Source organism: Rhipicephalus sanguineus, chromosome 1 (genome assembly GCF_013339695.2).
Source record: "Rhipicephalus sanguineus isolate Rsan-2018 chromosome 1, BIME_Rsan_1.4, whole genome shotgun sequence".
Lineage (NCBI taxonomy): Eukaryota > Metazoa > Arthropoda > Arachnida > Ixodida > Ixodidae > Rhipicephalus > Rhipicephalus sanguineus.
In genome coordinates, this window is record NC_051176.1 from 35918764 (window position 1) to 36207121 (window position 288358).

A 288358-nucleotide genomic window follows, 5' to 3' on the forward strand; every position below is an offset into this window, starting at 1 on the left:
GCGGCCTTTTGTTGGCTAGCTAACTTGAGGGACCCTTCAGGTCGCCCCTCAAGGTCGATTCTGAGACGTCAAGAATTCCACAGTACCATCGTTTACAAGTGCGGGTGAAAGCACTCTGACACCGACTGCCTGTCTCGCGTCCCCGTCCATCCGCCTCCGCAAGACGACCAGGACGATGGCTGCTTCTTGGGAACTCCAAGTGCCGACGACTTCGCTGAACGGCAGCGATCGGACCCGGAGCTCAGGGGCCTTGTGGAATACCTCGAAGGCAAGACCGACGTTGTTCTGAAGGTATTCAAGCGAAGACTGGCGTCATTTTTCTTGCGAAGCGACGTTTTCGTAAAGAAGAACTCGCCACAACGAGCCAACTACCTCCTCGTTATACCTTCAGCACTACGTGCAGAGGTTCTGGAATCTTTTCATGACGACCCGACGGCTGGACACCTTGGATTTTTTTCGAACGCTCGCGAGGATACAAGAAAACTAATCCTGGCCTCGCCTCACTGCTGACGTCACCCATTACGTAAGTACTTGCCGAGACTGTCAGCGACGGAAGACACCGCCAACTAGACCAGCCGCACTTCTGCAACTCATCGAGCCACCTCGCTGACTATTCCAGCAAATGGGGATAGACTTACTGGAGCCGCTCCCGACGACTTCCAGAGACAAATGGATCGTCGTAGCTACCGACTACCTCACCCACTACGCTGAAACAAAGCTTCTATCCAAAGGCAGTGCCACCGAGGCTTCGTTGAGAACACTGTCTTGCGTCATGGCGTCCCAGAGGTCCTCATCACCGACAGAGGTATGGCCTTTACTGCGGACCTAACTCAGGCGATGCTGAGATACAGCCAGACAACCCACCGCTGGACCACCGCCTAAACCCCAGGCAAACGGCCTCACCGAGCGTCTAAATAGGACCATCGCCGACATGCTCGCCATGTACATCGACGTCGAACACAGGACGTTGGGTGACATCCTTCCGTAAGTGACGTTCGCAAACAACACGGCTGTACAAGAAGGGACGCAGATGACGCCATGCAAGTTGGTCTACGGAAGGAACCCGGCAACGACGTTCGACGTTATGCTGCCGAACGTCACCGATGAAGAAAATCTTCGACGTTGCTGCTGATGAAGCTCGACAGGTCGCCCGCCTGCGTATCAAAAGCCGTTTCATACGCATCAGCGAAGCTGAGGACTCAACTTTTTTCATTCCTTCATTATCGTTCCTTGTTTGTTTATGAAAATTTTTGCCTTCCATGTTCTGTTCTGTCAGACGGGGGCAATGCCACAAGCGCTCCTTTATTTCTATTTTAATCATTTCTTAGCCAACTACAGGCACTTTGAGCGTTTCTATCTATCTATCTATCTATCTATCTATCTATCTATCTATCTATCTATCTATCTATCTATCTATCTATCTATCTATCTATCTATCTATCTATCTATCTATCTATCTATCTATCTATCTATCTATCTATCTATCTATCTATCTATCTATCTATCTATCTATCTATCTATCTATCTATCTATCTATCTATCTATCTATCTATCTATCTATCTATCTGTCTGTCTATCTGTCTGTCTGTCTGTCTGTCTGTCTGTCTGTCTGTCTGTCTGTCTGTCTGTCTGTGTGGCCCATACGCGTGTGGCCCATACGCGTATACCACGGGCCGTGGTATGCGGGTGAACATTCCAGGTGTTTGACAGTTTATATATGACCCAGAAACGGCAAGTTCATACATTAGTAAATTAAATGCGAGAACGTGAAGCAAAATCGACATCGGCAGCGTTGACCTGACAAATGCAAAGAATAAAAAAAAGCAGGATGCCGGCAGGAATCGGCAGGAATCGGCAGGATGCGTGGCAGTCAGGTATTCTACAACAGATTCACGCAAAGTCTTCAATCTCCTTTGGAAAAATACCCTATGCAGGCGTAATGTCGGTTCAACATCACTTGTGGTTGCAGCGCTGGCCATCTAATTTTATAAGAAAGCAGTAAACATTACATGTGTACTCCTATGATACAGGCGTCATGTCGGATAAAGGTCAGCTATGGTTCTAGTGTTGGCTCCGCCTTTACAGCGGTGTAACGAACATGATATTTGTATTTCTACAATTCAGCAAGCTATATCCAAGCGTTGCTCGACCCCGGAGCAATACGCTAATGAAAGTTACGTATGATATTCACATCATCGCACCGTAAAGCGCACCTCGTTTCGATAACAGAGATGTCTGCGCTCTAATGTGTGTGCTGACGTTATGACAGACCATAAGTTACCCTTTAAACGCCAGTGTAGTCGACGTGCCTGGTAATCCCACAATGTGGACAGAACTACTACACGTACAAAGACACGTCGATCCACCTCGTTGCGTTTGGCTGAAAGCCAAAAAACGCAGCATAGACAATTACCCGCCGACTGCTTCGCAAGGAACCGATTCCCGCAAGGTGTGGAATCTGCCCAATTTTTTATGTTACCGGGCGATTACACGTGCACCACGCCCGAATGACTGGGAACCTTTCATATTACTTAGAACCTTACCATAAGATTACGCTCACAGCGCGAACATTAGAGTTTATTCTGGAACTTACGCAGCTACTAGCGATAACCCTGGAATCTTCAATGTCAGATGCATAAATGCCAACGCGCTTTGCCGCTTGACCGATCGCTCAACGGCCGACGCTGTACTCGCCGCTATCAGTGTACAGCTGTAATTGCTTGTACTTTGAGCCTTTCATTTTCCGGGCACAAGTTCGCCGAAATAAAGAGTATCGTCTTGAACACACCGACTGTTGCCTTCGTCAACGCCACGACCACGTGTGAATATATATATATATATATATATATATATATATATATATATATATATATATATATATATATATATATATATGCTTACAAAACAAAATTTTCCCGCGAAGGTTAACCTGTACCAGCGCTCCGTCCCAATTGACTTCGCTTAATTGTGCTCTTATTGCATTCGCATACAGTTTGAGAAGAGAGACCCCTAAGAAAAGTTGACTAAAATATATGGGAACTAAATCAGCCCCATGTTTTTACAAGGAAGGGTTGTGATAGTGAAATCAAGATATACTCATACGGTGGTATAGGCGAGGGTGCTGGTGGCTGGTAAGGGGGACCGGGTGGGCTGAAAATGTGGAAATAACAATTTTTCCGTTAGCTGTTGAAAAGTTGCAAGGAAGTTAGAAGTTAGAAGGGTTGGGCTTAAAGAAGTCTTACGGGGGTCTCGGCACTGGAGGAGGCCCAGGAGGGGGTCTTCGTGGAGGAGGTGGTGGGGGTCTGTAACAGAAATTTCATGCGAGTTCATGGCTAAAATAATTTGGGTACTTCAGAACGTTGAAAGAGTGCAGGGTTTAGGCGTTTCTTACGGAGGTCTGGCCACAGGAGGTGGAGGCGGAAATGAAGGTGGGGGTTGTGGCGAGGGAAATTGTGGTCTGCAAAATAGTGCTTAGGTTAGTGTGAAAGTTTAAAAGCCTGTATTTAGTTGACAATGCTATTTGTCACCAATCTTTAAAATTGGTGGGAATATTTAAAGCTACTGGTGAACTAAGGGCTTTCATCTTGTAATGTGCTGCCATGTATCACACGGACCGAGAAAAAAACGAGAGACAGCACAGGGAGGTGGGCAAACTAACAACTACTTTATTTTGAGAATGGACTTGCGCATCTCCCTGCGTTTTGTCGTTTTTTAGGGACGGAGCTCCTTACAGCATCACCTGGTCGGTCGTCGCTCCATCCGGCGTTCCCCCGCCGTCGCGTCTCCCGTATCATTCAATAGATGGCGCTGTCCCATAGAGATGCATGCAAACTGCAGTTGGGGGACGATATACTAGGTGGCGCTGTCCCATAGAGATGTGTGCAATATGGCGGTTGGGTGAATGCACGCTAGATGGCGTTATAGGTGCCGCTGCTCTCAGATTGGCTGCTGCGACCGTTATCTCTCATTCTCCTTGATCGTCGACGTACGTGGAGGAGTGCGCTTGCCGGACGGAATGCTGACACATGTGTCAGCACTCCGTTTATCGCGTTGTCGAAAAGAGAACTGGACTATCTGTGTAAGAAGAAACCACGTGCGAACTGGCGGTATCAATAGGCGGCGGAGAATTTATCTTCTTTTTCTTTTGGGGGATAAACTTTGTCTGTGACGTGGCACCTGCGTGTGCGCAAAGAAATGTATTGTGCCCTTCATGTCGATTAATAAATCAGTTGAAGTCTAGCGGTTGTCCTGTCTCTTTCTATGTCGTCCTTCGTGCGTGTTCGCTAGCAATATGGAAGCATACAATCAATACCAACTAGCCCAGCTTAATGCATTAACGGGTGCGGAAGGCCGCTGCGTCTCGTGCTTGTCGGCAGGATCCCGAGGTGCGAGCTCGAGAGGCTGCCGCCAAGCGAGCGCGGCGCCAGGCGGATCTCGAGGCGGTGCGCGCCAAGGACGCCGCTGCGAAACGGCCTCAACGAGAAGCGGATCCCGAGACCATGATTGCTTCAGGAGCTTCGCCCAAGCTCTTTATCATTCACCCGTGGATATTCTGTAATTTTTTCTTGGTCCGTGTCATACCTGGCAGCGTATTACCAGATGAAGACCTACCAACTAGCCCCTGCTGCAGCCTTATTAGCAAATAATGGTCACGTAGGTATAAGTGAGCTGAATTCTAAACATGACAAGGGATTTCCAGTATTCGCACTTCATTCTTAAAGGCCAACTCCGGCGACTTTTTGGCCATGTCAAAGTAATGGTGCTTTTATGTTCCTGAGACGCTCCTGTTACGGGTCCGATAGCAGAAATACTCGGCAAATTGGAGAATAATTTTAAATAAGCAAAAAAGCGCAACACCGAAACCGAAACCCAACCGAGTGTACTGTCTACGTATGACGTAGACGTTGCTACGAACGAACCGGAAGTCGTGCAAGGCATGCCGGTCACGCCGGCGCGGAATATGAAAACTGTGACAGCCGGGACGACCAGCGAAGCGCCGGCCAAACCAACGCTGTCTGTCGCCTTGTGCACAACAGACGCTCGCTGTAGCGGCCGAAGCGCCGAAGTTAGCGGTGCCCTCGGCTGTGTCACTTCCGCCGCCTTCCCAATACTGACGTCACAGACGCAATGTTGCCAATAATTGTGGGAAGCCAGGAGGGCGTATGCAGACAATCTTTAAAATTCATTTGCAAACAATCTGCGCATGTCTCAAGCCTGTAATTTGGCATAAATGACGGAAACGTGCAAATGAACGTACCCAGCGAATTTCATTGAGATCCATCGACCTCGAAAAATCGCCGGAGTTGGCCTTTAAAGGACAAGTTGACACAGCTATCGATCAAGTATTGAATTTAACGGACCTAAAACTAATAATACTAGTCATATGCGTGCCGTGATTATGCCTCAAATAGAAAACTGAAACGCGTCTAGCTGTTCACCCAAGTATAAAACTCAAATGCATCCATAATTTCGCATCATAAGAATTCGTTGTGTTACGAGGACTGCTGTCATTTTAATATTTCTTCGCGACGCGTCTAAGCGGTGACTAGATATGTGATTGAAACCTTTAATGAAGTGATTAGGGCACACCGGAGCACACCGAAGGCATAAGTTTGCATGTGCAATGGCTACAAAGTTCAGTTGAAATAGATGGCTATACAGTATGATAGAAGTAGCTGCCGTATTAGCTTAGCTGCTAAGGTGTCGCGCTTATAAGCAGCTGAGGTCGCCAACAGCAGCGTGCCCTATAATCACATCAATCTTTTGGCCCGCAACGCCACAGAAAATCAGTAATTGTTCCACGTAAGCCTTCTCGCCCTTTGTTATGATTCTGGAGAAGAAATCTGCCCGAGATTAAGGAAATGCCGCTGTTTACTTTCGTATGCTCAAGGGCAGTGTTGGCCTAATTGATTCTAGAGTCTAGACATCTTGGCACAAGGGTAATTGCTCGATTGTTCTAACCAATCCATGTGCATTTGCGAGGACCTGTTCACTGTCTCAATATGAATGCGGCATGACTGATTGCTTTTGTAGCATAGCTGAGTTGAATAAAGTGGCTGCGTACACACGTGAGTATGCTTGAGCCGAAGTTACAGCGTTTTCTCACGAATTTTGACTATTGATACCCATAATTCATTTTCAACTTTTTGTACTTATTTTGTCTATTGGTTATTTCGTTTACACGGTGGGCGTAATAGCGTGGAAAAATATGCAGCTGTGGAACTCGCACCTCGGGAAAAATAGACTGCTAACTGAAATCGAAGAACATACATTCAGAAACATAACGGTTTAACGGTATGGACGGCTGTAGAGAAATATAAGAATGTACTCATACGGTGGTCTAGGCGAGGGTGCTGGTAGCTGATAAGGTGGACCGGGGGGGCTGGAAATGTAGAAATAACGATATTTACGTTAGCTGTTGAAAAGTTGCAAGGAAGTTAGAAGGGTTGGGCTTGAAAGTCTTACGGGGGTCTTGCCACTGGAGGAGGCCCAGGAGGGGGTCTTCGTGGAGGGGGTGGTGGGGGTCTGTAACAGAAATTCCATGCGGTTTCATGACCAAAATAATATGGATACTTCTGAACGTTGAAAGAGAGCAAGGTTTAGGCGTTTCTTACGGAGGTCTGGCCACAGGAGGTGGAGGTGGAAATGAAGGTGGGGGTTGTGGCGAGGGAAATTGTGGTCTGCAAAGTGTTGGCCAATTTAATGTGAATTTTGAAATCCTGCATTCCGTTTACAATGCTAATTGCCACCAATCTTTAAAATTGGGGGGGATACATAAAGGTAATGGTGAACTAATGGCCTTCATCTGGTAATGCGCTGCCAGGTATCACACGGACCGAGAAAAAAACGAGAGAAAACACAGGGAGATGCGCAAGCTAACTACTTTATTTCTAGAATGAACAGGCTTGCGCATCTCCCTGGGCATCTCCCTGCATTATATCGTTTTTTACTTGGTACGTGTCATACCTGGCAGCGTATTACCAGATGAAGACGTACGAACTAGCCACTGGTACAGCCTCATTGGCAACTAATGGCCAAAATGTCAAAAGTGATGGTCAAAAATTTTAAAAACTAAAGGCCAACTGTATACGGCGATTGGCTATTGCCCAATGAGTGTCTTTTTGGAATCACGCTAGCATATGGTCGTGCAGAAAATAGAGTAACATTTATTATACTAAGCTCATAGAACTGCCATCAGCGTTCTTTTTTGTTTTCATTGAAATGATGTTGATCATTTGCAGAGAAAGCGGCAACTTCAACATTAAGTTCTACCTGTATGCGTTGTAAGCGAAAACCAATACAAGCTGTAGCTGTAATAGCGTATGTTTCTTTCATACCTAATACTTAATAAATACGAGAGCTGTATAGCGTAAGCTATTTTTCTATACCCGTAAGTTTGACAAGGCGCGACTTTTTAAACATTTGAATATGTGGCGACGCTCAAGCGATTCAATAAATTTAAACTAAGAATTTGTGCTCTGCAGATAAAGACATAAATCTATTAGGCGGGATTGTATGCGGCTTGTGCTCCTTCACTTCGCCGTACACTAGCTGAATGGCTAACTGTGTCAGGTGGACACGCGCGTGGTGTCCAAAGAGTGTGTCCAGAAAAAGGAAGGCACGCTGAAAGAAGTCTGAGTGGTCGGGTCTATTTTCGAGAGTACCGCATACACCAAGCTTGCAAGTTAATAAAGGATCCCTGACTTGTAAATTTTCTCAAAAACTCCCATGGAGCGTGAATTGTCAGAAGAATGAAGTTAATGCCTCATTTAGCTGCCAATCTCGCTGCTTGCATATGTGATCCATGGCCTCGCGAGATTAAGGTTTTAGGAAGAAGTACTGATACCTTGGAAACAGAACTGCTGGCAGCTTATCATGTCATGAAGAAGAGCACCGAGTATCTAAGCGACACATCCATCTACGCAATAGCGATCTTTTTTTGATCTGATGTGTTGTAAGTGACGTAGCCACTGCGCGCATGCGCTTATGGTGTCCAGCTCCTGTTGCATTTCCTTAATATTTATTTATTTATTTATTTATTTATTTATTTATTTATTTATTTATTTATTTTGTAATACTTTCAGTCACATCAGGGATTTTTGCAGTAGTTTGCTTGAAGGGTCTAAGACATTATGGTTGATGTTTTCGAATATATCCGTTGATGTTCAACACTCGTCCTATGCGCTGTCTTCTTCTCTCTTTTTCAAGATTTCTGTATTTCCTTCTTTGCGCAAATTGTCGTATGAAATGTACCGCGCATTGTGCTCACTCGTTCACAAAAGTAATGTGTGGAAATCATTACGTAACCTACGCACCTCGAAAATTTCAAGTGCCTGTAGAAATGATATTATTGTATTCTTGAGTTTTAAATGAGTTATAAAGAAATATTGATGTTAACTTCATCTCAATGACTATTTGCAGAAGACGACCGGAGGCAACGATGAGGTGAGTATAGTAAACACGAACTGGAAATAATATATGCGATGAAGCATCAACATGGCCACCCGCCGCAAAGTTTCGTTATCCTTCTTTTTTTTTTATGCAAGTAGAAAGGACAATATCGTACTCACGCTATTGGTTATCTCACTACGAGCACCTAGCAATTCTCTGTTAAACAAAAAACTGGTTTGAATACACGATTAGAAACAGTGAAAGTGATTATTATCCTGTTCTCTAGGTATCAGGAAGAAGCCACAGTGTTGACAGCTAATAAGTGAAATGCGTCGAAAACCTACGAAATGCGATGTTCGAAGTCTATTAACGAGAAAACTCATGCTTATAGCAATTTTTCGACTCACAAGAAACTGACGTGGTTATGTTCTTCACAACAAGGAACTTGGCCTGATTTCGTTTGAAAACACTCAAGCGGTTCGCCGTCTAATCTAAAGACGTCGACGTCAGAGTGACTCAAGTACTGGTAAAACTTGAAATCCTTATGGCGATAAGACGTAAGAGGAAACTTCCACGAACACTATCTCTGGCCCCGGCGGACCGCACGCCGCGCATTATCGCCAACGTTCACCAGCCACTCGCCCTTGGCAGCTCGCTTTGCTTTGTTATGAAGCTTTTGGATAACCCCGTTGCTACTTGGTACCACCTCCGGTGTTGACGAGGGTGGTAATCCGCGATCCCTACAGCGGTTAAATAACAAGCTGCACGACCAGCAATTTTGCAAATATGACATGACTCTTTCCATCTGTGATGAGTATGGCTGGCTATTTGCGTACAATGGCTTCTATGGTATATATGTAGTGGTAAATGTAACACAATGTTCCCATGATGGATGGTGGCTTATGTGGTCGACCAAGAAGCCGGAAAGTGGAGGAAATTTATGCCCACCATTTAAGTTGTGTGGTACTAAGCTAATCTAAGTACGAAACTTTCGGCTACCCTCACGGTGGTCTAGCCACAGGGAGAGGTCTTTGTTGAGGAGGTAGCCTTTAATATTAGATGCCCTTGAGGTGTCAATGCTACCGGATAAAAATAATCGCTTATTGAGAAACAGCGGTGCGAAATGTTCTCCCGGCGCTCGTGAGACAAGCGGTGGTTCTTGCTGTGGTATCAGCAAAAGAGGACGATGCCTGATATGAACCATTATTGAGTGCTGACGTGGCTAGAGCGCATTCTCCAAAGGCAAGACGTCCTTACGGTGGTATAGCCGATGGAGGTGGAGGTGTGTATGCCGGAGGTGGCCGTCCAGGTGGGCGCCGGGGTCTGCGATAGGGACAACATTGCTCCATCTCCCTTAATTACACTAGTGCCGTACAAGGTACAGAGGTGTATTTTCGTATAAAAGGTATTTTTCAACGCAAGCCTGTTGCCTGCAGGCCATTATCGCGACAGTCGGCTTCGCCGAGTTTGTTCGGGCAGTAAAATAATATTGCAGGACAGCAAGGCAGACAACGAAATGGCTATATTATCCTCAAAGTACCGATGATATACACAGTATGATAATAATAATAATAATAATAATAATAATAATAATAATAATAATAATAATAATAATAATAATAATAATAATAATAATAATAACAACAACAACAAGAAGAAAATAAAAATAACTTCGTAACTCAAATACACCGCGAGTCTGAAGCGCTAAATGATGTCACTAGTTATAGTACCATCAGTCAATATAAGTGTATTAGGCGTTCATTTATGTGATCCACATGACCACAATGTTATGAAATGATCGTGAAATGTGCTTAGAAGGAAATCATCCGAAACAGTCAATAGCTCCTTTTTACTTCTGGCGCAAAGGGGACAGCCAGGAACTACGTCTACAGTGCCACTGCTCATTGATTCTAGAGGTGTTCCTGCTTCTGCATAAAAATGGCGACATTCCGCAAATGCATGCGACTCACAATATCTCGGTCAAGCAACCGCCACGGACGCCTTCACCCTCACGACTCCAGATGGCGGGGTAACACACTATGTGCATGGAACAAACACGCTAACTAAAAGGAAGTATGCCTCTTGCGAAAGTACCCATAGGCCACTGCACCGATCGTAGAAATCGCACACTTTGCACTAGTATATATCCCTGACATCTTCGGCGCATTTTATTTTCAGGTGAAATATATTTCCTAAGAACTCTACTTAAAAATCAGTGACTGATGTCTATGTTATATTCCTCTTGAAATGCGCGTATAAAGAATGGGTATATAAGGAGAAAGTTGGGGAATTTTTCTCTCTAAATGAGTGACATTCGCTTCAGTGGCCACTGGAGCAACTTCCACAATATGTTTCATGCTGTGTAAGAAGAACTCCTTGCATACGAGGAAAACTGACAATCGTTGTCTTCGGTTGCTCGGTGGCGATGTTGTATGCGAGTGTTTTTCAATGATATTTCTCCTCCTGTGCTCTGGGGATATTTAAACCGATACATGCCCTAATACGCGCAATCAAGCTTTACTTGAGGTTGAAGCATTGTCATATAACCCGTCAGAGCCTGTAATTTTCTGCAATTTAAAAGACCTACAGCCACGATCTATCCAATCATCTAAGTATCATACAGAAATTGGCGGTGGCTATTAGGTCTAGTCAGAAAAACATAGAGACCAAAATATTATTAATAAAGTTTATATGCACAACAATGTGAACCCGCCGGTGACGTGCGAGGCTAGAGGGAGAGGAAAAAAGAGAGAGATTAATCTCAAGGCTGATTGCACAGTAACCCTAACCGACGGTTCTGGCGGTGCCATTTCTCGTGAAAATTGCGCATCCACGGTTAACGCCGTTTTTTCGCGCAACTTTTCAGACGACCAAAATGTTTCGTTGCGAGATTTTCTATGTGCCGACTTCACCGATATGTTTCCTATAATAACTAAGCCTACAGGTATTGAAAACATAATACATTAAAGCTTTCCTCTACACCCGGCTGCGATGAAATTAACGCAAAGTTTTTAAAAGTCACAAATGTTTATTGATCAATTATTTTAGCCGAGCTTTTTCAGCAGTCATTGGACACGGAATCTCTCCCAGCCGAATGGAAGGTTGGGAAGGTGATTCTGCTTTTCAAGTAAGCTAACCAGCAATTTCCGATAAATTACCGGCCCATTTCACTTACAAGCATTCCTTGTAAAATATTTGAGCATATTTTGTCTTCCCACCTTGCTCACTTTCTAGAGTCAAATTCATTTTTCTCGCCATCACAACACGGTTTTCGCCAATCATATTCTTGTGAAACCACACAAATATCATTCACTCACAAGCTTCACACCCTTCTTGATGGCTGTTCCTTAATTGATTGCATTTTTCTGGACTTTTCTAAAGCATTTGACCAGGTATGCCACGAACTTTTTCTTCCCAAACTACGCCAGCTTGACATTGATTCTCACCTGCTTTCTCGGCTAGAATTCTTTCTTACTAACCGTTCCCAATTTGTGTCCGTGAATAACGTTAACTCGGAGGACACTGCCGTGCGATCTGGCGTCCCACAAGGAACGGTACTAGGCCCTTTACTCTTTCTTATTTACATAAATGACTTATCCTGATGTGTTTCCTCATACATTAAACTCTTTGCCAATGATTTGTGTCGTTTTTCCTGAAATAACCTGCACTGATGGTAATAAAATCTTTCAATCTCATCTTTATGTTACTAACCAATGGTGCCACACATGGATGATGCAACTCAAGACAAGAAAATGCAAACATATGCGCATATCTCGAACATCTTCTTAAGCTTGGACAATGTGTTCTCGTATAAATACCTCGGCATTCACATTACATCAAACTTGTCTTGGGCATCTCACATTTCATATATAATTAACAATGCTAATCGATTATTGGGGTATCTCCGTCGCAATTTGGTAAAAGCCACTTCATCCTTAAAATTAACCATGTATACAACATTGATTCGCCCGAAATTAAAATATGCATGCTGCCTCAGTCTGAGGTTTAAGCCATGGAAACTTCATTCATTCACTAGAAATGGTTCAAAATACCTGTACGCGTTTCATCCTTTCGAACTATAAAATAAGAGCAAGCGTATATTCCATGAAATTAAGCCTCCGTCTATCACCTCTTGTATTTCGTCGTAAGATATTTCGTTCAAGCATCTTTCACGCCATTTATCTTCATCCATAGCTCTTTGACGAACTTATGTTGTCACCTCAGTATGTTTCATCTAGCACACGCACAAAAAGTACGTGTTCAATTTTTCAGAACTGACGCCTTCTTTCAGTCTTTTCTACCGAGAAAATCAGAAGAGTGCAATCACCTTCCTCCGCATCTAACCTCCGTCACAAATCACGTTCAAGAATGCCTTAGCTAACATTATATAATTAGAACTTTACGTGCTCCCTCATTTTTGTTATGTATATCCTGTTTTCTATGTAACTACTCCCTCTGTAATGCCTTTTGTCTTGAAGGTATTTAAACAAAAAACTAAAAAAAACTTGCCTGCTAGTTCATATGGCATTGTGGCTCCAATGAGAAATGTATGTAGCGCGAAGCCACTTGCATGCTGTACTACACTAGACTGCCGACCGCGCATAAATATCATTGTTTCCTTCAAATGCACAGCACCAGAGGGGCTTGAGAAACTGACCCTGAAAAGCATTAAATTTGTGTAAACTAGAGACATATGGCTAGCACAAACTCAACGCGTTCACCTTTAGCATTTCTGTAATGTCTGCTCCACTGATATGAACAGCTGAAAGTAGCAAATAAGGCATACCAGACACACACGCTACACTTTGCCTAGCAGTAAAAAAATTCGCATCATTGTCAAAGCATCCAGCAACATGTCAGAAAGAAATTCAAGTCTAACGTCTAACATCAAAGCGACTATCAACAGATGCGGTTAGAGATAGTCGACAACGGCACTTTCGCAAAGAGCTTATGTATATATAAAAATTAGCCGTGTCGTGAAATATTGCGGCAAGCGCCCAAGTGCTCCAATATAAAATTGATAAAAAAAACAAGCTATAGTAATAATATTGAAATGCATTCATACGGTGGCCTAGGTGCAGGTGCTGGTGGTTGGTATGGTGGACCGGGGGGGCTGGAAACGCGAAAATGATAATGTGTTGGCTCTAAAACTCTACTGAGCAATTTTTAGCGAAATATTCAAGAGACGCCAGGAAAGCCTTACGGTGGTCTAGCTACTGGAGGAAGCCCAGGAGGGGGTCTGGACGGAGGAAGTGGTGGTGGTCTGTAAGAAACCATGTAGCGGCTTCATAGATGACATTTTATACTATAATGAGGGGGAGGTAGGATAAAGTATTCTCGTTTCTTACGGAGGTCTGGCCACAGGAGGTGTAGGAGGAAACGATGGTGGTGGTCGTGCTGGGGGAACTTGTGGTCTGCAAATTATTCGTCAAGTGCATGTAAAGGTTCCAAACATGCACACAGTGGACGCGGATATGCTGACTACCGCCTTTGCAATAGTGCAACGAAATATTAGAATACGTGCGCTTTCACAAAGAGTTTATGTATATATAAAAAAATGAGCCATGTAGTGAAATATTGCGGCAAGCGCCCAAGTGCTGGAGTATAAAATTGATAAAGAAAATAAGCTATAGTAATAATATTGAAATGGTTTCATACGGTGGCCTAGGTGCAGGTGCTGGTGGTTGGTATGGTGGACCAGGGGGGCTGGAAATGATAATGTGTTGGCTCTAAAACTCTACTGAGCAATTTTTAGCGAAATATTCAAGAGACGCCAGGAAAGCCTTACGGTGGTCTAGCTACTGGAGGAAGCCCAGGAGGGGGTCTGGACGGAGGAAGTGGTGGTGGTCTGTAAGAAACCATGTAGCGGCTTTATAGATGACATTTTATACTATAATGAGGGTGAGGTAGGATAAAGTATTCTCGTTTCTTACGGAGGTCTGGCCACAGGAGGTGGAGGAGGAAACGATGGTGGTGGTCGTGCTGGGGGAACTTGTGGTCTGCAAATTATTCGTCAAGTGCATGTAAAGGTTCCAAGCATGCACATTGTGGACGCGGATATGCTGACTACCGCCTTTGCAACAGTGCAACGAAATATTAGAATACGTGCACTTTACGACTTATGAAAACTAATTGGCTGACGGACGCCAAGATATGTTGTATATCTTCGCATTTGTGTGTAAGGCGGATGGGATGAACACAGAGACGACCATCATTGATAATCAGCTCGTGTAATACGCGAATATTAGCAGAATTCAGGATTTGCAAAACTAAAACAACGGTTGATGACATAGGAGTGCGCAGGGAGGGGGGCGCAATGTCTGCCTCATACAATGACTTAATAGGGAGGGGGGGGGAGGGCTGCAATGAACCTTGGCCCGCCTTGCCCCCCACCCCCTCCCTGAAGAGGAACCCTGCGCAGGCCTATGATTGATGACCCACTATTCCACAATAACCGAGCAAACACAATCTTCTGCTAGAAAGAACAGTAAAAAAGACAGTGCGATAAAGGCGCTTACACACTTGCACATTTATAGTTTAACCATAATTAGCACTATCAAAAACTTCAAGCCCACTGACGCAAACCTGCTAGGCAATGAAAAGCTTGCTGCATAGCTAATTAAATTCCTCATCTAAGAGGAGGAACGTCAGTGCAAGAACATGCTAAGAACGATACTTGTGTAATAATCTACCTCTTCGCAAATAAAATCTTGCGGTCAGGCTAACTAGGGACGTAAACGCATCTGGATATGCAATATTGTGTTCGCCTTTTATATTATATATTATATTTATATTAAAACGGTACCTTGGCGAAACGGGACAACCTGTTAACGTTAGATTAAAAAGGCATCGAGCGGACACGGCGAAGAAGTTACCGAAAGCAGTGGCAGAGCATTTTAATATAGCAGGTCATAATTTAGAAGATCTCAAACTTTACATACTTCAGTCAAACTTCCGGTCCCCAAGGGACAGAAAATATTAACGTTAAAGGTATTAACGTTTCTAAGGGGGCCCTTGAATCGATTCGGTATGGTACATACACAACGCAAACCAACGAGAGTTAAGCCCTTGTTCTAGGAATTACGAACCTACTATTGTTAAAATGCCCGGTGCTTCCACTGACAATCATTCAGCGAAACGTACACCCTCCCCTCTCCCGCCCCCCCGCTTTTTGTTGTTTTTTTTCTTTTTTTCCGCCTTCCTTATGACTCACACAGTTCGACAGGGCGGCCTCTCCCCTCCTCCCCCACCCCCACTCTGTAGAGGGCACGAAGCATATACACACGATAGCTAAGGAAATCAGTTCCAGCCTTGAAGAAGACAAGTCCACTTGTCGAAACGTCGGCTCGAGCACCCACCCCCTGTTTACGAATTTTTTCATCGCAAGCTTCCATCTTCCACTTCCTGCCGTTTTTTGGATTTCCTTTTATATTTAGTTAGTTAGGCATTATGCAGTAGTTCATTATGTAGTTAGTTCATTATTATGCATTCATGCATTATGTATACCGTGTGTTTCTTTTTGACCGCTGTGAAGCTGCCCAGTGTATGAGGTGGCCAGGTTCCCCTCAAGCTGGTCAATGCAGCTTTTTTGCCTGGTCATCCTCGCAGCCTTGCTGTCAATAAACTCAATTCAATATTAACGATAAATCTGCGAAACGGTAAGTGGGTGAATACAACATCTCTGATCTGAATCAAGGTACTGCTCTTTATGGTCATTAGCAGATAAAGATGCCCAGTACTCAGTGTCCAGTAATACGCACGTATGAACAAGTAGCTGCATATCAACATTTTGTTAAGGTCAGCTCAGTCTAATTATTGAATAGACGCATAATAGTCTGTACCGAACATCACCACTGTCATACTCGCCTAAAATTAACGTTGCTGAATGCTGTAGAAGTAAAAATTGCGGCTCAGTCGAAATAGATAACCCCAAATGGGACAAAGGACATGCGGCCACGAAAGACAAAGCTGTTTCCCCCTAACTGCGTAATCCTATTTGTTTATAAAGACCGCTTCGTGCTTGACAAATGTGATGTATCTGGTAACTGGTGGTTCGGACAATCTGGAGCGAACAATCTGGGATGAACTTATCGTTAACACTGGAGAAGTTCGCCGAGAGAACGAAGATCTCGACCAAACAGTGGGAAATGTGCATGGCGGGGGAAAAGTGGTGATTTGTAGTAGCGCACATTTCACGAGCAGTGTTAGTGCGTGGGCTGTGTTACAGATCTTTTATATAAAATCAAGGTGAGTAACAGCTAGTCACGGTCGTCTGGCAAAAGGTGGTGGTCCTTGAGGAGGCCTTGAGGAAAGAGAAGATTGTGTAAAATAGGACTGAACAGCTAGTGCGTGCGATATGATCACGCATAAAGAATGCTTCTGTGAAGGCGATAACGTCTTACGGTGGTCTGGCCACAGGTGGTGCTGGGGGCTGGTATGCAGGTGGTGGCCTTGGGGAAGGACGCTGGGTTCTAGGTATGTGAATGCACAAAGCAGTCAGTACTCTGCCGTCACAAATTGCGGCAAATACGCAGTAGTGATTATTCCTTGGACGCTAACATATGCCATTATTTTGTCGATACCAATTTCAACTCTGCATGAATGTAGACCTTCTACTGTTATGTTTCAAATAGTAAGATGATAGAAGACAATTTTGCTATCGTACTACTTTGCTTGAAGAGAAAAGGGAAAACCATAGGTTAGATAAATATGTTATATTGTAATCAGCTGGGTGTCTCCTTTCTTAAGTTATTCATGGAGTGGCAGTAAAGAAGAAAGAGAGCTAGCACACATCAAATTAAAAAAAAAATGAGATGGAAAAGGCAGCGAGAAAAAAAGACAGGGAAGAGAAAGACACAGAACACAGGAAGAGCAATGAACTTTCAGCAAATTGTGAACCAACTCGCCCAAGCGCAAGTCGTGCATGACAGTGGGTTGCCACGTTAACGTCTGCGTGTGTTCGTGAAAACAAATTCTATCAAGAAGCGCTAAATGCGTTCAAGAAATCTAAGGAAACCAAGAATAGCGCTATCACTGAGGAGGCTCGAAACGTCTGAATAACACAAGAATGAAAAAATATACAGGAGGTACTAGGCTATAATGTATGCACAATCGGCTGTTCTTCAGGTGAATGTTCTATCATGGCATGCATGCATAAGCGAGCTAAATTCTAAGCATGACAATGGATTCCCAGTATTCGCACTTCATACTGAAAGGACAAGTAGACACAGCTTTCGATCACGTATTGAATTTAACTGACCTAAAACTAATAATGCTAGTCATATGCGTGCCGTGATTAAGCCCCAAATACAAAACTGAAACGCGTCTACCTGTTCACCCAAATATAAAACTCAAGTGCATCCATAATTTCACATCACAAGAATTCGTTTTGTAATGAGGACTGCTCTCATTTTAATATTTCTTCGCGACGCGACTAAGCGGCATGTGACCAGATATCGGATTGAAACCTTTAATGAAGTGATTAGGGGCACACCGGAGCACACTGAAGGCATAAGTTTGCATGTGCAATCGCTACAAAGTTCAGTTCAAATAGATGGCTATACAGTATGATAGAAGTAGCTGCCGTATTAGCTTAGCTGCTAAGGTGTCGCGCTTATAAGCTGCTGAGGTCCCCAAGAGCAGCGTGCCCTATAATCACATCAATCTTTTGGCCCGCAACACCACAGAAAATCAGTAATTGCTCCACGTAAGCCTTCTCGCCCTTTGTTATGATTCCGGAGAAGAAATATGCCCGAGATTAAGGAAATGCCGCTGTTTAATTTCGTATGCTCAAGAACTGTGTTGGCCTCATTGATTCTATATTCCAGACATCTTCGCACAAGGGTAATTGCGCGATTGTTGTAATCAATCCATGTGCATTTCCGAGAGCCTGTTCATAGCTTCGGTATGAATGCGCCATGCCTGGTTGCTTTTGTAGCATAGCTGAGTTGAATAACGTGGCTGCGTGCACACGTGCATATACTTGAGCCGGAGTTACAGCGTTTTCTCACGAACTTTGACGACTGATGCCCATGATCCATTTTCAACTTTTTGTACTTATTTTGTCTATTGGTTATTTCGTTTACACGGTGGGCATAATAGCGTAGAAAAATATATAGCTGTGGAACTCGCACCTCAGGAAAAACAGACTACCAACTGAAATGGAAGAAAATACATTCACAAACATAACGCTTTAACGGTATGAACGACTGCATAGAAATATCAAGATATACTCATACGGTGGTCTAGGCGAGGGTGCTGGTGGCTGATAAGGTGGACCGGGGGGGCTGGAAATGTAGAAATAACGATTTTTCCGTTACCCGTTGAAAAGTTGTAAGGAAGTTAGAAGGGTTGGGCTTGAAAGTCTTACGGGGGTCTCGCCACAGGAGGGGGTCTTCGTGGAGGAGGTGGTGGGGGTCTGTAAGGAAAATTCCATGCGGGTTCATGGCTAAAATAGTATGGGTACTTCTGAATATTGAAAGAGTGCAAGGTTTAGGCGTTTCTTACGGAGGTCTGGCCACAGGAGGTGGAGGTGGAAATGAAGGTGGGGGTTGTGGCGAGGGAAATTGTGGTCTGCAAAATAGTGATTAGGTTAGTGTGAAAGTTTAAAAGCCTTCGCACCGTATGCTAAGCCAATCATCAGTTTCCTTTGATTCTAGTGAGAGGCTGCATTTTCCTTCTATTAAATACCAGCATTCGCTATTAGCTTCCAAAGCTTCACATACATAGCATACAAAACAAGTTAGCATTGAGGACTATAGTATTCAAATTAAAATGGAGCACACCTCACATATGACACGAGGGAACACATAAAAGGCACACACATTAGAGCCATTTGTGTATGTTGTAACGTTCGCGGTGCTTGTCTCAATCTACGTTGGGGCCTTCGGATAAGATTGCCCAGCTTGCTGCGTTATCTTCTTTTCTTTTTTTTTCTGCCACCCTCCGGTTGGCTACGAGGCGCTTAAAAGTGCGTCGCATTGAATAAATCGGGTTTTGTATTCCTGGCACTACGTGGTCGTCTGTTTGCTGGGACCGGCTGTCTCCCAGCCACCGAATACGTAACAATGCCTCGTGTTCCATCGGGTCAATTTTCGGGTGTGACACACCCTTATCCTAAAAATGCCATAAAACAATGAAAACGTGCAAATAGAACGCTAACAGAGCGCCTAAAAGAGGGACTATAAAATAACAATGGAAAAGCTGGCGTGCCGGTTGGTTCTGGGAAGCGGAAACTCATCATCATAAAAAAAAAAGGATGAAGGGAGAACACGCTTTCGGTTTCTTTTGGCATATGGTTAGTACAGACACTAGATGAAAAGCTGGGCCGAAAGAACGCCGACCACAAGGACGCCGCCATTAACCCTACAATGGTCAGTGTTGCCCTTGCAATTATTTACAGAATGGCTAAAATTCGCGCTACGCAACACTACTTATACTGGCAATATAAATCAAACACAAGCATTTTGACGCATGAGAGACGTGCGAAGAGGGTTTGGGGTCTATTTCTAATATTCTGAGAAAATATTTAAGATTATATTACGTAATCTACTGAGCGTAGGACTCGTGGTGCAGGAATGAGTGTTTGCACTCGCTTTTTCTAGACGGCGCCACCATATCCACTTGAGTTCGAGGTCGTGGCTGATTGAGGGTTTTGTGAATCGCAGAACGTCGTTGTGTGCGCTTTCTGCTGGCACGTGCTTACAAGTCTACTTTACGCAACCTCACTTTCATTTTCACTAACTTCTATGAAAACTGAATACTACCATCAGGTCGTGCAAGCGTTTCAGGAACTGCTAACGTTCGCGGGGTAGTGTAATGGCGGCCATGGCGGCGCCCTTGTGGTGGGAGACTCAAATGCATGGGCCCTAGGGAGCTTTTTCTCTATAGTCTGTACTAATTCTATGCTTTTTGTTTTGTTTTCATATTGAAAGGGTTGATGGTGGGGGCATTCCCTTATGTCATAGAGGAAGGAAGTGAGCAGCAGCTAAAAATAATAATTTCAGTGATCAAAGCGATCAGAAATTCTTAGATAAAAAGCTGAAGTCTCACTAGTTTGAGTTGTATATGCGTTGAGGAAGACAACTGCATAACGCATTGGCGTAGCCCCAGGGAGCCACAGGGAGGCACAGGAAAATTTCCAAATGTGGATTAACGTATATACAGGAACACATAGAAAAACTCCCACGAACATGCAAAAGAATGGTTGAATCCACCCCCCCCCTCCCCCCTAACAAGATTTGTGGCTAAGCCCTGGCATATTGGTATGGACGACTTTATGGAAATATCAAAATATACACATACGGTGGTCTAGGTGAGGGTGCTGGTGGCTGATAAGGGGGACCCAGGGGGCTAAAAATGTGGAAGTAACGATTTTTCCGTTAGTTGTTGAAAAAATGCACGGAAGTTAGAAAGGTTGGACTTGAAAGTCTTACGGGGGTCTCGCCACTGGAGGAGGCCCTGGAGGGGGCCTTCGTGGAGGAGGTGGTGGGGGTCTGTAACGGAAATTTCATGCGGTTTCATGGCTAAAATAATTTGGGTACTTCAGAAAGTTGAAAGAGGGCAGGGTTTAGGCGTTTCTTACGGAGGTCTGGCCACAGGAGGTGGAGGTGGGAATGAGGGCGGGGGTTGTGGCGACGGAAACTGTGGTCTGGAAAATAGTGATTAGGTTATTACGAAGGTTAAAAGACTTACATTCGCATACGCCAATGAGAAGTGTCTCTTTATTCTACCAAAATGTTTTGTTCATGGTCAACTAAATGCCAGCATTACTATACATCCTACTTGTTTATAGAGACCAGGAAAAGAACTGACTGATGAAAAATAATCGTCAGAAACTCCCAGTTCCGCAATAAAGCTTTTCTATTTAAGATAGTTTTAGGTTAACGCGATACACAACGTGTATAGAGAAACTGATTCTTCCATCACAGCATTTAAATGCTTGTAGAAAATTCAGATATTATTCATTAGAAGCTGGAAGCAGAAATTACGTGATTGCTTGTTGTGTGACCCACATCACGTGAGTGCTACGCAACGTAACGTATGTGGAAATGATTTTTTAGGAGAATAACTTTCCAAAGAACTTCATTCGTAGCTAAGTTCAGCCCTTTCTTTACTGTCAAAGTGAGCAGGAAAATCTCATGATTAAATGTATGCTGCTGTTGGTCTTTGGTCACGAACAAAGTCTAACTCCTTGTTTCGTTGCCTAATGCGCAACAAACATGGGTGACAAATGAGGTTTCAGACGCCTCGTTAACTACAGCGAAACATCAGAAGTGTGGTTCAGAGGATTCGTTTTGTTGTGCCCTTCACAAGGCGTTATGCATACACGATCGGCTGTAGTGACACCGGTCTCGATTGTTGTCACTGTGAATTGCCAGAAACACTTGAAGATATATTTTGCGCCTGTCCAGCATACACACGGGAACATCGAAAGTGATTTTATCGATTGCACGATTTCATGGTAGACCATTAACCGATGGGGTTATTTAGGCCCTGTTGAGGATTGTGAGGTTGTGCTGCTAAGCTCGCAACAAGTGCGCACGGACAATGCCGGGAGCACAGCGGCACTGTTCTGAACCGGATTCCTTGATTACTTAAGCCGCGATAAAAACAAAAAAAAACGTACGATTTACATTGCAATGCACTCCACTATGGGACAGCGATAAAGGCGGCCTAGGCACAATGCTTGGGGGAAATACACTTTTCAATGTGCTTAGAAAAGTTCGGCAGGTGTTACACTCGTGTAACGCACGAAGGTGAAAGCCGCGTTCCGCAGGGCGCAGACACTCTATCGCGCGTTCACCACTGTGGAGTAGCGCCGCCGACAACCGCCACCGCCACAGCTGTTCTGAGTGTGACGTCAATGCGCCTTGAGCCCTTGCCTGCTACTTTGCGAAGTAGTTGGCCGCTGTAAACTCACCAAGGGCACCATTACAGTGGCGAGTACTCACTACTCGTCAGTAAGGCAGTACGCGCACCTACGTACCAATATATTATGTTGATGTTGTGGGTCATGATTACGATGATGATGATGATGATGATGATGATGATGCCGATGAGGCATTACAGCTGAGGCCTTTGAAATCAGTTAGCAGCCATCAGCCACCTACTTGTTAAACAATTAACATCGTGTGACTCCTGATGCTATTCCCCGCTTCTGCCACTCAATATAACATCTGTTAACGTGAGTGCGTTTATAGATGTAATACGCACTGAATACGCGACACATTATGTTTAATATCTCAGAAAAGTAATTCGAAAGTTATGGACCAACATAGTTACCAAAATTATTTCAAGTTCCTGGGCAGGTGCCCATTGGCGTATTGCCTGAGAGACGCTAAGTAGATGCGTTGATAATGTCTCCACACCTTTGAAAAAGACAAAGACAAAAGTGCTCGTATAGCGTGTTGAAGAGGTCGGTTAAATGCCATACTAAAGTACTTTCTCGTAGCGGCTCACTTGTTTACATGAGTAGAAGCCGGCTTTCGGCTCCTTGTGTAAGAGTGTAACACCTGTTGAATTTAATGTAGTGACGGCGTGGTTATTGCAAACGCTCTAATTATCCAAAATCACACGAAGATGTCGAGCTCCTTACGGTGGTCTCGCCGAGGGGGGCGGAGGAGTATAGGCAGGCGGTGGTCGTCCTGGGGGGCGCCGAGGTCTGTGAATGGGGGAGAATATGTTTTGCGTAGGGAATATGTTTTCGCTTTGCTTATTTCTTGAGGAATGTCAATATTAATAGCTTAAAAATGACGAAACACAAATACTAGCTTTGCTTGTGATTTTGCTAGCATTGTGAAGAGCTGATGAAGATTAGGTGTTACAGTATCGTCCATCTGCATTGTAAGTGGCATAGGGAACCAGTTATGTGCGTCACATTGCTGTAACGTACTATCGGACTGCCAGGAACTTAAAGCATTCAGCCAAACTTTGCACACAGCAGTCAAGAGCACTTTTTAACACGTACACTTTTTGTCCGCGGCAATACGCGCCAACTGTAGGAGCGGCGCATTAGGCATAGACTACCACGGAGAAGGGCGGCCGGAGGCTATACTTTCACTCGTACGAGTTTCATTTTAGGTCTAATTTTGGTGGACATGGGGGCCGATTTCGTGACGACCCCTATCCGCCAAAGTCAGCGAGTGAACACTAAAAGGGTATGGGACTGATCTTGTTGGTATGACTTCATGACTGCGGAAGAGCGCGAAGAACGAGGACACAGAAGCGCTGGTCCTGTCTGTTTCTTTCTGTATCCTCCTTTTTCGCGCTGTTTTGCAGTCTGAAGTGAACACTACATGGCAAGGTCCGGGTAACTACAGCGCTTGGAACAGTGCCGACTAAAAGCAGCACAAGGAGCACCTGGGAACTCCTACTTTCTTCCTTACGCTGGTGCCACTGGTCACATCTTGCAGCTAATAAAGGAAATTCATTAGCCGCTGAGATCATAACCCGCTATGGCGAAATGAAAAAGCTACTGCGGTCGAAGTAGCCGATTTATCTTCGAACATACTTTCAGAAGCGGAGCAAATACCGGTAGAGACGGGACGTTCAGAGAGCGACAAGCGGCACTCTCACCGTCCCGTCCTTAAAGCTGTTTGATCCTGTCGTAATGATGTACGAGAGAGCTAGATTTTGCAGTGTCCTTTGGAGCATCATGCTATTACACAGTGCTCCATATATCATCACTGGTAGGGGCATGGCTTTTACGGGAGGCCCTTTACAACAGATAAGGCAATCTGGTCAGCCAAATTACTGCACGACGACCGCCTACCACCCGCAATACAGCGGGTATACTACTTCGATGAATGCATCGCACAAGAAATAGTACGTACACGGACCCTGACCTATGCTCTTTCACAAGGACTGGCGAACTCGGTGCTTCAGCTGTTACTTGGACAGTTAGCACCTATAGAGAAGACATCCAGAAGGCTCTGCCAGGTACTTCGAAAGGAAAGCTGAAGGCAGGTTCGCATTTTCAAACATAATACCCAGGCTACATGTGCTTCTACGTGGGACAGTGACACAGCGCAGAGCCATGACAAGGCAATACTTGGCCATGACAGAACAGCTTGGTGAGACGAGGTGGAAAGTGACCTTCTCCAGTCTTCCAAGGAAAGAAAAGAGTCGAACAGGCGACGAAAATGGGCACAGGAACCTCTCGGGCTGCCATTTTCCAGAAATGGTAAAGTGCACGCTGAATGAAGGTCCCATATTTACAATACGACCGCATCTCAAACCGGTACAGTTTTGAGGAATCGTGCACATTATTCCAGAGCGAATTCCTGATGAACGCAAAAGCGAACGTATTTCACAAAGGGTTGAATGCTTCAAGAAAAATCATGAAAGGGAACATGTGGGGAGCTATTTGAATGATACTATCTGGTTCCTGACAAGCAATAATTTAAGGCTACTTTTATCAGACAAGATAGCGCGATTTGTGGTCTTGAATCATGATGATTATGAAGAAAGGCATTGCAAGCTCTGAACAAGAATTTCAATGCAACAGATATGGACCAACGAGGGCTAGAAGACTTACGGAAGAAAGCTAGTAAAACATGCGGTAGAATAGGCCTGCCGAGTCTCCAGAAAAGGATCAAAGCTAGGAGGTAAGTCGGACTCCGTCCATCCTTCGCGTTTAAAACGCACAAAGAGGACAGCACGTTTAGGGTTGTGTTTGAACATAAGGAGTCATGGCTAAACCAAACTGAAAGACATTTAAAAACACATCGGTCGGTTCTTCAAGCTGACGACCCGTACCCCATAAATGGCTCTCAGGTTGTCATAGAATTTTTGAAGAAAGACCGACCGTTTAGGTGCCGATCAGTGGATGTGAAAGACATGATCTACAACATTCTGCAAGTGCAAGCAGTTCAAGCCACTGAAGATATATATAGCATCGACGCAATGACAGCACAAAGTTTATGAATGAATGTCTGACGGGAGTGCAAGAATTTCTGGAACAGCTACGGATATATCTGCAGTCATTATGTGTGAAACACGACTTAACTGTGTTTGTGCAATGAGAAGGAATACCAATCGGGTCATGTATCGCTCCTGTCCTGTGTAATTTGTTTATTTCAAAAGGGGACCGAATCCTCAAGCAAAGATGAGAAGAATTAAGTGTCATAGCCTGTTTTCGGTATGTGGACGATTTTCTTTTGTGTTTCGATGCTGAGTGTCAGTTACAAACGACTGCGCAATATGTGTTGGACGCCTTTCATGATGTGTTCAAAGGATTAAAATTGACGATAGAAGTACCGAACCAGAATGTTATGAAATTCGACGACGTAGAATTACACTTAAACCCCCGGCACACATCTTGGGCATGTATGACGAAAGGTGACAAAGGCCTTGTGAGCTAGCATAGCGGCCATGGGAAACTCGTTGAAAGAAGTGTTGCGCAGACATGTCTTTCCAATCTATTAATAACTCATGCGATCACGTGATTTCAAAGACTTTGAATGTACAGGTAGCTAAGTTATAAGCTAGCAGATTGCCTGATTTAATAATTGTCGCTATTGCTGAAAAAAATGCTTCGTAATATTTCTGCAAAAAAAAGTAGAAACCGAAAAACAAGTGCAACGACCCGTGGTTATGCCCTAGATCCACAAGATACTTTTTTGAGCGCCTCAAAAATTACTAGGGTTGTGCAAGACAGTTAATAACACACCAGGAACGCAAGAAAGAGAGAAATGTAAAATACTACAAGCTTCGTTCAGTGTGATGTAGCAGTTGTATACAGTTTACTATTAACATGCGGAAGAAAGTATACCCGGCAGACCTCGAGGTGCGGTAACACTAGGCTCAGAGAGCCCAGGTGTCACAGGTCAACAGATTACCCACCCCGAGAACAAAGCTACCCATTGTAACCAATGCACATATGCGTACCTCATTTCGAAAAAAAGAAACAATTATGAAGCGCATAAAAGACGACAGAGAGAGAATAGTTTACAAAGCTGCTCTCATGGCATCTCTGGGCGCCGAAACATGTATCAGTGAGTCATCAATAAAATTAACTCCGGCTATCTCTTTCCACGTGTTCTTTGAATTTTTATTTATATCGACTCTGCATCAATAATGACACCAGTCGAAGTTTGCGCTCGTTCTGTTAAACTGTGTCCTGGTTCTTTGTAGTCGGTCCTTCGTAGCGTCTACCTAGCGTAAGCGCATCGCCAAGCCAATCGCGAAGGACGACTTGTACAGGCGAGAGACGGCCTTGAAAGGGTCATTGCTTATGATTGCCGGTCGCTATTAAAAGCCGAAGCCTCTCCCATCTTTCGCCAATCAACCCGATCATGTGGTTGCTGAGCCACGTTATCACCGCAAGCTTCTTAATCTCATCTGCCCGCTTAGCTTTCTGCCTCCCCCTCACCCGCTTGCCTTCTGTTGGAATCGCGTCTGTTACTCTTAATGACCAGCGGTTATCTTGCACACGCGCGACGTGCCTCGCCCGTTCTCATATCTCCTCTTATTGCGATTAAGCTGTCCTTAACACCCGCTTCTTCCCTGACCCACTCCGCTCATGTCTTGTCCCTTAAGGTTACACCTATCATTTTCCTTTCCATGGCTCGCTGCATCGTCCTCGGTTCAATTTGAACCCTTTTTGTAGGCCTCCGGGTTTGTGGCCCGTAGATAAGTACCGGTAACATACAGCTGTTATATACCTTTCTCTTGAAGGATAGAGGCAAAATACCATTTATGATTCCATAATGCCTGCCAATGCTCTTCAGCCCATTCTCATTCTTCTAGTTACTTATGTCTCATGGTCCGGCTCCACAGTCACTACCTGTCCTAAGTAGTCGTATTACTTCATCACTTCCAGTGCCTCGCTACCTATCGCAAAGCACTGTTCTCTTCCGAGACTGCTGAACTTAACTTTGGCTTTCTGCATTATATTTTTCAGACCAACCTTTCCGCTCGCCTTCTCAAATCCAGTAATCATTATTTGCAATTCCTACCTTGAGTTACTCATTATGCCCACATAGCAGCTAAAAGATAATCAGCACTGTGCCAACATTGTAGCCCCATTCTGAGCACAAATCTACATCCTAGCAATGTAGCTACATTGCGATTAGTACCACGGCGTTTTTCGCGTAAGATTTCAACCGTTAGACACTGCGACCAGGAAATTTTTGCGCTGCACTAAGGCAAACAGCTGCCATCAAATTGTTTGTCAGTACGTTTACACAAAAAAAGGTATAACATTCATATTTAAGCGTTCACATACGGTGGTCTTGGCGCAGGTGCCGGTGGTTGGTACGGTGGACCAGGTGGGCTGTAAATAAGGTAATTTTAAAAGCTTTTCTCTATAGACTTGCTGCGCGATGTTCAAATAAATAGTCTGGAGAGGCCAGAAAAGTCTCACGGTGGTCTCGCCACCGGAGGAAGCCCTGGAGGGGGTCTGGACGGAGGAGGTGGTGGTGGTCTGTAAGGTACGATGTAGCGGTTTTATGAATAATATTTTATAGAGCTGACGAATGAAAAGAAAAGTATGGTAACGTATTGTCATTTCTTACGGAGGTCTGGCCACTGGAGGTGGAGGAGGAAACGATGGCGGCGGTCGCGCTGGGGGAACTTGTGGTCTGCAAATTATTCGTCAAGCTAATGCAAAGGTTCCAAGCATGTACATTGTTCAAGCCACTACGCCGATTACGGCATTTGCAATGGTGTAACGAAATATTAGAATAAGCGCACTTTACTGAGTATGAAAAGATATCGACTGTTGGATGCCAATATACGTTGCATATCTTCGCATTTGCGTGTCAGGTGGTTGGGAAGGACAAATCAATGACCGTGATTTAGAATCAGTTCCTATAATAAGCGCATGTTATCAAAATTCAGGATTTACAAAATGCAAACAATGGTTGGTGAGACTATTCCACAATAAACGAGAAATGCAACCTACTGTATGAGAGAAGGTTTAGATAGACTACGATAAAGGCGTTTCCACGCTTTTGCACATTTATAGTTCAGCCATGATCAGCAGGGTCAAAAAGGGCAAAAACTTCAAACCCGCTGTCACCAACCTACAAGGCAAATAAATGCTTGCTGCATAGCTAATTTGGGAAAGTAACATGAGGAACGTCAGCGCCAGAACACGCTAAGACAGCACAAGTCCGTATCACACGATCGATCTTATTTAGGCAGCTATGTATAAGCAGCTGCGTATCAGCATTTTTTTATTGGCAGTCCAGCCTAATTATCGAATAGACGAAAAATATACCATAGAGAACACAACCACTGCCATACTCGCAAAAAATCGAAGTTGCTGAATGCTGTAGACGTAAAAATTGCAGCTCAATCAGCATTCAGAGAGAATTCATGACCCCAAATGGTACAGAGCACACTAACATATGGGAAGGCCACAAAACACAAAGTTCTTTCCCCCTCAGTATCAAGCAAAACTGTGCAGTCCTCTTTGTTTTTGAAGACGGTGACCGCTTCGTGCTATAGAAAAGTGGTGTATCTGGTAATTGGTGACGTGGTTGAAAAAATGGTGTTGCCGTTGGTTCGCACAATCTAGAGCGAACGATCCGGGATGAACTTATCGTTCCTATCAAATAAGTTCGCCGAGAGAGCCAAGATAGCGACCAAACAGTGTAAAACGGGTATGGCACGGCGGTAATGGGTGATTTGTAGTAGTGCCTTTTTCGCGTGCAGTCTTATACCGTGGGCTGTGTTACGAATCTTTTAGATACATCAAAGTAGGTAATGGCTACTTAAGGTGGTCTGGCGAAAGGTGGTGGTCCTTGAAGAGGTCTTGAGGAAGGAAAGGATGGTTTAAAATTCGATTGAACAGTCAGTGTGGATCATTCGATCATGCATAAATAATTTTTATGCGAAAGCCATAACATCTTACGGTGGTCTGGCCACAGGAGGTGCTGGGGGCTGGTATGCTGGTGGGGGCCGAGGGGAAGGTCGTTGGGTACTAGGCACGTGAGTGTAGAAAACAGTCAGTACTCTACCGTGACAAGGTAGGTGCGGCAAATACGCAGTAGCAATTATTCCTAGTACGCTAACATACGGCATTATTTTGTTCATACTGATTCCCACTCTGCGACTCTGTATGAATGTGCACCTTGAACTTTTATGTTGAAGAATATCAGGATGACAGAAGAAAATTGTGCTCTCGCACCACTTTGCCTAAAGAGAAAAGAGAAAACCGTAGGTTATATCAATATGTTATACTGCAAGCAGCTGAGTGACTCCTTTCTTGCGCTATACGCGGAGTGGCAGAGTGATCAAGGATGCGTGACCTGAAGTTGAGAAGGCACTGAAGCACAACATATTCTTTGTAAGCATCGTAAGGAGACAACACAGTTCACTTTCTACCCGAGCACAGTGTGGATTTGTAGGTAATTATTAACACAAACTATTCATTTAGCGTACTCGAATAAACAAAACATTTAGCGTACTCGAATGAACAAACATTTAGCGTACTCGAATAAACAAAAAATCGTAAAAGGAGAAAGAAAGTGGCCACGGATAAATATCAAAATCACTTCCTTTAAGGTGACAGGCGCGAGAAAGTAAGAAAAAACGATGGAGAAATACAGAAGACTCTACATTGTTCATATGTAATTGCGACTCTATTAAAAAGATGTCGTCAGAGTGCGCACTCGCGTGCAGACACTTCAGTTCCTGAGGGAAAAGAAAATTATTGTGTGCTCATAGTCATGTCGAATGACTGGCGCATGATATACGTGTTCTCCAGGCTAATCTGTCAAGCCATTCATGTCTGCTAACATAGAATGCTCAAGCCCTAATGCGCACATCACATCCAAACACTGAGCTGGAAAACTCGATGGGGCCATTTTCGTTGTCGTAATCCTTGCAATAAGTGCATCCTCGAAGCTACGGACTACCTCAAATAAGTTCAAATGTTCAAATAAGTGTCTGGAGAGGCTAGAAAAGTCTTACGGTGGTCTCGCCGCCGGAGGAAGCCCTGGAGGGGGTCTGGGCGGAGGAGGTGGTGGCGGTCTGTAAGGGGCCACGCAGCGGTTTCATAGATGGTATTTTATACGACTGACGAATGAAAAAATATCGTAAGGTATTCTTGTTTCTTACGGAGGTCTGGCCACAGGAGGTGGAGGAGGAAACGATGGTGGTGGTCGTGCTGGGGGAACTTGTGGTCTGCAAATTATTCGTCAAGTGTATGTAAATGTTCGAAGCATGTGCACTGTGCAAGCGGCTACGCTGACTACCGCTTTTGCAGTTGTTTAACAAAATATTAGAATAATAAGTGCGCTTTAACCAGTTTATGAATAAAGATGGACTGTTGGATGCCAATATATGTTGCATATCTTCGCATATGTTTGTCAGATGGTCAGGAAGGACCCAGATACGACCATTATTCATGATTAGTTCCTGTAATACGCGCATATTTGCAAAATACAGGATTTCTAAAACTCAAACAACGGTTTTTGACACACTATTCCACAATTAAGGATCTAGTATAATATAGTGTTAGAAAGAATGTTAAAGACACTACACGATAAAGGGGTTTAGACACATTTACATATTTACGGTTTACGCATAATTAGCATGATCGAAAAGAGCAGAAACTTCAAGCCCACTGTCCCCAGCTTACTAGGAAAAGAAATGTATGTTGCATAGCTAATTTTTAAAACTAACAGGCGAAAAGTCAGCGCCAAAACATGCTAAGACTGGCACATATGTGTATAATAAACGTATTTGCAAATAAAATGTTACCGTAAAGCATACTAGAGACCTGAACGCTTCTCAATATGCCGTTATGTCATTGCTTGTTATATTAAGGATTTCTCTGCGAAGCGCTAAGTGGCTGAATACAACATGTGTGATCTGAAACAAGGTACTGCTGTTTTGGTCATTAGTACATAAAGATGCCCACAACTCGGTGTCAAGATCTCAAAGGGCGTTCGAGGTTTGTGGTACGCACAAGGGCGTATCACTCAATCTATCCTATTTATGCAGGTATGTGTAAGTACCTACATATCAACATTTTTTTAGACAGTTCGATGCAAGACATGGCCTATGCAATACTCGCCTAAAATTGACGTTGCTGAACGCTGTAGAAGAAAAATTGTGGCTCAATCACCATTGAAAGAAGGAATTCATAAGCTCAAATGGCACAGAGTACACGCAAATATGAGACAAAGGTTTTGCCCCCTGAATATCAAGCGAGAGTGTGTACTCATGTTTGTTTATAAAGATGGCGCCGCTTCGTGGTAGTCGAGAGTCGTGTGTCTGGAAATTGGTGCGGCGGTCAAAAAACTGGTGAGGCCTTCGGTTCAGACATTCTGGAGAGCTGAGTCTGGGAGTATCTTATCGTTCCCATTAGCCAAGTTTGCCGAGAACGCCAAGACGGCGACGAAACAGTGCAAAATTGTTACGGCATGGGGGTAAGGGGTGATCTGTAGTAATGCATATTTCCTGTGCAGTCTTAGTGCTTGGGTTGTGTTATGAATCTTTTATATAAAATCAAGGTAAGTAATCACTACTTACGGTGGTCTGGGGAAAGGTGGTGGTGCTTGAGGAGGTCTTAAGGAAAGAAAGGTCAAAAATAGGATTGAACAGTTAGTGCGGGCATACGATCATACATAATTTTTGTGGGAAAGGTATAACATCTTACGGTGGTCTGACCACAGGTGGCGCTGGGGGCTGGTATGCAGGTGGTGGCCGAGGGGAAGGTCGTTGGGGTCTAGGTTTGGGAATATATACAGCGGTCAGTGCTCTGCCATGACAAGGCAAGACAGCAAATACGCAGTACATATTCCTTGTAGTCGAACATACGGCATTGCTTTGCTCATACTAATTCCTACTCTGCAACCCTCCATGAATTGAACCTTGTAATGTTATGCTGAAGAATAACAGGATGCTAGAAGACAATTGTGCTATCGTACTACTATGACCAAAGAGTAAAGAGAAGCCATAGGTTAGATAAATATGTTAGATGGAAAAGGCAGCGAAAAAAGATAGGGATGAAGAAGACAGACCACAGGACGACCTTGAACAAAGAACCAAATGTGAACCAACTCGTTCAAACCAAAGTCCTGCCCTATAGTGAGTTGCCACCTTGACGTCTGCTCCGTTTATGGCAATGTTCTAAAGCTTGAGAAATGTATCATTCAAATGTTCTTCTGTTCACGTCCATATTCTGTAGAGCATGACAGATGAATTTTATATTGTACACGTACAAACACACGACCTTGTTCATGTAGTTATTTATGGTGGAAATTTACACTTTGTAGCCACAAGGGTCGGCCATTGCTTAGAACTTAGAAAACGTCAAAAAACGCGCCAGAAAATGCCACCCACAATGTATGGCCGTAGCATTTGTGTCACCTTTGTAAACCATTGTGAAACTTCAGATTCATGGCTAATTTTTGTTTTGTTAAATCTGTTCTGCAAGTTTTTGGCTCCTTAAGTTTGTCGTCACCTACAAAGAGATGCCATGTTCTGGGTAGCCTACTGCCTTCGAGGCGGTCATTTTCAACTTCAACTTCAACCTTTATTCTTCTAGTTACAGACTACAAACGTCCTCTGAGGCTAAAAGCTGCCGTCAGCAGCTTGACTGGACCCAGGAGGCGTTGTACATGACAGCGCGATAAGAGTAAATATTTCGGTACAAAACTAAAACGTAAATTTGACATTCATGTACATGCTTACGATAGGATGTTTAACATTCAACAAGAGACCTGAGCTGTGCAAACAGCGAGGCAATAAAACAAAACATGGTCATTTTATATGCATCGTTATACATTATATACATTATGTATTGTTATACATTATGTATCGCGAGCAATGAGTATCTACTTGGTCACCTCCGTTTAAGGCGTCCTAAAAACTTTCACCTGATATGTGTTCACAATGCCATACTTGGAGATATTAGGAATTAAGGTAAGGTTGTCAAACTTTTATGAATGGTCAGTTGTGCGTGCACACAAGTTCTCTCAAGAAGAGCTAAATGTCGTCAAGAAATCTAAACAAACCATAAGTAGATCTGTCTCTGAGAAGGGTGGAAATGGCTGAATAAGACACGAATAAAAATGTACAGGAGATACTATCTATATGATATATGATCGGTTTTTCTTCAGGTAAAGTTAATATCAATAAACGTACATATGGGTGAGCTAAATTCTAAGCATGACAATGGACTTCCAGTATTCCCACTTCTTCCTGAATGAACAAGTAGATTGAGCTATCTATCAAGTCCTGAATTTCACTCACGCTCAGACGAGTAATGCATGATTTATGCGCGCCGGGATTACGACCCAAATACAAAACTGAAACGTGTCTAGCTGCACATTCCAAGCAACTATTCCAATCAAGAACTCTTCCTACAACAGAACAACATACCAAACAGTTCTTTAATCGCCTTATAGAGGATTAAATAAACGCGGTTCCCGTTCCTTTTGATGCTTTGGATATTTTCAAAATTGTATGCTCAATTCGTGATTTGCATACCATAATCATGTAAAGAGGGAACAGGTACGGTGTAGTGATCTTGGGACCCTCTTCTGTGTATCATTCACGTTATAACCGTACTTCGCAAAGTGAATAAATGTTTGGCTTGGTTTAATTTGGTTTATGCCTGTCGGAATGAACGAGAATATCGGCAAACTAACACACCTCAATAATATACAATGTCTACCAACACCACCTTCCCAACCCGACTCATATGGTAACCATGTGCCCATTCTCCCATCCCCGATTTTTGGGGAATAACAAACAATGCTCCACTCAGCTAAAATTGTCCGAATGGAAGCCTCATGTTTGAAATTACTGCCAATGGTTGCATGAGCAGTGGAATTTTTGCAATTTAGGTAGAAAAATATATATTGTGATGACGAAGAGCGGCATTGGGCTCCGGCTCTCAGGCTCGTCTGGCGCGAAGGCAGAGGAAGAAAGAGAATGAGACCAGCGGACCAGCGTAGAGGCGTTCTATTGCAAGGTATTTCTGACACGACGTACTTTTTTCGCACTCTATTCTGAGGTACCGCCCCTGGGACGATCCTTCGTGCGGGCATACCCAGACGAAGACAGGTGTAACGGCCGGAACGTCGAAAAAAAGTGTCCATAACGTACATCGTAGCCAAAATGCCTTCCTACAGTGCCAGGACCTGTGTGATACCTTCTACGACGATCTATCTATCTATCTATCTATCTATCTATCTATCTATCTATCTATCTATCTATCTATCTATCTATCTATCTATCTATCTATCTATCTATCTATCTATCTATCTATCTATCTATCTATCTATCTATCTATCTATCTATCTATCTATCTATCTATCTATCTATCTATCTATCTATCTATCTATCTATCTATCTATCTATCTATCTATCTATCTATCTATCTATCTATCTATGTTTTCTCAATGTGTTTTCATCGAGGCATTCGTAGTCACTTTCATTGCTGGTTATTTCGTTCACACAGTAGGAATGAAAGAGCAGACAAATATACAACTGTAGGACTCGCACCGCAGGAAAAAGAAACTAGCCTGAGAAATCAAAGAAAGCATATTGAAAAACATAACAGCATGGTGGTATGGACGGCTGAAGAGAAATATAAGAATGTACTCATACGGTGGTCTAGGCGTGGGTGCTGGTGGCTGATAAGGTGGACCAGGGGGGCTGGAAATGCGGAAATAATGATTGAGAAATCGAAGAAAGCATATTAAAAAACATAACAGCATGGTGGTATGGACGGCTGAAGAGAAATATAAGAATGTACTCATACGGTGGTCTAGGCGAGGGTGCTGGTGGCTGATAAGGTGGACCAGGGGGGCTGGAAATGCGGAAATAATGATTGAGAAATCGAAGAAAGCATATTCAAAAATATAACAGCATGGTGGTATGGACGGCTGAAGAGAAATATAAGAATGTACTCATACGGTGGTCTAGGCGAGGGTGCTGGTGGCTGATAAGGTGGACCAGGGGGGCTGGAAATGCGGAAATAATGATTGAGAAATCGAAGAAAGCATATTAAAAAACATAACAGCATGGTGGTATGGACGGCTGAAGAGAAATATAAGAATGTACTCATACGGTGGTCTAGGAGAGGGTGCTGGTGGCTGATAAGGTGGACCAGGGGGGCTGGAAATGCGGAAATAATGATTGAGAAATCGAAGAAAGCATATTAAAAAACATAACAGCATGGTGGTATGGACGGCTGAAGAGAAATATAAGAATGTACTCATACGGTGGTCTAGGCGAGGGTGCTGGTGGCTGATAAGGTGGACCAGGGGGGCTGGAAATGGAAATAATGATTGAGAAATCGAAGAAAGCATATTAAAAAACATAACAGCATGGTGGTATGGACGGCTGAAGAGAAATATAAGAATGTACTCATACGGTGGTCTAGGCGAGGGTGCTGGTGGCTGATAAGGTGGACCAGGGGGGCTGGAAATGCGGAAATAATGATTGAGAAATCGAAGAAAGCATATTCAAAAACATAACAGCATGGTGGTATGGACGGCTGAAGAGAAATATAAGAATGTACTCATACGGTGGTCTAGGCGTGGGTGCCGGTGGCTGATAAGGTGGACCGGGGGGGCTGGAAAGGTGGAAATAACGATTTTTCCGTTAATGTTGAAAAGTTTCAAGGGCGTTCGAAGGATTGGGTTTGAAAGTCTTACGGTGGTCTCGGCACTGGAGGAGGCCCAGGAGGGGGTCTTCGTGGAGGAGGTGGTGGGGGTCTGTAAAGGAAATTCCATGCGGGTTCATGGATAATACCTTGTAAGTACTTCTGGACTACACAGAGTGCGGTGCTGTTGGTTTTCTTACGGAGGTCTGGCCACAGGAGGCGGAGGAGGAAATGAAGGTGGGGGTCGTGGCGAGGGAACTTGAGGTCTGCAATATATTGGACAGGTTACTGTGAAGTCTGAAAGTCTTCACATCGCATGCTACGCCAATGACGACCGTCGTTTGATTCTACTTGATTATTTTATGTATCTTCTATTAAATACAAGGATTCGCTATTAGCTATTAATCTTTCATGTACATAATATGCAAAAGAAATTATTATCGAAAACGAGGTGTAGCAGATGTGACAGAGTGCACGAGGGAACACACAAAACGGACACACTTGGCGCCATGCGTGTGTGTCTCGCGTTCCATCGTGTCATTTTTCGGGTGCGGTGAATCCTTATCCTAGAAGGTGCCATACTAACACTCCATTACTAACGAAGCACTTGAACGCGGAAATATGGCATAGCATATTGCTGTATGCATAATGCCAGTCTCTCGGATCATGCTCGTGTGCGCCCGACAAAGAGGAGGAAGAGCTGGAACTCTGAGCTGAACCGGTCAGCGCTGCAACCGCTGTTGTAAATATATCTTGCATATTCTACTGAAAAAGCACCTTGTCATTCGTGTACTGTTTTCGCTTCTATAGGAAAAATATTACACTTCATTAAATGTATCCAGAAGTGAGTTGAATTTCAAGCATCATTATTAAATTTTCTTTCAAAATGTCTGCGTCATTCTCAGATCACATATTGCCGTACCTATCATAGTTGTCATGAATGCAATAACGCAAAGTTCCTTGATGCATCTGCGTCTTACGTGTGCCGCCATTCTCGCTACTTTCGACTACAAATAAAACACCAACACGTCCTCAAGCGCAGACAAAAATATTTCGCAGGTGATGAGAGCTGCTCACTCAGTGTTATGTGACTACGCGATCTGCGATTAGGCCCTACCGGCCATGATAGTAGTGAGCTGAAACACGTCAGCAATGAGTTATCGCCGCTAGACCCAGAACATAAATAGAATTCGGAATTATATTAGATGGTCACAAAACTCGCATCTTATATGTCGATATTCGCCATAATTGAATAACCTGCAGTGGTTGCTTATGTCGTAAGGAGTCGAGATGTTAAATTCAAAGATTCGGGTTCCATTCTGTGCAATGCGTCCACACTTGGATGTGGTAAAAATGTTAGGATACCTGTGTACTAAATTTCGGTGCACGATGAAAAACCCCGCGTGGTCAAAATGAACTTGATGTCTTCAATACGGCGGGCCTCATAATCATATCGTAGTTTTGGTAAGTCAAACAAAGAGAGCCAATAATGACATCGCTAGAGCTTCAATGCCCTTGGTTTACCGTGAAGAGAGCAGATCGAAGAATTCAGACGTTTTTTTTTTTTAGGACAGGCGGAAAGAAACAGGAAGTTTCCAAAGAGGACACGAGGCACAGGGCTTTTTTCAACTTTCTTTTTTTCGAGTCCTCGTCTGTCTTTGCGCTGACCCTAAAGCCGGGTCGCCAACCAACCAGTCGGCTTTGTTGTGCGCTTATTTATGGTATTCTCCAGGATTGTGTTTGTCTGCTCGCTCCTAGTAAGAAAAAAAGAATTTGAAGAAGGTTATACTGAATTCATTTTGATAATAGAAGCTATGTACTTTGCATACGGTGGCCTTCGCGCCCATTTTAAGTGCAAAACTGTAACCTCTGGCAAAGGAAGCTATCGAGAGAAATGGCAGAAAACATATTCAGAAGCATAACGGCATATCGCTGTGGACTACATTACGGAAATATCAAAATATACACATACGGTGGTCTAGGCGAGGGTGCTGGTGGCTGATAAGGTGGACCGGGGGGACTGGAAATGTGGAAATAACGATTTTTCCGTTAGCTGTTGAAAAGTTTCAAGGACGTTAGAAGGATTGGGCTTGAAAGTCTTACGGGGGTCTCGGCACTGGAGGAGGCCCAGGAGGGGGTCTTCGTGGAGGAGGTGGTGGAGGTCTGTAAGGGAAATTCCATGCGGGTTCACGGCTGACGTAAAAACTTGGAGGACGCTTGAGCTTCGGCTTCAAGCGATAGGGCAATCGGGCCTCGTGCGCATCGCCTTCAACCATACCGCATGAAAAAGAACGTTTGTGCGAGTAACAGCGGCCGTTTCAAACTTGCCTACTGCAAGTGCAGTTGCGAAGTGCCCACTACGCCATAATTCTTCCTTTTGCAAATTAGCGAAGTAACTACTGCCCGTCCGTAAGGTGCCAAGGGCACCTGCGCAGCTGCACACTTTGCAATGGGTGGGCAGCTTTAAACCGCCCACTCGTTGCGCAATTCACATGTTTTGACGCCTGGTGCGGCTGAATGATTCTGCCAGGCAATATTGCATGTGTCAAGGATAGTTAAGGAGACTCCTGCGGCAATATGACATTCTTATAGCGTTTTTTTTTTTACGAAGCAGTTTCGAGCACTGGTGTGGCTGTGTGGCAGAACACCTGTTGCCACGCAGAGAGCCTGTTTTATGTTTTTATTAGGGGTGTGCGAATATTCGAGTTTCGAATTCGAATCGAATAGTTCCTAACTGAATAATTCGATTCGACTTTCGAATAGCTAGTATTCGAAGTTTCGAATTATTCGAAAGGACGAATATCTAAAACGCGACGAAGGCCAATGGTGCAGTTTGGTTAGGGTGGGGTGACTACAACTAACGCTAACGTCGCCGTTCGTTCAACTTTCACCGACATCCTGGTTCAAAAGCCAGCGCATGTTGATCTTAAAGGAGATTAGGTCATTTTTGCACATAGAAAAACACATGAGAAGACTGTCAAGTCCTTCACAACATCGCTCCCGAAACGAAGGCACGAACCTCTTGCGTAGTTCGGTCGCATATGCCCGCAAGCAGAGTAACACGAGCTGGCATTGGCCTGCCAAACCCTCGGCGATTGGCTTTGCATGTAAAAATTTGTTCACGCTGGGCAGTCGAGACTGCGCGCAACGCACCACTACTTTAGAAACTCCCATCGTTCTGGTGCGCAGTTAAAACGCTGCTGTGAACGGGCGCCTGAAGACTTTTGGGTCCGGGCCGCGGAGCACACATGGCGATGAAGCAGAACATTACTGTTGTCAGATGAGCCGTATTGCGCGACCATAGGGAAAGAAAACTAGCTGCCGTAACCCCGTCTGTTAGGAGGTTATGAGTGGCGCTGCTGACTGGAATGGTGGCTCTTCTATCAACATGCTTGCGCGCCCATAAAAGCTGACAGAAAAGCCACTCCCGAACAAGGGCGTAATGACGCTGTGAGCACGCCGTAGCGTCCCTGATTTTTCCTTTGTCCTGTCGTAACTGGCGGTACACATTTCGTGTAAATACACTATTCGTTATTCGATTCGATATTCGATATTCTTAGCCACTATTCGGCACTATTCGATTCGAATTCGATTCGAGATGAGATTTCACTATTCGCACACCCCTAGTTTTTATTATTCATTTATTTGCGTCTAGTTCAAATTTTCTCTCAAGGACAACGCCGATTTTTCGCTCACAAGCAACGGCGCCGACGCGGACAGCGGAAATTCTGCGCAACGAGCTCTTAACGCTATCGACTTAATATGAGTTGAGAGAGTGCAGTGTTGTTGCTTTTCTTACGGAGGTCTGGCCACAGGAGGTGGAGGAGGAAATGAAGGTGGCGGCCGTGGCGAGGGAACTTGAGGTCTGCAATATATTGGTCAGGTTATTGTGAAGGTTAAAATACTTGCCAGAGCTGCGTACGCCAATGAGAAGTGTCTCTTTATTCTATCGAAATGTTTTGTTCATGGTCTACTGAATAGCAGGTTTACGATTACATCGTAAATGTTCTTTAATAGAGCGCACAAAATGAATTGATTAATGGGAAAAATGGTGATCGCAAATTCGCAATTCAGCAAGGAAACGTTTTATTTAGGACACATTGAAATTAGGCCGTACTGGTAAGCTGCAACAAGTGCGCCCTGACAATGCCGGGAACACAGTGACATGGTTTTAGACCGAATCCCTTCGTTACTTGAGCGGTGATAAATACGCATACGATTTACAGTACAACGTACTTTACTGTGGGACCGCGGTAAAGGTTTTCCCTCTAGACAAAAGGCTTGAGGAAAAACATTTTTGATGCGCTTAGAAAAGTTGGGCAGGTGTTACACACAAGAATTACGATGATGATGATGCCGATGATGCATTACAGCTGAGACCTTTGAAATGGGTTAGCAGCTATGAGCCGCCTACTTTCTTTTTGTTCCACACTTCTGCCACTCAATACTACATCTGTTAATGTGATCGAGTACGTTAACAGATATAATATGTATTGAATACGTGACACGTTGTGTTTAATATCTCAGAAAAGTAATTCGAAAGTTATGGACCAACATATTTACCAAAAATATTTCAGGTTCCTGGGCAGGTGCCCATTTGCGTACTGCCTGAGAAACGCGTAGTAGATGGTTCAATAATGTCTCCACACCTTTGAAAAAGACAAAAACAAAAGTGCTTGTATAGGGCGTTTAAGGGGTCGGTTGAATGCCATACTAAAGTACTTTCTCGTAGCGGCTTACTTGCCTTACATGAGTAGAGGCAGGCTATCGGCTCCTTGTGTAAGAGTGTAACGCCTGCCCAATTTAAGGTAGTGACGGCCTGGTTATTGCAAACGCTCTAATTATCCAAGTTCAAACGGAAGATGTCGAGCTCCTTACGGTGGTATCGCCGAGGGGGGCGGAGGAGTGTAGGCAGGCGGTGGCCGTCCTGGGCGCCGAGGTCTGTGAATGGGGGAGAATATGTTTTGCCTAGTATTCGTCGAGGAATATCAATAGTTTAAGAATGACGATACACAAATAGGAGCTTTGTTTGCGATGTTGCTAGTAATGAGAAGTGCTGAAGATTAGGTGTTACAGTATCGTCAATCTGCATTGTAAGTGACATAGGGAACCAGTTATGTGCGTCAGATTTCTGCAACCATCTATCAGACTGTCAGGAACTTTAAGCATTAAGCCAAAGTCTAGACGCAGCAATCAAGAGTACTTTTAAACACTTACACTTTTTGTCCGCGGCAATACGCGCCAACTGTACGAGCGGCGCATTAGGCATACACTACCACGCAGAAGGGTGGCGGTAGGCTATACTTTCACTCGTACGAGTTTCCTTTTAGGTCTAATTTTGGTGGACATGGGCGCCGATTTCGTGACGACCCCTGTCCGCCAAAGTCAGCGAGTGAAAACTGCATGGCGAGGCCAAGTCAGTCATCACTCTCTGACGTTGGCGTACGCGTTTTCATTAGTTACTTTTAGCTTGTATGTATACTTTTTAACGTTACCGTGTTACCGGAATACCGGATTGAATTTACCGTGTTACCGGAACGCATGTTTTAGAAAAGTTTTAGCTCGCCATACGTAAACGTTTACGTACGCGCGTAAACGTATAACTTTACGTTTGCGCAAACCACTAAATGGTGATGATAACTGCATTTAAACTACATTTAATTGAGATAATATTGAACTACCGCTACGGTAAATTCATAAAAGAGGTTTTTAGCGTGTGCAGTATCCCGATATAATCAAAGGGGTGTAGCAATACTGGGTTACCAGACGATGGTGTCGACATCTTGTGACGCTTCCTGCAACCACAGTGATGGACACGTTTGTTTTCGCTGAGTAGGCAACTCAATCGTAATTATGCCGCTGCGAGGCATTTACGTTGGAAGCATGATGCCCCATGTTTCTGCAATAAAAATTTTGTGCTTGCCTGGTTCACCTTGTCCCCGCTAGATGGCGCCACCTATCTAGCATCTCAGGGGCTTTAGGCCTCTCACGTATACGGATTCGGTATTCTAGGTCGCTCTAGCCTCGGTAATCCGGCTGAAACAAGGTGATCGTAAGTGGCGCTCGCACTTCGGCATATTTTGATTAGGCGGCTGGAGTCTCCGCGAAGCGGATATCGCGAGTAGCCACGAACGAAGGTGGATTTGCGAGATAGGACCGTAAACGTAAAGCCTATCCGGCGAGTAGTTTACGTTTGGTAAAGGTTCGCGCGTGCGCAGGTTCGATCCGGTAACACGGTAAAGTAAAGAAGTATACGTACAAGTTAAATGTCCCTATTCCCGCAGACGCGCGTTCTTTTTTTTTTTAGGTGAAGTGTTTCACTGAGCATCACCACAGGTACTCCTCATAGCTCGAAAAGGTGGAGTAATAGGTCATGTGTCTACGAAATGCAACGGACACAACAACTAAACCGAAGGACGCCTCTAGCTGGAGAGCGCTCAGACAAAAAAAAAAAAAAAGTCGTTCGTGAGTCCTAACTCGCCACGCATATGACTCTCTTTAAAGAGACGCATGAACTCTCCTTGGAGATTGTTCCTCCACTACCAGTTTCAGCCGGTTAGACCGCGCTACGACGTACAGTCGCGTCACAATAAATTCAGACATTACTTTCAGGACAGACCCTGTATATAAAACCCACATAGAAAAATAGCTCAGAAGAAATATTTTCCGAAGCGCGCGACTGGGGATTCGAACCTGCTGCCCCTCACTCCGCTGAGCAACGCGTTTAACCACTCGGCTGCAACGTATACATCCTCCAGCGTACTAACGGCGAGCTATTTACATACACCATTTACCGTTGGTGCTATGATCATCTCTGAGGGGCTTCGACGTGGCAGAGGCGTGTTCAGTATCACCCGCAAGATGGCGGAAAGGACCAAATGGCACACTCAGGGCGTCTCCTCGCCCGCCTTTCGCCGGAGTGGGGCTGCCCGCCTTCGGCGCCGTACTTTACTCTACAGGGTGTGGTCGCCTATGCTCGTGGTACTATCTCTTTGATCACAATCTTTGCGTTGAAACCGCGCGAGGGAGACTTCGCTTGCTGCAGTGGTCGTGCTTGCAAAAGGAGTGAGCTGCTAGCCTTTCTTCGTATGACATTCCAATTTTTCGCTATCGCGTTCAATTCTCCGCCCTTCGAGCGAAAGTCTGACTTTTTTGTTTCCTATTCTGGTCAATTTCTTAAGCCGTAAGTGAAGCGAACATACTATATTTTTCTCAAATGTAATTGAGAAAGCACGCAGTTTTTTCTTGAAATTTCGCGCTTGGAAAAAATAATTACATTCCTAATTACGAGCCCACCAAATAATTCGTTCATAGCTTGGTGAAAAATTCCAACGTTATCATTCCCTGAGTGTTGGAGCATTCCAATGCTATCATTCGATCAGTGGTGGAACATTCCAGCGTTATCGGTGATGCTTGCGAGAGCTATAATCAACTCGACTTCTCGAGTAATGTGTGCAATCTTATCATATTAGTCCTTCGCATGTGGGTATTGCTGGGAATGAAGAGGCCGATCACGTTGCTTCAAGTTGTGCCCACAACGAGTGCGACTGCCAAGAAATTTCATGCCTGATAGACAACGCTCGTCTGTTGATCCGCCGACATCTTTTAAAGCAGCACCCTGACCAACGTGTCGCAAGCCGCGGGTTGTTCCCTCCCCGTATTCGTGGTCGTGGGTTGCCTCGTTGTGACAGAGCCCTCTTATATAAGCTAAGAGTTGGCTCTGTATTAGTGTGTGAGCGCTTATACCGACAAGGTCGTGTAGACAGTCCATCATGTACGTCGTGTGACTCCTGTGAGACACTAGAACACATAATTTTTGAGTGTCCCGCATTTGTTATGCAGCGAGCACTGCTCATCAAGGAATATGGACTTATTGGTCTCAAGTGTACGAACCTTGATGATTGCCTGTTCCCGAGGGGTTGTGCTGCTCGGCGCGACCAGGCCCATCGAGCCCTACTTACTTTCTTAAAAAACACCGATTTGGCCTCGCGCGTATAGACAATTTTCCTTGTGACCACTTATTCGTGTTTACGTCTGTGTTATTTGTTTTTTTTTCTTACCTATTTCCTTTCCTTTTTCTTTCCCCCCTATCTTCCTTTCCCCAATGTTTCCCCTTTCCCAAATGAGCAGGCAGGCGTTGTGCCCCTTTAGGTGGCAGTTGTCAGCCTGTTCCCTCCCTATTTCCTCTGTGTTTTCGTGTTTTCTATGTATTCAAACCAAATAATAATAATAATAGTCTAATGCAGTCGAGAGCTTCACAAGCATTGCAGCGCGGACTGCACCGGAGCTGGTATGCTGGCACCAGTTTTTTCGTAGGTGAAGCCGGCTGAAATAAAGATAAAGAAATAGGCATTCGTGGCAATATGGCGGCGTAGGGGACAAAGGCTCAAAGGAAAAAAAAGAAATTTCGAAACGCTAATAAGGTATAATAATAATATTCAAATGATCTCATACGGTGGTCTAGGCGCAGGTGCTGGTGGCTGGAATGGTGGACCAGGGGGGCTGGAAATGTGGAAATGACAAAGTTTAACTCTAAAACTTTGCTGAAAAGTTTCCAATGCAATAATGAAGAGATGCTAGGGAACTCTTACGGTGGTCTCGCCACCGGTGGGAGTCCTGGAGGGGGTCTGGATGGAGGAGGTGGTGGGGGTCTGTAAGGCAGCATTATTCCTGGTTCATACATGACATATTCGGCGAACAGGTGAATAGTGAAGAAGGGTAGAGTATTCTCGTTTCTTACGGAGGTCTGGCTACGGGAGGTGGAGGAGGAAACGATGGTGGCGGTCGTGCTGGGGGAACTTGGGGTCTGCAAATTGCATGCAAATGTTCCCGGCATTTAGAGAGTGGAAGCTTCTACGCTGGATAGCACCCTTGCAGCTGAGTAACCCAACATTAGTGTAAGTGTGCTTACCGGTGATGAAAAGAGATTGACTGTTCAATGCTAATATATATATATATATATATATATATATATATATATATATATATATATATATATATATATATATATATATATATATATATATATATATATATATATATGCGGGTATGTGTGTGTGTGTGTAGATTATAGAGATTATAGATTAGTGGTTTGTGCGCCCGCCAAAGACATAACTACGGTAAGTTTACAGATTCAAACCAGATCAAGATATTTAATGATAATAAGGACGTTTTCATGAACGACGCTTCATGACATGGCCTTCCACATTAATGAGACAAATGCAGTGCACTTCTGCTGAAGGTGTGTAAATATGATCTGCCAGGAACACGCTCATTCTATTTTAGATATTTACTCGTTGCTTCGATTTAACGTTACAAAATACACCATGAAGGTTCAAGAAAAATGTAAACATCATTAGAAATGAAACATTTGCTGCATGGGGACCTTGCTAAACAAATTTGAGGAACATCCGCGGTAAAAAACGCTGAGACAGGAACCTCCGTAGCAACCATTTTGCTAATAGTTTATTCCCATCATACCCACAATGGACTTAATGACATCTGAATAAATAACACGGTCACTGCCATGCACGTATATTAATTATCGACGAAACACTGCGTGAATGAATGCCACATATCTGATCTGCATCTAGCAACCTTAAGTTCCAGTAACTCCTTTAAAAATTGCAAAGGCGTTCTGCTAATTTTCGTATGCTCAAGTGTGTATGACTGGACCTATCTAGATGAGGTAAGTATTTACAAATACAGTGGAACCCACTTAGAACAATGCTCAATCGCCACGAGAATTCTGTTCTTCTGAGCAATAATTGTGTTAAACGGGTTGCATGACAGAAAGCAAAATAGGGGACGACAGGTGGTTGCGAGAAAACTGTGATATCGGATGGAATATGCCAACACGCGTCAGTAATAAAGATGCCACAGGTGCCGATTTCGCGGACATGCTTTAAAATTTGGACGCTTTCACCGTACCGCCACAAGCCCCATAAAGTCACTGTATAAGAACGTCTAAGCTTTGGGACGCTGACACTCTTCTAAGCATAACTATTTCGAACGTTTCGCTCTAATTGCATGTTCGAAACTGCATTAACTGAAGCCACCACCGCTGCCACGTACTGTTCTTCGTTAATGGTGTATAACCAAAAATGGCGAGTGGACTGTTAGTAAAGAAACATGATTCGGAAGCTCAAACGCCACACAGTATACACACATATGAGACTACAAAAAAGGCTAAGCTCTTTTCGCTTGTTTTTCACGGAAGGGTGTGCACCTCTATGTATACTGACGCTGACTGCTTCGTAGTAGATACAATTGGAACATCAGGAAATTCGTACGGTGGTCCAAGAGCTTCAGAATAACTGGAGCGTTCGTATTGGGATATAGACATTCTTCCCACTGGAGTAAATCGTTGAGTTTGAAGCTAAATAACGAGAAAACAGATTCGAGAGCGGATGGAAATTTGATAAGGAGTGATATGCGAGAGCACATCTCATGTGCAGTCGCTGTGTGTGGTCTGCATTACGACTCTTTTACATAAAATCAAAGTACGGTATTCTGGGGAGAGGTAATGGCCCGGGAGGAGGTCTTCAGGAAAGATGGGATTGTTTAAAACAGGATTAGACAGTGATTGTGAGCGATGTGGTCATGCGTATATACGTGTTTTGCGAAAGCCATAACGTCTTACGGTGGTCTGGCCACAGGTGGTGCTGGGGGCTGGTATGCAGGCGGTGGCCGAGGGGAAGGACGTGGGGGTCTGGATATGGTAATGTACAAAGCAGTCAGTACTCTGCCATGAAAGCACAAGTTCGACAAATTAGCATACCCCGTTGGGCACGAATATATGGCATTATTTTGTTCATACCATTTCCCACTCTGTGTGTCTGTAGGATTAATTGGAATGATAACAGAATGATAGCCTAAAATCGTGCTATCGTACTACTATACCTGAAGACGTGAAAAGTAAAGAGAAAAAGACCGGGTGAGAAAATTTATCATATTAGATTCAGCTGCGTGCTGCCTTTCTTAACTCGATGTGCCGGGAAGAAGAGAAACCATTAATAGAAATCTATGCATAAGTTTTTAAATAGTCGTGTAAATATAGGTTGCTAAAAGGTCTCAATAATGCGCTTCCAGAAAGAGAAATAGGGGGATAATTTATTGCAGTGCAGCTGCTGCAATGCAGCATGAAAATGCAGTGCGATTATGAGCCAAGTCGCCCAAACAAGAGTCCTGCCCGGCAGCGACCTCTGCTCCGGTCATAGTGTAAGGATGTGGAAATCTATCATTTGAATATTGCTCTGTTTAAATCAAAATTTTTGACACCAAAACCGTGCCGCAAGGAAAGCGAAAGTACGGACGCCAAAGGTCCTGGAGGGCGGCTGCGTGGTTGCGGCAAGAGCTTCGCGCTTTGCTAGTCGGTGCGCGCGGCCGAGCAATTGGTATTGGAAACAATTGTGGTGTCACTGTAGAGGGCTTCATGGAATTTTTCGGTTTTTACCTAAGCGCTGTTTGCCACCTGGAAATGTACCCTATACAATCAAAAGTCGGTCACGCGGGTTGGTTCGAAGGTGGCACCTGTTTTCAGTGATATCTTGTCGGCTTTGATACAGTAGGACAGATGTAAAGCCTGTTGATAAGAATATTTCGCTGTGCTGATCATTTTGTGATTTTACTACCTAATGATAGGTCTTCCCTTCATGATGATTTATTGAAGGCTTCAAAAAAATTTTTTTGGTTTTACATTCAGATATGATTTGCCAAAGAGTGGCTGTATTCGGTTTTTAGACTTATGTATGCGATTTTAACCAAATCACGCTTGCTGGGGCTAATCCGCGGGATCTAAACATTCGCTTTTGAACTATCGCTATCTCCACTCTACCATTTTCAAGAGCGGTGTTGCATACAATGCCTTTAAAAAAGGCCCTAAACAAGCCATGCCACATTGGCGTACAGCTTCCAGGAACAAGTATTCGGTTGAAACACGTTGGCTTCCCAGATTTTGCTAGGTGATGCGTTTCTAAGAGGCTGCATAAATCCTTGAAGCTGCCAGCATATGGAGTTGAACCCCGCCCAAACGCTAAGCCAATGAATTTAGCACCAAATCCATATGTGAAATATTACAACAGTTTGTAGGGCTAGCTGCTTTATTCTGGTCCTAAAGGTTGGGACGCAACAGACGGCGAAAAATTCAGGACATCAAACAGCGTCACTTAATCTTCAACTGCCATACAATAGCATATGTGCATGGGTTTTACTATCGCTCCAAGAAGATTGCTAAAAATTTTGGTGTAAATGCTTTTTCTTCTCGAAACAAAATTAGACGGGCCTGTGACGCAGTGCACAAGACGACTACAAAATGTTAGAGAAATAACGTGTGCTCAGTGAGTAATCGCAACCACTTTGTTAGTTGCGTTTCCTCTGTTGTTTGCAGCATTCCACTGTCGTATGGAAATAAATATATCGGCAGCAGTTGCACATCCTTCTCTAAAAGTTTTCAAAAATTTTCATATTTCAGAGGTAGCCCCTCATCCAACCTGTAGTCTGGATTTCGTACATGTAATTGTTAGCCACTTTTACAGATAACGAAGGTCATCTTGAGGCACGTAGTGAAAAACGCTCGTGAAATAATCGAGCCATTTTATCTATCAGCATAACAGAATGTGAAATCAGCCGTCTTTAATACCTTTGGTGAAGAACGTGATTTCTGATGGGCAAGCATGTGGTGTTTCTGAGCATTTATTCCTTCCAATACGCAATAACCGCTTCAGTTATTAGTGAGTGCCTTGTCTTGTGGTTTTCTTGTACTTGTGCTGAAGTCATTCGCGCTGCCTTAAAAATTAAATCTTAAGAAATTCGCACAGTCAAATATAATTTCACAGCCATGATGTTTTGCGACAACAACGTAGGAAAAAAATCCACTTAAGCGTCAACCAACTATCATCACATGTCGGATGCAGACAGGGTTGCCGTTGGTCGCCGCTTTTCGCCAAATTCGCTACCTGGCTACCCCAACTGGCAACGAAAATTTCAGGTTGTCTCCATGGCTACTTTCTGGCAACTTTTCAACTTCAGTTCTGGCGAACTCAGTAGGCAATTTCAAGGACGAAATCAAAATTTCGTCAAACGAAGACCGTTCTGCTACGTCAGGGAGGAACTACCCGTCACATGAGAGTGGCCAAATTTGAATGACGGTGTGCCGTGGCCATATGTTTCCGTGAAAAGCTCTTAAGTCATCTCACTTGTGCCCGCGCATCGCCTTACTTTTGGGCGTAGTGTTTGGTGCTTATCTGTTTCTTTCGAAGTGTGCACACGAAAACCGCAATATCGACGTTTTCTTTGCATGGGAAGCATAAAACTCAGGAGCGGCCACTGCGGCGCTTCTTGCAGACAGGCAAAATAGTTTTTCGCGCCCTTTTATAGTTTAAGAAAGAAACAGATAGGCAACGCCCATCACACGCAAACATTAAGCTGTCTACTAGTACATTTCAGAATGCTTGCCGATTTTTCCGACCAGATTCTGCTGTGGCGCGACTTCGTTCAAATTTCCCTGCCATGTGTCATTCCGGTGCTCCGCCACGCCTTGTGCACGCCGAGCGCGATCAGTTTCGATTTCGCCCTTGAAATCCGACGATGGATATCTCGAACTACGTGCAACTTTTGTGATTTCTGGAAATTAGGTATGCCATAAATTGGGACGAACCACAACTTTGTAATATAAACGCCTGCCCTCAGGTCAAGTTTTAAATAGTTAATTGTTGAGTTTTCGTTAATTAGTCGCGTCAACGTTATTTTAGCAGCGGGAAAGTATTTCCGCCTTAACGTAGAGTTCCTGAGCCAAAACGACAGGAGCCTGACTCTCATAGAATTTTTATAAAAAATCGGTTGTGTCTAAAAAGAACACACTGTATATAAATACCTAGACATGTACGGAACATCACGGTGGCTCCCGCGGCGACAGCATAAACTGTCCAAATAATTGTTGTTGCAATAAAATGATTTCTGAAGGGAAACGAGGTTTACTAATAGTATTGAAATGCTTTCTTACGGTGGCCTAGGCGCAGGTGCTGGTGGTTGGTATGGTGGACCGGGGGGACTGGAAATGCGGAAATGATAATGCGTTGGCTCTAAAATTCTCTTGAGTAATTTTTAACGAAATAGTCAACACACGCCAGGAAAGTCTTACGGTGGTCTCGCTACTGGAGGAAGTCCTGGAGGGGGTCTGGATGGAGGAGGCGATGGTGGTCTGTAAGATACCATTATTCCTGGTTCATACATGACATATTATGCGTACCGGTGAATAGCGAACGAAGAAGGGTAGAGTATTTTCGCTTCTTACGGAGGTCTGGCCACGGGTGGTGGAGGAGGAAACGATGGTGGTGGTCGTGGTGAGGGAACTTGTGGTCTGCGAATTGTTCATCAGTCGTGTGTAAATGTTCTATGCATTGTACTCAGTGCAAGCGACAACGATGACTATGAGCGTTGCAGGTGTCCAACGCAATATCAGTATAAGTGTGCTTACCAGTTGTGAAAAGAAATTGACTGTTACGTGCTAATATATATATGAAATGTTTATGTTTATTGTTTAGTGTGGTTCGGGAGGCCATTATAGCGATCAGGTTACGGATTCAATCAATATTAAAACGTTTTTGGGAATTTCAGGTTGTACTGATGAAGAACGCTTCATGAGATATTCCACAATTATGAGGGAATGAAATCTACTGCTACTAAAAGCGTGTAAACATACTTTGTGATAATGTCATTACAAATGCTGCATATTTATTGTTTATGCAGCCATGGTAATGTCGCACCCGACTACCTCGAACTTTGTAACTCGAGTTATTCTTTATATAGAACTAACTTGGAACACGACAATGCTATCTATCTATCTATCTATCTATCTATCTATCTATCTATCTATCTATCTATCTATCTATCTATCTATCTATCTATCTATCTATCTATCTATCTATCTATCTATCTATCTATCTATCTATCTATCTATCTATCTATCTATCTATCTATCTATCTATCTATCTATCTATCTATCTATCTATCTATCTATCTATCTATCTATCTATCTATCTATCTATCTATCTATCTATCTATCTATCTATCTATCTATCTATCTATGAACGTTTTCTCAATATGTTTCCTCACTGCCATCGATGATCCCTTGCCAAGGCATTCGTACTCACTTTCACTGCTGGTTATTTCGTTCACACAGTAGGAATGATAGCGCAGACAAATATACACCTGTAGGACTCGCACCGCGGAAAAAAGAAACTAGCCTGAGAAATCGAAGAAAGCATATTGAAAAACATAACAGCATGGTGGTATGGACGGCTGAAGAGAAATATAAGAATGTACTCATACGGTGGTCTAGGCGAGGGTGCCGGTGGCTGATAAGGTGGACCGGGGGGGCTGGAAAGGCGGAAATAACGATTTTTCCTTTAGATGTTGAAAAGTTTCAAGGGCGTTCGCAGGATTGGGTTTGAAAGTCTTACGGGGGTCTCGGCACTGGAGGAGGCCCAGGAGGGGGTCTTCGTGGAGGAGGTGGTGGGGGTCTGTAAGGGAAATTCCATGCGAGTTCATGGCTGATACCTTGTATGTACTTCTCAACTACACTGAATGAAGTGCTGTTGCTTTTCTTACGGAGGTCTGGCCACAGGAGGCGGAGGAGGAAACGAAGGTGGGGGTCGTGGGGAGGGAACTTGAGGTCTGCAATATATTGGTCAGGTTATTGTGAAGGCTGAAAGTCTTCACACCGTATGCTACACCAATGACGACAGTCGTTTGATTCTACTTGAATGTTTTATCTATCTTCTAACAAATACAAGGATTTGCTATTAGCCCATAAACCTTCACGTACAGGGGTGATGGAAAGAAACGCGAAGAGTGCGGCATCTACGTTATCTGCTGTTTCGCATTTTATCTTTTCAAGTGGTTTTAGCCTGGATGGTAGAGCCGCTAGAGTCATCCCCTCTAGCATTGTTTTATTGCCACCAAGTTCAGATCGTAATGAAAACAGCGCGCCGCGCTGTTCGCCTTTCTTTCCACCCCCTCCCCCTCCCCCTGTGCATAACATACAAAAGAACATATCGGTGAGGAGTACAGTATCCAAATTGAAGGGTAACGCACCATACACATGACACGAGGGAACACAGAAAAGGCACACATACCTCGTGTTCCATAGTGTCATTTTTCGGGTGCGGTGCGCCCTTATCCGATAAATCCTATACCGACAATCCAAACGTGCAAATAGAATGATAAGGAAGCCCCTAAAGGATATGCCATAACGTATGTTCAGTTTTTTCTTCTGTAGGTAAAACAGTATACCTCATTGAACGTAGCTAGAAGTGAGCTGAATTTCAAGCATCACGATGAAGTTTTCTTTCAGAATGTCTGAGTCATTCTGACATGACATATTGCCGTACCTATCAAAGTTACATTGAACAGAATCACACAGAATCTCTTAATGCATCTGCGTCTTACGTGTGGCATCATTCTCACGACTTTCACCCAGAAATAAAAGCCCAACACGCCAACAAGCGCAGAAAAAAATATTTCTCTCCGTGATGAGAGCTGCTCTCGCCTTTTGTGTTATGTGACTAAACGATCTGTGATTAGGCCTTTCCGGCCAAAACACTAATGAGGGAAAACAAGTGGCCAATGAATTACTGTCGCTAAACGCAGAACATAAAGACAACTCGCCAGCAGAATTACATGCGGTGGCCACGAAACTAGGATCATATACATCGCTATGGGCCATGATAATAACCTGCCGCGTTAGCTTAGCACGCAAGGATGTTGCATTCCAAGATTCGGGTTCTATTCACAGTCACGCACCCGCACTCGCATTTGTATGGCTTAAAAATGTAAGGATACCTGTGTACTAATATATCGGTGCCCGACAAAAAAACCCCGTGTGGTGCAAACTAACTTGCTGTCCCCCATTACGCCTTGCCTCATAATCATGTAGTAATTTTGGCAAGATAAATAAAGACAGTGATCAATTACAGCATGAAATCCTCAAAGCCTTGTCTTCAGCGACAACAGAAAGTCAGCTAGAAATCGATGAACTAAGTCTTCTTTTTTTTTTGGGGGGGGGGGGGGGTAGGTTAAGTAAAAAGAAACAAGAAGCCTGTAAAGAGGACACGAGGACATAGGGCTTCTTTCAGCATTGTTTTGCGTCCACGTCTGTTTTTGCGCTATTTCTAAAGGTATGCCCGGTAAACTAGCCCACCAGTCTGCTTTGTCGCCGTTTATTTATGCCCTTCTCCAAGGTTGCGTTTGCATCCTTGCTTCTAGCGAAAAAAGAAACGTCAATATTTTCTTACTCGATTCATCTCTGTTATCGATGAGATGTCCTTTGCATCGGTCGATCGCATCTATGATTTTGTTTAGAGAGTACCTGAGGGCAATATAACGTAGAAAATTACTGGGGGTAGGCATACCATGCGGAACCATCAATGTGCCGTACTACATTGGATGGCTTTGCCAGCCGTCCATCGCGTAGCAGGCTGCATCTTTGACGTTTTCATTTTTACAGTTTTTTTTCTTTCGAAGAAACTTTTGAGATGTTGAAGCTGCACCAACACACGCAGCAGAATATACCAAACAACTGTTCCAAACCAATAGAGAATTCCTAAACGCTGAGTGCGCTGGCTTTCATAAGGCGAACACAACATTTTTACATAAAAACGGCTGTGGTTAAAGGCTGCAGCACGCGTCTCCTCTCTGGTGGTCCTCGCGCTGTAAAACTGCAACCTCTGGTAAAGCATGGTATCGAGAGAAATCGAGGAAGATATATTCAGAAACCTAATGGGAAAGCGGTACGAACGACTGTAGAGAAATATAAAAAATATAGTCATACGGTGGTCTAGGCGAGGGTGCTGGTGGCTGATAAGGTGGACCCGGTGGTCTGGAAATGTGCAAATGACAATTTTTCCGTTAGCTGTTGAAAAGTTTCAAGGAAGTTAGGAGAATTGGGCTGGAAAGTCTTACGGGGGTCTCGGCACTGGAGGAGGCCCAGGAGGGGGTCTTCGTGGAGGAGGTGGTGGGGGTCTGTAAGGGAAATTCCATGCGGGTTCATGGCTGATATTTTTTACTGAACTACACAGAGTGCAGTGTTGTTGCTTTTCTTACGGAGGTCTAGCCACAGGAGGCGGAGGAGGAAATGAAGGCGGGGGTCGTGGCGAGGGAATTTGTGGTCTGCAAAATATTGGTTAGGTTAGTGTGAAAGTTAAAACCCTTCCCACAGCGGCCTACACCAATGAGAAGTGCCTCTTTATCCTACCACAATGTTCTGTTCATGGCCTACTAAACACCTGGATTCGCTATTAGGTCAAAAATGTCAGCTTAGGTTAAATGAGTAAGAATTATTATTGTGTAAAATGGTTGCGAGAAACTAATGATGCAACAATACCCCTTTCCTATTTTCGATAATTTTATATGAATGCCAAATACATCGACTTCCCGCACATAATTTAAATAAATGTAGAAAATGTAGAATATAACTATAGAAGAAACTGAATATAGAAATAAACGATTGCTTGCAATTGAATTGATAGTAGAAACTGACTGATTGTACATTAAGAAAGAGCTAAATAACGTACTTGTACGCAAGCAAAACTTTAATAGGGTTCTTACATTTATTCTATAAACTTAAAACACAATGCGTTTTCGGTAGACGAGCAGAATAATTGGGTGTGGTTCAACGTATGCTGCAATTGGTCATTCGATGCGCTAGACCCTCAAGCTCAATCTGCTAATAGGCCATATTCAAAATGTAGAGTGCCCTCTGTACACAACTGCACAAGCGCTGTCAGCCATCTGTCAATGTACGCCAATAAACGAAAACTGTCGGCTGCCAGCTGCTGCTCTTTTACCGTCGTTCTGTGACTCCTTCCTACTGCTGCGTGCTGCTGAGCTCACAAGAAGTGAGCACTGACAACGCGGGGAACACAGTGGCCCTGTCTTCAACCGAACTTCTTGACTACTTCAGCGACGAAAACAAGACAGTCAAATGCACACTACGATGGGACAACGGTGAAGCTGCCATCGACACGAGGTTTAGAAGCCAAACACCTTTCGATAGTCTTAGAAACGTTCGGCAGGCGCTACACTCATGTTACACAAGAAGGTGAAAGTTGCAGCCTGACTGTTTTTTGTGTGGTGCCGCCCTCTCTGGCGGCGTTCACGTTACGACGTCGAGGGACGCAACGCCGGAAATGCCAGAAAAAACGCTGCATGTGGTTTGGCCTTTATGGGGATGCCAGCATGTGTACCAATGGACGCCGCCTATACCGTTTTTTGCACGCTCCCTTCGCCATTGTGTTGCCCACATCGTCCGCGCCGTGCTCCTGCACTGCCGTACGCAAACTGCGGTTCCGCTCGTGCGGCTTTCTTCGACGTGGAATGCCTGAAAGTTGCGTCCTCAGTGTTCCAATATCTCGCGAAACGGTTGGAATGTTTCATTTTTTAAAAGCTGCGTGAAATGTGAAGTTCAGCAAGTCGGCAGTCTATATATGTACACATGTCACCAGAACAGCCTTATAAATTCTTGTCTTCTATTCAACATTCCCCGTAAGTTTTACAAGTGCAATAATGTTTCGATTTGCGCTCTCATTAAAAAAATGATAAATTGTTCTCCTCTCTGATTATGAACGATGAATAGATATTGTCGCGAATAGACATTGTTTCTTGTTTGTGTGGGTAACAAATTTCGTGCTCATTCAGAAACGCAAACTTGCTATGGCTCTAACGAGTGAGATATTTTATTTGATTTCTTTTGCTGATTGCTTTTATTCGGATTTATTCCTTAATAACCTGAGCTCACTTTCTTTTGCCGACCAAATGTCACTCTAAGCCAGTGCACTCGCATTGGGATATCCAAAACAGGAATTTTAATAAGGCTTGGTCAGGCATTCCCCAAGGCATTTCATCAATTTCATCAGATGTATAAGGCATTTCATCAGATGTATAATCCCATTCTTAGGTGTGTATGTCCTGTTGCAGCACACTACCTGTGAAGTGTCATTTTATCATTTTTATTCACCGTGCTGCTGTTACCATTCCGACTATTTCTTCTTTTTCTATTCCTTTTATTTACGGGGCTGTGAACTAGTCAACTTGTTCTAAAGAGAGCTTTTTGTCAGTGTCCTTCTTTCTGCATGACAGAATGAAAATAAACTGGATTTGATTTGATTAGATTTGATTTGTTGGCAGCCACTTGGCCGCGCATTGCTCGATTTGTCGCTGCCATGCTATATTTGACCACTTTAAAGTACTAACGCGCTTTGGTGAGCAGCGAGCACGTGAAATGTATGAGGCATATTGCATCAACAAAAAAGGCGATAAGTGCGTGAGCGTACCTTCGATAGTGCTCCTCACTCAGTAGGTGGCACATCTCTCACGTGGATGATAGCTTTTTCATTTTTTTCCGGATATTTAGTTTTTTTTTCACCTGTTTGTATAGATTTGTTAGCGAATATACCTTGTAAAGTGTTACGAGTTTTAATTTCTGTGCTCTCCCTCATATCCTTTCATGTTCCATGTTCGTATATATACTGTCTTGTGCCAATAAAGCATTGGTTGTGAGTGAGCGCTTAGACCATCTCTGTCTTGTGCTGTTGTTCGTGGTGCTACTCCTTTTCTATGGACATGTACCAACCAGCCGAAATAATCACTCTAGCCTTGTGAACTGACTGCATGTGAACAAGCAACAACCCAAGAATATGTGTAGAATACGTGCCACACTGTGTTCATTATTTGAGCAAAGGTGTTCTGCAGTTACTGCTCAACATATTCACGGAAACGATTTCAGGTTCCTGGAAAAGAGATCGTATGGTAGTCTTGCGAGGACTTTTTATGGCCGTACGACTGTAATTTGACGAGAATCATGTCTTCTCAGAAAGGGTTAAGAGACGAGAATAAAGTTGGGGTAACACACGTCAAATTGAAATGAATATCGAAAATGAAGCATCAACTTCACCAACCGCAGCAAGAGGTCTTTCTCTCTGTTTGTTCACCTAGTTATGCAAAAATAAAGAAGAAAGAAAGTTATCTCGGCTACTCTAATAATTACTTCTAGAATAAACATATGTTATTTAAAACGAAAACGAGTTTGAGCATGCTAGTAAATCGTTACTTAGAGTGTGATTATTATCGTGGTCTCCAGAACTCGGGAATATGGGATAAGGACATCTTTGAAAGGCTTGGTATCGAAAACCTAGAAAGTGCGACGTTTCAAGTATACGAACGTAGCAATAATTGATCTTTCAAACATCTCTCGGACTCAAAAAAAAAAAAAGTAACAAGCGGTGCGCTATCCTATGCATCAATGAGTTTCGGCTGATTTCCGTTAAAAAGTGAATTCGAAAGGACGAATAAATATGCGGCACGGCCCGCTTCCAGGGAGTGTGGGAGTAGAGCAGCTTTCGGAGTAGAGCAGCTTGTATAATATCTATAGGGTGATCAATTTTCGATTACAATTTTAACCACGTGGATAATAAGCAGGTGTTGAAGAAAACCACAAAGACCATTACGGCCGTCTTGCCACAGGTGGAGGCCTCGGTTGGGGAGGTCATCTACAAGAATACATTGATATGAAAGATGACACTTATCCAAAATAGATAATTGTATGTTGATCAATTATGTTAGGAAATGTTCTTAAGGGCCGGAGGCGGTTGTCTTGGTGGCCTCAGTGAGTCAGGATGTGGTATACTATGGAAGGCGCTATTGAGGCGAAAGCCTTAGGTGTCTTCGTTGGCGACGACCTTGGCGACGATTTTGCGCGGAGCCGAACGAAAGCCGACTCGGTGCCAAGAAACCCTGGCACTGCTTGAATCGAAAAAGAGGGTTAGAGCGGGAATTGAAGCCAGTAGTCTGTGTGCCAGTGGTGAAGTGTTCTAGCAGAGCCATGCCAACAAGCTTGGACTGCAAGCTTGTAACCCATTGTAAAGGGGCTCAGCTATCGTTAATCCTTATCATCCACCCATAGGTCGGCAAACTCATTCTTGAATCGACTCACTGAGACTAACTCAGACCCAGATCAGGCCATGAGTCTGAGTGAGTCCGGGAGAGTAATATTTTGATGAGCTTGAGTCCGAGTGAGTCCGGTTGAGGAAAATTTTAGTGAGTCTGAGTAATGGAGTCTGGTTGAGGAAACAATTGGTTAGTCTGAATCCAAGCGAGCCCTAAGCGCAAGATATATTTCTCGAGTGAGTGTGAGTGATTTCCATACTTTATTGCCGCCCTATGATCCCATCTACTCATCTTCGGCTTTGTCATCAGCCTTATATCGGCTTACGTTATTACTCAAGTCTGGTCACGCATATTTCAACGCACTAGGGTTCTTGCACCACCTCAAAATTTATTGATCAGACGCGTGAGTTAGGGGGGGGGGGACTTGTGTTGACTTCCCCCGTTAACACTTTCACGGGAAGTTCTTGATAAAAATATCTCGTGTGATTCACGTATTTCACAAAGGTGTCTTTACTGGATTGAAGCCACTGATAGCTCGTATTTGAAAGTACAAGGTCAAAAGGCGCATCATAGAGCACCGATTATGTGAAATATGAGCATTTGAAGAATGTGGACACCATGATCGAAAAAGCTAATTTTACGCTAACGGACTGATGAGTCGACTCACTCAGGCTCACTCAGACTCAGGTCAAGCCGTGAGCCTGAGTGACTCCGGCTGAGTGATATGTTGGTGAGTTTGAGACCGAGTGAGTCGGACTGGGAAAAAGTTTAGTGAGTCTGAGTCCGAGTGCATCCGGTTGAGGAAAATGTTGGTGAGTCTGAGTCCGAGTGAGCCCTCAGAGCAAAATATGTTTCTTGAGTGGGTCTGAGTGAGCTTCAATCTTTTTGCCGACCTATGTCACCATAGCATTAACGCAACATGCAGCGTGCAGAGGCGTAGTGGTTACTTCGCTAAAGTCTGCACACCTTCGAATACTGCGAAGAAAGACAAAAAGTGATTGGATGAGCAGTTCCTAGAGTCGACCCAACGCCAAACATATGTGCTGTCTCGTTGCAGCACATTTGTCTTACATGAGTGCATGCATGTTTTCACCTTCTTATGTTACAAGAGTGTAACAGCTGCCGAATTCTATTTAGTCCCGTCGTGGTTGTAGCAAACGCTACAACTATCCCAAGGTGGAGGTAAGATGTACAGCTGCTTACGGTGGTCCAGCTGAGGGAGGTGGAGGAGTGTACGCTGGAGGCGGTCGTCCAGGGGGGCGCCGGGGTCTGTGAATGGGGTAGAATTTGTTCTACGCAGTATTCGTCATGTGATATTAATGAAAAAAAAAAACCATTATCAGGAAATACTAATAGGAGCCTCATTTGTGATGTGCAAGGAATGTCCAGTGCTGAAGAACAGTAAGTGTTATCATATCATCAATATGTCTTATAAATGACGCAGGGGATCAGTTATTGCGAATGATATTACTGTAGCATAATATTTGACTGGTGCATGCTATGAGTACAAAGCCAATATACCTCGAAAACTTGAACAGCACTTTTTTACATTTTTTCTCAGCGGCAATGCGCGCGAACTGTACGTGTACGTATACTAACTGCACCCCTCGACAGTTCACTGCATTTGCAATAGAGCTATTAAATATAGCCATGAAAACTTTTTTGCGAAATAGCGCTGCTTCGCTCTTAAACGTCAGCTTGAAGGAGCGGATAAAAATGCGCAATTGAGGAAGTAGTTCGCAATATATTCCCCCTGAAAAGTGAATCTCTGCACTGGCTGACATAGTAATTTAGTGCTAACAAAGTACTACGCAGTACGCAACCTGCTAGATATCGCACTACACTGAATTCCCCTTCACGCGTTAAAGCGATTCTTCTCTCATAATAACAGGTTACTATGAGAAGAGACCGCATGAACAATAAGAAATTTCTATGCGCTGAGGAAGATCTACGGATAGCACAAACTTAAAGAGAGAGACAACCAATTTTAATTGCGCTTGTTTTATTTAGCGCAACGGAAAGCTTACCGGTCATAGTGTTTAATCACGGAAGGGTAACGTGAAAAACGCCGTGAAACATTTATAATCAGAATTGTTCGATCTACAGCCAATATGAAATCATGCACGTAACACATGCTGCAAGCAGTCGGAGGCGTGCGCGACAGCGATTCGTGTTTGTTCGCTGCGGTGTGCTGCAGGTGCGTGCAATCTGCGCGCATGCGCCGCGGCTCGACATGTTCAGTTGCCACAAATGCAGCACCGCTTCTGGGAGCGAACTTTTTTCAGCTCATAAGCAGCACAGAATGGAGCGGGGATAGACAATAATATACATACAATAATCTTGAGCACTAATTCTGGTGCTCCATACTGCTGCATCAAGGCATTCCCGCTAGACTGCGCGACATACCGGCCTTTAACGACTTTCAGTCACAATTTAAAAATATACTGCTACGCAAATCACGAAAAGGGTGCTGGAACCTGCCACTATAATTCACGGTCTTTTCATTTTAACTAAGATTTAATCACACATTCTGGACAGCTGTCGGCCACTTTAACCTAATCAGCTTTCGCATTTGAGTTATGTCTACGGCGCTTTTATTACGACATCGATGCGTAGGAGACGATAAACTCTTTGTTGTCTGAACAACAAAATGAATTTGTGCACAGCCAAGTCATTTTGCGGCTACAAGGTAGGGACAACATTAACCGCCAAGCAACTCTCAACAGACAACTCTCTATAGGTGCCTTGGTTAATGCGAAATATCAGCCACGAAGGTGGCGTGGCAGGGAAAGAAAAAAAAATGAAAATTACAGAATATAAGGCAGAGTAATCATATTCAAATATTATCATACGGTGGTCTTGGCGCAGGCGCTGGTGGCTGGTATGGAGGACCAGGAGGGCTGAAAATGTGGGAATGATGATTTTGTCATAAAAGTTTGCCGATCAATTTTCAATTAAGCAGTCAAGCAACTCCATGTTAAGCCTTACGGTGGTCTCGCTACTGGAGGAAGTCCTGGAGGGGGTCTGGGTGGAGGAGGTGGCGGTAGTCTGGAAGAGAGCATTATTCCTGGTTCATACATGACATATTGGACGTAATGGTGAATAACGGAATATGTTAAACTATTCTTGTTTCTTACGGAGGTCTGACCACCGGAGGTGGAGGAGGAAACGATGGTGGTGGTCGTGCTGGGGGAGCTTGAGGTCTGCAAATTATTGGTCAATTTGCGTAAAGGTTGCAAGCATGCGCATAGTGCAAGCAGCTTGCTGACTACCTCCTTTACAATCGTCTAAAGCAATGTTAGAATAAGTCTGCTTAACGGTGGTGGAAAGAAGTTGGCTGCTGCATGCTAATATGCAATAAATATGATACAGTTATTGAATTAGTCGTTAAGGCGGTGAGCAATGACATAACAACGACAAGTGACGGGCTCAATCAATATCAGAATGTTTTTAACGATGATCAGGATGTTTTCATAAACAACACTTCATGAAACACCGTTTTACAATAACTGAGCATGTGTAATCTGTTTGCAGTGAAAGCATGTAAATATGGTCTATGCGGAAGACGGTAATACTGTGACGCGTGTTTATCGCGGTTTTGACGTATTAGGGTTGCACCCACAAAGACTAGAGGGGAATAGCTGGGCGGGTCTGCGAGCCAGCGGACGAGCGGAGAGGTGAAGCGCGCATGCGCGGTACGCTGCGAAAGCGGTATCTTTACGGGGCGAGCCGCTCGCCCGCTCATTTCGTCTACTCAGCGAGGCGTGCGCAGCGGAGGAGCATGCGAGCGTTTTCCAAGATGGCAACCCACAACATAAGCGGCGACACTTCCTATAAATCTACTAAAATTTTATAAAAAATGCCTTGTGCAAATTCCTTTCGCAGTAACTTCAATTTTATTCGGCATGTTCGGGCAGAATCGCAATTGTTTGAGATCATTCTGTTAAGATTAAGCGCAGGACGCAAACAGTCAAGTTTATGCGAGAACTTACGCGAACACCAGCAATAGCGCTGGAAGGTTCTATAATGAGAACTAACAGACAACAAAGCCAAGGAAGGTAAAGGGGGTGTTATTTCTAGTAATTAGTATATAAATGTGAAGAAAGTAAAGCAGACGAAAAGACAACTTGTCGCCGGCAGGGACCGCACCTGCGACCTTCGAATAACGCGTCCGATGCTCTACCACTGAGCTACGGCGGTGATCATCCTCTCGTCCACTTTATGGCGTATATATGTACATTTAAACCTAGGAGTGGGCAGCACTCCTTAGGTTCTATGTCTGATGTATAAAAGACGACGCGTTTCACCGATGATCACATTACCGGCGACAGTGCTTGCTGCTATCAGTGTAAAGCGTGTATTGCTTCTACTTTACCATTTCGTTTCCTGGACACAAGTTCGCACGAATAGTTTCCTTTTGAACACGCCGACTGCTGCCTTCGTCAACGTTATGACCATGTCACAATCCTACTTTGAATATTCATGCGTTACCCCAACATAACATTGCAAGAGAAACCACGAAGCTTCAAGAAAAACGTAGTAACCCAGTTAAACATAAAATACTTGCAGCACAGGCAACTTGTTAATCTAAGTGAAGGAACGTCTGCGCTATGACATGCTAGGAATGGAAGCTCCGTAGCAATCATTTTGGGAATAATTTATTGCATCAGACCTACAAAGCAGCTAACTGCTTTTGAATATGCACTATTGTCATCGCCGACCATGTCATTGAATTATTTACGAAAGCCTAAGTGAATGAACGTTAACTGTCTGATCTGAATGAACGCAGTGCTGCTTGTAGCAATTAGCATCCATAAATTCCGGAAAAAGGATTGAAATTTTGGCAGGCATGCGAATAATTGTCGTACGCACAAGCACGCAATACTCGACCTATCTCAATAAGGCAAGTATTCAAAATACCTGAATATAAGTACTTTTGCGCAAGGAGCATACGGTAGTTGTTTTATAGAGGCACAAAAAAAAACTAAAATACATGAGCACAGTCATACTAGCCTAAAACTGTTTTTTCTAAATGCTGTAGAACTCAAAATATCGGCTCAGTTGCTATTCCAAAAATAAATGGATAAGCCCAAATGTCACATAGTACACGCATATATCAGACGAAAACGAAAGACGACGCTCTTTTCGCCCGATTATCATGAAAGGCTCTATGAAAAGTGGACAAAATTTTTGTATGAGGGAATCGGTACGGTGGCCAAAGATGTGGGTGTTCCATTGGTTCAGAAATGTTGCAGCGCTCCTTTGGGACACACTTATGGTCTCTATTAGACTAGTTTGTCGAGAGACAGCCTAGACACCCACAGAAGTGTTTTAAATGGGCATAACACTGGTGTAAGGGGTGACCTGTAAGAGGTCTATTGATGTGCACTTTTACTGTGTGGGCTGTGTTACGCTTTAACGGAAAATCAGCGTAAGCATTTGCTACTTACGGTGGTCTGGGGAGAGGTGGTGGTCCTGGAGGAAGCCTTCAGGAAACAAGGGATGATTTAAAATTGAATTGAAAACTTAGTGCTGGGTGGATGATCATGCGTATACAATTTTTCATTTGAAAGCCATAATATCTTACGGTGGTCTGGCCACAGGTGGTGCCGGGGGCTGGTATGCAGGGGGAGGTCGAGGGGTAGGACGTTGGGTTCTGGGTATGTGATTGTACACAGCAGTCAATACTCTGTCATCAAAACATAAGTACCGAAATTTCACAGCAGTAGTAATCCGTCAGACGCCGTTATATATGTTATTGTTTTGTTCATTGTAATTCCAACTCTATAGCTCTGCATGAATTTGCACCTTGTACAGTTAGGTTGAAGAATAACAGAGTGATAGCATAAAATTGTGCTATCATTCCTGAAGAGCAGTGACAAAACCTTCGACTAGTTAGGTATATGAAATTGCAGTTATACTCCGAGTGGTAGTAATGAAAAGAAAGAACCGTTAATAAGACGGCAAACTTTGAGCACAAGTTTTGGAAGACCCCTTCGAATATAGGTCGCTAAAATCTCACAGTAATTCGCTTTCAGATAGAGAAATATAAGGTTACTTTGTTGCAATACAGCTGGTACAATGCCGCATGAAAACGCAGTAGGCATGCAGTATGAACCAAGTCGTCCAAACCAATGTCCTGCCCGACGATGAGCTGCTATGTTAACTCCATTCATGGAAATTTTATAAAGCTTCGGCAATCTGTCATCACAATGTTGCTATGTTTACACCAAATAATTTGGCAGGACGACCGCGATATTTCATATAGCACCCCTACCAAACGCATGACATTTTCGCACTGTTATTTAATGCTCAATCTGGCATTTTCTGAGCTACACGTGTTACAGATTCCTTAAAGCCTAAAAAATTTGAGAAAAGCGCGAGATGTTCTCCCCACATCTCCTAAATGCATGCCTTGACTCACATTACGTGAACTATTGTGGACCTCTATCTAACTTTTTTTTTGATGAATGTGTTCTGAAAAGGAAAAGATAGTGCCAGTTTCGCGAGGTCCTTGCTAATTAAATGGCTCTTCACCTACAAAAACGGTGTCATTTTGGGTAGCCTACTGCCTTCAAGTGGCCAATTTGCAATAAAAAAAATGAATATTAAGTTGATCTCGGTGCAAAAGTTATCCAAAGCAATCAGCAGGTATGTGTTCACGACCCTGTATTTAGCAATATCACGGTTAGAGTGCGGTTATGGAAGCGTTACTAATCATCCACTGTCATTTTAGACTTCACAGTTTACGTTCTTTTGTATCATTGCGATAGCAATTATATGCGGGTGGTTTTTGCCGTCAGCGTTGGCATCGCCATTGCCGTCATGTTCCATATATATATATATATATATATATATATATATATATATATATATATAAAAGCGACGAAGAAAAGTAATTGTGAAAATATATTCAGAAGCGCGGATTCGAACTTGCGACCCCTCGCTCCGCAGCGTGCGGCGTTAGACGACTCGGCCACGCAGAGTACGTCCTTCAGCATACTAACGGCGAGCTATTTATATACACTATTTACCGCTGGTGGTACTCAGAGCTCGGAAGCGTTTCAGCGTGTTCTCGTGATCTCCAGCCGGATGGCGCGAATGGCGCGCTTTAAAGGTCGTCGCCCCGCTCGTTGCGATGCGCGCGCTCCTCGTATACCTCTATCACCTTGTCTTTGCCCTATAGAGCGTTGTCACCCGTGCGCGCGCGCTCATCTCGTGATGGGGGCGGTTTGTACTTCTTGTGTTTTCATCGCGAAGTTTGCGTTGAAGTTACAGAGCGCACGAAGGTCACTTCGCTCGCTGCAACGGCCGCGTTTGCGAAAGGAGTGTTGCTGAAAAACAAAAAGTAACTGTGACAGTTGTTAGTTCGCGCTCGTCCTGTGTGTACCTGTGCGTTCGTTTCGTGTGACCTTGTTCTGTTTGAGCAGCGCACTTTAAGTATCGAGCTGCTAAAGTTGCCAGTTCGCGCTCGTCCTGTGTGTGTTCGTTCGTGCGTGCTTTGTGCTTGAGCAGTGCTCTGCAAGTTTCGAGCTGCTTGACGTTCTTCGTGTGACATTCCAATTTGCTGTTACCGCATTCATTGCTTCGCCCTTGAGGAGAAACTGTGACTTTTTCAAATTTAGGACATGTTTCTTCATTGCCCTATATTTTCGTTGCGCAGCATCTTGACGATGCTTTCTTCGATGGGGTGTTTAGGACATGCATGTACTTTTGTTCATGTTGATTAAGTTTCACTTGCGAAATTTCTTACAGGCATCGGAAGATGGTCGAGGTTTTTGGAGTGTTTTACACGCATTGCACACACGACGCGAGCAGTGATGTACATTCTGGAACCTCACGGAGCAGCAGTGCTGACATTGAAATCTACGATTGCAGATGTGTAGAAGTCGACAGGTTTCGCCTAATGATTAGATAGACAAAAAGCAAAGGCCGTGCTCTCCCCTATCAATGTAATGTAGCTATATTTTGCTGGGCAAGGGTTCCCCGAAGGAAGAGTCAGGTCTATCCTGGTTTTAAGGATGCTTTCATCATCGCAACCACCTGATAATATCTTTCCGCTATGCACAGCTGCTCCTGCTACTGCCAAATAACGGAATATTGACGTACGCTTTTCCATTGCGAAAAAGGTATGACTCTCCTAATACCTGAAGCCCCATCACGAGCATTGCTGATGATTCGACAATCTGTATTACTAAGACAACTGTATACGAGCATAATTGATACCATAACTAAACTGAAGTAGGCCTCTTGCTGCAGTAGCTAGACTGTTTGGTGGTCTAACTGGTGCTCTGCCGTAACACTTTGCAGATGGATATATCCCTCGACTCCCTGCTGCATTTATAATTCAGCTTGAACGTAGCGATTTAGGATTTTCTGTGAAGGACCGCCGTGTCGTGCCTGAATGTCTCTTCCAATGAACGGATAAAAATGCGCAAGAAAGGAAATAGTTCGCTATACATTCACTATGAAAAGTGAATTGTTGCACTGCCTGGCACATAGAGCAAAACAAAGCACCACGTGGTACGGAACCTGCTACATATCGTAGAGCACTAAGTTTTCGTTCCATCATTAAAACGATTCTTCTCTCAAGATCACAGGGTACCATAGGAAAACGGAGCCTCAACAATTTCCTGCTACGAAGAAGGGATACGGCCAGCACGATCTGAATCTGACCGCCATAGGCATTTCAGTTATGTCTGCCTTGCATCGATGCGGACATTGAAGTGTTAAATAAGGCGCTCGAGAGAATAAACGCTACGCGCTCTTTACGATAAAATCAGTGCCAGTACAGCCAGGATTCTTTTTTAAAAGCAGCGCAAAAGACGGAAGCACGGGACAAAGAAGGTCATAAGACAAGGCGCTGAATGAAGGCTTTATTGCAAGCCGGAAGAAATAAATATGCGCAAACAGCATGCGTGCGCATCTAATGCCACCATTATGCGCGAAACTCTGGAAGAATACTTTCACAATACATTAGGCTGACAGATGGAAGGGTGCTGCAAGAATCATGATTTTTGTTAATCTATGATGCGCTGATGATGTCACGTGAAGACGACGGTCGGTTTCTCACAGATTGACTTATCACTACGAGGAGAACAATAGCAATAACTTCAGGAGGTTCCTGCGCCAAAACCACGATACAGTTATGTGGCTCGCCGTAGTGAAGGCCTCCGCAAGTTCCGACGACCTGCGGTTCTTTAGCAAGCACCTAAGTTAAGTACGTGGGCCTCTAGCATTCTCGCCTTCATCGAAAATGCGGCCGATTTGGCCGGGATCAAACTCGCGCCATACCAGTAAGGTTATCTCATGGGGGCCCTTTTCATTTCCATGTATCACCTTTCTGAGAATCCCGTTCCGGACAGCAGCTGAGCACCTTGACCACTGTAGCACCGCGGCGCTAACAAGCAATACAATGAGATGACGAATGGTATGAGGGGGTACCCTTGAAATTATTTTTGGGGGATCCTTTTCACTTCATTTTGATGAAATAATCCTCATCACGGAATTAGCCAAGTGAATGAGTACCTCCTTTCTCAGAACCCCAGTCGCTGCACTTCGACGAGCTTAAACGAAGCTCTTTTTCACTCTATTCCACATGATAAGCTAATGTTGTTTGTAAAACATTGCCTACCCGAATGAAGATATTATTTTTAGAAGCAATTGCGGTGTCACTGTTGAGGCCGTGTTGTCAGTCTTGTGTCCATCTGAAAGTTGCTTGTTACTTGGGAGTGTACCCTATATACTCAAATATCGGGTACATGCATTGGTTCGATAGTGGGACATGTTTTGAGTGATATATTCCTGTCAGCTGTGGATCGCGTTATAGCGAATTAGGTGCATGGCCTGGCGATAATTTTTCGCTGTGCTGATTATTTTATCCTTTTTTTACTAAATGACAGCCCCCCTGTTCATAATGACTTGATAAAGAGTTTTAGGGAACAATTTTTTGGTGTAACATTCAAAGGTGAGTTACCCAAGGATGGCTGTATTCAGTTTATAGAGATCCGAATCTATTTAGAACCAAAGCATGCTTGCTGGTGCTATTCGACGCGATTGAAAAAATCCTTCTGAGCTCTTGCCGAAGCCACTCTAAGAGTATCAAGAGAGGAATTGCCTGTAATGCCCTCAAGTCGGCTCTAAGCAAGCAGCGTCACCATGAAATGACGTATAGCGTCTGACGTACGCCTCAATGAAAGGTTGCGTCAGTATAACAGTTTAACGGGTACTCCTCTCCTCCCATCTGTCATGTAATCGTAAGCTAAATTTTGAGAAAACTAGTGCCATCTTCAGACATGTGGAGGAAACGCACTCGAAATAATCGGAGCATTCCACGTTAACAAAACTGATGGGTCTTGAATCTTAGTACCATGCATCAACCTAATGGATTTTCACATGATCATTCTTGAAGACTTTTGCATGTAATGGTGACATTAGATGCGCACGCATGTAGTGGCTCTTGTGTATTTGCTCCTTCCGGTTTATATTAAGGCCTTCACGCATAGGCCAGGGCCTTGTCTTACGGTCTTCTTTATCTTGTTCGTCGGTCAATTGCGCTCCCTCAAAAATGGACCTCAGCAATCTCGTCCAGTCTCACATCCGTTTACAGCCATGATATTTTGCAACAACAAGGTAGTGAAAAAATAAACGTGAACATCAAGCAACTATCAACAGAAATCGGGTGTGGATAACTGGAAACAGGTATTTTCCTCAACAGCTGTAATACGAAGAATGAGCCATGAAGTTGAATATTGCAGTGCAGCAGCCACAAGTTCAAAGAAGAAATAACATTTGCTAATGTAAATAAGGCATAGTAATCATATTCAAATGTTATTATACGGTGGTCTTGGCGCACGTTCTGGTGGCACGTATGGGGGATCAGGAGGGCTACAAACGTGGAAATGATGATTTCGCTCTAAAACTTTCCTGGGCATTTTTAACAAAATAGTCAAGAGATGCCAGGGAATTCTTACGGTGGTCTCGCCACCGGAGGAAGTCCTGGAGGGGGTCTGGATGGAGGAGGTGGTGGTGGTCTGTAAGGGAGAATTATTCCTGGTTGATACATGACATATTATGCGTACCGGCGAATAGCGAAGAAAGGTAGAGTATTCTCATTCCTTACGGAGGTCTAGCCACAGGAGGTGGAGGAGGAAATGACGGAGGTGGCCGTGCTGGTGGAACTTGTGGTCTGCAAATATTTCTCACTTGTATGTAAACCTTCCAAGCACATACCAAGTGCAAGGGATTAAAATAACTACTACCTTTGCGATCAGCTATCCAAATATTACAATAAGTGTTCTTGCCGGTGATTAAAAGAAATTTACTCGTGGAAGCTAATTTATATGAAATATGTGCCTGCACATTAGTGTCAAGTGCGGTTGGGAAGGATATAACAGCGACCAGCTTACGGATTCCCTCACTACTGATATGTTTTTAACGATACCCAGAATGTTCACATAAACATGAATAAATGAATTCTATCCCTAGTGAAAGCTTTTTGAAACACTGCACGATGAATAATTTTACCCAATATTGAATATTTATTATTTACTCATACATAGTATGACTAAGAAAACCCCGAAGCCTCAAGCATTATGTGGAAAACGTATTAGGACGTGAAATATTTGTTGCATGGGTAACTTGCTAAGTTTACAGGAGGAATGTCGGCGCTACAGCATGAAGGGTGAATGCTGCACATTTGATATCGAAGAATGTAAGAATGTACTGCTGTTTCCAGTATTTAGGATCCATAAATTCCAGTAAAGTGCTTAAAATTTGCAGAGGCATCGCTCGACCTATCTCGCTTAGGCAAATATTTACAAATACCTGAGTTGAACACTATTACATAACGGAGGCCGTGGACGTAGACAGGTTTATGACCAGGATGATGATGATGACATAATAAGCTTCGGCGAATTATGCACAATAAATTGCACAATATAAACCACGGAAATAGTCGCCGAAAAGTGTTCTTGCTTAACACTATCGAAAAAGATTGCGGCTGAGTTCTTATTCGAAGAGAGAATTCAGAAGCCCACACGCCATAGAGTACACAAGATATCAGGCGACAACGAAAGATGAAGCTCTTTCTGCCTTGTTATTAGGACAGCTTGTCCCTCTATTTATGTATACTGACACTGACTGCCTCGTGGTAGAGGAGAGCGTTGTATTAAAAAATTGAGCGCCGCTGCGGTTGCTTCGCACAATCTGGAGCGATTAAATTGGGGAAAACGCATGGTTCCCATGAGAGAACTTTATCGAACGAGAACCAAAAAAGGTCGAAAACCCAGTCAAATGGATATCGCATTGGGGTAATGCGGGATCTGTAAGAGCCCAACTCATGTGCACTCTTAGTACGTGGGCTATGTGACACTTTCGCAGAAAGTCACCGTAAGTAATTGTTACTTACGGTGGTCTAGGGAGAGGTGGTGGCGCTTGAGGAGGTCTTGAGTAAGGAAGGGGTGGTTTAAAATAGGATTGCAGAATTAGTGTGGGCGATGTGATCACGCGCATGCATATTTTTTTTTTGTGAGAGCCATAACGTCTTACGGTGGTCTGGCCACAGGTGGTGCAGGGGGCTGGTATGCAGGTGGTGGACGAGGGGAAGGCCGTTGGGGTCTGGATATGGTAATGTACAAAGCAGTCAGTACTGTGATAACAAATCGACTACAGGATATACACAGTAGTGATCCTGCGTTTGATGCAAACAGCTCGGTTTGTTTGTTTATAGGAATTCCCACTCTATTACTCTGCATGAATGTGCACTTTGTAGGGTTATGTTTAAAGATAGCAGGGTGATAGTAAAAAATTGTACTATCGCACTACTGTGCCTGAAATGTAACAGAAATCCATGGGGTGCCTAATTATGTCGTATTGCATTCAGCTCGGCGCCACATTTCATGACTTATACATAGAGTGGCAGTGATTAAAATAAAGAGCCCTTGATAAGACAATAAATTCTAGGCAGAAGTATGACAGAATCATTTTGAAAAATAACTTGCTGAAGTGTCAAACTCCTCTGGTTTCAGAAAGAGGAAGGAATGATAAATTTCTAGCACTGCAGCTGCGCGATTGCATTATGCAAATTGCGATATATATTCGTTTGCTTCCGATCGACGTACATGCATTTTACTGCAATGAAAGAGCGGTTACGATTAAGAGATTTCATTGATCCCAAGCCATTTCTCATACTGCATCCAATATTGTCGCTTTCGTCGCTCTTTACAGTGCCGAATAATTTGGCCGCTTGTTTTCAGTAAGCATAGTAAGTAAGTAAGCATACTGCCAGGTCATTCTCGCAACTGTGCTGCAAAGTTCAATTCCCGTGACTAGCGAACGCTGGCACGGGGGCGAGGGCTCCGCTGCAAAAGCATAAGCTTTTTCTTCGCTGGAGGGATCACGCAATCAAACCGCTCGTTCTTCCACCAGTGGACCTCGCGCCCAACAAAACTCGCCCCTTTGGCAAAAGGAAACTGCCCGCAGCGGTCAATGAAAGTACATTCGGAACAGAATAATGGTGTAGACGAATGTATCAAAATATACTCATACGGTGGTCTAGGCGAGGGTGTTGGCGGCTGATAAGGTGGACCAGGGGGGCTGAAAATGTGGAAATAACGATTTTTCCTTTAGCTGTTGGAAAATTCGGAATGAAGTTTAAAGGAATGTGCTTTCTTGAATGTCTTACGGGGGTCTCGCCACTGGAGGAGGCCCAGGAGGGGGTCTTCGTGGAGGAGGTGGTGGGGGTCTGTAAGCGAAATTCCATGCGGGTTTATGGCTGCTATAATATGGGTACTTGTTGAAAAAGTGCAGGGTTTCCCTTACGGAGGTCTGGCCACAGGAGGTGGAGGAGGAAATGAAGGTGGGGGTCGTGGCGAGGGAACTTGAGGCCTGCAAAATTTTTGTGGGGTTATTGGTTAGGCTAGGCTAAGACAATGGCGAGTGTCGCTTGATTCTACTGAAATGGCCTATTCATGGTTACAAGGATTCGCCATTAGCTCCCAAACTGAACCCTCACATGAACATAACAAGTGATTACTGTGTAAAACGGTCGCCAGGAGTTTATTATAAAACAATAAAGCTTTCATATGTTAGGCAATCTTAACTGAAAGCGAAATACAAGATCACTGGAGAAACTGCACCTTCCCCCACCGAATTCTTATAAAAAGTGATATATTTAAACTAGGAAAATAGGGTACATGCTGAAATTAAAAGGCAAAGTAGGGGAGCTAGGTGAAGAAGGGGATATGGTTGGCTATTATTCATGTTAATTTGGAGTGACCGAACGTAATTGATAAGCAAAATTGTTTTTAAAGAAGTTGATTATTGAATGAACCTAATTGGCAGCTAAATTAAGTACTTGTTACTGTTATTCAATAAACAGAAAATATGAGTGCTTGGCAGATGAGGAAAATCTGATACGATTGAACGTATCCTGCTACCGCTCATTACCATATACTCAAGTTGAATGTTCTATTAGGCAATATTCATAATGTAGAGTGCCATCTTTACAGAAGCACACAAGCGCCGTCTGCCATGTTTTTTGTAAGGCGAAAAAAACGAAAACAGTTGCTTCTCAGAATATGGGCTGCTATCTGTTCCCTGGCCCACTCTGCTCGCTTCTTGTCCCTTAAGGTTACACCTATCATTTTGCTTTCGATTGCTCGCTGCGTTCTCCTCAATTTAAGTTGAACCCTTTTTGTAAGCCTCCAGGTTTCTGCTCCACAGGTAAAGACCGGTAAGATGCATCTGTTATATACCTTCCTCTTGAGTGATAGCGGTAAACTACCATTCATGATTTGAGAATGCTTGCCGAATGTGCTACATCCCATCCTTATTCTTCTAGTTACTTCAGTCTCATGGTTTTGCTCCAGGGCTACTACCTGCCCTAAGTAGACGTATTCCTTTACAAATCGCAGTGCCTCGCTACCTATCGCAAAGCGCTGTTTTTATCCGAGACTGTTGCACATTACTTCAGTTTTCTGCATATTAATTTTGATACGATTCTGCTTTTCTTGTACAATTCAGTAATCATGAATTGCAATTCGTCCCCTTAGTCACTCACCAGTGCAATGCCATTAGCGAATCGCATGTTACTAAGGTTCTCTCCATTAACTCTTATCCTTAACTCTTCCCAGTGTAGGCTCCTGAAAGCCTCCTTTAAGCTCGCGGTGAATAGCATTGGGGAGATCGCGTCTCCCTGCCTTACGCCCTTTATTGTAATTTTTTCGCCTTTTTTATAAAGGACTATGGTGGCTGTGGAGTCGCTGTAGATTCTTCCAGTATTTTTAATACAGGGTTCTCAACTATCACGCAGCACAATTTAAAAAAGGAGGAACGGCGTTACGCGAAACAGACCTGCTATATATTGCTTCTAGTACACTGCAGTACCCGCTACTAATTTTCTCGGTAACGAGATTTATTGATGTAAATATATTTGTAATTATACATACATATATTTGTCATAACTCTATTTGTGACTAGACAACTGCTCACCTAAATATCAAAATGTCAATGAGACATATGTAGGCACGTTCAAATGACATCTAACTGCGCTATTTCCAGCAACGTAGCTATTGCGTGTTCATTTTTTCCGATTGATAAAGACAGCCTGCGAAATCTGAAAAGTCACACATGACGAGACTACTGCGTACCCGCCGCGGTAGTCTAGTGGTTATGGTGCTCGAGTGCTGACCCGAAGGTCACGGGATCGAATCCCGGCCGCGGTGACCGCATTTCGATGTCGGCGAAATGCTCGAGGCCCCTGTACCTAGATTTAGGTGCATGTTAAAGAACACCAGATGGTCAAACTTTCCGGAGCCCTCCACTACGGCGTCCCTCATAATCATGTCTCGGTTTCGGGACGTAAAAGCCCAACGATACAGAGCCTCTGATAAGACAGTAAATTCTAGGCAGAATTATGAGATAATCATTTGAAAAATAACTTTCCGAAATGTCGAATTTCTCTGTTTTAGAATGCAGCTGCGCGATTTCAGTATGGAAATTGTGATATACTTTCGTCTGCTTCCGGTCGACGTATACGCATTTCACTGCAATGAAAGAGCGGTTACGATTAAGAGATTTCATTGATCCCAAGCCATTACTCATACTGCATCGAGTATTATCGCTTTCTGCGCTTTTTACAGTGCCGAATAATTTGGCCGCTTCTTTTCAAAAAGCATAGAACGAGAAAGGGTGGCAAGATAAAAAGCTGCTTAGTCGCAGCTTGACAGAACTGCTGCCATTCCTACATAGGAAACAGAGCAAAATACATGTCAGAAATGAGCATAGAAAGAACTATGTTTCTTCTATTTACAGTTTCAAAAGTACGTTCAACCATTTCATAGAATTTCTGAAAGATTACATGAAACATTAAACCAATAAATGTTAACGATAAAACAGAATGTACATCGGGACATGTATTAGCAAATTAGTATAAGTGCTAGTGCGACATTTCAGCATAATACTGTAAGTACTAATGAGACGTAGCATAATCAGATCAAAATGATCCATTTAACAGACGTCAACCGGAAAACTGGAACGCTAACACTAGCAGAACTATACCAACGGCGACCAAATGCTGCAGTTCTCTTCCCCGAGGCTATTAAATTAAATGCAAAATGAACATAGCCTATAGACGGATACAACTCAAGAAGCCCGGAGATACCCCGCCTAGACGACCGAAGCCGATCTCCTTCGCGACTAAAGAAACAGTCTCGCGCACGCACTCGGCAATGTTCTCCGGAGGCGGGGTCCCTGGCAGTTCGTCTCATGGCGTCACTCTGGAGTGCGCGCCCATGGGTGCAGGCTTGTGGCTTTGAGGAGGAAATGCCGTGAGCTTCTAATGTTGTAACCGACTATAAATATATCTGTTCAGCCTTTAAAGGATCTACGCCGTATATGTGTATTATTGCAAATACTCCAGTGCAAGGTTCATGTTCGTTACATTAATCTTCTTTGTTATGCAGCTACAAAATCTTTCTCTTTGTAATACCGTTTCTTGTTTGAACAATAACTGCTTGTGCGCACCATATTAAATGCGTTAGTCTGTTTTATTTGCCAGCTATGAAGCTGCCCTGCGTATGAGGTGGCCAGATTCACCTCAAGCTGCTAATGGCAGCTTTTACTGCCTGGTAATTCTCGCAACCCTGTTGCAAAGTTCAATTCCCGTTACTAGTGAACGCCGGCACGGGGCCGAGGGCTCCGCTGTAAAAGCATAAGCTTTTTTTCGTCGCAGGAGGGACCACGGGACCAAACCGCTCGTTCTTCCACCAGTGTACCTCGCGCCCAACAAAACTCGCCCCTTTGGCAAAAGCAAACTGCCCGCAGCGGTCGATGAAAGTACATTCAGAACAGAATAATGGTGTAGGCGAATGTATCAAAATATACTCATACGGTGGTCTAGGCGAGGGTGTTGGCGGCTGATAAGGTGGACCTGGGGGGCTGAAAATGTGGAAATAATGAGTTTTCCTTTAGCTGTTGAAAAATTCGGAATGAAGTTTAAAGGAATGTGCTTTCTTAAATGTCTTACGGGGGTCTCGCCACTGGAGGAGGCCCAGGAGGGGGCCTTCGTGGAGGGGGTGGTGGAGGTCTGTAAGGGAAATTCCATGCGGATTTTATGGCTGCTATAATATGGGTACTTGTTGAAAAAGTGCAGGGTTTCCCTTACGGAGGTCTCGCCACAGGAGGTGGAGGAGGAAATGAAGGTGGGGGTCGTGGCGAGGGAACTTGAGGCCTGCAAAATTTTTGTTGGGTTATTGGTTAGGCTAGGCTAAGACAATGGCGAGTGTCGCTTGATTCTATTGAAATGGTCTATTCATGGTTACAAGGATTTCCCATTAGCTCCCAAACTCCCCCCTCACATGAACATAACAAGTGATTACTGTGTAAAATGGTCGCCAGGAGTTTATTATAAAACAATAAAGCTTTCATATGTTAGGCAATCTTAACTGAAAGCGAAATACAAGATCACTGGAGAAACTGCACCTTCCCTCACCGAATTCTTATAAAAAGTGATATATTTAAACTAGGAAAATAGGGTACATGCTGAAATTAAAAGGCAAAGTAGGGGAGCTAGGTGAAGAAGGGGATATGGTTGGCTATTATTCATGTTAATTTGGAGTGACCGAACGTAATTGATAAGCAAAATTGTTTTTAAAGAAGTTGATTATTGAATGAACCTAATTGGCAGGTAAATTAAGTACTTGTTACTGATATTCAATAAACAGAAAATATGAGTGCTTGGCAGATGAGGAAAATCTCATACGATTGAACGTATCCTGCTACCGCTCATTACCATATACTCAAGTTGAATGTTCTATTAGGCAATATTCGTAATGTAGAGTGCCATCTTTACAGAAGCACACAAGCGCCGTCTGCCATGTTTTTTTGTAAGGCGAAAAAAACGAAAACAGTTGCTTCTCAGAATATGGGCTGCTATCTGTTCCCTGGCCCACTCCGCTCGCTTCTTGTCCCTTAAGGTTACACCTATCATTTTCCTTTCGATTGCTCGCTGCGTTCTCCTCAATTTAAGTTGAACCCTTTTTGTAAGCCTCCAGGTTTCTGCTCCACAGGTAAAGACCGGTAAGATGCATCTGTTATATACCTTCCTCTTGAGTGATAGCGGTAAACTACCATTCATGATTTGAGAATGCTTGCCGAATGTGCTACATCCTATCCTTATTCTTCTAGTTACTTCAGTCTCATGGTTTTGCTCCAGGGCTACTACCTGCCCTAAGTAGACGTATTCCTTTACAAATCGCAGTGCCTCGCTACCTATCGCAAAGCGCTGTTTTTATCCGAGACTGTTGCACATTACTTCAGTTTTCTGCATATTAATTTTGATACCATTCTGCTTTTCTTGTACAATTCAGTAATCATGAATTGCAATTTGTCCCCTTAGTCACTCATCAGTGCAATGTCATTAGCGAATCGCAGGTTACTAAGGTTCTCTAAATTAACTCTTGTTCTTAACTCTTCCCAATGTAGGGCCCTGAAAACCTCCTGTAAGCACGCAGTGAATAGCATTGGGGAGATCGTGTCAGCCTGCCTTATGCCCTTCTTTATTGGAATTTTTTCGTTCTTTTTATAAAGGACTATGGTGGCTGTGGAGGCGCTGTAGATTCTTCTACTATTTTAATACAGGGTTCTCAACTATCACGCAGCGCAATTTAAAAAAGAAGGAACGGATTTACGCGAAGCAGACCTACTTGATTTTGCTCCTAGTACACTGGAGTACCCACTACTAATTTTTTCGTTAATGAGCTTTAATTATATAATTATATTTGTAATTATAGATAGATATTTGTCATAACTATGTTTTTACTAGACAACTGCTCCCCTAATTGTCAAAATGTCAATGAGGCATATGTAGGCACGTTCAAATGACATCTAACTGCGCTATTTCCAGCAACGTACCTATTGCGCGCTCATTTTTTTCCGATTGATAAAGACAGCCCGCGAAATCTGAAAAGTCACACATGATGAGACTACTGCGTACCTGCCGCGGTGGTCTAGTCGTATGGTGCTTGACTGCTGACGCGAAGGTCACGGGATCGAATCCCGGCCGCGGTGGCCGCATTTCGATGGCGGCAAAATGCTCGAGGCCTCTGTACCTAGATTTAGGTGTACGTTAAAGAACACCAGATGGTCAAACTTTCCAGAGCCCTCCACTACGGCGTCCCTCATAATCATGTCTTGGTTTTGGGACGTAAAACCCCAACTAAACTGCTGCGCGCATCAGGAAACAGCGCCCTTAAACAGGCTCACTATGAGGTAGCCAGTATCAAGGGATAAATGCAGATGCATAAAAAAATTTATTTAGGTCCTGAAGGAATCCACCCCCGTTTAATAGGGGGAGGATCGCGGGCCGCTCCCACGTAAAAGAAAAAAAAACATGTATCGCCCTATCTGCCACTCCCTCGCCGTCGAAAGGCGCCCCTTTGGCCTTGCAGAGTAAGGCCGTAATCAAAACTGTGATTCGTACGCGTTTTCAATCAGTCGGCCGTGAGATATGGATAATGATATTGGCGTACAATCAAGCGGAACGAATCCTTGCAAAATTGAGACGCATGTTGTTGGTGCCCGACCCAGAGCCGTATATTCCCTCTGGCCCGACCTGTACCCTTGCCAAAGTGCGCAACGATGTCTCTGGCAACGGACAACAAAGAAAGCGGTTGCTTGCAGTAAGCTTATTTGAGGGCGCTGCTTTTTTTGTGGGTGGGAGCGTAGTCACGTGTAATTTTTCATATTTCGCGGGTTCTGTATCAGCAGGGAAAAATGTGCACGTAATTAGTACGTTGTCGAAAATAGCGCAGTTAGATGTTATTTGAGCATGCCTACACATGCCTTATTGATGTTTTGATAATTACGTAAGTACTTGTCGAGTTATACATATAATATAGGAATTGAACACAGTTCCCTGCGTGCCACTGAAGTGTTCTAACAGAGCCACGCCAGCAAGCTTCCACCGCTTGCTGTAAAGTGAGCAGTGCAAAGTTTGCAACCCACTGCAGCATCATTATTCATCATCATAATCACCATCAGGCACAGTATCAACACGTACGGAGGCGTAGTGGCTACTTCGCTAAAGTCTGCACGCCTTAGAAAAATACAGAGTGCTCGGATGAGGAGTTCACAGGGTCGACCTAATGCTACGCTCGTTGTCTTGCATGAATGCAGCCAGGTCTTCACCTTCTTACGTTACAAGAGTGCAACAGCTGCCGAATTCTATTTAGTCCCGTCATGGTTGTAGCAAACGCTACAACTATCCCAAGGTAAGGTGTACAGCTGCTTACGGTGGTCCAGCTGAAGGAGGTGGAGGAGTGTACGCTGGAGGCGGTCGTCCAGGGGGGCGCCGGGGTCTGTGAATGGGGTAGAATTTGTTCTACGCAGTATTCGTCATGCGATATTAATGACAAAAAATCAGCTATCACGAAATACTAACGGGAGCCTCATTTGTGATGTGCAAGGAATGTCCAGTGCTGAAGAACAGTAAGTGTTATCATATCGTCAGTATGTCTTATAAGTGACTTAGGGGATCAGTAATGCGAATGAGATAACCGTAGCATAATATTTGACTGGTGAGTTAGCACAAAGACATTTTGCACGAAACTTCAATAGCACTTTTTAAGACATTTTCTTTGCGGAAATACGCGCGAACTGTACGAGCGGCATATTTAGCGCGCACGACCGTGGATAGTCGTGTGCTGTAGTGACAAGCATGCAATATTTTATTTTTATGTCTCACTTTGGTATACATGCGCACCAATTATTCCACCACGAGCGGCCTCTTTTCCGCCAAGATCAGAAACGAAGACAAAGTGGGAAGGCCAGGAAATCCTGTTAGCTAGATCTGATGAAATAGCGCCAGCTGGAATCGGCACACAGAGCACCTGCCAACACGGACTTTCTCCCTAAAGTATTGCAGCATTTAATGGCTTCATTGTCGTTGCAAAGTGGCATCGTTTTCGAAAACTTCTCGCCAGCTATCTTCGTGCTTTGCCCTGAGCACTTCGACCTTGTCGAGGTTTTTCATGTCATGAAGAATGTTTGGCAATTCAGAACCTCTTGTTCTTCAATACCAGAGGTTCTTTAGGACCAGACCAATTCTTACGGTCGCAATGACTCAGGAGAAGCGCTACTGGCCACATTTGTTCAATGCCGATGTTACCCACTACGTGGATACATTACGGGACTTTTTAGGATACTCAAGACATCACCGAGAAAGCAGGGATTCCTACTGCGAATGCAAAGAATCGGGCGGCAATTCCACCACACTTATTGGGGTCACTTGCGACAAGTGCATCGTCGTAGCCGCCGACTGCACGACCCGCTACGCTGAACTAAAAGGGTTCCTTGAAGCGATTGTGGCCGATGTAGCGAAGTTTTAATGGAGATCATTCTCTTAGTATTGGAACTCAACCGCTAGAGACGGGACAATGAGAGTATGACAAACAGCGCTCTCACCGTCCAGCCCCTTGCGCTGTTTCTTCCTGTCCAGCGTATGCAAAACACAGCGCAGTTCGGTCAAATCCCGGAGAACATCCTGCTATTACATGATAATTCAGATATCATTGTCAATAGACGCACGACCATTAAGGTATACCTTACGCAAGATGTACTGCAGTGATGCCAGTCAAATTACTGCACGACAGGTGCCATAATCTGGAGACAAATGGCTTCCCCGAATGTCGAAACAAAAGACTAGCGGACCTGCTAGTAATCTGACTTCACGTCAAACACAAAACGTGAGATGCCATCTTTCTTTGCATATCTGTCGCTTATAACACGGCAGAGCAAGAAACAGTACACATGACGCAAAACGGACTGGCTTACAGAAGGAACACAGTAACGACGCTACGACAGTTTGCACCATGCTTCCAACCGTCACCTACCGAAACAGTGTCGACGTCGCTGCCTACATTCGGCCTGCCTAAGAGGCTAGCCAACTCCTCTGCCGAAGCATACAGAAGCAGTGGAGGACCTTCAATAGCCAATAAAGCTTTCATCGACAATACTCGAAACACAATCTCGGCAACTATGATGTTTCTGGACGCCGAATCGCCGACGTCACTAGACGGGCACTGAAACAAGTAATCGATCGGAGTTTAGCGCTTTCATGAATGGACTGTCGTAGCAATTATGCGAATCCGGTAAACACGAGCGGAGGGATTTGCCACACGCGTTCATTTCTTTCTCTGTCCTTTTATCCCGACAAGTGGAAGTACACAGGTGGGATAACAAAGAGCAAGAATCTACGTCAGCGAGCGTCATGGCCTTGAGTCGTTCCTTTTGTTTATTTTTTTTCTTAATTGCGCCAACTCACTTTCGGTGTGAATGCGAGTGCGCACGTGTAATTCCAAAGTGCGTCTTTCTGGCGCACTATAAAGCACGGCGATCGTACGTGGCGGCAAAGCATAAAATTGCTTTAATCAGCCAATGGCCCTGTCTTCCCCTTCGAGTGGCGCCCGTTGGTGACAAATTATCGGAGAAAGGGGCAATTTCCAGCCGTCATTCGCGCGTAATAGTAAATTTATTGCGCGTGTAGGCACTTTACAACTAAGGACTTTACAATTGTGAACAATAACCACGGGCTGGGAATGACGATATTTTTGCAGCTATGCACAGCTGCTCCTGCTAGTGCCGAAAAATGGAACATTGACGTGCGCGCTTCCATTGCCAAAGACGCGTGCTAGGCAGCTCCCCTAATATATGAGTGAAGTATTTCACTGAGCATCACCACGAGCAATCATCATCGCTCAAAAATATGGTGACCATGGGTCTACGGGTGCAACAGACACAACAGCTAAACCGAAGTACGCCTCATGCTACAGTACCTAGACGCTTTGGGGCTCTAATCCACACTACCGTAACATGTTGTTCAACGATTATTCTAGGCTTCTAGCTGCATTTCTACTACAGCTGGAATTTAGATATTAAAAATTTGCTGTCGAGGAGCGCTGTTTTAAGTTGTCAGTAATATCAAAGTCAATTGGTTGTCAGTAAGTCAAAACAAAAAGGTATAACAAACATATTTAAACGTAGACATACGGTGGTCTTGGAGCAGGTGCCGGAGGTTGGTAGGGTGGACCAGGTGGGCTGTAAACCAAGTAATTTCTATAGATTTGTGTTCAAGATTTGCTGTGCGATATTCAAATAGGTAATCTCGAGATGCTACAAAAGTCTTACGGTGGTCTCGCCACCGGAGGAAGCCCTGGAGGGGGTCTGGGCGGAGGAGGTGGTGGCGGTCTGTAAGGGACCATGTAGTGACTTCATACATGATTGTTTATATGACTGACGAATGAAAAAGCATGGTAATGTATTCTTGTTTCTTACGGAGGTCTGGCCACAGGAGGTGGAGGAGGAAACGATGGTGGTGGTCGTGCTGGGGGAACTTGGGGTCTGCAAATTATTCGTCAAGTGTCATGTAAAGGTTGCAAGCATGTATGTACATTGCGGAAGCCGCTACGCTCACTGTCGCCTTTGAAATCGTGTAAAGATATATTAGGATTAGTGCGCTTTACGAGTGATGCTAAGAGGTTGACTGTTGGATGCCACTACATACTGCATATCTTCCCATTTGTATGTAAGGTGGTCGGGAAGGGCAACGGAACGACCATCATTCATAATCAGTTTCTATAATACCTGCATATTGCCAAAATTCAGGTGTTTCAGAAAAACGCGTAGATCGTACCTGCAAAATTCAGAAAAACGTAGAAATACGATCTACGCTTAGAAAGCAGGGTTATATCGACTGTACAGAAAAGGTGTTTACGCAGTTTTGCACATTTACACTTTAACCATGATTAGCCTGATCAAAGAGAGCGAAAAATTCTAGCCCACTGTTGCAAACCTCCAAGGCAACGAAAAGTCTCTTCTATAGGTAATTCATTTCCTAAGCTAACAGCATCAACGTAAGCGCCAGAACAAGCTAAGACTGGCATTTCTTGAAGTATTGAGCCTCTTTGCAAATAAAATGTTACCGTTAGGCACAGTCCAGACCTAAACACTTCTGAATATGCAATTTTGCCATCGCCCTTTATATTAACAATTTCTCTCCGCAACGCTAGGTGGGTGAATACAACATGCTCTGGTCATTAGCAGATATAGATGGCCAGTATTCGGAGTCAAAATCACAAAATCTGCTCCTGGTTTGTGGTACGCACAAGTGCGTCTCACTCTTATTCACGGAGGTGTGTATGAAGCTGCATATACACATTTCTTGAAACACATTTCAGCCTAATTGTTGAATAGGCTCACAATAGTCTGTATAGAACATAACCACTGCCATACTCTCCTAATATTGATGATGCTGAATTCTGCAGAAGTAAACATTGCTGATCAGTCGGTGTTCAAAGGAACAATTCATAAGCCCACATGGCACAGAGTACACGCACATATGAGACGGCCTCGAAAGATACAGGTATTTCCCCTTCAATATCGAGCGAAGGTGTGCAATCGCGTTTCTTTATGAAGACAGTGACCGCTTCGTTCTAGGAAAAAGTGGTATATATGAAGATTAATGCGGTGGCCGAAATGCGGTGGTCCGAAATGCGGTGGTCCGATGGCGGTGCCGTCGGTTCGGGCATTCTGCAGCGCTGAACTTCGGATGAACTTAACGATCCCTTTAGCGAAATTCACCGAGAGAGTGCAAAATTGCTATGGCACGAGGATTACGGGTGATGTGTAGAAGCGCAAATTTCGTGTACAGTCGTACCGCGTGGCTGTCTTATGAATATTTTATACAAAATCAAAGTAGGTAATCGCTACTTACGGTGGTCTGGCGAAAGGTGGTGGTCCCGGAGGGGGTCTTGAAGAAAGAAAGGATGATTTAAAATAGGATTGAACAATTAGTGTGGGCAATATAATCATGCATAGGAATCTTGTGTGTGAAAGCCATATCGTCTTACGGTGGTCTGGCCACAGGTGGTGCTGGGGGCTGGTATGCAGGTGGTGGCCGAGGGGAAGGTCGTTGGGGTCTAGGTATGTGAATGTACACAGCAGTCAGCGTTCTGCCATGTCATGGTAATAAGGCAAATACGCAGTAGTAATATTCGTTGTGCGCTAAGATATGAGCTTGTTTTGTTCATATTAATTTCCACTCTGCGACTGCGCACGAATGTGCACCTTGTACTGTTATGCTGAAGAATAATAGGATGATAGAAGCCAATTCTGATATCTTTCTACTTTGCCTGAAGAGAAAAGAGAAAACTTAGGTTGTCATTTGGGCGCCTCCTTTCTCAAGTTATGCGCGGGTAGAAGATGGAAAAGAAAAGTGCACAAGTTTAGGGAGAACCGTGCAAATCTAAGTTGAGAGCATTTTTTTACAAAGCGAAGGTGAATTCGCTGCAACAGAGCAGCGAGAATTTAGAATTAAAATTGATACTGACTTTGACAGACCCTCTGAGGGTAAGGAGTAGTTGATCCCATGCCGAAATTGTTTGCCACTCACAGCCTCTAATAATAGGCCTACACCTTTTTCTTTAACGCAGCAGTACCACTAGCTTGTGATTCGCTACTCTTTTCTTCAATAATCATAAAGGATCTGCGATCTGAAGTTGACAAGGTACTGAAGAGCAGAATGCGCTTTGTGTATTAATGGAATCGTAGTGAGACAATACAGTGGAAATTCTACATAAGCGAGCAGTGGATTAGTAGGTAATTATTAACACTAAATATTTATCCAACTTTTCGCGTACTCGAAAAAACAAGACAGGAGAAAGAAAGAGGCCACTGAAAAATGTCCAAATCACTTCCTTTAAAGTGACAGACGCAAGAAAGTAAAAAAAAAATTGAAGAGAAACGCACAAGTCTCGAAATTGTTAGAATGGAATTGCGACTCTATTGAAAAGATGTCTTTACAGTGCGTACTCGCATGCATATATCCTAGTTATTGAGCGAAAGGGAAATAATTGCAGCGGTCACGCAATAACTAAAATATTTTATTCTTACCTAAATAGAGAAGGTTTGCACGCAACTTTTTTCTTCCACGAATAGGTGGAAAACTTTCGTTGGGGCAAAATGCAAGAAGAACCAAATACTTATTATAAGTGCAATTCACCGAATCCCGCCTGCTCATTATTAATATCTAATGTGACATTATGGCGTGCTCATGAACATATCACATAAATCGCACACGAAATTTCACGTGTGTTCTCAAGTGTAACCTGTCAAACGGTTCATTTCTGTTTCTAGCAACAGCATAGGATGTTGAAGCCCTGAAGCGCACATCTAATCCAAATAATGAGCTGGGAAAATTGATGGGGCCATTCCCGTTGTCAACTTCTGGGAATGAGTGCATCGCCGTAGCTACGAACTACTTCACCTGCTACGCCGAAGCATGGACTCTGCCTAAAGGTGGTGCCACCGAGGTGGCGAAATACTTCGTCGAAAACATATTCCTTCGTCACGGTGCTCCTGAAGTCCTTATCACCGACCGGGGTACAGCTCTTACGGCAGGCCTATCGCAAGCATTCTTGGGATATAGCCAGATACGCCACCGAAGGTACCATCCACCGGCGAAAGGCCTCACCGAGCGTCTGAACAATACTCTCGCCGACATGCTGTCATTGTACACAGGGGTCCACTGTTAAAAGGAACATCGCAGCGTGTGGCGGCAGCTCGGCGCCAGCTCCGGTCAGCGGCTGCAATGAGATTCGCGCAGGCGCAGTGCACGCTGTGAGTCGCGCTCTTTCGTCGTCTGCTGCCGTCTGCTTCCACGCTGCGAATTGTCGCGAAGCGATCCATTGACGCGACGAAAGAGCACCGGGCACGGTGCTCACTGCGTCTGCGCGAATCTCGCCATACGCTCCGATGTTCCCTTTAACAGTGGACCCCTGTACGTCGACGTCGAACACACGACCTGGGATTCCATCCTTCCGTACGCTACCTTCGCTTACAACTCGGTAGTGGAAGATACAATGCATATGAAAGGCATATGACGCCATTCAAGCTGGTGTACGGAATGAGCCCGGCAGAGACACTAGGCGCCATGCTACCGTGCGTCAGCGACGAGGAAAACCTGGACATTGCCGCCTACCTTCAACGCTCTGAAGAAGCCAGAGAACTTACCCGTCTGCGCAACGAGAACCCCCTGATGACTGAAAACCCTCATTACAGTCTTTGACGACACCACGTATAACACCAGCTCGGCGACCATGTGTGGGTCTGGACGCCGATACGCCGACGCGCACTTAGCAATAAATTTCTTCGAAGATACATCAGGCCGTACAATTTACTGTGGCGTCTCGGTGAACTGTACTACGAGGTACCCCCGATGACATTACGAACTCTCAGGGGCGCCGAGCGCGACCTTAAGTCGCCCATGTGGTGCTGCTTAAACCTTACTATGCGCGTTGACGAACTGTGGAACGTTATCTCGGACACACTTTCGATAATTTCGTTTGTGTGAATTTTTACCTGCATGTTCTGTTTTCAACATCGTGTCATATGTTTTCAGAGGATGGCAACTGCCACATGAGTTAATTCTTTTATTTTTGATATGACTGAAATTCAATAAAATTAAAATAAAGAAGAGTGTTACCACCGCCCATCGCAGGCCACGCCGCAATGTTTAGAAACTTCTTGATTGTTTTAAACGGTTCTGTTAAAATTACACGCAGGACATGTGTAACCGAGTTTATTCTAGAGTTAACGTGATCACCAGCGATCACCCTGGAAGGTTCGATAAGGCATGCATAAAAGCCGACAAATTTCACAGGCGAGCCGATTACCAACGTCTGTACTCGCCGTTATCATTGTACAGAAAGCGTGGCTTGCACTACTTTGAATCTTTCTTTTAGTAGGCAAGGGTTCGCGCAACAAATTGCTTCATCTTTGCCGGCTGCGTTTGATTTCTTGACCGTGCATACCCCGTTACAATGTTATGCGCACTCGTGAAAAGCTAGTGGCAGTAGGGTATTTTCTTTTCGTACGCAGGTCTGACCTCGGGAAGTTGAGGGGGAAACGATGGTAGTGGTTGAAGTGAGGGGGGGGGGGGGGGTTGGCCCGCAAATTCTAAGTAAATGCTCCAAGCATGTAGACAGTGAAAATACCTACGCTGATTACCACCTTTGCAGTAGTCTAACACAATGACAACATACGTGTGCTTATTCGGCTACAATGTAGCCCTGGATGCGCGTTTATCCGGCATCTATGTGTCTTTGTGACTATTAAGTGACATCGAAGCTACATGGTAGCATTGTGGCAACATTGCAGGTACAATGTAGATGCAGCACGAAACTACATTATAACATGGTAGCGAGATTGTAGCCACATTGTAGCACAAAGCTACATTGCAACTACATTTTGACTACTACCACGGGGTTTTCGTGCTCTATTTCAACCGTTGGGCGCAGTGATCAGGGAACTTTTGCGTTGTACTTAGGCAAACAGCTGCCATGAAAATTGGTTTTCAGTCCGTTTAAAGAAAATGGTATATAGTATTTATATTAAGGCGTTCACATACGGTGGCCTTGGCGCAGGTGCTGGTGGTTGGTATGGTGGACCAGGCGGGCTGCAAATAAGGCAATGTGTATAGTCTTGCCCTAAAGATTTGCTCCACGATTTTCAAATAAGTAGACTCGAGATGCTAGGAAATTCTTACGGTGGTCTCGCCACCGGAGGAAGCCCTGGAGGGGGTCTAGGTGGAGGAGGTGGTGGTGGCCTGTAAGGGGCCATGCAGCGGTTTGATAGATGGTATTTTATTCGACTGACGAATGAAAAATATGGTAATGAATTCTCGTTTCTTACGGAGGTCTGGCCACAGGAGGTGGAGGAGGAAACGACGGTGGTGGTCGTGCTGGGGGAACTTGGGGTCTGCAAATTATTCGTCAAGCGTTACGTGCCCGTTCCAATGACGTACATTGTGCAAGTGGCTACGCCGACTACCGCCGTTGCAGTCATGTAACGAAATATTGGAATAAATGCGCTTTACGACTTATGAAAAAAGACTGACTTTTTGCTGCCAATGTATATCGCATACCTTCGCATTTGCGCGTAAGATGGTCGTGAAGGACAAAGCAACGACCATCATTGTTAAAGGGACCCGGAAACAGTTTTTACGATTTTGCAGAAACGCATTAAGGCGGAAAGCGGGTCCTGATAACCATTCGCGGACCTATTTGAACTCTCTACGTGAACATAGTAATTTGGTACAGGTAGCAGAGCCTCAGCCGAGCAAGTTTTCACGTTTCCGCGTCCTCCTTACGTAGCATTGTTCGATGTTGCGTTGAATTGGGGACTGATCTGATTGGATATGTTCAGTCTACGTCTCGTCGCGTACAGTTCAGCGTCATCTGCCTGTGTTACAACGTGCTCCGTGTTGACGTGAGATGCGTGATGGTGTTTGTTTCGAGATTTATTTTCTCGGACAAAATCAACTGCCTCAGGTGCGTTTTGCGCCGCAAATAGATAGCGATTGGTAACTCGCAAAGCTGCAACATCGTGTAAGGCATGTAAGACTTCTGGAGAGCGGAGTCGCCGGGGGAACTTGTGGTCTGCAAATTATTCGTCAAGTGTTATGTAAAGGTCGCAAGCATGTGTACATTGCGGAATGCGGCTACGCTGACTGTCGCCTTAGCAATCGTTTGAAGATATACTACGATAAGTGCGCTTTACGATTGATGATAAGAGATTGACTGTTTGATGCCAATACATAATGCATATTTTCGCATTTGTATGTAAGGTGGTCGGGAAGGACAACACAACGACCATCATTCACAATCAGTTTCTCTAATACCCGCATATTGCCAAAATTCTGGGCTTCCAAAATATAAACAATGGTGCAAGACACACTACCAGAAAAACGTGCAAATACGATCTACTCTTATAAAGCACGGTTAAATCGACTGTGCAGTAAAGGTGTTTACAGAATTTTGTAGCTTTACACTTTAGCCATAATTAGCGTGATCAAAAACAGCGAAAACTCCTAGCCCACTGTCGCAAACCTACAAGGCAACAAAATGTTTCTTCAATTGGCAATTAATTTCCTATACTAACAGGACCAACGTAAGCGCCAGAACAAGCTAAGACCGGTATTGCTGTAATATTAAGCCTATTTGATAGCAAAATGTTGCCGTTAGTCATAGCACAGACCTAAACACTTCTGATTATGCAATGTTGCCATCGCCTTTTATATTAAGGATTTCACTGCGAAACTCTAGGTGGGTGAATAGAACACGCTCTGGTCATTAGCAGATATAGATGGCCAGAATTGGGAGTCAAAATAAAGAAACTTGCTCCAGGATTGTGGTACGCACAAGTGCATCTCGCAGGATCTATCTTATTCACGCACGTGTGTATAAGTAACTGCATATACACGTTTCTTGAAACACAGCTCAGCCTAATTATTGAATAGGCGCACAATAGTCTGTATAGAACATAACCACTGCCATACTCTCCTAATATTGATGTTGCTGAATTCTGCAGAAGTAAACATTGCTGATCAGTCGGTGTTCAAAGGAACAATTCATAAGCCCACATGAGACAGAGTACATGCACATATGAGACGGCCTCGAAAGATACAGGTATTTCCCCTTCAATATCGAGCGAAGGTGTGCAATCGCGTTTATTTATGAAGACAGTGACCGCTTCGTTCTAGGAAAAAGTGGTATATATGAAGATTAATGCGGTGGTCCGAAAACTGGCGGCGCCGTCTGTCCGGACATTCTGGAGCGCTAAACTTGGGATGAACTTAGCGATACCATTAGTGAAATTCACCGAGAGAGTGCGAAATAGCTATGGCACGAGGGTTACGGGTGATCTGTAGTAGCGCACATTTCGTGTGCATTCGTATCGCGTGGGCTGTCTTACGAATATTTTATACAAAATCAAGGTAGGTAAACGGTACTTACGGTGGTCTGGCGAAAGGTGGTGGTCCTGGAGGGGGTCTTGAGCAAAGAAAGGATGATTTAAAATAGGATCGAACAGTTAGCGTGGGCAATATAATCATGCATAAGAAATTTTTGTGTGAAAGCCATATCGTCTTACGGTGGTCTGGCCACAGGTGGTGCTGGGGGCTGGTATGCAGGTGGTGGCCGAGGGGAAGGTCGTTGGGGTCTAGGTATGTGAATGTAAACAGCAGTCAGCGTTCTGCCGTGTCATGGTAATAAGGCAAATACGCAGTAGTAATATTCGTTGTACGCTAAGATATGAGCTTGTTTTGTTCATATTAATTTCCACTCTGCGACTGTGCACGAATGTGCACCTTGTACGGTTATGCTGAAGAATAATAGGATGAGAGAATATAATTCTGCTATCGTTCTAATTATACTGATGAGAAAAGAGAAAACATAGGTTGTCATTTGGGCGCCTCCTTTCTCAAGTTATACGCGGATAGAAGAGAGAAAAGAAAAGAGGGAACCGTAAATAACGTTTCATACTAAAGCAATTACGGTGTACAAGTTTAGGGATAACCGTTCATATCTAAGCTTAGAGCGTTTCGAAAAGCGAAGGTGAATTCGCTGTAACGCAGCGGCTAGAATGTACAATGGAAATTGATATTGACTTTGACAGTGCCTCTGGGGGTAAGGTATAGTTGATCCCATGCCGAAATTTTTTGCCAATCAATGCCTGTAATATTAGGCCTACAGCTTTTTCTTTAACGCTGCAGTAGCCGCTAGTTTGTGGTTGACCACTTTTTTTTTCATTAATCATAAAGGATGGGCGATCTGAAGTTGACAAGGTACTGAAGGACAGAATATGCTTTGCGTGTTAGTAGAATCGTAGTGAGACAATACAGTTGACTTTTTACCTAAGCGGGCAGTGGATTAGTAGGTAATTATTAACGCTAAATATTCACCCAACTTTTCGCGTACTCGAATAAATGAGACAGAAGAAAAAAGGAGCCACGACAAATGCCCAAATCACTTCCTTTAAAAAGGCAGACGCAAGAAAGTAAAAAAAAAAATTTCAATAGAAACGCACAAGGCTCGAAATTGTTAGAATGGATATGCGACTCTATTAGAAAGATGTCCTTACAGTGCGTACTCGCATGCATATATCCTAGTTTTTGAGCGAAAGAGAAATAATTGTAGCGGTCACGCAATAACTAAAATATTTTATTCTTACCTAAATAGAGAAGGTTTGCACGCAACTTTTTCTTACACGAAAAGGTGGAAAACTTTCGTTGGGGCAAAATGCAAGACGGACCAAATACTTATTATAATTACAATTCACCGAATCCCGCCTGCTGATTATTAATGTCTAATGTCACATTATGGCGTGCTCATCAGCATATCACATAAAGGACACACGAAATTTCACGTGTGTTCTCAAGTCTAACCTGTAAATCGGTTCATTTCTGTTTCTAGCAACAGCATAGAATCTTGAAACCCTAATGCGCACATCTAATCGAAACAATGAGCTGGGAAACTTGATGGGGCCATTCCTGTTGTCAATTTCTGGCAATCAGTGCATCGTCGTAGCTACGCACTACTTCACCCGCTACGCCGAAGCATGGACTCTGCCTAAAGGTGGTGCCACCGAGGTGGCGAAATACTTCGTCGAAAACATATTCCTTCGTCACGGTGCTCCTGAAGTCCTTATCACCGACCGGGGTACAGCTCTTACGGCAGGCCTATCGCAAGCATTCTTGCGATACAGCCAGATACGCCACCGAAGGTACAACCCACCGGCGAAAAGCCTCACCGAGTGCCTGAACAATCCTGTCGCCGACATGCTGTCATTGTACGTCGACGTCGAACACAAGACCTGGGATTCCATCCTTGCATACATTACCTTCGCTAACAACTCGGCAGTGCAAGAAACAATGCACATGACGCCATTCAAGCTGGTGTACGGAATGAGCCCGGCAGAGACACTAGGCGCCATGCTACCGTGCGTCAGCGACGAGGAAAATCAGGACCTTGCAGCCTACCTTCAACGCTCTGAAGAAGCCAGAGAACTCACCCGTCTGCCCATCGAGAACCCCCTGATGACTGACAGCCCTCATTACAGCCTTTGACGGCACCCCGTAAAATACTGGCTTGGCGACCGTGTGTGGGTCTGGACACCGATACGCCGACGCGTGCTTAGCGAGAAGTTTCTTCGAAGATACTTCGGGCCGTACAATTTACTGTGGCGTCTCGATGAACTGTACTACGAGGTATCCCCGATGGAATTACGAACTCTCAGAGGCGCCCATGTGGTGCTTAAGCCTTATTATGCGTGTTGACGAACTGTGGAACGTTATCTCGGACGCACTTTCGTTAATTTCGTTTGTGTGAATTTTTACCTGCATGTTCTGTTTTCAACATCCTGGTGACACTTTTTCAGAGAATTGCAACTGCTACATGAGCTTATTCTTTTAGTTTTCATACGACTGCGATTCACCAAAAATGAAAAAAAAAAAAAACTATTACCACCGCTCCATCGCAGGCCACGCCGCAATGTTTAGAAACTTCGCGATTGTTTCAGACCGTTCTGGTAAAATTACACGCAGGACATGAGCAACCGAGTTTATTCAAGACTTAACGTGATCACCAGCGATCACCCTGGAAGGTTCGATAAGGCATGCATAAAAGCCGACAAATTTCACAGGCGAGCCGATTACCAACGTCTGTACTCGCCGTTATCCTTGTACAGCGAGCGCGGCTTGCACTACTTAGAATCTTTCTTTTAGTAGGCAAGGGTTCGCGCAACAAGCCGCTTCATCTTTACCTGCTGCGTTTGATTTCTTGACCGTGCATACCCCGTTACAATGTTATGCGCACTCGTGAAAAGCTAGTGGCAGTAGGGTATTTTCTTTTCTTATGGAGGTCTGACCTCGGGAAGTTGAGGATGGTGGTGGTCTTAGTGGGGGGAGTTGTGGCCCGCAAATTCTACGTAAATGGTCCAAGCATGTATACAGTGAAAATACCTACGCTGATTACCGCCTTTGCAGTAGTCCAACCCAATGATAACATACGTGTGCTTATTCGGCGGCTATGTAGCCCTGGATGTGCGTTTATTCGGCATCTATGCATCGTTGTGACTATTCGGCTCCAATGTAGGAGCCACGTTGTAGCTACATTATAAACGACATCGAAGCTACATTGTAGCATTGTGGCAACATTGTAGGTACAATGTAGATGTAGCAGGAAAGTACATTATAACATAGTAGCGAGATTGTAGCCACATTGTAGCACAAAGCTACATTGCAGCTACATTACGACTACTACCACGGGGTTTTTCGCGCTAGATTTCAACCGTTAGGCGCATGAATCAGGAAACTTTCGCGTTGCACTTAGACAAACAGCTGCCATAAAAAATGGTTGTCAGTCCGTTTAAAGAAAAGGGTATAGTAATTATATTAAGGCATTCACGTACGGTGGCCTTGGCGCAGGTGCTGGTGGTTGGTATGGTGGACCAGGCGGGCTGCAAATAAGGCAATGTGTATAGTCTTGCCCTAAAGATTTGCTCTACGATTTTAAAATAAGTAGTCTCGATATGCTAGAAAAGTCTTACGGCGGTCTCGCCACCGGAGGAAGCCCTGGAGGGGGTCTGGACGGAGGAGGTGGTGGTGGTCTGTAAGGGATGTAGTGACTTATACATGATAGTTTATACGACTGACGAATAATGTATGGTCAGCTATTCTCGTTTCTTACGGAGGTCTGGCCACTGGAGGTGGAGGAGGAAACGACGGTGGCGGTCGTGCTGGGGGAACTTGGGGTCTGCAAATTATTCGTAAAGCGTTATGTGCCCGTTCCAATGATGTACGTTGTGCAAGTAGCTACGCCCATGTAGTTTCATACAATACTTACTAGAGGGAACTTTGGCGCTAGTGTCTATGGGAGCTGCTACGTATATCGCTTCAGACAGAGCAATTTGGTACAGATAGCAGAGCCTCAGATGAACAAGTTTTCACGTTTCCGTGTCCTCCTTACGTAGCATTGTTCGATGTTGCGTTGAACTGGCGACCGATCTTATTGGATATGTTCAGTCTACGTCTCGTCGCGTCCGGTTCCGCGCCATCTGCCTGTGTTACAACGTGCTCCGTGTTGACGTAAGCTGCGTGATGGTGTTTATTTCGAGATTTATTTTTTTCGGACACAATCAATCGCCTTAGCTGTGTTGCGCGCCGCAAATCTAGATAGCGATTGCTGACTTGCTATGCTGCAACATTGTGTAAGGCATGTAAGACATTATGCGAGCGGCGTCGGTACTGCTCGTCGCTGCAGTGAGCGTCGGGCTCTCTCCGGTCAATGCCAAGATTCACGCCAGCGACATTTTCTGAAGAAAAACAGCGCACAAGAAACGTACACAAAAAAAGGCAAGACACGGAGCTCTGCACTCACAACTGAAAATTGCTGCACTCACAATTTTAAGTTGTGAGTTGAGCGCTTTGTGTCTTCCCTCTCTTCGTTGCCTACGTTGTTTCCTGCGCTGTTTTTCTTCAGAAAATGAATAAGCACCAGTTAAGCCAACTTGCCATTGTGTTACTATATTCTACGGCTGTAATGAAACTATAACATACTTTGAGCAAGATATAGAAAGCTCTTTAGATACTGGCAGACATGTCATTTAAATTAAACAAAGTGTGTCGCACTTAAGAACTTTCCAAGCAAGCAGTTTTGTGAATAGGCGATTGCTGCCACATTATGTATATCTATAATAACGAATTTTCGAATGTATCGAATTATGTTAAAATACAATGGAAAGTATCGTATATGATATAGTATTTGTGGTAGTATCTTGTATATGTATCTGAAATTCTTCTTGCCCGAGTATTTTATATCGTATTGTGACACAATTTCAATGTATTTTTGTCCAGCCCTGGTATGAATCGATCTATCTTATTTACGCAGGAATGTATAAGTACTTGCATGTCAACATTTTTTGAAAGACAGTTCAGTTAATTATTAAACACACACACAATAATCTTTACCGAACATAACCACCGCCATGCTCGCCTAAAATTAGCGTGCTGAATACTGTATAAGTAAAAGAAATGGCGGCCATCCCGCCCTGCGAACGTGAATGTCCAGCGAAGGGGTATCAAACACCAGACATGCTCGTGGGGGGTATGTTTATTATTACTTTAGAGTAATGGTAGTGATAATCGCTTTGTGGTCGCTGTGGTAAACCGTGATTGGTTGCGCGGCCATTTTCAGCAAGACGAATTTGTTCCTTTCGACGAGCATTGCATTCCCGCTGTTCTTCTGGTGTCTTTAATTTCCGTGGTTTGCCCAAGGCACTCTTAGAATGAACTGAATGAGTTGCTAGACGGGTCTCCTATTTATAATGAAAGCGGAAAACACTCGCGGGGAGAAGGAAGGGCCGTTCGACGTCATTCAAAGCCCTCGTGTGATGTTCAAAGCAGCTGCAACCTAATCTTTACCGGGAACGCGTGGGAGGGTGTTCCCATTGTTCACAGGCGCCTTATGATCCATCATACGGTTTTTGACGCTTGTGGTTTGTGGTTTTCTTTATTGAAATGAATACTGAGCTCTATGCTGTATGCGTGATTGCAAATAAATATATGCCGTTTGCCGTCAATTGTTAAAGGGCCCCTAAACCACCCAGAGGGAGAAATTTAGTTGTGGCGCTGCAGTTGTGCACGAGTCTGCAGCGAACGCTAGCGAAGTTACACGTGTTTGCTCGTTTCGCTCTTTCCTTCGCTACGCTGCGTTCGTCGGCTCGTCTGTCCACCTCTCCGAATGCCCTTCCCCAGCGTCCGAGGTTAATACGCAGGGAGCGCGCGCATCTGCTAGCAGAGGAGCACGCGAGCGTATGTAGTGAGTAGTTGGATTTGCCCAATTTATGTGGCACATACGCGCTACAAGAGTGTAGTGCGGAGGCCACGAAATTTTCAGACCAACCGAGAGGTATACAGCTTCGCTATAAAATTGCAACTCAGCCAGTATTCAAAGAGAGAATTCATTAGGCCAAATGGCACAGAGTACACGCACGTATGGAAAGGTCACGAAAGACAAAGGTCTTTCTCTTTCAATATCAAGCGAAACTCTGTAATCCTCTTTGTTTTTAAAGACGGTAACCTCTTCGTGTTAGTCAAAAGTGCTGTATCTGGAAATTGGTGCGATGGCCATCGGTTCGGACAATCTGGAGGGCTGAAGATGGGCTGACCGTATCGTTCCCGTTAGAGAAGCTCGCCGCGGGAGCCAAGATAGCGAACAAACAGTGGAAATGTGTATGGCACGGGGGTAAAATGTGAGCTGTAATAGCGCACATTTCGTGTGCAGTCTTAATGCGTGGGCTGTGTTGCGAATCTTTTATATAAAATCAAGGTGGGTAATCGCTACCCACGGTGGTCTCGGCAAAGGTGGCGGTCTCTGAGGGGGTCTTGAGGAAAGAAATGATCGTTTAAAATAGGATTGAACAGTTAGTGTGGGCGATATAATCATGCATAAAGCATTTTTGTTTGAAAGCCATAACATCTTACGGTGGTCTGGCAACAGGTGGCGCCGGGGGCTGGTATGCAGGTGGTGGCCGAGGCGAAGGACGTGGGGCTCTATGTATGTGAATGTACACAGCAGTCAGTGCTCTGCCATGTCATGGTAAGCACGGCAAATATGCAGTAGGAATTATTCCTTGTAAGCGAACACATAGCATTAATTTGTACATACTAATTGCCACTCTGCGACTCAGTGCACCTGTACCGTTATGTTGAAGAATGGCAGGATCATAGACGACAATTGTGGTATCTTACTTCTTTGTCTGAAGAGAAAAGAGAACTGTAGAACTGGAGAGAAAACTGTAAAGCTGTAAGGAAGAGACTAGAAAAACTACGATAATATATTCAGAAACAAACAGCATAGAGCTATCACGGCATAGCGCTAAACATTCTTCCTCGAAGGAACTTCTCAGACATTGAAGCTGCACCGGCACAGACACTGAACATGCCAAAGAGCTATTGCAAGCAGTTGATTGCTCTATAGAATTAAGAGCGGGGCGACTGACTTTGTCGTCTGCTACGGTCACCTATGTAGAAGCCCTAAAAGCTGAGTGCGCTGGTTTTTTGAAGGTTAAGAAATTATTTCGACAATCAATTGGCTTGGGTTTATTGGACTTGATTTTATTGCCGATTTCAGCCTTTATCAAACATGCATAGTAAATTTTGGTATTCTTTAATTTAATAATTGTTTGGTTTTAACGTTCCAAAACCACGATATGATTATGAGGGACGCCGTAGCGAAGGAATCCGGAAATTTCGACCGCCTGGGGTTCTTTAACGTGCACCTGAATCAAAGTACACGGGCCGCCTCCATCGAAAATGCGGCCGCCACCGCCGGGATTAAATCCCGCGACCATAGGGTCCGCAGTTGAGCACCATAGCTACTAGACCGCCGTGGCGGTTCGTTTGGTATTCTTGAGGTACATGTCGAATCACGGCTTGATCTTTCATGTGCATGGTACACTACGACACACAGAACTAGACTATCATGACAACAACACACTCGGGGAGCGAGGTAACAACACTTGATTCAGTGTAGCACGTCACAGAGATTGCAGCACCCTCATGTCCAGTAGTTGGCCTCGCGCCCAATACAACTGAAAAACTGGATACCTCTAGGAAAAGTAGCCGTCGAGAGAAATCGAAGAATGTTTGTTGAGAAACACGACCGCATAACGCATTGGCGTAGCCACAGGGGGCGTGGGGTTTTGTGGCTTCAACCTCACTCCAACCCCCCCCCCCCCCGTAATTTTCCAATTGTGGATGGATGTATATGCATACACACATACAAAAGGTAGCACGAAGATTAATAAGTAATGATTCAACACCCCTCCCCACCCAAAATAAAATTGCTGGCCCCTGGCATATCGGCATGAACGTGTGCAGGGAAATATCAAAATAGCATACGGTGGTCTAGGCGCGGGTGCTGGTGGCTGATAAGGTGGACCGGGGGGGCTGGAAATGAAGAAATAACGATTTTTCCGTTAGCTGTTGAAAAGCTCCAAGGGCGTTACAAGGATTGAGCTTGAAAGTCTTACGGGGGTCTCGCCACTGGAGGAGGCCCAGGAGGGGGTCTTCGTGGAGGAGGTGGTGGGGGTCTGTAAGGGAAATTCCATGCGGGTTCATGGATGATACCTTGTATGTACTTCTGAACTACACAGAATGCAGTGCTGTTGCTTTTCTTACGGAGGTCTGGCCACAGGAGGCGGAGGAGGAAACGAAGGTGGGGGTCGTGGCGAGGGAACTTGAGGTCTGCAATATATTTGTCAGGTTATTGTGAAGGCTGAAAGTCTTCACACCGTATGCTACGCCAATGAGAAGTTTCTGTTTATTTTAGAGAAATGTTTTGTTCGTGGTCAACTGAATAGCAGTATTACTACTACATAACAGTCGTTCTTTAAGATTGTCTTACTCGAGTCATTTCTATGATCGAAGATATGTTCCTTACATCGGTCTGAACATTGCATGAATGATTTAGTTAGAAGCATACCTGAGAGCATTATAGCGTTGAAAAACATTGGGGGCGAGCATAGGCGTGCGCACAGGGGGGGCAGGGGGGCGGCCGCCCCCCCTAATCACCTAAAGGGGGGGGCGCTATATGTGCCCCGTACATTCACCCTTCTAGTCACCCAAGAGGGGGGGGGGCACAAAATTTGCACCATACATTGACTTAGTAGAGTGGGGGGGGGGGGTGCTGCGACGAACCTTTGCCCCCCCTAATGGGGAACCCTGCGCACGCCTATGGGGGCGAGGACATCATGTATGCGAAGTTCTACATTCGAGTGGGCTTGGCGGCATCGTTCGGTGCACGATGTTCAATTTCTTCTTTGTCCAGGTGTTCGTGGAAGTACGTTGGCCATGCAGTGGCCCCTTGGCGTTGCTTTTGGACTGCCACGGTTCGACAACCGTCTATCAACCAGTGATGCCTCGCCCGGCATTCAAGCCCTGCTGACGCCGCCGCATTACAAGGATACATTGCAGGCAACTTCCCGACTGGATCCGCCCTTTGTATTACCAGCGGCATCGATAACATCGTGGGAAACGGTAAAAACCGAGAACGGTGGCACGGACAGGCCATTGTGCTTGTCAGCATCGTTCGGCGCACGATGTTTCATTCCGTGCTCTTTGTCCAGGTTAATGACAAATGGTTATTCCACAATTGCGTAAGAAGTAATTACGTAGGCCTTATTGTGCTGCCAAGCCCACAGTGTACGCTATCTTGTTCCTATGAGTAGTTCTATGTTGTCCAATTGCTTTTACAACTTCATTGTGATGTCGAGGAGAATCCGGGTCCGGATAAGCTGGACCAAATTCTTGCGATGGTCATTTCAGTTAAGCCTTCACAGGCTACTCTAGAAAGTGGACTCGAGAGTGTACAGCAAAGGCTAACGCAACTAGAAACGGCATTGTATACTTTAAGACAATACCATGGAAAATTTGATGAGTGTAGCAAAGGTCAAAGTAATGCGCACAGATGTCAGCCAAACTAACACAAAAATTTGTGATTTAGAGAGCCATAGTCGAAGAAATAACATCGTTGCCTATGGGTGAAAGGAAACTGCACGGGAAGGTAACGCAACACTCGAACAAAAATTGCGAAAGACGTTGTCAGGGACATGCTGGGCCTTGAAGTATACGTTCGCTGGAGCGCATTCATCGAGTTGGCTCTAAAAAAAGAAACTCGAGAGCGTCCCGTGATCTTGAGCTTTCATGACTTCACAGAGAAGCTATCTTGCGCAGTGCTTTCACTTTTAAAGATAGTTCGCTCTCGATATCGGAAGATTACTCTGACGATATTCGCGAAAGGGGCAGAAATCTGTGGCAGTCAGCCAAAGATAATTGTGCAAACGGTGAAAAGTAACCCTTGTATTCGACAAACTTAAGGTGAGCAACCAACTGTACGTGCGAAATGATCGAGAAAATAAGCGAGTCCAAATGAGACAGGCTAAGCGAGACATTGTGACGAGGTACGACCGCCTGACGGAACAATGCCTCGCTTTCGCTGCTTTGTTTCAGTGCCCGTTGATGAAGTTGCTAAATTGGAAGAAATAATAATAATACTGTACTCCCCAGACGTTTTAATAATTGCAAAAACCTGGCTCCACCTTGAAATCCATGGTTCAGAAGTAGCTCCCTCCTCATATACGTTGTTACGCACAGATCGTAACGGGCGTGGAGGCTATTGTGATAAATAATTACCTACATTTTCTACGAGAAATAGGCATAGTAAATCACGAGAGTAGATGGCGTACGGAAAAGCTTAGTGTCACTTCACTCCTAATAGGAGCTATTTATAGACGTCCAGGAGCGCCAAATGAATACCTGTCACAGGTGCATGAGCTATGAAATTTCTTTTCTTGACTTATCATGATAGCATAAACGCGCCAGCACTTGAAACCACCGCATCGTCATTCCCGTAGAAAGTGTCATAATAAGCACATCGGGCAATACGTCACACGCTGCGACACATTCAAATTTTCATTGTTTCCTGCTTCCATTGAGACGTGGAACGCTTTGTCCCGGGAAATCATTGGCATGGATAGCGTAGTGAACTTTGTGGAGAGAGTAGAAGACTACTTTCTTATGCTATAGTAAAGCGATATGCTTACTTTTTATTATATTTTTTCCTCTTCTGTTTACGAGGCTTAGGAATTGTTTGTTGTATCGGTTGTCATTACTAATGTGTAATTTGATTTGTTGTACATTGTACTCCTATGTGTACCTTGAAATCCACTCCCTATAATGGCCTGCACTCACGGAAAAGATCGAGTACAAAAGGCGTCTTTTTTGTCCCACAACAGTAATCGTCATTCATTTTGCCTTCCTTTCCTTGCATTATTGCCGCGCGCCCGGCACTTTCTGGTCACGAAGGGCATGTGCGCTGTTAGCGTGATATGGCATTCTTGGTAGGAAAGTGGCCAGCGCCGAATTTTCAAGAAAGGAAACGCAAGCAAGCCAGATGACGGCTATCGTTGCTGGACAAAAAGACGCCCTTTTTACTGGATCTATTCTGTGAGTGTGTGAAAGACTGAGGGTATTTGAGAAATAAAAATAAAAATGGCTTTGCCAGCCGTGTCTCACTATAGCATGCTGCACCTTCGACATTTTCGTTTTTACTGCTTTCTTTCGTACGAAGCAACTCCTTATATTTTGAAGCCGCGCCGGCAGGCACAGCAGAACATGCCAAAGAACTGTTACAAACAGTTAATTGCCTTAAAGAGGAATAAACAACGCGGTGACCGTCGTTGTCACCTGCTGCGGCCACCAATGCCAAAATCCTAGAGGCTGAGTGCCCTGGCTTTTTGAAGGCTAAGGAATCATTTTGACAGGAAATGGGCCCCGGTTAACGCCTGCAGCGCCCGCGTCTCCTGTGGTGGCAAGGGTAGCCACGTGCCCTTTTTGGCGCGTCACTTTGTCATAGCACAGCCATGAATGAGGACACAGAGGGAAGGAGCACCGTCTCCTTCCCGGTGAGTCTTCGTTTTTTTTTTTGCTGCGGTATTACAAAGTCGTATGGTGGGCCTCGCGCCCAATACAAATGCAAAACTCTAGCTTCTGGTAAAGGAAGGAAAAGGACATATCGGAAGCATAAAGGAAGCGTAAGGTCGTAATAAGCATAATGCCAAACGGTATGAACGACTGCACAGAAATATCAAGATATACTCATACGGTGGCCTAGGCGAGGGTGCTGGGGGCTGATAAGGTGGACCCGGTGGTCTGGAAATGTGGAAATGACAATTTTTCCGTTAGCTGTTGAAAAATTTCAAGGAAGTTAGGAGAATTGGGCTTGAAAGTCTTACGGGGGTCTCGCCACTGGAGGAGGCCCAGGAGGGGGTCTTCGTGGAGGAGGTGGTGGGGGTCTGTAAGGGAAATTCCATGCGGGTTCATGGCTATCTTTCACTGAACTACACAGAGTGCAGTGCTGTTGCTTTTCTTACGGAGGTCTGGCCACGGGAGGTGGAGGAGGAAATGAAGGTGGGGGTCGTGGCGAGGGAACTTGAGGTCTGCAATATATTGGTCAGGTTAGTGTAAAGGTTCAACCTTCCCACAGCGGTGTACGCCAATGAGAAGTGTCTGTTTGTTCTAGCGAAATGTTTTCTTCGTGGTTTACTGAATGGGAGGATTACTATTACGTCCTAAATATTCCTGATAGAGCACACAAAAAGAATTTATTAGAGTGAAAATTGGTCACCAGAAACTCACAACTCGGCAATAATTTTTTTATTTATGGGAACTTCAAATTAGGCCGTGCTTATATGCTCGCAACATGTGCGCACCTATAACTCCGGGAGCACAGTGGCACTGTTCTCACGAGGATTTTTCGATAACTTGAGCGGCGATAAGAGCACACGACTCACAGTACAATTTTAAAAATACTGTTTGCTGGCCTAGTTGGTATTTACTTAAGGACATAATTAAGCCGCGAATGAGAACACGCGCAACAAATCATGTCATCGCGTTGCCCTCTTTAAGGCGTGTGTTTTAATTAGCGGCTAAATTACATCCTTACAGCACAACGTACTCTGCTATGGCACCGCGGTAAGGTTCTTCCATTCTAGACACAAGGCTTGGGAGTAAACACCTTTTGATGTGCTTAGAAAAGTTAGGCAGGTGTTACACATGTGTAACACATGCAGGTGAAAGCCACGTTCCGCAGGGCGTGGACGCTCCCTAGTTGGCCTTCCCCGCCGCGGCCAATGCCGCCAATAACCAAGCGCCGCCGCTATAGCTGTTCCGAGTGGGGCGTGAATGTGCCTAGGGCACACCCTCTTTTCGGCCCCCTCTTGCCTCTTACTCTGCGGAGTAGTTGGCTGCTGTAGACTCTGCAAAGGCATCTAATACCTTTACTGTGACGAGTGCCCACTACGCGGCGGTAAGGCAGTACGTGCACCTACGTTGTAACACATTTTGTTGTTGTGGGGCTGATAATCATGATGATGCCTATGATATGTCACAGCTCAGCCTTTTGTGATGAGCCAGCAGCTTTGAACCACCTTCTCGTTTCGCAATTAAAAACGCGCAACTGTTGGTGCGTTTCCACGTTTCTGCAATTGAATATTAAATCTGTTAATGTGCGGACGTTAACAGATGTAATACGTGTTGAATATATGCTACATTGAGTTTAATATCTCGGAAAAGTAATTCGGAAGTTATTGTCCGACATACATACCAAAAATATTTCAGGTACCTGGGCAGGTAGCTATTTAAGGTGCCTACGTGGGTGCGTGTATAGCCTGACAGACGCGTAGTAGGTGCTTCGGTAATGTCTCCACACCTTTGAAAAAGACAAAGACAAAGGTGCTCGTATAGCGTGTTTAAGGGGTCGGTTGAATGCCATACTAAAGTACTTTCTCGTAGCGACTTACTTGCCTTACATGATTTGAGGCAGGCCTTCGGCTTCATCGGTTAGAATGTAACGCCTGCCAAATTTAATGTATTCCGGCATGGTTATTGCAAACGCTCTAATTATCCAAATTCACACGGAAGATGTCCAGCTCCTTACGGTGGTATCGCCGAGGGGGGCGGAGGGGTGTAGGCAGGCGGTGGCCGTCCTGGGGGGCGCCGAGGTCTGTGAAAGGGGGAGAATATGTTTTGCCTGGTATTCGTCGAGGAATATCAATAGTTTAAAAATGACGAAACACAAATACGAGCTTTATTTTCGGTTTTGCCAGCAATGCGACGGGTTAATGAAGATGAGGCGCTAAAGTATCGTCAACCTAAGTTATAAGCAACATATAGAACCAGCTGTGCCCGTCAGATTGCCGTAACGTACTTTCGGACTGCTGGGCACTGTATGCACTAAGCCGTAATTTACACGCAACAGTAAGAAGTACGTTTTGTCACATTTTTTTCTCCGAGACAGTACGCGGCAACTCTACGAGTGGCAGGTGTGGCATACACGGAAAAGGGAGGCCGCAGGCTATACTTCCATTGCTACAAAAGTTTCCTCTATTTTGGTGGACATGGCCGTCGATTACGTGAAGATCCTTCTCCGCCAAGGTCATTCAGTGACGACTACATGGAACGGCCCGGAGAGCCGAATGGAAGCAGAGCAAAGTACCGACTGGAAGCGGGAGATAGACCAGCTGGTGACTCCGACTTTCATTCTTTTGCTGGGGTCACTGGCCACGTCTTGTAGCCAATCAGTGAAACGACAAAGCCGCCAAGTTCATAACGCGCTATGCCGAAACGAAAGACTTCCTGGAAGTGGGCCAGGTAGCCATTTTCTGATCTGCAACAATACTTTGGTAGAGGCAGAACGTTGAGAGAAAGACCAGGTGCGCTCGCACAGTCCCGTCCTTAGGGATGTTTTGTTCATGTCGTAATTACGTACATGAGAGCACAATTGTAGAAAGTCATGCGAAGCGTCATGTTATTACACGGTGTTCTGTATATCATCACTCGTAGAGGCATGGCTTTTACGGGAGGCCTTATGCGACAGATATTGCAATGCCATGCAGACCTAGCTCATTAATACATTCAAAAGTGAGACCGAACTGACGCGGTCTTCGCTCCGAAGCAGACCGAGCAGACTGAGCAGACGAGCCTCGTAAAAAGCTGGAAGAAGCTAGGTGATCAAAAGCTCCTTCGATGGCTCCAGCCTTGCATAAGTACTGGTAGCTGACGAAATTATTTTATATGCAAGGAAGCTGTTGCTTAGCGTCCACCGCATGAAACGCTTAACAGGCACACCGGTGCTGTGACACTCACGAGTTGAACTGGGGGCTTTTCAGAATGAACGAGCCTGTGCCCGAGTTCGCGCGTCAGTCAATTTGATTGACAGGCGCTCGCGGCGAAGATCGGGTCCACCCACCGCGTTTGCTCTTACCGAAGAGCAGTGCTCACCCCGCTACGCCAGTGAGCGACACGATACATCTGTGAGCTTCATCGCACAGACTAGGCACACACGCACGATGAACTAAAGGTTATATCCTCACGTGACTACGATGTCTCGCATTCAGTTTCACCGCGCCCACGACGTACCACTCACAACCATTAAGCAAGCGCCCCTGGTGGCATTTGCGGCGAGAAATGTTACTATTTCTTGTTTGTGGAGACATTGCTTCTACCGATTCGTTACTGCAAAAAAATCCTCAGACGTGTAATGTAAGTAGCAGTAACCTGTCCATTAACGTATCTGTAATATTCGAGAGAAGCGAAAGGAGCTGCAAGATAGTGCTGCGTCTGCGCCCCTGTTGCCTTCGAGAGTGTAAATTTTCATGCTGCAGGTGGAACGAAACAACTTGCCCGAAAGAGGACAAATGCCCATGAACACGCGTATGAGGGGCGTGATGTTCAATTGGCAAAGAGATAGCGCGACAATCACGCTAACGTTGCTGCACTATTGAAATGTTGACCGAGTAGCGGCGCTGACGCGTTCGCGTGCAGTATTCCTTACAAAACCGCCCCCAAATGCCGCACATGCGTTTGTGACGCCATGCTCATTCTTATCAACAACATACTAACGGCGAGCTATTTATATACACCATTTACCGTTGGTGCTATGGACATCGCTGAGGGGCTTCCCCGTGGCAGAGGCGTGTTCACTATCACCCGCGACATGGCGGAAAGGACCAAATGGCGCACTCAGGGCGTCGCCTCACCTGTCTTTCGTTGTAGTGGGACTGCCCGCCTTCGGCTCCGTACTTAACTCTACAGGGTGTGGTCGCCTGTTCTCGTGGTTTTATCTCTTTCATCACAATATTTGCCGTTGAAACCGCACGAGGGAGACTTCGCTTGCTGCAGTGGTCGTGCTTGCAAAAGGAGTGAGCTGCTAGCCTTTCTTCGTATGACATTCCAATTTGTCGCTATCGCGTTCATTTCTCCGCCCTTCGAGCGAAAGTCTGACTTTTTTGTTTCCTATTCTGGTCAAGGTAAGTGAAGTGAACATGCTATATTTTTCTCAGAATTAATTCAAAAAACAGGCAGTCTTTATTTTTAAATCTCGCGCTTGAAAAAAGTCATTACATTAATAAATTACGAGCCCACAAAATAATTCGTTACATACTTTGGTGGAAAATTCCAACATTACCATTCCATCAGTGGTGGAGCATTCCAATGCTATCATTCGATCAGTGGTGGAACATTCCAGCGTTATAGGTGGTGCTTGCGCGAGCTATAGAATCAACTAGATTTCTCGTGTAATGTGTGCAATCTTGTCATGTTAGTCTAATGCAATCGAAAGCTTCACAAGCATTGCGGCGCGGACTGAACCGGAGCTGGTATGCTGGCAACAGTTTTTTTGTAGGTGAAGCCGGATGAAGTAAAGATAAAGAAGCATGCGTGGCAATATGGCGGCGTAGCGGACAAAAGCTCGAAGAAAAAAAAGAAATTTCGGAAAGATAATGAGGTATAATAATAATAATATTCAAATGAACTCATACGGTGGTGTAGGCGCAGGTGCTGGTGGCTGGAATGGTGGACCAGGGGGGCTGGAAATGTGGACATGACAAAGTTTAACTCTAAAACTTTGCTGAAAAATTTCCAAAACAATATTCTAGAGATGCCAGGGAACTCTTACGGTGGTCTCGCCACCGGTGGAAGTCCTGGAGGGGGTCTGGACGGAGGAGGTGGTGGTGGTCTGTAAGGCAGCATTATTCCTGGTTCATACATGACATATTATGCGTACCGGTGAATAGTGAAGAAGGGTAGAGTATTCTCGTTTCTTACGGAGGTCTGGCCACGGGAGGTGGAGGAGGAAAAGATGGTGGCGGTCGTGGTGGAGGAACTTGGGGTCTGCAAATTGTATGCAAATGTCCCAGGCATTTAGAGAGTGGAAGCTTCTACGCTGGCTATAGCACCCTTGCAAATGTGTAATAAGGATGTTTTATTGAACGACGCTTCCTAACATGACATTCCACATTAATTAGGCAAATGCAATACAGTTCTACTGAAGGTGTGTAAGTATGATCTGCGAGGAACACGCTAATTCTATTTGACGTATTTACTCTTTGCTTCAATCTAATGTTACAAAAGAAAGCATGAAGGTTCAAGAAAATTGTAAACCTCATTGGAAATGAAATATTTGCTGCATGTGGACCTTGCTAAACAAATAGGAGGAACACCTGCGGTAAAAAAAAAACGCTAAGACAGGAAGCTCCGTAGCAACCATTCTGTTAATAGTTTATTCCCATCATATCTACAATGGACCTAATGACTTCTGAATATATAACACAGTCACTGCCATCTACGTATATTAATTATCTACGAAACACTACGTGGATGAATGCCGCATGTCTGATCTGCATTTACCAACCTTAAGTTCCAGTAACTCCTTTAAAAATTGCAAAGGCGTTCACTAATTTTCGTATGCTCAAGTGTGTATCACTAGACCTATCTAGATGAGGTAAGTATTTACAAATACAGTGGAACCCACTTAGAACAATACTCAATCGCAACGAGAATTCTGTTCTTATAAGCAATAATTGTGTTAAACGGGTTGCATGACAAAAAGCAAAATAGGGGGCGCCAGGCGGTTGCGAGAAAACTGTGATATCGGATGGAATATGCCAACACGTGTCAGTAGTAAACATGTCACAGATGCCGATTTTGCGGACATGCTTTAAAATTTGGACGCTTGCACCACACCGCCACACGCCCCATAGAATCATTGTATAGGAACGTTTAAACTTTGGGACGCTGACACTCTTCTAAGCATTACTTTTTCGAACGTTTTGCTGTAATTGCATGTTCGAAACTGCATTAATTGAAGACACCACCAATGCCACGTCGGTGATCTCGCAAGCTCGAGCCAGCGCTGTCGCGAATCGCTCCGTTTGCGGCCGCAGCTGCGTTGAAAAGCCAGCTTTGCCGCATAGCCACAACGCTATGCAGTGAGGCTTATTGTGCATGCGACGGGGCTACTGTCGCGGCGCGGGCGGAGTAGGTCATGAACTTTCCGAGGGGTGGAATGGCGACGGGAGAGGCACACGTGGTTGGCGATACCGAGAAGGCTACAAAATAGGTCCTATTTTATGAGTACGCTGTGAACGTCGGGGCTGCTGCAGCTTGAATGTCTCGCTGTCTCCTTTCTTTTTCAAGGATTTTCGCGTTCCACAAACTTTCGGCACAGACAGGCAGAATTCATTGTTATAGCCGATAATACAGTGTGATGACATTGTAACAAGCGAGTTATTTCACCTAGAAGCGTACAAAAGTTGGCGGTGTAACAGCTTCGTACTGTTGTAATCGATATATTGCTAAAAGCGGTGGCATTACAATTGGTTTAGACTGTACATGAATATAGACATTTTACGTAAAGATCTTTGGCTAATTATTGAACAAACTGCACAACACATGTGCACGCTCATAGCCGCATAAAACGGTTCTTGCTAATTCTGTGGAACCGAAAGTTGCGACTGGACTGTTATAGTGAAAAAAGAATTCAGAAGCCCAAACGTCACACGGTATACACACATATGAGACGACAAAAAAGGGCTAAGTTATAACCGCTTCGTTTTTACGGAACGCTGTGCTCATCTATGTCTACAGACGTTGACGGCTTCGTGGTAGATAACATTGGAATGTCTGGAAATACGTACGGCGGTCTTAAGAGATGGCAGTGCTTTTGTTTCAGAATAACTGGAGCGCTGGTATTGGGATATACACATTCTTCCCACTACAGTAACTTGTTGAGGGTGAAGCTAAATACAGACGAAACTGATTCAAGAGCGGATGGACATTTGGTATGGAGTGATCTGCGAGAGCACATCTGATGTGCAGTCGCTGTGTGTGGTCTGCATTACGGCATTTCTAGATAAAATCAAAGCATGGTAATCTGGGGAGGGCTGGTGGCCCGGAAGGAGGTCTTCAGGAAAGATGGGATTGTTTAAAACAGGATTAGACAGTGATTGTGAGCGATGTGGTCATGCGTATATATTTGTTTTGTGAAAGCCATAACGTCTTACGGTGGTCTGGCCACAGGTGGTGCTGGGGGTTGGTATGCAGGTGGTGGCCGAGGGGAAGGACGTGGGGGTCTGGATATGGTAATGTACAAAGCAGTCAGTACTCTGCCATCAAAGCACAAGTTCGACAAATTAGTATAGGCACGAATATATGACATTGTTTTGTTCATACCAATTCCCACTTTCTCTCTGCATGATTGTGCATCGTGTAGGATTAACTTGAATGATAACAGAATGATAGCCTAAAATCGTGCTATTGTACTACTGTACCTGAAGACGTGAAGAGTAACGAGAAAAAACACTGGGTGATTAAATTTATCATATTGGATTCAGCTAGGTGCTGCCTTTCTTAACTCGAAGTGCTGTGAGGAAGAGAAATCATTAATAGAAATCTATGCTTATGTTTTCCAACAACTGTGCAAATATATGTTGCTAAAGGTCAAAGGAATGCGTTTTCACTAATAGGAATATATGGAAAATTTGTCGAAATGCAGCTGCTAGGATGCAGAAGCAAGGTGTGAGAGCGGGCTAGTTGGTATGCTAGGATGCAGAACTAAAACGCAGTATGAATGCCAACTCGCCCAAACAAAAGTCCTGCCCGACAGTCAGTTGCCACGTTAAACTCTGCTCCTGTCACGCCAATGTTATGCGGCTCGCCTGTTCACGCCAACATTTTCACAGCACGGCAGAGGTACTTGATATAGTAGACCTACAAACCACATTTACTTCTTAGGATTGCGATTTGAGGCGTAGCCTGGCATTTTGTAGTCACAAGGGTTGGGCATTCCTTAGAACCTAGAAAATTTCAAGAAAGTGCGAGAGAAAGCCCTATACATCGGTTAGCTGTATGAGTTATGTGACACTGTGCGAGCCACGCGGAACCTTGGGATTCACGGCTAGCTTTGTCCTTGCTGATTGTGTTCTGCAAAGGAAACTATAGAGCAAGTTTGACAAACTGTTCGTTTCATCAGTTAAAACAGTCATTTACTGGGTATACTTCTGCGTTTAGCTTTGCAGAAATAAATATTCAGCTGAGCTCCGCGTAAAAATCAGTCAGAGCATTCACTGGTTACATGTTCACAATGCTGCATTAGGTAATATTAATGGCAAAGTTGCGTTCTGCAACGCTTTAATGATGATAGGGCTTCATTTTAGATTTTAAGACGAGTAGTGTTGCGCATAGGACAGGACAAAGGAAAGAACGCGATGACATGAAAGTGCGCTCTGTGTGTGTAAGCGTGTCCCTTTCCATTGTCCCGTCTTACGCGCATCACCACTCGTCTTATTGCAGGGCCAACAAGCCCGAGTGGAAAAAATTTGGATTTTATTTCTCACATTCCTTGCCAACGAAGTTTCATTGCGATGGCAATTATATGGCCACTCCCGGCGCGTCTGTGCCGTCACCGTCCGAACCGCCGCGAGGTTGCGTATAAAGTCAAAATTTATAACTGCGCCCCGGGCATCCTATGCTCTACGTTCGAATGACAGCCTGCGAGGGTGGCAGACGATCGCTGCTCAAGCGGAGAGAGCAGACGCGCTGGCCTCCTTTCGTCCCTTGAAAGACCCGAACTCCGTGGTTTGCTCGGTCGCGCGCTTTGTCTTGAAAGGGATCCGCGGACGCTTGACACCTTTCACGTGCTCTTATCACTGCTCGGTTTGCAATGAAACGACTGACAGGACGGAAGTCATTTCACTCGCTCCAGTGGCCGCGTTTTGTTTCGCCGGCATTTTGTTCAGTTGCGACAAGTTGGATGCTAGATGAATGACCTCCTAGCGTTACTTCGCAAAGCACAGCAATATGTTGCTATCGCGTTTATTGGTACACCCTTGCGATGAAACTGCGACTTTTTTAAAAACGTTCCTTCGTTCCTTAATGTTTGGTTTGCAGCATCTTGATGGCGCTTTCCTTGAAATGCGGGCTTTAAAACGTACTTTTCTAATTAAGTTTTCTACTTCAACCAGATCTGTGGGCACGAGAAAAATGCAATACGGCAGAGAAATCATGACATGCAAGGAAACCTGACATGCATGCTGGAGGCTTAACGCATCGCGCAGGGGTGCGAAGGATCGCTGGTTCGATCCCTCTGTCGCGCGCTTAAGAAAAATGTTCTTCAGGAATATTTTTCTTTGCGGGTTTTATACATATACATACCAATATATATCCGGAACATCACGGCGGCGCCGACGGCAACGGCAAAAACCAGCCGAGAGTGTCCATATAATTGCTATCGCGATAACATGACCTCTGAAAGAAAATGGTTTCCTAATAATATTGAAATGTTTTCATACGGTGGCCTAGGCGAAGGTGCTGGTTGCTGGTATGGTGGACCAGGGGGGCTGAAATGATAATGCGTTGACTCTAAAGCTCTCCTGAGTCATTTTTAACGAAATAGCCAAGAGACGCCACGAAAGTCTTACGGTGGTCTCGCCACAGGAGGAGGTCCTGGAGGGGGTCTGGATGGAGGAGATGGTGGTGGTCTGTAAGGGACCATTATTCCTCTTTCATACTAGGCATATTATGCGTACTGGTGAATAGCGAAGAAGGGTAGAGTATTCTCGTTCCTTACGGAGGTCTGGCCAGAGGAGGTGGAGGAGGAAACGACGGCGGTGGCCGCGCCAGCGATCTGCAAATTGTATGCAGTGTCCAAGTATGTTGACAGTGCAAGGGAATAAGATGGCTATTACCCTTTCAATGGACTATCCAAAGATTGCATTAAGTGTAGTTGAAGCCTAGTGGTATTAAATTGAGTGTTGCCTGCAAATTTATCTTTCCATATCTATCCATGAATTTTTATGTACGATGGTCATGAGGGACAATGCGACGACCAGTTCCCATATTCAATTCCTAATTAAGTGCATTTTGCAAATATTCAGAACTTTTGCATAAGCAACCTTTCATCCTATACTATTCCACAGTAAAGGAGAAAATGAAATGCACGCCAAGGGAAAGCCTCTAAAGAGCATCTACGGTGCACATGTTTATACACTTCTGAATATGTATCATTCAACCGTATATACAATGACGCGAAAACCAATAATCTTGAAGCAAAATGTCATAAACAGAACAGTTTACAATGTGGGTGATTTGCTAAACCAAGATTAGGAACATCTTCCCCAAAGCTTGCAGACTTGTCGATCTGTAACGTCGCACTTTTTCCAAATAACTTATTACAAGGGCATGCTAGGGACATAATCGCTTGTGTAAATACAATATGTTGTATTGCCGTTCGTATTGATGAACTCTCACGCAACGCTAAGTGGTTCAATACCACATTACTGGTCTGAAAACGTGCTACCCTTTTTGGTCATTACCAATGTTAAATGTCCGCAAATCGGGGTTCAAATTGGGAAGGCATTCCATGATTATGGTATGCACAAGTGCATATCAATCGACATATCTCAATTACACAAGTATTTCTAAATACCTGAATATAAACATTCTCACATGAAGGCTAATTATTGAATTGATGCAATGTCCATATAAATTCAATATGCAATATGTACACCAGCGCTGCCAGACTCACCTAATGCTGGTATTGTTGAATACTGAAGAACAAAAAATTGCGCCTCGATTGGTAGTGAAGGAGAGCATTCTCAAACAAGATTGGCGCCAAGTACCCGCATACATTAGACTGCCACGCCCTTTCCACCTCGTTAAGGAGTGAGGCTGAGGAATGCTGCGGGTTGCATATCGACGCTGAACGCGTTAGGCTAGATAAAAACGGTGTATCGAAACATTCGTGCGGTAATCGAATAACTGGCGGCAGTGGCCCTTGGTTCGGCCGGTGCTGAAGTTGCCTTCAACTTATGGTTTCTACTAGAGCAGTGTGTTTACAAAGAATCAGGGCAGCGAAAAGTGAGTGAAATGGGTGCGGCGCTAGGGTTAGAGGTGACCTGTGCCTTATTAGTGCGTGGGGTGTGTTATGAAGCCTTTATATGAAATGCACTTAAGTAATCTGCACTTACGGTGGTCTGGGGAGAGGTGGTGGTCCTGGGGGAGGCCTTCAGGAAGGAAAGAGTGGTGAAAAAAGTTTAGCAGTCAGTGCAGGCATTATAACCATGCATACAAAGGTTTTTTGTTTGTGTTTGTGGAAGCCATAACATCTTACGGTGGTCTGGCCACAGGTGGAGCTGGGGGCTGGTATGCAGGTGGGGGCCGAGGTGATGGTCGTTGGGATCTAAAAATAGGAAGGTACACACCATTCGCTACTTTCATATAGCAACGGAATTACGCGAAATACACAGTACTAATCGCTCCTACGTTGGACACGTGTGTAGGAGTTTGTTTTGTTTATAGCGATTACCACGCTACGGCGCAGTAAATATGTGCGCTTATGAGAGCGGTGTCGACGAATGAGAACAGCTTAATAGGAGGAAAGGTTACTACCGTACTACTGCGATGGACAGTAGCGAAAAAAAGGAGCGGGTACTTGAATGCATCGCATAGAAATCAGCTGGGCACCAAGTTTCTCGCATCTTAGATGGCGCGGCAGTGACAAAAAGAAATTTTAGGCAACGCAATTAATTCGTTGCATATATTACTGGAGAATACTTTGAAAACTATGTTCCTTGTGTCTCACGATTTAGTATGTTTAGATTAGAAAGAGCAACAAATGGAAGACATAATGCAATGCCCCAGCTGGAATTTAGGATAAAAGAATATATATATATATATATATATATATATATATATATATATATATATATATATATATATATATATATATATATATATATATATATTTACATAGGAAATTATAGAGCAAGTTTGACAAACTGTTCGTTTCATCAGTTAACAACAGTCATTTACTGGGTATCCTTCTGCGTTTAGCTTTGCAGAAATAAATATTCAGCTGAGCTCCGCGTCAGAATCAGTCAGAACATTATTTTACTGCACTGAAACAGAAGTTGCGGTTGTGAGGTGGTTCAATTGATTAGTAGCCGTGGCTCTTTGTCAGTCAAACTACACGTAAAAGCTGTTCCTCATTTGCCGCCATGATTACGAGTGGCGCTGCCTAACTCTCCCAGCGCTACGCACGCAGAAATAACTAAGAAGATGGCGGTGGGAACGAGTGCCGTCGAAGCTAAGTTGGCAAAGCGTCGCACACACATGCAAAGCTTGTGTTGTTTTACTTCCAGTTTCATTTTCGCTTAATTCCATGACTACTATTCTCAAATTAAGCGATCGATTTGCTCCTTGATCTCTTTTTCTCTCTGTGTATCTCTCTCTCTCTCTCTCTCTCTCTCTATATATATATATATATATATATATATATATATATATACATATATACATATATATATATATATATATATATATATATATATATATATATATATATATATATATATATATATATATATATATATATATATATATATATATATATATATATATATATATACTCTGCAGTATTCAGTTTCCACACGAGGCTTCAGCGGTGCTCTTTTTTATTTATTCTTACTCTGCCCAGATCAATCGAAACACGAAGTAGAGAGAGACATCTCGTTTAGTACTCCCTTGCTGAAAATCTGTCCATCAACCATTACCGTAATCCACTCTTATGGGGAGGTGTTTTCCACCATGAGGTGGATATTGTATTGGACATGGTGGAGACGAGGTGGGCGTTGTTGTGTACCCCAATAAATGCACACTTATTCCTACTTGAGCCGTCGTCGCCACCCCCATGATCCAACAGGAAACCTACGCGTCTGCGTGCAGTGGACTACCCTGAATGGAGAACGAAAGGGAGCTGCAATTCACAGCAACAGCTGCACACGGAAAGCATCTTCTCTGGGGCGGAGGAGACGCCCTAGCTCTTTCGCATTTATTCGCAGTTAATTTCTCCTCTAGTTATTGCGTTCACACAACGTGTATTATAGCGTAGCAAGATGTGCTACTGTTACAATTGAGCTTTTGGAAGCAAAAGAGAACAGCTAGATCAACCGAAGATAAATACCGGCTGTCCCAGCTAACTTGGACCAAGATATAAAAAAAACAAAAAAAAAACACGCGCTCTAGGAAAGTTGTAGTTGTTGTGTATTAGTGGTAGTCTTGTGTACATACAACCTGTATTTCTTTCATGACTTAGCGCTAATTAATTAATGAACTTCAATTAGCCAATTTCTTCATTCTTGCTCGAATCGGTAAAATATTAACACTATGTTGTACCTAGCCTCAAGTAATCCCAGAACCACCCATTTATTTTTTGCTGAAATCTGCCTGGTTGTTCTTTCCGAGAAAACAAAAACAAAAGCGCGCGAAAACCACCAGATATGAAATAGACGCGCCCTCTCGCACCGCTACTCAAGCACTTCCAAGGGTTTTTTTTTTATTGATACACGGCTGCGTTCGTTCATTGTACAGGGCTTCAAGCTATTTGATGGATGCGCATCAGAACACGCAGCTGACTCGTCAGTCATAGCGCGTGAAGGCCTGTATACAATGCGGTGATGAACGAACGCAGCCGTGTATCAACTGAAGAACGCTTGGAAGTGCTGGAGTAGCGGGTCTATTTCATATGCGGCGTATTTCGCACGCTCTTGTTTTTTCTCGAAAAAAAAAAACAACCAGGCAGATTTCAGCAAAAAAATAAATGCTCAATTCTGGGGTTATTTGAGGCGACGGACAACGTAAAGTTATTATTTTACCGATTCGAGCAAGCGCAAAACAGTTGGCTAGTTAATGTAAATTAATTAATTAGCGCTTAGTCATGAAAAAAAAAATACTGGTTGTCTGCACACACGACATCCACTAATCAACTGTCCGAGAGCGCATGTTTTTTTGTTGTTTTTTTTGTAAATCTTGGTCCAAGTTAGCTGCGACAGCCGGTATATAGAGAGATATGGTCCCGTCTCGTTTAGTATACAGCTGTGCGGAAATATGAAAATATATTCATACGGTGGTCTTGGCGCAGGCGCTGGTGGCTGATAAGGTGGACCTGCGGGGCTGAAATTGTCGAAACAATCATGACTTTGCCGTTAGCTGCTTAAACATCTTCAAGGAAGTTCAAAGGATTGGGCTGTAAAATCTTACGGTGGTCTCGCCACCGGAGGCGGTCCTGAAGGGGGTCTTGGTGGAGGACGTAAAGGAGGTCTGCAGGAAACAGTTCATGAGGTTCAGGAATGATATAATTTAGTTACTGATAAAAGTCGAAAGAGTGCACAGTTCTTGCGTTTCTTATGGAGGTATGAACCCAGGAGCTGGGGTCATAATGCACAATCGCATTTTCGCAATCCTGCCATCACACAATGGGCAACAGCTGCGACTCCCATGTGCTCAGACTACGTATGGCCGGCTACCCGGGCAAACTACAAGCTTGAGTAGCCGAATTTCTTTTAGCAAACACAAAACAGCCGGAAAAATGTGACGACGATAACGAGAAGAGTTCACTTTCAAGAACAGTGGTCCTTCCTTATTTGCGCAAGGTTTCACATTGCATGAAAAAGGTAGCCCAAGAAGTAGGCATTAGAGTTGTTTTTCAGCAAAGAATGAGTTCTCCAGTATGTGCAAAGTGAACGGAAAAGACCTCGCGCGTGTGGCAAGAAACACGCAAAAAAAGTTTGTTGAATGCTGCCATAACGTAGTTTATTAAAAATCTCCTACTCATGTGGTTAATGCTACATGGGCATTACTTGCCGGTATGTAAATGACCGCATGATAAAACATTGCAGTTTACTGAAAGGTTCTGTTGGCAGCCATTGCTCCGGTTCCGACTATGACGATTTGTTTGAGCATTGAAAAATTCTAAGGCGCTGTGAGTGACCAGCGAGCACGGCAAATACGCGTCGGCGCCGAAACATTGACACCGAGTGAAAAATCGGTGTTGTCCGTGAGCGGAAATGCGAGAGAAATAAAGGAACCTTCCGTTCGAGTGGTAAAAGAACACAGCACTTGTGCGTCCCACACAGACACGCCAGTGCTCGAAATTGATTCGAAAAAAGATAAACACTCTATGAAGTACGTGGAAAACCCTATATGTAGTGCGAGGACTGGCGTTAACACGTGTGATATTGCGTAGAAGAAGCGTAGTCACACCAGGCCTCAAAACATGTGAACCAGTGGTTGGTTTCAAGGCCCACCAATACAAAGCACCTTGGCATAACTAATTATCATTATCAACAACAGCATCAACAAAATGTGCGGCTGCGCGTGTTGCCATACGGACGCGTAGTGGGTACCCCACCAACTTCCAAAAGGAACAATTATGTCGTAGTGGGGACTCCGCAACTGTGCTTACAGTGAGCATTCTACGATAGTTTGAAAGGGCCAATTTACAGGCGCACAGGCGTTCCTTTCCTTGCGGTACGGTTTAGCTGCCTACCGAGAAGCGAGGCCAGGCGAGCGATTGAGAAGGCGATGCAAACGGGGTCCGACTACGCAATCGCGTTCCACTCTTGGAAGGCGAAGCTGAAGCGTCTTCCAAGTTCTTAGCCAAAAGTTAGCCAACATTGGGCAATAACGGACAGCTCTTAGCCAACATTTCTGTCGCGCTAACCAGCATTTGATCAAGCAGTCTTGGTTTCCTACGAGTAAGTACAGTGAACCCCTGTAGTCGCGTGATTTGTGTCATGTCATGCATATGGCGATATCCCGGCTAAACAAATTGCCGCAATGACATTCTGACACTTATGCCATTCATGTCATAATGTCAGTTCATATCACGGAAATTAAGTCATCGCCCCATATGCTTGTCATACAGGCGTGCACATTATAGCACATACCATGTTGGTGAAACGACCATGACGGCTTCATGACATAAACATCTTGTCATTTTTTGTCATTTGTGTGGGAAAGGCCACGTCCGGCCCCGACTTTCCCGCAATTTGTCTGAGGTTGTGCGAAATCCAATGCATGTGTGGCACAACGGTAACATGCTAGAGCTAAGAAAGTTGCCGTTGTGCCATACATGCATTGCATTTCGCACAATCTCAGAAGAATTGCGGGAAAGTCGGGGCCGGACGTGGCATTTCCGTTCCTGACCGTCTACAGAGGTTACGTCAAAAGGCAAATTAAGAGAGCAACAAGGTAAACGCATGTCATAGTAATCATCGAACACTTCTTGTAACCTGTACTGGCAACGTTGTCCATGCTATTCCGCTTTCGTGTAAAATGACGTATGTTAGTCAGACCGGTAGATGTATTGACCAGAGACTGAAAGAGCATCATTATGACGTCGCGAAAGCAATCTTAGGACATTTGGGCATTCATCGACGAGATTGTGGCTGCATGCCTTTGTTTGAAAACAGCTCTATCTTGTATAAGGCGCATAGTAAGCTGACAAGAGAAATTGTTGAGGCCTGTGAAATTGCTAGATTACAAGAAATGTGCGTTAACCTACCTTCTCTTTCGCTTTCTCGAAAACAGTTGCAATATCTTGATTTGTCGCTGTAATATTTTTGCTATGTCGCGATACTGCCCTGTACACGTGTTCGGTTCAGCGATATGCCCACTGATTGTTCATGGGTTGTTTCTGTTGTTTCCGCTCGCTCAGTATGTATTTATCCGTTCGAGCGAAAATAAGGTGTCAGCTGAAAGTAGCGCTGTGTCCTTGCTTGTTTTCTCTCTACGTCCCTGTTTAGTCGCGCTTACTCACTCTTCGTGGATCTTGTATCTGTATGTCAGATACATCTGGCCCGAGCATCTTGTATCGTATCGCGATGCAACTTTAACGTACGTTTGCCACCCCTGTATTTCAGTTAACGAAACGACCAAAAGAACACAAAGATGTAGGCGACTGATAGATAGATAGATAGATAGATAGATAGATAGATAGATAGATAGATAGATAGATAGATAGATAGATAGATAGATAGATAGATAGATAGATAGATAGATAGATAGATAGATAGATAGGCGCGAAAAGTGCCGTTAGTTCTCCAAGAATGCTTTGCATTCAATATAACATAGTGTAGCGGTCAAATGCGAATATTTTCTTACGGTTGTCCAGGCGCAGGCGCTGGAGGCTGGTAAGGTGGGCCAGGGACGCTGAAAATGTTAAATGATAAAAATGTTTGACTAAGTGGTTGCTGATGAATTCTCACTGAAACAGAGAGGAGAAGCCGTAAAATTTTACGGCGGTCTTGCCACTGGCACCCCTGGATAATAATAATAATAATATCTGGGGTTTAACGTCCCAAAACCACGATATGGTTATGAGAGACGCCATAGTGGACGGCTCCGGAAATTTCGGCCACCCGGGGCTCTTTAACGTGCACCTAAGATCATAATCAACTTCTTCTTCCGCAAAATTTCTTGGACAGAGGACGAAACAGACACGGACAGGCGCACGTCCTCTGGTCGTCCTCTGTCGAAGAAATTTTGCGCAAGAAGTAGTTGATCCTGGAGTACTGCTAGCTCGAACCCACACCTTGTTGTGCACCTAAATCTAAGTACACGCGCCTCAAGCATTTTCGCCCCCATCGAAAATGCGGCCGCCGCGGCCAAGATTGGATCCCGCGACCTGCGGGTCAGCAGTCGAGCACCACAACCGAGTACCACAAGTCGAGCACCATAACCACGGTTTTGGAGGGGGTCTAGGTGCAGGAGGCGGTCGTAGCCTGTAAGATACAGCTCATTCTGTTTCATGGCTGATATATTCTAGATATTAACTATTAGTTAAAGAGCGAACTTCTTACGCAGACCTAGCCAAAGAAGCCTTAAAAATAAGCACTGCAGGGGTGAGTGTGTGTGTGTGTGGGGGGGGGGGGGGGGGGGGTTGTGGCCGGTGACCTTGCGGCCTGTGAAATACTTATATGCCGAAGAAGGAGGACTCAAGTCACACCTAGTGGAAGTTGCCATGTGTGTATGCCATTTGGCAAAAAAAAAAGAAAAGAATTCAGTGTGCAATCAAGAAAACACCTGAACTTTGTGTACTCACACTGTGAATAATTCTATTTAATGTGAGAATGTGTATTTGGTATAGCAAATATCTTTAGAGCTATAGAGCTTTAGTCTAATATCTTTGGACTCAAAACACGCACTAAAATTCTAAACTTGAAGAACAAACAGTGCGAATTGTAGGTGCTATAAAACGCTCGTCAAAGATGTATCTATTTCTTTCTCGTCATCAGAAGAGAGCGATTAAGCGGCCAGTCGCTTCATAAGGCAGTTCGTACGGTGGAGGAGGAAATGGCTGTGTAGTGAAGCAGGCATGGTGGACCAGGATGCCTGGAGAAGGGTACGAGCATCGAATACCAAGCGACGTGCAAGAATATTGACCTAAAAAGAGCCCTTATGAGTGCAACAGTGGAATGACACTCGCAGAGTAGGAAAAACGTGGCTGATCCCTCCGTCAGAGGAATCGGTATAACACGAAAGTGAAACGTGTTATCACAGAAGTAGTGATTATGATGTAGTGATATATGAGAGCTTGTACAATGTCTATTGGTGTATGGCAGCTACATCACCGTTTGACGTGGAGGTGCTCACGTTGACGCCTAGTGGCACATCTCCATAGCGACGACTAACGCCCATAATCACGATTTAACCAATGCGGTAGCTGAAGTTTTTACCATATACCTGGATACAGCGTATCGTGACTCCCGCGCGAAGATGGCATCAACAAGCACATAATAAGCACTGGTGCTCGATATGCACTTCTTCGAAGCGCCGTCACGTAAGGAGGGAAACGGCACGATGTGCGCTTCCGAGTAATAGGGTAACCTACGTCTGTGCTCATGCATACACTACCGCATGCGCTTCAGCAACACGGGACGCAGATGTTCGTAGCTCGAGCCGCGAACGCGCGCAGGCGTTCCACGTCCCGCGGGCCTCTGTCTCGCTACGCCGAGGCACGACATTCGGCCCTCGACATCGTTGCCCTTCTGCAGCGCTTGCTGCGGCAGTTTTATTAGGCGGTGCTATCGCACTCGAAGCAGTCTTTTACGAAGTAGAGACTGCTTCGAACACTTTTAGGAAGTAGAGGTGTGGCAAAGGGGCTTTATTGCAATGTTGTACGGAACTGCGTTCCCGAAACTAGTTCCTTTTGGGAGGATGAAGGAACGCCACTGTTCCACTAGGGATCGGTGGAACTGTAGCGGTAACTCGTTACGTTTTCGAGAGAATGGTGCTCCTTCTGCAAACGTACCACGGCCTTGAAAATTGAAGGACCCCTCGTAAATTCCAAAGTGTGCTCGGCGAAAGCCTGTGGTCATTCGACTGACTATGCCATGGTATTGGGGGAATCCGCATTGCCGTGGAATCATCACCGGACCGCTTGGGAGCCATCCGACTAACTCGACTGCTGCAACGAGGCGTCTGACGAAGGAGCGTTGCCGTGCGCGCCGCTGTACCGTCACGTGATTGCTGAGAGAGAGTGTGGGGGGACGGACAGACGCCACCGCTCTTCGCCGCCGCAACAGTTGCGCAACGCGCGTTGGAACGAGCAACGCGCAACTGTTGCTATGCGCCGCTGTGCCATCACGTGATTGCTGAGAAAGTGTGAGGGGGAGAGGCCACAGCTGGCACCGTGCCAGGGCACGATCATCCGGACGGACGGACGCCGTGAGCATGAGACAATAAAGGCTTTCGCCTTATAGGTGTGGTGACAGAAAAATTTGGACACAATTTGACTTTCGCATCACGCTAATGGGTGCATATAGGTGCCATCTGTACAATATCAGTCACATATACGGCCTAAAAAGTATTTTAATTGAGTTTTGAAATCCTTGAAAGTGCCGAATCGGAAATGGAAGCAATAAGCGATGATCTCATCGAGCGGGGCCGTTTTGTAAACAACGTATGTCACGAGTTCTGGCCGGGTTACCGGAGGCGTGTACGAGACGGACAACGCTGGTGGCGACACCTGATGATGGACAGCCTAACCAGAGATCAACAAAATAACACTGCAGCGACTTCCTGCTTACTGACTCTGTGTAGAGCATTAGCAGTGAGATAATTGGCAACTCACACTATTCTCATTGCTTTTTTGCGATAAGCACAGCAACGCGACGGAGAAAACAAAGAAAAGTGTTGTAGAAAACGCCTCAAGATGTCGCTACTGGCTGCGCGGCTGCTGCTACTGCTGCAGCCGTCAACAGTTCCGGTAATCAGTGGGGCTATTTTGTAAGCCTTCTGTCACAGAACGGAGGTGGTCCGTTCTATCGAGCCGCACACGATTGGTGGAAGCTCGTTTGACGGTCAAGGCGTGAGAATAGCCTCGAAACGGTCACAGAACGGTCTCCGGCCACGTTCTATCCATAGAACGGATAGAAAACAGTCTCTAGACGACTTGGATTGGATCGAAACGCAAATTCTCTGGCCCGAGCACTGACGTTTCGAGTCAATCTAAGTCGTATGGAGACCATTTTGTATCCGTTCTATCGATAGAACGGGGCCGGAGGCCGTTCGGTACCCATTCTGTGGATATTCTCACGTCTTGACTGTCAAGCGAGCCTCCACCAATCGCGTGCGGTGCGATAGTACGGACCGCCTCCGTTTTGTGACAGAACGCTTACAAAATGCCCCCCCCCCCCCCCCCCCCACAGGTATCCGCAAACGTTAGGAAGTCTACAGACAAAGTAAAGCTGTCTACTGTCAGGATCGTATTGCGTAGTGGACAGATAACTGCTTTGGCGTTCCGACGTACAGTGCCGTCCACTCTTAGGGTGAACACGGCTCAGCGTGGCCGCGCTCTGCGGAGCGCCAGTGCATCCAGCCAACGCCGGTGCTGGCACGCCCGTGATCGCTTCCCTGTAGTACAGCAAGAGGAGCACGTTCCCAAGCGTCTGCGCCGTTTCGTTTCGATGCGCAGAGCGCGGCCATGCTGATCCGTGTTCACCCTAAGAGTGGACGACACTGTACGTACGTGGCATCGGTATCTCCTGAGAACGCAGCGTTGCCCAACCTAAATGCGAGTCAGTAAAGCGTACATCATGTTACTTGCATGTTACACATAAACACTGTTACAGAGTGCCAATGTGATTTCACGGCTTCCTTCGTCACTTCTCAACCTGCTACTTTACAAATGATCGAAGCGAAAATGTTTTAGCTCGTCTAATGCGCCGGCTGCTACAAGCCTCACGGAAAACGTCGCCTCAGATGGACGACGACGACAAGAACAAAATCGCAGCCACCTGCGAGATTCGCGAAGTGAAGCAAGCTTTTCTGACTGATTTTTACCCGCCTCCCAGCTCTTTCGTCCACCGCCGCACTAGTTAAGCAACGCTGTTTGACGATTGAGGAAACAAGCACTCGCAACGCTCAGCACAGCAGACGAAACAGCAGCGCTGGCAACTTGACAGACGCTGGCCACTAACGTCACAGGCTCTCGCGGTCACCTGATAGTGCTTCTTAACGAGTAGGCCGACTACGTCACGGGTCCACCGAGTGCTCTTCGAAATCGAAACAGCCTCCGGTCGTAACATACGAGCACATAATTAAACTTTCGTCTCGCGTTGGGGCAAATGAGTTTCGTTGCCGCTATTAACGAGCTAGTAGCCACTGATTAAGAGCAAAAAACAGAGGTGACAGAAAAAGACATTTTCTGTCACCACTCCTTTAATAGTCCTACGTAATGGAATTATTAATGTTAGTATCTTCTACCCTAGGATGTTTATTTATAAGAAAAATGAGAAAATATTTTGGCAGTTTTGTTTGGCGATAGGGAACGGTCCTGAAGAAGGTATCGGGAAAGAAGAAAGTGCTCTATCACAGGAGGTGTTATTTAGTGCCGCATAGTTCATGTATATCTGCGAAGGATAAACGATTGATAACTTCTTACGGTGGTCTGGCCACAGGAGGTGGTGGAGGTTGGTATGCAGGCGGGGGCCGAGGGGAAGGACGTTGCGGTCTGTAAAATTGCATAGGAGAAGTCAGGAGTTCATTAAAGACGAACGGGATGAACAAGGAGGAACAGACATTGGCACATTGCGCATATATGAACAACAGTGTTTGATGATGATATTCATTATGATATCGGGTACACAGGAAATTGTTGAAATGATGCACTTATTAAATTATTTGTTGCAATTGTACTGGGCTGCACATTTTGTTGCGCCGTGCTTTTTATACTTCTTTGGAAGAAATTTCATTTAGGAAAGTGGCTTTATAGGGCTGACGTAGTTGTGCCAGCATCCGATAGACAGTGCGGTCAAAATTAAGTTTTGTGGTTTTCCTGATGTTAGACAGTAGGAGATACGTCAAGGCCACCTTTGCGAATAAGTTCTGTGGCCAGGCGGATACAAGGACCTGACGATAATTACAGTTGTGAGGCGCCAAGAGTGAACATTGAGCTTTTTTAGTGCCTGAAGTAAGGGGGCATGTTTGGGCTGAAAAGATAGAGGCAGTCGTGTCGCAACACAGTCTCGCTTAGCAGAATTCTTTTAGGATGTCGATGCTATCGGGATACAAAGGTCAGTTGCGCATGCAGTAGAGCGAGGTGTCTCACGGTGGGGGCTCCTGAGAGGGTCTGGTCGGAGGACGTGGCTGGGGTCTGTAAGGGACAGATCACGAAGGTTGACAGCTGATATGATACTAGTGAGCGGCAAAAAATGACAAAGTTTTCTCGTTTCTTACGGTGGTCTGGACACAGGAGGTGGAGAAGGAAACGAAGGTGGAGGTCGTGCAGAAGGTACTTGTGGCCTGGAAAATATTTGTCCGTATAACATTCAAATTAACAGCGAATAATGCGTTCAGTCATATGGGCAGAATATGGGCGCTACTTCTTTTCATTCGAGTTGTTTTTTCGCCTTCGTTTATTTTCCTTATGGGTAACACACGCGCAGAAAGAAGGCGGTGAAAAGCGAGGCATAGTTTCCGCTGTGCCGCTGCAAATCCCCGACAACTGCTATGCCGAACAGTGCGTCTCCACAAGATATTCCAGGGAAACTAAAGAGAAAAAACAATTTTTTCTCGTATTAGTAAACTACTCTTTCGCAATACCAAAACGACTATTGCCGCGAGAAGACGCTTGGGAAGCGAGAAAACGCGCAAAAACAAAATGCGGGTGGAGACGCTCCATGGAAATTCCCGCACCAATTGCCCTGACGTCATAGATTACGGCAGCGTCTGTTAGGGCCTACGCAATTCCTAATTGGTAAAAGTTAAGCGCATTGTTCTCTGAGGGGGCCATTGACTTGACAAGTTTCAATGAATTTCGTTGAGACAATGTCGTCAAAATACTAAACATTTTCCCGTGACGTCAGGTGGTGAGATTTTGGCGCGAAATTTAAAACTGAAACTTTGACCTCGATTTTCTCCTTTTTAATATGTCTATCAGGGTGAATTTAACATTAGTGATTTCATGGCACAAGTTATCAATCTAAACCGATTCATTTAAAGGTAAACATATTCGACAGCAATCTGTCTGGCTGGGTGATATTATAAGCATAATATGACTGCAGCCACGTTTTGTCTTTAGTTATTTAATTTTAAAAAACTGACCCCACGTTTCGAGACCATTCGGTCTTTTTTTCAGGGGGTGACTGCCCGGCCGGGTCGCCTCCGAAGCTAGCGCTTTTTAGCGTCTCCCTTTACCCGCCGCTCTTGTTAGTGGTTTGTCTTCTCCATTGGTTGCGGAGACCGTGTACATACACGCTCGGCAGTGTCCCTGTTGACCGGTTAATGTTTCCAGGTGTCGTTTGAATAGGCCGAGATTCCGAGAATTGTCTTTTGGTGCGGCTACCTTCCGTTTCGATGAGCCGGGCGGCGTCGAAGTTGATGCGATTATTTCACTTTAGTGTCCCTTTATATGTGAAGCAAGATACATCTGCGAGTCACGATATCTGCAATACATTATGCTAGTCAAATACGGTATTAATAGTTGAACGGCTTGGCAATCTTTAGCGCAGCTATATTATTTAAATACCTCGAGTTCCCAAACAATAATAATAATAATAAGTTTTGCGTTTTACGTCCCAAACTCTGTGCAGTATTCATTGCTACTCGTGTGAAGAAAAAAAGAAATAAACGGCGATGAGTGTTCATTCAATATAAATATAGTCCTACTCTTCTTCTTTTGCGTTCTTTAATGTTGAAATATAAGTGCTGTGATGACATCAGCACGCTCGGTAATTGCAGCGGTAATTGAAGCTACAGCACATTTGGGAAAATGCGTAAGAAATTTAAGCACAGAGGGAACCTGACGTTATTTACAACAGCCCACCGGAGTGTTTTTACTGCAACTGTAGAAACATCAACGAGTCGATGTAGCTGTTAGACAAGACCCTCCTCGCGCAACAACTATGTCGACTGTATTCCTGCTGTTGAGGTGGGTGTCCTGAAATCATATTCTGCCGTTGAGGTTGAAAGAGTTCAAAAATTCCACAAATTCGAGGATAATGCCTTGAGACATGATGCCCCATCTCATTATGCACTCTCGCGAAGGTGTCGATGCTAACTTATGTAGAGAGGTGAAGGACCACCGATTTTTTCGAAGAATTCAAATAGGAAATCACAAGTGGCAACATTTTTATCACACATACAACTGAGACGTCATCTGCTGAGCATGATTGAGCGTGCTTAAGAAATTGTGTTATCGAACGTTGCACGAGACGCGAAAAAAACGTATGTTTTAAAACAAAAATTTAAATCTTGCGTCTAGTGGTCGGGGAATTATCAGTGTAAGTAGATACTGAAATTCGGCAACTATTTCCGGTTACCATAAGAGCTGGGGTGGTATGCAGGATGGCCCGACTTTGGCGAAACTCGGAATCTTTCCGAGTTATCGTGATACCCCCTTTTGAACGATTTAACAGTACGAAAAGGTCAAATCCATCCCTCAGCGCGCGCTGCGTTCCAATCGTTACGATGCAACGCGGCGTCACGTCAAGGGCGGTCGACAAAGGTGGGTGGTGCCTTCAAACTAGAGGCATCTTCTTCCATTTGTTTGTCGTTCCACTGAGTGCAGAAGTGCACCCATGCCAGAAAAGTGTCAGAAACTTTCACGAACGATATTTTTTTTAGAGGTACGGGCTGTTTTAATTCGTTTTCAAGCGTTTAATGTCTGCACTAAGTATCCTTTAGAATAATCAGCACCGCGGCCTCTGAGATTAGCTCCGGCCGAGCGCCTTACAACTCATGATGATAATTACTGCCATACTAAATAAAACCTTTCTAATTAAACCTGAGTATTTTATGTCGTGCTATTAAAACATTACCAATTAAGACATAAGTATTTCATATCATGTTCATTAAGACAGCTAATTTATGCAATCAAAATCGAGACCGAAGTGACGTTCTCTGCACTCTCTGGAGGAGGCCTGTGTGCAGGAGGTCTGCTAGGACGAGATTGTGCTCGTTCTCGCATTATTAGTGGCTGTCGATCTCTGTAATGCCCGAAGTACCAAGTATGCTGCGCTGTTTCTATAATTCTAAATTAGAATTCATAAATGGGAACGCAAGCATAGCCTGAACAGTAGCACTTTTCATTGGCTGGAGAGAGCTTTTTTTTCTTTTTGGTGGTACAGCAAGCTAATGAGTATTCTTCCTGGTGGCCTTGTCTGTGAAATCGGTGACATGTCGGAGGCCGCGAAGTAATGGTTTGTGTGCTGCTGAGGATTGACGAAGACGCAAGCGCGTTTACCATCCTATGCGCAAGCGTTGATGCACCGTCTGAAATCGGTGAAATTATGTTGGAGACGGAGAGGTAAGTGAGAGCTGCAGGAGGAGGGCACTTTCAGGTCAAAGGGGTCTTGTAACACTATTCCAAGTAATCACTGAATGGCTTCAGTAAACGAACTGATTGCCTCACGAATGGACTCCGGCAAAAAAACTTTGTACACTCCGTGATATACGAGCAGAGTTATAGGGATTTGTCGCATGCATTGAGCGCTTTCTGTCTCATTTCGTACTAACGAGAGCACTGAAAGCTACACGGGGGAGAGGGATGACAAGGGGGTAAGAAGATACGCCAGTTCGCCAGCGAGCGTCATGACCTTGGGCACTGTCTTTTGTTTTTTTTTTCTTCGAGCACGCTGGTTTCTTTCAATGTGATCGCGAGCGAGTGCGCGGGCATGTCGCTTCATCCCGCGGACGCCGCGGTAACTATGCAGGTCACGATGCTCAAATCAGCCAATGGCCGTGGATTTTGGGTCTATGGCGCGCCCATTCGAGCTTATGGCGTCATTTGTCGAGAGAAGAGTGAGCGATTTCTAGCTGACTTTGAGAATTAATTGTAAATTCGAGGCCACGTGGTGCGCTATAATATTTGGCTCACATGTTCCCACGAGCATGGACTACCAGTCGGCAGCGTTTACGGACCATGCTGAAAAATTGTTGCAGGGCCCCTTTAAGAGAAAATGCGTGCCCTGAAGAAACAAGGCCGGCAAAGGGCGTGCGTTTCACGTGCATGTGCCGTCTGCCAAATTGGCGATATTATGTCTGAAGGCAATCTGACGCGTCTTTTCGGCTGTGTAGTAATGGCGTGGCGAGCATGCGCTGTCGACAGCTGGGCAGGGATGGGAAGGAGCGCCTCTGAAGTCAAGGTTGGTTCTCCTCCATACAGCGCAGGAAAGAGAAAATAGCCAGCGCTGTCATGGCACGAGGTGTTATAAAAGGTCGCTAATTCGAAAAATCGGATATCTCGGACGTGCTCTCGGTTCCCGGCAAGCATACTCATTGTTTAATGGCAGCATCCAGCTCTGGCAGACTCTATGGCAAATGGCAGCATCCAACTCGGTCATATTTGGCGCAACCCTGTTATTTCAGACGATCCTCGGAGCGCACCCAGCGCGGAGTCCCGCAAGTCTGCGGCGCAAAGAAGCGAAAACCGCGATCGCTAACAACCGAATCAAGGCGGCGTTGTCCCCTTCGCCATCACCGTGAACCGTATTGTGACAGGAACTGTACAGGAGACGAAAGCGAAACGCTTCATGCGTATTCGGGTTTACCACCGCGTGTGACGCCGGGTTGGCCACGGGCCTTCAGAAAGGCGTCGTCGCCATCCACAGTCGCGTTGTTGGCGACAATTTAGCGACCAACGCTTCTGCGGCTGCGGCAAACTAGTGTCGTTTTCGTTTTTACGCGGCGCACGCGAATGCGTGGGCGCTATCTGTGATGGCGCCGATGGCAAGTGGGACCAAGGCTGCGCTATCGTCCGTAGCGGCTGCGACAAGCTGTAGTTCCCTGTTCGCTGCGTACCTTCAGAACTCACCGTTCGTTTGGTGACGGTCGTGCATTCCTGCACAATAACGAAGTCAGTCGTCGGTGAGATTGGACGATAAAAAGCAACGACCTCGGTGTGATGTAAAATGACGTCTTACACCCCCGTGATGTAAGATGACGTCACGTATGAAGAAGTCGGCGACGTCCGTAGCACTACTGCTCGGAAAAGGGGAGGCTCACGAGACCTATATTCATTTGGCAAGTGTTTTCTAAAGGTTTAGAAAAATTTATTCATATTCGCATGACTTCGTTACTTAATAAGGAAAACATAATAGCACACTCGAAGTTTCCATTACAGTAATGCAAAAAATATAATGACACATGTTAGAGATGTTAGGAAGGGGATTCGAGCAACGTTATCAGACCAGACAGTCCGTTTTTCTCCCGAGCGTCCGCACAAGTCCTCCGAAGTTATTTTTGACGGACACAAAAATTTTTGTGACCTAGCCTTGGCAGGTGAGTTGAGAGCACATTAAGCTTAAGTGTCATACCTATTAGTGGTGCCGTCTGTATCCTATTTCGATGTGGTGTGTAGAGCCACCTTTCTATTTTACTTGTATATACTTATATCTTTTTTTTAGCTCGCCCTTATATTTCCTACTATTGCAAATCATCTGCCAGTCGGAGCTATAAGTGGCAGTAGTATCAACAGCGACGGTATCCTGCAACGTATTCTGCCACTGCAGTACGTACGAAATATTCTGATGGTGCAGCAGTTTTCTCTTGCAAGAAAATCGTAAATGAATGGCACGTTAATGAATATGTCGCTAACGAACGCTTTGCGCCAGCAGATAAGTAGAATATAAGAGGTCATTTCAACTGTATGTTGTTCGTGTACATGATGCATCACCGAAGATGTACGTAGCAGCGCTGTTGATGCTGGACAGCTGTCCTGTGACCCGGCGTTGCGTATGTGGTAATACGTTTGCGGGCAAAGTAAAACTTTGCAGTGGTATTCGCTTCTTATCGACGAGGGCCTCCTATAGAGGCCTCCTATTGACGTAATTAGGTGATGACCTGCTAGCTGGTCGATGAGGAGAGCAGCGGCACTCATCCACTACAAAGTGGCCGGAAAAAAACAGCTGACAGCGCAGCGTATAGAGATTCTATATTGAGCTGGTAAAGCAACCCCAATAAATTGTTTTTGAATCAAAATATTATACTTCGAGCAAGGATGACAAAACGTTAAAACAGAGACATTTCGTTCAAATGAAGCAAGGTTGGTCGGATTTAAGATATTTGCAAGCAAACATTTCTGTGCATACGCGTTTGCTGTTGCATTATATAGATCTATAATACCAGGTTTGCGAATGAAAAGTATCGTATCGGACGCAGTAATAGCGGAAGTATCTCGTATCTCAAACGCTCATTTCCTGAGCATCTTGTATCTTATTATGATCCAGTTGCAAGGTATCTTTGTCCAGCCCTGCTTTTAGGACAAGCGCGCTTTTTAAGGATAACAGCGCAGTTACCCTTGTTTTCTGCAGCATTTTGCTCACAATGTAAGTGCAGTTATAGGTAATTTCTTGTTCAGTTTGTTGCCACGTTTCGCTGGTGGAGCACTTTTATCAGTAACCATATTATGCAGATAAACTTAGGTCGCTTGCTTGACTTTTCAGGTTACGATTCTAAAACATTTACTCCAACTTAACTCTACAAGTAATTACAAAATAACATAGACGTTTCGCCATCTATGCAAGTAGCATCCTCAGTGTATACACTGCCAACAAATGAGCGGAGGTTGCCCAGTCTACTACTAGTCACATACGTCCAATGGCGCACGATATCTTTTCAGAAATCAGCGGCAAGAATGCTGTTAATTTGAACAGTGATAAGGCAGAATTGATCGCGATATCGCTTCAAAGAAGCAAAGCGCCAGTGCCGAACAGAAAGTGCTAGTAACGCAGCGCCTTCTTCGCACGATTTTGTCAAGAAAAATGCATCGTGGTGCTTTTGTAGAGGAAATGAAGGCTCCTTTTGCCTCCAAGGTGGCTTCGCGCGATGTAATCCAGTGGAAACAAGGAATACCTTCCTTTTCATCCGTGACGAAACAGTTGAGTTTCGTTTCGAAGTTGGTGTGCGCTCCGTCAAACATACCTCGGCTCCGGTCCGTATTCTTCAGGCGTTGGCGTTGTCAGGTGTGGCACTGCTGTGGGGTCGGTGACCTCTGGTATGTAGTTCTGCCACCAAACCTTCCACCACTCGCCCGCTGGGCCTGTGGCTCGTGATCCTGTAGAGGCACGCTTCTGCAAGACGCGAGCCCCCGAAGCAGCAGGGATATGCTGCTTCGATGAACCTGCGCTCGCTCCAGCTGCCACCAGGACCACTGCGAGCAGCAGCTGCAGAAGAGCGAAAACCGTTCAGGAACGCAAACCAGACATGCACACTACTTGTGACACAACCTTAAGCTACTCCAATCGTGCTTAAATAAAAGTAACGTCATGAGAACAAGAACAGCAACACGTTTGCATCGCAAGACGTGACTTTCTGCCGCAACAGAGGCCACAACGGTGGTACAGTGGTCACGGTGCTCGGATACTGACTCGAAATTTGCGGGTTCGAACCCGGATGCGGTGGTCACAATTCCATCGAGGCGAAATGCTGGAGGCTCGCGTACTTAGATTTAGGTGCACTTTAAGGACCCGCGGTGGACGAAATTTCCGGAGCCCTCCACTACGGCGTGTCTCATAATCATATTGCCGTTTTGGCAGGTAAACACACAGACATTATTATTATTATTATTATTATTATTATTATTATTATTATTATTATTATTATTATTATTATTATTATTATTATTATTACAGTACACAAAACACGCTGCTGCTGGAGCGACGACGAGCTACCGGCATCCACACTTAGGGGCTTCGTCCATTCGCGGCTAGGTGTCGACTCTGTTAGATCTGGAGGTCAATAGCAGAAGGCTCCAGATAAATCTGTCAACCTGGGTTTGTTTAACATGCACCAATTTCACCTTAGTTTGAATCTTAAAGTTTAAGAAATGTAGTTTCTGTTTAGTTGCTTTTGATGCCTCCTTTTTGATATTAAAGGGACACTAAAGGCAAATAACAATTTATGTTAGAGTGAAAGCCCAATGTATGACAACTTCTAAAACGGCAATATTATCAACAGCAGTGCCCTACTTACCGAGAAATTAAGCTAAATGTATCACATGACGAGCGCCACGAGTGGGACATTTTCGAAGTGATCCCGATGACGTAGGGAAGTCGGCCTACAATAAATCACTAGTAATCAAACTAGCAGCAGTAAAAAAAGAACATTCCGAGCATCAAAAGACGTAATAAAATGCTGTTTGTTCGTTTCCGCTTGATTCATGGAAAACAAAACCTCCGTGGCGTTGCCATGGGGAACGGCGCGCGTGGTTCAAAGGTTCCGTTTTCGCCGAGCTGTGCCTCGCCCGTCTCAGTGGTAGTTTCGGGATCGCGTACTGCCGTGCGTGTTTTGCGTGCTCGTGAAGGTCGCTCTGACAGACAGTTCGACAAAATGCCGCATGCGTGTGATATTGCCGGATGCCCGAATGGTGCACAACGCCAGTGCTGCAGCAAGGAAACCGGTGTGTCTTTTCACTGGGTGCCGCGGAATGAACCCTTACGCTCGAAGTGGCTTAGTGTCATGCCATTGCGCCAGTGTGCTAAACAGTCAAAACCTCTGCGCGTGTGCTCGCTGCACTTTCGTACTGAGGATTACGAGACCAACCGCAACTTGGTGACGGCTTTGAATGTGCCCATCCGAGCAAGTCTTTGCCGCAGCGCCGTTGTTGCTACTGTGGGTCCCGCTACTTCCGCTCGGCTGCTACTAGTGTCGGCGGCCGCGCAGTAAAAGCAGGCAACGTTGGGCATGGCAGCAGTGACGTAGGAGAGTCGTATTTTCAGGCGGGAGATTTGAAGCGCGCTAACGCGATGCGGACCACTAAAAACGTGATTTTATTTCAAAATAAGCACTTCCTTGGCACAAAAGCAGCGCTACGAGGTTTCTGGACCGCTATTTCAACAATCAACATCGACTTAATATTTGCCTTTAGTGTCCCTTTAAGTGCTTGTGTATAGAAGTTGGCTGTGTGTGCGTTTTCAAATGAAGCAGTTAGAAGTCAGCATGTCATTTCTGTGTTCCTTTGTCGACGACGTTTTCGTTCGCACTGCACCTGCTTTGTTCAAGATATGTGCCCGTGAGTGGATTATTCTCCCGCTATCGCTTAGCCCAATTAGTCCTCTGTGGCTAGAAACGGAACCTGGGCTAGAACGGCTAGGGGAACCAACGAACTTCTTTGACTACGAATTCAGAAATTCCAAAAAGATGCAAAATTGACATATTTCGTAGGGATCCATCGTGAAGGATTCAAGCACAAGAGAACCATAGACGCGAAATGAGGACTATTGACTTAGTGCCGCACTGTGGCGAAAGACAGGTACATAGAAAACTCATCTGCGCATGCTCAGAAATGGCAGCGGTACCCGTAAATCAGGCACATGTGTTGGTCGACATGAGAGATAACAATATAAACAATCAATTCTATTTCCGTGTAATTTAATTGAGGCCTGGCTCATGCATTCATTTTAATACTGATGGCACATGTTTCTCTTTTCATTGTGAAAGCGTTTCACAGGCTCAAACTGATACTCGTCTTATCGGAAGGCCCAGGCCATGCCTGAATGCCGTCGAACATTCTCGAGTGTTTTCCCATGTTGTTATCGCATTCTGCGCACAACACGTGCGGTTCAGTTTATTCTGGAACTTGCGCCAGCACCAGTGATAATGCTAGCGCACGCATGAATGCCGACGTGTTTCGCCCACAGAGCACATTATCGACGACCGCGGTCACCGCCGTTATTATACACGGAGTGTTCATTGCTTTGGGGGCCACAGGTTGGGGCCACAGGTTTGGGGCCACAGGCCCAATAAAGTTGTCCTCACCGGCTTGACTGCTGCAATGTTCACGGTTAAAAGTGCGTTATACTAGTGACATGTCAAGACTCCATTGCGTCTATTCATTCTTGTGTCTGTGTGACAGTCCGCATTCGTATAGTTTAGGCGTGTATTTGCAGCCGCGACGATGCAAAGAAGGCTGAGACGTCTTCAGTGCTGTACCTCGACGTATCCGTAGCTGCTGAAAAGATTATACATGACATTTATTCGGAATTTCGTAAAATTATTCACGTGTTTTACGAAGCGCAGGAAGCTCACTTGAAAGCTATTAAAGACGTCATGTGAATGTACAGTCGTGATGAACACTTTTTGCAGAAAAATTGTATTTGTAATTTCCACTTTAACTTTGATTCTTAATCGATTGAAGGATTCCTTTCGCAGAAGTAAAACGTTTAGAGGATGTTAGGCCAGAGTGAAATTACCAGCAAAAATCGAAGCCTAGCATCTTTCGTTGGGCCGCTGAGCGGGTCTCATGCTGAAAGCGCGTGTCTTCTTTTTTTTTTATTCCTCAGCAGCGCCGCACGGCTCATAACACCCAGCGGCTCGCTCGTGTTGACCGTTTTTCCAAAAATGGCTGCATCAAGGGGACGTGTATGACTGCATAATCGCGGAGGATTTACCGGCTGGTGTAATACTTGGCGGCGTGGCTGGCGATGCACCTCTGCCCGTATTCAGCGCCTCTTATTCGACCACTACGGGTCAAAGAGCACTGCAAGCAAGCAAGCAAGCCAACGGTGCATTTCGAGAAAGAAGCGCATCGTAGCAGGCATTAACGACGAAGCTGTGCAGACACGACTGTTAAAGAATAATAATAATATCTCGGGTTTAACGTCCCAAAACCACGATATGATTATGAGAGACGCCGTAGTGGAGGGCTCTGCAAATTTCGACCACCTAGGGTTCTTTAACGTGACCTAAATCTAAGTACACGAGCGTCAAACATTTTCGCCTCAATCGAAAATGCAGCCGCCGCTGCCGGGATTCGATCCCGCGACCTTCGGGTCAGCAGCCGAGCGCCATAACCACTAGACAACCGTGGCGGGGCCAGACACGGCTGTTGCAGCCGGACTTGACGCTACACATGGCGAAGAAAACCTTTTTTACGATAGGGGTGACGAGCAAGGATAGGCGGGTGATTTCGATGGTGCCCGCGCCTTTCGTCGCGCCGACCAATGCTGCGTCACGTGGTTCCTCGAAGCTGAGGCGGGAAGAAACTTCCGTTGTGTGCTTTCGCCGCGTCGGCGAGCATCGGGCGACGCTGTGCCGTCACCTGAATAGTGTGTGGTACAACTGTAAGCTCAAGGGCCATCTTTCTCGTGTGTGTAGGGGAAGCAAAATGTTGCCAACACCAAAGGACCGGCGCCACCGTCTGAGAAGAAAAAATCAGTGCACGCCGTGAACGACATCGTGTGTGCCGGAACTGAAAAGCGACTGGATGCGCCCCAAGTGCGCGAAATGTGGAAGCTGAAAGGGACTGGTGGCATTCAGCCGTTCCGTCTCGAAGTTTCTGTGAATGGAATTTCGCTGCTGATGGAACTTGACACGGGTGCGAGTGTGTCCGTTGTCTCGGAGGACACCTTTCGGCGCAAGTTTCACTCTGCACGCTTGTAACCGTCAATGATCCTATTGAGAAGCAATTCTGGTGAGCTGACTCCTGTCCAAGGGACCCTCCGTACGGCTTGGCAGTCACGAGTGCGACGAACTGCTATACGTCGTCTCCAGCCGCTGCCCATCCCTCATGGGGCGGGGCTGGGTGAAAGGACAGGGGATTGAACTGTGCAGCGCGATAGGTGTGAACGAAGTTTCGTCAGTTCAGGATGTTATTACTGAGTACCGCAATGTTTTCGATGATGAGCTGGGGACATCCAAGGGCATCGCTGCAAAGATCACCCTCCAGGATAATTCCTGGCCCAAGTTTTTCAAACTTCGCCCTGTTACTTTCGTGATGCTCGATCGTGTCAATGAAGAGCTGCTCTGCATGGAACGCGCAGGTGAGCTGCGACCTGTGAAGACCTCCGAGTGGACCGCGCCGATAGTGCCCATATTGAAACGCAACGGGAACATTCTTATCTGCGAGGATTTCAAGGTCATAGTTAATCCCGTGAGTGTACCAGATAATTACCCGATACCTCGTCTTGGGGACTTGTTCGCCAAGCTAAGCGGTGGAGAGGAATTCAGCAAACTCGACGTGAAGAATGCCTATTTACAAGTTCAGCTTGCTGATGAGTCAACTAAGCTGGTAAAGATCAACACACCGAGAGGCTTGTACCAGTACACCCGCTTACCATTCGGTGTAACCTCAGCGCCTTCGATATTCTAGGGGGAAATTGACAACCTTCTGCATGGGCTGAGACACGTTGTTGTGTATTTCGATGACGTTTTGGTGACGGGACGCAGCGACCAGGATCACTTGGCAAACCTGGCCCGAGTGCTAGGCCGCCTTAAGGAGGTTGGACTGAAGCTGAAGATGAACAAGTGTGTGTTCCTTGCCCCACAAGTCGAATACCTGGGCCATGTCGTTACGTCTGCGGGGTTCCACCCAAATCCAAAGGAAACTGAGGCTGTACAAACAGCGCCCAGACCAAGTGACGTCAAGTCACTGCACAGCTGCCTTAAACTAGTGAACCGGAGGTTCCTACCCGATTTATCCAACGTGTTGCATCCTCTAAACCAACTGCTTGGAACCAAGGCACCATGGGTGTGGGGAAACGCCCAAGAACAAGCTTTTCGGTAGAGCAAGGAGCTACACGCATCGGCAGCAGTTCTGGTGCACTACGATCGCAAGAAGCCCCTGGTGCTGATCTGCGATGCGTCACCGCGATGAATACGGCACTGAACGGCTGGTGGCTTTTGCGTCGAGGAGTCTCGCGTCAGCTGAGCGCAACTACAGCCATTTGGACAAAGAAGCTCTCGCTGTCGTGTGCAGAGTGACCAAGTTTAGGCAGTATGTATGGGGACGACAGTTCTAGGCGGCCACCGGTCACAAGCCTTTGCTTTGCTTGCTCGGCCCTGACAAACCTCTGCCTGAGAAATGCTCGCCGCGAGTGCTGCGCTGGTCACTGATGCTGGCCGCTTACAGCTCCAAGATTAATTAAGTACAGACCCGGATCGAGCATCGCGAACTCTGACTGTTTGAGTCGACTGCCGCTGCCTGTTTCTGAACACACCGTCGAGCAGCCGGCAGACGAGTTCATGCTCCAGGCTGCGTATTCCAAGGTCTTCGTGCCGTCTGCTGTGACTGAGGCGACCTCCAAAGATCATGTGCTGGCAAAGTTTCGTGAAGCACTGTAGGCTAGGAAAGAGCTGCGGGAACCTGTGCTAAAACCGTATGCCCATCGGAGTACGCAAATGAGCGTGCAAGAAAATTGCATCCTTCTAGACTCACGCGTGGTGGTTCCTACTGCCGTGCAAATGCTGCATGTGCTCCATCAAGTCCATGCTGGTATTTCAAAAATGAAAGCGGTGGCTCGTAGCCATGTGTGGTGGTCTACCCTGAATGAAGATATCACTAATACAGTGCGTCGGTGCCGCGTGTGCCAGGAGAACCAGAGAGCCGCGCGGCCAGTAGCAATGACGCCGTGGCGGTTCCCAGAGAGGCCGTGGTCGCGAATTCACATTCACTTTGCCGGGCCTTTAAGGAATCGGTACTTGCTGATTGTGACTGATGCGTATTCAAAATGGTTAGACGTCGTTCCTGTGACCACACCATCGGCAGATGCCGCCATTCCATACTTGCGGACCATCTTTAGTACCCATGGGTTGCCGGCCGTAATCGTGTCGGGTAATGGGTCAGCATTCGTAAGTGCCAGTTTCAAGAAATTCCTCCAGCGAAATGGCATTAAGCGTGTGTTGACGCCACCCTATCACCCGGCATGGAATGGTGCTGCGAGCGGGTAGTACAAACAATCAAGGCGAAGCTGTAGAAGGCAGTGGGTGGAAGCTTCGACTGCCAGCTTGCCCGCATCATTCTGAACTACAGATCAACGCCGCAGCCGCATGAGACCACGTGATGCTCACCGGCCGATTGATGATGGGACGCAAGCTGAAGGCAGCGTGCATCCCGACATGAGGTCCAGAGTCCTGACAAGGCAGTTAAAGCAGAAGGTAGCGCATGAGAAGAACATCCACCCGACGCCGATTGCGCAAGCAGGGGACCCCGCCTATGCGAGAAACTTTCGAGACGGTCCCCTCTGGGTTCCTGTGACAGTGGCTACTACGTCGGGCGACCACATCGCTGATGTCACAGAGCGGGATGATCGACTCTGCAGGCGACATCAAGAACACCTGCGCCCTAATTTCACCGCACCTGACGCGCCTCCGGATGCTGTGGCAGAAGCACAGGCCTGCCCACGAGGTAGGAGTGAACATGACCAACAGGCCTGTGCTGGGCAACGGCATCTGAACGCGAACTGTGAGGACGGAGCTGTACAGCACGAAACTCAACCTAGGGAGGGCCCAGCGCAGGACGTGCTAGATGCTTCAGCGCTATCTACGTCTGAACCGCAATTGCAACCTGAAATTATGCCAAAATTTTGTTGTAAACCTCAGACTTCGGCCATGCGTGCTGAACTGTCCAAGGACAAACTTAGCCGTTTCTTCGTCGCGTTTTTCTCCTAAATGCTTAATACTCTCTTTACTGCAGTACAATCCGTTCAACATTTCTTTTGCAGTTTTGTACTTCCTGCAAATTGTCATGTTCAATGTACCGCTCACGTCTGCCCAAAGTCTGGCATTCAGACTGGCAGTATTTTCTTAAATGAATGAATGAATAAACGATGGATGTCAGTTGTCGCCTACCCTGTTTTGCCATGCAGTCGCACGCCCGTTCTGCCTCGTCTCGCATGACTATCGCCCGCGATCAACTGATTTCACTTCGTCTTACGCATTTTTGGCTGCGCAACCGGAGGTAACAGCGTGCAGCCGAAAAGCGCGAAATCCTGGTAGGCTCAACGCTTAGTGTTGGCATTGTCCACGTGTGAAGAAATAAGTAGCTAGGAGGCGACAGCGTCTGTAGGAGGGGTAGCGAAGGCAAGAAGGAAGCTGCTTGATTCGAAATAGTAGGCGCAAACAAGACGACGGACGACGGACACACACAGAGGGCACCTGGAGGTGCCCTGTGTGTGTGGCTCCCTTTTCGTCCGTCGTCTTCTTTGCGCCTGCTATTTCGAATCATGCAATACCAACACGCCCAGTTGCTCACTCTCACATCGAAACTACTTGCCCAGCCCTGCATACTGCCATTTTGAAACTGAGGATGACGACTTGGATAGAAGACAGCAAAAACTATGTGTGGTCCACGATGGCAATCGCCATCGTCCGTGCTACACAGAATGGACGGACCGAGCGTGGTCCCTTCCCTGCCGTTGCGGCAGACATCAGGTCGATTCTGCGAGCGCGTTTTCACCGTGAGCCGTAAGCAGGGTGAACCCTGGGCCGAAACAGCGTTCTATGCGAACGCTATATTCAACAGTTCACGATGTGGAGCCCACGCGACCCCTATTACCGATCGGTCGTAGTCAGCATAAGCATGTGTACGATCAGAGCGAGAGAAATCCTTGCAATCGTTTACAGTTGTGTAACTGGTCTTGTACATATTCAGTTTACCGTCAGTTTAACGCCTCCAGTATTCTTCCTTTAGAATTATTCTCATACCGTACCTACTCAAGGTACGGTATTCATTGCTTCCACGGTCATAAAGTTATAATGTTGTGAAGAGGTCCCACAGTACAAAAATACCCACTACGCCAAGAATTACGCCAATTGAAGCTGTTCTTGTTACATCACAGCAGCCGGCCTTATTCAGCGTGATCCAGAGAACACGAAAAAAATATGAAGATAGGCAACAAAGACGGGTTCAAACTCTAGCACGATGGCCGCTGGCACAGCAGACAAGGTGACGCAGACTCTTCTCAGAGCCTTCGTGAGTTTCGGGCTCTTTGATGAGCAATGAGGGATTTTCTCAACGCCACACTTAGACTGTGCCGCACTGCGAAGGAAGCACAAAACACGGGATCTTGCCAGGATAACCACGCTACGCGTTTTGTCGAATTTAAAGTGGCTGTTGTTTAAATAATTAAACTCAAGGCACCGCGTATGCCTACATTTTGGGCCTCTTTTCCGCGCCCTCCACTGCGCATGAGAAGCCCGGGCTCTCGGCAAAACACGACAGGCCTGCGCGGAGCGCGCAGCACAGTCACAGCGAAAGCTGGAAGAGCGGCCTTTCTAGAGCCCGTTCTAAATTCTCTTGGGAAAACTAATACGAGTACACATGCAAGGTATCAAAAACGCCACAAATAATAATTTTTGTGAAGTAGGGAAGCACCCACTATGCCGTTACTCGTCTTTCTGCGGATAAGCGAGGTACCGCTACACACTTGTAAGGCATTATGTGCATTTTGTTGATGGTGCATGTGACTGATGACGATGAAGAATTATGGTAGAGCATTTTGTAGTGGGTGGGAAGCTTTAAAGCACACACTCGTTGCGCAGTTAGCATTGTGTAACGCCCGGTTGTTATTTTACTCTTCTGCCACGCTATATTACACATGTTAGCGAGATTCCTTGCCCGACATGACTCCTGTATAGGTTCTTTTTTGCAAACGAGGTTTAAGCACTAGCGTGGTTCTGTGGTGGAATACTCGACTGCCACGTAGAGGGCCCGGGTTCAAACCCCATTCGATCCTGGGTATTTTTTGTTTCTTTCATCACATCTTATTTCTCGCGATATTGCTCACTACCCCACTGCCGTTTGGATCTGATAAGAGCTTTCGCTGTAAAATGAGGGCTGTTATCCAAAAACGCGCACTGCACTAGCTTCTGTGCAAAAAGGGAGGCGCACACAAAGCGTTACTAGTCTTCTCCTGCAGGCGTTATTCCGTGCATTAGCGTCGTAAAAGTTCAAGTATAGAGTAGTTGTGGTGCTCCCTCTGGTAAAAGCCCTCAAAATATGACTTTAAAGCGCGTCAAGAGCACGAGCGTGACGCGCAGCCGTGCAGGCAGGAATTCGTCTCTCGAGGAAGCACGTTTGTCGCTTCGACGAATTCGGCCTAGCCTGCGGACTTCCCACATTCTTTCCGACATCGTGACTCGAATTGCAGGATAGCCAAGAAGGAAGCGATAATACACACAGCCGTCGCCCGGGGTACAGTATCGCGCTGCCCTCTAAAACGGGCTTTTGACCGTCAGAATGTTTTCACGTCTTCACAAGACGTCTTGTTGTTCAACTAAATATGCATGTTCGCTGCAGCTAATGATCTTAAAAAATAATGGAGAACTTATGTGCGTTGGAATACGGAGGACGACATTAAGTCAAAGTCAAAGTTTATTTCACCAGAACATTCTGGAAGTGTAAGCTGCTGCCGACAGTGTTACGTTCCGGCGCCCGTGTCACGAAGCGTCTTCACTTCGTGACAGGGACAAGTCATGATATGAGTCACAGTGCGGAGCTAAGCGTAAAAGTGATCGTTTTGTATGCTTGTGCTCTGAAGTGAACCGTGCGTTGCCGGTTATCTAGAAACTCATCTGCAAAACCAGTCTTTTCGACTTCGTAGACGCGTGGCGTGTTCCGAGCTTTCCTTCCATGTTCGAACGTTCATTCGGTGAGAGAAATCGGATGACTTAAGAAAATATACGTGTGTCGTGAAATGGGGACACACCTGATTGCACTTGGTCTATAAATGCAAATTTAGGCCTGCTAAATTATCGCGTGTTGAATATTGGTGGACAACCACCGGGACTCATAAGACTTATCTCTAGATTACACAAAATGAAAAGCTTCACACTGGGAGCACGAAACAGCTTCCGCGAAAGCTACTCGGTTCATGGTGGTGCCAAAACATGCAAGCTGGCTGCACCCGCGGCATGGCAGGTGAGAACTGAAAGCATCCTGCGAATCACTGCAAAATTGTCTTTTCCGGTAGATTCATGTAAACAGAAACGTTTGAATCACTGACCAAAAATTTGAGCAAATGTATGCGGTAGTTGTACTTCTGGAATAATTTCATAAAAAAGTTTCCTAGCAGTTCACCCTTGTTGGTAAGCTGTGATAACATTAATAAATCCGGTAAAATATAAAAAAAGAAAAAAAAACGGGCCTGCGCGGAACACGCACCACAGTCAGAGCGAAAGCTGGAGTAACGGCTTTTCTAGAGCCCGTTTTAAACTCTCTTGGTGCGGCTACTGCAAGTACAGTCTCAAGGTACTCACTACGCCATAAATTATCATAATTTTGCGAAGTAGGGAAGTATCAATCTAACCACTATACCATAATTAATCTACAGAGAAGCCAGGTACCCACAACGCGTTGTTGAGCTATTATGCAGATGGTGATGATACTGTGGCTCCGATGAAAAATTATCGCTGAGCCTTTTGTAATGGTTGTTAAGCTTTGAACAACCCACTCGTGGCGCAGTTCGCAATGTGTGACGCCTGGCATTATTTTACTCTTCTTACACGCTGTATTACATCTGTTAACGTGATTCCTTGCCCGACATGACGCCTGTGTAGGGAATTTTTGCGAAGAAGTTTCAAGCACCGGCGTGGCTCTGTGGTAGAATACTCGACTGCCCCGCAGAGGGCCCGGATTCAAATGCCGATCTAACGGTATTTCTTTTCACTTTGTGCGCGATAGCTTTGTGACCCTGGTGGCGGTGGACAACTACGCCACCAAAATTAGCTGTTGTGATCTCATAACAGTTTCCGAGGTAAAAAACAAACTTGGCCGTACTTTGTACACCCACCTTAACTCATTCTGCGGTTCGCAGCAGTTTTTTTAAGTGCGAAGCATTTTTTAGCGAACCCTGAACACTATAACCGTTTCTATCTATCTATCTATCTATCTATCTATCTATCTATCTATCTATCTATCTATCTATCTATCTATCTATCTATCTATCTATCTATCTATCTATCTATCTATCTATCTATCTATCTATCTATCTATCTATCTATCTATCTATCTATCTATCTATCTATCTATCTATCTATCCGCCTACGTCTGGGCGCGCCCTCATGGTCGCCTCCTTAACTTGACATATACCAAAATTGGCATTGGAGGGCATGAGTGTATGGCGACTGTAATGGACAGATTGTGATATGAGTAACGTGACGTGCCTGCCACGTACGTCATGAAGCCGTTTCTCGCATTCACGTAGGGCGCATAGCCGCATACCTCGGCCCGTAGAGTACGGGTATGCACCATATGTGATTCACTGTCTACATCAACCCAGGAGTGCCTTAATAGACTGGCAGTCTTGAAGCGGCAGCGTTAAGTAGCCTGTGTCATAGAAAATCCGGTGCCGGTGACACAAGGAATAAAACATCACGACGCGAGCCGGAATCGAACCCAGACATTCTGCGTGGCAGTCAAGTATTCTACCACAGAACGACGCTGTACTTGAAAATCTTAAAAAAAAATCATATTCAGGCGTCATGTCGGGCTCACATCAATTGTGGTTGAAGTGTTTGTTATGCGCTTTTATAACAAAGTAATAAACAATAAGCACATACTTCTGTGACTCCTGTCCTCCACGGATTCCCCGCCTCCGCACGTCTTGGACACGTGATATCATTTTAACATATGGCGTAGTAGCGCAAATTCGACGGCGACGAAGAGGACAAGAAGAAACACGACACTCTTGTCCTCTTTGTCCCCGTCAAATTTGCGCTACTACACCATACGTTAAAATGATATGTCACCAACTAGCCCAGCTCTCAACCCTACTGAACTACGAGATGTGCGAAGGCGCCTTTGGGGGCGACGTGTTGAGGCAGAAGTTCTTTCCTTCCTAAGGGTGGCTGGGCGACCCAACTCACAAGAACCGCAGCCATGAAAGCGCTCAGATATATTAGTCTCAGAATTCGAAGTCAGTCGACAACTCAGACACTCGGAGGTTGGAGGCGTCTCAAAAAATTAAGGCAGTATGGTAATATCACGCCTCAAAAGTGGCTCTGAAGCACTGTCACCCAGCAAACTCGGCCACACCTCCATACGATCAGAGGCCTCGAACTCGTCCATCTCCTTTTTTTCTTACATGCACCAAGCATGTTTCTGTTATGAGCTCGTCCTGGAGGATGGCCTCATGGACAGGCTCTGTAGGGTGTTTTCTCTCAACAACTAGCCATAACAGGAAACCTCAGCCACGACCTCCGACACTGACAATTACACCCTTAGTGACCAGCAGTTGACCACGGCGGTCAGAATGGTAACGCAGCGTCGGGTGCAAAAATTCACTGCATCCGGACAATAGGCGTACACAGAGGGGAGGGGGGAGCATGGGGGTGGCCGCACACATGCCCCCCCCCCTAGTCACCTAAGAAGAGGGGGGCGCAGAGTCTGCCCCCATACATTGACTTAATAGGGAAGGGGGCGCCGCGATGAACCTTCACCCCTCCCACCCCCCCCTGAAGGGGAACCCTGCGCACGCCTATGCGAACACTAGCTTGGCTAAATGGTACGCCCTCTGTTAAACACTAAGAGAAAGAAGATTCAAAAGAGGGACACGGCACCGTGACCCTCTACAGTAACGATGTGTTGAACAAAGGGTGGTTTTAACTACAAATAATCAGTGTTTGTGTGTTGGTTATTCCCAGAATCCAAGATCGCTTCTCCCACCTCTTCACTCCAGTGGACAGCTGCACTCGGGGAAACGAAGGTGCCGCCATGGTCTGGCGCCTCACCACTCGTGATTGGAAAATCAAGAACGGCGTTCGCACTGTCAACGAGGCAGTCGGTTCTACATTTCCTTTGGTTGGACAACGCGACGTAGGAAAAGAGGTGAGTGGCACCCACGCAAAGGTGCCTAAACCAATTTCCTTTGTTGTTTAAAAGAGGCTCACATCATCTTGTGCTGCATGTTTGTCGCGAAATGACGTATTTCAAAAGCTACTATTTGCATGTTGTGTTTTACACAATGACAGGAAAAAACTTCGTTCCTCACCATGCCTGTTTGCATTTATTTTGTTGTGAGCCTTCATTATATATGTACTTATTGTGTAGGTTTTGCAGACTTTTACTGCAATTCCGTTTTCTCATCACAACATCATGTTCTGCTTTTCAGATACAATTTTTCATGGCTGCTCACAATGAACAGGAGCAAGTCGCAAGTCTGATGCCTCCAGCCGTCACCACTTTTTGATTTTATTCATAATCATAAGGAATAAATATGGAAACATGATGCCGATTTTGGCAGTTTATTATGCACTACATGACACTATGCACATCACAGTCGCACATATTAGTTGACTATACTCATACAAGCACGTAAGTAAGGAATACCTCAACTGCTTAATTGGAAATCACAGACCATCTTTTCGCGCTTTCTATATTACTCTGCTGGGAAAGGTGTGTTGTTTTGGCGAGCCTTTTTAAAATAATGCTAAAACTGAACTATTCTTTCTTTGCAGTCGCTGGCCACAACGGCAAGTATTATTGGACTTGCTTAAAATGAATACTTCACTATTTCTAACGGTAGTCACGCAAAAGCAGAGCATGGATCAATTCAGTAACCTAAAATACTCGTGGAGTCGCTTGACGCTTCGGTGTGTGTCATTTGACCCCCGTAGGAGTGTTACCGGTAAGAGTCGTCTGACTCTTACCGAAAAGAGTCCTTCCACTCTTGCTAGAGGGTCAGAGTACTCTCCTAGAGCGCGCCGACCCTGACCCACCAAGAGAGCCACCGCGCCTGTTTAAAGGTAGTCGTATACGTGGCAAGTCAGAACTCTCCGAAAAGAGTCACACATACTCTTTTTTTCTCTTAGGGTGCACTGTGCTCCCTGAGAAGACAGAGCCCGGCGCAGGGTTCTTAACAAACAATATTGAGAACTCCATTAATCAAATGTACAGCACCAATCAAAGAGTAGCAAGCGCGGCAAAGCTAAATTGGTCATATAAACTTTAAATGACACAACTTCCAGCTACGACGACGTGGAAGTAGAACCGTTTTATGATGATATTGCAGTAACGATGTAGAATGTGCAAACCAGTATGCCGTAGCTATTGTTAATGCGAAAGTAGGATTGAGCAGGAAGGAGCAGAAGCAAACGGCGACTGTACGAGAACGATTCTAGGATGAACAGAGCAGAAATACTAGTGCAATTAGCAGGAAGAAATGGACTCCGTGTAATGAACAGCTTCATCCGAAAGCGCAGAAATAGGAAGTGGACACGGGAAAGCCTTAACGGAGGAGAAAAAAATGAAAATAAATTTTAGAATTAGCGGGCATTATACAGGACACACAAGTAGGGTTGAGTAAAAACGTAGCGATCGCGTGACGGTGAAGATAGCCATGCACCTGAAGAGAACAAGAACAAAGTTAGGCTTTACTGACGCTGGCCCCTGATCGAGCTTGAAGGACCGCTAAGCAAACCTCTGAAAATGCAAAGCGTTATTCGTTAGCGAATAACGAATGCGTTTTTCTCCTCTTGTGTTTACCGTCTTTTCGGCACAATTCGTGACGCCAGTAGTTTGTTCACGTGACGTCATGAGGAAATCAGCTCTCGATTGGTCCATATACGAGAGATATCAGTTCTGAATTGTCTTCTACTCTACTGTGCCATGCAGTGGCACGCCGGTTATGCCTCGTCTCGCATGACTATCGTGTGCGATCAAATATTTCACTTCATTTTCTGCGTTTTTGACTGCGTAACGGCGATGACCGTGCGGCGTAGTGCTTTATTTGGATTCAACGGCTCGTACGGGTGTTCGCATTGACTCTAGCGGCGTAAAACTGGATATCAGAAATAGGGTGGATATGACAAATATGTAGTAGCGACCGCAAGTCAGACGCTAACAAACGTGAAATTTTACTTCATCACCGAAAAGGAATCCTTTTGCCTTTAGAATATTTCGATTCCACCTTTACCGCTGTCTATTCAACGTAGTTTCCGGTTCTGATCTTGGCTGTGATCCACCTAGCCGCATTTTCCGCTGGGCTCTCCAGTTACGAGACTGACGTGAGAGTTGTGCATGGGTCTGGACGTAGACACACCTACGGGGATACCCTCTCTCGGTCGCATATATCAAGTGACATGACCTGCGTCGGCGCCACTCCTTCAATGTTTTCGGCTCAAGAGCTCGTTGACTTGGCTGCTTCGGTAGATTGCGTGTCTTGTCCATAAGAGACGGCTATCGAGATCTTCGACAAGCCCTTTCCACGCATTCCACCGTTAGGCTTCTCACCGTGCTTCGCGCGATTGGCACTTTATCCCCCCAAATACGCTTCTAATAGCAGCAAGTGGTTGTTCATCGTTCCTAGCCAACTCTCTATAGATGTTTGCTCCGCTTTACGTTCGGACCCGCAGTGCGTCCATGCTGGCCTCTTTAAACCATTCGTCGGGCTCCGCCTGCAACGCGAATCGCCGGCATTACTTCATCAGAAGGAGACGGCATACTTGTCGAGCTAGTTGGCGTTGCTTCGACGCGGGCTGATGACGGTGTTCTGTTGTTGTGCTGATAACTAGGTCATAGATATTGTTGCTTCGCCTTTTCATCTTGTATTTTCCTGCCGCCATAAGCCGCGCTCACTTGTATGTCGGCGCTTGGATAGTGCGATTATCTTGTTTTTCCCATCTTGACGCTGTTTTTCTTCCAAGCACACAGCATAAAATAGCACACCAACCGCTCCTTGGGCGAGGTGCTAGACATGTACAGTTGTCCACAAAATAATTCGGAGCGACGAAATGGTGGCCGCTCGTCGGCGGAGCGCGCCGGTGAAAAAGCAGTGTCAGGGTCTGTGCATGCGCGGTAGCCCTAGCAAGTCGCCTTGCTTCCAGTGCATCTAAATAGGTGTTGCCTTGCACCGAAAGTTAGGTACCTTTTAGCGTTTAAAAGGGGGCTTTGAGAATGCGGTTTCTGAAACGCACTGCGCGCGCGTGCATGCGCTTCAATCGGCGCCTTTGAAAGCGAAATGATTAACCGGCTCATTATTCGCGGAGTGTGACCATCAGGTCGCCCGTCGTCGACAACACTTGCGGCAGCAAAAATCAGAAAGCGGCATACCAGACCTCTGCCGTTCGATAAAGCATGAAGAAGTACCCACCGCGGTAGTGTAGTGGTTATTGTGCTCGACTGCTGACCCGCAGGTCGCGGGATCGAATCCCGGCCGCATTTTCGATGCCGGCAAAAATGCTTGAGGCCCGTGTGCTTAGATTTAGGTGCACGTTAAAGAATCCCAGGTGGTCGAAATTACCGGAGCCCTCCACTACGGCGCCTATCAGCCATATAACCTGTAACTCGTCTTCTGTTCCTTGAACAGGTTGGTTTCTATCGTGCTATGCTTACAAGAACGATAATGATTTCATTGCAGTGCTGCCGTGCCCGAAAGTGCTTTATCTCTCATTCGCGTCTCTATGTGTGTTGCTGTCTGGTGACATCGAAACGAATCCAGGTCCTAACACGCCAGCGCTTTTGAAAGAACTGCTTGAAGAGCAAGATACCAGAAAAATTGATTTAGCCACGTTGGACGAAAGAATAAAACACGTTGAGAAAGTGGTACATGTTGTCAAGGGCCAATGCAAAGTGATAGCAGAGTTGAATAAGACAAACAAAACCCTGAACGGGACTGTAAGAACGCTGCACGATAGGCTTGTGTCACTTGAAGACAGAAGCCGACGAAATAATCTTATGGTTTTCGGAATTCCGGAGGGCGGAAAGGACACAACAGAAGAACTATCTACAAAGGTGTTCACCGATTTATTCGAAGAACAGCTGAACGTAACTCCGCGCACATTTGAACGAATACACAAGATCGGGAAGCGGCAGACCAAGCCGCGACCTTTTATTCAGAAGCTTTACCATTCCAGAGAAAAATAAAAAATAACAAAAACTGTGAGAAACTGAAGGGAACTGGCGTATCTATTGCTGATAACTATATATACAGCAAGGAAATAGTTGCCAAACGGAAGCTTCTCTGGAATCCTGCTCAGGATGGACGAAAAGGAGGACAGCGCGTACGTCTTGATTATGGTAAGCTGTTCATCGATGCTGATGTGTGTGCACTTAGGACGACGAAAAGAACCGTCGAGTCAAAATCAGGCGTAATAACAGTACGCGGTCAGCAGGAAGACAGGATTCAATGAAATGGAGAGGGCATCAGGAATTCCGGCTAGTCAACTTTATTTATTTATTTATTTATTTATTTATTTATTTATTTATTTATTTATTTATTTAAATACTCTCAATGCGATTTGCGGCGTCACAGAGAGGAGCGGTGTTACAAGTTAGAAATGACAGTCTTGAATGATGCATGATCACGGTTGCTGGCGATGGAGGCAGGAAGGTGGTTCCATTCGGATGAAGTCTTCGGCACGTAGGAGCGGAAGTACATGTTGGTATGGCAGAATGGCACATGAACTTTGAACTTATGGCCGATGCGAGATGAAACGTAAGAAGGTGGCGAGAACAGTGCCCGTTTTATTTCAGGATTCATGAAGAAAAAATATTGAGGACGAGGCATAGGTGGGCCTGCTTCCTCCTCTTAGAAAGGGTAGGAAGGTCTAGAGAAGTTTTTATTGATGAGATACTAGCAGTACGGGAATAATTAGCGACAATGAAATGAGCTGTGCGATTTTGGATGCCTTCTAGTGCATTAACAATTATACAATAATGAGAATCTCAGATTGATGAGGCGTACTCGAGTTTAGATCTGACTAGTGTTTTGTAAAGAAGAAGTTTTAATGAAATAGGCGCTAATGAAAAGTTACGGCTCAAGAAGCCGAGAGTGCGCTTCGCATTGTTAGTCACATAATTGATATGAGTATCCATGTTAAATTGTTATCTATGTGAACACCTAGATATTTGTAAATATTGACAGATGACAACTGAATATTAGTAATTGAATAAACAGGGCTAGTGCAGTCAGTACTTCCTCGAGAGATCCTTATTATTTTAGACTTGCTAATATTCAGTTTCATTGACCAGAGTGAGCACCAAGAGGTAATGTTGTCCTTAATGCTGTAATGCTAGACGTATCGTGAATTAGACGGAAGACTTGGAATACAATATAGGCAATCATGATCCTCATGTTGTTACAATCACGTAGACGTGGTTGCGTTCAGAGATTCAAGATAATGAGATAACACCTCTCCGACACAAGGTCGGGATCGACAGTCTCGAGGAGGCGGCGTTGCAATGATAATGAAGGAAGAGATTGAATTCAAAACACTAGGCAGGACCCGAAAGTGTTTGGTGTGAAATGCATATTGGAACCAGTCCTTCTCGGTACAGTACTCACCTCTCTCATTCTTATAGTATATACAGAGCTACACAGAAGCAAACATAAAGCGCAACTGCCGGCTGCTCCTAACCGGTGACTTCGATTTACCTGCAATTAACTGGGACACGTTCACAACAGAGTGTCGGGAACAGGCACACTGCTATTTACTCCTAGACATTGCATTCCTCTATGACCTTTCTCAAGTTGCTCGCCAAAGTGCGCGAAAATCGGGGGAGAGTTCGTCTATTTTGGAATAAGGTATTCCATGACGGGCGCTTTGACCAGTTGAAAGTGTCAGTTGATAAGGGTGTCTCAGATCATGAAGCCGTCTTTGTCGAAATAACGCACAACGAAAGATTGTCAAAACATAAAGAGGTGAATACGAATGTTCCCAACTTTTTTTGAGGCCGATGATACAAATATAATTGACTACTTGTCATTTGTACTGGAGAGTTTTGATTCTCGAGGTGACGTCAATGCCATGTGGGAATCGTGCAAGGATATTATCTTCCATTGTATCAAAAATTGCGTACCGTTTCGGTAAAGAAGGAAAGCTAAGCGGAACGCTTGGATCAGCAGAGAAATAATCCAACTGTAGCGTAGAATATGTCGCCAGAGACGCAAAGCAACAAAAGACCGCGCAAAAAGAACTGAGTTGTCTGCACAACTTCGTTCTGTTATTACTGAAGCGAAAAATAGATATTACAAGGAAACACTGACAGAGTTCATGACGACATCTCCTGATAAATTTTGGCGTTACATGTCGAAAAAATATAACGAGTCACTTAGCATTGTAGTGGATGACGCGGTGGTTACTGATGCTGCAGTAATTGCTTCTTCTTACCCAACGCGTTCTTTCAGTCGGCGTTTTCTACTCCATCACAATCAACTGTTCAATCCGCTCTCTTTCCACTGTTTCGCTCGGAAAAAAAATGCCAGATGTTGAAGTCTCGTATGAGAGAACTGTGGTCCAGCTACTGAATATTGGCGTAAAAAAATCGGTAGGACCCGATGAAATACCAAACGCATTTATGCACAGGTATGCGGAATAGGTTGCTCATTACCTAAAGATTATAGTTGACACGTCACTCGCAGAATGCTGAATCCCTGACGATTGGCAAAGGTTATACCTGTGTACAAGTCTAGCGATAAGCAGTTCATTGAAAACTATCGTCCAATATCGCTGACCTGCGTTTGCTGCAAGCTCCTAGAACACGTTGCAGCCAAGTCGGTTTACAGGTACAATGAAAATGCCAACACTTTTTTTCCCAACCAACACGATTCCGGCAGTTCCTTTGCACAACAACGCATCTTCTTGAAACAATTATTGACTTCGCCATGGCGTTAAACAAAAAGAAACAGATAGATGCCATCTGTCTTGATCTGTCGAAAGCATTCGACAGAGTGCTACCTGCAGAACTGCTTCTGGAACAGGCAGTTATGGGAATAAACGAAAAAATAGTAAAATGAATAACCGCGTACCTTCGGGGCAGAACGCAATATGTAGAAGTGCAACACATTAAATCAAAGCCGTTGAACGTGACGTCAGGTGTTCCACAGGGGTCTGTGTTAGGCGCAATGCTATTCCTAGTGTACATTAATGATATTTCCTCTGAAATTGACGAAAGAATGACGGTACCTCTTTTCGCCGATGATTGTCTATTGTACAATGGAACTGATAGCCCGGGAGATCAGCAGTTTCTCAGTGGCGCTCTTAGAACCGTAGAACAATGATGCGACAAATGAAAAATGAGAATAAATAAGCGTAAAACTGTTTTATTGCGCGTAACAAATAGAGTAACTATTATCTTGGACTTTAATTACACAACAAATTCTTCAGTACTTTCTACAATTGACATGCTGAAATACTTAGGCGTAGTGCATATATTCACGAATTTAAGCTGGTCTTACCATGTTAGCAAAATATGCGAAACTGCGGAAAAGAAGCGCTGGTTCTTGCGACGTGAATTGAATTTAGCCTCACAGTAAGTAAAACAGCTTATTTGACCTACGTTCGGCCCACGCTCGAGTATGCCAGCATAATCTGGGACCCCCATCAGTCAGGGTTAATTCTGAGACTGGAAAGAGTGCAGCAAGGCTTCTCTCGTACAGAACGTGCCCACGCTTGCTGAACGCAGGCGCATAGCAAAGTTTTTTTTTACTTTCTCCCTAAAAACAAATTTAACATCAACAGCAAACAGTACTTGATAGCTTGACAAGGTAGAATATTGAGAAGAAGCAAAGGTGGTACTTTCGAAGTACCTCAGACGCACATTAACAGCTACCCGTTTTCTTTCTTCCCGAGAACCATTAAAGAATGGAATTAATTGGCGCTACTAGCGCGAGAAAGCATCAATGCAGATAAATTTCAAAATAACCTGGCAGGCCATTAAAGACGCACGCATGTACGCACGCTTTCTATTTCGTGGTTGTCTCGGAGTTCATTCGTTAGCACTGTATTGTTAGTTTTGTATTGTTTGATCGGTGTATGTACAGAATATTTCGCTTACGCACGGCTGTGTGGTTCTGTACGGTAATGCTCGGTTATGTTTTCTGACATTGCTTGTTAAGTGCGCATTTATGGTGTTGTATAATTTGATCAATGTATATACGAACTATTTCGCTTATGTAAGCTTATGCTTTTGTTTTGCTGTTGATGTTTGCTTATGCAGTATTTTTTTTCCTCTGCTCAAGTGTGTGTGTTTTTTGTTTTGTTTTTTCATGTAATGTACGACTTGCAGAAGTGCTGCTTTTGACCCACCCTGTAACGGCCGACAGGCCAACAGTATGAGTACAGAAATAATCATATCATGGTTTTGGGACGTTAAACCCGGACAGTTATTAAAGTTACGAAGAATTGAATTAAACACCATGTAACTAAAAGTAATTCAAGGGCACCAAGACTAATTGAAAGTCATTGGGGTACATAACAAAACTAAATCATGGACATCACACAAAACATTTATTAAAGCGCGCTAAAGTCCATTACTAAGTAAATAAACGCAATTACCATGAATTAAAGTAATCAAGGGTTGTGAACAGTAATAGATGCTACTTAACATGAATTCGAGCTAAGACTGGTCACGCCAAATTAAGACTTAATTGAGAGCTCACTTAGGTTCAATAATGTTCATAATTGATAGCGAATGAAGGATTACGCTGCACAGAGTGCGGGCACGCTGTAGCCTACAGGCTCTGATTGCCACCTGATGTGTTGCCGCAGTGCTAAGAGGGACAAAGCGCATGTTTTTAAACGCCAGATAATGTCTACCCTAGATACACTAGGTTGCTTGCTAGGGATGCCGCGCACGCGCTGACCATGGCTGTATTTTTCCGCGGGTGTGCTCCGCCGACGAGCGACCACCGGTCCAATCATTTTGTGGGCATCTGTCGATTTCAACGACGATAGCCACTTTAACATACCAACCAACTTTAACAACCGACGATAGCAATTTTACCGTATGCGCTTATAACACCGCCTCGATGTTCAGAATTGATGAGATTCTTGCCATGCTCCCTCTTCTATGGCATTTAACCTATTTGTGCCCTTGACACGACTCTCCTTAACCGAGTCGACCATTCAGATAGATCGGATGCTGCTGTCTAAATTTTCAGACGCGCTTAGAAATGCCATCAGTATACCCGCTTTTGCGCAACAAAATACCAAAGGCAGCGTGGCGTGGACCACCTGCGCTACTCAGGTGGACTCCTTAGTTAGGCTGTGAAACCTTCAAGCGCCTCTGATCTTGCTTCTAAACTGCTCGACAAATACCACACTCTTTAATGTGTTGCGCAACAGCTGTCCCCACACTGTAGAGCCGTTCGCGCATTACGCTGTCTAAAGGTGCCGTGGACACGAGACGTCCAAAGACTGAAATCTTATTGCCATGTGGTTGTCTTCTTCCCTTGATTGCTTTTTCTTTTCCAGGGGCAGTTGTAGCGAAGAACACCGGCGAGCTCTGTGGCCGCATTATCATCATAGCCTCGCTCGTGGACACCGCTTTCGCTCTCGGTGCCTGACTCTCAGTGCAGACGTTGTTACTCGACCGAACCGCGTTACAAAATACAGCGTATTAGTCAAGCACGGGGTATAGATTAGACGCACTCAGGTGATGACACGAGTTCCGTGACTAAACGATGGTTTCTTCTTGCTAGCCATTTGGACTCGTGCCTCTCCAGGTCGATTTACAAAGCGTTTTATTGCGACGAGATTCGTTGGGTGAAACGCGCGAAAAATATGAATGGCTGTGATACGTCGTGCACTGACAGCAGTTTCGTTTTGTTCGTGTGAGCCATCCAGCCAGGTCACAGGTAGGTTAGCGGGATTCTGCAGTTTCCGGGATGGAGAGGTCAATTGGGCTCGTCGTAGTCGGGGGGTCATGTGCGCCCGTTCACTGTGCCGGCGCTTCCGGAATCGTGGCCGGAAGGTCACGCGAAACGGCTTGACGCGCGTGGCAAATTAATGGGGCCAACCTTTGAAGCTCGACTGTAATGACATCTTTCGTACATGCGGAAGGATGAACGTGCACCAGTTGCTGTGTGATGCGGCCACCATCGCGGTGAACAACATGAGCAGCCTTCAGCTACACAGGTCAACAAATAGCTGGCAGTTTTTTAATGAGCTTTCGCTCTCTGCATAATGAAATGAGCATTGTGCTCTCAAATACAGGAAGCAAAGATGCCTATCTATATTTTACAGCCCAGTCTTGGCATGCACTGACGCCAGAAGTTATTTTCGGAAGGGGGAGTGCTCGGCTGGGGTGGTGGGCTGGACGCTGCCACGTTTCTCTTCTTCGCACACACACACGTGCACCGTAGAAGAATAAGGGAGCTAGCATTATGTTTGATTAAGGCGAAAGCCTTATGTGCCTGATCAGACGCCGACCTTGGAAAACGCGATATGCGGTACAAAAATCCACGTGGCAGGGTTGCCACGCTTGGCTACTTTGCGCCAATTTGGCTACTTTTCTTGGTCGGTGGCGGCAGAAAGAAATGCTTTGTGTACTGGCTATTTTTTGGCTACATTCTTGTTGCTTCAATTTAAGCCAAATTAACGATATCTCGTGATTGCGCAGGCGCTGGCGTTCGAGTATGCTGTGTCAAAGCATGGCGGCCAAGGTACGTTTCCAGCTCCCAAAATTGCATTTGGTTGTTGCATTACGCAAAAGGAAAGACTTTTGGATACCTGGTTGGGACTCGGGAGTTGCATGGGGCCCCATTTTACAGCATAGCTGTTATGCTCGAGGTTCGCTGTGTCGTACATAGAAAATTATCATCCTCATGAACCGGCACGAGTTCAGTCACCGCCTAAGCATTCTGTACAGGTGATTAACAAGAGAAGCCTAAACGTGCCCACCAGCTCTACTGTGGCCCAGTGTTGCTCGACTTAGTGCAAGCTGCGCTAACTTTTTTTTTTCGGACAACCTACTACTGAACGGGACTTTAAACTCTTAGTTGCAAATGAACAGGAGAATAGAAAAAAAGCGCGGCGCATTCAGGGCGCTCTGCATTAGTCCACATTAGGATTCGGATATGCCACGAACGGTCGGTGTTATTTCTTAGGGTTAGGTACGCAAAGTGACTCGGGAATATTAACTGCTCCAACTAACTTCGTCATTGCGTGAGAAATGCTTTTCGAAAGTGACTGCCATTTTTGGTTCAATCCTAGGAACTGGGATTTTGAGCGCATTCATGCAGTACTCATTTTTATGTCACCACAAGGATGGTAGTTGTAATGCTTTTAAGAAAATTTATGCAGCACGCATGAAGAGAGTGTCATTTCTGCACCAGCGCAAGCAACTTCGTCATCCTGCACAAATGATTGCTCAGGTTAACATTTTATGCTTTAATCTCAGCGATTATGATTTTGAAAAGTCATTTTGTACTTATTTTGTATTTACACCAAAAGAATGTTGTATTAAGTCATTTAAATAAAAAGGTCGCGGTTCTTTTCACACACCTGTGGCTTATTTTGGCTACTTTTGCGGCCACTGGCTCACGTTGGCTACTTTTTGGCCAGTTTTTCGAATTTCTTAGCTTTTTTTTTGTTTTTCGACCTGGCGATTCTGCCACGAGGCGATGATAAAAACCTGATAAAAATCAAGGTTTAAGCCTACGCGCTCTGCGTAGCAGTTCAATTACCAACCAGAGAGCCACACCAGTGCTTCAAACCGCTTTAGGAAAAGACACTATACTACCATCATGTCGGGCGAGGAGTCACTCAGAATCGCACCAGAAAAAGAAAATGTGGATGCTCCCTTCGTCATAGGAATCGGTATAACACGAAAGGGAAACCTGTCTTCACAGAAGTAGTTGATTGTATATTGTGTATTGATATATGAAAGCTTGCAAAGTGGCTTTTGCTGTTTGGCAGCTATAACACCGTTTGATGTGGATGCACCCACGTTGATGGCTAGTGGGACATCTCCATCCCGACGACGAACGTCGATGATCATGATTTAACCCTTGTGGTAGCTGAAGTCGTTAACATATACCTGGACACCGAATATCGTAAATCACACGCAAATATGGCATCAACAAGCACATAATAAACACTGGTACTTGATATGCACTCTTTCAAAGCGTTGTCAATTGAGCAGAGAGACGGCAAGGTGTGCGCTTCCGAATAATAGGGTAACCTACGCCTGTGCTCATGCACGCCTTACCACACAGCGCTTCAGCATCACGGTAGGGAAATATTCATAGCTTGAGCCGCGAACGTGCGAAAGCGTTCCGCTTGCCGCTGGCGTCTTTCTCGCTCCATCAAGGCGCGACATTCGCCAGTCGACCTCGTTGCCTTTCTGCGGCGCTTATACCATCAGTTTTATTAGTCGATGCTATCGCACTCGAAGCAGTCGGCGGCGGAGAAGCACCGTTGGTGCATGTGGAAGCTGCACTACTCCGAAGAAGAGCCGTCACACGCTAACACGAAGCGAAAGGCAAGGAATTTAACTGCATCTAGGGCGACTCCACGATGCTAGCGCGGCAAGCGTTCTTAGCGTTCCTCGCTGGCATCGAGGCGCCCTAACTGCGTCGTCACCGAATTGCTCTCTATCGGCGCTCGTTAGTGTCATGACGCAGTACTTCACTTCAACACTCCCAGAGGGTGGTACCGCCCCGCCCCGCCAACCAAGAGCTCCGTAGAGAGAGAATGGGTGAGATATAAGGCGTGTTTGTGGAGCGTCGTGTATGTGCGTCGGTAGCGCAGTTGGTCGTCGCAGGTGGACACCTGTCGTCACGTACCGAGAGATCGTGGGTTCGATTACCAACGACGGAACTTTTTGTTCTGGTTTATCTTTGTCATCCGTTAGTGTGCATTTTACCAACGTCATATCCGTGACGGAAATACGTCAGTGCAGTCTTGGTGGACCCGGGCGTAAAACACTTTCGTGTTAAAAACGTAGAGTGGCACCATGCATCGTACCATGTGAATTGCGTAACGAGTGAGCTGTGTAAAGCTTGCCATAAATTACAAAAGGTTGTACAATAGAAGAATTGATATCATCAATATCAAGAAAGTTTGAAGCTACGAAGGCGCGCATAGTGCCCCAGAGACGGTACCTCGCTTAAAGGGGCCCTGCAACACTTTTTGAGCAGGGTCAAAAAGCGCTGCCAATCGGTAGTCGAGGCTCCAGAGAACACGCGAGCCAAATATTATAGCGAAGCGAGCGGCCTGGAATTTACAATAAATTCTCAAAGTCAGCTGAAAATCGCTCCCTCTTCTCTCGACAAATGATGTATTAGTCCGCAACATATGACGCGATTGTCGGCCGTTCCACCATTGGCTGATGTTTTAATCACGATAACACCCTCATTATTACCTTAGTTGTTAATTTTGAGTTCAATAAGTAGATAATATGTATGTTTATATTGTGTTATGCCGTTAAAACACCGAACAAACATTAATATTAGCACTTCCGGTCTCACCGACAGCTCGTCTGCTCGTAGTTGCGTGGTTGCGTTTTCTTCACCATGTGCAGTGCCGAAATCGTGAATATTTCTGTGCTTTTGACCATCGCCGGTTGCCGTTGAGAGTGGCAGCCGTTCGAGTGTTGCCTCGTCAGCTGGAAACTGCATCGTCGGCACGTTCTCACGACCGACCGAGGCAGCGGTGCAGCATTTCTCCGATAACGATGCTGGCGCCGGCTAGCTTAGGATACCTGTGTTCGCTATATGGCGAGAGTCCCGTTCGCCGTCTGTTCAGTATGTCATCGAGCCGTACCTCGGCGTATCCTCCCCATAGTCTCAGGTTCCCAAAAACCGCGACACAGCAACCAAGCCGACTCGCATTTTCACGGTAGCTGCAGACAGCTGGAGGGTGGGTCCACGCCGGCCCGATGCCCCACGATCCTTTCTTCTAGCTGTAGTTCTTTGTTGTCAGCCCGCACTCGCTGTGCGCCCGCATTCGAAGAGCAAACAGCATCGAAGTACCGCCACTGGGAGAAGGGTGCACGCAGCTTTGCCGTGTTGAATACGATTCAAGCGCGAGCAGTGCGAAGAGGCGGTGTATCGGAGTGTGGCTCGAAACCCATCTCAGCTGTCATTCGTTCCAAACGCGCACGCAAGTTTGCGTCCATGGTTGGCAGAGCGATGAAAACACTACGGCAGTTCGAGGTGCACACCCAACATTGCCAAACCGACTCGTAGTTTTCAAGCACGCGCGATACACGGTGCCATGGGCTCCGCCGCTCGACGACAACCGCGCGAGCCGACCGGAAGTGGCGCCACAGACCACGTGGTTGCGCCGAGACGCCAGAGAGAAAAAAATGAAAAAAATGCCGCCGGCGCTGACGTCGCCTCCTCGCACCTCCGCCCTCCCTCCCTCCCTTCACGCCGCGCGCAGCTTTCCGCGCGCTCGCTGCGTTAAGTTGAGGGAGAAAGCTGCGGAACGTGATCTCTATAATTTGGTAACACCACATAGACTTGACGGATTCGAAAAATTTTTGCGGCATATGACTCGTGAAGAGTCATACGTCAATAATGAGACTATTCCAATATAAATAAGAAAGGTGTTGCAGGGCCCCTTTAAGTCTACACACCTATGAAAAAGACATGGTGCTCTCATGAGGCGGTCAAAGGGTCTATTTATTGCAAAACATATGTACAGCCGTCAGCACGCTTAACACGAGCGCTCCGCAGCGTGGCATGACTGGTTTGACTGATGCCAGCCGCGGAGTGCTGGGTGCCGTTGCCGAGATAATGCAGCGGTATGCTTGCATAGTATGTCGGCATGTATTGGTAGCATCTCGGCAACAGAACCGAAAGCTACGCGGCGCTGGCGTCAATCAAACCGTTTCAGGCCACGCTGCGGAGCGTTCTTGTTAAGTCTACTGACGACTGCGCTTGCATGTTTTGGCTCATTTGTCTTAAATGAGTTCAGCCAGGATGTCGCCTTCGAGTTTTACCTGAGTGTAACACCTGCCGAATTTGTTTCTTTACTTGGTTTTTCTAAACTTTTTGTCATGAGTGATACGATGCTATCGTAGGTTGCCCAAACCAACCACACATTCTCTTCTGTTTTCAAGCAATCATGATATCGGCATTACCATACCACTCTTCCCTGGTATCGCGATTTTCACCATGACCACGAAGCATGCTTTCGTCACACAATTTATTGTAATGTCAAGTGAAAGTATCTGTTTGGAATAATATAATGGCTGGGAGGTTATTTCACTGCACGTTCATAGTACAAAGCGTTGGTGGTAGTAGATTCTCCAATAAAATGCAGATTAGAACAGTGATAACAGTAGTCCCAACAGTTTTCTAAAGATTAGTTTGAGCGAGGTCACAGCCAGTTAATTGCCAAGCTTCAAATGTAAAATGTGTGAACGAACAATGCCTAATTGTCGTGAACCCTTAAACTGAGTGAAAATCTGAAGAAGCAATGCCTATGGGCAGCGCAGTAGATGCACAGCAACTGTTGCAGATATAAACTGAAGTAAGGCATCGGTACAGGCTAGTTGGTCAGCGCTCGTCTTTGTCGGTTTTTCGTCCCCTCGTCCCTTTTTTTCTGCGCTGTATGCAAGTTCAATGCAAATATAAAGCGTTATGAATAAATGTCTTTACTGACATAGCAGTTAAAATCTGCAAATTGTAATGTTGGGCCCATCCATATGTTTTTCGCGCGATGTGTTGCCTACAGCAACGAAATTATTGACTGCTCCCACTGCTTTTGACGGACTTTGTCCCCCTGCAACAGTGCACTTTGAGAGCCAGGTGCAGTATGACTACTGCGTCAGTATCAAATTTAAAATTTGAAGAAGTTTTCTTCTCACAGATGGCCCATGCGTATGGCGTCTTCATATGCGTAGTATGCCAATGCGAAACACTACCATAATGAAAGCCCCGGACTTGCGCTGAAGTTAGGAAATTGTCTTGATATAAAATAATGATGGATGAAAGGATGCTTACAGTTGCACGAATAGGTGTTTGCAATTACTCGTCAGCTCGGGTCACCATTTGAAAAAACACAGGAAGTTTTTCCTTTCACATGAGTGCATACAGTGCCTAGTGCACTGCGAAAGCAAACTCGGTAAAAACTGCAATTAACTCGTGTAGGAAGTGTCACCAAGCACATGCCATGTGCCGCGAGAACCTCTTGTAGTTCTGAATAATCTCGTAGAACAACACAACTTCACATGCTGATACAAATGAAGCTGTAGCGCTGTTGTCTGCACCTTCATAGTACGAAACATGGCTTATGTTCCTACTTTCTGGTAATGTAGCTATATGAGCTTATGGCTTAAGAAATCTGAAGTTGCGCAATGTCGTTTGTGCCATTGTTTTTAATTTCCATGTGCATGCACCTGTCCTGTGTTAACCGCTCAGAGAGACACGACATGCATTTACCTTAGCGTCACATCGGGTTAACTGTCCAGAGAGTACAAATCTTGTAACGAAAATACAATTTTGCAAACATCTGGCTTCTATGTTCTACAAAACATTGCATCATGCGCGTATCTAAGCGCGTGTTCAGAGGGCTTGCCGGTGCATGATACTTATGCACACAGTGTTTGTGAATTCATGTGTGTGCTTTTGCGAATGAAATCACGTGCAACGACATCTTATAGGACGTTCTGTAAAGATGGAACACATAGCGCAGTCATGAGATGTTCTTTAGGAAGAGCAGCTCTGCGGTGCTTAAAAAATCCGTATTGTAGGCAAGAAGTGAAAAAAAAAATCTTAGAGCTTATTCGGTGAAGTTCGTGATGCATAGTTAGGAAAATTGGCTGGTCATGTATAAAGAACTGAAGGTATTTTTTGGGGGCTCATTCCGCAAAAACACACTCACCTGATCTTTCTTTCCTCACAAAATACATGGCTGTAACCACTGTCGGATTTTCTTCAAACTCATCTTGAAGAGCTAGCTAAATATTACCCTCTAGCTGACGAAGTGTTGTTCATTTCTCGAGAAACGCGAAGCTTGTTGGATGGCGGACTTTCTGCATAGAGGTCGCGGACCTGTATTATGCCATGCCACAAGGCGTCTTGCTACGGTGCATCAGGGATTATGTTTGTAACCTTAACAATGATTTTACCTTCACAGCACGCTGTCAGGTGTTGGTTCAAGGTTTTATGGAAGTGCACATATTACCTGCGTTCAACTTACATTTTCTTGGGGGACACGGTCTATGCACAACTTTCAGGGCTGTGCATCGGGTCGCTTGTGGCACCTATTCTCAGTAGCATTTTCTCGTGTAGTGTCGACAGGGACTTACAAAACATCTTTGTGAGTTTGCCAACGAAGTTGTGCGTTTCGTGGACGACCAGCGAGCGTTAGCCAACAGCGAGTTCTGCTTAGACGGCGTGAATGTGGTGAAGCTATATAGAGAGCTGGGCATGATCGTCTATTAAGACAACGCGATCGATTACATAGATCTTCAGATATCGTTCACGGAATCTCACCGGACTTGCACGATACAGGTGAAAAAGACGAGAGTTTTCGAAAAAGTTGTCCATGTTTTCTCATGCGGGTGCAGGCTGTTTGCTTTTACTTTGTACGCTTCCCATTTACGATGCAGGTGCTCGTTAGCCTTGCCTGATGCTCCGGACCACAGCTGGCATATTTCATTTAATGTGGGCTTATCTCCTGCTACAACTTCCATGCATCTTTTCGGTCAGCGGTTGCTAGGCGTTGCTCTGGAGCTCACTACACTGCGGGAATTCTAGTCTAGCTGATGTCTTCTTCAGCCAAAGGCCAACGCGAGTCAGCCACAAATTACCCAAGTCCATTGTACTCCCAGTGCGTCATATTACTTTTCTTCAACCACTGGTCCCCCATCGCTTTCATGGCGACGCACATGAAGACATTAGAGTCCGGCTTGACGATTATGAACGTGGCGCCAAGATCAATGAGTGGACTGCTCCACGAAAGCTCTTGAATACGTGTTTCGCCCTTCACAGAGCTTACGGACACTTTTGCGAGTGTCGATAGACGGGACCGCGCCTAGCAGTTCATTAATTAAGAAACCTAACGAAACTGTGGCAAGGTTAGCTGAGGGCGTCTGTGCCGTAGAGCTGACGAGAACATTACCGGAGAACAACAATTCGCCGGCATTGTTCGCAATCCATATTGGCTCATTTGCCTGGTGGAGGCTACACTGGCAGAGAGGGCAGTCAAGTTGCACAAATTGTGCATGAGAGTAGGGTGCGCGACATTGTTGCGATAAAAATTTGGGTTTTTGCTTGTGTAAGATTCGTTCCAGCATTATGCTGCATGTTTAGTGCAAAATGCCAGTTAGAACTACTTAGGTATGCGGCCCGGGGATGGGGTAGAGGTCGCCTGTGAATGAGTCTAGGAGACGGCGTAAGTGGAGCTCCATCCACTCCATCAAATAAAATGCAGGCAGTGTGATCTCCTGTCCATCAGCACATCTACACTCTAAGAAAAAAAAGAGTATGCGTGACTCTTTTCGGAGAGTTCTGACTTGCCACGTATAGGACTCTCTTTAAATAGTCACGGTGACTCTCTTGGTGGGTCAGGGTCGGCTCGCTCTAGGAGAGTCCCCTGACCCTCTAGGAAGAGTGCAAAGACTCTCATCGGGAGGATCACGTTAACACTCATAGGGAGTCAGACGACTCTTGCCGGTAACGCTCCTAGGGGGGTCAAGGGACCCACACCGAAGCATCAAGCGACTCCACAAGTATTTTAAGCTACTCATTTGATCCTTGCTCTACTTTTGCGCGACTACTGTTGAAAATAGTGGAGTATTCATTTTAAACAAGTCCAATAATACTTGCCGTTCTGCCCAGCGACTGTAGAAAAAAAAATAGTTCAGTTTTAGCATTATTTTAATAAAACTCGTCAAAACAACACATATTTTCCAACAAAGTTATATAGAAAACGCGAAAAGATGGTCTGTGATTTCCAATTAAGAAGTTTGGGTATTCCTCATTTACATGCTTCTATGAATATATGTGTGACTGTGACGTCCACAGTGTCATATTGAGCTAAATGAACAGCAGAAATCGCCATCATGTTTCCATATTTATTCCTTGTGATTAAGAATAAATAAAAATGTGGTGACGGCTTGAGGCATCAGACTTGTGGCTTGCTAGGTTGTCGCTCCTGTCCAGCGTGAGCACCATGAAAAACGGTATCTGAAAAGCAGAACGTGATATTATGATGAGAAAATGAAATTGCAGTAAAGGTTTGCAAAACCTACACAATAAGTGGTTCACACAGACATAATAAAGGCTAACAACAAAACAACAAAGCACATCCTCCGGCAGCCAGGGGCATGCCGTGAGCGGTTATTGACCGCACGTTTTACAAACGTAACCCATCCTTAAATACTCAGATAAACAGATGCGAGTACTAGGGCCCGAACGACACCCAGCGCTTGCGTACGCCGTCTACGTCGAGATCAGACATGTCATATGCTAGAATTAGCGCACATAACTCCCACAATCACGTACACTCACTCGATTCTCTTATAGCGCCCAACGTCATCGCAGTGTATGCAAACCACGAAAACAGCAAACAGAAACGAGGGAAAAGAGTGCACGCCGGCGGCCGCAACAACGCGCGCCGTCAAAAGTCTAGAGCTTTTTTCACTTTACCGGCGAGGCGTGTCCACCTTGAATGACTACCGCGTACATTCTGGAAGCCACCGTACTATATCTGCACCTCAAACTACCGTCTTTAAGCCAACAAAAACCATTACATATAGTGCGTCTGAGCGTTCTGTACACAGGCTTTTTTTTTTTCACGTTCCGTGCACGCGTGGAAGCACGCCTCACACTCAAAGTCGATGGAAATTTTATTATGAAGCAGACTAAAGGGCATCTCAAAACGACATCTTGCACCTTCAGTAGTGCAGACACGACGTGCGATCAGCAAGAAATGACCCTCGATTATTGTTTGCATCGCTCACTTTATGGGAGCTTGTACAGCAACGCGCATAACGGTGGCAACTCGTTAATTGACAGCTTTAGTTGGGCATCCGCAACAGCCCCGCGGATACAGGCTACTGTTGGAAATGGCTGGCAGATTCCGCAGCGCTGCTGCAGACGCCCAGCTAAAGCTGTAAAATTAGTACCTACGAAAGCAGTACACTCACCGTTAACTGGCGCCCGTTGTCGGTGTCCGCAGCTCCATGAATATACCGCCCTCCAAGCGTCACTTCGTGCACGGAGCCGGCGTCAGTACTCAATACCACCGAAGACGCGCAACCAACGCATCCACGCAACGCATTCTAACAGACCAGGAGACTGAGAGACTGAGACCGCTGAGACGACTGAGAGAGGAGAGCGGCGCGCCACCCCGGCGCCAACCCCGTCTGCGTCGCCAAGCAAGGCGCCATCGGCGCCAAAGGGCGAGCGTGCGATATGTATGGCGTATACGGCGGCTCTCCGTATACCGAAGCCAATCGAAACGCGCTTCAGGAGGGTCCAGTGACTCCTTCCCAAATGCGAACTCTTTTTTTCTGCCTGTACCTTCCAAAAGGGGTCAGATGGACACCCGAAGAGAGTCACGGTTCCATGACCCTCTTTTGACTCTCTTTTTTCTTAGAGTGTATTAATGTCGCTGGCATGACTGTAGACAATCCGAGCCCCCTGCGTGATCCAATTCGGGAAATTCCGCAAGCTGAAATGCACAAGTTTCAGAATCCTCCAATTGAACATCACTTTTCAAGTCTGTCGTTCAAGTCGTACGCGCCGAAATTAGGCAAGCTTCCTCCACAGGCGATCCTAGCCACGAACAGTGTCCCGTAAGCTACGCCGCCGGTGTGCGCCGTTCACCACAAGACACGCCTGTTCGACCAGCCGCCGAAAACAGCACCCTGGTCAACATCACGCAGAGAGATCTCGAGATGCCAACCCGTTATGCCAATACATTTCTATTTGCTAGCCGTAGTTAGCCGCACCTTGGTCGCTGCTTCAGAAACGTCCGCAATTTCTAAAAACGGACGTGCGACATAGAGTCCATTTGCGCCCACTCTGTTTCAATTGGGCAGGTTAACCATTACATTCGTCTGTGGAAGGTGTTACGTCGGACAAACATTCGGCTCCTAGAGTTCCATAGCTAGCTATTCTCGTCTAGCCCTACTTTGCCGCGAATGCGGGTGTGAACCTGTTGGTCGGACACCTTTGTTGTTTTCATGCATGATTGCAAGCTGCGATTGTAGAAGCCTTCCTAACAAAGAAAAGAAGGCAAGGCGTGTGTAAGCCAACTTTCGCTGAATCTTTATACTAAACGATAGTGAAAATAACATATTTGGAAAATCTAATATACTGAAATGATTTCCAAGCGTCAGCGCAGATGTGCCGAAATGCCAGTGCTTTTCCACTGCTGCTCATTTCCGCAGCGCATTCAGTTTAAAGTTAGCGCTCGTGTGTTTGACCTCCTCGTATGTCCTCGCCCCTCGGCGGCAGTTGCTTCATCACGAACTCGCCCAAGCAGACTGGTGGATGTTTTCTTTTCAAGCGAAGCTTCTCTCAGTCATTTCGGTGGCGGCGACGACATAATTGACGAAAAACCCGGCTCTGGCCAGTGTACAGAAATGCGGGTGCACATAAGGAGACCCTCGAAGGTGGTCACATGCCCGTTTGTAAGCGCCGTTTCACAGCAACTAGTCGCTCGATCGTCGGCTCTTCGGCGATCAGTTGTTCCTGATGTGGAAACCTGACCTTTTATCGAGGTCACTTATAATTTCGCCTTGCCACAATTGAGGGTTGCCTTTCATTTTTGCATTTCATTGTTTGGCGCATGACCGTCGTGTTTGCCTTTAGCAACAGAAGTGTCGCGCTGATAAGCACGTGGGTGAAGGTCCAATTCCCGGTACGGAGGAAAAAGTGAGGAAGGAACATTGCTGAACGCCACAGAGAGAAACAAAGAAGGTCAGGTACGCCCAGTTTCCCGATAGTGGAAGGGCTCCTACTTTTGTATATGTCCAAGCAATAACGCTGCGTCGATGTTATGTGAATGTCCTCGAGTCCTGTTTTCCTGACAGTTCTGAAGGATGAAGAAAAACATTCCAAAATAGACCCTTGCCAAACACTTTTTTGAAGGTTTACCTGTTTCAGATGCAACTTCGTTATTCGCAAGCACCTGTCGTGTCGGCGACGCGAGGCGTGAAAGGCCGAGCTGCAGCACTTTCGTGCGCACCGCACAGCACTCGTTACTTCAATCTTTGTATTGGATTTAACATAATATGTACTCATGGGCTAGTTGGGCAGCCATGATATTTAATGAAGCAGCGCACTTGGATTGAACAGTAGCACTTGGATTTCACAGTAAGCGGCATGCGCGTTATCGCCAATATTGACACCGTCAAGACCCCCATATCAACACTGCGTTCAGCTGTGAGCCAGCACGTGAAAGCTTAACCGGTGTTCTTAAAGTGCACATCTTGCAGCCACTGCCAACTAAAGCCGACAACAGGCTGCCGTTGGCTGCCTACGGTGCGAACGATGCGCACTCTGTCTAATCGATGCATCTCATTTTACAAAACGCCGCCTACATTACCTTGCGTTTTCCTTTTTACAGCGAAGCCATCTAGGGTTAGGAGACGGGATTTAGTGGCGTCAGCGCCAGTTGCCTTGTCGGAAGAGGTGCCGTCAGCGCTTTGGTCGTCCTTCTTCCTTTCGTCCCAGTTGTTTGCGCGGTTGTTCAACAAAAATACAAGCTGCCGTTCTAAATGTTGTATTTCACTTAAAGGAGAGGCAGCGTGTAGTGCGCACTACAGAGAAGCAACGCGCCCATCAAAACAAGTAATGAGCACCTATCGAGAATAAATTTGCGTGTGCGTAACCGTGTGCGTGCATGTGTGTGCTTTTCGCCGCCATGATTGCCGCCTCCGCTGAAGACAAAACTCACAGGGTCCCTAACGCATTTGCCTAAGGCGACTCGAAGGCGAAAGCCACCTTCTTCTTTTTCTTCTCAGTCGATAATTTGATCCTCGTTCTTTTGCTGCGCTATACTGAAACTGCAGGACAAAACGATGTGGGTGTGAACCTATGTTTAGCGATACCAAGATTTTGGACCGCTGTAAGACAAAAAAAAAAAAAAAAAGGACGAGAAATCGAGAAATCTTGGAGGCCCTACTTCATGCTAAATAATGATCCGTCAAACGACGTATGCTTTCCTTCCGTGGCGCTGGGAAACCCAACTTTTAATTTCTTAGACGCCCATCCCATTAATCCAGACGTGTCTCCGTGAATCCTAGATTTGCGCAGTTCACCTTCATTCTTTTTTGTCTGCCTCTCACCCTTTCATACGTGTGTGTATATATGACGAGCGTCGTTTGCAATAAACAGTTGCAAGTTTGCGCACATGTGTGTCCTGTCTTCTCGTTTTGTCCTGGTTTTTCAGTACCGCACAGCAAAAGAACGAGGCCATACCAACTAGCCCCCGTCGAATCACTATTGATTTGATCCTCCCCCGCCCCTGCCCGAAAGCTTTCTGCGCCTAACGTGGCTGTGGACTGCCTCCGTGTTCGGCCCACCTTTCACCAAGTCACAATGTAATGTGATGACGTCATCATGTGTCGTCATAGTGACGCCATGATGAAGTCACAAATTTTGGTGATCTATGGCGTCACGGTGACGTCACACGGGGGCGTCATCACGCGATGATTTTTTGCATCATTCGTGTTTACGCGGACACCGCTTGATGAGGAATCTAATGCTTTCTTCTTAATTAAATGTATCTGTACTTTTCGTCGAAATGCTGTGTCACTTCTGTGTCGTATGCTATACACCGTGGCTGGTCATGTATACCTTCATAGAGTGAAATAGGTCATGATTTTTGTTCTTGTTTCTTGAATCTCGGAGGCTGAGCACAAGCTCAGACTCTGAATCAGCGCCGATGGCCTCTGATTCGAAGTGTATGAGCGAGAAACAGTGATGCTTTCGAACCGATCGGCTGGCACAACAGTGGCGCAAGGATAACGGTCGATCTGTACGGGAATAGCAATGAGACGAACGCCTAACCAGCAGCTCATGATTAATTTATGCAGTAACAATATGTTCCACCTTGCGAAATTTACTTGAGCGAAGAAGTTATTGCGCGGCGCCGGTGCAAAGCTAAAGCCCGTGCGACCCTTCTCAGCGGCTCCTGCAGCGCACACATTTCGCATAGGCACTTGCACGGTCCCTGGTGATGCTCGTGTGCTAGCGACAGGTTTATTTAGCACGTTTTCAGGTCTTAATGTTCTTCCCGCTTCGAAACTACGGATTCATCAAACTGTATACTTTTTGCTGCACTGATCGCCATCCATATAAACAAAAGAGGCGGTTGAATTATCTTCGTAACATTGAAAAATACTGCAGCGCAAGCAAACAAGATCGCAAACGGGCAACACAAGACGAAACGGACGAGCGCTGTCGTTTTTTGCCGTCCGTGTCTATTTTTGCGTTGCCGTATTTAGCAATTATGTCCGACGCGCCCCATCTCTGCACTTTAGTCTTCTTGTAAAAATTTTCAATATCATTATTGTAAGGTCTGGCGCTGGGCCAAGGGGGTTGACGATGTCTTTTCCCCAGAAAGCGTGTCAGGGCCCGCTCCCGATCAGCGGCAGGCGCCTTTGGAACACGTCGCCTGGAGAGGTGGCTGTCTGGTGGGAACCAGCGAGTCGAGAGCAGGCAAATATGCGCAGGTGTCCATAGGTCGCCGTGAGACAGTATGCCGCCATGGGCTGGTTGACCTGAAAGACGGGTGACCGACGGTGCCACCATTGTGTTTGTGATAGTGTACATTTTTTAAATGACATTTGTCGGTCATTCCCCTCGTCTTTCTCAAGCAGGTGGCTGAAAGACTGCACAGAAAGAGAGAGATAGGAGACCGTCGGCAGACGAAATTACAGTCGGCCCAATCAGATCACTGAGTAGGGAGAACGGGGAGGAGCAAGCAAGGCGTTAAAACCTGGCTCCCGGCTCCCCACGGGCGTTCTTTTTGCAGGAGCGACAGTTCCAATGCGGATAACTGCCTCTGTAACCTTGTATGTATTGTACATAAGGTCAAGAGTTTGCTACGAAAGGCTGGTCTCCATCATTGGGAAGTGGGCAATAACCACATTCTGCGTTGATGGCGGCTACGCCAGCTGAGAGAGAGCTCTGCTTTGAAGGAAAAGAGGGAGTAAGGAGAAGCTTGTGTTTACTGTTATTCAACATATGATTTCAATACCGTCGCTATATTGAAACCATTGTAGTAATTTCTGGGATGTTGCATGCCAAAACCACGATATGATTGTGCCGCACACCGTATAGTGGAGGGCTCTGGGTAATTTCAACCACCTGAGGTTCTTTAAAGGGACACTAAAGAGAAACAATGAATTGGTTTAGATTGATAAAGGGTGCTCGGAGAACTTTTGTGTAGTTTATTTCACCGCCATAGGTTTATTATTAGCGGAGAAAACCAAGCTCAAAGTTTCATTTTGAAATTTCGCGCCGAACTTTGTAATTCGTGACGTAAAACATTTCAAAGAGCATTTAACGTATTTTGGCGCCACTGGCTCGACGAAATTTCCACAAACTCGTTTTATCAACTATCTGGCCCCCTCAGAGGACAATGTACTTCAATTTAACCGATTAGGAACTACGTGGGCCCAAGCAGGCGCCGTCAAAAATATGTGACGTCACGGCAAATGGTGCGGGAATTCCACGGTGGCGTCGCCACCTGTATTTTCTTTTTGCGCGTTTTCTCGCTTATTAAGCGTCTTCTCGCAGAAAGCGTGGTGTTTTTGGTATCGTGGAAGACCACTTTGCTAATGCGAGAAAAATCATTTTGCTGTTTAGTGTCCCTTTAAAGGGACACTAAAGAGCCAAACGATTTTTCTCATATTAGTAAAGTACTCTTTCACGATACCAAAAACACCACGCTTGCTGCGAGAAGACGCTCAGTAAGCGAGGAAACGCGCAAAAACAATATGTGGGTGGCGACGCCACCTTGAGGTATCAGCACCATTCGCCGTGACGTCATATGTTTTGACGGCGCCTACTAGGGACTACGTAGTCCCAAATCGGTAGAAATGAAGTACATTGTCCTCTGAGGGGGCCATAGACTTAACATAGCAAGTTTGGGGTAATTTTGTTGAGCCAATGGTGCCAAAATACGAAAAATGCACTTTGAAATCTGTGACGTCACGCGGGGACATTTCAGCGAGAAATTTAAAAATGAAACTGTGAACTTAAATTTTCCCTTCTAATAATAAACCTGTGATGGCGAAATTAACGACATTACAGTTCTCAAAGCACAATTTATCGATCTAAACCAATTCATTGTTTCTTTTCAGTGTCCCTTTAACGTGCACTGATATCACCTAGTGCATGAGCCTAAGCCTTTCGCCTCAATCGAAACGCGAGCACCGTGGCCGGGATCGAAACGGTGTCTTTCGGGTATATTGGAAATCATTGTAAGATGGTAAGCGCTTTCTCACAATGCAGAAAGATACCAAGACAAATGGTGCTACTATGGTTTTTAAGAAGGTTGACCGCAGTGGTGGGGAGTTTGGTGTGCCTTTCATGCAAATTATTCTTTGCGCTTTCTATGCCCATGAATCAATGAAAATGAAAGGAATGATTGAAATAGGAATATCAAGTTCGTTCGCTTTTTTTATAGTGCTTTTTATTTACAAAGCCAGTTAATACAAAGGTTGCATAAAAATGGCTCTAGGAAAGACGCACCGCCGCGCACGAATGCGTGCACGTAGCTTGCTAAATGACGACGAGGTGTGCACTACTATAGCCCTGCGTCGCGCAGTATCGCAGGTCATTTTACACTAAGGCCACGCAGGTTAACCGGGTGCCATACGCCTCTTATCATATTTATACGTGCTCTCAAAAGCGAGAGAAGCTGCCCTTTGCTGCGCTGTATGAAATCATCACTACTTCATTTGGGCCTAGTTGGTACTTATTCCTAATATTTGGGCCTAGTTGGTACGTATAACATACAAGACGCCCCACATAGAAAAGACACTGTGTGTCAGTGTCTTTTCTATGTGGGGCGAATTTCATACCTCAGGGGCATGAAATCATGACGCGCGCTTTTCTGGACTTTTTGTCTTGTCGTGAGGTTTCTGTTTTTTCCCCTGTCGCCGCTATAAAAAGTGACCCAAACTGAATACATTCCCGAAAACAATTTTTTTAATCAGCCTCTCTCTATTTTTATTTTACTACTTGCATAAATTGCAAGTAAATTGCATAAATAGTAAAAGAGAGCGGTGCAGGCAGAGTCGGTGAACAGAAAAATATATATATACATATATTGTCGAGTGAAAACTGAAATCGCTCGTGGCGGTTCTACAGCAGCAGCAATCTTCTCATTCAGAAGTGCCTCGCCTTTAATGAGTGGGGGAGGAGCCAATAAAATGAGTCTGTCGACGACGCTGGCCTCTTAACGCTGTCATCAGTATGCGGGTCCGAGACAGCTCGTGCATAGCGTAATTGTACAAAGGTGAAATTCCGTATATGTCCGGAATATGCCCAACGCACATAATAACTGGCGGGCATTTAGCCACGCAGATATTTAGTATGTGAGATTTATTTATTTAGTGGAACTGTGCGAATCATGAAACAGCTAGCAACACAGAAACGTCGTGACGCTATCAAGACACACGTGACGCTAGCACACGAACCATTTCTCACCCATTGTGCTCAGTACGTGCTCCTGCACTGCTTTCTCCTCCTCGTCTTTCTCCAAGCGCTGTCGAAACCAAGGATCACGACCGCCCAAATTTCCACCATTACACTGAGGCGCGCTACGCAAGTTCGCTGAAAAGCAACTCGCACCCCGACGTTTGCCAACTAGGCCACAAAGTTGCTGTTTTGTTTCCTTTTGCAGGAGAGCAGTACACCAGGTGTCTGAAAATTTCCGTCTTCGCACATTCTTTTCCTGAAGCACTATCTGCCCTGTTTCCTTCTCTGCACAGACGCCGCCTACACTTTTCGGCTTGGAAAAGCGCGCAGTTGGGGACCACTTGGGCTCTTCTTGCTTTTGCGATCTCACTTATTTTTCTAGCGTAGCTGCTGGCAACTCTGTTTGGACATTCACTAACAAATATTGGTCAAATATTGACGTCAGCACGGCAAGTTCGAGTCTTTATCCGTGCAATACTCATACATCACCATTAACCAACTCGATGTGTCACGGTAGATCCACGAACAATGTAATGACCAATTTGTCCATATTAGACATGAGAGATGATTGAAGCAACACATTACACTGACAGAGATAGACAGCTGGGGATATTTATGAGAATCAAGAATAAACGGGGCCATAGAAAAGGCTCGCTATTTCATGTAAAACTTTCGTGCATGCAATTACATGCAGGTGTTTCTGTTGCGGGCAGAACATAATTATCGTCTTATTTAGTGCTAACTTACGCATGTACCCAAAGTGTCTCAGGACGATGTGGTTTGACAATGCTACTGAAAAGTAAGCACAATCCGGAAGTACGCTAGATCGGTGCAAGGAAAAGAAAAAGAGGACACGGCGAACGTCCGGATATATGTGTACAATTAAAAACACACAAACACACACGCACGCACACACACGCGCAAAAATTCATGGCTTATTCGCGCTGCAGGGACAGGACGAAAGGACAAAAGAAAAGACATATACACACTGAGGGTGATGCGCCGGTGTCTTAATGCACGGCTTAAGGAACATAACTATGCATGTTCATTGTTAACCCGCCCTGGTGACTTGGCCAAACACACTGCACTGTGTGCAAATGCAAGCCATCTTTTTCGGGAACAAAAGTGTTGAAGCGCACATGTAATCAAACTGAAAGACAATTTCTCAAGGCTTTTTATTTCATTCATACTAGCGAAGGTTGCGCGAAGGTTGCGAGGGTTGCGATGGTTGCTCACCATCGATCATCGTATCTCAAAAAGAAATTGGGTTTTTAAAGGTAGCCATGATGGTTTCGCAAGTGCTTATCATGGTTAATGGATGCACAACTCTGGTCCTCGCTGTTCTTTTCGTCTTTCCTTTCTTTTTTCGTGTCGCACATAAGGATGTGTCTGGCACAGAAATAAACCAGTTGTTAGTACGCGCATCATCCTGTGTGTGTCTTTTTCTTTTCTGTTGTCCTTTCGTTCAATCCCTGGCAGCGCGAATGAGCCATGCAGTCCTACCAACTAGCCCCCATACCCATAGCAGCTTTACACGCAAGAAGACTCACATCCAACAATATTATTAGAGGAGCGTATTGAAATAGGGTTGCATCGGCCCGCGTGGCCATTGCAAAGAGTTCCGAATGTTCATTTACAAACGAGTGACATCTGTGGGCGATATTAGATGCGCATCACGCGGCGCGTACACACATACGCGCAGGCACGCGAATAGTGTTTGCGTCCGAGTATTCTGCCTGCCTAAGCGTTTGTTTACCCCACCGCGGTCACGCGTGGCCGGGGTAGTTAAGTTATCGAACAGCACGAGTCGTTCTATAGTGCAAAATGACGGATTCCGTGCACTCCTTAAAAATGGTTGCAAAAAGATCATCCACGGAGGGTGGGACCGGACAGGGGCAATACCCTTCTTCTCCCCGCCTCGCCCGAAGGAAACTGCCGAACCAGTTTTAAATAAAGCGTATTGATTCAAAAAGGTAGTCACTGTAACATTTACTACCGCGATGTGAACTTGACTACGGTTCGCTAACGTTTTACTGCCATAGAAATATATGAGGGGTAGTAAACGTTGTCCTTACTACTTAGCCTGTCAGAGTTAGTAAAGGTGCGTGTACTGGCCGTGGCAGGTTATGCTGTAATTGCGACAGACGCATAGAAAATTTAGTGAACTGTGATTTCCTCGATTATGTTGAATAACAGTTTTGTGATGCGTCATGGCACATGCACGCAGTAAATTATAAAAATCTGGGTTGAAATCGCTCACTGGCACAAAACGCAAACGACAAACCAAATAGGCGCAAAACTATTGTTGGATAATTGTACTTCAGTACGCGCCTCACCTAACTAAATGCGCTTTGTTTGAAAACAGTAATAAAAGCTATTGTCATTTTCTGTTTTACAGCTTTTACACGATACACTCATATTAGATATTCGATTCGATATTCAAAGACAGTTCTTTTGCATTTTTCTTGATCGTTTTGTATTCGAAAATTCCAATTTTCCCGCGCCCCTTACAAAAATCCTGACAGCCAGCCTCCTATAGTTTTTGCGCAAGAACTTTACGTCCGGGCGAAAATTCTTTGCAGCCGTTAAATGACATTGAAGGGACTGATTAAGAAACCGCAAGTTATTTTGCTAATTCATTGCCCGAGGGAAGTCGTTTATACGAAGTTGTTAATCGTAGTTCATGATTTTCGATGGAAGCGAAAATCTAGAGGCCAGTGTACTTATAGATTTAGGTGCACGTTAAAGAACCCCAGGTAGTCAAAATTTCCGTGCCCTCCACTACGGAGTCTCTCATAATCAAATCGTGGTTTTGGGACGTTAAACCCAAACAATTATTTTTATTATTATTATTATTATTATTATTATTATTATTATTATTATTATTATTATTATTATTATTATTATTATTATTATTATTATTATTATTATTATTATTATTATTAATTGTAGTTCATGACGATTTGCGACATCCGCTTTTTAGAATCACGAAAGTTGGACGCGGTTTGACGTATGCATTATCACATTTTAATAGCCATATCAAAAGAGACTGCGCCTGGCACGCAGAAAAAGCGGCCACTCTTCAACGTCAAACCAGAGCTTCTCGTGACAATGAAGTGAAGAAATTTGAATTTAATCTGGAAAAACAGCACAGTGTACCCGGCTTTGTTACCGTTCACTGTGGCATTCAAGTGCAAGATTTTGGAAATGCCGAGGAGTACGTCTGTTTGCAAAAGCTGTATAGGCATATCAATAAAATTGTGCGATGAAGAGCTGAAATTTCTATCACGCTCGAGCGGCACGTAATGTTGGTGAGGACAAATAGTGCTGTGTGCGCGCGTAAGGGGCGATGCTAATTGAAGCACCTTGCAGCTTTGGGCATTTTGATTTTCCATTTCCGCCTTTGAGAGCAGGGCACACTCAAAGATAGCGCAGAAAAACTGAGTTAGCAATCATACTAGCGACAAACTGTCCGAAAAACGCCAGGGACGTGCTAACTTCTCTTGGAAGTTAGCGCCTGTCTTTGTCGTGCTTTAATTGTATTGCGTCTAGTGCTAAATACTGGACTTGAAGCAATGCGAGTACTGACTAGTCCCCGGCTATGACGGCCACCGAGAATCGGGCGTGCTTTTCGCAACTTTGTGCCCCACACCGCCAAGTTTATCCAAAATTTCAGTGCAGCCATGTTGTCACCATAAAAATAAAAGGTTTCCCGCATTCCTTCTATGAACGCATCGGGACGGCGTCTGCTTTCTTGCGTTTGCCAACTCCCGCTGTAGTTCCGGCCTATACACCATACGCTACAGGCATATTCCCCTTCTGCAAGTGTGGATATCCTGCCCAGGTGGGTAAGACACTCGGCTTCTCAGCGTGAGGTTGTAGGTTCGAAACCGACCGCACGGCTTTAAATGCGAAACATTTGTTTGCGAGCTAAAGGCACATTGACCATATCTATCTAGCCGCCTACGTCTGGCTCTACATCTCTACGGCTGGGTGCTCTGGCGATAATTTCATTAACTTATATGCAGCAAAATTTTGTATGGCGAACATGAATGACACGTCATGACATAATTATCGTGTCATTCATTTCATGAGCATCATGACATACATGACGAGGTCTTGGTGCTCTCGCGGCCATTTCATTAACTTGACATATACCGCAAGTAGCAGGGCCTGACTCATATGTGGCAACCATGAATTACAAGTCATGACAAGAATATCCTGTCATCGACGGCATGTACGTCATGGAATACATGACATAATGTCGTCGTGACACCATAGTGGTCGTTTCAATAACTTGCGGTACACTAGAATAAGCATTATATGACGTGTCTGTATGTTATGCATGAATTCCAGGTGACTACATGAATGTTCAAGACATGTATCTCTATCGTAACATGAATGACACAAACAGAAAACATCGTGAATCCCGGTGGTTGCTTCATTAGCATTGTATATGTCAGAATGTGCATGCATGCATGGCAAACATGCAATAGTGAGTGACATGTCACGACTTGAAAGACATCACATGAATGACGTCACATGTAGAGTGCACCTCTCCTCGATGAAACGGACGTGTGCGCAAGCCCGCGTCACGCACACCGAATGTACACAAAGATGTTGGTCCACCTTATGAAGGTGGCGAGATGGGCTTGTGGGAATGGTCTTCGTTTCTTCGTGTGCCCAGGTTTTGCTGCGGTATCCAGATTCCATTCAAACGACCACCTCGTAATGCTTGTCCCGAAGCCAGACAATGCAGCATAGGCGGCTCCTCGTTGTCTGTTTCGCATGACAACGATTCCCAGAGGGATCTGCTTGATTTTTTTTTCTTTCGAGTTTACTTCGTTTTGTGCTCTCTTACGACAATTCGTCTTACGTGGCGGAAGGACGAAGCGACAGCCTCTCTCGTTGGGCTGCCACAAAAGTGCTTAGACATTCAGAAAGGTGGGAAGCAAGGATGTCATCATGTAGGCAATGTCAGGCGGTCGAGATAATCGACGTGCATATCTGCCCACGTTGATTTTATCACGCTGAGTGCGCCGGAGACCTTGAGGCATGTTCAGCCCGTAACAATCATTCCGTGGCACCACGACACAACGAAAACGTGAGTGCCCTGTGTTGGAGCGCATATCTTGTTGAACGAAGCGACTGAAGGGGTGGCCACCCTGGGTGCACTATGTCGAACCATAGAAACCTCCTGCATTAGAACAAGCCAGAGTTTCGCACGTTGCCCGCATCAACGAACGGTACTTAAAGAAGGGATCACGCCTTTGACACCCGGTGGCACTTATGTTCGGGCTGTATGTACTGGATGCTTTAGCAGCACCCCTCTGAAAAAATAGCTCGCTTGGCTCGTTCTAGAGCGGCTACACACAAACACACACACACACAAAATGGTCTAGAAGAAACACACCAAGCAGTCCATAGGTCGGCGAACTCACTCATGAGTCCACTCACTCAGCCTCACTCAGACTCAGATTTAGCTGTGAGCCTGAGTGAGTTCGGTTGTGTAATATATTGGTGAGCTTGAGTCCGAGTGAGTCCGGTTGAGAAACAGTTTAGTGAGTCTGAGTCTCAGTGAGTCCGGTTGTGGAAAATAGTGGCGAGTCTGAGTCCCAGTGAGCCCTAAGCGTAAAATATATTTCTGGAGTGAGTCTGAGTGATCTCCACCTTTTGTTGCCGACCTATGGTCCTATCTACTCATCTTCAGCATTACTATCAGCCTTATGTCGGCTTACGTTTATATTCAAGTCTATTCTCACATATCTCAGCACATTAGCGTTCATGCGCCACATCAATATTTATTCACCAGAGGCGTGAGTTGAGGGAAAGGGTGCCATGACTTCCCCCCGCGAACTCTTTGATGGGAAGTTCTTGATAAAAATACCTCGTGTGAGTCGCGCATTTCATAAAAATGTCTTTACTTGGTTGAAACCACGGATAACTCGTATTTGAAGGCACAAGATGAAAAGCCATATCGTAGAGCACCGATCATGCTAGATATCGGCGTTAAAGAACACTGACACCATAATCGAAACAGCTATTTTTACACTAACAGAATCATCAGGCGACTCACTCAGGCTCAATCAGACTCACCTGAAGCCGTGAGTCTGAGTCTGAGTGAGCCCGGCTGAGTAATATGTTGGCGAGCTTGAGTCCGAGTGAGTCCAGTTGAGAAACAGTTTAGTGTGTCTGAGTTCGCGTGAGTCCGGTTGAGGAAAATTTCGGGGAGTCAGAATCCGAGTGAGCCCTAAGCGCGAGATATATTTCTGGAGTGAGTCTGAGTGAGCTCCACATGTTTTGCCGACTTATGCCAAGCACTCATATTTACGTATTTCGGTAAACGTCTACATATACATACTTTCATTGCGTCACTCGACATGAAAAGCGCTTTTACGAGAAGTGATATTGGCGAAGATAATAAACACCATGTCCGATGACAACGAATTTGTTGGAGAAAAAAAAAGTTGTGCTGGAGGGAGCCGTATTAGACAAGAGCACCAAGTGACGTTCATAGCCTTATGTGCAGTTTGTCTGCGTGCACGGGAAAGCATGAAAACATTTGATAGCCGCTACCACTCGTTAACGCTGGCGCCTGCTGCGCGCTTTCGGAATATGGCCGTATCAAGCCATCTCGGATGTTAGCGCTGCGCAAATGTGTTAGAAGAGACGACTGCGAAAATCTGCACGGAGGATCCTTATAATCCCAACTCTTCAAAAATCGGCTAAGGTTACTCGTTGGGCTTGGTGGGGAATCATAATATATGGCATGGCAGTGGCACATCCAAGAGCGAAAAATAGAGGCACGGAGACAGCGTCGCTTTCTGTGCCGCCTAAGCCTTAGATGCGCTTCGCGAGTGACAGCTAAAAGGGCAGTTTCTCAATTTATGCGTACGCATCGTGAAAAGCAGTCTTCATGATCGGCATAACATACTACGACGCATGAATTCGTTATGGTATGCAAGATGCGACAAAAGTAGGCCGCATCCTGAGAGTGATGAGGTGAATATATACGAACACATCCACTTGCCTCAAGTCAGAATACAAAACTGCACACATAATGACGGGATCCCTGCACTACCTCCCTTTACGCGCGGTTTTTACGGAATGCTCATATTCGTTGAAGTAATGCTCCGGTGCAAAAAAAAAGGAACCTAAGAAAGAAAGAGCAATTGAATACATGCGTGACAAGTAAAAAATAATTGCTACTAACGAGAGCGGTGGTGTAGATTGCGGCATTAAGAGCAGTTGAGGAAATTACGTTAGAAAGTACCATGCAACAAGGTCGCTTATCTATCTTTGACGAGGAAAAAGCCTGTTCAGTGCGCAATGCTTTCTAAGAAAACAAAGGTAACGACAATATTATGCATGTTAACCGCCACCTTGGGCTGTTAAACAAATGTTTTCTTATTGTTGTATATCGCGACGTGAATTATTAAGCTCATGAAACGTGGAATGCACCAAGCCAAGCGTTTTCATGCGTATGCGCATACCGTAGCGCAGTTAGTTTAGTTGTTAAAGATTAAAAACGGCTTGGTTACAGCCCAATATGGCATCACCGAACCCCATCCATAAAATAGCCTATAGGAGAGAGCGCACACTTACAGCTGCGTTTTTTTTTTTTTCTTTTCATCAGGTCGCAGGAATATGCGTACAATCGGATAAGGGAGTAGGAGGAAGAAAGGGAAGAGAGACATATAAAAAACTGCTTACGCACATGTCGAAAAATCACATGATTCAACTGAAAAGATGCTGACACTCATTAACTAGGGGGTTAATAGACGACGCAATGACATAATAATTTCCCGCCTGTATGGGCCGTAAGAAGCATGCCAAAGAGCTTGTGGAGTGCACAAAGGGAGTACTTTACCGCATTTCTTTATCCTATGCTACATCGGCCAGACGGGTGGTTGACTAAACGACTGCACCAGAGAGCACGCTAATCTGATGCGTGTGTCTGGGCAGTCACTTGAAAAATCGTTGCCCCAAGTGTAAGTGCAGCCCTATTTCTATGATTGATGAGCAATCGCAAGATACAGCGAAAAAAAGGCACGTGTTAAGCACTTCTGACCGGAAAGGCAGCAAAAGGTAGTCTGGGTGCCTCGTCTGTTAACACACTAGATAATGAATATCAGTATATGGTGAGTTGAAGAGCATGTTTTTTCAACATGTTTGTCAACACCTTATCAGATGCACTCACCTATTCTCCCTCCTTCTTCCTAACCACATTGTAAATAGTAAATACCCGCCGGGTCTCTTGTACTATCACTACGTCATAATCTGATGAGCCGTTTGGTTCGTCGCCTCTCATTACACGATTGTCGGGACTCCTCTGGCATTGCGCACCTCTTCGGCCTATCCGCGAGTGTCCTCCAACGCGCACCCTTCAGTAGGCGCGCGAACGCCGAGAAGACGAAGTGCTTCGAACCAGGCTTGAGAGGTATTGTTGTACTATATTGTGCTCTCGCCGTTATTTCGTATGAGCTATATAAGGTTTTCGCCTTAATAAACTTGTTTGTAAGTGTGCGCTCTTTCCCTTCAGCCGTTCTGGGAAAAAATTACTTTCGATTCACTCGAGCGATATCTTCAATCTCATGAGACCCGCGCCATATATGCCCTTCCGAATGAGCTGCCAGACCTGACAGAGTTGAACATGATGGCCTGCTTGTTAGGCTATGATGTGTTAATAGGTGTTCACGTGGGCGTCATTCACACATTTCGTAAAGGTCACGCTTGTGCACATTCCCGTAAAATTAGGTGTTTATACATTTTCGTTTTTGTGAAGAGCTACGAATTTGCACTTTGTTTAAAATGACACTATGTGAGAATTCACAAACAATGGGAGAGCAGTGGTTCCGTTGAAACAAATGTGCATCCCTGCGTCAGTGAAGAACTGCATTCGCTCCGCTACAGCAAGAATTGAGTGGTGTAATTTCTTTTTTTCTTTCTTACCTGCAGCGTTTCAGTTCCACTGTATCAGGAGAGTTGTCGAGCACGCGATTGGCAGAATCAAATTTGCCGCCAGATCATATCGCGAACGACAAACGCGAGGCAGCGGTAACTCGTCTTGAGCCGCAACGTGATGTAAGCTTCCTAGCCCAGAAGGGAGCCACTTTCTTCGTCTAGCGGATGCGCATGGAACCAGGACGGCGGTGCTATTCATAGCCAGACAGCGGTTAACCCCCGTGAACTCGGCACAATGGGCGCACCCCACTTTCAGCGCTTCTCGGCTCAAATCGCCCTCGTCGGCTGCACTTTCCGCGTCGGAGTGGACACTACGGTACGGTACTGTGAAACGTCGTGGAAATAGGCCTGGTGGCAAGGGCTTTCGCCTAACCTTTGGCGGTCTGCGGGCCCTTAGATGCGAGAGAAAGTGTCGGCGGCATCTCGGCAACCACCCTTTGAAGCAAGTTGGCAGAAAGTTTACAAGTACTCTATGATCGCTATTTAAGATTGTTATTGTGAGTATACTAAACAATAGCGGCTTCTATATACTCATTCAGTAAATGCGACTCAGTGAGCTTGCTCCTTTCATTTTATACCATGCAGGCCAGTTAAAAGCGTCTTCAGAATCAGTTGAGCTTTCGTTATGCCTCCCCCCCCCCCCCCCAAAAAAAAAAAAAAAACACTGCATACTAACGCTGTGCTAAGAATTTCCGTAATTATTATACTGCACATCGCTTTGTTTGTTAATTGGATCACTTTTGGGTCACTCTTCTGTAATTAGTTCTCTGTTTGTGCAGCGGACTACCTGCTCCTAATATCAGCGTTATCTGGGAGCAATACTGCGACGACGTTTCATTCCGTTGATGATCCTTCTTTTGACCCGAAGGTCGCGGGACCGGATCGCGCCCGCGGTCGCCGCATGTCAATCGAGGCGAAATGCTACACTCCCGTGTGCTTAGATTTATTTAGATGCATGTTAAGGAACCCTAGGTGGTCAAAATTTCCGGATCCCTCCACTGCGCCGTCCCTGATAATCATATTGTGGTTTTGGGGCGTAAAAACTCCAACAGAAAAAAACAATTATTATGCTTTAGCAGCGACGACTGTGGCGTTGTGTGGAGGCTGTTTGCACTACCCGAGATGTTGCTACTTCAATGTACGAGGTTTGTTGTGGTAACCGTTGATTCACCGGGATAACAACAAATATTATGTCTTATGGACTGTACGTAAGCATGCATAGATATTGTGCTTTTAGGAGGTGTACAGTAATTCTTAAAGAAATTCGCGCGTCTTACTGTGTTCATCAACTGCCAGTCGGCGTACACTTTTTAAAAGCAAACGCCGACTTTCTTGCTTAAGGAAGCAGATTTCAATTACACACCATGCATCTCAATGACCTACATCGCTTTTCCTTACAGTTCGAATGATGGCTCGAATGAACCTCGGATGACTTCTTACGATGGAGTGCTGCATCTGAAAAAAGGTTTCCTGAAAAGCTCACCATCGCCTCTCCTTTTTCTTCATAAACGGTCTCGCTTGCCACACGGTGCGCTATGTACGGGAAAATGCGAGATTTGGATAAAACCGTCATCGCACTACGACAGAACGATCAAGGGTCTCTTCGCTGCGGTTTTGGGATGCGTGTCCGGGCAGTAAACGTGTCTGCCTAATGAGTCACAGCTGCCGGTAAGCCGAAATGAGAGCACTTTTATAAATCTAGACAGTGGATTTGATCGCCACGGTTCTTAGCACACATGCGAACATGTTCGATTCAACTGCATGTACGCAACAACAATCAAAGGTGGCGCATTGACAGGAAAAGATTTTTCTTCAGTACCAAAATTTTGTTTCAGAATCTGTGCTGAGAATAAGTTAGATTCAAATGGCAGACATGACACTGCTGGCCCAATTTGAAGCGCAAAATGCTTTGAAGCGTGACGTTGCGATAGTGTAGCTCAATAAAAAAAGGTTTTGCGGAGCAAGAGCCTCCGTCAGGCCTCGACGCTCTTGCTAGGTGGTGACCACCACGTGGGCCGGATGGATAAGTGTTGCTCTTGCTACCGTTTCTGTAACAATACAGAAGAAATACATCTTTATTTCTTTTTCGTAATGCCTCGTACATGTACGTACGTACATGTACGAGGCTTTACAAGCACGCCTTATATCTCACGCACCTCCCTATCACAGTGATCTTCGTTGGCGGGGAAGTGTCTCCATCTAGAAGCGGTGAAGTGAAGTACTGCATCACGACACTAACGAGTGCCGACAGGGAGCGCTTCGGAAGTTTCAGCGCAAAGTAGGCTTTCAGTGCGTTATTGTAGGAAAGTCTACGGTCGGTGCAATGTGCCGTACGCGATGATTTGGTTTGGTGACAACACAGTACGTGCTTTGCCTTTCGCGTCGTGTTAGCATGACAGCTCATCGACAGAGTAGTGCAGCTTCCACATTCTCCGCCGCCTACTGCTTCGAGTCTACTGCTTGTAATGAACCTGCTGCAAGGAGCGGTTCAGAAAGGTCGTGACGTCGATGGGCGAATGTCGCGCAGTGAGTGATTTCGTGCAACGAGAGAGACGACAGCGGTTAGTAAGACGCCTTCCCGCGTTCACGGCTCAAGCTACGAGCTCTGCCTCTCGCGTTCCTGAAATGCTGTGTGGTATATGCATGAGCATAGGTGTAGGTTGCCCTATTACTGGGGAGCACACGGCTTGGCGCTTGTCTCGTCAGATGACGACGCTTTGAGTTCAGTGGATACCGAGCACCTGTGTTCATCACATGCTTGTTGATGCCGTCTTTGCGCAGGATGCACCCCATGATGTGTCCGACCTCAGCTACAACAAGGATTAAGTCAAAATCATGGACATTAGTCGTCGGGATGGAGATGTGCTACTACACTCTAAGAAAATATCGAGTAAAAAGGGCGTCTTTTTGTCCCACAACAATAATCGTCATTTATTTTGCCTTCCTTTCCTTGCACTATCGCCGCGCGCCCGGCACTTTCTGGTCACGAACGAAATGCGCGCTATCAGCGTGACATAGCATTCTTGGTAGGAAAGTGGCCAGCGCCGAGTTTTCAAGAAAGGAAACGCACGCAAGCCAGATGATTATTGTTGTGGGACAAAAAGACGCCCTTTTTACTCGATCTTTTCTTAGAGTGTAGGCGTCAACGTGGGTGTATTCACGCCGAACGATGCTACAGATGCCAAACGCCAATAGGCATTATACAAGCTCTCATACATCAGTAAACAAGAAACAGTCAACTACTCCTGTGAAGACGCGGTTCACTTTCGTATTCTACCGATTCCTATGACGGAGGGATCAACCATGTTTTTTGAGCGACCTTAAAGGCGACGATGTTGCTTTACTTACTAACTGTGTATATGTGATCCTTCAGAGTAACACGTTCATATGAGTATTTTGGGAACGTTATGAGAAAATAAACGGATGTGCCGTCAGGCACAAAATATTATATTTGGAATTATTTCGCCCAGCGATACTAAAAGAAAGCACAGGATATTCTGGGCATCGACAATGTTCTGTAAATGAGGAAAAACATATTATAAACGATACCAGAAAATTAGAAGCGCGCGAGTATTGGAAATTTCGAATATGAATAGATTCTATTACTGGTTCGAAGCGTAATAGATTCGAAAATTCATATTCGCATTTTTTAAATATTCGGCCACGGCGGAATGTGCCGTTGAAGAAGCGAATATTTCACCAAATTCGAATATTCGAACAAGTGACGACTTACGAATGCTATGCATTCTTCTTTTTAGATTAAGACATCGCTTATACGTACCCGTTAGGTTACGTCGTACTTGGCGGTTACTGCTCACTACAATTCAGTGCATATTTAAGCTCCCGGTATTTGTTGATGGTTCACTGTAATCACTGAGACATATGCATGACGCGCGCATGATCTCCATCTCAGCCTGTCCCAGGCGACAGTTTCTTTATCACCAAGCTTTATTACGTAGGTTTCTTATACAGCACGTATTCTGCTTATAAACAGATACAATAATGTAACAGGTTACCTAAACAGCGTTAAGATATTTGGAAAAAGAACAGGCAATGTGCGAGCATCACATTGGAGAGGGTCTTTTTCCCTTTCAGACGTGTTGTTACATCACTTAGAGGGCTCGCGTTGTAAAGATGTTAAACAGTTAATTTCTCTGCATTTTAATTAGCAATGAGTGCATTACGAAAGTATCTACATTTTGTTGCAGCTTAAGGACATGCAGTTCATTTAGTTTGTTTTGAAATAATAATGGCAGCTATCGTTACTTTTCGTTTTGCAACTTTTTAACGCTGCACAAGTCTCCGAGAAAAGGAAAGGGTTCCTTTGAGCGGCGAAATTAAGAAATTCACAGGCACAAATCAGAATCACCTCTCGCAGGGCGGATTGGTTCATTGGAAGATGCCATCGTCCTGCAGAGGACATAAGATAGGATGACGACGATGACATAATTTATATTTGTTTCGACTTCCGAAGACCATTTTAGTGCCTTATTCGATTCGCATCCGAAAATTTGAATATTCGCTCACCCCTACAGAACATGCAATAACAATCATGGATGGTTATACAGGTGCAGGCTACTAAGCTGCTACAGCGATCAAGCAACAAAAAAAAAAGAGACCACTATATGCACATCTTGAGCATAGCGACCCACGTGGTTTAAGGGGAAAACATAAGCGACTGATGCGCTTTGAAAAGTTATGCAAGCAAAACAATCTTCAAGACAAGTGAGGTTATGTTCATTGATTATGACTGTGCGGTAACACTTCAGAAAAGAGATCTCGATTTGCATAAGGCTTTGCCCACCTAGAAGCTAACCAAAGGCTTAGAAATAAATCGCATCCATTCTTTTTTTGCAGTGTGTCACATTGTTGGTACATGTTCCTGCAAATCTAATGTGGGCGCCAGTACAGAAAGACCTTTGTTTTCACTGGCATCTTTTAAACTTGACAGTTGCCAACGAATCTGCGCTCAACCAAAAAAATCACTGTCTTTTATACGACATTTCTTGCTTCGGTAGTAAAAAGAGGCGTTAAAAAAGGCGAAAATAAAAATGCCTATTTTATGTCGTATTACATTCTGGAATTGGAATTGCAGCCACATGTCCATTTCAATGTTTTATTGAAGTGCCTTCAGAGTAGGAGTCTTTTCTTCAGTCGCACAATTTAAAACCCTGGCGACCGCAACTGAGTCAAATGGCAGGCAGGAAACTATTGGCCCAATATTTTGAGGTGGGACAAGCTGCAAGTTTACTTGGCAATCAAATAAAGCACAATAAAACACACATTTATACTAGCTGAAACATCTTGTTTAAGGGTTACAAGGTACAGAATGTGCCTTTATATTTGCCCAAAATTTGAAAATGTTCCTTTATACTAAGAGATACCCAAATAAGGGTGTAGAAAAAGAGACGGTTCATTGCCAATAAGTTTCTTTTGAATCAGCTGTCTTTCCAGTGCGGCATTTTAAGTATATTGGTAATCGGTTTTGAAGAGAGCTAACATCACACGGAAAACACTGGCGAAAGAAGGCACACAAGCACCTGTGTGTGTGCGTATGTGTGCCTTTTTTCGTCCATATTTTCCGTGCGCCTTCAGCTCTCTTCAAAACTGTCTTTCCTGCAGTATGGCACGGAGATACCCAAGTGAGGGAAGGGCCTAAATGAATGAAAGCCGACGCATGAAAAACGTTTTCTTTCGTCATTGTCGCTCGTATTACGAAGAATATGTTTTCAAGGTACAGACATGCCAGAGCCGTAAGACCGAAAGACGAGCTAGTTGGCACATATACATCTTAAGGAACTAACATATATACCTGCCACACGTCACGCGTACTGTGGTTTTATGCGCAGTGAGGTTGTGAAGCGCGCTTTTTTGACACGGTCACTCTATATAAGCACCGTGATGGCACCACACGGTAACTAGCAGAGGCGTTTCACATTTACATTAAGGGGTCATCATGTATATATCACCCATCATTAACGATTAGCAGCAAAGAAGTGTCACTCCTAAAGGAAAGAGGGTAGCAAGTAGACACAGTGTCACAGTGCCTCGTATTGCACCTAGGACGGTGCGCATGTGCAGCGGGTGACGTGTGCAGGGTATATATGTATGATCTTGCTTAATAAAGCTTTCATTTGATAGTTAGTGTTGGTATCGTTCCCCCATTCTTGTCCCTGTCCTAGTTCGCACCCGAAGTTTCTTAAGATGCCAGAGTCGCTTCGTGCATTCGAAGGCGTTGTTACAATAAGGGGCCTGTTTGCAGCACTTACTTGAGAATTCAAATCAGTGCTCTTATCGCAACTCGGGGCATCCATGGCCACAACACTACCGTGCACGCGCAGGGCTCTCGGATTGCGTGTGTGGTGCATCACAATGTAACTACTGCTGACTAGCAGTGTTCTGGGCCGAATGAGGAGCGCATGCGCTCACGTGCCCTTGCCGCCGCCGCTGGCAAATACGGCGGCAAATCGCCTTCGCGGGCAGCGTCTGCCTCCAGTAACGCATAGCTCATCCGCTCGAGCGTCGCGCCCAAACTTGAGCTTGGGTTCCCTACACGGTCCAATGAGCGCCGTTGTTTGAACGTATCAAGCAGTTTGCATGATATAAGCTGGAACAGTCGTTTATGCCGTATGCAGTACGCGAGGTCAGTGCCTTCTTGAAAGGTGACGAGAACTGTTTTTAGTCGGTTGGTACTTCCAAGTTCCTCAGTCTCGTCCTTTTTATAGGACGCAGTTCGCATCTCTACATTTTCAACGTAAGGCTTGTCCACTGACTTTCGCAAAGTCGTGCATGACGCACCAGTTAAAAGGCGGCTCAATAGACACATGGTTGAAATAACGCAAGTTTGGGCATGTTGGCATTCCATTCCAGCATCTAGCGCACAACCCGGGCAGAGAGCGAATGCTGGCACAGTACCATTATTTATTGAAGAAGGATTACGATGAAGACTCTTACTGACTTGTTTTCGTCAACTCGGACTGAATAAAAGCGCACACGAACAATTTAACTGCAACTATATGTATCGTGAAATTTCGGTATTCCAAGGACAGCAACTTGGCAGTCGAGGAACGGCCGCTTCACCTTTTACCCACCGCCAAGCGCTACAGGCGCAGTGGCCATACACTTATGCTTACATATACTGCCAAATTTTAACTGATCTAGTGGATAGGTAGCGTGAAGCATTCTACGCATCAATTAAAGGCCCATTTGAATTAAAAGCCTTTCAAACGTGAAGAGCAGAGGGAACTGCCTAAGCATAGCCACAGTCTGGCATAACAAACCATGGCAGAATGAGGGAGCTTGTACAGCGGACGCCGCGGCAAGCGCTCTGTGATGCAGAAAAGGCTGAAGCGGCGCATTAGCTGCGCTAAGCGCTCGGCCCGCGATTTGAACACTTTGCGGCTTTTTACGTGCCGCAAGCGCGCTATGAGGCACGCCACAGAGGAGGCCTCCGAATCGGGTCAGCACCACTAGGCCGCCACCGCAGCAGCTTCCGGCGCGCGATTTTCTCGGCGCACCTTCCCGTCATCGTTAATCTTCAATGTTTGAGACTGGGCTCCACCTTCTGTAGAACACGTCGCAAGCGAAGAAAATCATTTTTTTGCCAGCAGGGTGAAGTGTGATTGCCGATAAGAAGACTTTGGGCGTCACGGTATTAGAGATGTGGAAAAACGGCGCAAACATCAAGACGAGGAGGGAACTGCGCTAAGGCCCTGTAAGATGTTTCAATTATCGCTGGCAGAATTGGCACCGCAGCCTCAAACGAACCCTCGACGTTGAGCTGCACAGCGCAGCGTCATAGAGGCTAGTCCAACGAACTTCGGGGCCCACGATGTCGCCAGTACCACAGCGAAAATCGCTATCTCGTCACGAGAAATAAACTAAGGGATTAATTAAAAACGTAAATACACAGCGCATTTTGGCCAGCGAAGACTGTTGAGACTGTTCTCGTTTTCTATTTTCTTGCTCAGTGTTTAGTGCACTTAATTACAAAACTTGTAATGTGCTAGTCGATAGACACTACTATCAGACATAAGCTTGACATGCGGAAGCCGACATGCTATGCGTAGCAGCGGCTCCTTTGCAAACGCCGCTGTCACGTATAATATTTAAGAACGGTTACCGTTAATTATAAAGTGACTTCTTCCTGCGGGAACACACGGGCCTTCAACCAATCCCGAAAGCATTTTCTCCTCCATCTAAAATGCAGCCGCCGCGGCAGGGATTCGATCCCGCGACCTGCTGGTCAACAGTCCAGCGCCGTAACCACTAGACCACCGTGGCGGGGCGCTTTCAGTAAGAACAGCGAACTTACAGTGCGCTCCGCGGCAATAGAATTTAAGTGCCAGGCAGCAAGAAGAAGAGGTATTTCCGGCCTTGCGCTGCGGTCGATGGTAGGTTGCGCGGCCAGGCAGTTTAGCACGCGTTCGCGTGGTCTGTACATTTTTCCGCTTGACTCTAAGTCTGTAAAAGGCATGTCTCTGCGTCCTTCTGTGGGGATGACCTGTGCTGCAGGTTTTCATTTCCGTTTTACTGGCTGAGAAGAACCTGCTGAGCAGGCAGTAATCATTCGCTCTTAGGTATGCGTTGGCGTAGGCTCGGCGCATTTTGCTGCTAAAATGCCGTTTTGGGGCACCCGATGGGCAAAAGCACCGCTCTCGACGCAGCTGTTCCACCACTGCAGTCACCACGCTGGGTGAATATAAGACGCGCTAAATGAAAAAAAACAAACAAACAAACTTGGAGGGCGCTTTAGCTTCGCCTTCTAGTGTGGAACGCGATTGGAGCGCCAGGAGTTGTCCGCATCCCTTTCCCACCCGCTTGCCATGCTTCGCTTCTCCTTGGACACATCAACAGTTCCACGAGCAAACGAACGTCTGTGGGTATAACATTGGCTCTCCTAGAGTACTTGCTGCATGTACAGTTGCCAAGTGCCCATTACACCATAATTCATTAATTTGCGAATTATCCACTACGTGTTCGCGAGGCACTACACACACCTACGCAGCTCCATACTTTGTCAATGCTGCTGCTGCTGATGATGATGGCTGGTAATGGATGGGCTTCTAAACCACCCACACGTTGCGAAATTCACATGTTGTGACGACTGGTGCGATTCTATGCTTCTGCCACGCAATCTATTACGGCGAGCCCTAGGGGTACATGACGCCTATGTAGGTTTTTTTTTTCGTTTCTCAAGCCATTCCAAGCACTGGCATGGTTCAGCGGTAGAATGCCTGACTGCCACGCAGGTGGATTCGATTCCGGCTCCAACCCCCCCCCCCCCCCCCCCCCCCCATTCCAATGCTTTTCGCGGCATAGATTGGACAACTACATCGCCATATTATAGCGATGATGTGTGAGTGTGTCTTACGTGGACATGTTCAAGCAAGGACATGCTTCAGTTCATTAGTTTCAGGAAGAGTGCGAAAATTAGCACGTAAAAGGTACTTGCCAAACTTAGATGAATGGGACAGGAACTCATTGGCAAATGTTTAAATTTTTTTCTTTACGATTCTTGTCTCTATATTGCTATTAACTTGGTCAGCAATAATCGTTATTTTTTAACGTATTCTTTTAGCTCTTGGAAACATAGACCCCAAAAATTAACAGCATGCATAAACCTGCTCGTAAGTAAGGTCAGATGACGCAGTGGTTCCAAGCCATTTAGCTTTCCGTAGTGACCCTCTCATCTCTTCATCTGTTGTTTTTTTTTCGTGGCATAGATACAAAAGAAGACGAAGCAGTGCATGCGCAGTAAACCTCAACCTCAGGCTTGAGGTCAAAGCTGAGATGAGGTCGACTATTATCATCAGTTGTGAGCTGAGAACATAACATGTTTCGAGAGAAATCTGTCGTTACGACGCCCTATGTTACTAGTCGCTTTGCGATATCTTTTTTTTTTTTTTTCAATTTACAGGTCGATCAGGTATTGCGCTGGTGCAGCATTTGTCGTCTTGGCAAAAATGTCACCGAATTAGGAGACCTTAGAAAGCAGCTTTAGTGTCCTTTAATTAAAATGTTGGTATTTTGTTCCAATTGCATTTAGTCCATGGCTTGTCTTATGCCGTAACTCTGCGCTTTGTTCGCCCGTAGCAGGCGTCGATCTGGCGGAAAAAAAAAGTCAAGTGACGAAATGAGTAAAAGCTTCAAGAATAAAAAAGAAAAAAAAATTTTTGCGGAAATTGACGACAGCCGAAACAGCAAAAAGGTTACTTCACGAGGCTCCGTCAGCGTTGCTAAAACGCTGCAAGCGTCTGAGCGCGCTTGCTTGCACGCGTCCCAATCGCATGCATCGGGCTTCGGTACTAGGGGCCACATTTGAAATCCCACCACCGGAACGTCAACATTTTCTTTGTGTCCAGAGCACATATGCGCTGAAGTCGTGTGAGCGCGTGAGTATGATGTTACGCGTTCGTGTGGGTGACGTCACGCCAGAAGCGTTCAGCCCGCGCTATCCAAGTAAGTGATGCGGAATCGAGGGCTGGAAGTCGGAATGGGAAGCGGCAGCAATACAGGCACGTGGCGAAAGAGGAAGGGGTATAAAAGGTGTAAGCAGCATCTGCAACCAGTGAAAACATCAAACAAACAGCTGAAATAAACACACGCAGAAATCAGGAACACGACTTCAGCGGCGTAGAAAGCAGAACGAAGGAAAAAAATGGCAGAGGTCACCGGCGTAAAAAGAAACGTGCCGGCAAGCCGCGTGACCCAGGAAGAGTCGTCTTGACAGGGCAGCAATTTGGCCACGAGAGCGGCCTGTTTTTGGACTGCAAGTGATGTTCGATGCGCTTACTGCAGCTAAAGAATTGCCCGGGTGCGTTTTTTTTCTTTTCTTTTGATAACCACACGGTTGCAGTGGCTTCTAGTTTTTTTCTATACTGCGACTTCCACCGACTGCAGGTGTCATTGCCTGAAAGTGAAATATTCTGCCTGCGTTCAGGTAGCGAAAATTGAGTTCGTGTTAAGAATACCAGATCCGGTGTCCGAAATGGCCATGCGAAAGTTGTTGCCGAGATTTGAGACGCACTCTATTTTCATCCTTAGCACATGCGTGAGATTCTTCGTACTAAAGCGAGCGCTATCTCAGCCCTACCGGAATACGAGAATACGACGCGTTCTTCGGACCAGGTAAAACACAACGAAACAACTGGCCACCTCTGAGCGGCCACATCCGATACTCGGACCCTAAATAACAGAAAGAGGGACAGTCGCATTACTGTGGCGAAAGGTCGTGCCCCGGGGTTGTTTGGATCCAAACAAGTCAAGAGATATCGCGACACGTGGTCATTATCTTGGCTATATTGCAGCGCGCTTTAAGAAAGATTGATGCGTTGGCTTGTGACCCGCCGAATTAGAAGAAAGTAGAAAACGCACTGAGAGGGACATCCAGCGCAATCTGTGCTGTCGGGAGATTGGAAGCCCGCAACCGGCCATCTTCGTTCGGCCGGGAATGGGGGCAAGGCCGCTGATTCAGCCGAAGCGTTTTGGAGATATCATGTTGATTGGCTGACCACATCCCCCCTGGACGGAGGGGTCAGCGAGGAGGCACGAACACGGAAAGCGTGCGTCACGAACGCCAAGGCACGAATTCGTGGTAAGGCGGTCGCGTCTCTAGAACTGGGTCAAGCAATGCTGCGCGTAGGGAGCGTGATGATCGCTCGACATTTTTCAGAGCATGTCTCAAACGCCAGACATGTTCATCCGTCAGCGCACTGTTCAAACCACACACGTCATGTAAAGACTCATCACGAACACGAATTGGTGTGTGTTTTGCCTCAAACCTCCGATGCACGTTGAATGGGACATGCATCGCTAGCGTGCACACTAGTAAACTTTCTTTATGCAGAAGGACTCCGTGCGAGAGCATGAAACATTGATTATCTAACACTTGTTCCGGCATTCGACCTTTAATTGTACGCGTATTGGTTTTATTCCTGCGGTGAAAAGAGTCGCGACCCCGAAGACGAACATTTATTTGAAGCGTGAGCAGCGCAACGTGTTACGTTGTGAAAGGTGCATCCCGCTTTGTTGACGAGCTCAACGAGTGGCCCGACTCTGCGTGTAGCGCCCTTTTCTCTCTGAAAAGGCTCCTTCGTAGACCATAGCAACAAAGGTAGTAACTGAGAAAAATAAAATAATCTAATACAGAGGACATCAAAAGCGAAAGATACCGTGGGCATGGCTGCTCTGCTTCCTTTGTTGCGGGCAAGTGAGGACTCGGCCATTGAGGCCAGCGGCAAAAAGAGCGTGCATAAGCACCATTGAAAAGTTGAATAGCGCCAAGTGATTGATGCTCCAATGTCCATTGTAACCTATGGTCGTATCGATGGTGAGCCACCGGTGTCTGCAGAGACGCCATGGGAGCCCGCCAGCATCTTTTGTCAGCATAAACAATGAAACAACACGCCGGCCCTTTTCGACAATGGCAGCGCGGCCATTTCGCTGTATGGCGCGGTGCAACCTCTGCTCAAGTTTACTGTCTGATGTCCCAGACACGTTTGCAACGAGCGCCGCTGAAAGAACATCAGGGTAGTGAATATGGTCAAATATTTCTTTAATCCATCTATGCCGCAATGGGGGTAATAGTTAGGTGAGAAAAACGCGCAGAAATGCAGGGACCACACGTCAGGATGACGTCGGTTTCATTGTGGAAAAAATTGTCAAACTCCCCAGTAATTCGTTGCATTAAAATTCACTATGTTGCTTGCCAGTAATATAGACTCTGCAAATACGACGAGTATGTGGATGGGAGTAGGGGGGTTAGCGCGAGAAGCTGTCGAGCCATTTCTTTTGCTGCGCCTTATTTATTACATCGCTGTCTGCACAAGATTAATATTATGCCTAACCTTATCTTCGGGGTACTTGAACGGCCGCCTTTACGCTTCGCCTAGTGACAAGGGTGCCCTTCAACTTGCCTTCGATGTGGTGCGAGCAAGGGTACTTTCCACCATCTGCTAAACTGGAGCATAAACGTTCTCTTGATGTTCGCCTCCCCAGATTTTGTTTTCCCCTTGTGCTGTGTTAACAACACGCGAGCTCATTAGTACAGAACTGTTTCTGTGCAGGCCGAGCTCTGGCTTCTTGCTCGAGACTAAAAAATAATTACTGCTTAAGACACGAAATGAATTGTCGCTGTTCTAGCGTAAAACATTAGCCAGCTCACGAAATACCGCATGGATGGTCACACGTGCTCATGCAATATCACGTTGATTGCCTTACGATTGAAATATCGTAATGATCAATTTTCAGAGGGTTCGAATCAAGATCAGAATCAGTTTATTCACAGTAAACCGAGAATTGCAACAAGTCTGTATACGTGGAGGTCCCGTTCGTAAAAACTGAATGGCCATGAACAATTGATTTATATGGACGTAACAGCAATGCACAGGCATAACACTTACAACAGGAAAGTCCTTTTAAGTGCTGCACGTAGACATCCTCAGAACATAATTTCTAGTTCTTAAGAAATTATTCATAATTTGCGTGTTAGACTGCAGAAACACGAACGCGAAAATTCAGCAGAAAAAATAATTCATAAGCGGATTACGCAGAAAATTGCAGTTTCGACCTAACGATAAAGCGTTCTCTTTTTGACGTATATCTGAAGCTATAGACAACAACTATTTTTTTTATTTCTTATCAGTGTACAATCAGAAGCACGGGCCCACATTAATGAGAATTTTTTTAGTGGTACCCATAAGAAAAATGTTTAAATGTGTAGTTTACATTAGGTTTTGAACACACGCGCAAAACTTAGGCGATTTCTTCAGCTCTGAACTCATTCACAACATAAGGCTTCCTTTTCGGCTAGTGTGTTGCTGCTGTTCTTGTAGACAACAATACACTTAGCCAAAATGATTAGGAGGGCAACCAGCAAATGAACGCTAAATTGCAGATAGTTTTTTCAAATGCCTCACACGACCTATCCACAGCGTCGCGCCATTCAACCAGAACTTCCCAACGCAGCAGCCCTCTGATCCTAACATGCAAAAACAACTCTGAACAGAAAAGAGAGCGACAGACGTGTCATTGATACGTAATGTTCGCCGCCTCCTTACACGCAAGCCCCATAATAGCTCGCGTGACTTTTTCCAACAGTCTTGTCACGTCGAGGCTCACACTGATGCTCGTTGCAATTTGAAGGCTAATTCAGAGACAGCTTGTATTCCCGCGCGCACTTGTTTATAAAGCGAACGGAATCTCGTAGACGAATCCAGTGGCCAATTTTCCATAGGGCTTTGCCTGCTTTTTGGCGCAGCCCCACTTCTCGTTACAGGCCATGCTGTGACAGTTTCTATCTGCCTGATTGGCATTATTTTTTTCCTTCCTTTCCCAGTGAAAGTCACACAAACCCTCTACGACAGCCAAGCTAAAGGTCTCCATCTGCAGAATAACGTTGTTTGCAGTCTGGTCGTAGAGAACTGTGCCTCAACAAAAATGTTCGCTTAAGACGACCAGAAAGCGGAAGCCGTATTCTTGTTCCCCCCCCCCCGCCCCTCCACCTGAAAACTTTCTGCACCAAGCGTCGTTTTGCACTGCCTCGGGGATCGGAGGCATGGCAGGCTTGCTGCACCTCACTTGTCTTTGCACAGCCTCCGGGATCAGCCCACCTTTGACGAAGTGACAACCGCAATGCCGTCGTCATGACGTCACAAAGTTTGACCATCTGTGACGTCATGATCACGTCATCACGTGGCATAGTCGCTTGTTCAAAGGTAGGTTGGTGCGACTTTCACTGGGAAAGCAAATCAAACAAGAATGCCAACAAGTGCTGCTGCCACAGCACGGCATGGAACAAGAAGCGTGGCTGCACTGAAAAGCACGCAAAGCCCTATGCAAAGTGAGCCACTGGAGTCGTCTAGCAGATTTACGCTGCCATCTCGTGAATAATTTTCATGAGATGAGCACAACGTTAACTTCGTATTGTGCATTCTTGCTCCCTCCTGGACTCCGAAATGCATGTACAGGCGCCACTGATAAGCCAAGCTGCACAATAAATTTGAGCAATTCTCCAGAAGTATTGTCACAAAAGTACACTGGAGACTATTTGCCAGATATCTTTTCAATATATCGCGCAGGCGATTTCAAGGCGGCGGCATTTTTTTCAACCAATAGTGGAGAAATTGTTGAAGATTTGCGAAAATTTAGGCGCCTCTTGAGCTACGCCTTCAAGAGCAGAACGCGACAGCGTAATAGTGGCCCGTTAGCATCGCCTTCTCAACCGCTACCCTGGCTTCGCTTCTCGCTCGACACCTCAACTGTCGAAGGAACGTCAAGCAGAGGAAAGCCTGTGCGCGTGTAGATTGGCTGTTTCAAACTATCCAAGAATGCCTTCTTCAAGTACTGTTGGGAAGTGCCCACTAGGCCATAATTCTTCCTTTTGCCAATTGGCAAAATATCCACTATGCGTCCGTAAGGGGGCACGCCCACCTGCGCATCTGCCCACTTCGTTGATGCTGTTGCTGCTGATGATGAATAATTATGCCTGAGCGCTTTGCCATGGGTAGGCCTCGCTGCTCAATTCATATGTTTTGACACCTGGTGTCGCGCAATATTACATGGGTTAAGGAGACCCTAATAAAACTGCATTTGGGCCTAGTTGGTACATATTCGTGAGGTAAAAGTAGCAGCGCAAACACACAAGACACCCCACGTAGAAAAGACACGACACACACAAGCGCTTGTCCAAAAAACGGCAGGAAGTGGAAGATGGAAGCTGCGATGAAAAAATCCGTAAAACAGGGGGTGGATGCTCGAGCCAACGTTTCGACAAGTGGACTTGTCTTCTTCAAGGCTGGAACTGATTTCCTTAGCTATCGTGTGTATATGCTTCGTGCCCTCTCCAAAAGAGGGGAGAAGGGGTGGGGAGGGGTGGGGGGAGAGGCCACCGCGACGACTGGGTGAGTCGTAAGGAACGAGAAAAAAAAAAGAAAAGAAAAGGTGGGGGGGGGGGGGACGGGAGGGTGTACGTTTCATTGAATGATTGTCAATGGAAGCACGTGGCATTTTAACAATAGTAGGTTCGAAATGCCTAGAAGAAGGGATTAACTCTCATTCGTTCTCGTTGTGTATGTACCATATCGAATAGATTCGAGAGCCCCCTTAGAAACGTTTCTAAGGGGGCTCTCGAATCTATTCGATATGGTACATACACAACGAAAACGAATGAGAGTTAATCCCTTCTTCTAGGCATTTCGAACCTACTATTGTTAAAATGCCACGTGCTTCCATTGACAATCATTCAGTGAAACGTACACCCTCCCGTCCCCCCCCCCCCCCCACCTTTTCTTTTCTTTTTTTTTTCTCGTTCCTTACGACTCACCCAATCGTCGCGGTGGCCTCTCTCCCCCCCACCCCTTCTCCCCTCTTTTGGAGAGGGCACGAAGCATATACACACGATAGCTAAGGAAATCAGTTCCAGCCTTGAAGAAGACAAGTCCACTTGTCGAAACGTTGGCTCGAGCATCCACCCCCTGTTTTACGGATTTTTTCATTACAAGCGCTTGTGTGTGTCGTGTCGTTTCTATGTGGGGTCTTTTGTGTGTTTGCGGTGCCACTTTTATCCAAGTGCACTCATCGCACCGCGTCAAATTCGTATATAGGTATTTTTCCGAAACAGTTTCAGGCACTGGTGTGGTCATTTGGTAAAACAGCTGCGTGCTACGCGGACGGCCTGGGTTCTATTCTCACCCGAATCGAAGGTTTTTATTCTTTTATTTATTTGCATCTGTCTCGATTTTTCGCTCCCGGACAAAGCTGATTTTTCGCTCACAACCAACTCTGGAGCCAGACACGTTGTGTTTCGCCCAAGTAGAATATAACATTCGCGAACGTTATGGTCGGATAGCACCGGTTACTCCAGCTAACAGGCCCATATATCCAGAGCCAGTCGTCGACGTCAAAGCCATGTTGGGCGGAGAGTGCCACGATCGTGAAGAAGGCAAAATGTGGCGTACGTTGTGCTTGGTGTTGCAGGTGTAAATAGAGACGAGCTGTCGTCATTGGGAATCCTAAAGCAGGAGGTGCGCCTACGGCCATGCTCCGTAGTGTGGACAGGAAATGTGCCACCTCCACCAAAATATCAAGGAAACGATGGGGCGATTATACTCGAGAATATTTACAACGTCACTTGCAGCGCTAAACGCTTTAGCTGACAGCCCGAGCGAGATCAGTTGCCACGCAACTGAACTGTATTAGTAACTGAAGATACTGTATATCCCAGTATCTTCAGTTGCTTCCTTTCAAAAATCCGTGGGATGCTGCCGGTGAATCAGAACGGAACACTTTTTTTTTAAATATTAAGTGAATATTTGATTAGTTGCACATTTCGGTGGTGGCTGCGGCGGCATAGTTCGCGGGAAACCCGGCGCCGGCAAGTGCACGGAAACACGGGTGTACACAAATACGGCCCTCGTAGCTACGCCGGTCCCATGCGTATTCGTATGCGCCGTTTTCCATCAAATGATTCGATCAATCAATCGGTTACAGAGTACAGTGTACATGGATCACACATCTAAGGTAAGACGGCAGGGTTGGCAAAAAGGCAACTCAATGCCTGACTAAGTGCCGTGACCCGTCCCACTCATTGAAGCTCACAAGGAGCAATGGGTATGTAAAAAAATTTATAACAAAGAAGCCGCCACAGTTACACAATTTTTCATAACAATTCATAAACATCGCTAGTAGAGCATTCATACTTCGGGGCCTGTCTGCAAGACTCAGTATTATAACAATAGCGTATTAAAATATTTTTTTAAGACACATACCAAGGAATATGTGTAAATGTCCAGACTTATTAAATACCAAACCATGCAATTACTATTCACTAAATGAAAATGTGACAGATAATAATACACGTCAATTTTAACGACAACCAAATCGATACCATCAAGAAAAAAAATTACTTTTGAAGCATTAGTAGACATGTATGTACTTTCTTTTTCAACGCACTTACTGAGCAGCTCTCTTGCACCATAGTGGTAATTGGGGGATGTGCGTTCAATAGTTGAGCGATCATATTCGTTAGCTTTTGTGCACCGTAGTTTGTCCGTGTTCTTTCACTGCAGTATGTCATGCGCCTAAAGCTGTATGTGTGTTGTCTTCGAGAAATAGCATCGTAAATGCGGCCGCGTTAGATTTCAGTTTATCTTATATGATTATCGCTTTTTATTTTCTATAAGATGTCCTCAAACGTTAATATGTTGTGCTTCTGAGAGAGCGGAGTAGAATGCGTTCTAGGTCGAACACCTTCGATTATTCGTACTATTCTCTTCTGTAGTTTATAAATGCTTTCTTTGTTTGTTTTAGTAGTTATTCCCCACATTAATAAACAGTAATGAATACGCGAGTACGCTAAAGAATAATACAGTTCCTTTGTTACCCAAATTGGCAATACGCATCTGATTTTCCCGATTACACCAATTGAGCGCGAAAGATCGGCGTGAACTTTATTTATGTGATACGTTCACTCGAGTGTTTTATAAAAGATAATACCAAGAAAATTTTGGGAGGTGACCCGTTCAATCAAATCCGCTCGAAATTTTACTTGAATGTCGTGGGGCATAGTTTTGTTTTTTTTTGGCGAAAAAATAACATAGTTTGTTTTTTGGTGCCTACTTCAAGTTTATTTGCTCTCAATCATACCGATAAGTGCTTAAGCCATCTGTTTGCTTGATTTTCTAAGCAATGTATGTGTTTGCCAGAGAAAAAAACGTCTGTATCATCGGCGTATAAAACCCATTGGGACCGAATTCACAAAACTTCTCTTGCGTTTTCCCATTGTTCAGCAGGCTTTGCTAATGATATGTTCCGCATCGTGATTGGCTGAAATATTTTTTAGCGTAAGAAGTGAGTTTAGAGAGATAAAAAAAAAAGTGAACATACTAAGGTCAGCAGAGATAACAATGCTGTCGACATCCGACTGGCAGTTATATCGACGAAAATTTTCGACCAGTGCATTAGAACCCGTGACCCTTCGCGTGGGAGCAGTGCAGTTCTTACAGATGTCGCTCTCTTTCTTTAACACGGCTCGTTTGACGCCTGAAAGCTTCTAAATCTGCACGTAGTTATTTTATTGTGGCAGCCAGTGCACAACAAAACTAAAAAAAAAGAAACACGAAGAAGGCAGAAACGAGAAAAAGGACAGCGCTAACCACTAGCTCCGAATTACTAGGCGGGATTACCGGCTAGTACAACAAACCATTCTTCTCCTACGTAACTATGTGGCGAGCCATTGTATTCCAAGCATTCCTTAATCCAATGGGCTTCTTTCTGCGGGCAAACTCGCCATTCCGTCCAAAATGTACTCGTCCAACATATTAATCGAATCGAGTAGCTGCAACTCACTCTCCTACCTTTAAGACCCACAACACTTCAGCAAGTGTTAGGCACAACGGATGACAGCTCCTAATGCCATTGCGGGTAAAAAAAACAATTATCTATGAAACATAATACAATCAGGCAAGTACTTTTCCAAGGTCCTCATGGTTTTACGTTCATGAAAGTGACGTGGAGACTTCATTTAATAGTTATTTCAACTAGGTGTGTTCGAAGTCAACAACACGCGCTTGAACAATAAATTGCCGTACAATTGTTCGGTGGTACATTTTCGGAACGGGAAAGTCCATGACTTTCTGGCGTCCTCTTTCGACCCACTACGATGCAAGATAACAAAACACTGGTTGTCAGAAAAGACGCTCTCAGTGTGTAGAGACAGCCGAGATTGTTCAAAGGATGACACCTCTCGGCCCCGAGTGAAAGCGTGACCCCTGCTGGCCGCATTGTTGCAACCTCTTGGGGCTTCGCCGCCACGGCGTGACCGGGAAGAAGACGCCGGCTTTCCTTCCTGCAATCCCGCGCATGTCAGCAACGACGCATTTTTTGGACTGGCCTCATTACACGTTTCGCGGCTTTGTCAAAGTAAACGCTTGTTAAGCATTTTTGTAGGTAAGCTTGTCTCCGCCAAGCAAAAAAAAAGGGCTATCATTTGAAACTACCGGCCGTTTGCTAACACTCGCTCCACATGGACGACACTCATTCAAGCGATTCTTAGCTCGTTCTGTCAGGCGCACGTAACCTCGTATGAACATTGCTCGGATGCATGGACGATTCAGAATTTCCTGCTTCTTTTGCCGATCGTGCTCTTCGAGCTATGGCGTTGATATATGTCCGCCCTCGAATGGCATTGGATCAGCCGAATGGCTTAGCGTTCGCAAGGCACCAATGATTTGGGAGTAGGCTGTTTCTTGGTGACAGTCGGGCTATGTTCGCCCGGACTTAAAGTCGCGTCCATGCGTGCGTTAACCTTGCCGAATCGGGAAGCACGGGGATAAAGTTGCGAAAACTACGCCAGCCATCGTCACACATGCATCATGGAAAATTTTCAGTTTTCTGGGAAGTTGCAGAAAAACGGATCTCATAAAAAAAGGACAGATCTGCGCAACCCAGGAAAAGCTAGGTTTTAGTGTGCCCTTTTCCTGTGACAGCTCACGTAAGAAATTTTCAGGAATCCACAATCGAAGCTTGTGCAGCAATACGTGAATTAAGTCATTAGTGAGTGAACATGCGCCGGAGGGAAGGTTACCACATATTGCAGAGTGAAGCGCATTGAGACGAAAGCACCCAAAAACCATTAAAGATGTGTGCTTTAGAATTTCATTTAGCTGCTTTACTGTTGCACAATACAAGGAACTGTCGTCAGCGGAGATAAAGCAGGGGCAAGAGCTACACGACGAACGTTGTGGAACTTGTAATCTGCACAAATTTTTCAACCTAGTATAAAACCCAGAAGGAACATGACGCAGCAATCTCCTATTTGCGCAGACGACCTGAGAACCAACCTTCTCAATCTAGGGGAGCATTTGAGGACGGAAGCATGCTGTTATTTTCCAGATGTAAGTTCAATTAGAGAAAATCAGCTACTGCTAAGCGAGGAGCCAAGATAACGCGACGCTCTATAGTTTCATTATTGGCAAAGAGGCATTAGTCATGTGAATTGAAAGTATGCGGCCATAATAGCCATCGGAACCAATATTGTACCATATACGTAGCCCTGCCAACAGAAAGCGGATCCAATGTTTCTTATCGAGCATATACTGAGAGACCATCCCAGCTACGTTGCACTCCGTGGCGAAGATGTCAAAATGAGGCAATAATAATAATTGTTGGGCTTTCATGTCCCGAAATCACGATATGATTAGGAGGGACGCCGTAGTGCAGGAGTCCGGAAATTTTGACCACTTGGGCTTGTTGAACGTGCATCTAAACCTAAGTACGCGAGCCCCTAGCATTTCGCCATCCAAATGCGGCCGCCGCGGCGGGGATTCGATCCCGCGACCTTTGGGTCAGCAGTCGAGCACCATAACCAGTAGACCACTGTGGCGGGAGAAAATGAGGCAATCGCATCACATAAGCTTTTTAATGGCGCCAGCAGAGTCTAGAACATTGGACCATCTGTCGGGCAGTTGCACGAGCTGTCTTCATTCTAAACTAAGTGGTGCCTCTCAGCCAATCATGCTGTGGAACACTGAACGCTAAGATTTTGCTCAAACAGCACGTGGCACGCAGCCGCTTCTGCTATCCAGTCCGGTGCCATCAGTCAGACGACATGTTCTGCAGTGGAGCCTCTCTCTCCTGGGCATACATTTTTTTTTTCAGTAGAAAAGCATCGTCTGTTGCTTAGCGAACCCAATCGATATCGTTTCACAGTAGGCATACGTCAACTACGGAAGTGCCATTCATTTGCCTATGGTTGCACGCAAATACACAAAAAAAAGTTTGCAGAAAGAAAGGTGCTTTCACATAACTTTGCTTGCTCCGTAGTAGGATCCTAAGCGGCAGAGAACTGGCTTCGCAGAAGCCACTCCTCTCAAATGAAGTGATGCTATGGGTACGCAAGCAATGATGGCGGGACCACGGGCGAGCATGAGGCCGCGTCGCCCGTCGTGCCGGAGCTCACCTTCATCGTTGCTGGACGTGACGGCTCAGACGCGCATCGGCACCACAGTCAAGCCGCGCACATGCACAGGAGCGCGTATCCCGGGCTCCGCGCTGTCGGAATGTGCGACGCTCTCCGGAGCCAACTGTCGCTTTAATACCTCCGCCGGGGGTGGCGGGTGGGGGGGCCAAAGGTGACAGCCCTCACCTGAGCGAGGATGCGCCCAGAAGACGCCGATCTAGGTCAGACAATATGGGACGAAAGTGAGCGCGCGGGGAGGGCGCTTTCTCCTCCACGGCGGCACGCTAATCACGGCTTTTGTCGCTGGAGAGGACGCTGGCCCTCTCGGAAGAACATCCATTGTGCTTCCCGTCCTTGCCAGGCTCCTGTGGCCGCTTGGACGGGGGCCCGATCCCCGGCAATTAACCGCGTGCCCAGCCCGCGGACAAGCCGTTCTACATGGGTTCACCGCCCTGCCAACAGACGCGCTTCTTTCACACGTTCACAGAAGAGGGCTTCCGTGCACACGTGCAATCGGCGCGTGCCTTCTGCTGGTAAGCGACCGGCTTCGACGTGCAGCACTCGCGCTGCAGAGCTGGAACTCGGAGTTTCTACCCTGCCTTGACAGGCACACCACAAATGAGTGACGCCTGTGCGCTTGATTTGAGCCTTATTTGTTTGCTGCCAGTGATGAAGTATGGATCTTGCGTAAGGCGGCTACAAGAGTCAGCGGGCATTCAACGTCAACGCTATTGCGGCTGGCAGTGATGATCCTGTGGCCACGTAACTGCGTGCTGCAGCAAAAGGGAGATGTGGGCTGGTTGGTTCTGCGTGCTCTCACAATTTAGCGGAAATAACTTCATAAGGAATACACCTAGCTTGATGAGATATGAAATTACAATTTATATAAAAGAACTTGAACACGGGTCGCCAGTCGCTATTGCTTTGTCACGGAACACATCCTACGAACATGAACAATATAATAATCACAAATGTATAAACAAGTAAGTTAGTAAATAAATAGATCAGTCAGGCATTTCCTTAACGCGCCTAGGAACAACTGTAGGGCCTGTGTTCGCGCACAAGAAAAAAAGTCAATATTATGAAAAAACAATGCAGTAAAAACCGTCTAAAGAAAAAAATACAAACTTAGCAGAATAAAATGTAAACAAGAAATATTCAGGGCAACAGGTAAAAAATTTAGTAACGCTACAAGAGATAAACAGAAAGACAATGATAAATACAATCGCACAGAACAATGCGCTAGGTTTTCTGAAAGAAAAAAAAAACGGATATTTTGAATACTCGACACTATGCTAAAACAGTGCAGAGTTCGGAGGGTGCGTATGATTGGTGCGTATGAAAAACATCGCGGTCAACAATATAGGCATTACAAAGACCTCTGGACGATTGCATGTTGGGAGAGGCATGCAGATACATGGGCCTATGCTTATGTTACGCGGATTACTAAAAGTGAGGGCAGGTTATCAACAAGCTGCAGTGAAGTCGAGGCATCGACAATAGTCTAACAGTGCTAGAGCACGATCCACAGTCATTTCCAGCGAAGCGATAGCTTTTTGTGTTCTGCGCCCGCTTAGTGGTGCTACTGATGGACTTGGAATTATCATTCCTGATCACAGATGCGTATTCAAGCTGAGCAGGCATATATAATTCGAATAAGGGAAATTGAATTCGCTAGGTATTCTCTAGCCGACGGAACGATGATCTCGCGTAGCAACACGCTTAGTGTGAGCAGGAAGGAATGAGATAGAACACCGGGATCATTGATATCACAAACCTTATTAACGAACAGAATTAACAGACTATGAAAATTGCACGCTACAAGTTTTGCGAATGAAACTCATGCATTCGGTCTTCGCAGCATTCAGGGAAAGGTCTAGCACCATTGAGCAGAAGGAAACACATACGACTGTAGGATGCGATAGCAGAATGAATTTCCTTGAATATGTTGTTTTCGTCGGCATACATAGGAAAGAAGAATTCCGAATAGCGAAATAAACGACATTATCGAAAATCAAGAACAAGAGACTGACCCTCGAAGGACTCCACTAGTTGCCTTGTAGAACGAAGGTGCTTCGCCATACATGACATTATCTATCAAGAAGATAGCTATGCATTAAGCGGCTGCGTGCGTCAAAATCTTTGCTAATATTACAATTAATGGAGTCAACCTGCTCTCTTTGAAGTACAGGTGGGAGATCTGCGTCATGAAACTAGCAAAATTTGTGTTCGTTGAGCGGCCAGTGACGAATCCGCGTTGATTGGGAATAAACGAGTTTTCAGGCCAAAAAACAATACGTTGTGAAGAGCCAGCTCAAAGATCTTCGATGTGGCACAGAAGAAAAATGAATCGATAATTAGATACATTAATTTTAACGCGAGAGCGTTAAAGAGCTCGTTTTGCAGAAATTCCAGCGTGGGCGTCGCTGGTTGTGAGGGAAGAATCAGAGCTGTCCTTGCGCGAAAATTCGACGTTGATGCAAATAAAGGAATAATAAAAGACTTCGGTTTTAGTGGGAATCGAACCCAGGCCTTCCGCGTGGCAAGCAGGGGCTCTACCACAGAGCCACACCATCGCTTGGAACTGCTTCCAAAAAAAAAGAAAAAAAAAACTATACGAACGTCACGTAGTGGAAGGAGTCTCCTTAACGCATGCAATGTTGCGTGGTTGAAGCGTAGAACCGCGCCAGGCGTCAAGAGATGCGAATTGCACGAGTGAGGGGCTTAAAGGTCCACCTATTACAAAGCGCTCGCACATAATGCGCAAAAGTATAAACAAGCTGAGCAGGTGCGTATGGGTTCGCGTGTTGCCTTACAGACGCGTAGTGGTTCTTTCGCTTATTCGCAAAAGGAAGAAATATGGCGCAGCGGGCATTTCGCATCTGTTTTTGCAGTAAGCATTCCAGGGTAGTTTTAAACGGCCAATGGTACTCGCCCAGACCTCAACTATGCCGTTGCTTGCGCCATAGTTGAGGTGTCCACCGCGAAGCGAGGCTGCCGATTGAGAAGGCGAGGGAACGGGACCCGATGACGCTATCGCATTCTACTCTTGAGACGAAGCTCAAGCGTCCTCGAATTTTTACAGTTAGACCTAAAGCAGGAAAAACACGAGCACTTTGGTACATACTAGGGATTGTGTTCAGATAGCTATTAGATATAGTTGCCAGTACTGCCGTCAGCTTTTAGAATGGCGGAAGGAATGCCGCCTGGTCCGTATGAAAATTAAGGACGACTTCGAGCGCTTAACGCATGCGCAGATAAGCTTCGGATCTAGCGACACAACACTAGAGGCAGTAACAGACTTGGTCTGTTGACTCGTGCAAGTGCTAAAACGTCGCCGACAGCTTTCACTTCAATCCCATTTAACAGTAGTAGTCTACAAGTCTCTCCTCTTTAGCTGGAGCGTTTGCTTATATACCGCCAAAGCTGAGCCCGCCGGGGAGAGGCGCTTTTTTTTTTTACAGATGAAATGTATGAACAATGATACGACTTATGCAGGCGTTCACAGAGAGTTGAAAAAAAATCGCAATTCTTTCAGCTGACTAAACGTACAACTTCAACACTACCTGTGTGCGCGGTCTTTATGCTTCAGTGCTGTTATAAGTTCTTATGGGCATCAACCGGAATATTAATGTTGTTAGGTGTATATTGAGGAATAAAATTGCCAATACGCTCAAGATAAGCTCCGTAAACTGATCGATTTGGTCATCAAAATTGCTTTTATTTCGGTTACCGGGATTAATCAATGGCGGACAACCTCCGAATGCATAGATGTTACTTGGCTCGTACTTGACTTCTGCCAGTGTCAAGACAGCGTTGCCGCTCACCAGAAATCGTTCTCGAATCTGCGGACGCCATGGATATAGCATTTTCATCGGCGCATTCCCTGACGAAGATTCCGCGACTCGCCCTACGTGACTGAGGAAATCTGATGGATCTGTATGACGGAACAACAATTCCTCGCTCGCTACAGGTCGCGAAGAACGCCGTGCGACAATTTGTCGATACGTTGCCTCTCCAGCAATGCGGGGACAACAGAGGACAGCCTGTGACTCCCATGCTGTCGGGTTTTACGGCTCTGGTGCATTTCTGACAGGCACCGGAGTCTGGCCCACATTCTCCAGTCGACGGTGTGCCATGCAGTTTGAAAAGTGACTCTGCTTATCGCGAAGCCCTTGATCTTGTTGCTGGTGCGCTTCCTGCTGTAGGCGAGATTTGCTAAAAAAGTACTGCGGGACTTTTGTGAAAAGGCCGCATTCCCTGGCGTAGCCGGGTGCGTCGACTGCTCACACGTGTGTATTAAAAGCCCCGGCGGTGAAGCCGTGGAAGTCTCAATGGAAATACGACCATGTTTACGCTCAGCACTGACTCACATACAGAATACAAAATATGAGGACGATCCCAAAAATAGGAGCCCGAATAAGCCAGTCATGCAGCACATGTTGCGCTCACCAGTTTTGTGGTGCTCACGATTTGTATTTGTGCTTCAGGTTATTCAGTGCAGGTCCTCGCGTAGGGAGGTCCGTGGTTTGCATAGCAGTGCTCGGTGATATACATCCATGTTTTTTTTTTATGCCCCCGACGGAGCATTAATTTTTTTTGCACTCGATGATCTACTTGTAAATCTTCACGAGAGCAATCAGCAGACTCTTTTCGTATTCAGTTAAGCGCGGCTCCGCCTTGCGTTGACATCTCTTGGGAGGACAGCGTGCCTAGTGTGACATTTAAGCGCGAACGCCCCTTGATCTCCGACCGATTATGCATAAAAATTGGCGTGGTGGACGTCGCGTGAGCCTCAAAACTAGTTTTCCAAGCAGACGACGGCACCTGCTGTCACTTTTGTCTCGCGCTGTGCTTCTGTTTCATTTTCCAATGGGAAACTTTGCAGGCACCCATTTCTGGCACAAAGCTTGTGGGGATTGCTGATAACCCTCCCCCTCGTGCACACCGACGGTGATACCAAGCGACAGCGGGGACCACTGCGCATGCTCACGGACGTGGGCATTCTTTATAACCAGGCACGGCGAGCGGCCAAGGGGGAGTGGCCGGCGAACTGTCGTCTAGTGTGCGCGTGTGCGCGGAGTGCGGTCCGCCGGGGCCAGGGTTAGCTGGGCCGGCGCGGAAGTTTTGCATCGAACTGGGTGTTGAGTTTGTTTTATGTTTGCCCTTGCCGCTGTAACGTTTTCTTTAATGCCTTCTTGCTACTTATAAATGTTTCTTAGTTAATCCCGCTGAGCGCCCATTCCTTGGAGTAGACGGCGGACCCCACAAGCTCCAAAGAAATCTGCATGCTTTTCTCAGAAAGAAAAGCCCCTGCCGGCAGGAGTGCAGTCCCTGGACCAGGACGAATTTTTCGGTAAACATGAAGCTTTCCTGTGGAGCCTTATGTAGCTTTGTAATACAAATGGGTGGATGAACTTTTCCTCGACCTTGCAGGCGTGCACCTCGCAGGCTTCTTTCATTCTCATTGTTCTCGACGAAGCTTGCAGCAGATAAGATATCCTGACCCTCGCTTGCCCTCTTCCTTACCAAGAACCAGAAGCTCTACCAAAGCAGACAAATCGTTCGCACTTCCTGTTGAGCAAAACTTAACAAAACAGCAACAGCCAGGACTACCTAAGCACCCATCAGTTCCATTGTCTCTTTAGCATTATGCCACCAGTGCAAGCTACGCTAACGTTTTTACGTCCACAGACTTAACAGATAAGGGCCAACACCTACCTTACGTCGATCTCGGCCTGGCTGAGGCGATATAGGTTGCACCTTAATAAAAAATAAACGGGAAATAATGTCTTTGTTTGCTACTTTTCTGTTGTCCGCACCTGCGCTGTTTGTCGAAGAGAGAAATAGTTTTAACTTTTGAAGGGCAACAGATAACCAGTATTAGTGAGCCAAAGCTTCTCGGTATTTGGTTTCAAGAGCATCTTTTTTTGGAATGTACATACATGTTAACAGTTTAGCCACCGAACCGTCCCGGGCTGTTGGATGCTTGTATAAAATCACACCTGTAATACCTATCCGGCTGAAGCAAAACTTATACAACCCATTGATCTACTCCGGACGGTCCTATGGAAGATTGGTAGGGGTTACCACACAAAAAACTAACAACAGGCTAACTGTTCTACAGAAGAAGGCCTGGCGACGCGCTTACGGTATGGCGACGCTACGTAGGAGAGACTACACAGGACACATTTTAACAGAACGAGCGCGAATTTCAAGTGGTTCTGTTATTCATGCGTAGTCGCTATCAAGAAAAATTAAAAAAAAAAACACGTTAAAAGAGATAGTGCAGTTGACCCCGCCTATGTGACGTCCATCGCGAAATCGATTTCAGCAGGAGATAGTTTTGTTGATGGCTCACTGACGCATGTTTCGGCGCCCAGAGATGCCGTTAGAGCAGCTGCGTAAACCATTCTCTCCCTGTCGTCTTTTATCCGCTTCATAATTGTTTTTTTCGAACTGAGGTACACATGTGCATTGTTTACAGTGGCTGGCTGAATTCCCCGGGGGGGTAATCTGACAGTTGACAATTATACCTGTGCTCTCTGAGCCTAGTGTTAACGCATCTCGAGGTCTGCCCAATATATTAACGCGATAGCGTTAAAGAGCTCGTATCGCAGAAATTCCGCCGTCGGCGTCGGCACCGTTGGTTGTGAGCGAAAAATCATCATCTTGTCCGTGACCGAAAAATCGAAAAAGCTGCAAATAAAATAAATAATAAAAATGTTGGGTCCGAGTGAGAATCGAACCCAGGCCGTCTGGGTGGCAAGAAGGTGTTCTACCACACAGCCACGCCGCTGCTTGGAGCTGCACTGAAAGTAACATTCATGCTTCCCAAAAATACGCGTCCTGTATACAGGTGTCACAGTACGAGATGCAATATCGCAGTAATATTGCGTGGTACAAGCGTACATTGCCATCGGGCGTCACACCATGTCATTGTCATAACGACTTTGTGGTTTAAAGACAGCCACCCATTACAGAAGGCACACTACTGCGCGTATTCCTCTAAGACCACGTAGTGGGTGCAACGCAACTTCGAAAAAGTTCCTCGCGCATAATTGCCCCTGGTTTAAAGCATGCTACCCATTACATAAGGCACGCACCTTAGTGCGCGCATTCTGTTAAACACTCGTAGTGTTCGAAGTGCGCACTAGGGGCAGGATATCCCTATCGCGTTCAACTCCTAAAGGCGAAGCTTAAGCGTCCCCCCAAATTTTTTTCTTCCGCATGTTAATGGCAAACTGTATACAACTGCTACATCACATTGAACGAAGCTTGTACTATTTTACGTTTCTTTCCTTCTTGCGTTCCTTGTGTGTTATTAACTTTCTTACACATCCCTAGCAATTTTTGAGGCGCTTAATAAAGTATCTTGTGGATCTAGGGCATAACCGCTGGTCATTGCGCTTGTTTTTCGGTTTCTACTTTCTTCTTTTTTACAGACATATTACGAAGCAATTTTTTTCAGAAATAGCCAGAATTTTTAAATCAGGGAAGCCGCTAGCTTTTAACCTAGCTACCTGTAGATTCAAACTCTTTGAAATCATGTGGTCGCATGAGTAATTAATAGATTGGAAAGACATGTCTGCGCAACACTTCTTTGGACGAGTTTCGAATGGCCCCTATGCTAGCTCATAAGGCCTTTTTCACCTTTCGTCATACAGGCCCAACATGTGCGCCGGGGGTTTAAGTATATTTCCACGTCGTCGAACTTCATAACATTCTGGTTCGGTAGTTCTATCGTCAATTCTAATCATTTGTACACATCATGAAAGGCGTCCAATACATATTACGCAGTTGTTTGTAACTGACACTCAGCATCGATACATAAAAGAAAATTGTACACAGAAGAATTGATGCCTGGGCAAGTTGGAATTGGTTATGCATGTTCGAAACAGGCGGCGCAAAAACAAGGGACATCATTGATAGCCTGTCGGCTATCAATGATGTAAGAGCTCGTGGTACTTGGTGAAGGTTTAAATAGTGTATGTCCTTTTTAATAAAGTTAGTTTTGAGAAGGCGCTCTGTGGTGTGTAGTCTTTCCTTTGTCCCTTGTTTTTGCGCCGCCCGTTTCGAACATGCAAAATCGTACACATACCAAAAACAGGCTATGGCACTTAATTCTTCTCACCTTTGCTTGAGGATTCGGTCCCCTTTTGCTATAAACAAGTTGCACTGAACAGGAGTGATGCATGACCCGATTGTCATTCTTTCTCGTTGCACAAACACAGTTAGTCGTGTTTCCCACATAATGACTGCAGATTATTCTGTATCAGTTCCAGAAATTCTTGCACTCCCGTCAGACATTCATTCATAATCTTTCTGCTGCCATACGCATCGATGGTGTCTTCAGTGGCTTGAAGTGCTTGCACTTGCAGAATGTTGTAGATCATGTCTTTCACATGCACTGATCGGCACCTAAACGGTCGGTCTTCCTTCAAAAATTCTATGACGTCCTGAAAGCCATTTATCGGGTACGGGTCGTCAGTTTGAAGAACCGACAGATGTGTTTTTAAATATCTTTCAGTTTGGTTTAGCCATGACTCCTTATGTTCAAAAAGAACCCTAAATGTGTTGTCCTCTTTGTGCGTTTTAACCGCGAAGAATGGATGGAGTGCGACTTACCTCCTAGCTTTGATCCTTTCCTTGAGACTCGGCAGGCCTATTCTACCGCATGTTTTACTAGCTTTCTTGCGTAAGTCTTCTAGCCCTCTTTGGTCCATGTCTGTTGCATTGAAATTCTTGTTCAGAGCTTGCAACGCCTTTCTTCATATCTTCATGATTCAAGACCACAAATCGCGCTGTCTTGTCTGATAAAAGTAGCCTTAAATTATTACTTTTCAGGAACCGGATAATATCATTCAAACATCTCCGCACGTGTTTCCTTTCTTGATTTTTCTTGAAGCATTCAACCATTTGTGAAATACGTTCGCTTTTGTGTTCATCAGGAATTCGCTCTGCAATACTGTGCACGATTCCTCAAAACTGCACCGGTTTGAGATGCGGTCGTATTGCAAATTTGGGACCTTTATCGAGCGGGCACTGTACCTTTTCTGGAAGATGGCAGCCCGAGAGGTTCGTGTGGCCATTTTCGTCGCCTATTCAACTCTTTTCTTTCCTTGGAAGGCTGGAGAAGGTCATTTTCCACCTAGTCTCGCCGAGCTTTTATGCCATGGCCAAGTATTGCCTTGTCATGGCTCTTGCTGTGCCACTGTCCCACGTAGAAGCGCATGTAGCCTGGATATTCTGTTGGAAAATGCGGACCTGTCTTCAGCTTTCCGCTCAAAGTACCTTGCAGAGCCTTCTGGATGTCTTCTTTTTAGGTGCTAGCTGTCCAAGTAACAGCTTAAGCACTGAGTTCGCCAGTCCTTGTGAAAGAGCATAGGTCAGGGTCAGTGTACGTACTATTTCTTGTGCGATGCATTGAACGAAGTGCTATACCCGCTGTATTGCGGGAACGTAGAACGAAAGCTAATAACACGCAAGGAACGCAAGAGGGAAAGAAATGTAAAATCGGCCACGAACCAAGCTTCATTCAGTGTGATGCAGCAGTTGTATACAGTTTGCCGATAACATGCGGAAGAAAATATACCGGGTAGACCTCGAGGTACGTTAACACTAGGCTTAGAGAGCACAGGTATACAACTGTCAACAGATTACCCACCCCGGGAACTTAGCTACGCATTGTAACCAATGCACATATGCGTACCTCCGTTCGAGAAACAACAATTATGAAGCGGATAAAAGATGCCAGGGAGGGAATAGTAGTGCCAGGGAGGGAATGATTAGATTGCCAGGCTTACAGAGAAGGAAGGACTTGTCTCAAAAGTAGAATATGCTCAAGTTCCCAAGCACCGCGAGATATCGGGAAAATAGTTGTACCTACGTATTCTCCTTCTCAGCAACGTCAAATTCAGAATTTCTGTCAAGATTCCTCGAGGACATTAACCGAATGGATAAACTGTAACGTAACTTACATCAACACCATTGCGTTGTAACATGTACGTACATACCACGATCATATCGTGTTTTGTTTCCTTCTCCTTTCCTGCCCTGCTCCCTCCTAGGGTATTTCTGCCCTAAATCTCTTCCCCTATCCAGAGTAGCATGTGTGCGCTTTATATACACCGGCAGAATTCTCTGTTTTTTATTAAAGAGTTTGTCTCTCTCTCTCGAAGCTGCTCTCATGGCATCTATGGGCGCCGAAACGTGCGTCAGTGAATCATCAATAAAATTATCTCCTGCTGAAATCAATTTCGTGATGGACGTCACATAGGCTGGGTCAAGTGCGCTCTCTCTTTTCACGTGCTTTTTCTAAATTTTTATTTATATCGACTACGCATGAATAACAAAACCAGCGCTCGCTCTGTTAAACTGTGTCCAGTGTTCTTTGTAGTCTGTCCTTTGCAGCGACTCCCTACCGTAAGCGCATCGCCAAGCCATCATGAACCAACTAGCCCCTTTCGTCGCATTACAGAAGAAGGTAGTGCGCATTTACAAAAACTATCAGTGATCATGTTATCAACTAAGCACGTCGCCATAATTTTCAAATTACCAAATGATTCAAGCAATCGCCGTTTATAGCTTCATATTACATCACTTTCGGTGCTGTCATGAGTACGGGATAGGGGTTTCGGTGCTTTCATGAGGACGGGATACTTATTCTCTTGCTCTGCAGCTTTTGGAGGCGCTAGTCGTCTCGTGCGATGCGCAATTCACGCCCTCTTGGATCAACAAACCACGCTACACCGAACAGTGCGCGGTGCTTCATGGCTGCCCACCGTGTTCCGATGCGCTGGATTTGACACCTGCCTTCCCGAATACCAAGCATATCGTCACTCAGCCAGCCTGGGCATTGCGTATATCGTCATGTGACTACGAACTATTTAAGGGCTTGTTTCGCCAGCCGCCGCTGGGTTTCGGTGCTGTCGTGAGGACGGGATACTTAGTCTCTTGCTCTTCAGGTCACTATGTCTTACTGTCACGATTCCGTTTATCGATATCACTGGTCTCGCGTGACGGCACCGAAACCCAACCTTTTATGTCTTCATTCTAAAAAGACAGGTCGTGCAAACACGGACACTAGAAAGAAGTCAGGACACCACAAACACCGACTAACAACTGAAGAGACGCACAACGGCGGAAAAGAAAGAAGGCACGAAAACTTATCTGCGCATGCCCATGCAATAGGCGAACCTATGAATCCGGCACGCGTGGGGTTCTACGTGGAAGATAACTGTTAAGGCATTTGATTTCATCTTTATGCAAGTTAATCGACGGTTGGCTCACGCATGCGCTACCACTATTCTCGATATGCCATGCTTCAATCATCAGGCGCGTTTCTTCATTTCTACGCCGGTACAACATTGCGCATTCATCGAATTTAGGCGTGCACTTATAATCATCGACAATGTAAAGATAGATTAGAAGGTGAGCCTCCGGTTAGTGATCTCTTATGTTCCAATAATCTCTGGCTAATGCAGCGGCCCGTCTGCCCTACGTAGAAGCAGCCGCAGCTGAAAGGGACCTTATACACCACACTTGTACGGCACTCAGTGAATTTGTTGGTGTGTTTTACGAAACAAATATCAGTGCGCTTCTTGTCTTTTACTCGCTCATTCTTCCTCTGCACAGCGGCACAAATCTTACCTAGCTCATTGGCAGCCGTGAAAACAACAGTAACGCCGTATCTACTTCTTACTTTGTTTAGCCTGTGAGATACGCAATGAATGTACGGTATACTACGACACGTTTCTTCCTATCGCTTTCTGCAACCATGCTCGGACTTAACATGATGTACTTCTTTAAACGTTCAGCGACAGTGGCCACTGACTCACGAGGATACCCTACATCTAAAAGACGCGTAACCTGTGCGTTAAAGCTATCACTCATGTTGTGCTCACACGACTTGGTGAGGGCTGACTTAAGGCAACACATGGCGATGCCGTTTTTTACAACCTTCGAGGGCTTCGACAAAAAATTTAACAGCGGTTTCGAAGATCTAGGAGAATACTGCCAGCACATGTGGTTCTTCTGGAACGTTAAGGAAATGTATAGAAATTGTATTGCATTATTCTGAGGCACCTCTTTAGTAAAGGTCAGCCCTCCTCCATTTAATTCAAATTTTTCCCTCACTGCAGTTACCACCGTTGCAAAGTCCTCACCACTACAAAAAATCAAGTAATCGTCCACATAACGAAAAACCTTAATAAACGAATTGTCTAAGGCGCCTTCCAAAAGATTATCAACCTTGCTAAGGTTTAAATCACTAAGAACCGGAGCAACCTTAGAACCAATACATATCCCTGATTTCTGCACATAAACGCCTTCCTTCCAACCTACCAGCGTCGAGTTTAAGTACATGCAAATAATTAAATATTGGAAAGAATACATGGGAATACATGGAAATACATGGAAAGAATAAAAACAGACAGGGCGTTGTACGCCCGGCCTTTTTAGAATGAATACTTACCAACTAGCTCAGCTCTCTGTTATTCTAAACTTTCATGTCTTGTGCATGCTTATTTTCATTGCCTGTCTGAGACAATTGCAGAGAAATCGCGGGCTGTGTTTTCTGCGCTGTGGGGGCGTTTGTTGCTGTCAGGGGACGTCGAGATGAATCCGGGACCGTTTACTATGGAACGAGAACAGGAACTTTTAAGGCATTGCGTTCACTGCCAAAAATACAAGACGGTCAGGATAAGGTTATCGAGGCACTCAAAGACATTAAAGCTAACCAGAAAGCTGCTGACAATAAGCTTACAGAACTTACGCATCGACTAGCCGCGATTGAACGCGACGTCGGTGGCTTAAAAGAGATAAGGGCCGATTTCGATCAGCTTAAATCTGATAACTCCTCACTTGCAACCCAGTTGGACCGGGTTGAAAGGCGCCAAGATGACCTTGAAAATAGGTCACGCAGAAATAACGTGGTCTTTTACGGACTGAAAGACGCATCAGGCGAGAGTTGGGAAGACTCTGAACGTCAGGTGTTGTCTGTTTGCTTGGACCATCTGGGTGTCCAGGTGACGTCATCGGACATTGAACGGGCTCACAGGGTGGGCCGCTTTTCGAGGCCCATTGTAGCACTATTTCGTTCCTTCAAAAAAAGCAAAATATACTTGCGAAGGCACACAGGCTAAGAGGAACCACTCTGTCAATAAGCGAGGATTACTCAAGCAAAGCTCGTTTAGAAAGAAGAAAACTGGTCGCATTTGCCAAATAGCGCAAAGAAACTTTCAGGCTTCGCTTTAATAAGTTGATTATGGGGGCTCGAACATTTATCTACAATTCTTCCAGCGATGACGTAGAACCGTTGCAATAACAATCAAAGCATTCAGTTCGATGCCAAGGGCACGATAAACCAGAACTGGTCTTCGTCGTTGTAAACTGTCGGAGCATAAGAAATAAGAAGGATGCGTTTTCAGACATTGTAGCTACTACGAATGCCGACATAATTTTAGGCACCGAGTCGTGGCTCGACGACAGTATTTACAACGCTGAAGTTTTATAGCGTTAGCGACACTGGCCTAGCCGAGCCAGTTTCGCGTGGCACCTCAAGAGCCGTGCTGCGCATGCGCGAGGATTAGTGGCGTCACACAGCTGGCGCATCAGAGCCGGTACCTCCCGCGCACTCCACTGCTGCCACGCGCGACTCGCTGCCGCCGGTCTGCGCTTTCCAGAGGAGTGAGGTCGTAGCCGAGGTAGACGTACTGGCGCCGGCGCGCGCGCAGCTATTCGCCTTCGCTGTGCAGTCGGCGTCTGACACTGCGCTGGAGCCTCTTGATAGCGCCTCTGACTGGCGTTTGCCAGTGTGGTTTAACCATGGAGAAGGAGAGCGCAAATGTATGCTCAACGGCGCAGAAGAGCGGAGAAGCTTAACTCATCGTATCCCGAAGTAGTTGCCTGGCAAAATGAATATACATGTGCCACATAATATGTACATATACAGTGTGTGTGTCAGTGGAGCAGCAGTAAGCATGATAATCAAGCTAATCCTAGACAATCAGGAAAACTAAGAACAATCAGCTGAACCTTTGCTAACGCTACGTTATCCTGGCATAGCCGAGCTAAGCCACTCCAACATTTTTTCCTTCACATAAGAACGTCTATCGCAAAGATCGCGATGCGCGCGGCGGGATAGTTTTCATATTGGTTGATAACAAATTAAAAAGCGTGTCGGTATCACCAGCCTTCAATACGAAGCATTGTGGTGTAAAATTGAGCTGTCACAAGCGCAACACGTTGCGGTGGGCTGTTTCTTTCAGCCGCCTAACTCCAACAATGCGCAGCCATTGGAAGGCTTGTCTGAAGCACTGGCTACGTTAGGAACTGAATGTGTTTTACTAGGAGGGGATTTAGTAATAATAATATCTGGGGTTTAACGTACCAAAACCAAGATTTGGTTATGAGAGACGCCGTAGTGGAGGGCTCCAGAAATTTCGACCACCTGGGGTTCTTTAACGTGCACCTAAGTCTAAGTACACGGGCCTCAAACATTCTCGCCTCCATCGAAAATGCAGCCGCCGCGGCCGGGATTCGATGCCGCGACCTTCGGGTCAGCAGTCGAGCGCCATAACCACTAGACTACCGTGGCGGGCTAGGAGAGGATTTTACCTTCCTGATGTTGACTGGATAAGTCATGCTACCGTCTTTCGCTCGCTGTCCGGCCCGTACTTGGCACTTGAGGAGCTCATTAGGGAACACGCATTACATCAGTTTGGTGCTTCTCCCACAAGGTAGAATGGGCTATGTGCTAACATACTAGATCTTGTTTTCTGTAATCATCCCACCCTCATAAGGCCAGTTACAATGATGAGGGGGATTAGTGATCATGAGGTAGTTGTCGGTAGTTTTGTTTGCCCAAACCTAAAGTTAAAGAGAATGTCACCGCGAACAATTAATTTTTATGAAAACGGTAACTATTAAGCGATATCATCCAACCTTACTTCGTTTTTCACTGAGTTCAAAGAGTGTTCTTCGATCATGAATATCACCAGTCTTTGGGAACCTTTTAAAACCGAGCTTGCTAGTTTTGTGAGTAGTCATGTACCTTCCAAGGTTATTTCCGGGAAACTGGGAGCTGATAAACCTTGGATTACCGCAAGCCTAAGGAAGTTAATTAATAAAAAGAATCGCACCTTCTAGCGTTTCCGTTCATCAAGAACTGCTGATGTTCAAGAAAAACTCGCCGAGTTAAGTCGAATGTTAAAGAAACAATTAAGAGAAGCGAAAGATAGCTTTTTTGTTTCCCTGGAAAGAAAGCTGATTACTAATCCCAGGGAGGTATGCAAGTATGTGAAATCGAATAAGGTGGACTCTGTTGGTATTCCAGACATGACTGATGATGTAACAACCTTTTCGGAAGATGTAGAGAAGGCAGCCTGCTTAAATCGACATTTTCAATCTGTGTTTTCCGAACCATTTCAAGGTGAAATGCCATATACGACACCACAGCGATTTGAACCTATGGATACCATTGTTATCTCCGCTAGTGGTGTGTGCGCTCTGTTCGAACGACTTAAACCAAACTCAGCTCCAGGACCTGATGCTATTACAGCGAAAGCTGTTATGAGATCATTTCACCGGCCGTTTTTGGAGCCGTAGTTGTCCGCCGCCGCCGCCGCCGGTGTCCGTAACCAGTATCGCTCGAAATAAGAAAAAAAACGAAATAAGAAAAAAAATTCCAGGATGGAACGAGGTTCGAACCTGGGCCCTCTGCGTGGGAGCCCAGTATTCAACCTCTGAGCCATGCCGGTGCTGTTCTTTTTCTTTCTTTCATGGTATTTATTACAAATGTGTGTAACAAGCATACATAGCGAACAAAATATTCAAGGCGATCTCTACCAGCGTACAAGCGTTACACAGAAGCCCTAAAAGGGTATTAAAGCTATACATTTCATGAAGAGTGGATACCAGTCCGGTTGAAACTCTAATTGTTTGTAAAAGTCTTTTAGCTGAAGAGCCATTTGAATGAGATGCAACCGCGATGATACCATGGGTTCCGCATGTCTGTCTAGCATGCGAGTTTTCCATAAACTGTGCATACCCATTAGTAATAGCATGTCAACAGGAATAGAATGGCTTTTGGGTGGCATGAGATAACGTATGCTATACGAATTTAACTCGAGTTGTTTTTGAAAGGCCCTTTGTAGAACGTCCCAGAAGAGTATGGCGTCTTTACAGCTGATGAAGCAATGTTCTATAGTTTCAGGAACTTCACAGAGGCGACAGTTAACTGAAGATACAAAGATGCCTTTGCTGCTTAACCAGGTCTTCACAGGCAGCGTCTGTGTATGCACTTTGTAGAAGAATGTCTTGGAAGCTGGTGAAATAGGCATTTTCTTCACACGCACAAGCACGTCGTGTCCAGGCAATCCAGCATATAGTGAACGGTACAAAGGTGCAGGAAACAACATATCTAATATGGCATTATATAGATCTTTTTCGTGAACTAGAGAATAAGTAGTCATTAGAGAATCTTACTGTCAAAAACCGCACTGATTCATACACTTCACGCATGAATCCTTGCAAATAGGGAGGTGAGGCACAATTAGCAGATACCACTAAACTTGGTAAAACATCGACGAGATTCACTTGTAAAAATGTTCGAAGCAGCGGATCTTGAGCCATGCCGGTGCTTGAAACTGCTTTGCAAAAAGGTCCTATACAGGCTTCATGTCGGGAAGGAACCACATTAGCATATGCAATATAGCGTGGTAGAAGAGTAAAATAAGCACCAAGCGTCGCACAACGCGAATTCTCTAACCAGGCGTCACACAATGCGAATTGCGCAACGAGTAGGTTGTTGAATGCTTCCAACCCATTACAAAGGACTCTGCCATAATTCTTCATCGTCATCAGGCACAGCATCAACAAAGTGCGCATAATGCCTTACATGCGTATAGCAGGTACGAACGCTCTCCGTAGTTAAGTATAAGACGGTGGCGCAAAAAGGGACAAGGACGAAACAGGAAGAAGAGACGTATACAAGCGCACACTACCAACTGGTTTATTCTCGAAAGGACACTCAATATATATGCCATTACACACATGCGCAGACGGCCGAAATCAAAAGCGATCTCGCAAAAAAACAAACTCACTGCTGTGCAGGACGATAGAGGGAACGCTGACACACCCACTCCCGTACAATTTAATGAAATAGGCCTCAGCCAGTTCTCTTGCGACTGCGTCACAACTTCGCTTTAAGATTTTCCTGGATGAGAACAGGGGCACACATGCACAAGATTTACAATGAAATGGCAGATGCGAGCCCGTACCATTTTTGATGGACAGCGCATGTTCCTGTAACCGAACATTAATGCATCGGCCTGTTTGGCCGATGTACACATTGCCACAGCTCAAAGGAATCAAATACACCGCACCGACACAACACTCCCCAAAAGGATGCTCATGCTTAATATCACAGCAACGTTTCGTATCACCAGGTTTCATTACTCGCCTACAAACGCTGGACAATTTGCGTGGCGCCGAGAAGACCACAGGAACATTAAACCTTGTAGCAACCTTCTTAAGATTATGAGCGACTTTATGAGTGTACGGGATGACTACAGGCCTCGTTTTTTTCTCTTGGCGTTCTAAGGCAGGACTCTGAGTCTTGCCTTTCATCTTCTTTTAGCATTGCTTCTACAACAGAAGCAACAACAGTCCGGGGAAACCCAGCAGCTGAGAGGCGCGAAATTTGTAGGTCGAAGCTCTCCTTCATGGTGTGCATACACGACTTCTTAAGCGCTGAATCTAAACACGCAGAAGCAATAGCTCTTTTCACTGTTTTGGAATGGGCAGAGTCAAAAGGTAAAAAAAAAAAAAAGAATTTTTACCTTTTGACTCTGCCCATTCCAAAACAGTGAAAAGAGCTATTGCCACGTATATATAGCGGTATTAAAAAACTTGGAAACGAATAATTTTTTTTGTACAGTTCAGCATGGTTTTAGTTCTGGTCTGTCATGTGTTACACAAGTGTGTGAATTTTCTCATGATGTTTTAAGTTCATATGATAAAGGTTATCAAGTCGTTGTGGTATTTTTAGACTTTCAGAAAGCGTTTGACACCGTTCCACAAGCTCTTTTATTACATAAATTATCTTTTTCAGGTCTGCCTGCATCTGCTCTTGGCTGGTTGAGAGATTATTTATCTTCCAGAAAACTGTCCGTCCGAGTAAGTGGTTCGTCTTCATATGTCAGCGTAACTTTCGAGGTGCCACAGGGTTCGGTGTTGGTCTATATCAATGGTTTGTCAGAGTCGCTAACATCGAATGTGATGCTGTACGCAGATGATTGTGTTATTTTTAAATCAATACACAGTATGGACGATATTTGTGCATTACAACGTGATCTTGACACTGTGGTGAGTTGGTGTGAGAAATGGAAGATGTGTTTGACTATAAAAAAGTATTGTTTCCTTAGTTTTACCAGAAAACGCAAACCTTTCACTCATCCAACAGTTCGTCAGGAGCGCAACTTGACCGTGTTGAACATTTTAAATATCTTGCTGTATACTTATCTACCGATTTATTTTTGAATAAGCATATAGGTTACGTAACTAACAAAGCCGACAGTGTGTTAAACTTTAAATAATAAACACAATTTCAAGTCTGCCCCAAAAAGTCTGAAAGAAGCTTTGTATATTACAAATGTCCGACCTGTCCTTGAATATGCATGTCCAGTGTGGGATCCTCATGGTCAAATTCTAATATGTAAGCTTGAACGCATACAAAAACCATGCTGCACGCTTTGTCAGTGACAATTATAACTTTAATTTCAGTGTTACCTGCATTAAAAGTAACTTAGGATGAAAACTTCTTGAGCAGCGCAGAAAATTCTTTTGATTAAGGTTTTTCCATTTGATCTTTTGTGATGAAATTTGCATTAACAAGAGTTTGTACATGATGAGACCATACCACGTGTCACATAGAAATGATCACTCAAAAAAAAAAAAAAAAAACGCGAGATCAGCTGTTGTACCAGTGTCTTTTCTTATTATTTTTTTCCTTTTGCTACTCGTGAACGGAATAAGTTGGATGCGTGTGTTGATCTTCCAGCCGATGCTACAAGATGTGTGCTTTTCGTGAATGCGCAGGCACTGCTGCGCAAATGTGTGCCATTTTCGACTGTAAACTGTGTGTTTTTTCTTCGTCACCCCCCTACAATAATACCCACTTGGGCGATGTAGGTTGGACTAATAAATAAAAAAAATAAAGAAAACTACATACATAATCAAGAATTTCACCTACATTGCAATAATGAAGCTTCTTGCGATATGAAGCTTCTTGCACTAAATATAAGGACTAATCATACTAAACAAACAACCAGATACCAAGCACTAACAATCCCAAATAAGTTAAAAGGTAACGTTGGTTTCAGTGCGACTAGAAATGCATTCGTATATCAAGCGAGGGAATTGTTACTAACATAGAATTTTTGACGGGTGTCGTTGCAATATAAATATATCGCAACTGTTTTTTTTTTCATTTTTGTGTGCACACATTTACGTTCTTACGTTGCATTTGATTGTAGTACTTTCGCAACTTATACGTAAAGCATTGTATTTGCCTCTTGATGAACATAATTTTATATTTTTCCGCTTTTGTGTTGTCTTATGACGTCACCATGTATTCACAGAAGCAATTGTAGCACAATCATTAGGTCAATTTAATGCTGTCGTAAGTTTCTGTGTAACTGATGCAGTGTGTGTAAAACACATAACGACCTTGTGTGTTGCATTCACTGCGAACGAACTGCCACTGAATGATGTAAAATATGGTTGCAATACTCTACGGGTACAGGGGCCTCTGTCAGGCGGTGCTCGCCTTTCGCCCATGTACTTTTCTTGAAATTGTATTGACGATCTCATATACATCTGTTCATTCATTCATTCCATCTAACAGGTGCCAGTGAATTGTCAATAGCAAGCGACAAGCTACCACCTTTTCATTTGGTTTCGCTCAAGTTCCGATCACTGCAGGAGGTGTAGTGGGGGAAAAAGTCTGATGAGGGAATCTCACTGTCCAACCAAGCTTCAGAAAAACAATAATAGAAAAAGATGACGAGATAAGGTTAGCGAAGAACTCGAACGTTTTTGCGCGAAGAACACGAATGTTTGGTACATGGTGCCCGTTATTCAGAGTGCCGTGTAATCTGAATAACTCAGATGCATGGAGCATGTCATCGTCCATGATCCCACGAAACTGCTTGCAGATGCAGCCAAGGGGCCACACTGACGGGTCATTCAAGCGCTTCAGTGTTTCCTAGTCAATTGCGACGTAGAAAAGGGGAAGAAGGCTGATATTTTGTTTTGCGTCGCCAGTAGGAAAAGGGAGACAGATCCATAGATTTAATTTGTCTTTGAGGTCTGCAGTAGTCGTATCCGGGCTCAACTAAGAAATAAATGTCGCCTTCCGTCGTTGCGCCGTTGAGCTAGCGATAAGAAAGACGTCTACATGCCTCCGATCTGTGCAGGTTCTTTGCCTTTCGTTTGGGTCTTCTCACTCTCATTCCGGGACCTTCGTGGAAGAAATGGGCGGGGGGGGGGGGATAATAATAATAATAATTTCATTTCATTTCATTTCATTTATTGACCCTAAGGGCCCGAGAACGGGCATTACATAGGGGGGGGGGGGGATACAATACTTTGTACAGCAAATATGCGAAAAAATAATAATAATAATCTTTATTGTCATCTTGAGTTGTACAAAACAAATAACAGGCCTGTCAAAGCCTGACGGTGGCTTGGAGGACTAGGCCCGGCACATCGGCAAACGAGAGATGACATACATATTGAAAAGCTTGTCACGTAAACTAATCAGAGAAAGAAGACATGTAACTCACGCTACATTGAAACACAATAACAAACAAGAATCAAATTAGTGGAAGCAATATTACCTAAACAGCAGAAATGTGAAGATAAGAACTGAACAACTTTAAGCAGATTTTACCCGGCCTGCAAGAAAATAGAAACAATAGTAATGCGATAAACAATGCAGCATTAAAGCGACTTTAGGCTGTTTCGTAGATGCGTTTCGTCGTTGCAGAAAAAACACTGTCGGCGAGGTCATTAAAAACAGTAGGGACATAGACCTTTCTAATAGCTTTGCCATATGTTTTAACGAATGGTACAGAAAAGCGGGAAGTTTTTCCTAATATACGAGGGGCAATGCATTCTTTTTTGAACTGAGAGCCCCAGAAATGCCGTAATACAACAGTTTGATTGAAGGACGCTTTGAAAGACGGCAGGCGATAATAATGATATCTGGGGTTTAACGTCCCAAAACCACGATATGATTATGAGAGACGCCGTAGTTAAGGGCTCCGGAAATTTCGACCACCTGGGGTTCTTTAACGTGCACCTATATCTAAGTACACGGGCCTCAAACATTTTCGCCTCCATCGAAAATGCAGCCGCCGCGGCCGGGATTCGATCCCGCGACCTTCGGGTCAGCAGTCGAGCGCCATAACCACTAGACCACCGTGGTGGGGCAGACGGCAGGCGAAATAGAGAAAATAAATTTGCATTGTCTGTTGAGGAACGATTGTATACAATGGATTTCAACATGTTTTTAAAATATTGTCAACCCGGCATTGCCATCGCGAAGAACAGAAAGCAAATAATGTGATGCCCTATTATTATTATTATTATTATTATTATTATTATTATTATTATTATTATTATTATTATTATTATTATTATTATTATTATTATGCGATAGAGAATGTCCCAAACATTTATTCTTTCTTTAATTTTTAACCCATTCAAGGCAAAATTCAAGCCACATGTTTGGCCGGTCACTTTCGACGCACTGCAATATTACTCACAATGTTATGGAGCACTTAATAAATATCTTTGCAGAGCGTCAGCATTCGCAAAATGGAAATGCATTCCAGCATACCTGCTAAAAATACAGCGCAATAAACGGGAGAAAAAGGTTGAGACAGACAGGACTAAGTGCTATTTACAACTATGAACATTTATTGAAAAGCTAGACAATATGCGCACGAGGCATTTGATGACCAGTAGCAAAATATAACAAACAGAGATAAACCCCTGTGACAACACTAACATGTGGAAAATGAATGCGCAAGATTGTCGGAATTTGAAACGCGGTGCATAGGTACGAAGTTGACTACCTAAAATCGGGACAGAAGATAACCAGAATAAAAACTACAAGCTGAAAAACAGTAAACAGAAGAAGAAAACCAGCCTAAACGTATCTACTCATGAATCGCACTTCGTTGTTTAAGAGTGTGAATGAGGCGACGCTCACGCACAAGTCGTGTCCACAATTTTCAATGAAAGCAGCACACAAAATCTCTCGTTTTAATGTGGAGTGTCCACGACCTATACCACATCCGTATTCATCAACTGTTGGTAACAACCGCAACCTTTACAATGTGAGGCGAGGTTCGACCCCTGTCCGGACTTCAAGCACCTATGGTGCTGTCTTAGCCGGTGATTAAGACACTGACCGGTCTGCCCCAATTAAACACGACCCCAGCTTAACGGAATTCCGTACACGACAGAATCCGTTCACTAGACATACTGAAATTCGTGTTTATTAGTGCAGCGTTTTTTTTTTATTTGGGTGCTTGTCACGCGTCTGCACAGCTTAGCTAACTTGCATGGTGCGAAGAAGAGGAGATCTACCCCATGCCTACCCGCGACATTCTTCAAGTTATGTGACAATCTGTGCACTTATGGAACAACCTCGTGCGCACCCCTCTTCGGTGGAATGCCTACGTCTATACCGCATGGTTCTTGCGAATCTGGTTTAGCAGCGTTTCTGAGACCGCTAGAAGGAGCGTACGGAAGAAACCTATCTGTTGCAAATGTGCTATTTGGAGACAAGCTCTCCGCTAACTTGTGTGGGCAAAACTCTAGAAGGGCTGACTTGAAAATGATTTGGCGATTTCCCTTTTAATGACTTTGGAATCATAGGGTAGAATGGCTTTCTTGGTCCTTGGCATGTAAGGCTAGCAGATGTGGTCGCTTTGATTAAGAAATAAACGAAGATCTAAAAACTGAGGAGTGGTGGGCCTGCTGTAACAGGAACGTGAACTTCAGCGAGGAAGAACACTTCTCCAAAGCTTCTACGACCGACGTAGCTAGTAACGGTAAGCGAGCCGGTGGGCCTACATCTGAAATGACTAAAAAAATCGCCCACGTATCTACGGTGGTAGATACGTGGACACGTACGACGGTAGGCTACCGTAGTTGCCAATACCGCCAGATGGGACTACGCGGCTTCGCCGTCAACGCGCCGTGTCCACAACGTGTCCAGCACGCGACATAGCAGATTATACCACAGGAGCGCGATAGACACCCGGACGACCTTACCGATCGCCGTCGCCAGGCCTCACCGCAGCGCCGGCGGTACACCAGCCCTACTCGCGGCCGATCCGCGAGCCCTTATGAGAAAAAATAAGGGCAGGAACAGATGGAGGTGCGGTTGCTGTCCGACGAAGTACCGAAGATCCTCCGCCGCCAACAACGACGCCTCAACGAAATCTTAAGAATACGCCGCAAGCTGAACGGAGCCTTGACGACGAAACTGCGCGGCCGGAAGAAGACCGGACGACACCACGTAGAAGCAGCGGCACAAGCCGGCGTAGCCATGATCCGGCGCCGCGACCTAACCGCAACGCAAGACGACGAACTAGCGACCTCGACGTTCTCATCGACGCCACAACGTCACCGCTCTCGCCGACACTGGAACCGAGTATTCCGTCGTCAGTTGGCCGTTCGCCGCGAAGTTAAGGAAAGTTAGGACCGCCTGGGAAGGCCCTGAAATCCGGACCGCTGGAGGCCATCTAATAACGCCGTCTGGAGTATGCACAGCAAGAGTCACAATCAATAATCAGACTTGTCCTGCGAGCTTCGTAATCCTGCAAAATTGCTCCAGGGATGTCATTCTTGCCACTGACTTCTGAAACAATTACGGCGCCGTTATTGACTTCAGCACCAAGTCGATAACTCTATCATCTGACAGAGCGACACCGCCGGGTACGAACCCATGTCACTGTGCCTTCAACATCCTCGAGGATCAAGTCACCATTAGGCCGCGCTCCAGCGTCATAATTGCCGTCGGCACCGAAAAATCCGAAGACATCGAAGGCGTCATCGAGAGCGATCAGCGTTTGCTGCTGGACCGTGACATTACAGTCGCAAGAGGCATCGCTCGGTTGCACGAAGGAAAAGGAAGCGTGATGCTAACAAATTTCAGCCAAGAATACAAACACCTGAGCAGGGGCACGACGATTACATACAAAAAAGAAATCGTGGCCGTCTGTGGTGCGTATGCCTTTTCAGATTCTGATGAAGCTACAACGATGACACGAATACCTCACCCATCCTTCGACGTCAACCCAAGTCTTCCCACTTGCCAACAGCAACACCTCCGATGTGTCCTGAAGCAATCCAAGGACTGTTTCTCGTCGTCATGAAGGGTTCGACAAACACCCCTTGCTAAGCACCGTATCATAACGGAAGAAAATGCTCGACCACTCCGTCAATGTCCCTACCGGGTTTCGACGCGAGAACGATAAGCTATAAATTGAGAAGTCGACGAAATGCTGCAGGATGACATCACTGCAGTGATTCCACTCCTGCGCCAAAGTGCGCCATATTCTATTTACTGCGCCATCCTATAATATCGACTGAAATTGTGACAAACTGCGCCAGAGTCTCACACCGGCAATCGCACCGGCGGCGCGTCAAAGCATCTGCAGCTTCATCTTGGGGCCGCCAAAGTTGCGACCATGGACCAAGAAATATTCCGCTGAATGAACAGCGCTCGCACGAGCATCCCGAGTTTGCTCCGATGCCATACTCAGCGCCGAAGCAGCTTGTGTTGTGCAAGTGGACTCATCGGCACATCGCGCTCTCCACAGAGCCTCTTGACGTCTAAGCCAATCGATAGCGAGAAAGTGCGGCTGCGATTCATCGGAGGACGTCGTATGTTCCAGAAACGCTACTGATAGCTCGTTTCAAGCGTCGCACGGCACGTAATTAAAGCAATGTACCAGTTCTACCCGCGTCCCGCTGAAATCTCTGTCACTTCCGTTTCTGAACATCGCGGAATGAAATCTGGGAACGCTAGGGACATATATGGAAAAATACCGAATTTTCCATGGTCCGCGTCTCTGGAAGAGCACGTGAACGATGGGAACGCGTTAACACTTTTCCTCGAATATGCTTTATCCATGGACCTTCATCCAGAATATCTTTTTCGTAAATCCTTCCATCAGCAGATCCAGGTTTGTAATCGCTCTTGCGGTAAATACACCCTAAAAGGCCCTGCCCTTTCGACCTCGTGAGTGCCAGGGTCCCAATTCGAATTTTTCGCTTGCTTTTTTTAAAAACGTCACCTCAATAATAAAAACATGCCTCCTGCTCGGAGCAGCTGCAATTCGGTTTTAATATGCACAACTCTCAGTAACGGACCCGTCGATGACGGCCCTGTTGTCGGAAGGCACACTGTGAAGCGGCTACGCCATTATCCATGTCCTCCCCTCGCTTTTCGTGGGCTGATAGCTGACGGTTAAAAAAAGAATGCAATACCAACAAATTATATTTTTATACGAAGTAAGGCTAGCAGCTTACTCTTTTAGATCCGATCTCGCGTAACTCAGCAAAACGCTGGTTTAAGGGAATACGGTCGCTCCAGGACCGAAACGGTTTTCGTGCTGTCAGTTCTCTAAACGCGAAGTAAGCGTTGAGAGCGCATCAAGTTTACGAACCGTCTCCTGATGCCTTGATATAGCGCGCGCGCCAGCTGCTGCGCCCTTCAAGCGACGCAACACCCCCCCCCCCCCGTCCGTACGTCCGTCCCTCCAATGGCGTCCCTTCATGCTGCGTACGAAAGACGCGCGGGGCGCTTCCTCTGTTTGATGAGCAATCGACGGCAGGCCTCGCACGCGGAGTGATGTTTCGCGTTCTCCGTGCGTCGGAGACGGCCGGCTTGTTAAAGACGATAGTCTTTCTTGGGATACTTGAACGGAGAAATTTTTGCCTGCGTGCTTCGCTGCAAATGTCGCCGAAAGACGATAGTCTTCTGCCGGCCGTACTACATCAGTAATGGTGTCATCCGCGGCCACCCGTGACGCTGTTCTCGTACCATTTCCGTCCTGGAATGATAAATGCAATGGAGGTTTGTTTGAACAGATTTTATTTTACCGCATTATTTCATCAGGCGGCCATTTATGTTTTGCCTTGGCTCAGACAGCGCCTCCTCTATGTTGAATCTGCCGCATCTGGCTGGCATTGATAATATAGAGGAGGCGCTGCGTGAGATATGGACGCCATCTGGCAGTGGCGTCGGGAAACATGAGCTTGTGCAGAACCCTGGGCCACTGCCAGGTGGCAGCACCATATCGTCGGCAGAGGGCTTTTTTTTTCGTGCATAGCATCGCACTTTCACCGTAGCCTAAGAAACACCAGGGTCTTTAGAATTACGTATCTATGTATTTTCTAGTACAGGAAAACACCACCTAATACTTATGTATGTATTGATGTTGCGCTTCAGATATGCGTAATTTTTGCTTTTTGATCGACAATGTTCACAAGTATGAACGAAGCTACCAGTTCAAGATGGGTGGGCGTTCAGCAAGTGCTTAAACTTTGGCCGGGTAGCTGTATCGTGTGACAGACAGACAGACAGACAGACAGACAGACAGACAGACAGACAGACAGACAGACAGACAGACAGACAGACAGACCAAAATTTCTGCGTTAAAGTATCCCAAGAAAGACTATCGTCTTTAAAAATTGAGGAGCGATTCCACTATGTGAGGTGGATGATCAGCGAAGCTGTTTAGCGCGCGGCACAGGGGTGACATGGTGGAGGCCAGTTTGCTATGTAAGGCTAGGTTGTTAATGGCCGGGCTGTTAACGGTCAGTGCGCAATTTTAATGCGAAAGCCTTAGATTCCTCAACAAACACGAAATAGACCGTCGGCGTCGGCAGCGTCAACGAGTGATGCAAAAAAATTCATCACGCGATGACGTCATCACGTCATCATAGATCGCAAAACTTGGGACGTCATCGTGACGGCGTACACCGTAACGTCATGCGATGACGTCAGCACACGACATCATCGCTCTGCACTGCCTCCGTGATTGGTGCGCCCATCATGGAGGCAGTGCCAAACCAGCCAGGTGATGTGCAGAAAGCTTGCAATGCCTCCGATCCTGGAGGCGGTGCAAAACCACGTTAAGTGAAGAAAGCTTTCAGAGGAGGGCGGGGGAGGATCAATACATCGGATGAGAAGAAAAAGAAGATGGCTTTCGCCTTCGAGTCGTCTTAGGCGAATGCATAAGGGTCCCTGTGAGTTTTGAGCTTGTCTTATCAAGCGATAGCTTTAACGTAGAGGATACTTTGGAAAAGCTACGCCATAAGTATCCGAGCATGCGGTTAGCATAGTTTAGGATGTACTCCACATGACTCGTCCATCTTAAGCTGTTTGTGATGTGTGCAGCGACATATTTATATGACGTTACGAAATGTGAGGGAACGTTGTTTAGATGGTATGTATTGAGATTAGAGTTACCTCTGCTTACGTGCAGTATTTTACATTTCCTAACATTTAATTTATATAACCGCTTTTTTGCACCAGACAGGTATCAGCTTGAAGTGCTTTAGTACCATCAGCATGAGTAATTTCGCGCTTGACAACACAATTATCTGCGAACAGGTGCATGTTAGAAGTAATTGAAGCACCGAGGAACTAATACATATAAGAAATATCAGAGGTCCCAACACGGACCACTGCGGCGCAGCTCATCGTACTCCAATAAATGGTGAATCATGGTCATTATCACTAACGAATTGAAAGAGGTTAGTGGGGAAATTTCGTATCTATTTCAGAAGGTTAGTGTCAATATTTGCAAGCATAGTTTAAGTAGTAGCTTAAGGCATGAAATTCCTTACTACAATCAACGAAAATGCTGTCAGTGCAGGACGAGCGATCCAGGATTCTATGCAGTTGAGAGACGCAAGGAAGTGAGAGACGCAAGGAGAGTTTCGCAGGAGTATGCTATTCTGAACTACGTTGTACATAAGTGAAGTAGGAGTTAGCATCGTGAAGATCACATGTTCTAATAGTTTACAACTTCTTGTAAAAGATATGGGTCGGCAATTAAGAGGTGAATTTCTGGAGCTGGATTTATAGATTGGAACCACCATTCTTTTGGAAGTTCATGTGAGCTCAGTGATTGCTGGAAGGCTTTAGCTAGTATCATAGAACTATACAGTTTTTAAAGAATTTATTATTAATGCAGTCGTGTCCAGGAGCAGACAGAGTGAAACGTTAAATTACCAGTTTCGTAATCCTAGGCACCTCAACCCCACCATGATACGATGGTATGCATTAGGAAGTTCAATAATGGGTGATTGAGAACACTGGCTAGTATATCAATCTTTCATAACTGACACCCACATGTTTCCGGAAAGATAATTTTCAGATGAGTCTGTATAGTGTTGTAAGTGGTTGGGTAAATAATTTGCAAAATATTTGTTATTTTTTAGCATTTCAGATAGCGTTTTAGATAAATACATTATCTTTAGTAGTTCTTAGAGCTGTTGTGTAGGTATTTACAGCAGCTTTTTGGGTTTCTTAGAGCAAAGGCGAATGCAATGATTTCGCTAAATGAAAGAAACGTTTTTCCTACTCGATAGGCCCTTTAGATTACTGGAGTACCATGGCGATTAGGGGCTCTGAACCGAATGTGCGATAAGGGATATATTCCTCGGTTAATTTGTAAACTGTGCATGCAAACAAGTACCACTTAGATTGAACTGAACGAGCCTCGATGTTTCTAACAACTGTGTCCTAGAAGTGAGATAGTTTACTCTTTATTGGTGCCAAGTGAGCTTTCAAGCAATATCTTATGGTTTCTCGGAGTTGTGTCTTTCTTAGAGAAGGAGGACCGATTGTAAAATTTCGTGAGAGTGGTTGCTAATTTCTGGAGAGTATGTAATGTGGGAGGCGAGACCAGGATCCGTTGTAAATACTGAGACGTGAGTGTTAGTTGCATTACCTGAAATCCTGGTGGCATGAATTACTAAATGCCGGAAAGAGAAAAGACAGCATAAATTACTGAGTCTGTTGTAAAAAAAAAGGGGAGAGACCTGTCGGCATGGTGTTCTGCTATGATTGGAACTTTATTACTCCAAAAGTTATCCGAAGCCAAAACTGCTCGAGAAATTTTAACGACACTGAGTATTATGGCACAAGGCGAGGATGTTTGTGCTGGCGCACCTGCTGTCGTTCTCATGGCGGCTGAGTTAGATTTCACAAAAAGAACGCGCTAGCTTTGACCTGAACCGTAGCCAGAAATATTGTTCGGGGGGGGGGGTGGGGTGGCGGGCTCGCTTGTCATCTGTCTCTCGATATATATACATAGTTCAGTTCCCTACCAGTTTGACAGAATATGCTCAAGAGTGGCCAACTATAACGAAATTTGAACTGTAAACAGAAGTTGGCACACGAATGACCAAGCGACGTTGGTAAGTCCCGAGAGCCAAGAAGTCGAGCAGTCCTGGAGGGTAGTGGCGAGTCGTGTCGCGTCGGATGGCACTGCAGAGCAGTTTTACCCGGGAGTCTAGTTCTGCAAGCAACTCTCAAGCAAGTGGACCTAGACAGTAGGCTTTGCTGCAGACGCGGGTTCGACGTCTCTTCCTCAACTTATCATTGAGATAAGGTTAGGCGGCGAGGCAATACTGGGCGACACTAACGTGTAGGTTCAGCTTCTATGCCATGCTAGACTAGACTAGACTAGATTGCTTAGCAAGACGAGGTCCTGCGCTGAAATAACCTTTCGTCTCTCCAGATTATCCGCTGGGGAACGCGGAACAGCGGTATGTGCCCATTCACGCGCACTTCATAGTTCCCAAACTCCGCCATAAAGTATATGTGCCGAGCCTCTTTTAATCAGATATGAGAGTGAGGGGCTTTTTTCCTCACGTCGCCGGCGTCTAAATATATTGTAAAAGGTGTACTCCGACTGAACAATTATTAACCAGATTAAATGGACGTTTCGCCACCTATGCAGGTGGCCTTCTCAGTATACATGTACTCTGGCAACAAATGAGTGGAGATCCACCAGTTTCACATACGTCTTTGTAAACGTTCGGTTGGGGGCCGCGGTTATTGTTGCAATCCGATGCGTCAACATGAATGAGCCACAATTCCAGGAGTTTTCTTTTCCGCCACCTTCGTTCCCGAGCCAACGTCGTCGCATCGTTCAGGTCGAAGCTATGCCCTGTACAGGGGTGTACATGGGTGCATAGGTGGCACAACGTCTACGTGATTTTGTTAATAATTGTTTTGTAAAGTCGGGGCCCACCTTTGACAATCGAGAATTCAACCATATTTTGGAACTTTTTGCGCCTAAGAAATGCCGTATTCATCCTGCAGCTGCGGTTTTATCATGGGAACGCTGCGGTGTCTTCGTTTCCAGCCTGCGCGGCGCATGGTGATTTCATCGTTTTAGAGATATGACACAAAGCCACTCTAATGCCCTTTCGTGAGGGGACATCTTCCGGAAAGGCGTTCATAAGTAGTGACACACGACAAAGGAGTATGTCCCTTCCGTCAATGTTGCTTTTGGGGAAAGCAGATCTCGCAAAGACTTTTCAAACGTAGAGGCTGCTCTCGCACACAGCGTGCACAACTCAACAATGCAGCCTTTGAATGCCTTCTGTGATGTTGTAAATACGCGTCACCCCCCTCATATGCACTGCCCAGGCAGTGACGTCACCCTTTGTACGCCCGCATCAAGTCGCTAGCGCCGCCATGTTGAATTCAGGCAGCGTCACTTGCTTTGTAAATAGTGTGGTGCATTGTAGTCTGCGCGGTGGGCACCGTCAACAAAAGCCCTATGAATAACAGCGTGGTTTTTTAAAATGTTTTCTCTCCTGCTGATTTAACGAGCAGCGCCTCTTTTAACACAAAAGTGTTTTATGCCTGGGTCCACCAAGACTTCACTGGCATCATTTCCGCCACGGATGAGACGTCGGTAAAATGTATATGAGCAGATGACAAAGAAAAACCAGAAAAAAACTACACATTATCTCCCCCTACGGGCAACCATGGTGGGATGCGAAAGTTTCCGCATCGAGTTTCCGTTTCTTTCATGTGACTTATGAGACGGTGGTTGTCGAGGTGTTTGAATTACCGCTTGCCGACGCTGACGTTTACGTTCGGCTTCCCGAGCATTCCTCTGCTCCGCGGCGGTGGCGCTGCCGCTGCGACTAGCGCCGACGTTGACGTTGTTCATGGCATTTCGCACACCGTTACACACAGAGAGAATGATGGAAGCACAGCGAACGCGCGCTTTCGCAGCCTCAAAGCTTCGAGATTCGCTTGCCCGCGTTGCCGTTTACGTTCAGCTTCGCGAGCGTCTATAGCGCCGTTGCGAAGGAGAGTGCAACGGGAGCGAGCGCGCGCCGCATTATATATGAGCGCACAGCTCTGGCGGAGAGAGAGAAACGGGAGAGGAGAAATGAAGCGGAGGCAGCGCTCACGCCACCTCCTCCACCTCCCACCTCCTCGCGTTCACGCGAGGAGAGGGGGGATAGTTGGCGCATGCGCAGTATGGGTGCGGACGCCGCAGAACGGACACTGCACCGAGCATAAGATGCTTTCACATGTAAAAGTTTCGAAAAAGACCGGTGAGTCTAACCCACGACCTCACGGTCCGCGACGATAGGAGCCGGACGCTTCACCGACTGCACTACCGACGCTCATGCATGAGCCTTTACAAATGCGACTTATATCTTTCGCAATTTCTCTCTGTCGCAGCGACCTTCGTTGGCTTGGAGCGGTGTCGCCGTCTTGGAGAGTTAAAGGGAAGTACTGCATCATGACACTAACGAGCGCTGACAGGACGCGCTCCGGTAGTCTCAGTGCAGCGGAACTTGGCTATTTATTTCCGCTGCATTTCGTTTCAATACAGTTTGAGTGAGTGCTTTGCTGCCGCGACAAACACGCAGCAGGCAGCGGGACGCCTTCGCGCCTTCGTGGCTCAAGCTACGTGCTCTGCCTCTCGCGTTCCTGAAGCGCTGCGTCGTAGTGTATACATGGGCATAAGTGTAGGTTTCCCAATCGCTGAAGAGCGGAGCGCACTCCTCGCCGTTTCTGTGCTCAAGTGATGTACCTTTGCATAAGTGCATATCGAGTACTAGTCATTATGTGCTTGTTGATGCCATCTTTGCGCAGGATTCACCATACGCTGTGTTCGGGTTTATGTTAACTACTTGAGCTACCACAGAGGTTTAGTCACGAACACTGACGTTAGTCGTCGGGATGGAGATGTGGCACTAGGATAAACGTAGGCCCGTCCCCATCAAATGGTTCTATAGGCACCGTGCAGAGGATTTTTCCAGTGCGACGGCCGCGCCACAATGCGCATACTAGTGGATAAAAAAAGTAATATTGAGCCGGGCCCCAAAAGGATGCAAACGCGGTGCGAGAATCTTTATCGTAGGCATGAGTGGGCTGACGTTTCCTCGCCTTTTTAACGGCAATTGACAGCGACCTTGGGACGTCCGCTGGCAGCTACGTAGCTCCCTGAAGTCAGTGAACGGTTCCTATAGCCGCCGAACGCGAACAGACATTGTGCAAGCTCTCATTTATCAATGTATAAGCAACATTGAACTACTTTGGTAAAACGTTTCACTTTCATGTTATACCGATTCCTATGACGGAGGGGTCAACCATATTTTTAACACAATAGTGTTTTATGCCGAGGTCCACCAAGACATGACTGACGTGTTTCCGTCACGGATATGACGTTAATAAAATATACGCTAACGGATCACAAATAAAAAACTAGAAGAAAAGCTTTCGTCGCCGGGAATCGAACCCACACCCTCTCGGTCCGCGGCAAGAGGAACTCGCCGCTCTACTCACTACGGTACAGACGCACATCCACGACGCTCCACAAACGCGCCTTATATCTCTCACACAATCTCTCTCGCACGATGCTCTTGGTTGGTGGGGCGGGGTCGTGCCGCCGTCTGGGAGCAGTGAAGTGATGTACTGCGTCATGACCGTGGCCTCCGAGATTGACTCCGGCTGCGCAGCCAGAGACAATCTCGGAGCCACGTCATGATACTAACTAAAAAGCACTGATAGGGAGTGATTCGGCGACTACGCAGTTAGGGCGTCTCGATGACAGCGAGGAACGCTTGCCGCGCTAGCGTAAAGGAGTCGCCCTAAACGCACTACGTGGTCACGTTCTTTGCATTTCGCTTCGGGTTAGCGTGTGACGGCTCGTTGTCGGAGTAGTGCAGCTTCCACATGCACCAACGGTGTTCCTTCGCCGCCTACTGCTTAGAGTGCGACAGCGCCGACTAATAAAACGGCTGCAATAAGCGCAACAGAAATGCAACGATGTCGACGGGCGCATGTGGCACCTTACTGAAGCGAGACAGATGCCAGCGGGAAGTTACACTTTCGCGTATTCACGGCTCAAGGTACGAGCCTCTGCCTCCCGTGTTGTTGAAGCGCAGTGTTGTTACGTAGGTGGCGTACGTTACCCTATTACTCGTGAGCGCACACCTTGCCGTTTCTCTCCTCATTAACGACGCTTTGAAGTGCATATCGAGTACCAGTGTTTATTATGTGCTTGGTGATGCCACCTTTGGGCGGGATGCACGATATGCTGTGTCCAGGTATATGTTAACAACTTCAGCTACCACAATGCTGAAATCATGATCATGGGCGTTTTTCGTCGCGATGTAGGTGTGCCACTAGGCGTCAACATAAGTGTATCCACGTCAAACTGCCAAACACCAATAGACATTCTACAATCTCTCGTAGATCAATGGACAATATACACTCAACTACTTTTATGAAGGCACATTTCACTTTCGTGTTATACCGATTCCTATGACGGATGGATCAGCCATGTCTTTTTTATTATAATGCCTTATTTAGAGATGGTCGCTTCGATGCAAGGCTTATACTAGCCCAACTCGTCTTCGAGCGTCGAACTCTGCTTCTTTAACGCAGGCAAAGGGAAAATGTAATTTATTTTATAACGATGCTTGCAGCGGACTGTTTTTCGGTAAAGCAAATTTGGACTGCTTCATTTTAAGGAAATACCATAATGCCGATGTATGTACATGGGCGTCGGCAGGATTTTGTCTGGGAAGGGGGTAACGTTTGTGCTGTTGAGATGCATGTTCAAATTCGGGGTGCATGTTTCTCGGCAGTGGTTGTGTGTTGTACTGATCGTGTATGTTCGGAGGAAGTTGATGTCGTCTGTTCTCGTTGAATGGCGGAGCGTAGTGGAGCTGTCTCAGGATGTCACGGCCAGCTTCAGTGGTGGTATGTGGTATTAGGATGATAATTGAGCCCCAGTTAATCCTTTAAGGGTATTGATTGTGCCTGTGGCCATAACTCTTTGTGTGGATGCTCTAATTGGAACACCAAAAGCGAGTTTGTATATCTTGCGGATCAAACAGTTTACAGTTTCGTCTTATTTTTTAGAGAGCGACAGATATGTTGTGGATATGGTAGCGCAAAGGTGATTTTGCATAAGACAAAAGCCTGGATGAGCTGAATCACCTCCTTGAAAACTTCTTCGCGAGGCATTATTCGAACCCGCGTACCCACGATCCGAAGGCGAGCGCCTTAACCACTCGGCAATACAGGCACGCTAGCTGAGCGTAGCGTAGCCTTGCATAGTATAGCAAAGGGGTGGAAAAGAAAAGGGAGGGTGAGGAGTGGAAATGGTGGAGGGGAGAGAGTAAAGCTTAGCATAGAAAGGAAGAGGAATAGAGAGAACGAAATGCAGATATAGAAAGAAGGAAGGAAAAAAGTCAGAATCAAACAAAGAAAGCGAAAGGGATAGAGAGAAAGAGGAAGCGAGAAATACAGAAAGAGAAAGAAACGAACGCAAGAGAAAGAACAATAGAAAGACCAAGAAAAAGAAAGAAATAGATAAAGTCAGAGAAACCAAAAAAGGGAAAAATTAGAATTAAAGACAGGCAAAAAATTGGGAAATTTGCAGTTAATCGCGCAAAGCTTGGCACAGTACTCCCCTCGTACCGTCGCCACTCGTACTCCACTCGACCGACATGTCTAGCTTCGAGATGCGCGGCTTCCTTCTCGGGAGTATGGACTTTCTTAGGACGCCTTATGGCTGCCTCGGCACGATCGGGCTTAGCCAGGTTGCGCGCAGAGCGCAGGTTGCGCGCGATGTCTCCGTCGGTGGGCGTGGCTTAGCGACCGCACATACGCCGCTTGGCGAAGTGGTGCGGTATTTGATCGCGATGCTTGCTTCCTCTTTCTTTCTACATCATTTTCTCTCTTTGAGCCCATGGCTTTAAGCTGCCATGGCGCGCTATGCGCGGCGTCTCTATCGCTCGCTATGGGTGGCGGTCTCCATCGCAGAACGCGTGCTGTGCTCCACGGTTGCTAGGCAACGCCCGGCGCGTCTTCTTGTTGTTTTTGTTTGTTTATTTTTTTTTGCAATTTTTATGGTTTCACGGTGCCCACCGTGCTCGGTGGTTGTTAGGCAACGGCACTGCGAGTTTTTTGCAGCACCACTGCTGTCTTTATGGTTTCACTAACAGCTTAGCTGTTAAACGTGCATTCTTCTTTTGCGGCTTTGAGTAAGTGCATAATTTGAAAGCCGGCAACACAGTAGGTAGCAGAGTCCTTCACGGGAATGTTGCTCTGCAGCTAAATGGGAGATGTCGTCGGCAGCGGACAAGTCAACCGGGGGAACAGGGAAGGCAGTGTCGCCGACGGATTCATCGTTCAGGAAAAATGGCGTCACGTCATGCATGAGCTCAGACCCATCGTTCTCAGTATTTGCAGATTGAGAAACATTGAGCAGCCTCCTGATCATTATGTGCTTCAGTCCACCCTTACAAAAATTGTTATTGAAAAAAAAAAGCATATAGAAGTTATTGAGCAATTTCAACAGATGGCACTGAAAATACATTGCGTATCAATAGAAAAACCTTTGAGAAAGGTGTTGACCAGTATTGAAAATTGGCCCGCGACATTCAAATGAACGACCATTAAGCAAATCAACAATGATTTATCGTTGAGAGAAAAAGAAACGTCAATTGAAAATACGTTGTGGATCAATAGAAATCCGTTGAGCAAGCTGTTGACAGTATTGAAAATTGGCCCGGGACATTCAATTGAAAGACCATTAGGCAAATCAACATTGATTTATCGTTATCGGCGAACGTCAAATTGAAGCGTTGTTGATAGGGTTTTCAATTTTAACACTTTCAACACTGATAGGGTTTTCACTTTCAACAGATCATCCTTTATTTGAAAAATCACACCATCTCCCGCTAAAGGGGACCATGAGGCGATGCGAAGCAGTGTTTCGGCATGTAGAGCCCGCGTTTCAGAGGGGGAGTGGTGAGGGGGGTAAGGGGAAAGGGGAAGAGAGAGGAGAAATGGAGAGGGGGAGGGGAAGGGGAGAGGGGTAATGGGGAGGGGGAGAGGGGAAGTGGAGAGGGTGTGCGCATGCGCAGTAAGGGTGGTCACGCCGCACACCACCACCACCACCACCGGATTGAATACCGCTATAAGATGCTTCACATCTAAAAAAATCACAGCATATCCACGTGGTGAATGATGATGAGTGGGGCGAAGCTCCGGAGGGTATCATCGGTAAACCGTGAATGTTATGTGTAACGCCCCGTCAATCATCATATGAAGAGTGAGAAACACTGTGTGTATATTACAAACATCAAACTTTTATTTTTCTTAATTAGATTATGCTTTGCTTGCGTTGTCCCTTCATTATCACGGCTTCAAGAACGGCTGTCAAGGGACAGCGGTTCTTGTACGGGTTGCAACTGGAAATTAGAAAATACCAGGTCTATACACGTCCCTCGGATGGTCGTTGGTTTCATATGATCAAAGGACGTGCACGTGAGAGCATATTTGGCCGCCATATTGTATGAACCACTCATTGTTCTTTTCGTTAATATCGATATTCAGGTCACCAACTAACACAAAATAATAAAATAATTGAGGCGTTTTTTTTTCGAAATGGGTCAAATCCATCCAAAGAGAATTTGAGAAAACGGTAAGAATTTGCTATGCAAACTAAATACAACGCTGTCAAAGCTTATTCTATGATATGTTTTACATGTCGGCTAGGGGAAGTTTCTGGCCACAATAAATTAAAAAATATGCAGCGGATTTCACCATTATTAGCATGATAACTTTGGATTTGTCTCATTTCGAATTGCGACATGGAATTCAATGCGGTATTCTTGAAAAAACTTTATTGAAATTCGGGCAGTGGCACATTCTTGCTTCGTCGGCGTCGACGATGTCGTCGACGTCTCGGGACCGATCTCTCGCCGATCTCTTCACTTCCATCAGAATCCATGATAATCCAGCTCCGAAAGGGCAAAAAAAAAATCTTGCACTAACACCCAGAAAACAGGCAGAGTAGTCAGGCTAGGCGGGAAATCACACGGAGGCTTCCACGTTCACCGAATCACGTGATCGCCGAAGCGCTCTACTATCGGCATACTGGATTTGACTGATTTCGATCCATACAGCGCATGGATCTGGCTTAATTTAGTTTTGAAACGGGATCTGTGAGCACACGTAGCTGTTGGTATTTGAGTCATTTCGTTCTGATCTCTCTTTTAGAGGGAAGTTCAGAGAATGTACTTGCCAATGGAGCAATATTTGAGCTAGTTTCGGTTTCTGGATTTAGCCCATTTCGAAAAAAAAACGCCATGGTCTATTCTTGTACTTGTTATAATTACACAATGCCGTGTCAATGAATGTCCTGATATTCCCACTCGACAAATTGGGTGCAAGGTACATGCTCATGATGATGGATCCATCAAAATCGATGGCAGCATATGCACCGTTGTTGGCTTTGTGTCGTTGGTAGTAGTTTGAGATCCTCTGCCTTTTCGCCGCCTTCCGTGCCCTCCGTTCCGCAGCCTTGTCTTCCATCTGGCGACTCCGAGCTAAAGCGAAAGCGTGCCAAGAGGGAGGCTCATGGCGCGTTACTTCTGAAATGTCTTCGGGTGTCGTTGAAAACACGAGACGTAGTAAAGAAGAAAGAACGCCACACAGGCGAACACGTACGAGAGTGTCACTCGTCAACGTCGTCTTCTTCTTCTACTGCATACCAGAACGCCCGCAGTAAAGAAGAAAGAATGCCACACGGGCGAACACGCACGAGTCTCTCACTCGTCAACGTCGTCTTCTTCTTCTACTGCATACCAGAACGCGTGCTTCTCACGAACTAGAGGTGGCTACTACAAACAAACCTACAAACGGATGATGGACAGACCGACGGCATAAGGAGCTTCGCCCCTAAAACGGCCAAGTGTATATGTGAGCACTGGGTACTACAAGTCTAGCTATGTCAACTTGGGCCTGCAGTACACAAGTGCCTACATTTTCATTTGCCCATTCTTTCAAAGCACCAATAATCTCAATTAAGCAACATTGCTTTAGATTGCTGCCAGCTGGAATAAAACCATTAGCAACATAGTTTATGAACACATTGCTTGTTTTTCACACGCTGTAAGCTGCTGCAAAGGAGGTGACCTTTAAAACTTACTCAAACCTGTATTATATCAAGTCTATCACAGTCACTGCAATACACCAGTCTCCTCTACCAACAGATATTCACACAGGTAATATTTTAGTAGTGTACATGCCTCCCTTTACCCATTCAGGTAGTCTTTGGAGGGTGTAAACACCTGTGAGTAAAGGGAACGGCACTTATACTTACGACCGAGGTTGGCGACACCAAGGCACATGCCAAGCAGCAGCACAGTAACACTGCCATGAGCTTCTGTTGTGCTCTACTAGCTTGTTTTAATGGACACTGACCCAGTTTCAGTGCAATTTGGGAAAAAACAAGAGAACAGTTTTATAAGTAAAATAGTTATTTTTAAGCAACTGCTGCGGATCAGCTGCGTCGGCGTCGCTGCCGCTGGGAGGCGGCACTCACCAGCGACAAGCTGACCGACCAACTTCGGGCCGTCCGGCAAGCCGAAGATGCCGCCCGGGTCCAAGAACTTCGAGCCGTCGCCTGACGCCATCATCATCGACGGAGGGTGGGACGGGATAGGGGTTAAGCCCCTCTTCCCCCCGCCTCGCTCGGAGGAAACTGCCGGACATTTAATAAAGTTTATTCATTCATTCATTAAGCAACAACTTTTGTTCAAATTTCTGAATATTTGTGGCTTGACATAGCAGACAACTTTCGACTTTGATGTGCAAGCCGCATCCAAGTTGACAAAATAAGTTAAACACTACGTGAAGCACCACTTCAATAAATAAAACAAATATAGACAACTAGAGGTATCGGAAGGTAAAAAAGCTCATAAACACTGCTGACAAGGCACATACACTACGGGAAAAAATGTACAGAAGGAGCGAACAGGGCTCATGCAGGTTTCGAAGCACAAATTCAAGGATTTTCAAGGATTCTTATCGAAGGTTTTTGGAGGACGCAAAGCAGCATGACAAGTATCAATTTTCTGCTCTAACAAAGTTTGTAAAACAATATGGGCAGCTTTAGGCATTGAAAATGCAAGAATAGGATTCAGCCAAATGAGAACCTAGAGACAATGAAGCCAAGGAAAGTATAAAGGACATAATTTGTAGGTTTTAACTCTACAGTAGCAATTATGACATAAATAGAAAGGAATTAAAGTGGATGAAAAATTAACTTGCTGCTGGTAGGAACCACATCTACAACCTTGAGATAATGCATCCGGTACTCTTCCTGATCACCTTAGGTTCCTAATGTGCACGAAACTTCACAGCATTAATGCAGCCACTGGAACATCTTTTATATTAGATAAGTAATTTTGTTCAGTTCCCCCATCTCACTTTTCAGTCATTGGGAAACTTTTCAGTTTTTTGAGGGTGATGTACGACGCTTCTACTTTTTCCGAGTGTTGACCTGCTAAACAACAAAATGGTAATGAGCGCTTCTAATTTTTCCCCCTTTTTTATAATTTGATCGTTAAATACATTTTTGACTGCATGCAGTCATCAAGCTTCTCCTGTTTTTGGGCGTTGATAACGATTGAGCTAAGTGCAAATTGACTTTATGCCAGTAGAGCAAGCAACTTAGCAAAAATCTTCTACATATAAAGTCAAGGTATGTGCCTAAACAAAAGAGCAATAACAAGCACTACGTGGGAGCCAATGACTAAGCCTGAGCAGCAATGCCATGAGCTTTAGTCAGAAATACTTGCCTCCTTGCACAAAGCATCAACTTTATTTTTCAATTTCGCCTGCATTATAGAACAGTGGATGTTTGTTGAGCTAGGAGATCTATCACACGCAGTGAGCTTGCTATAGAAGAGGAGAAACTAACATATGCGCTGGAAGTGAAGTCGAGTCCCAAAGAGCCAAATCAAGAGAAAGGGGGAGAAGGAGGACCGACAGTTGCGGAAACGAAATGAATGATCGGTCAAGCAGTGATGCAAGCAAGGTAAACACAGTAGCGGAATCATCACTGAGCACGACATGTTCCCTCAGTTTGCTAGAAAAATGTTTACCAACCACAGCAAGCAATTAGTATTGTCAATATTGGACACTATATGCCAAGAAATTCCAAGGGTTTTCATGGGTTTCAGGGCCTTGAAAATGTACTTTTCAATTTCTAGGGTTTTCAGTTGTTTCAAGGACCTGCATGCACCCTCAGTAAAGGATCAGATCACAATTTAATGAGGAATGAGTGCCCTATGAATACCCCCAAAATTAGCGTAACGCGATTGTTCATACACTTGCACATTATAAAATCAGTCGTTCACTGTTGGTAGCACCACCCATCTTCATCTGTTAAGGCGAATTCGGTTCCCTCGACAGAAGTGGGGCCAAGGTGTTCTTTACATTCGTGCCCAGTGATTTGTGACAGATGAATTCTGCGACAGAAGGACAGGGCACTTATAACTAAATGTTCCACGAGAAAAATATAACAGGTTATGCGCACGTCACGATGAAATTGTTTGATTAGCTCTGTACGGGTATAACTCCAGTGAATTACCAGCATTTTGCATTCCCCAGTAAAAATGCAAAAGAGCGCAAGAACAAAAGCACGCTGTGCCAGAACTTTATGAATACCTTTTATGTCAAAGGTGTGAACCATAATTTACCATTTTGGCTGCAACATATTTTTCACCTTAACATAAAACAGAAATAAGAGGAGAGACAGGGCAGAGCTCTTGCCTTCAACTGCTGATATTCATTCACAAACACAAAGTATCTCCAATGGGCAAAGAAATGCTCCAACAAGTGTGCCAGAAATTAACAATCAAGCAGGCCAGCAAAAAACATTTCACTCGCGACAGAAGTCATTGTCGGTAAGGCTCTTATTAAAATATGCCACTTCTCGCCCTGCGAGTTCAAAAATGGCACGCTTACATTCCTGCCTGTCTGTCTAGAGAGTAGTCAGAGCCCACATATCAAGTCAAAAACATGAGTTACATTTTTAGTTTAAACAGTCAAGCCAATAGAGTGCATTGTCCAGTGCATTTGCTTACTCATAAAGTGGCTTCCTTGCATGTGTGATTGTTTCAATTTTGTCATCTGGGGCCTAGTGCTCTCTGGCAGTTGAGCTGCCGAAAAGATTGAGCTGCCTCCGACCCTTCACTCTTCATTTTCCTGTTCTGTGTAGGCGCTAGGAGATACGTCACAACGAAAGCAATCACACAAACTAGCCCAACTCTCTTATTTAACTTCACCTACTGAGCAGCAATTTGTTTAGTAAAAAACCTACAAAAACTACAAGGCACTTTGAAGTAATTTTGTCTGTTTACCCAGGTGAAATGCGAACATCTTTAGTAAGCTCGTATCCTGCAGCATATTTTCATTGCTCCTGAACAAAATTCCACCATGTCACAAGAATTGGGAGAGCTTTGTTTTAATTTGCATTGTACAAGCTAATATGCTGGTAAGTGCATTTTTTATGCCATAATTACTGTTCATAGGCTTCTCTACAAACAAATGTAATAACACTGCTGACAGTGAAGTGTGTTTTGAAACTTCAGAAAATTATTTTACTTTGGCTTTACTGCAGCTGTGCAAGCTCATTACACTAAAGTCTGCGAAACACAACAGCTATAAGAAATGTTCTGTTTTAAAAGTGGCATATTCACTGTGGTATATACTTGCAAGAATATTATTTTTATAACTACAAACTCACACTTACTGGCAAGCAGTCTACGACAGTCAGATGCTCCTTTTGAAGTAACAAATCACAAAAGCGTTGAACAGTTTCACAGTGAGATTCTAAGAGAGATGTCACGGTTTGCATGAAGCAAAAGATAGCAGACACCAAACGCCTGTTCAGAGCTGTTTAATTTAGTCAGCATTTTGAAAAAAATGTTAAACATTTCTCCCTAACTTAGCAGCGAAGTTGATTGATGGCGTGTTATAAATGGGCTAGGTGCTTACCGGCAAACAAGCACCAAACATCACATGCAAATATAAGGGGACCACCAATCACACAAGAAGGCACCGAAAAATTTTCGGATGTTAAACCCTAGATATTATTATAAGAAGACACGGCATAACTCATCTGGCGTACAATATCCTATTAGGTTGTAATGAAGTTTTAAGTAGCAGACAATACAACGTTAACGACCAAGCTGTGGAACGCCAGCACATTGTGAAAAGATGGCTGATCCCTCTGTCATAGGAATCGGTATAACCCGAAAGTGAAACGCCTGGTCGCAGAAGTAGTTGATCGTTTGTAGTGCATTGGTAAATGAGAGCTCGTACAATGTCTACTGTTCTTTGTCAGATATGGCACCACTTTATATGGACGCACTCACGCTGACGCCTAGTGGCACGTCTCCGTACCGACCACTAACACCCATGATCATGATTTAACCATCGCGGTAGCTGAAGTTCTTAACATATACGTGGACACCGCATATGGTGAATCCCGCGCAAATATGGCGTCAACAAGCACATAATAAACACTGATACTCCATATGAACTCCTTCAAAGCGTCGTGAAACGCGAAGAGAAACGCTACGCGCGTTGTGTCTTCCCGCTAGCCTGACCGCTAATTTTCACAGAGCGAGCGGGGAACGCGGTATGACAACCAGACGAGCGTCGGAGAACTATTTTTCAATATGGATGCTATCAGCGAGGCTTGGGCTAACGACACCGCCTTGCGGTGTGTTCAAGCGTTGACGAAAATACAATTCTATTCGAAGCGTGCCGAATGGGATGGTCGTAGCAACGGCGCGTTTTTTTTTTCGAGCCTGATGGCACACATGTCAACGCCCCGTTGTAAAGGGAACGCTCATAGCATCCGTCCATCCAATAGCACTGTGAAAGGAAAGTGTGAAAGATAAAAGGAGCGTTCATGTAGCCTCCGCTGTGTGTTTGGCGGTAGCTGAGTGGGCTAAACGCTCGCCAGCCAGCCATCGTAGCGGACCGAGAGGTCACGGGTTCGACTCCTGTGAACGGAACTTTTTCTTAGTTTTTTTCTTTGCCATCTAACGTTCATTTTGCTGACGTATTTCCGTGACGGAAATGCGTCAGGAAAGTCTTGGTGGACCCGGCATAAAACACCCTTGTGTTAAAAAGAATATGGAAGTCACTGAACATTAGAGTGCGAGCAGCGTGCATGCAAAAATTTGCTTCATAAAGACAGACTCACAATAAACGCAGAAATGAAGGATGGTGAAGATCTAGAGGCACACTGTATGCAAGCGTGGTGAGAAGATAGTCAGCACGCCATCAATAGACATGGCAGCAAAAGTGACATTTCTCAATGATAGGTCGCTTGATGTGTCCCTTTTTCCTTTCCTTTGTGAAAATTACTTTTTCGAACTGCAATATATGGCTGGATTTTACTAATAGCCTTCAATTGGTAGTCAGCACTCTGGCCGTGCTCCACCAGTCCTGCTCTTCGTTAGCTTTTTCTGCTGTTTCACATATAAAGATAAAGAATAATACTTGAATGCCATAGTCTGCTGCCAGTTCACTGGTACAACTTGGTTAAGGTAAATACAACGCCCAAGAGGGCATTCGAACGCACAAGCACGCATACCTTACAACTTCTTTTACCAACGTTTTACTTCATCGTGAAACTCTGAAAATCAGTTTGCTAATTCTGCCTTGCATAGATGTCCCAAGTTTTATCAAACAGTCAGATATCCTGCTATGGCACTGTGCAGGCAGTTGAACACGCATTCTTCAACATTAGTGTTGGTTCAAGGTATCTCTTTTATAATCTTTTTAACTCAAAGCATTCAGCACATCCTACCAGAAGCGGTTGGCCACAAGCATGAATGGCTAAGTGGTACATGTATATGACATGCACTTGCTATTATGTATTGTTTCCTGTCCTGGAGTTGCTCACGATATGGGTGCAATAAGGTTCTCAATTGAAAATGTCTAAACTGTCTATTTGTAATGACGGAAACAAATACATACCATTTAATATGACCTTGTCCAGACTTGTAGGAAAAATGCTTCCATCTTTTACAGCAAGCTGTCCACCACATCAGTACCTTGAGCAGCTGTCTACGCTGGATACATGCATAACAGATAGCACAAAAAGTTCCGTCAACTTGCGTACAAAGAGGCCTTACGTACACAAGTAGTAAATATTTAGTATGATGGCTTATCACAGCCATATTATTATATACCAAACTTGTCCTCGAAAATGGGCTCAGGATCCATTAAGAAGTTTTAGACGCGATGATGATGATGTATGGGTTTTAATGGCGCAAGGGCCATGCTTGGCCAAACAGCCCCATGAACAGTGGTGAAATGTAACAATGATCCGTGATTTACGATATGTAAGGGATGTGAGCTATGATAGTGTTACGTGGATGTATACGGGCCTAAAATACCGCGAGCTAAGCGGGTAAAACATATAAGCAATAATATCATGGGGGCGACGTAAAATGTGTGTTGCAGAAATGGGTGGCTCTGCTCGCGGTGATAAAACTTTGGTGGGGATATATGGCATTAGCACGAATGCCTCGTCAACGCCCTTGAGTTCAAGGGCCGCGAGGCTGGTGCTTTTTCTATGTAGCTACCGCTATTCAGAGGTCGTGCTGAGGATTAGAGGAGTAGTGAGGAGTAGTATTAGAGGAGTAGTGGAGCACTGCAAACTATTGTAATTATGCATTAGGTGTAGAGTTTTCCTACCCTTGTGTATTAAAAAAGGGTGATATATACAGATTGCCATATAGGTAATTTGAACAAAAGAAAATTCCAGGAGCACTCCCATCAAAATATTAAATAAATATATGTGTGGTCAATGTGCAGAATGGATGACAATGAGCCCATTTATCGTATCACATCATGAATGTGGAAATTCCAAAAAGCTTAACATTCAGTAAAAGAGCAAAAATTCCAGACGGGAGAAAAAAGATTCAGCACTGTGTCAGTTTTTCTGTCCCTCTGCTGTTCTTGCAGTTATTAAATCTTGGGCATGCTTTAGCAACATGCCCAATTTTCCTTTATTTAAAAAAACTATCCTTGCTGTACTAAAGTCTGTTCATATGCAGACCTGGTCCTGTACACTAGAAGTGTCTGTTCATTTTAATGAGCTTTTGATCCACTCCCCTTCTGTTGTTCTTTCATAGCGAGGGCCTCGTGGCAACAAACTTGCTGCCCTCAGGTAGCACATGAAGATTTATTGGTCAGCTACCAGCTTGTAAACAGTTCACGAGCTACGCGACAACAGCATGACTACGAATGCTGGTGTGAAACTGCCGGGATGACACACACAGAGATGCCCAGCGGGGTGGATGGGAGAACAACTATGTCGTAGCTAGAGTGGTGGAGTATGAGATGCAATACTTTGTTGTAGGTTAAGGCCCTGGCAGCAGACTGTTATATTTTTGTCCAAAATAATTCCTCTTTATTTATGTGATAATTACTACACTACCTTGAAAAACTACGAATAATCTCCCCTATGCCTCCCTTGGCTTTATCAGGTTGTGTCTAACAAAAAAAAGCTGAGCCTCTTGATCTATTCCCTTTTTTTCGTTTGTTCGATTTCTCAGTGATGTGAACCAGTGGCCTCAATGTGATCTGCAAACATATATACACATATCAGAAATAGAGTTTTGTAATAATGTGTTCATAAACTAAAGCAGCACTGTCACCAGTTTCACTGAATTCTACATCTTAGTTGTGCATCCTGCAAATAAGAACCCCCTTTCAATTTCCTGCTTCTTTAGCAAAGCACCAAGGAAAACAAAAACTGCACAGTAAAACATAATCAAGTAGTGTTTCGCTGCACCAGCAACAGCCTAAACCGTTTGGGATAAGAAGCTTTTGGAATGGTGCTGCTTCACTGTTACAAGAACTTCTATTAGCACATGTATGGTTCATCAAAGAAAGAAAATATGAAATGACATGTCAAATATCTGACCCAATTTTTATCAGAGAAACAAAGCACCAAGCAGAGCATGTACTTGCTTAATTGAACTGGCACTAATTATCACGAACTCGTTTACATTTTAATTACTGACTTGAGTGCAGCTGTTTATATTAGAAAGTTGTGGTGCATGACAATTTATCGCACACCAAGTTTTGCTTGAAATGTCGTCACTTCCTTGTCACGTGTAGTTCGGAGATGCCGCGTCTCCTGTGCGCCGGGCGTGCCCAGTTTCGATTTTGACCTTGAAATTCGAAGTTGAATATCTGGGATTACGTGCAACTTTGGTGATTTCAAAATAAAAACGGCATACCATAACTTGGCACGCATTATATCCTTCTAATAAAAACTACTTCCCTGAACAATTAAAAAAGTGGATGAACGAGTTGTTAATTAGTCGCGTCAAAGTAGTTTTGCTTGCGGCAAAGTATTTCCGCCTCGACTTCATGTTCGAAAATGACAGGAGCCTGACTTTCACACAACGTTTATGAAAAATACGCCATGTCTAAAAAGAAAACACACACACTACATGCATGCTATGCGACTTCCCGTTAAATAAGTTTGCAGTTGTATGTGTGTACTTCCTGTTACTACCAGTATTCATTGCGTGATTCACACAAATGCACTGCTTCCAGTGGGCGCGCAGCACACATCTGAGTGCGACGAGCCGCGACCTCGCGCAGCCAGATACTGTCTATAAGGACAATTGTGCTAATTACTCGAAAAACGACGCAGCATGGTAGACGGCGACGCAGCCAGAGACATATGCTCTGGGCAGTATAGCGTGTGCATGATAGCATTGTGTATTTCTATCTGGCACCTGCGTTCCCGTCTACTTCTGCAAGTTAGTTCATTATACCTATGCCTATGGAACTATAACGTCTATTCGATTTCCACCATAGAAAGAGTGTGGAACGACCAGTATGTTTAAAAGCGAACCCGCTTTTACAGTGACAAGGCACTGTGCAAGTCGCTCCAAGCGACGATCTCGCGCAGCCAAGGTATAATGGCTCAACAACACAAGCTTGCGTGACAGGAGCACAGAATCCCGTAATGGAACGCGCATTCTTCAGCTTGTTTTCAGCTGTAATCAATGCACACGGCAACCACTCCGTAAAAAGTATACCGAAGAGCACAGAAAGCAGAGATATTAGCACAATGCATACTTTCGTATCAGGCGTTTCTTTTGCGCAGCATCTCTGCTGGGTAACTTGCCGCCCGCCCCGGCACTCTTTCCTGCATAAGAGTCGTCATGCACTAAGGTAACTCAGTAATGCGATTTGGCAACATTCTTGAACTCACCGAGGTGTGGTATCCGCTGCGACGACTATCTCGTCGAAAGGCCCGCGCTTGCGATCTTGTTCAGACAAAGCTGCGCGTCCATGGGTTAGTGCCACGACGACGCATCGCCGTCGTCGATTCCATGTCAAACAACGACCCGAACGTCCCGACACACGATGTAAGTAGCAAGTGTCCATTCAGCGACGATCAGCGCACGTTACATTGATAAACACGGCAAAAATACATGCGCGAAACAAACAATTGGTCCGCAGCGAGCGCAGAGAGCTTCTCAACGCATGTATGAACCAGCCTGAACGTCACTGCGCATGTGCGTTCTCCGGTTTGAACTGATTGGCTCTCGCTCAGCGGGCGATTTGAACATTTGAACTGAGTTGCGGCAGCGCTCTCTTCCGTCCGTCTACCACACCAATTGCGCTGGCGCGCAATCTCGGAGGCAATGCCCTGTTCATCACTTCTTTTTCGGACGTGCGTCCGTATTCTATAATCGGGCGGCCGCAACACGTCAACCGCGTCTGATCGGTTCTTAATACTACTACTGCGCTTTTGCTGTTAAAAAATATACAGCATCTGTACACGAGTGGTGCTTTGTAATTACTGCTACAAGTAACAGCTGCTGTCCTTACGGCTGGCTAAATGTGCACGTCCGTGGGTGTGCAAAACAAAAGCACGTGGAAAACCGGGGCCTTTTGACAGCAAGTGTTCACGGTACTAGTTAATGCCTCTTCGTATTGAGCAACGAACCAATGGCACCATCAATGCTTCGCCCTTAGTGTGATTCAGCCGCAGGTTGTTTCTTCTTGATGCACTTTGTTAGCCTTAATTGATATATTCTAAGTGAGGCATGTAAGCAAGTTACTATCAATTTTAAATTGCCCATTTAAACACTATTTAAAAGTACATTGCACGCCGACGTAATAAAAGCACGAGAACATACTTATTTTCAGAAGGGCGACACCTAATCGACAAAACGTAGTTTAACAAACTTCATTTCTGGGCAAGTTTATTTATATTCCAAAAGAAAGCCGACGTAGTGTGTATACTGAAGAGTAACAGAAACAAAAATACTTCACTGAATTCTGCTATTTATGTCTTGAAAAAGAGCTATTGTCCTGTGTTCGGCGTGACCGTTGTCGCGCTTCGACGTTGCGCTTTACAGTATTCCACGAAATACGTTGGCCTTGGCATTGGAGAAACGTAGGCGGAAAGACCATACAGTCCTTGCAGTGATTTTAGTTTCTTTTTTTTGTGAGTTACTGTGTTCGTTAAAAGTGCGATCTATAAATAGAAGAACAAATTTACAAGTTTCCGATGCGTTTTTATGGAATCTTTGATCCCAGGAGGGTCAGCGTCAAAGAACCCGCGCATACACAAAACGTGTTCTCGGATGGGTAAATAAGGCACCAGTGGTACGTAACGATGCAAACAAACGACACGCACACCATCGGCGTAACCAAGAGGAGGGGTGGGGCGGATCGACGGGGGGGGGGGGGGGCTATTTAACACCCGCTAAAAATTTTCAGCTTTGCATCTGTATATACATACACGCACACATACAAATACACGCATGAACACACATGAAGGGCAGTTGAACCCATCCACAACGCCCCAGAAAAAAATTCTGGCCATGCCCCTGGCGCACACCATACAGACAATTTGCGAAGTTTCAAACCAGACCTGCACGCCCAACCACGACCGGTCTGGAGGCGCGCGAAAGAGCGAGTGCCTAAGACCGGCCGTGGTTTCACAATAAAGGATCGGTCGAGAAGAGAGAACCGCAAAGAATGATCACAAAATAAACGTGGAGTTTCAAAGGTAAGGGTGCGAGGAAGTTCTGTAGGTCCGGTGCACATATGGTGGCAGAAATGAAAGGGCGTACTTAGAAAAATTGCGTGCATTATGCTGGTTCGTGAACGTTTTGGCCATGGCACAGCCTTCGTCAGAGTCAGAACTTTAACCAGCGCGCGCGCAAATGTGTACGCGTGTTATTAAAATTTATGAGGCGTTGATTGCACTAAGTGAAATAAATGGGGCGTGGCAGGGGTTAGTGGCGCGAGAACTACTAGTCGCACAACAGTTCCAGCGGCAGTGAATGATGCCTCGATGGTATTTCGACATAACAGCGTCAATGACATTGTTATTGCAAACTACTCAACTGTTGATGAAATATTTCCCCATTTGGATTTCAAAATAATTTCGTCAAGGAATTTTTTGCAAAGTGCTCAGGAGAAATATTGTTTACGAATTACGTCTTGAATGGTATTTCGATAGATATGAGTCAATGAAATTTTTATTGCAAAGTGCTCAACAAAAATATTGTTTACGAAATACTTCCTCAACGGTATTTCGATTGAAATGAGTCAATGAAATTTTTATTGCGAACTGCTCAACAGAAATGTTGTTGACGAAGTACTGAAGCAAGTCAATGTGTATTGCGGAATCACTGATAATCAATAAATTCAATAATTCGATCATACTCCGACAATAGAAAATCAAAATTCATTTTCATATGGGCAGGCGTGAACTGAGACACGTTAGGATTTGTGTTGCATCCGTGCTCCTGCCTGATGTGGTCGAACATGTTTTCTAAAATATCCTGCTGGAGACGGCGTGTCAGCAGAAAAGAGAAGTCATAATTGCTTGCGATGTCTTCCCATAGCAGAAGAATGACTCTAGTTGTGACCTGCCATCCAATAATTGGTAATGGTTGACGCCTTCCTTCAAAATGCCACTGAGATATCCATAATGTCTGACTTTCCAGAAACTTAGTCACCTCAACGCGTCTTTTACGGATTGCGTGCCGCATTTTCTGCTCCATCTTTATCACGCGTGAGCTGTTTAAGCAGTTGAACAGGTTGTCCATGCGCTCACAAAAAATAACTGTTGCTATGGCCCCTTGTGGGAGCTCTCTGGCATACACCTTTGCAAGTAAAGCGATGGAAACAGAGGCTGAGGACTTGCGCTGCCCTGTTTACTTTCAATGCACTGAATGGCTTTTGAAATATGTGCCTATCTGTCAGTTTCGGGGCTAGCCGCCGTCTCAGCTCATGTGTTAATTGATAGAGCTTCATGATGTGTGACCAATCTAAAATTTCGTTTCCGATGTGGAACCTGTGTGCTTGTAAGTTGTTGCGGGTAGTTTTGATGAGGTATGGAACATGAAATATAAAAAAACCCGCTCATTGTTCACAAAAAAGAATGGAGTAGCAGTAGACCCGCCCAGTGGGTTGGCGAGGCTGATATTAGTAGGGCCCTGGTCACAAAGAACAGCGTTCACTGTGATGCCAATTTCTTTAAGCTGCTCAATAATAGTAAGGAGCAGGTGGCGAGTAGCAGGAAAAGTAGTAGACGCATGCCAAACTGTGTAGGCAATAGGTTGAACGCATTTTCTAGAAATTCTATCATCTATAAATACCTGGACAACATCGTTTGTGAAATCATAGGCTAGATTTTTCTTGAGCATTATATCATCAAGAATTAGTGAGCATACCCGATTACGTTCGTTATATGACTCTGTTTTGGAACCTAGTGTGGGAAGTATTCCAGGGATAATTCCAGGGCTCATTTTGACGTTATTCAGTCATGGTCTCAAAGAACGCTGCGATGGAAGTGTCAAATACGAAGAGAAAAGGCAGTAGGCTCGCGGACCGCGAAAGAGCAATTGCAAGGAAAACTTCTTTAGCCACACCGGAAACCCCTTCTCTTTGCCCTTAGAGTGAATCTTGGCGCGGCAGCAAATAAGTTGAAATACCGCTCATCTGTTACATGATTCCGAATGCACTTTATAGCACCTGAAAGTGTCGCAGGCGCATTACGTTGCACTTACCGCAGCCTTGATATAGTCTTTCTATACTTGGGCACTTTGGCCTGAAGTTGCCTGGTGACGTCCCTCGGCCAGTCGCGGAGCTTGCGAGGATGAGCGGCATCCACTTTAGAGTGTTATGAAAGAAATAAATGAATTATGTAAAAACTGTGTTCCAACATTCGCCTGCAATGATTGTTGCGTGGCTTCTTGCAAATTATGAAGAGTGATACAACTTCTTCATGAAATTTAGCATTGTTAGAAAAAAAAATCTTGCTGTAATATAAAGCGCATGCATTGCTTAGTATCGCAGTTGGGGTTCTTCAAATATATGTAAAAGTTCACGAGAATGTAATGTTATAAAAGTACTGTTATGGAAATTTAACAGTACTGTTATTTCCATAAATAGATACTGTGCAGATTCTAGGGGTAAACAAGCGTGTTTCCTTCAAGTGTTCTAAAAAATAATTCATCATATTGTGATTGCAAATCTAGAACACAGTTGCAGGGCAAAGCATACCCTGGTGGTAGAATTTGTCCATGTTTCACTTCCATCTTATGGTCAAGCGAACTTTTTGCAATAAGTTTAACTTACGAAAAAATGAAGCAACTTTTAATTGGAAATAACTTTATATCACTGTTTTACACTCGGCAAACCAGCGTCGCGTATCTCAAGAACGAAAGCCATCCGAAGCAGATCCGAAACCTTACCTGCCATCATTCCCCATGAAGGCTCGAGCCCCGCTGAAGGAGCCCGCATAGGCACTAGCGCCAGATTCCCCTCTAGGTATTACAGTAAGAAACTCTATGCGTACAACTAAATTTGCATGTTATGCGCACTTTGACATCAAACATTAGTTGATCAAAGCTGCCAATAAGGTTGCCTGATAGTTTAAATGATTTGTTTGGGTAGAAAAGAGCAATTTGAAACAATACTGCAAGTTGGCCTAGTTAGAACACATTCATTTTCACGGATTCGCGCGAGCACATGGAGACAAAGAAGAGATACAAAATACGAGCGCAGTCTAACCGGTTTATTTTAGGAGCTTGCTCCTTTTGCTGGGGGGTAGTCTCTCGTCTCTCCTGCCGTGTACGCAAGTTCTCATTGCTCACGCTAGCGGCGCAGCTGTGCTCTTGCGCTGTAGCAGCAAGCGGGCTCACCGCCAAGACCCTGCGGTGAGAGCTCGCAAGGACTCGGCGCGTGCTCTACTTTGATAGAAGGCCGCGAGAGGGTCGCGCCTTCGATAGCGCTCGCTCTTGGCGCACTTCCTTTCTCTTTCGCCGGACATGACATCATGAACACCGAAGAACCCAATGCAGCAGCGTGGAGGGCTCGCAATGTAGCAGCAACGCGGGCTCGCCGCCAAGACCCTGTGGTGAGAGCTCGCGAGGCCAAAGAGAGACGCTAGCGCCAATAGCAAGCACAAGCCGCTACCAGCACCGAGGCGGCGGCAGCAGCAAGGGCTCGCGATGCCGAAGCTAAACGGGCTCATCGTAGAGCATGTAGCGCGAAAATTACGGGGACACAAGAGAGCAACATAAACACGAGACGAGCGCTAACTTCAAACTGAAATGTATTCTCAGAATCCACGTCTCTTGTGTCCCCGTAATTTTCGCGCTACATGCTCTACGATGAATTCTTACAAACTCGCCCAGATTTCTGTTCTCGTAAACGGGCTCATGGAAAAGCGGACCCGGAGGTGACACGGGCCCGCGAGGCCGCAGCGAAGCGGGCGCAAAGACAAGCGGACCCCGAGCTGAGAGCGCGCGAAGCAGAAGTAGCGCGGAAGCGTCGACAAGCGGACCTCGAATCGGCACGGGCATGGGATTCAGCGGCCAAGCGCCTAAGCGGCCGCTACCTGCGGTTGGTGGCACCGATGCTCGCTGTGCGATTTCCTAGGGCGCAGTTGCGGCCACAGCTGCAAGGTATGCGACCGGTTGTGGTTTGACTGCGTGCTGTCACTTCTTTATATGATGATGATTGAGCAGATGTACAGAGGATTCACGGGTTACCAGATTTGACCTCTGGAGCAAGCGCCTTCATCGCCATTCACTTCGTGGAAATGCTGTCATTTTTTTTCGAAAACCTCGACTTAACAACCCTCCGATGCGCGCGAACAGGTAAAAAAAAAAAAAACTCGTCATAAGCGCACATGGCACAGCTCGTGATCACATGCCTTAACGTACAGATGACAACAGCAAAATTTCTTTCTGAAGAAAGGCAACAGAGGGGTGGCTAACACACTTTTCTTTTTGCATGTCAATGCGAAAGAATGCAAATTCAAGTTTTTATGGCCTCTAAAAGAAAAGATAAGGCAAATGTTAACGAAGGCGATACAAAAATTCCAATTCTAGTACAGTAACTGAAACGCATTATCCTTTTTTTAAATCGCACTGGAATAAAAAAAAACATTCTTAAAAGTAGATCTGATATGAGGATACTGAATATACGCGTATTTGAGAGAGCGAAATACTATTCCTCAGACAACTTCGCTTGAGACATTATGTAACTGCGCAAAAAACGGACGGTGACACAAAAGGAGAGGAAAGCACAAACAGGCGCAGACTATCAACTGAAGCTTTATTGCAATAACAAGGCAATATAAAGGACGGGATAAAAGCAAGAAAGGGCAAAGGGGAGGAGAAAAAGCCAAGAGGGACCCATATCAACAAAAACCCAGGGCACATCAACCATAGCACGCTTGTCATACAGGTCCAAGATAACATAACTGTTTTTCATGTAAAGCAACAGAGGGAACACTGACGCAAGACTCAGATTGCTTATGAATGTGCGCGGCCTCAACAAGTTCACGCGCTCTTTGATTTTTGTGGCGGAACAACACAGAAGTGTCACTGAAGAGCGGTGTATACGTGGGCCAAACGGGACGATGTCTAAATGTTAGACTTAGGGAACATTATAATTATCTGAAAGGCCACTCAGGCCTTCATTTAGCAGCGCATTTTAAGAAATGTGCCCGCTCACCGCTCTTCAATGACAGTGAAGAGCGGTGAGCAGCCACAAGGTGACTCTTGGCTTTTTCTTCTCCCCCTTTGCCCTTTCGTGCTTTTATTCTGTCCTTTATATTGGCTTGTTCTTGCAGTAAAGCTTCAGTTGATAGTCTGCGCCTGTTTGTGCTTTGCTCTCCTCTTGTGTCACCGTCCGTTTTTTGCGCAGTTACATAATGGATCATTACCAACTTGCCCAACTTACCACTCTTTTGCTTGAGAATAGGCTTGGGCCAGTACAGTAGCTTCATTTCATTGTGATTAACCTTTATGAGTGGAATGATACCCTCAGTTGAAATCTCTGCAACAACATGAACGCACTACTACAATATATAAAAGCACTTCAAATGTGGGGATTTCTATAGTAATACAACAGCTTTACATTGCTGTACCGGGTGTTGAAAGTTAAGCTTTATGGTTTTCTTAACATTCAGCACTGAAAAGAACGTGGAAACCACCTTTACAGATATGTATCCAAGGGGACTCAAAGTGAGACAAGAATTATCGCTGTCAGCCGCCAAATTAATTAAAATTCAATAACGAACGTTTTAGTCAATGCAGCAAGCGGGCATGTTTGCATTAACAACTTGGAGGCAGTCGCGTTTCTACGCAGTTCCACTAATAAGAATGCTTCCACATGTCTGTGCTCTGAGATATCCCGCTGCAAAGATTAATTGCGGTTTGCATGATTACGCATGCAAGGCGGTGAGCATCGGCGCAATGTTCCTACCCGATGAGAATAGTAGTCATTGCCTGCTATCGCCAGCCGATAGTAAAAGTGCAACAGTTATCAAATGTTCCTATGCCTTCGACCCGTTGTCAGATTAAACGCCGCACGCAACCGCCACGGCACATCGGGGAGGAGCTTTGCGCCAGTGCTAACTGTATTGCATGCGTAATCATGCAAACCGCAGTTAAACTTCGCAGCGGGATATCTCGGGGCACATACACGTTATAGAATTCTTCTCAGTAAAGCTGTGTAGAAAAGCGACTGCATCGAACTTTCCAGAACCATCATGCCCGCTTGCTGCAGTCACTAAAAAGTTCATTATTTAGCCTTAGTTAATTCGGCGGCTGATACCGATAATTATTGTCTAACTTTATGTCCCCCTAGATAGATAATTTATCTGCAACGGTGGTTATAACGTACCTCCCAGTGCTGTAGCTTAAGAAAACCATAGATCTTCATATTGAATACCTTGTAACTGCTATTGACGAAGAGAAAAATAAACCTGGCAACCTTAGGAAAACAAACTGCTATTCTAGCACTAAAACTGTATCGAGACCACAACTGCACAATAGAGCAAGTGAAAATAAATCGCCAACTTTTTTTATTTCTGGCATAAAGTTGCAGTAATACAAGTTTAAATCCTCTTTGAACTTGTGGTAAAGGCTGAAATTATTGGGCGAATATCACTAGAGGTGACAGGAGTTGAAGCTTGGGCTTCTTGGTGCTACACTGCTTTTAACGAAAACCTATGCACAGTAGCACAGAAAGACAAACAACGTTCTGCTGCTCTGTCCGGATGTGTATCAGTGTATATATCAGATTTCGTGCTTTGATTTTGAGTGATACTAATGCAGCGCTATTATGGTTCTTAAACCATAACGTGTTGTGAATGTTCTACATAATTTGTAAGAGAAAACGTTTTGCCACAGAGTGCAAACTAAACATTAGACTGTTAATATTCACCAGCACAAAATTTACCGAGAAATTTAAATAATGAATTCAATATTATTGTGTCTTGAATAGTCAACAAATCTAAAACATTCTTACTGTGTTGAGAAACTCAACAACAAACCTTTGCATTATATCAACATCATAAATATAATTGAAGCAAACTGGGGCGAAAATTGCCTGTTGTACAAAAAATTCTAAAACTAAAACAGGTGCTTTGATAGAGCAAGCCGTTTCATTTTCTTTAACAGAAAAATGTTCATGTTTGACCTCGAGGAAGCGGAAATCCGCAAAACCGCAAGTAGATGCAGCACTTCGAGTCACTGGATCACCACCGTCTAGTGGATGCAGCATATGACGCCTCTGAAACACTACTGTCAGTAGATGGAGCACAAGGGATTGCAAGAATGTCAGCCCGGCCCTGCATTGAAAAATAAAGGGCATTGTGAGTGTGTACTGTATATGCACTTTGTACTACTGCGCAAACAGAAAATGGTAAACATGTGTCCTTGTGTGTTCACGCAGTAATACAAGATAAATACACACCTGCTGGCCCAGACCCGTACGCTACAGTATATTGCAATATAATCTCCTGTACATCGCAGAAAGTTTACTGCCAGCATAATGTCATGCCTAATCTGTTGCTAGTTGAAGTGTAGGTAAGGAGAAGTCGTAGCTACTGAGTATATATAAATACTGCTGCACCTAAACACTTATAACTTTCATTTGGACTAGTTGGTTCATTGTGGGACTTGTTAAGAAGTGGCAGCGCCGCAACACACGGAAAACGAAGTGCAGTTGATGCTACGGGTGCCGCTAGTTTCCCTGTGCATTAGAAAAAGAAGGCGCACGCAGTGGTGAAGTTTTTTCTACTGCTGCTTCTGTCTTAGGCTTGAAAGGAATGTTTCTATGCAGCGCCTACTAGCTCTGCGATCAACCTTGGCGAACAATTGTGCTGTAACAGTAACTCTCATAGACGTAACATATGAAATCAGCAGACAGTTAAGCCGAGGAACCATGGCTTAATTGGCTGTTAGTTTCATTCGGTTGTATCTAAAGGCCCCTGGAACAGCTACCCTTCTTTAATAACAGTTATAGTTGTGTACATGATCGGTAGTTCATAGCTGGGTGCAAGCATTCGGAATTTCAAAAAAAAAAACGAATTGAATATTTCCTTTATGTTAAGCATGTTGGACTTGAAAAATGCAAAAACGGGCTTTTCCGAATTTGCAGACGCGTCAAATAAGTGGTTACGGGGATGAATATTCGGACAAATTCGAAGAAATAAAGAATTTCGAGTGTTATGCATTCATATTTTTAAAGTAAAATATCGCCAATACGTAACCGTTTTAAGTCTACTAAGGTTAAAAATTTATTGCGACGAATCCCCAACCAAGGCTCCATGGAGCCTAATGTATACCCTGTCGTAGCGGCTAGTCATATGCCTAACGGATGTCGCATAGCGGGACCATGATTTGTCGCTTAAAGATTAACCGCGCCCCTGAACCCGGGATATGACCTGCACCACGGAAAAGGTTTTCGATCCTTTGGGAAAGTGCAGAGAAAGACCTATCAAAATTACACCATCTCCCGCTAAAGGGGACTATGAGGCGATGCGAAGCCGGAGCACTCGCACGATCGCGTTCCGTTGGCGTTCGTTGGGCATGCTACCGACCTCGCGTCGTGGAACGCGAAGAGGGACGCTACGCGCGTCGTATCTTCCATCTAGCCTGGCCGTTAATTCTCACAGGGCGAGCGGGGAACGCGGTCGACAAGCGGGGGAGAGGGGGGCAGCGTAGGAGAGGAGAGAGAAGGGGAGGGGACGCGCATGCGCTCGAGCTCATCGCGGCGTTGCGCAGGAGAGAATTTCGGCATGTCTAGCCCGCGTTTCAGATGAAGAGTGGAAAGAGGGAGGGGAGAGGGGTATGGGAGAGGGGGGGAGAGGGAAAGTGGAGAGGGGTAGGGGAGAGGGAAAGTGGAGAGGGAAAGTGCGGAGGGAATGGGGAGAGGGAAAGCGGAGAGGGGAAGGGGAGAGGGTGAGTGGAGAGGCGGTGTGGAGAGGGTATGCGCATGCGCAGTAAGGGTGGTCACGCCGCAAACCACCACCACCACCACCACCGCCGGATTTAGCTCGACCTTAAGATACTTCGCATCTAATAAGGTGGGCAGCCCGGAAACAGCCACGGAATACCACCTAAATGCTGTTTCTTGCTTCTGCAGCTCACCGGGTATTTCTTGGGAACCTGCTGCTGCCTTCATGCAGCCGGCTGCGCCATCACCGGCGTCATGGCACACGTGTGAGATCGACGAAGCAATGCAAGTCTGCGCTGTCGCCCATGTGTGGGATGGGTGCGGACCATCATTCTGCTCATCTGTAGTGCTATAGATATTGTTCTCGACGCTGCCATTCTGGACGAACCAATCAGAGTCACTCCCAGCACAGTGACATCACCAAATAATAGTTTAAAAACCGTAGTTGTCGTTAGCCCCCAGGAGCATTTTTTGCGGTAACATACCTGCAGAAGCAAGAAACAGCATTTAGGTGGCATTCCGTGGCTCGGCAACAGCCACGGAATGCCACCTAAATGCTGTTTCTTGCTTCTGCAGGTATGTTACCGCAAAAAATGCTCATTATTTTAAGTCCGACAATCATTTTTTTGTTGCTGTGTTGCCCGCATCCACTTTTTTTCATGATTTATGCCCTCTTACGCTTACGGCTCTCAACAGCCTCTTGAGTGGTGATATCGAGCTTAATCCTGGATCCATGGTAAAGTTCCGGTGGTTTACAACTGCTAAAGCGTCTCGCGCTTCATCAGCCCATTCTAACCACTCTGCTAGTGCGCCAAACACTTGTAATCCTGCTCAAGAGATATCGGTTGAGGAGGCATTGTCGAACGCTGATAATGCTGCGCTTGTACAACATTTAATTGAAATATTGTCTAATAATAAGGTCATGGCTCGCGACATCGCAGAGATAAAGAGCTCTGTTAATTTGCGGTTCGAGGCACTTTAATCTCGTATTTCTGTTGTTGAGATGACCATAGCCACACCTGCTTTACATTCTGAAGACTTTCAGTTACTTAAAGAAATAAGTGCACTGAAGCGTACGATCGCCGAATTGACTGGAAGAAGTGCAGACCTTGGAAAACGCTCTAGGCGAAAATACATTATTTTGCATGGCTTATTAGAAATATCTGATGAAACTCACGATTCACTCTTTTCCACGATATCTGAAGTATTTCAGCGCAGTCTTGGCACTCAGTGTCCTCGCATTGAACGCCTAGATCGTTTTGGAAGAGCTCGTAAAAACCATCCACGTCCGGTAATTTTGAAAATGCTCGATTTTAATGGCATGCTTACTTTGTTGAACAATGGTTTTAGGCTTAAGGATTCTGGACTTGGGCTCGCTGAAGACTTTTCTTCCAGAGTTCGCGGTTGTAGGAAGAAACTTTGGAAGCTTCCTGTGAGCATCGTAGCAACGGGTCTTCCGGTAAGCTGAGATTTGACCACCTTTTCATTGACAGCACTCGGTACAAGTGGTGTCACGCCTCTAACTATCTTGTTAATGTTTGTAATCATCGCCGCTTTCCTAAGGCAGTGGGCTCCTAATCACATTCATCAGTAGGTTCTTAGCAGAGATCTTAGCATAATGAACATCAGCGCTACAAGTATGGCTAATAAATGTGCTCCTTTTCTCGCCCTTGTGTTCCCCTGTTCACCCAACATTACTGGTATTACCGAAACTTCGTTATATGCGGATATTCATGACTGAGTTTACGCTGCCAGGCTACGTGATCGTGCGAAATGACCGTCATATTCAAAGAGGTGGTGGTGTTGCACTGTTTTTTCGCTCAGATTTGAAATTCAAGGCACTCTTGTCTTCAGTAGACATAGAACTAATCTTCTGTAGGCTATACTACAGCAAACAACACCCAGCCGTATACATTTTCTATCGGTCCCTAATAACTCATGCGAAATTCTTGACGGCGTGGACCAGCTTATACTTCAACAAAATTTACCTTCCACAAGCTTCGTCCTACATGGTGACTTTGACGCTCTTGGTGGCCGTCGCTCTCGTTTTCCGATGATGCCGCTGCACTAAACAAAAATACTTGTACATTTCGCATTGTCTCTTCGCTTAAAGCAGGCTGTTCACAGTCTCACCCGTGGTGACTCTGTGTTGGATTTGATTTTTCTCAGCGCTGATTAAGCCAAGACGGAATACTTGGTATTCCAAGACGGAATTAAGCCAAGACGGAATGGTATCTCGGATCATAGGGTTTTTTTTTCTATCTATCTTTAAGCCAACAGGCCTATAATGAAAGTTTTACGCTGTCCACGATTCGAGATTTTTCCAAAGCTGATGACGTCCGTATTATAGATGAGTTGTCTAGTAGTTATGATGCTTTTTTGGCACTAGGTCGCTCTGGCGACGTCGACGCGCTTGTGGCTCGTTTCCAAAGCATTGTGAAATGATGCATAGACCAATTTGAGCCTTTAAAAACAAAGAAAACCAACAATAACCTTCCCTGGAGGAACTATGAACCGCTGCACTTATCGAGACGTGCTAGCAGACTTGGCTCTAAACGCTCAGCCAATCCTCAGGCAGGGGTTTTGTACGCTCAGGTAAAAGACCTCCATCAAGAAACTATACGGGCCAAGAATGTTTTCTATGCGGTTCATGCACCTAAACTGCTCAAGCATAACCCCCGTAGACCCTGAACTCTCCTGGGTCTCCTTCCTCCACATCTTTTAAAATTAGCAGCAGTGTAATTAACGATCGAGTGGTGATTTCAGAAGCGTTTAATGCATGTTTTCAGTCCGTGTTCGCTTCGGACGATTCGAATGCTGTAGCACTCACAACTAAAAATTATCATGCAATTCATGATATCAGCATTAGCCTAGAGGGTGTTTCAAATCTGGTACTAAATTTAGATACTAAAAAACCTGTCGCACCTAATGGAATACCGATTTCCTTTCTAGTGCAATTCTCGCTATGGACATCTAGGTATGTGTTTATTACATTTCAAAGGTCTCCAAATAGCGGCGTCGTTCCTGCTTCCTAGGAAAGTGCTAAAGTACTGGCGTTACATAAATAGGGTGACAGACAGCTTTTATCAAACTATAGGCCTATTTCCTTAGCAGCAACCTCGTGTAAGATACCAGAACGCGCCATTTAAAAGCGTAGTGTAATGTTCCTTGAAAATAATCAAGGTTTTAGTACTGTTACCCAACTTACGGAGTTAACCCATGACCTTTCTCTTCATATCGACCTAGCCATCAGATTGACACGATTTCCACTGACTTCAGCAACGCCTTTCACACCCTACTACAGTCTAAATTGCTTTGAAAACTTCACAGCATAGGTCGGTAAACTCACTTATGAGTCGACTCACTCACACTCACTCAGACACAGATCTTGCCGTGAGTCTGAGTGAGTCCGGGCGAGTAATGCTTTGGTGAGTTCGAGTCCGAGTGAGTTCGGTTGAGGAAAATTTTGATGTCTAAGTCCGAGTGAGCCCTAAGCGCAAAACGTTTTTCTTATGTGAGCCTGAATGAGCTCCACATTTTTGCGCCGACCTATGGTGATAACTACTGAACTTCAGCATTACTATCAGCCTAATGTACGGGAAGGACCGCTCCAGAAAGAATCAGACAGCAATGCAGTGCAGAAACACACGTCATACTTCTACTGCACCCTTCACGCATGGATAAACACACACATTACGACATTCCCAAAACAAAAGCACGCGGACTAAACTAAATGAATAAATAGAACATCCGGCCTACAGTTCTGGTCGTCTGGTAGTCACCCGGGGCGTTGTTGATGCCCCGTTGGAACCTTTCAGTGGCGAAGTCGACGTTCCTGCAGCGCCGTCACCTGCAGTGATGAAGTCCGAAGATGCAGGGTTGCCGCGTCGAACTCCGGTGGTTCTGCGCCACCGTCGACGAAATGGAGCCGACGACACACGGGTTCCGGCGGCAGAGAGTTGTGCCCTTGAGCACCAGCAGTACGCCTCGGAAGCCCCACTTCAGCCATCCTGGACCAGCGGGGCAAGGGCACGTTCAGGAACCCGGCGCCAGCTCTCCTGGACCGGTCGCCCAGCGGGGGAATGAGCCTGAACGCCGCGTCAGCCGTCCTAGACCAGTCGTCTAGCGGAGGTTGAGTGGTCAATTCAGCTGGCCAGAGTGTCGCGACGTTGCCGGGGTTGTACCTATCGGCCAAACGCCCAGCGAGGTTGTCCTGCCTCTAACGACGAACCTCGCGCACTATCGAAGACACGGGTCACGCACCCTTGAGGCAGGCCCGTAGCCAGAGGGGGGGGGGGGCGCCCCCCCCCCGAAATTCTTCTGATACATGGTGTTTTACTGAAAATAAATAATGAAAATAGGCGTTTTTCTCGAATACTCAAGGCTTTCAGCAAGTGCCCCCCCCCCCCCGGAAAAAAATTCCTGGGTACGGGCCTGCCTTGAGGTCGCGCCTTACAAGCTGCCGTTGTCTTTCTCGTCGACACCGCACGGCACATATGCGCACTACTCACATCCGCTTCGCCACCGCACGGCACACAACCGTGGTTTTTGAGTTTCATTTGCGCATCCACGCAGCACATATTTTAGACACCAAATTATTTAACCAGCAATTTACTAGCAGCGATAACCGTTTAACTTAATTCCTCTCGAGCGTTGATCTTTTATCCATCCTCGCGGCTGCTTCTGCAATGTCAGTTAAGCCCGTATATTTAGCATATGTGGTGGCGCGCGTCGGTGATGTCCTCTTTTGCTTTATTTTGTGCTTGTGTCTTGATTCGTAGAGACTATGGACGCAGCTTTGAAGAAGCTGTACTTCGCTGCATGTGCAATTTATTGGCCCGAATGCAAGTGCATTTCTGTGGAGCGGCGGTTACGCTGACTGACGGTTAGGACTAGTCCCGTAAGATTCCCTGCGGAGAAATGCACGCCTTGTATTGCGTGCGGAGTGCTCTCGCAACATCCTTTCTTCCATACTGAATAGATGGACGTGGGCACCGTGATGTGCGATTACTTTTCTTTGGATTTACGGATTTTATAAACCGCAGGCGTTTGTCATTTTTATGGTCAGTTAATTTTCGTTGCGTTGAACTTTGTTTTTTACAACCATAAAAAAAGGAACAAAAGAAAATGTCTTCCGTTTCATCCCGAATTACATGTGCGACATGTTTAAGCAGTGCGTGACTGCGTAATATATGCATAATAATTTATTAAGCTCTTCAAAATAAATGTAGGCCATGGTTTTCGTTTATGTTTGAAAGCACATGAACGGAACTATTTTTATTGACCTGATTTCAGTAAACTAACAGTATATGATCTTTATTGACCGCTTGATGGACCTAATTTGAAGATTTAAAGTAGCTTAAGTTGCGTGTGCCACGTAAAAAACTCGAAGAAGTTACACATGTGTCACGTGCCTTCTTGCGTCACTGCAAGAAATTTGTGTATAACAGAATCTTCATAATGACAATGTACTAGTTCATCGTTTTTCGCACAGTACTATGTGCACATGACGAGAGCCTGGGCGCGCTTTTCTATTAGTTACGAATTTCTGAGGGCATGATAGTCAAAGGCACGTTTTATGGGGAGGAGTTCGGCATTTTTTTCTCACTGCCCGATGACACCATGCCTTTACTGTCTCGACGCGTGCGTTAGAACTTGTGGATTATAATTTCCCTTCTCTGTTAACCTCCTCTTTATCTGTTAGCCCGACACCTGTTAGCACAACGAGCGAAAAGTTCTCTAGCATCTCTAGCACGTCACTTACGCCTGGTTAATGATAACACGCTCGCTCTCTGTCAACGTACAGTGTTATCGAATTTTTGTTTTTTCACGGCGTCCCCTATAAGGTATTAATGCATATAACATATTCTCTTCTTTCTAATTTTTTGCAGATGGTACTTGGCCTAGATGTTTAGAAACCAGTCTTACGCCAACTAAATTATGACTTCTCTACTGATGGGGTTACTTGCTTTTTTCGTATGCATACAGATAGATGTCAAACTATTTTAGTTCTTCATTTTTCCTGGGGGCTATAAAGAAAACAAAAGGTCCACACAACTTATTAAACCAGTTGTGAACTTCTGTGAGTGTCTGTGTGTGTTAGCATCGTTAACAAATCGCACCGCAGGGCGCCCGAGCCGTTTCGGCCAATCATCGTCGCGACATATGTGGACGCCACACCCGTGCTCTCTTAACTGTGTACCGGATTTTAAGCTGTGCAATACTTCTTCTCTTATAGGTTTCTTAAAGGATAGAACATGCTCTTCACTACTATGATTTGTGTAGCTCGGGCATACATTTAGGCATTGCTCACTTAAATAAGCACCGGACTTGAACCTTTGACATTGTTATTTTGTGCAGTGCCTGAACATAAGTTTCCACTGCCACTATTTATAAGTTTGTTCATAGGGAACTGATACCTGCATCACAGTTACTGCCTTTGCTTTGTATTTTGTTTAATTACGCAGTTTTGGAATACTCTTCTATCAAACTGCATTACATTATGGGAGCACCGTTAGTGCAACTCATTTCTTGTGGCAGTGGTGCACCAACGGGAGGGCGGGTTTGGGGTTTGTAATCCCCCCCCTGAGGGCGACCTGACCCCCCCCCTCCCGCCGTAACTGCTTTATGGTCACTGGCACCAAGAATCCAACGTACACGTTCAAGGGTCTTGTTGACGTTGTCATTTCAATTCAAGAGGTGGTTTGAGGTCGAATTTCCCTCATTTACTCTAGAAATGTGTTCTATTCACTCATCTACTCCTAAACTGAAAGAGGGCAAACCGCATGTTCTGTGGCTCTGCGTCACTTCTAGTGAAGCAGCTTTGAACGAAAGAAAAGATGCTTTCACGGGTCGTCAGTTTCACCCCTCTTCTTTTCTTGCCCCCTCTGATTACTGCACTAGAGCAAGGAGATATTTCGGAATCTTCAAAATGAGCTATTGTTCTTTTTCATTCATATGATCCTCGGGGAAAGTCTAAAAGGGGCTGTGTGCAATAATGCGCCGCAGACGTCGTTCTACAGTGCATGCGACAACGAAAAGCATGTGAAGAAGAAGACGCGTCGCCGGTCAGCAGTATCGCCAACGCTCGCCTCGCGCTGCTTGTCGCTGGCATCTTTCTGGACGGTGCTCTGCCCCGACTCGCTGTCTTTGTTCAGAGCGTCACCACAGGAACGCACCGCCAATAAACCTCTTCTCAATTGGTGGAGGTGCTGGCCCCGTCCGCCCAGTCCGGCAGCGGCACCGGAGTTCCTCGGCTGAGGGACCCCAAGGTTTTCAGCGGTGCCGGTGAGACCGACGTAGAAGACTGGTTCACAAACTACGAACTGGTGAGCGCGCACAACAAGTGGGATGACGCCGACAAGTTGACCCACGTCGTGTTTCATCTCACTGACGTTGCCGAAATGTGGTATCACAACCACAAAAGCGACATCCCGACATGGTCAGTATTCAAGACGTCTTTCGCTGAAGTGTTTGGCCGACCCGCTGTCCGTAAATTCCGCGCCGAACAACGCTTGCGCACACGAGCACAGAAGCCGTCCGAAACGTTCACAAGTTACATTGAAGACATCATCGATCTTTGTAACCGTGTCAACGCCGCCATGCCTGAGTCGGACAAGATTCAGCACATTCTCAAAGGGATCGACGATGGCGCATTTGAGATGCTCCTGGCCAGGAATCCTCGCACAGTTTCGGAAGTCGTCACTTTATGCCAAAGTTATGACGAGTTGAGGAAGCAGCGCGCCCTGACTCGGCCATTTTCATCGCACGCCGACTCGCTCTCGAGTCTTGGTACTGTTCCCGAGCACTCGCCGACGCTTCAGGAGATCAAGGACTTCGTGCGCGAAGAAGTTGCTCGTCAACTTTCCTTGGTCCCCTTCACACAGGAGCCGCCCTCTCGTCTGCCGCCAACGCTCCGCACTGTTATTGCCGAAGAGGTCGCTCAAGCCGTTCCCGTCGCTCACCATCAGCAGTCCGTGGCCGCGCCTCTTACATATGCGCCGGTTATGCAGCCCGTAGCCTCACCTATTACGTATGCCCAGGTGGTGCGTAGGCCTCCCCAGCAGCCTTACCCACCTATGCAGCAATATGCCTACCGATCTGCACCTCTTCCTACATCTTGGGCCGAGCCGCGAGTCAGCACTTCTTGGAGGACTCCTGACAATCGCCCCATTTGCTACGCCTGCGGTACTCCAGGGCACGTTGCTCGATATTGTCGCCGTCGCTTTCAAACATCCAGCGACGCTACCCGGCCGTTCCAATACGGCGCTCATCCCATGCGCCCATCTCCTACAGGACCCCCACCATCGGATGCTTACACTGACCACCCTGACTTTCCGTCGCGCCGCTCACCATCTCCTCGACGGCGATCGCTCTCCCCAATGCGTCGCCGACCCGGACCCTCGAACCAGGAAAACTAAACGCCGCAGTTCAAGAGGCAAGAACTGCGCCATCTTCGAACTGCCCAAGTCCTCGCACTTCCCCTGCTAACGTAGTCGCCGTATCTGTCGATGGTTTTCCTTCATTTGCCCTTGTAGACACCGGCGCAGCCGTTTCTGTTATAGCCGCCAAGCTCTGCCGTTCACTACGCAAAGTGACCACGCCGCTCTCTGGACTGTCGCTACGCACGGCCAGCGCACAGCACATCACACCTCTCGCATCCTGTACTGCCCGCGTATTCATACAAGGCACTATGTACGTCGTGGAGTTTATTGTTCTTTCTGCCTGCTCGCACGACGTCATCCTCGGGTGGGATTTTCTATCACGTCACAATGCCGTCATCGACTGCGCACGCGCTGAAGTTGAATTTTCGCCGCTGTGTGCAGAGCCATTCCACGACGCTCTTGTTCAGCTGCCTAAACTCGTCGTGCGCGAGGACACCGACATTCCGCCTGCGTCTCTTGCCGTTGTCCCTGTCTTTTGCGGTGGCCTCAACGATGCTACGGTCTTGTTCACACCTTCCGACACCTTCATGAGTCGCAGAGCCGTCCCACTGGCTTTTGCTGCTCTTGACATCGCTGCCGGCCACAGCAATATTTTTGTCTACAATTCCCTCTCCGCACCGGTTACGTTGCTTGTCGGCGAATGTCTCGGTCGCGTGGAAGAGCTTGACCCTTCGTTCTTTGTGAACGTGCCAGACGAATCGTGTCATACTGACTCGAGCGACCTTCTTGCCCTTTCAACACAGGAGGGCTCGTCGAGTGAAATATTCACGAGTTCAATCGCTGATACCCTGACTGCCGAAGAACGCGCCGCGCTTCTTCGACTTCTCCAACACTTCACGACTTCGTTCGATGTTTCTCAGCCGCAGTTGGGCCGCACGTCGGAAGTCCACCACTACATTGACACCGGTTCGCACCAGCCGTTGCGTCAAAGACCGTACCGCGTCTCTGGTGCAGAGCGTCGCGTCATCAACGACCAGGTCGAAGATATGCTACGCCGTGGCGTTATTCAACCATCCCACAGTCCTTGGGCATCTCCTGTCGTGCTAGTTCGCAAGAAGGACGGGTCTATTCGTTTTTGCGTCGACTACCGTCGCTTAAATAAGGTGACGCGGAAAAACGTCTATCCTTTGCCGCGCATCGACGACGCCCTTGACAGCCTTCAAGGAGCAGAATTCTTCTCGTCCTTAGACTTACGTTCTGGCTACTGGCAGGTTCCGATGGCTGAAGCTGATCGCGAGATAACTGCATTTATTACACCTGACGGGCTGTACGAATTTAACGTGATGCCCTTTGGCCTTTGCAACGCACCTGCCACGTTTGAACGACTCATGGACAACACATTGCGTGGCCTCAAGTGGTCTATGTGTTTATGCTACCTCGACGATATTGTCGTTTTCTCTCCCGATTTTCCTACCCATCTACATCGGCTCAGACAGGTTTTGACGTGTTTAACCAACGCTGGACTGCAACTCAACCTTAAGAAGTGCCGCTTCGCCGCGCGGGAGCTGACCATCTTAGGCCACATAGTATCTAAGCACGGTGTTCTACCCGACCCTGCGAAACTTCGTGCCGTCGCCGAGTTCCCGAAGCCTGTTACCATCAAAGAGCCTCGAAGTTTTGTCGGACTATGCTCCTACTTCCGGCGCTTCGTCCGAAATTTCGCGTCCATCATGTCGCCGTTGACCCAGCTCCTACGCGGCGACACAGACCTCTCCTCCTGGTCTCCTGAGTGCGACGTCGCGTTTGCTACGCTCCGTCGTCTGCTCACTTCTCCTCCCATCCTTCGCCATTTCGACCCAACAGCTGCAACTGAAGTGCATACAGACGCTAGTGGGGTCGGTCTTGGCGCTGTCCTCGCCCAACGTAAGCCCGGCTACTCCGAATACGTCGTCGCCTATGCGAGTCGCACGCTGACAAAAGCAGATACCAATTACAGCGTCACTGAAAAGGAGTGCTTAGCTCTAGTATGGGCGCTTACCAAGTTCCGCCCGTATTTGTACGGTCGCCCGTTCGACCTGGTAACGGATCACCATGCCCTTTGTTGGCTCGCCACGTTGAAAGATCCGTCTGGCCGACTAGCCCGTTGGGCACTCCGAATTCAGGAGTACGATATTCGCGTCATCTATCGCAGCGGACGCAAGCACTCTGACGCGGACGCCTTGTCTCGTTCGCCTCTACCACCAGACTCGGCCTGCGCAACGAACTGCACACACTCAGTCACATCTCTCGACATTGACTCCGTAGCTACTGAACATTGCCGTGACCCATGGATCGCTTCTCTTTTCGGCTATCTTTCGGGAGCCTCGACCACTCCTGCATCCCGATCTCTCTGCCGCCAAGCTGCCCACTTCGCCATTCGTGATCGGCTGCTACACCGACGGAACTACGCTCCCGCAGGCCGTAAATGGCTCTTGGTAATTCCCCGAAGCTTAAGATCACAAATATGTGCTGCCTTCCACGACGATCCACAATGTGGCCATGCCGGAGTTTTCAAACCTATGAACGTATTCGCCATCGCTACTACTGGCGCGGCATGTACAACTTTGTACGAAAATTTGTTCAGTGCTGCCCCGACTGTCAGCGTCGCAAATCACCGCCTTCACGCGCGTCTGGAGCATTGCAGCCACTTCCGTGCCCTGCCAACCCCTTCGACCGCGTCGGCATAGATCTCTACGGCCCACTTCCAATGACACCGGATGGCAATCGGTGGATCATAGTCGCTGTGGACCATTTGACACGCTACGCCGAAACTGCTGCTCTGCCAAGTGCCACTGCGCGGGACGTAGCGTCTTTCGTCCTACGCCGATTCATCCTTCGACATGGCGCACCTCGGGAACTCCTTAGTGACAGAGGTCGAGCCTTCCTCTCGGAAGTCGTCGAAGCTCTGCTTTCCGAATGCCACGTTATTCATCGACGGACCACGGCATACCACCCGCAGACTAACGGGCTCACCGAACGATTCAACCGCACCCTCGGTGACATGCTCGCGATGTACGTGACATCTGATCATGGTAACTGGGACCGCGTTCTTCCCTTCATAACGTTCGCCTACAACACCGCGACACAGGCTACCACGGGATTCTCACCTTTCTTCCTCCTGTATGGCCGCGAACCTTCGCACACCATCGACACTCTCCTACCATATCGTCCGGACGCTTCCGAATGCCCACCTGTGTCCGAAGCTGCCCGACAAGCGGAAGAGTGCCGCCAACTCGCGCGCACCTTTACATCCCAAGAACAACAGCGCCAGAAGGAAAACAACGCCGACTCACTTCCAAGTCCCAGCTATTCCCCTGGATCTCTTGTATGGCTGGCTGTTCCGTACCAAGCTCCTGGGCTTTCCTCAAAGCTCGTCCCAAAGTACGAAGGGCCTTACCGTGTTTTGGAGCAAACATCCCCGGTGAACTTTATCATTGAGCCAGTTTCCCCATCTGACGACATGCGCCGGCGTGGACGTGACCTCGTCCACGTGGCACGTCTCAAGCCATACCACAGCCCTCTGCCTCCAGACTCCTAGGTCGCCAGGATGGCTCTTTTCCGGCGGGGGCGAATTGTGAAGAAGAAGACGCGTCGCCGGTCAGCAGTATCGCCAACGCTCGCCTCGCGCTGCTTGTCGCTGGCATCTTTCTGGACGGTGCTCTGCCCCGACTCGCTGTCTTTGTTCAGAGCTTCACCACAGGAACGCACCGCCAATAAACCTCTTCTCAAGCATTACGTATAGCAGCTCACCCAGCTGCGTTCGCAGTGCTACATGCATGTTCAGAACAATAGTTGGCAGTGTTCCTTACCGTTTATAACGTTATTATCCGGTTCACATGGGGAAATATAATGCACTTGCCTGCACAGATTCAAACTATACCTGGTTCACTGCGCCGCTTCTAATGCAATCGGAGATTAAGATATCAAGTGCCTAAATACCATTAAATTGTCGGCCTCACATAGCTTGATTTAATGGCACTAATGTGCAACTATTTTCAAATTCTTCGTCATAAAACTCATTTTATAGAAATAACAAGCGTTTTCAAGTACATTTGATAGTCTTACTCGCTATGGAAACGAAACTCGCTTAAGCATGATGAACATTTCCTGTTGCGATGCCGGTGGCATTGACGGTGCTTTTTCTTAAATTTTTGATATTATAGTGAACACGAATTGTGTCCATCACGAAGCACCTTTGTTTTCCTTTAAGTAGTCAATATTGTACGCTCTCCTTCCCAACAAACATTCTTTTTTCATCATAGATGGGCTCTACAATACACAAAATGAGAATGAAGGCACTCATTCGACGGCAAGCCCTAAAGTGTATAGCCACTTGTCACCGCTAAAATGCCCTCTATATTTCCGGTCTTACCAAATAGCGCCACTTTTTACGGGCAAAAGGGGTCTAAAATAATTCAAATTGTCAGGCCTGAATCAAGGTAACTGTCGATCCTCCAAAACAAAAAAGAAAAAGAGCAAGGCATTTGAAACGATTGGGCCCTTCCATATACATATGGTGCGAACCTTCTTTTTCTTGCCTTATCACAATGCATTAAGTTTGCTAAATACGAAAACTTTCTCATAAATGTTTCACTGTTTGGAACCCTGTGCCCATGTCGGTCACCATGGCAAATATAACAGTGAAACACATCGTGGACCAAGCTCTGAATTCATTGACGCCGCAGCCAAAATTCTTTCTCAGATACGTCTCAAGGACTGTCATTCGAGCGTCAAGAGATCATAAGTCACAATTATTCTCTCATCTAAATTTATCGAACGAGTATTCAGCTCACCCTTGAAACAGAAGACTTCCTGTCGTTTTTGGATGTACTTGTGACCTGAAAATAGAACTGTGCAAACACGCCTACACTATAGTCGATATTTTCAGTTCACTTCAGACCTCCCGGAAATCCGCAATACATCAGTAGTAAAAATATTAATGCGGAGAGCCGGAACGCACTGCAGCACACACTTTGAAGAAAGAAAAACACGATATATTCAGTAAAGTCGCCAATAACGGCTCGCCCGAAATGTTTCATTGAGAAAGCAATTCGCTTCCAAAAACACAACGACGCAAGCTCAGGAATCCAGCAACAGGGCTCCCCCAATCAACATCACGAAAGAAATGCATCACTCTCCGCTATCCGTGGCGCCATCGAAACCATCGCCCGTTTCGCAGACGGCTGAGTCACGTGACAGCAAGAACGCGATTGGCCAGTCCGCTTGCGCCATACACACGTGCAGTCTGAAACGGAAGAGATAAAGGCCGGGCCGAAGCCAGTTCGAAACCGCAAAGGGTGCCGCGCGCGCGACTTCAAAGCGAAACCACATGTTCGAAAAGCAGCCGGCGTACTAGGTTGCCGAAAAAAAAGAAAGAACGGTCTTTCTGACGCCCCAACCCTCCGAGCGCGTGGCGCGCAGCCGACAATGGGGACGGGCAGTTCGTAAAAATGTTTTCAACATTACGAACACAATAGCGTGTTCTCTGCCTTCTCCCAAAGACCGGCCACCGGAAGAGCGAACCCAAGGCATCTTCAACAAAGCTGCTTGTACTGGCTGCGACGCCAGCTGCATCAGCGGAACTGAGAACCTGCAAGAAAGACAGTAATGACGTACCCAATTTTGCGAAGACACCGACCGCCGAATCAATTTTCTTGAAAAAACAGTCCTCGCAGCTGAAGCCAATTATCGGAAATGAATGCTGGCAGATCCAAGCGACCCCAATCGTGAACCACGATCAAGGCAACCTACACGTAACGTCTTCGCTTTTCTCTGCGCAGAGGGCAAGAAAAAATTGGGGGACTCTTAAGCTTCGCCTTTGAGTTGAACGCGATAGCGAGGTCCCGCCTTAGTGCGCACTTCAACCACTAAGTGCATACTTATTAATGGGTATTGTTACACGCACACGCACACAGACACACACGCGCGTGCGCACGATGTATCTGTAGTAATGGTACAGGTTTTCGATCTAAAGAACTTCCCTGTGCTAGAGTCGAGAGATATTTCTCACAATGCCTCACAGATGGCAGCACATTATCTAATGTTTGCTGTTTGCTTGATCAATGCCTCCTCTAGAAAGGAGGCGTTGGCTTGATATGTTTTCCGCTAGATGTACATAGTTGTCCATTTTTGGAGCTGTTTGCAAGTTTGTGTGTGTTTTTAGCGGCGATGTGTGCACTATCCAGGCTTTTTTCGAAACATGGCGCCGCGCAAAAAAAACGTAGTTTGATGGCCTCGCCAATGCGCCTACAAATCGCCGAATGGGCTGATTTTTTTCGTGACACCTGCCGAACAAAATGCGTTAAGGAGGCTCCTTCCACTACATGGCATTTATGTAGTGTTTTTTTCCGAAGCAGCTGCAAGTAACACCGTGGGTTTGTGGTAGGGCACCTGCTTGCCACGCAAACGGTCCGGGTGCGATCCTCAATATGACCGAAGAATTTTATCGTTTATTTTATTTGCATCTTTCTTTTTCTGTCACGGACGACTTTTTCGCTCACAAGCGACGCCGACGGCGGAATTTCTGCGAAACGAGCTCTCTAACGCTATCGCGTTAAAAAGAAGAAGGAAAAGATGTCTGTGTACAGCCTTACACAGTCCGGCACTCCAAGTATCCCCCTTTTCCTGTCTTTCATCGAACAGTCCACCTCGACACATACACACGCCAAAGCAGCTCCTCACCCCCTTTTACTCTTCAACTCATTCTCACCGGTCAAGCCCTCGCACTCCTCTGTTGTTTTGTTGACGAACATTGCCGCCGCCTGACTCACCGTTTTCATACCCGGCGAACAAGGAAAGAAGATATGCCTTCCTCCCTCGAACTGAAGACTGAACCGTATGCATTCCGAAACGTAGGCACAATGCTCACTCATAGTTCCAAAGAGAAGAGGGCGTCGGCGGCGCTTCGAATGAAGTGTTTTCTGCTTCCTTTGAGGGTTGCGTTTTCTGCAGGCAAATGGTGTCGCCAGCAGGTCGGTCATGTATTTTTTCTGAACTTTGTTGACAGTGGACAAACGAGGTGCATTGGAGTGGCGAGAAGAAGGGCGACCTCGGACGCGGCTCGTTCGTCAAAGCGACAGCAAACCCTGGAGGCCATACAGCACGAGCACATGACGGTATTAGTCTAAGCGCATACACTGTGGTTCCTGCATTTATGAGCAAGCCTTGGAGCAACTAGTGTGTGCATCGCCAGCAATGCCACAGTACCGCACGCACGCAGGGATCCCAAGGAAGCGCGAATGCTATGCGAATCCATACGTTGCGAAGATGGGAGGAGTAAGACGACGTGGCAGAATGAGTAAATGTTTTCAAGGACGTGTGACAAGAAAAAAGGGTTTTGGAAAGTGCGAAAGGTATAGTGGGGTGCCACGTTTTCTTCCTTACTTCTTTTTCTTGATTAGACAACTGTCGCCCTCTCTCTTTTCACCACTCCTTTTTTGTGTGTTGTAGATCGGACGGAAGCTACGAAGTTTGATGTGCAACCATGCACACGTTTAGTTCGCTTGCTAGAACTTGCTTCTGTGTCTGCTGCGCGAATCTGCGTCGACAATGAGCTTCCACACCACAGATATCTCGCTGAAGCGCCAGTCGAACACGATCCTCACCTACTTCCCGAAAAAAATTCCATGTTCAGATTCAAGAGACGCAGCAACAGCCCCGGAATGCCCTATTACGGCCAAAAAGGAAGCGATGACTCAGCACATATCGCTTTCAGATGCGTCAATCGATCAGTCACTTATCACTGAGGATACTTCAGTTGCCGAATCTGTGCACCCGAATGACATGACAAATCGGTAAGCGTGGCTACGATGCAGTTTATCCGTCAGCTGAGAACTGTACTGTACGTGTGCTGCATTGAGCTGTACAGTCGCGCTCAATATGACTTGCAACACGGGAGTGCGCGGCCTCCCTAGCTGAAAAGGTGCACATGGTTTTAACTTGCCATCATTTCCACAACTAAACGACATATTCTTATTTGTCACCATCCTGAGGTGTGAAAACAGTATTTAGGGGTGTAAATAAGGGCTAGTAGAAGCTATGGTTGATCTTGCGCTCGTGAGGCCACGCGCTCCCATGTTGCAAGTCATATTGAGCGCGACTGCACATACTGTATGTAATAAATGCCACAAAGTTTATAATCAATATTTAAGATGCATTCAGATTTGTAGTTTGGCGAGGCTCGAAGGAAGTATAATATAGTATGTTCTGCTCACAGTATGTACAAAATTCTCAGTTGCAGAGTTTTTTAACTGCTAAAGTTGCCGACGGGGCTTGTTTGTATGACATTTCCTGATTACTGTGGTAATCGGACACAAGACGCAATAAATATGACACAAGAAAGGCACATGGCGCCGGGTGTCCTCGTGTGCCTTTCTTGCGTCCGATTTGTTTGCGCTACCGTAGTGATCTTTTTTTTTTAAACAGCATTGCGCGGCCGACAGCCGGCCGACACGTCAGCACCCTATCACTACGCGAAGTTGAAAAATTTGCAAAAATAAATATGTGCAAGACAACTTTGTTGGAACTGTATTACGCATTGGTTTATTCAATTTGCCGTTTATTTTCTACGTGCACCGCTTCACTGAACGTTTTCTTGGCCCTCTCAAGTTTTTTCAAGATCTTGCTGTCCCTGACAAAAATGGGTTTCACCTGTCTGTCACCTATGAGTCACCACCCAGTCACCCCAGTCACCTCCCTGTAGACTTGTCCTTTCTGCAGACCTGGTCTGCAGATTTTCTGCAGACCCAGAGCAGACGGCAAGCAAACTTTTCTGATAATGTGCGCCCAGAGTGTGTGCGTGTGGATGTATATAATATATATGTATGTATCTATATATTGCGGACCATGACACATTTCATAATAATGATTAAATGGATTTCACCTTTCAGTCACCCACCAGTCACCCCCATCACCTCCTGTGAACACCTCCTGTCACCTCCTGTGTCACTGGTCCCACGAGACATGCATGTTTTTCGTGGCCGGTCTTGTACTTTCACTTGTGAGACAATAAAAATATTGTCGCTGTACTTGTGCCTCCCTCACCATTACCTGCCGGCAGCCGCTCGTTGTCCTCCCCCGAATATGTACAAGAATAAGAGTGCATATTCGGGGGAGGGGAACGAGAAAAATAGGAGCATGGCAAGGGGAAACAAGGTGAGTAAAGAGACGGGCCATAAAAAAAGAGAAAATGGGCATTACAATCCGGGTTGTAGACGGTTTCTATCCCTACTTTTCAAGGCTTGCGGTGGTCGTTGAATATCTCTTTAGAAAAACGGATTTTTGGGACCTTTTAAAAGCAAGATTGTAGAACTTCTTCAAATGTTATACTGGCCGGACATTAGCGGAGAAGTACGACCGATACAGTCGGATGGACAGCTTTTAAGCACCCGTTGGAAGACGTTTGTTACGGATTGGCCAATCCGCTTCGTAGCTGTTTTATATCGCTTTTGTGCTAGCTGGGAGAAGATAAAACAGTTTGCCCTCGCGGCGTCGACACAACAAGACGCTCTCCGCACCCGCGGCACCTGTGTACGGACAGGTGAGGAGCGGGCGCGAAGAACATTCCCACGGCAAGCACGCGGCCACAGCACAGCAAGCGCTTTGGCAGTGGTCGCGTGAACTGGCAGCATGCTGCAGTAAGGCCACGAAAGGGGCTAGTTGGTTGATGCTGGCTTGGCGATGCGCTTATGGTAAGGAAACGCTACAAAGAACAGATGACACAGTTTAACAGAAGGAGCGCGAATTTGCGCTCGTTCTGTTAAACTGCGTCCTCTGTTCTTTGTGGCGTTCCCTACCATAAGCGCATCGCGAAGCCAGCATGCTGCTCGAAACTAGACGATCGGCTCACGTTTAAAGGGCGCGGTTTTCGCTCATGGCAGATCGCTACAGTTATGTGCGCGACCCGCGCATCTGAGTTAGCAAAACGAGTCATCCGTCCGCTTTGCCGCCATCTGAGTGCTTAGTGTGTCATAGTTTTGATATTTTCCCTAGCATCGCTATCGCACGGTCACACGAGAGAGCCGAAATTTCTATCGCGCATTAGAAAGTGAAAGAAAAAAAAAGAAAGTGACTGAAGTAAATGCCTTTAACGGGCAGTTACTGTGGTATTCCATTGACATGTCAGGAGGTTGAAATGTGTACTTTGCTGTTACTGCATACCGGCTTTCAGCAGAGAGTTCCGCTGCGTTCTCGGCAATTGGCGGTGATTTACTGCAATCACTCATAAATACGGATGACGTGCTTTATTTTCGTGTGCCATTTCCGCCTTAAGGGGCCCCTAAACCACATCCAATAATTTTTTTCAGCATTTCAAGTAAACACGCAGAATGCCGTCACGATCAACAATGCCAAACGCGGCAGCACTACGAGCGCGGGCGCGCCACAAATTCCAAGAACAAATACGTTGTCCTAAAGGAATTAACTGTCCGGCTGTTTGGTCATGCGTAACTGGCTGAGACGTATTAGCGCAAGGATTAAAACCACGAAGAGAAGAAAGGAACAAGAAAGCGCTTGCCGCGCTCGCCACTCTTCCTCTTCGCACGGCGAGGAGGAGCACTCGGCCAGCACGAGAGACGAGCCGACGAACGGAGCATAGCGAAGGGAAGAGGGAAGCGAGCGAGGGTCTCATCATCAAACGGGTGTAACTCCTCTATCACGGCACCGCTTCGAAAAATTATCGTGGCTACGTGTTTGTAAGAGACTCGTGCACAACTGCAACACCGCAACTAAATTTAGACCTCTGGGTGGTCTAACGCCTTATCTCCAACACGCAAATGCAACAGGAGCGGCTTCATTTCTTGCGCAGCTCTCTTGCGCAGTATAGGCCTCATGCGCTCACTTGATGGCGCCACCACTCTCCGATTGCGCGAGTGCGCGGCGCTAGTGCGGCCACTTAGCGCATTTTCCCCCTGTTCCCTTCCCGGCGTGTAGCTCGATGTTGTGAGCGGTGAACGTCGCTGCGTGAAAATAGCAACGCAAAACGAGGTCCGCTTGCCTTTCTGCGGCTATAGACGAATAGCAAACGCTCAGGAATACTTCAAACGAAGTAGTTCGCTTCGGCGTGGCGATTTGCATGCCGCTAATCACGTTTACTGAGTGAGTTAAGAACTGCAGAGTGCCGTCGGTCGGTCGGAAATATTCGGAAAATGCGTCGCACAAAAGAAGAGCGTGGCGTACGACGCGCGATTAGAAAGCGAGTAAACATTTTTCTTGGCATACGATAGAAAATACTTTTTATCGGCAGCCTCGCGCGTCGCTTGTCCTATGAGCGGCGCGCATTAGCAGATAGCTGGGATAGTTGAAATGACGTATTAGCAGCAATAAAAAGATAGAGATCGCATGAAGTGCCCGTCTCTTAGTTTTCTAGCGCTTTTAGTACGTTGAATACTTCGCTAAATTATATTCGTGAACATGTGAAACTGTGATTTTCGTCTAGGTCCTCCGATCGTAAAGCCGATCCTGAGGCCCCTAAGCCCGACTGTCGTGCACAGCCGACAAAGTGGGCACTGCAGATGACTGTTTTGCCTCGCAATGGTTGCCGCAAATCTCCGTTCGGGCTAACAATAATAAAACGAAGAAGGGAACCAACAATGTGTCAGTATTACCTAGAGCAGTGGCATAGCCAGAAATCTTTTTTTTTTCGGGGGGGGGGGGGGTTCAACCAGACTATATGTGTGTTCGTGCACACGCTTGCGCTGCTAGGGGCCATTGCCAACCTGCTGCGGCCAAGCACGGCTGTGCGGAGAGAACAAGGACATTTTGCCAGCAACCACTGCAGTGGCGTTGCTTGTCCTATTTTCAACAGCAGCGCACGAGGCCTATACGTTTTACTTTTTGCGTTCTCTAAAGAGATACAATAAGGTAACGATCAATAATGTTACATTAAAGACTATATAAATCTTCAGAATAAAAATGTGCGAGTATCAAATTGCCTTCTTCCGCCTCAATTCCGCGGGTATTTTTTATTTTCGGAATCGTTCTTAAAGCACGTAGAGAATGATCACCTTGTGAACATGTCAAGCAGTTATTTCTTCTGCATAATAACCTGTGATGAGTGCATTAGCAAAAGTATCTTCAACGTGCTCAAGCATAATGACATGTAGAGCCATTTTTTTGTCACCATGTACCAACAGAGCAGGAAAAGCACACTCCTAATGACATGTACTTTTGTATTTTTGTTTTAAAACCTGTTGTTACTTTTCTGTGGTGCACACATATTCGATTCGACATTCCAAGACACTTTTCTGCCTTATTAGTGTTCACAAATTTCAATATTCGCACGCTCCAACGAGTTATTCTTCGAAAGAGCGATCTCTGGATTTTTTCCCTTTCAGCAAACAGAAACAATCGCATGAATGTGCTAATTGGAGTGGTGTAATTTCCATGATTGTTTGCATAAAAGCAATTGTGAGCCATGGTCAAATGTATTCCGCTAAACATATGGGCCGTCAAAATAAGTTGCTGGTGTTCCGCAGTGCTCAAGAGATACCGAGAAGAGAGGCTCAGACCCGCCATGGTGGTCTAGTGGTTATGGTGCTCAACTGCTCACCCGCAGGTCACGGGATCGAATCCCGGTCGCGGCTGCATTTTTGATGGAAGCGGAAAATGCTCGAGGCCCGTCTACTTAGATATAGGTGCAAGTTAAAGAACCCCAGTTTGTCGAAATTCCCGGAGCCCTCCACTAGGCGTCTCTCATAATCATATCGTGGTTTTAGGACGTTAAACCCCAACAATTATTATTATTATTATTATTATTAGAAGAGAAGATTAACCGTTTCTAAAACGTGAAGCGGCATGCGTCAAAGACCACCATGATGAGTGTGTGTGAAGTGTGAAGACAATACAGAGAAAACACGGACATTTAAAAAAGTATTTCTTTCTATACGTACATTGCGTGCATGATATTAATAGAATGTACCTTCCTGTAATAGCCCTACAACAGGGCTGACAGTATAAATATAATACATGAATGAATAAAATGAATGAAGATGCAGAGGCAGCAAGTGCTTTGTTTACTTGTGTTTTCTCCTATTTGTCCTGTTTCGTGCGCTGCTTAACACAAGCGTTATGAGTCCCCAAGTCGCCTGGACAGCTAGCTGTCGACCCTGCTACATGATGTAACCTAGGCAGCCGTCCTGCCGATTTATGCGAGCTCAAGTAGACCTGCACTTCCGTCAATGTATCACATCACTTTGTGGTCGTGACAAAATGGCTGTGCACAGCTGTCCACAGCTGAATGGAATTTCGCAGGGGGTGACAGCCGCTCCCCGCCACCTCTGGCTACGAAGAGCTTCGCGTAGGCGCAGGGAGCATCGCGACGGTGCACTCTAGATGCTCAAACATTTCGCTACACGAGGACAGAGAACATGGCCAGGATTTGAAGCGCGGCCGGCGCGACAGCAGACGACGAAAGAGCACAGAGCACGACCCACAGCGTGTGCTGCACCTGCACGGAGCTCGTTGCAGATGGCGGCGAGCTGCTGCCAAGCGCTCCGATGTACCCTTTAGCATTGGACCACTCAGCACATACAACAACACATAAGAAAAGTCACAGTTTCACCGCAAGGGCGAAGCAATGAATGCGATAGCAAGAAACTAATGCTATACGAAATGAGGCTCACCAATGGATACTCTCGGTTTGAACAGCGCTCCTGTTGCAAAGGCGGCCGAAGCAGCGAAGGAAACTAGCGTGCTTCGAGTGCCGAGCTGTGACACTTGATAGTTCGCGCTCATCGTCTATTTGTTCGTTTAGCGGCGTCCCTTGAGCTCGAGTGACTTTCGTACGCTCCCTAACATGAGCGCGGATACCACGGTGAAAGCTTGAAACAACCCTCTTCCCCTCACCACCAGAAAACCGCACGAGCAGACAGCGGAAGGGCAAGGTTCTCCCTGCGGAAATATAAGAAGAAGCGAGCGAGCTCGCCGACGACTTTTAAATGCGCCCGTCGTGCTCCTAGCGCCATCTCGCTGGTAATGAAGAAACGCTTATAAGCGCCGGCCGTCTCCGAGTCCGTCCAGCGGTAAAGGGTGTGTATATAACGCTCGCCGTTAGCTCTGTGGAGGATCTACTTTTCGTGGCGTAGCGGTTAGCGCCACTCGCTGCGGAGCAAGAGGTCCCTGGTTCGATTCCGCGCTTTGGAAGCATTTTTCTGAAGTACTTTTCTTTGGGGCTTTTTTATATATATATATATACATACTTATACATATACGGTGCATGACGGCGACGGCATAATTCAGCCGAGACTGTCCATATAATTGGTATCGCAATAAAAGAAACAAATGCCAACACAACAAGAAAAAAGAAAAAAAACGAGTACTCGCCTGGAACATTTGTGATGACAAGAGCCCTTACCGCCAACAACGGCGCTAAGTACAGTGGTCAACACTTATGCCTAGAACGACGGAGCGTCGCGCTCGGAATAGCACGACCGACATCTACAGTTCAAAACGGGCCACATCTGAGCATGCGCGGCGCCAGTGACGTGCCTGCCTTGTAGTTTCCGTCCTTGTTTATCGCCGCGGCCGCGACGACTCCTTTGACTGTCAGAAGCGCTGTTAACTGTATAGTTCCGAAACCGCAGAACACTTTATTTAGTTGATGAGTAGGGGCAAATCTGCTGTTCGAAAATTGCGACGGCGAACATTCAGCACAACTTACATCGGACGACGAGCAGAGTTTGCCTCGTATTTTGCTTGATTTGTGTTTTTGCGATGAACCATTGAGAGCACTTTCGACGGCAAAGCGGTTGTTGCATCCGCGGTGATCAACAAGGATCAAAAAGGTAAGGGAGGCGCGTCATTGGCGCAGCGCACGCTCAGATGTGGCCTGTTTACGACTGCAGATGTCGCTCGTGCAGTTCCGAGTGCGACGCTCCGTCGTTCTGGCCAAGAGTGTTGACCACTGTACATCGAAATGAAACGGTTGACCTTCGAATCGCCAGTCGAGCACCATAACCACTAGACCGCCGTGGCAGATAAGCCCAGTAAAGCATAGAAGATGTGATGTGTACTGTTTAATTGGAAAGTAATTATAAGCCAAGAGAAACGGACAAAAACTTGTATTACGCAACAATCTCACGAGACATGCATGTGTTACTCTATCAATTGTGCTATGGCAGCAGCTGCGCCTCTGACCCCTGTCTTGCGTATCTATGCATGCGTAACCCTGGGAGTATAGGGACCTCCCGCTCAAGTTTGCGCGCCGACGCCAGCGCTTGCCATTCCCCTGCCGGAAAAAGCGTACAACTGTTGAGCGAGCGCTACGACCCTTCCGCTCCCTTTGGCTCCCACGCATTTGCGAAGCGCGCGCTGCACGTGAAACCCCCCTCGTTCTGCGATGTCACCCCGACAGAAAGGGGGGACAATGGCCATGCAAACACGAAGGTGTCGGCTCCAACAGTGAAATTCTACCGATTCCCAAAAAGATGGCACGAAAAAAGCAGACGACAGGCATGAATGAGAAGTTCACGCTTGAGTAGGCACGACCACGACAACTACGAAAAAAGAAAGAAAAAGCATTAGCCGTTGTTGCACGTCCATTAGTTTTTTTGGCACATGCAGTGAACTAGTTGTTACTGAGTGTGCAGGTACAGCCCCCACAACACGGTGCACTTTCGACAGGGACCAAGATAAAATGTCTTGACAGCAATTGGCTCTTCCCCCGCAGATTGCACACAAAAAAAGATTTCTGAAACCTGGGGGCTCATCATTTCCCTATTATTAATGCCATATCACGTTGATAGTACGCACGCTGTTCGTGAACTCGGAGTACAGGCTATGAGAACGGCGATAATGCAAGGAAGGACACGCGAGATAGATGTCAGTTTTTGTTGCGGGAAAGAAAGAAGCCCAAGAAGACCATTTGTTTTTGGAGTGTTGCGTACTTCACGATAACTCGAATGGTTGCTAGTAAATTAAGGTATCCCAACTAATAGGAGACACAGCGCCAGGGCCGCTTAACCTAGAGCACGAGAAGCGGCCTTACCCATGCATCCAGTAACAAACATAGGGAGTGCGTAGTACACACAGCAAACCAAATAAAACAGGTATATAATTATGAACGTACAGAAAATTATGCAAACTCCGCGTCGTAAACAGCGTCGTCCTTCACTTGCGAAATGCACTTCGCTCTGACGTGGACGGCGTCGTCTGCTATCACTTGCTCCGCATCTGCTACATGGCTGAGCAGACGCTGACCTTTCACCAAATTGCTGCCACGTGGTCAAAAGCGTGTACCTCCTAACCGCGCGCGACGCGAAATTCTCAAAAACACGTGCAGAACGCGTGCAGCGTGCGAGCAAAGCAACGCGTTTTCAAGGTAGCTTGAAGGGGACAGTGGAGGGGTCACCACTCGAGTAACGAGTTTTTCTCCCCAGATTGACTGACAGCGCCCAGCGCCGCAGCGCCTCCCACGGCGTGGGTATCCCCAATTGGAAGCACCAATGCAAACTATTCAAAACTAATAATATTTCCATTCCCCACAGCAGCCTTCTTGAAAAAAAAGTTATGCCACCAGCTGGACCCGAACTGCACCCCCCAAAATACCCAACCAACGGGATTTGACATTTATCGAATCGAAAACTCACTGTAATGGTTACAATGATAGACTTCATTTATTAAACTGTCGAATTCCAAATCTTTTACGTTACCCCAAACAAGGATCTTTCATTGCAGACAGACAGACAGACAGACAGACAGACAGACAGACAGACAGACAGACAGAGAGAGAGAGAACTTTAATGAAGTCCTGAGGGAATAGCCGGGTAGGACTCGCTGGGGCGCCCGGCTCGCAGCTGGCTGCTTCCATCTCGGAATCGGGAGGGCATTCTTCTCCGCTCTCTTATGGGCCCTCTCACCGGCCGTTGACTGGTGTGTGGCATAGGCGGCAACGCAGGACACTGCCATATCATATGTGCTAGTATGCTAAACTCTTCCCCGTAATCCGGGGGCTGTGGATCAATATAGCTGTTAATCCGACTAAAGAAACCTCGCGAGGGATATGACCTCGTCTGAAGCATCCTAAGCGTGATCGCTAATAATAATATCTGGGGTTTTACGTCCCAAAACTACGATATGATTATGAGAGACGCCGTAGTGGAGGGCAAGCGGGATCACTTGAGATCTATATAGGTTTGGGTGCGGAGGCGGGAAGCACCTGCGTTCCTCTCTATAGGGGGAGACGATCTCGTGAAAGGTTAATAAGGGGTCTTTGAATCCAATGAAGCCCTACCGCCGTCGCGGCGCGTGTGTTCTCGCGCACGGAGGTCAGCAACCTCATTGGGGTTTGGACGGACCGGCAGCACATCGTCACCCATGTGAGCATGAAATCACGTGATGTAATGCACGGAGGCAGAATTGGTGGTTGACTTGCTTTTCAGAAGCGCCGCCGCCTCTCTAGCAACCATTCCCGAGGCGAAAGCCCTGACGGTTGCTCAGGAATCAGTGTAGACATACGGCCGTTTACAATCTTGCATCTCCAGCGCAACCACCACCTGCTCGGCCACGTCGGCCGTTACAGCAGCTGCCGAGGCCGCATATGGGAGCTCACCCTTTTCGCTGACTGCCGTGACCGCGAACTTACCGGAGGGCCCATATTGAGCTGCATTTACAAAGGTCCCCATGCCTACCGTTTTCTTTAAGATCGCCCTGGCACGGGCTGCTCGCTTGCCCGTTTCTGGGGAAGGTACTGACAACGTAGGCCCTTCTTGATTTATCGTCCAGATGAACCACCTCACGTTGACTGTAACTTGGCCGCAAGCCCGCCTCCAAGAGGCGCCTGCCCACGCTGGAGGCCGAGAGCCTTGTGATCAGCGCCGAACGCTGCGCCTCTATTATTTCGAGGGCGGTTTTGTGAACGCCGAGCTTCAATAGCCCGTCCATGCTCGCCGTGACGGGAATACCCAGTACCTACTTGACACCATTCCGCATCAGCGTATCAAGCTTGTCCCTTTCGGTCTTGGTCCACTGCAAGGCCGATGTCACGTAGTTGATGTGGCTCATGAGAAAAGCGTGGTGCGCCCTAAGCAGGTTGTCCTCGCCTAGCCCCCTCCCCATTTCTATTGGAGACTCTCGTGATGAATCTGAGAATATTCTCGGTTTTAGAGGTCAGATGCGCAATGGTTTTGGCAGTACAGCCCCTGGCATCGAGCAACAGTCCGAGAACTCTGATCGAATTCACCCTGTGATCTTTTGGTCGTCGCGCGTGTAAACAACTATGATGATAGCAGCACGAACATCCTAACTCCCTGCCTTGCCAGTCTGTATAACATGAGCTCCGACTTGGCCATAGAAATTCGGAGACGCGTGCTCTTCAGGAAAGGTTCGGTCACGTCCAAGGCCTCCTGGAGCGCCTTTTCCCCGGCCGCCTCCGCGCAGCCGCGCCTCCAGGGCACCAGATCGTAATGTCCTTGGCACACAGCGCGTGTCCCACATTTGGAACAGCGGCCAGCCGCTTCGAGAGTGTTGTATATTGTAACATGCTTTGTTCTGTTGTATGGCGCCAGGGGGTGCCGCCATTTGATATATAAACACTCTCGCTACAGCCGAGGGTAAGTTGGGCGTGGTGTGGAACTGTGTGTGTGTCGTTCCTTTTCGGAGCACCACAGATGCTCGGTGCCTTTCCATCGCAAACACTACAATGGCGCAGTCGACATGCGTTTTGAAAGCCTTCCACCCTCCGCCGCTCGCCAACGGCAACCAGCAGCCATGAAGCAAATCATCGGCAACACGAGATGCGGCGATACCCTTTCGGTCCGCTTGCATCGCGCCCTCGCTCTTCGGCAGCCCTCGCTCTTAGCGCATCGCCGCTTATCGCGCCGCAGATAGCGAGCCACCGCCCCCAGGAAGGTCAGCGAAACGCCAGGTGATAACGTAACGCCACACAACTGCGACATGGCCGACTTGATAGGAAAGCCGCCCGGGTTTTGGAACCATCCGGGAACACCAACAGTACCGTGGACGCGGTGGCTTGAAGATTTTGAAACTTATTTGCTTGCCGCTGGCGGCGAAAGTTTTTCCGCGGAACGCAAAGCCGCACTGCTGAAAACACTGCTTGGAGTTGAAGGTCAGAGGCAGGCACGGGTTGCGCTCGCCGCGGCATCGGAAACGCCGGGATCAACCAAAGACGCCTACTCCTCATTGGTGCAAACGCTAACGGCCAAGTTCAGCCCTCCAGAGGCAGTAGCCACAGCCAGACTCTCGTTTCGGAACCTCACGCAAGGCGAGTCTCCACCCCAGGATTTTCTCTTCGAATTGCA

The 288358-nt window shown here is 45.7% G+C and overlaps 1 protein-coding gene across 1 annotated transcript; it reads right to left on the minus strand.

Annotated features, from left to right (window-relative positions):
- Positions 1–13735: 13735 nt before the first annotated feature.
- LOC119380888 (basic proline-rich protein) lies at positions 13736–202557 on the minus strand. The gene is made up of 34 exons (XM_049412809.1): positions 202458–202557; positions 130401–130642; positions 123717–123782; positions 101096–101155; positions 100965–101012; positions 97334–97393; positions 97203–97250; positions 89393–89461; positions 87155–87220; positions 87009–87068; positions 86871–86918; positions 78700–78765; positions 75573–75638; positions 75299–75346; positions 71729–71794; positions 53927–53986; positions 53796–53843; positions 39765–39830; positions 36018–36077; positions 35734–35781; positions 35582–35629; positions 35428–35475; positions 35274–35321; positions 35120–35167; positions 32006–32074; positions 31879–31914; positions 30460–30525; positions 30313–30372; positions 29252–29320; positions 20826–20885; positions 18898–18963; positions 14180–14239; positions 14050–14097; positions 13736–13805 (listed from the first exon to the last, which is right to left on the minus strand). The coding sequence occupies exons 1-34, from the start codon at positions 202461–202463 to the stop codon at positions 13736–13738; spliced, it is 2097 nt and encodes a 698-aa protein (XP_049268766.1). The 5' UTR covers positions 202464–202557.
- Between the last annotated feature and the right edge of the window lie 85801 nt (positions 202558–288358).

Bases quoted from the DNA above. Each gene is read 5' to 3' on its own strand.
- LOC119380888 (XM_049412809.1), bottom strand. The intron at 101,156-123,716 runs GTAAGAAACGAG...TTTCCCTTACAG, and splicing joins CCTCCTGTGTCCAGACCACC to ACCCCCACCACCTCCTCCAC. The intron at 20,886-29,251 runs GTAAGATGTTAT...TTTCCGTTACAG, and splicing joins CCTCCTGTGGCCAGACCACC to ACCCCCACCACCTCCTCCAC.